This window comes from Perca flavescens, chromosome 19, assembly GCF_004354835.1.
Source record: "Perca flavescens isolate YP-PL-M2 chromosome 19, PFLA_1.0, whole genome shotgun sequence".
Classification (NCBI taxonomy): Eukaryota; Metazoa; Chordata; class Actinopteri; order Perciformes; family Percidae; genus Perca; species Perca flavescens.
The window spans coordinates 15,027,402-15,315,759 of record NC_041349.1 but is presented as its reverse complement, the minus strand read 5'-3'; the positions used below and the strand labels follow the sequence as shown (position 1 = coordinate 15,315,759).

The window sequence follows — 288,358 nt, the reverse complement described above, 5'->3', positions numbered from 1 at the left end:
ATCGTTGTTTCAAGACTTTAAAAACAAAACAGACATAGTATCTTCAATCAAATCTCTCCAGCTGTCAAGAAGCATGTTTACACGGCGCTGTGAAGCAATGGCCGAGGATGTGACCGAGAAACTTAGGAGGGATATCGCGGACTGCAAATGGACGAGTGTGACACAGCCCAGTTGTGCATTTTTATTTGTATGGTGTTTACTGATATGACTGCAAAAGAGGAGCTGTTAACAGTACTGCCTGAAAGAACACACGTGGGGAGAGGATCTGTGCTCAAACTTCCAGAACCTCGTATCAGAACTATAGACGCAAGGGAAGGCGTGTGCACAACTTGACAGTGGACGCTACACAGAGCACATTGAAAACTGTCTTTCAGACTTTAACAAACGGTTTCAAGACTTTGCTTTATTGGAGCCAGTCGCTACATTCATGTGCTACCCTTTTCGGGAAGATGTTGAGGTTGATTTACTTGCATCAAAAATTGCAACACTGTTTCACTTGAACTTGTTTCTTCTTTCTTTTACTCTATTGCAGGCCATTGAAAGATGCTGTTGTGTCTCATCATCATTGCAGTAAATCATTGGACATTTTTGTTGTTGTTACATAGCAACTCCAAGACACAACAGCTCTGACAGGAAGTCTTTTTATGGACATCAGCCATCTTATGTTGCAAATGCTCTCTGAGAGTTTTTTTTTTTTTTTTTTTATTCAAAAGCTGGGTTCCTTCATTGTGTGTTAAATGTTTATAATTAATATACCCACCATATTTATAATTTTTTATTTTTTTAAATAATTTTAGTCGGGAGGCCGATCCAGTCTATTTGAAGGTTTTGATGTTACCATAAATCAAGTTGTATTCTGGACCTTGTCTGGCTTTCCCTCTCCTTTTTCAACTTTTATACAAATTTCTCTTTCGGTTACTTCCCAGGTTCCCAAAGTTCACACCCTGTTTACTTCTTTAACATCACATAGTTTAGTCTCACAGTTTCCTTCACTACAGTTTCTATTACATATGGTCAGACCCAACATTTTAATTTCATCCTTTACATTAATGTTGATATTACTTCTGTTACATTCCGCTCCAATCCTAATTCCTTCTTTTTTATTATGATTTATAACTTGGCACCAGAAGCCAGTTCATACAAGATTAAATGGTTAGTTAACCATCCATCTCCATCTTATTTATTTTATAACGACAGTAACATTGTCTGCATATCATGGCAGTCGGAGTTGATGGTTGATGGTTGACAGCCCTTTTTCCCATAATGTTGCACAGGAGTCGGTAAGACGTGCCAATGGGGCAGTTCAAATCCAAACGTGGTGGGTTGGACCCGGGCATTGTCCCCAATGTCCGCATCTCAACCAATGGTGAAGGACCCAGGTACTCTTCACATGGTATTCCTTCAACCATCATCATCTCGGATGTCGAGTCAAGGTTTGTATTGTTAACTTTGAGTTTCCACTTTTACTTTGCAAATCAACTAGTGTATCCTTTATTCCATATTATCCATAGCTTTAGGTTAACTGTAATTTCAGTAATTCCTGGTTGCCTTACACTACAGACTGATTATTTAATTTAGTTATTAGTTAAATTATTTAGTATAGTTTAATTATTATCTTTTATTTTTCATGATGTCTTGAGAAAGTTCACCTAAAATTATTAGATAGTACTGCTGTATTTTTAAGCATGTGTCATTAGTTAGGCTACTGGACCATTAAAGGAACAGCAGCTAATGACAATTACAGATTGCCTTTTGCATTGCATTTATTGAAATATGTGCTGTATTTGTTATTTTTTGTGTTAGTTTAAAGTAACACATTTGCTTGGACGTCCTAAATTAACAGTGCATCAGACGGTGGTTCGAAGGCGGAGCTGCAGAGATTTTCCATCTACAGCACGTTAGACAAGGTGCCACAACAGGGGCATTATGCCAACACACTGCCGCAAAAGCAGCTGAGGAGCCGACCATCTCTTGAGGCTCTCCGCAGGGCATTTAAGGTAAGTTTTCCACCTCTGGAAAGTCTCACAGCATCTTACATCATCTAACTCATGAAGCATTTCTCATTCAAACCATCATTACTAAACTATTTTAAAATGTTTTTCTTTGTAAAAAAATTATTTTACTCAGGAGGCGGAGGCGGGAGTAGAGGTCCCCACCACAAACTCAGGAGTTAGCAGTCTGCCAGACAGTGAAATTGAAGAGTCAAAAGCTCCACCAAAGAATGCTCCTGTTAGATTTGGCTGGATTCTTGGAGTCCTGGTGAGCAAAACTTGTGTGTATTTGAGCATACACTACAGACTTCATACGCTAATTATTTCAATTCTGTTAACACTTAATATGAAGCAATCTTACAAACATCTTACTGAGCTTTTTTTTTTTACGTTTGTCACAGATACGTACCATGCTGAATATTTGGGGAGTCATCCTGTTTCTCCGCCTAACGTTGATCACTTCTCAGGCAGGCATTGGTGAGTTCAATCATCCCTCCATACCATACATTAGTCCCTTTCATTCCTCTGTTTTGTGGCTGTAACACTCCATTGCATCACTCTCGCCCTCTCATGTATGTCTTTATATCGATTTACATTTACATCATTACATTTACATTATGTTGCATGAGAATAGTATGTGCAGATGCACATTGCTGATAGAGCTTTACCTCAGATGCAAGTGCAGATGTGCTCTACACCAATTAAAACTGATTTAATGTGTTTAAACCTTGTTTTCTCTGTTTTTAGTGATGACTATAAGTAATTCAAAAACTTCTGCATGTACACTACCTACTGTTCTTGTCTTTCTTCTCACAAAACATACTACCACCAACATATGGTACAATAGAGGCCCATGAAAGCATGTATGATTGAGAAGAAATATGCATGTATGGTGCATACCTGTGGTCATACAGAGGCAAAAACTAGGCAAAGATGGAGAGACAGCTCTTGAAACCAAAACATTAATACCCATGTTGTAGTCTATGTGTGCTATGTCTGCAGTATCATTAATACCTTTATTTTTCTCATCAGTGTTGACCTGGGTTATTATCCTGATATCTGTTGCGATTACCACAGTAACTGGCCTCTCCATCTCTGCCATCGCCACCAACGGGAAGGTGCTCGCAGGTCAGTCACTTACTGTGTCTCAATATGGGTAGTCTTGCATTGCCAGACCTTCCTCCACAGTGCTGCGGAGGAGGGTCTGGCTAGTCTATACAGCATTCCGGAGTGGGAGAAGGATGTGCTGTGGTTTATTGGCATTTCTTTAAACTAATCACAATCATCTTGGGCGGCGCTAAGCTCCGGATGGAGCTTTCGTTTAAAAGTTGTTTTAGTTTAGCAAGAGAAGAAAAAAAAAGATAGTCTAGCTAGCTGTCTTGATTAAACACTTAAAAACCTGAGGCCATTTTTACAATTCATTGTCCGTCTGGTTTTATTTTCTAAAAAAGCTTGTAAAACATCAACCTTGTTGTCTATAGCCAATCTATGTCATAATTTTTTTTTTAAATAAATAAAATGGAACATGAATCTCACAGATATGTATTGATATCACACAGAGCAATAAAAGCTAAGCCAATCTCCTGTTTAAAACACTTATCATATGTCTTGGGTGTGAAACTGAGAAGAAATAAACATAACTTATCAGTTGACAAAATATGTAATATTTTTCAAAAAAAGTCCAGACGCTTTTGCCCTCAAGACATTCACTTATAGCCTCGTCAGACCGTCCTGATCTCGCGAGCTCCAGTTTTCCACTCGCAGATCAGTCTGGCATCTTGAGATAGAGAAAATTTGGAGCCGTTCGCCAAACGACCGACCAATCAGATGGTTTATCCAATCAGCTAACCAGTATTTTTAGACAGCGGTAGCCCTAATTCTGTTAGCCACTCGCTAATGCTTTTTTCTCTTGGATCCTTCTTTTGAAATAGGGACTGGGAACCTGGAATGGTGCCTTTTATTCATAAATTCTCGTTACACAAACGGCAAATATCCTTTACTGACATGTTGCTTGCTTGCTGAGCTAACAAGCTATGCTTTGCCTGCAGCAGCAGGGGCTTGTGGTTGTATTTTCATACACTTCGTTGATCTGATTGGTTGATTTTGCCCATCTATCACCAACATAGTGGTGATAGACAGATGGTTTAACCAATCAGCTAACCAGTATTTTCGCCCCTTCCCAAAAGTTCTCCAACGGTAAATTGCCAGATGGATATGCTGAGCAAATGTGAAGCAATCCATCTGGCGGAGTCAGGTTATTTCACTTATGCCAATAATCAAAATAATAATATCATATTTATTGATATCACACACACACAGCAATGCTACACAAGCATTTGTGTTGTCTAAAACAGTTCTCATATATATTTGGGAGTCCTGCAGTGCAAAAATAAACATAATGAACATTATAATGCATATATGCATATAAAGGACAAACTATTTACATTTCTTCAAAAAAGGCCCAAATGTATCCCAAATCTCTAAACAGTGACACCATTCTTCTTTGTAGAACGGTAATATACCAGAGTGATCTATCTTTTCCACTATATACTCTTTATTCTCGCTCGGATTCCCTGGAGCGATCTATCTTTTCCACTATATACTCTTTGTGTGACGGACCTGCCTTCCCGTTGGTTGAAAAATGTCAACACTCTCTCGCAAAGCATCATGGGAGATTTATAGTAGACAGTAGTACAGAGCTAGCAGCAGAAATAACCAAAAACGTGATAAATTATGGACATCAAGTGGATAAATCTTGGATGTAAGAGTTTGGATATATTACTCAACGACCCCGAAAAAGGCACAAGTTGCAGGCTGGATAGAAAATCACCTGTACAGGCTAGAAAGACACCAAAGACACCCCCATGACGACTAACTCCTTAGCTTTTAGCTGCAGAAATCGGTACGATTCTATATTTTACAGCTGTTAAATGATTTAAATATGAATCAGAGGTGCTGTTTTCAATCATATACGATCGTTTAGGTCTCTGATTAATCTGCAGAGATCTGAGGAGCAGTTAACCATAGTCCTTATAAATCGCACTGAGTTTAGAATGCCAACACATTCACACAAAGAAAGTGAAATATGCATATCCAGCCAAAAAAGAGGGACATCCAGCGGAATTTCCGTCTGCAACGGAGTAATCCTGGAAGTGGAATGTCATGGATACAGACCATTGACATATATAAAATGGACCGACAGATCCTGTGTGTCTGGACGGAGACCAGTGAAGGATATAAGAAGCTCTTTTCCGGTGAGCGCTGAGCGTTACTGCGCAGCCTCCAACTGCGAGAGAAAGTAAATGTGACGTGAACAACCTGTCTGAAAGTCTTCTGGTAGCTGTGCCAAGAGAAATCTCAAACATTCCCAATCTTGCAGAGACGGAGAGTGTAGGTATATGTAAGGAGATAACATGGGCACAGGCTAATTATTGCTAACTAAAATGCTAGTTAACATCAGAAATTAAACCTAAACAGCTCATGTAAGTCCAAACTTACGAGCTTCTCCTGTACTATACGGTAATTCCTCTACTATGCGACAGTAAGTCGCTTGGTTATGACACAATTGTTAGCCTGTTTTTACAAAAACGTCTGCTACGGAGCCATAACGTGAGATACAAGGTAATGGAGCCTTTTATACATTGTTGTGTTTCTTTAGAAATTAACAATGGACAAATAGAGTCTTTAAACGCTTCAAATGTAAAGTTATTCGCTGTCAAAGTGACGTCAAAATGAATGGCAGTCAATGGAATGCTAACAGGAGGTGATCGCTTTGTAGCATCAAAATGGCGCCATAGGAGGTTCGAGTTCTGAAGCGATCCTTAATCCCTTGATACTGATTACAAAATGGGTAAAAAGTCATACACTTGAATTAAGTGCTAAGTGTAGCCCACATATACCCAGTTTAGTCAATTGAAGGGCACTGAGTTTGTTAATTCCGTTAATATAATTTACAATAAAGAATATTTAAGGTTGTTAACATTTAATGTTGCCCTATTTCTCTTTTACCTACAGTGTTCTAAAATTTCCTTCGGGATGAATAAAGTATCTATCTATCTATCTATCTATCTATCTATCTATCTATCTATCTATATATCTATCTAGTATATAGCCTACTCTTTTAAATGTCTTGTTCTTTTATTCACTGCTAACTATCTGTAACCACTGATTAGGCTATTTTCACTTAATCCACTTAAATCAATACACTGTTATCACATTTAGGGATTTAGCATATTGCAATTAGATAAATGTATAAATATAAACATATATTGTTGCATCCCCGGATGAATAATGGTCTGGCTAATTCTTTTACTGATGGTTCACGAAACTTTATTTTTCTTAGCAGTTTTAAAACGTTCCTTGAATCTCTTGAATCCCCGTAAGAGCTGAGAAAATAAGAAAAGTAAATACTTTGCTTTAAATACATGCATGAAGTGTCTCATTTTGACCCTTTTTACACTTGACAATCTCCACTTGAGTGCCTCAATATATGTATTTAACTTTCTGTAGGCTATGTATTAACTCCTTTTGCAGATATGAACTTAATTTATAATTAAACATTAAGACAATATATAAAATGCTGCTTCTTTTTAAAAATTCTTTTTACACACCATTTCATGTACACAACACTCATAAATAGGCAGGCAACGCCAGCTACAGGCCAATATGGGGAAATGCTAATGCTAGCTTAATTTGCAAGTACTCTCCTATTTGGCAAAACCATAAAACAGCACACTACAAAGTGACACAAAATTAAGAATGTTAAAGAATAAAGACTAATAAAGAATATTAAATGTAACACTGACATACCTTGTGTCCCCAACAGCCTGGTGCTAAACAATATACACATGCCATGCCTTGCTTCATTCTTTAGGGACAGCTACCACTTTTCTCTTTTGCGTCTCGTTTTTACTTCCAGTTTGGACTTTTCAATGTGAAAGCACTAGCTTTAGAAAACGACTATGAATGACTGACTAAATCAGAAAAAAAAAAAAAATATTTGGGTTATTTAGACACTCACCAAAATATGAATGCTTTACATAAAAATATGGGATGTAAACACGAAACATTTCCTGAAATGACTAAAGACAAAAGGGGCAATATTGTCTCATATCATGTGTATTTATTAGGGCTGTCAGCCCTAACGCGTTAATCGCGATGCGATTAAGGGCCGAGCATAACGCGTAATTTTTTTTTTTAATCGCATGCCGGCATTTATTCATTTATTTTACACTTCACTCGGTTTCGCGTCGTGCCTAACAGGCTACTATTTGACCCTTTGCGGCACCGTTATTTATCATCAAGCTGCCATACTTTCTCGTAAAACATCCTACTGCTGTAGGCTGCAGGCATGATGGAGAAAGACAGCAGCAACACTTTCTAAATGATGCTTTTTATTTTCCAAAACTCCCGGACGGCTCGTAGACAAGTCGAAAGCTATAGGCACATTGTGTAAAGCCGAAATAAAATATCACCGAAGCACGTCAAGCTTGAGCTACCACCTACGAGCTAATTAACGTGACTCAGGGTGATGCTACCCACTCAGACAAAGCAGTATTTTGGATTTGAAACCAAATCCAAAAAAAGTACTACAGCCGTCGAGGGGGACAGTAGTTAGCAGCCTGTAATGACACGGAGAAAGCAGCAAAATTTGTCTTATTAACCGGTGATCACTGGACGTCAGTGAGTAATAAAAATTATTTAGGATTTACTGCACACTATATTGACTCTGGTAAAGATATGGACTTTTAGTTTGTTAGTTAGGTACTTGGAGGAATTGTGCAATAATGACAGATTCACACATTTTTCTTTTGTTAACAGTAAATAAATAATAAACAAATACTAATCTTAAAGTCAAGTTCATAAAGTAACTTTCTTTGCATTCATTTGATTCCTAATCAAGATACACTGGTAAAAATTGCTTTCCGTTGTTAATATGTACTTAAAAACAGTTCTGAAATGCAAAATAATAGAATTTTAATCATGTGATAAAAATGCGATTATTTGTGATTAACTATATAAATTCAGCAATTAATCGCGATTAAAAAAATTAATCGTTTGACAGCCCTAGTATTTATCCCTGAGTCTTTGACTTCAACTCTTTCTATCAGAAAAGGATATGGTTGTAAGGTCTTCAAACTGTCTCTAGGAGCAGGATCAGCTTCTGAACTGGACGTTTGACGATGGATGGCCTCATGGGCATCAGAACCATTGTATGTGGGTGGGACAAGACCTACCCACTTTTTGGGATCAACGTTGACTCACTTTTCAGCCCATGTGTCTGTTTTACTTTTCAGAGCACCGTCATTCAAATCCATTCCACGCTACTGCTTCCTAAAATCTATTCCACTTGGCTCATTCAGAGTCCATATAAATTAAACTCCATTCCAAGTTTTCACTTCTTGCTCTCCCGCGACACAGCGAGGTAAAGAAATCATCTTATTATACCTACTGCTCAGGTGGCTCTGGCTGTAAGCTCACATACTGTCACTAAACAACGTTTTTTCCTGCAAAGAGAAAGTTTTGGTGCCCCCCAGAGAGGTTTTAGCCAGTGTCACAGGAAAATCATGACAACAAAACATCTGATTTTCAGCAGCCAGCCTCCCTCTTGTCCACAGCCACTACTGTATGTATACACATGCGGCTGGCGCTCATTTGACTGGATCTGAACACTCCGCTGTATAGCACTAGTGGTATCTTTAATGGAGTGACCCTCTGTTCACATGCATGCCAAACAGGGGCGGTCTGTTACACTACTGTAGGCCTATAGGCTATTCAACAATCACTGACAATTTTTTTTTATCAATATTTCAAAATAGAAAACTTACACTTCATAATGTTTTGTAATCATAACTGTTATGCTACATTATATTCCATTACATTTATGTTAATTGTTACAGTGCAGAATTTTGTATTTTCCTTGACATAAATTCAAAAGTTTTCACCATAAATTTGTGCCTGGAAATGTATTAGAATGCAGGAAATTAATTCGTTGACGCTCAGAATTTCCTAAATAATAACGTAAAGTTTGGTATCTTGGTGAAGAGTTCAAAATCATATCTGCAAGTTTTACCAGTCTCTCGGCCAGGGGCGGATTTAGTCATTTTGGGGCCCAAGGCAAACACAGACATGGGGCCCTCTACATCTCTTGTTTCCGCCCTTTTGTCCATCCTTATTTTTCTAAGAAAGTCCTACTTGTAACTTCTCTTCAGCAGTCTTCACACAGCAATGATGTCTAGACATCTGGAGTTGCATCTGTAAGAAAAAAAGAAGAAAAAAAAACACAGAACATTCTGTTTAACAGATGCATCCACTATAAAATTGTATTTAAAATTTTCTCAGTACAATAATATGTATTGTCTTTTTATAGGGAAGAGCTGCCATTGGTTGTCATTTACCTTGTTTGGCGTATATCTCTTATATGGATCTGCTTGCTGCTACATGTTGTTTGTGGACTTCTGTCTTGTGTTACTAAAGTGAGAAGAAACACACAAGACAATAAGTGATCAATTATGGAGACATCATTTTAATAAAAATTATTACCATTTAAAATGTTTACCTTTTTTCTTTCACTGAATTTCTCCTGCTCTCCCTTTTTTTTCTGACCATTTCTTCATTTCTCTTGTCTCTGTTTTTGCATCTGTCTTTCTCGTCTTCTCCCTTTGGTCTTTGCCTGTCTTTTTCTTCTTCTCCCTTCAGATCTTCTGCATCAATGTCATCCATCCTCTGCTCTAATCTGTGGCAGCATTCATCCAGTTTCCCTTCCTTCTCAGTGCTTCTAATTATGTCAATTGAGTAGAGAAATCCATAAAGCTCATAGAAGATTTCTGTGTTGGAAAATCTGTTCTCTACTGTGACAAGAGCTGTATCTATTAGAGGTAGAAAAAAAACTCTTTTGAAGAGCTCTTCTGCAGTTGACTGAATGTGCTCTGTTCCCTCATACTCAAACTGTTTGGTTTTTCTTCTCTGACACACCTCAGGCCAGCTCATCTCCACCTCCAGCTTCTCTGCTATCTCCCTGGCATCTGTTTTCGCAGAATGAAATCCATGACTGCGAAATTCCTGAAGGAATTCTTTCACTGCCCTGATTTCTTCCCTCACTGTCTCGACTGAAACTTTGGGGCTCTGAAGGATCTTACTCACTTTGTTTATCTGGAACAACACAATGTACCACACTATGGTACACACCACAAAATGCCATCTCTGCAGCTCCTTGCAGATGCTTTCAGCTGTTGAGACAACATCTGTATCTCGTTTCTCTGCGGCGTACTCCTTTAGAGCAGTTAATGCCTTCACGATTTCAGGCAGCTGGTAGCAAACAGCTTTCACAGCTTCAACTCTGCACTCCCACCTGGTTGTTGACAATGCTTTAAGTGTAAGATTCTTGACGTGTTCTTTGAGAATGGTCCAACGTTGAACTGAGGAGCTGAAAAGAGTGTAAAGTTGCTGTAACAGCCCAAAGAAGCTGATGGACATCACAGAGGACTTGGCTGCATCACCGACAACAAGATTCAGTGTGTGACTTCCACAAGGAACATATAACGCTTTGTCGTTTAATTCCAGCACTCTCTTTTGGACTCCCTGCTTTTTACCCTGCATGTTGCTCCCGTTATCGTAAGTCTGGCCTCGACAGTTGCAAAGATCCAATCCTAGTGTTTCTAGTTGGCCTAAAAATGTCTCACATAAGCCTTTTCCTGTTGTGTCAAGTGCCTGAAGAAATCCAACAAAGTGCTCATGGATGGAGAAACCCTTTGATAACTCACAATTAACAATTCGTAGCACCACTGAGAGCTGCTCATTGTGACTGAGGTCTGGAGTGCAGTCCATAATTACTGCATAGTATTTGGCAGTTTTCACTCTCTCTACAATTGCATCAGTTATACATTTTGCCACAAGGGAAATAAGTTCATTTTGGATATGCTTGCTTAAATAAGTGTCAGTTAGCTGTTTTGCCTGAATCCTCCTCAGATGCTCTCGCATCACTGGGTCAAACTGAGCCATTAATCGTACTTGGCCAAGAAAATTTCCATTACCAGACTCAAACAATTTGTCTGAGTGGCCACGAAATGCAAGATTGTGCTCTGCCAGATGGTTTACAATTGCAATAAGTCTTCTTACAATCTCTTTCCAGCGATTTACTTCAAGAGCAATTAGATCTTGGTTTACCTGATCTATAGCTGTGTTTGTTTGTAGTTTCTGTGAAAGATTGCGCCAAGCATCCATGTTTGTGATGTGTTCTGCAGACCTCTCATGCTGTGTCAAGTGGGCAGAAAGATTTTTCCAGTAATTGAACCCATCCGCACTTTTCTCGGTTACCAAACAAGCGGCAACAAAAGCACATAACACAGTCATTTTTTTCACTGTACATGAGCCAGGACCTTTTTACTTTTTCTCCATTCTTCATTTGCAGGTAATAATTGCTGTTTGTAAATCTTCGCCCCTCTTGATTTTTAGGATAAATTTGGTCGTCCTTGCTCTGAACTGGGCCTCTCTGCACTTGAGCAGCGCTCTTTGTCAGTGAGATGTTTTGGCCAGAGTGCTGGATCATCTTCAAGTTCAATAGTAACACATTGGTCAGAATGACTGCTAGTACTCCAATTGTTCATTGGAATTGTCATCTTTTTCGTCGTCATCATTATTATCACTGTCACTGAAAGTGAACGCGGAAGTTTTGTTACCTGAAATTGAAGGCTTCTCCTCATCCTGTAAAGTTGCCTTGGATGTAACGTTAGCAGCAATATCGCTTGAGCAGCTTGGGCTGGCACTGTCGGCAGTAACGGTTAGCTCCTCCTCGCTAGCAGCAGTGCTAACGCTCGTGATGGTGGTTGTAGCATGGGTTGTAGCATTGTTGTTATTGTCAGCGGCGGGCATCACAAAAAAGTTTGTTAACTTCAGCAATTTTTTCGCAAATGGAGTTTTAGAAATATATAATTTGTGAAAAGTAAAAAAAACAAAAAAACCTTAAGCATAAGTTAATGGGGCATTTTGGGGGCCCCTAGGTAGCTCGGGGCCCAAGGCAATTGCCGACCTTTGCCTAATGGTAAAGTCCGTGCTCTCGGCCTCCGGAGAAGAATGGGATGGCATGCAGGTGTTCAAAGACACTGTGGTCTCTCCTTCATATTCTGATGTGTTTCTTCAGGGTTTCTACTTTGAAAACGTTGGACTGGAGCCAATAGTGTTAGTTGGGTTAGCTACGGTGGCTAAGAGTCAAGTCACTTTGATAATGAATGCTAAAAAAATACACTCAAGGATATAGGAAATATAAATAAATGTATAACTGTATAAATCATTGCTTAGTGCTTAATTTACCCCCACTCAAAACTACAGATCTATAGTCTTCTATGATAACAACCTTGTCTCGGTTCCATATCATTTTCAGGTGGGCCGTATTTCCTGGTCTCCCGCTCTCTGGGTCCTGAAGTTGGTGCCCCAATTGGGTTGATCCTTTCCTTCGCCAACGCTCAGGCCTCTGCGCTCAATGCCGTTGGCTTTGCAGAGGTGGTCGTGACTCTGATGAAGGTACTTAATATGCTTCAACTCAGAAAATAGATGCGTAAGAGTTTGTTTGCCAAAAAACTTGGGAATATAGGTAATCAAAAAGGCAAGAATCCGTATAAACTATCAAAAAGAATAAAAAAAACTGAATAAATTTGTATTCATAAGGTGTATTTCAACATGACTGTGAACTCATCGTCAAAATGTTAAACTGTTAAGCAAAGGTCCAATGATGTTTACCTAAAATGTACTTACATAATATTTTCATATTTCATTATTTTTTTCTCATGTGTGAATGATTTTGTTATATTATTGTAGGATTCTGGTATTGTCATTGTCGATTACTTGAATAACGTCCGTCTTGTGGGCGTGCTCACAATAGTGGTTCTTCTGCTCATCTCATTGGCTGGAATGGAGTGGGAGACCAAGGTGAGCACATCCTGACACCACTCACTTTATTTGCTCACTACCTTTTACTCTTTATCATATTTCTTTCCTTTTTCTTCTCCCTCATTTGTCTTGGTCTCTCAGGCCCAGATTGTATTCTTTGTATGTCTCATGGCCTCGTTTATCAGCTTCATTGTGGGAACCATCATTCCGCCCACTCAAGAGAAACAGGCCCAAGGCATCTTTGGATACAAGAGTGAGTTTAGGCTTCTCAGAACAAACTACTGCCTTTTATTACAGCATATCATCATCATGTTTAAAATATGCATTATATAGTTTTTCAGCAGACAGTACAGTGTTTTTGTTGTTGCCTGTGACCAGGTGAGATCTTTATAGCAAACCTGGCACCAAATTGGAGTGGACCTGATGGCAACTTTTTCCAGATGTTTGGCCTTTTCTTCCCCGCTGTCTCTGGCATCCTGTATGGAGTCAGCATCTGTGGAGACCTCAAAGTATGATGAATAAGGCAGAGAGATAATTCTTACATCACATCCGTTTTAAAAAAAAAAACTACATGAATGTTGACTTCTGTATGATTTCCTTTTGCAGGACCCTAATAATGCTGTCCCTAAAGGCACCTTGCATGCCATTTTCTGGACTACACTCTCCTATCTAGTTATTTCCATAACTTCTGGTAAGCTAATCATTTAACATGCTTTTATTACATCCACTACGGTGATACCGCGGACAATAACACAACAATTAAAATGAGTGACGGAGTCAGTGTGGAAGTGAAAATTGTTTATTTTGATTTACAATGTAATCAAAAAGTTAACAAAAGGTGAAGGAGGATGACCTGGAGGTCATGCCAAACCAATTAAATCAAATTAATACAACAGCTCTAGGCCTAACTCATCTTTAGCTCTTAAAACAAAACACAAACCAAAAGACTTAGCCTGCTTCTCTAACAAAAGTGTTCAACAAAAAATACAGGGTGGTACCGACCACTAAACCTGAGGCCTATACTATGAAGCAAGGTTAACAAGCCCTGGATTGATTTCCGTTACCCAGCTTCACCAAACCTAACATCCGCAGTCCCGCACAAGGCGGGACACGATGGTGGTTATCAACTTGTTCAGTCAACCTAGGTTTTCCCAATCCAGCAGTGAGCGCGTTCACATAAAAGGGGCGGTGTTTGCACCATATGACCATTCGCAAACAGTCTACTGGAGCCGCATATTTTACACAAGAAGAGCAAATGATAATCCTATCTAAATATGACAAACACCGACATGTAATAGAGGCAAAAAGCAATACAGTCGCTGCTGCTAAATCCAGGACGGAAAGCCTGCAATAAATTGTCGATGCTGTAAATGCATAAATTACAAGGCTTATCAATATCACTGTCCCATCAGTCAGAAACATCAACATCTGACCATAATTACACTTGTGCATTCCATAAACATTTGTTGCTGTTTTCTTTCAGTTGTAACCCTGGCAGTGGCAAGCAATCATGGGAGCAAATAAAAACAATAACTAAAAATGCAAGCAGTTATGATGGGATCCAAGCCTCCCCGGAGCAAGTCGCCCCGGACGACTAGTGGAGTCTGCGACGGCAGTGAGGCAAACCTCAGGAAATATTGCAATCGTGAGCTGCAAGATCTGTAGTAAATTGCATTAATTGTATACAGACCAAAATGCATCTACCCTAATTACAGCGCCTCACCAGATTTGGCATATTGCCTCAGAGCAGCAGGCCAAAAAATGTATGTATGTAAAAATGCAATGTTGATAGCATTTACTGTGGCCGAGAAATTGCAATTGCAAATTTACCATTCATATTCATTGAGTTGTAGGCCAAAACGTGTCTACATTGATTATAGCACCGCCTAATGGCTGATCTTCACCAAATGTAGTACAGAGCCTCGAAGTTTTGCATTGATAGCATTTACTTAGACCGAGATATGCTAAAGTTTTCGCATATTTAAAAAAACATTTTGCTAACTTTTGGATAGGTCCTTCTGGAGATATGTGCCAAGTTTCGTGCAGATCGGACACACAGCCTAGGAGGAGTTTGAAAAAGTAGTTTTACAATAAATCACGACTGCAATAAAAGTCAGGGCGGAATGGGTGTGGCCCAGGGGCGTCGCACCCGTGGGGGATGTGGGTGTTTTAACACCCACACTTTTTCTGCAGTTTTTCCGCAGTTTTTCACAAACGCCTCGCGTCGAACTGCCGCCGTAGCTACGTCGTAGGCTGTGTGTAGCGATAGCAACGCTCTGTTTTTCATGGCAACGGTGTGTACTTCGCAGCGGTCTTAATCATCCCGCTGCTCCGCGATCGCTGCCTGCACCCTGTCATCTCATATACCGTTGGAAAGCTCTCTCCTCTACAATGCTGTCGGATCCAAATATGGCAATTTCCTTTTCATCAGCAACCAATCGTGAAAGTAAAAGGGGGATTTGATTCCAAAAGCGCAATCTCATTGGCTGATGCCAATTTCTGAAAACGTGATTCGCTTAGAATGGTCACGTGACGTGCTCTGACATTTCTGCGGTAGTTCAGAATGTCAAAAGAAGTGCGTCGAAAATGGTCGAAAATCACCTCAGAGAAGACAAAACAGTTTTTATTAGTAAGAAGAGCCAGGGGATTACACACTGAGACACCAGATGATGAAATGCCTTCACATAGTACGTTGATGTGTCAACTGTCATTCAGAAAACCGGAGTTTTCAGACAGCGGAGGTAATCAGACTCTCTCTCTCTCTCTCTCTCTCTCTCTCAGCAGTTTACAGAAATTCATATATTAAATATGTAGGTGTCACATATATACTATTCTAATATAATTAGTATACAATACTAAACAAATCTGTAATTTTGGGATCCTAAGTGGTTGTGAGTCCCTCAGGCTGTGGCAGGCAGATCCATGTTTAGCTGTCAGTAGAGCTGCTGTCCCCTCTCCTAGGAGAACTACCAGCTTCTCTTCTGGTGTTAACTTTGGGAAGTTTTATTTTTTGGGCTATTTTTCCCAAGGGGGTAAGCTTCGCTTCAGAACTCGAGCCATCATGGCGCCATTTTGTTGCTAACTGGCCATCACCTCCTGTTAGCATTCCGCTGACCGCCATTTTGTTTTTTACGTCACTTGACTGCGAATAACTTTACATCTGAAGCGTTTAAAGACTCTATTTGTCCGTTGTTTAGTTCGAAAGATACACGACAATGTATAAAAGGCTCCATTACCTTGTACCTCACGTTATGGCTCCGTAGCAGACGTTTTTGTAAAAATAGGCTAACGATTGTGTCATAACCAAGTGACTTACTGTCGCATAGTAGAGGAATTACCGTATAGTACAGGAGAAGCTCGCAGGCAGTTTCGACTTACATGAGATGTTTAGGTTTAATTACTAATGTTAACTAGCATGTTAGTGATCAATAATTAGCCTGTGCCCATGTTATTTCCTTACATACACCTACAGTCTCCGTATCTGTAAGATTGGGAATGATTGAGATTTCTCTTGGCACAGCTACCAGAAGACTTACAACTTTCAGACACGTTGCTCACGTCACATTCTCTCAGTTGGAGGCTGCGCAGTAAAGCTGGCCATCACCGGAAAAGTGCTTCTAATAGCCTTCACTGGTCTCCGTCCAGAGCAACGGGGTCTATTGGTCCATTATATACTGTCTATGATTTTTCCAAGGTGTAAATCTCTTAGTGAAGATAGTTTTTCCCAGTGGAGGAGGAAGTGCATCTCTGTCTGACCCAGTTGGTACTCACTGAGCCTGTCTCTCTCTGACCTGTCTGTCTGACCCAGTTGGTGGTCACTGAGCCTGTATTTAGTATGGATGGTAACAGCACCTTTTTAACTTCACTAGCAACGTTAAATGAAAGCTAATATGTACGAGTAGTTTCCCATGTAAGAAGTATAACGTTCTGTAACATTAGCTACATTATAGCATTCATAATAAACGGATCATAAAATAATTACGTATGTGGTAATTTGCATAAATAGCACAACAGATCTAAACATTGGGTATAGCCAGGTGAAAATGTCTTGTTGACATATAACAGTAAAAGACTTAATGTAAAGGTCTGAATGGAACCCATTTAGGCTACCCATGAGCATTAATACATAGAGGCAGGAAGAAGTGCTTTAAACCAGTATTGAGTGTATTAAACCAGTAGCCTATTATTATTACAGAGATGGGGTTTGGGGCTGAGTCCGTGGGACTGTTTCTGGGGGATGAGTCTGAGGGAAGAACAAGGGTAAGGAGAATGCAGAAGACAAAAGGTAGGTAAAATAAAAAAGTGAACCCCCAGAAACCCCACGGACCCAGCCCCAAACCCCATCTCTGCAATAATAGGCTAATTAATAAATGCTGGTTTAAAGCACTTCTTCCTGCCTCTATGTATTAATGCTCATGGGTAGCCTATGGGTTCCATTCAGACCTTTACATTAAGTCTTTTACTGTTTTATGTCAACAAGACATTTTCAGCTGGCTATACCCAATGTTTAGATCTGTTGTGCTATTTATGCAAATTACCACATACGTAATCAGATTATGCTCCGTTTGCCCATGTTAACAAACCGTACGACACCGTTCTCTCTACACAGACTTTAAACGCGAACTTATTTTTCGTGTGTTTATACTTTTCTAGTATCACTCATTTAAATGGGAAGCTTTTTATATCTTGTATGTTATACATTTTGTACCCCTCTGTCATTGTATCCATAATTTTTATTGTTAATAAACAAATCACATCCATCCCCCTCACTTTTGAAAAGCTTGCTACGCCCCTGGTGTGGCCTATATCAGAAGATTCATCTTCATTCAGGGAATGCGTGGATATAGGTCTTTTAAATTTGGGATGTACGGTAGTTATAGGGTAAAACGTGTTTTTTTTCCTGCTATGACGGCAGCTAGTGGCAGAAGTGTGTCAATTTATGTGTCAGAGTTTCTTGCAGGGTTCTGGACCAGTCCTCAAAATTGCATTGGCTGCAGCGACACTTTTAGCTATGGAAAAATGATAAAAAGCTTAAATGTGATTACATTAGGGTTCCCAGCACCGCTGGTACTGGGATCCGCGTTGCCTTGCATACATGGGATCCCAGCCCCCTCGGGCTTTGACCCCTGTAAACATAATTCAAATGTTGATGCTGTGGAATTACTTGCGATTTATAGTAAAATTGCCTTCATTCTCACCCAGCGATTCTGCTATGGGAATATTGGTACAATCTATGACACTGATCACTTCCAGGAACCCTATGAAAGCAGTATGATGCATTTCATATGCAGTAGTAAACATCATGGGGGCTAGATTATGTAAAGATAAAGTAGTCAACTAATGTTCTTAATCTGCTATTTCATAAAAGCCCTCTTTAATGGACTGCACGGGCAAGTTCCCTGGGAACACAACAGATGTTTCCAGTATTGTGTGGCAGACCGTGTTCTTGCTTAGGTTTTCTGCATCACCCACCCAGCACACGTGAAACTACCCATAGCAAAAAAACTAATGCTTTGCATATAGTCTGTGAAACTGTAAGGGCATGGCTTTGATGTGTCGCATAGGCTACATACAGCTCAATAAGCTGACAAAGATATGTAATTTGGGTATTGTCAGCCTCTAAATGTTTGTTTTAGCTTTTCTGAGCGCACCTCTCACTATCTGCGCACCGAGCTCCACCGGGTCTTCTAAAAATGGTGACGCCATTATCAATCAAGTATTGATTGGTCAGTAGGCGGTGCTTTTATACCGGTTGATCTCTAATCTCAAACATAACCTGCTCCCGAGCAGGTTAGGTGTTCAGCATAAGTTACCATCATGATGCAACCCTGTAACAAGTGGCCCACCGTCGTGATAGACAAAACCCTGGGTTGTACTTGAAGTTACCTCGGTCACCCCCAATCTTGCTTCGTAGTATGGCCTCTGTGTATCTGAACAAAGTTAAACCAGTAAAAGTGTAAAATGTACAGGGTACCCCCAACTTACCTTCAGTTCCTCAACCTCCAACCACATACAAGTTTAAAGTTTAAACACAAATCAGCCACAGCTCAGCCAACAGAAAGTTCAGAGCGTAAACTCTCTTCAGGTGTGCTCCTTTTATTGACGGTCTCAAATGCCAATTGGCCACCTCAAGACCTGAGGGAACCAATGCCCTGCATTACCAGCTGGACGGGTCGAAACCAATCATCCTTTCCACACTTGGAGAGTAAAAAGAGGCTGTTTTGCATACTATATTAGCAGTGCATACTAATTTGGACAAATGTAGCATTTAGAATGCATAATGGCAAAATCTGCAGTATGCCAAAAATACTCGGATGTCGAATGCCTCGCACTTCTCTATCACGCCTACTGTATCCCACAATGCTAATTGCCACAACAATCACAACAACCGCGGTTTGCCATTGTGGCCAACAACTGGAAACGTTTTGCAATTTCCGTCTGCTGTCACATCACTACATTCACTTCTCAGACCTTTATGCAAGAAATCAACGTCTAGAGCTTGAATATGGGCAGTTTTATAAAAATTGATTGCAAATTTGCTCCAGTGTTGTCAATCTTTCAATGTTTTTTTATATTACAGTCTCCCCTAATTAAATATCTTGTTTGTCTTATGTCACCATGAGCTGTTAGAATAAATGGGTTAAGGGGTGGGGGAGCTAAAGCATGCAGCATCTTATAAAGTAAACAAAAAAAATTCTAAGCTCAATTAGTTATATTTTTCATTTGCATTAGTGGTGTGAGTTTGTGAGTTTTATTTTTTTCTTCAGTGCTTTTACGAGCTTGATCAAAGGCTCCACCTGGCCTAGCATACTGGAGAATAAAACAATTTAACTGTTTCTTACTACATACTACTGATTAACACAGTATGCAGTAGGTACTGTATACTGCATGCTGCATTGGTATGTAGTATGTTGTTGGCAATTTTGAAAATGGCCAGAGTGGGAAAGAGAAAGAAAAAGAGGAGACATAAATGCATACAACAGGCACTTTGCTACTCTGCCTGGCACAGAACATATGTATTTGCTTCTCATTTGATTACCTAAACTAGTAGGGATTGTTTAAGAGGTTAAGTTATTTTGGGTGATGGGACAGGAGGCAGTGGGCCTGAGGATATATCATTCATGTTAAGGGCAGTGTCATCAGTGATCTGCATGAGCATGAGAGGGTTGATGGGCTCAAAATGTAGAAAATATTCACATCTTCATCTTCCTCCAGCATCGTGTGTGGTGCAGAACGCCTCTGGTAATATAAGTGACTTTATGACTGGAAACACCACTGGTGTCTGTCTGGGTCAGGGATGTCAGTTCGGCTGGAACTTCACAGAATGCATCGTGTCACAGTCTTGTCAAGATGGCCTGGCCAACACTCAAAAGGTACCACTCAATCCTTCTGCCTATCATGGAATAAAAATATGATAACCTTTCTTTATCCAAAATTTACTGGGTTTGTAAAATGAGCCAGTTTTCCTGCCTCAGGAAGAAGTGGCTACGAGGAACTTAAGTTTGTAAGTACAGCCTACTTTGGATGTATCCTGAGCTAAACCGGTTGTAACTAGCTATGTTCACACCGCAAGTCTTAATGCTTAATTCCGATTTTTTTGATCAGATCTGATTTTTTTGTTTGGCTGTTCACATTACCTTTTAAAATGTGGCCAATATCAGATTCCAGTGTGAACTGTTTGTGGTTTTGAACTGACCTGCATGCGCAAAAGAACAATAACAATGACATCAGACGCAGCATGTTGTTCCACTAAAGTTACGGAGGTATGGAGGAAGTAAGCATTTTCGCTTTTATTTCAAAATGTTTGTGATATGGCAGCCGTAACATTAATGAGCAGGTGCTGAGGAGAAAAGAATGAAGAGAAAGAGAGCTGAATTGGCTATTTTGGCCTTTTGCAGGGTTATGACTGCAAATTCACTACAGAGGTCTGTGTGACCGGATGACCGATTTGCATGTTGGACCGCTACAGGCCTCCACCCTTGCCTTGCCCAGGCATAGTTCACCATCTTTCAGGGCCTATCGCACGCGCTCACGCTCCACCTCCCCGACAGTGCGGGCAAGACGGGTCAGTGATGCGCCCGACCCCGAGGAGCCAATATCCCACCTCAGCCAGCGCGCACCGGCCCTCACTTTTATTGCACCACGGGGTAACCCTCTGACTTGCGCGTGCAGGTAGACTCCTTGGTCCGTGTTTCAGGATGGGTGGGTTGTCGACATCGCCGCAGACCCCTGATGCCTTTTACATGAGCCGATCCCCACCCTGGCACGGCGACACGGTTGGGGTGCACTGAGGACAGTCCGCCCCGGTTGACAGCCGCACTGGGTGCAGGGGCCCCCGTCCCGAGTTATTGACGTAAAAGTTACATCAAATCCGCCTTAGTTGTTCACACTGCGGCCGCATTGAAAAGAATCTGACCTGGGTCTGATTCAGGACCACATATGGAAGTGGCCTGGGCCACTTTTGCCTGCTGTCTGAACGTAGCCACTGTGTCACGAGCCAAAGTATTGGCAAGGGTTTCTTGTAGCAACCAACGTAATAGCACCTTTCATGAAACCCAAGGACCCTTTACACAAGAACAGGGGGACAATAAGTAAATAGTTGGCAAAAATAAATAAAACCTGGTAAATTTCATGTAACTTTAGGCTACTAACAGACAAGCACGTCTCACGTTTTAAGTTAGGTAGCACTTTATATTACAGATCGGTAATAAGATGGCAGGTTTGTCGGTTGCAAGGGAAAGTATATATTAATAAATAACTAAAGTAAAACTTGGAGGAGCAGTTTGGTCACTAAAATGAGAATAGCTGGTCCACATTAAAGCCAGCCCACCTTAAAGGTCTTATGGCATGCTTTTTTGATGCTTTTATATAGGCCTTAGTGGTCCCCTAATACTGTATCTGAAGTCTCTTTCCCAAAATTTTGCCTTGGAGCAGAATTACAGCCACTAGAGCCAGTCCCACAATGAGTTTTTCCTTAGGATGTGCCATTTCTGTGTCTGTAGCTTTAAATGCTATTGAGGAGGAGAGAGGGGGGCTAGGTGGAAGGTTGGGGTGTGTCCTTGACCAACTGCCATGCTTCGCTGGTTTGCAAGCCATGATGTCTCTCTCTTTCTCATGGGCGGGCCAAATTATCTGGGCGGGCAAAGCAGAGATAGGGGAAGTAACCTTTCCCCTTATAACAACATAAGGGGAAGATTCCAGATTGGCCCATCTGAAGTTTCACTTTCTGAAAAGCGTAGCAGGATACCCAGTGCTCAGTTTACACCTATCGCCATTTCTATCCACTGGGGAACCATATCCAGGCTGGGGGAACTCATATTAATGTTAAAAAACCTCATAAAGTGACATTTTCATGCTATGGGACCTTTAAGTCAGTGAGCCTGTAATGAAGTTGTTGCTAGCTCCGTGGCTTAACTTTTTAGGTAGCAAGCAAGACACTGGAACTTGGCTTGCGTCTTGAGGAGTTGTAGCATAAATTCACTAACAGCGACAGATAAACTAGACAGACTGGACTGCTAAGTTCACAGGCAGAGCTATAACGTTACTGCTATTTCATACTCATTGACACACACACAGTCTCTCTTTTTTAATATCTATCCACCGTACACTTGCCAATGTGACGGATTAAAATTGTGGATGGTATAGCCAAGGAAAAAAGAAATCTGCATCGGCTGCTCCTCACTCTGTCAGTTGGGTCCTGCAGTCTGAACATTCCATCCAATACAGACTAATATCTAAACTAAAAATGTCAGAAGGGCATTTTTTTAAAGCCTCAAACAAGGTTGAATATTTTAAAACGTATTAATGAGATTTGAAAGTTGAACACTACCCTGAATGTATGAAAGATGTGGAACATTTTAAATGTGTGTCATATTTGAACATTCTGTCCATCCACTTTAATGGGGCAAATTTGCCAGCAAAACGTTAAATATTTCAAATTCTGAATAATCAAACTCCTCCTCCTATCATGGAGACTCTTTACTGTAGGCCGTGTTACCGTCTCTTTTCAGGATATGTCAAACAGCAGATTTACTGTTAGCCAGTGTTATTGGGATGTGCACCAAGTAGTAGGCACACTGTCAAAATTTCAGTTAATTACCATAATATAATGCTGAAACACATCCAACCTTTATGTTCCACACATTTCCCTTTGTTTCAAGGTAATACCGTACTCACTTCTTACCTGGAAACACTTCTGGTTGTGTAATAATCATGAATCAGTGCTGAAAAATGCTAAACTACCTGTTTATTTTTATTTCATGGTAATATTAGACTAAATTACACCTCCAGAGGTGTAGAGATTACCTGGAAACACTGGTAGTTTATCAGTAATAACCATAAACAACTCTACAGTCACACATTCTAATGGGTCACAGATTTCCGTGTAACACCAAAAAAGCCTATTTGAGTATCAGGTAAAAGGTAGCAGGATATTTCTTTATATCAACCTAATTGTATTTTAATTATATTTTAGAAGTTATCTGTTGTAGTTATAGCTGATACTGGGGCAGGGCCATCACAGAAAAAAAGGAAGTTAAAGCTTCAAGCAGCAATGAACGGGCCCTAGTCCCTCTCAGCATAGGGGGATGCATAATGCATAGACTAATAATAAGAAAAAGAAAGTAAGAAAGAGAAAAGAAAAATATTTGAATTTCATAGGGCCTGGATGTTGGTGCTCGGGCCCTATTTAGAATTTCAAAATGGCCTTCGCCCCAGACAACGTTTGCGCTCATGCCCTAATAATCACAAGCGATTTCAATAGAGCCTTCGGCAACCAATGTTATCGGTGCTTGGGCCTTAATGAAAAAAAAAGAAGAAACGTTTGAATTTCAATAGGGCCTTCGCCCCAGACGATGTTGGTGCTCGAGCCCTAAAATCTTTTCACTGTTAGCCTTATTTGCTGTTACGAGTATTTATAATCATCATATGGAAATTGAAACGTTTCAGAAACATTTAAAAGTTCCTCATAGCTACTTTAATTCACAAGTTTTATATGAAATGATAATGTAAATATCTTTATGACTTTTCCAACTAGGTAATGGGCCAACTATCAGGTTGGTACTACCTCATCATTATTGGTGCCTTTGCAGCCACCTTGTCGTCTGCTCTTGGCTACCTCGTCTCTGCTCCTAAAATCTTTCAGGTGACAAACAACAGCCACACTCTGATGTTAATCTGCCTGTGACATCTATTTTTTTCTGGCTCAGCGGATGTACATTGTTAAGATAAAGCTTTGTGATGAATTTAGACACAAGGTTTTCAAGAATGTATTAAATTGTTGAACTGCCAGACCATGACCACAATGACAGAAAAGACAAGAGTCGAATCCGAGACATTACTAAAATTATTATTATTGCTTTATGTGATACTGGCAAAACTGTGATATTTATCTTTCAAAAGGGGCAACATCATAATAAAAACATAATACATTTGTAAAAGTTATTAAATGCTTCATATCTATACTAACGTATTTATAAATGTAGCCAAATCTAACATGATGCACATATTAATACATTTCTACTCTCTGCTTTATCTGCCAGTGTTTGTGCAGAGACAATATATACCCATACATTGGAATCTTTGCCAAGGGCTATGGGAAAAATGATGAGCCACTCCGGGCCTATGTGCTCTCCTTCATCATTGCTGTGGCCTTCACTCTCATTGGTGGGGGTGATCTAATGCTGCACTTTGTAATTATCTTTATAGCTCTTGATTTGTTGTCAATGATTGATTATTCTCTCTTGTATCGTTACAGGTAACCTGGACACCATTGCAATCTTGAACTCGAGCTTATTCATGTGTGTCTACACCCTCATCAACTTTAGTTGCTTTCACGCTTCATTCACAAACGCTCCAGGTGAGTTAACTGTTTGTCATTGCCTTCTAAAGCGACTGATTTGAGCTTTTCTGTCTGGCCACTGCTATGGCTAAGGTTTAGGGTTACGGAAACATTGCGTTCGAAGCTAAAAGAAAACCCAAAGCAAACTGTGGCCTCCTGCTTCAGTCACTTTGCTGACTCATCCATGCTCCTCCCAGTGGCCTCCTGCTTCAGTCACTTTGCTGACTCATCAATGCTCCTCCCAGCCTCCCTTATAAGATGTTTTTATTTAGTATAATTTTACCCGTGTGTCTCCCCTTTAGGGCTCAGTCTATAGACTCTAAGATACTATAGAAATATAAGATTTTGTTATGTTTTACAATTGTTTTAAGTGGACCCACAATGCAGACACATTCATTTCAAAAGAGAGAATGATTGAGCAACAAGAAAAACTCACAGACAAAATACCAAGGTGTTACCACTGTAGGTTTCACAACAAACTGAAAGGACTGGCTTTAAACAGGTATATGGAAATCAGAGAAATGGACCGCAGGTGTGAGGAGCAGCAGGTGTGTGGAGTTGGAGTTGATGAGTAGGATGTAGGGCCGCCCCGCCCAGCCTAAGACACGCACTGACAGACAGGGGAAAACAAACATACAACAGCAATTGAGAGGGGAAACACAGGGGAACAAGGGTAGATGGACAAAGTACTGCAGATCCTGACAGAACCCCCCTCAATGGGAGCCTCCAGGCGACCCACTGGGTTTGTCAAAATTGTTCATTGTCCATAACCCTCCCAGTCCACCAAGTACTGAAGCCCCGTTCCCCGGCGCTGCACATCTAGCAAGCCGTGAACAGATAAGGCAGGGAGGTCATCAATGAGCCTGGCGAGTCGTGGAAGACACAGATCACTTGAATGAACAGGCTGGGAGAAATGGAAAGTGGTATGAAACTTCATACTTTTGGGGAGTTTTAATCTGACTGCAGAGGGATTTATGACCTTGTCAATGACAAAAGGGCAGCAGCTTCCTGGATTCTGGAGGATAACCAGTCTGTTCATATTGTGGGGCCAGGCTTCTGTGCAGATTGGCAGACTGTTGGTTGTTGTCACAAGTCCAAAGCAAAGCTCCCCAGGTTTTCAGATCTTTTTGCACCATTGGATGTGATGATGGACTGAGGGGATGCCAGCTCAACCTCCTGGCTTTTTCAAAAATGTTTCAAATTGTTTCGTTTCAGCTTCTTCTACAGATTGTAAACACATCTTTTCTTTCAGGTGTCTTCCCACAGGCCTTTTCAACAACTCCACCTTTTCTTGTGACCAAACTGTTTTTTATGCCTTCCAGTCGGGTTTTCAACCACACCACAGCACTGAGATGGCACCTGTTAAAGTCTTTAATGACATCCACTTAAACACAGATAGTGGCAAAACTTCAGTCTAAGTATTACTTGATCTCAGTGCTACATTTAACACAATCAACCATGACATATTATTGGACTGATTGGAAGACTGGGTAGGACTTTCTGGCACAGTACTAAAACTACTACTACTACTTAAAGTGCCCATATTATGAATCTGGGATTTGGGGTGTTATTTTGTGTCTCTGGTGCTTCCACATGCATACAAACTTGAGAAAAACCCATCCATGCTGTTTTGAGTTAGATACGGGTTTCTGAATGTGTCCTGCCTTCAGTCTCCGGGTGAGCTGTTCAAAATCTGCACGGTTTTCTACGTCAGTAGCCAAGACAAGGTGGCTAACCGCTAGCACAACAAACACAAGTTCACCATAATCTACAAAAGAACTACTTACATGTCCCTGTTCTGCAGGTATTCCATGCTAAATTGGAAGTGTGCCCTCGTTTAGAAGAAGTCTCCCGGCTAATCCTGCCTTGTAAGTGATCGAAGTTGTTTTGACAGTTAACTAGGTAATATGATCCTTACCTAGCTACTGCGCATGTGCGACTGCCAACAAAGATGGTAAAAAAAAGAGCTGTCTCACTCTATATCTAAAACAGAGAGGAGCTGCAGCAATGTTCAGTACAACAAAAATATGGTGTTTTTTGAAAATGAAACCATGTAAACCTATTCTGGTACAACCTCAAAATACAATTATGAACCTGAAAATGAGCATAATATGTCTGCTTTAAAGAATAGGGACTACTTTGTGTCTATAGGTAATTATGCCTCTGAGCATACAAATATGATGTGCGGTGTTCCCCAAGGCTCCATTCTGGGGTTTGACATCTACATGCTTCCAATGGCTCAGATAATGGAAAACAACAAAATAAGTTATCATAGTTACGCGCACAACACACAAATTGGCATAAATGTATCGCCAGGGGACTATAGTCCAATACAAAAACTGAGTAAATGCATTGAACAAATTAAGGACCAGATGTGCCAGAACTTTTTTTTAATTAAATGACAAAAAAATTTAGGTGGTTGTTTTTGGAGCAATTAAACTAGGAACTATTAAAAGTGAGAGCTCAGCTTCAAACGACAATGTTAAAAACAAAAGACAAAGCCAGAAATGTTGGTGTAGTCATGGACTCAGACCTGAATTTCAACAGCCACATTAAGATAATTACAAAGTCAGCTTATTATCACTTTAACCCTTGTAATGTGTTAGAAAGCTGCACACATTTTTTTGTGTTAGGGGGTCAAATTTGACCTGTGATTTAACTCCAAGCCCAATATACTCATAAAACAATGATTATCATCCAATATTGTTTTTCACCTCATAGTTAACTTATTATGTATTCATTTACATGTAAACACTCTTTCTAATGTTATTTTTTCTTTGATCTTAAAATATACCACCCATTTTACCCTTTACAAATGTTGTAGGGGTGTGTGTGTGTGTGTTTGTGGTGTGGTTGGGGACCTTTGAGCTAAATTTCATCTACAAAGCAGCCCACAACTGTTAATATTCTCTGCCGGGTCATATTTGACCCGTAACACCACATATGTTACTTTTTTTTACAATTTACTAAAATTTTCAAACCATCTTTTCTTGTGTTAGAATAGCCATGTCTGGGGAAATCTTGAAGCCTTGTTCCAAGTAAATGGTAGTTTATACACATCTGAACTTGAAAACGAGTAAAAATTGACCCTAACACAATATAAGAATATATCATGGGTTAATGGACTTACACTACCAGTCAGAAACCCCAATTTTTTTAGTTTTTTATTGAAATTTTAGCAGTTCAAGTCCAATGAATAGCTTGAAATGTAACAAAGGTAAGTGGTGAACTGCCTGAGGTTAAAAAAAGTAAGGTTACCCAAAACTGAAAAATAATGTACATTTCAGAATTTTACAAAAAGGCCTTTTTCAGGGAACAAGAAATGGGTTAACAATATAAAACTGTTCTGCAGCAATGGAGGTTGATCAAGCTTTGAAAGTTGGTGCTACCCACAGGTGTTACAACTTGTCTGGATTACTTACAACCCCCTCTGTTTGTATAAAAGTATTGTTGGAACACACTTTGGTACCATACACTCGTGAGCTTTATTTGAACAGTATTGTACTGCAGAAAGTAGTGTATTGCTATAAAAATGGCAGGATATGGGCAATTAACAATGGAAGAGAGACAGGCCATCATAACACTTAAGAATGTTGGTCTTTCCTACAGAGAAATTGCAAAGAAAGTCAAGGTATCAGTGAGTACAGTTTTCTTCACCATCGAAAGGCACTTGGAAACTGGGGGAAACTCTGACAGGAAGAGGTCTGGTAGACCCAAAGCCACAACAGAATCAGAAGACAAGTTTCTGAGAGTCAACAGCTAGCGTGATAGGCGGCTCACAGGACAACAGCTTCAAGCACAGCTTAATATTGGTCATAATAAGCAAGTCTCAGTTTCAACTGTAAAGAGAAGACTTCGTGCTGCAGGTTTGATAGGTTGAGTTGCAGCAAGAAAGCCATTGCTAAGACGTCAGAATAAGAAAAAGAGGCTTGCCTGGGCCAAAAGACACTGCCAATGGACTACTTAAGACTGGGAGAATTTGTTATGGACTGATGAATTTATCACGCAGGATTTTTGTATGCCGTTGAGTAGGCGAAAGGATGGTTCCTCAGTGTGTGACATCAACTGTCAAACATGGAGGAGGAAACATGATGGTCTGGGGCTGTTTTCCTGGATCCAGGGTCGGTTATTTGTACAGAGTGAAAGGCACCCTGAACCAAAAGATCAGCAAGATAATGACCAAGCTATGCCAGAACTACCGTAGCAAAAAACATGGAGTGGCCAGCACAGTCACCACACTTAAACCCCATTGAGCTGGTTTGGGATGAACTGGACAGAAAAGTGAAAGCAAAGCAACGTACAATTGCCACACATTTATGGGAACTTCTGCAACAGAACTTCTGCTTCAGTAGACTTGACTACGGTAACGGTGTCTTTACAGGTCTCCCTAAAAAAATCTATCAGACAGCTGCAGCTGATTCAGAACCCTGCTGCTTGAGTCCTCACTAAGACCAAGAAAGTGAATTACATCACTCCATTTCTGAAGTCTTGGCATTGGCTTCCTGTCCCTCAAAGATTTGATTTAAAAATACTTTTGTTGGTTTATAAGTCACTAAAGGCCAAAGGGCCAAAATATATTTCTGATCTGCTGCTACACTATGTACCACCCAGACCTTTCAGGTTGTCTGGGATAGGTCTGCTTTCTGTCCCCAGAGTCAGAACTAAACAGGGGGAAGCAGCGTTCAGTTTTTATGCTGGAACAAACTCCCAGAAAACTGCAGGTCCATCGCAACTCTGTTGTTTTAAATCAAGGCTGAAGACCTTTCTTTTTGATGCTGCCTTGCTTTAAATAATTGTTAATTTCTTAAACTGCACTGTAACTTTTATTCTCATATTTTATCTGTTTTTAATTTTTTTATTGTTTTGAACTGCTCGTTAATGTTTTATGTAAAGCACTTTGAATTGCCCGGTTGCTGACATGTGCTATACAAATAAGGCTGCCTTGTCTTGCCTGGCTCTCTTCTTCCTGTCTGCCCATATCGGGTGCTCCTGATCCTCATTGTCAATGTGGCCTCACAGTGTCACAATGTGGACCCTGTCAATAAGAAAGGCTGGGAGACGGGGATCGCTCTCTGAGATTGAAGCAGCCTTTGACCACTGTGTCTTATTCTGTTGCGTTCTTTCTTATGTGTTTATTTCTTTTGAAGATGGAGGTCTGGCTTTGTTAGTTTCGTCACTATTCTGGAGTTCTGGGTCCAATGGCCCTTGGTCGGTTGGCCCAGGTTTCTTCCCTTCTTTTGTTCTTTTTGGCCAGACCTCCATACTCCCATAGTTTTGGTTAAATCACTGATAGTTAATGTGTGATTTTTTTTTAAATTTACTTTAGCTAATCCTCAGGTTTGGGGTTCTTCAATGTGTGGATTATGTTTAAGTAACCAAGGGTGAGCCCGAACCAAGGGATTGTCAGGAGATATAGGAGCCAGACTGTAACCAATGCAAAGTCATTACATGTCAAGAAACAGACATTTGCCCTCTGGCTGCCATATTGGACAGAGGTGTGGATATGTAAGATTAAAGGTTATGTGTTATTTCACCTGAAAGTCATCTATTTTTTCATCGTCACCCCCCTTTAGGTTGGAGGCCGCAGTTTATTTACTACAATAAATGGGTATCTTTTGTTGGAGCATTGGTCTCTTTCATACTGATGTTCCTATTTAGCTGGTGGGCTGGTCTCATCACTTTGATCGTCTACATCCTCCTGTATCTATACATCTACTACAAAAAGCCAAGTAAGTCCAAAAGAAAGAATATGTTTTGAAATGCAACTATGTTCTGATGAGAATAGCCTGGCCTACATTAATGAATGGAACAGAACAAGTCAGAACAGTGTGATTTCACCTCACATGTGTGTGTTTTGATATCCACAGATGTGAACTGGGGTTCATCAATCCAGGCAGGTTCATACAACATGGCTTTGTCAGCCTCTGTCGCTCTATCTGGTGTAGAGGATCATGTCAAAAATTTTAGGTGAGTGACCCAAAGCCTTGGTTATATCATGCATCAATATTCCTAATAAGCATATAGACTTCTCTCTATAGTATTTGTCCAATACATGTTTAACTACAAATTGATCTCATACTTAAAAAAAGTAGTGTGTTAACATTTTATGTGTTCCTTCAGACCGCAATGTCTGGTCCTAACTGGGCCACCAACTCAGCGACCAGCCCTGGTGGACTTTGTTGACTCCTTTACCAAACACGCAAGCCTCATGATCTGTGGCGACATAATTATGGTTAGTTATTTAATCTCAAAAGTTTTGTTAGCGAAAGGAAAATAAGAGAGATGATTCATATCCTTGTAGGAGAAAACTACCCAATCCTCCTTACAGTAGCTTTTCATCAGACATGTTTTACTGGTCGTATTCAATGTTTTCATTTTGCTTTTATGTCTTTTATTGAACCTCCTTGTCCTTTATGGACCAGGACAGACAGACTCAGCCACAGGATGCCACAGATCGGTTGGTAAATTGGATGAACAAGAGGAAGGTGCGCTCCTTTTATTCTCCTTTCACTGCTGACAGCCTCAGAGTTGGAGCTCGACATTTGCTACAGGTAAAACATCTGCATGTGTTTATCTGTGGGAAATAACTATGGCTTCAATCATATTAACAACATTTGCTGGGGATTAATCTGGCTTTAGATTCTGTTTTAAGATGACAACCTGTTAAACACAATTTATGCTGTCTTATCCTTGCAATTTTGGCTTTTTTCATATTTGTATCTTTTCTCACATAGTACAGTATTTCTACATACTTTATGTTTTTCTTTCTATTTTATGAAACGTTAAATATAATTTATCTTCTCATTTAACATTTTCTCAAGGCTTCTGGTCTTGGCAAGCTGAAGCCCAACACTCTGGTCCTGGGCTTCAAGTCAAACTGGAGGGACAGTTCTCCTGAAAGCATTGATGATTATATCAACACCATAACGTGAGTTTAGTTAAAGAAAAGATAAAAAAAACTGTGTTGACTTTTCGGTTTTAGTGTCATTGAAGGATTAAACAGCTCTCTACAGTCTGAGGAAAATTGCACATTTTAAAAATTCATTGCTGTCTCTATAGGTGCTTACAGGTGCTGTAAGAATAACATATCATTATTTTTTATCATCATTACTACTTTATAACTTATATTTTAACTTCCTTTTCTTCTCTTTTCTCTAGCGATACCTTCGACTACAAATACGGTCTATGTATCTTGAGGATGATGGAAGGATTGGATACCTCTGACGAGTTTGATTTTGAAGGTTAGAAGACTTCATAACCCTTTTGTCTTTAGTTTATCTGTGTGATTTCCTACAACATGACATATTTGAATAATATTGAATACAAAATGGTTAAGGATGCAATGTCTGTCTTCCAGTAAACCAGGGTTTTCAGCCTGATGAATCTGTTGAAAAAGAGGACCAGCAATCTTCTGAGGGTGAACCCGGTGAGCACACATATACAGTACATTGGAATACAATATTTTGAGGACATTGTAAATACTTTTGATACTAAGTAATGTTACAAATTACTTTCGATACTAATTAATAAGTAAAGTAATATTATTACTTTTTTAAGGAGTAATAAATAAAGAGTAACATATTACACTTCCTGAGAAACTTGCCCAACACTTCTTCCCGCGGCTTTACAGTGCTTTTTAGAGAGTTTAAGCTCATTTCTTAGCTGTCCGATCACACATTTACTGGGTTCTCTCTCACAGCTCCCATAGTGTCATTTTTGGCTGCAGCGGGCAGCTGTTTTAAGAGAAAATGCTCAAAAGAGCCACTGTACACCTGAGTGTACAGGCTGGTTAACATTGTGGAGCCTCTAGCAGCTAAGAAGCCAGATATTTCTCTTAGGAGTTGGTAAAGAACAAAAACAGAGCTAAAAGCGCCACCACTTCGTAACTATATTACAGTATTTTCTTATATTTGGACACATTAGAGTGCATTTTTGCTTCCTAATACTACTCTAGACTACTAATTATAACTAGTAATTATAAATATTGCCCCGCCTCTCAATCTTCCTTCTTTTGCAGTTCCAGCTGACAATTTGACCAATGAAGGCGATAGTGGTGAGATGGAGACAGTGTTTCAGGATGACCAGGGGAAGAAGACCATTGACATCTACTGGATAGCAGATGATGGAGGTTAGAACTGTTGTAACCAGCCCAATACACTAGTTTTTTGCTGATGACTTCTTGGTTATCTGTGATAATCAATATAATTATAATATATTATTAAATGGGTTAACTGGGGACTTCTGGAGGAGGCCCTTTCCGACAGATCTTCAACTCACACTGCCGGCGGAACTTTTCTGGCATCCGTCTGGAGGTTGAGGGCATTGAACCTGTGATCTCAGGGTCTTAGGTGCCTTAAGGGGTGGTAACCCTCAACATTGTGGCGGACACCAATGGTCAGGGAATAATAGGATAGTTTTACTACAATAATGGTCGGTGGACACAAGGAGGAGCCACCTCTATGTCTGACAGTATGGGCTGGATACATCCATCTATCCATCCATCCATGGATACAGAGGCATGCAAAAAAATATACATTTTCATAGATCATCTTTCTTAGTTGCAGTATTTCTCTTTCTTCTCTTTTAAGGTCTGACTCTGCTGGTGCCTTACCTGCTCACCAGGAGGAAACGCTGGAGCCGCTGTAAGGTCAGAGTCTTCATCGTAGGAGAGGAACAAAACATGGAGAAAAGCCGTAACGAGTATGTATTCTCTTATTTTACCTTCTGGGATAAGTGAGTAATAATGAAAAATAATATGTTTTTAGTGAGCACAGGATAGCTTCCCATCCTGGTGCACATCAAGAACGGTAAAATAAAAAAAGGTCTTGGTCCTGCCCCTTTAATTTTTTCACTTTTCCTGAGCTACAGAATTGATTCTCAATGCACAAATTTGAAATTAAACATTAATAGTCCATGTTCATTCAAGTGATGTTGGAAAAATAAGAAGGGATTTGGTAAGAATGCAAACATACAATTATGAACTGTTTTCCCATGCAAAACTCCATATATATATAAATATATATATATATATATATATATATATATATATATATATATATATATATATATATATATATATATATATATATATACATACATACATACATACATACTGTACATACATACATACATACATACATATAGCAGAAAATTTATTTATTTCATACAGAAATATTCAGATTTCTTTAAAATTCAGATTTCATGGACACTGTTGTGTTGCCATATAAAATGCATTATGGTAATGCATTATGGTCTGAGGAAACTGATGTGCTGAGACTTTGACTGTTATTTCTTTTAGGATGCTTGCTCTTCTGAAACGGTTTCGTTTGGATTTTAACAACGTTACAGTCATGACGGACTGCGAGAAGCATCCACAGGCCAAGAAGTATGTCCGGGATAACTCTGCATTCACTGACAACATATACTGAAATAGGAACAGTTGTACTGAAAAAGGAAGGGCTCTAAGAACAGGCTTTCATGTTCAATGTTTATGTATAGCTTTATTTTGAACAAACAAAACATTAAAGCCACTATGTGCAGTACTTTTTTACTCATGGCGCCGCAAGTTATACTTTCCAGGGTCTAGCCATACAGAGAACTATTGTAATCGTAAAGATTATTAGGGATCCAAGCCCGAGGGGGCTAGGAACTATTGTTTTTCTTTGTCCTTCTTCACACACTGACTTCTGTCCTTTTTTCTTTCTAATGCTGCTTTTAAGCCTTGATAGGTTTGTGGACACTGTCGCCCCGTTCAGGCTATATGATGAACCGCAGGAAGGTGTCTCAGTCTCTCAAAACGCCCCATGGAAAATATCAGACAGAGAGTTTGAGGCCTTCAAACTTAAGGTGTGTGTGTGTGTGTGTGTGTGTGTGTGTGTGTGTGTGTGTGTGTGTGTGTGTGTGTGTGTGTGTGTGTGTGTGTGTGTGTGTGTGTGTGTGTGTGTGTGTGTGTGTGTGTGTGTGTGTGTGTGTGTGTGTGTGTGTGTGTGTGTGTGTGTGTGTGTGTGTGTGTGTGTGTGTGTAAACATAATTAATGTCTAACAACATGCTGTCCATGTTAATGCCATTCACTGTCAATAAACTCGGTCAAACGTCTTCCTTCCCAGTCTGTGGCAAAAGTGAGACTGAATGAAATCATCCGGAGGAATTCAAAACGGGCTGCTCTCGTGGTTGTGTGAGTACGCAGTTTACATTATCACTTCAGGTTAATGAAAATATTAAAGCAAGGCAGTTTCCCTAAAAGACAGTGGTCAGTGTTTTTTAAACTTTTTTAATATTTTTGGGATGCTCCACCTCTTTGTTTTTAAGGGAAGTGATTAAAACTAAAAAGTAGTAGTAGTAGGAGTAGTCTTTAATAATTTATAGCATTTCTTAATCAAATTTAACTTCTCTTATGAAGACATCGTTTATATTCTTGTAACTAACTGTGTTTTACATTATTGCCATTTATTAGCCTGTTTTTAACAAGCATCCACTGGGTGCCCATAGGAGGAGTTACAGTGGTTGAAAAGTATGTTGATAAACAATTATATGTTAACCCTACATTCTAGTGTGTTATACACAATTTAGTAAATGTTTATATAGTGTGTATAAATGCTGAAGCATTAAGATTTATCTTGATGGGAGAGATTAGGTCTCTTTAGGTTCACTGCAAACCCCAGCGTGCACACATTTTACTGTACATATTTTCCCCGTAAGTCAAGTAAGAACAGTCTCTGTTCTTGTCATGTAGTTTTGTTATGTTCATGTAAATTTTATGCTTTTTCCAGGAGCCTTCCTGTGCCACACAGCGACTGCACTAGTGCTCTGTACATGGCCTGGTTGGATACTCTGACCTGTGGCCTCCACTGCCCTGTGGTGCTGATACGAGGAAACCAGGAGGATGTGCTCACTTTCTACTGCCAGTGAATGAATAAATGGTCTTACAGGGATGGACACTAAATTAAGCCACAGAAACCTAACAGTAAAGGGTTAAAAAGTATTATTAAATAATATTAACTATAACTAATATTTGAACATAAAGAAAATGAGCGGAATTTACAGAGTAACAGCAAAAAAACACCGGCTTGTAGCATCCATGTCGGCCTGCGCGGTCTAGCAATCATTTCGGCGTCTACTATATTTCTTGCGTGTAAAAATGAAACACTACGTTCATGGTGATTTTGGCTGTCTTGACTTCTCACAGTGAGACACGTAATCAGGCACACGGAGAGAGAGACGGACGGACCGACAGAGTGACAGAGAGAGAGAGAGAGAGAGAGGTAGGAACCAACCTATGCAAGGCAATGCGGTTCCCAGTACCAGCAGAGCTGGGAACTCTATGGAAATCGCTCAGGTTTTTATTAGGGGTCCAAGCCTGAGGGGGCTGGGGTCCGTGTTTGCAAGGCAACGCGGTATATGCAAAATCACAATATATGCAAAACCTAGTTTTTCTAACTCCTCTTAGATCAAGAGTCCTATCTACATGATGATTAGCATGTATAATCTATGGACCCTCGTGACAAAAAATTATCAAAGGAATTTTGTATGGAAGTTATAGTAAAAAGACTTCCTGTAGGTTGCAGTCAAAACAGAGTTGCATAACTTGTGAATAATTAATCAGATTTCCTGCATCTGCTAAATACATCCCGTTCACAACTGCTTGCCGTTCTAGTTATTATTCTTCCTTCAATAAAACTCATACTGCAGCCTACACTGTACTGTACTTACGCAAGTGAAACTTTCAGGGGTGGTACAGACTGTGACACGTAACTCAGGCACCAAATGGTACCACAGCCATTTCTGCCTAGATTGTTATCAAAGTAAAATCGCAATTTATCGTAAACCTAAATTTTTTTAACCCTCCTTCCCCGATCTGCACAAAACTTGGCACATAGCATTTCCAGATGAAGCTGACAAATATATATCAAAAGAATTTTGGTAGCTTTTAAAGATGCTACGAACAATATTTATATATATATATATAATATATAATATATATAATTTGTAGTTAGCAACCATAACGCAAAACTTTACATATCTCGGCCAAATTAAATGCTATCAACACAAAACTTAAAGCAACACTATGTAACTTTTTGCCCTACAGGTTGTCTCATTGGAATAGTGTTGCTTTAAGATCCTCATTTGGCATGACCCTCAAATGCACTGGAACAAATTTTGCGAATATTGGCCACTAGGGGCGTTAGTGAATGCCTCATCCAATTTTTACGAGAGAGAGAGAGTGAGAGGGAGATTGAGAGAGAGACAGAGAGAGAGTGAGAGAGAGGGCTTTGTGACCGTCGTGTGGAAATAACACGTCTGGTATGAATGGCCAGGCGCGATCCGGGACGCATCTACACTTTGCGGGCTATATGCTATGTTAAACGCCCGGTGTGTTTTCGCTGTAAGAGCTCTTAGAGGCAGGGATGGAAGATAACACCATGTAGTTACTTACATCACTCTCATCAATATCATCTTTAGAATAGTCTATATCGACGACGTTTCATGCCGCCGGATATTTCGTCAATGGCCAGATGTCCTTCACTTGATGTTGATTTTTTAGGGCTATGGTTAACCGCTCCTCAAATCTTTGCAGGGTAAATCGAGACAGATAGCTAGAATCAGTCCAATATGAGTTTTCTGTTGCACGACTAAAACAACTTTTGAACACGTTCCACCAAAATAAGTTCCTTCATGAGGCTATTTTTGCAGCGGCTCCATTATTGCGTCAGGTGCTCAGCGCCGCCCAAAACAATTGTGATTGGTTTAAAGAAATGCCAATAAACCAGAGCACATTTTCTCCTATCCCAGAGTTTTGTGTGGACAGTGCTGTGGAGGAAGGTCTGGCAATATGAGACTATCTTCTAATCTTAGTCAGCGCCCCTGGCCAAAGGCTGCCGGTAAAAGCAAAGAAGCACCCAGACCCAAACACTACCTTGTGGGCGAACACCTTATATTGGTGAAAAGTGATCCTGATTAATCAGAACAAAATCTGGGAGGATGCCTTATATTACTGCAGAGAGCACCAGTGTGACCTGGTCTCCATCACCAACCTCGACCAGCAGAGATGGGTCCAAGAGAGAGCCAAGAAGGCCGACAGTCCCTATGTCTGGCTGGGACCGCGCTACACCTGCACTCTGCAGTTCTAGTTCTGGGTCAGTGACGAGGTGGTCTGCTATAAGAACTGGGACTCGCATAAGACGGATAATGATTGTGACATGTCTGGAGTCATGGACAGAGGAGGACAACATAAGTGGTTCAAAAAGACTGACAATGAGGAGTTTAATTAGATCTGTTCTAAGTAAAAACCCTTTACTTACTGGTAGCTGGCGTTTTAATTATTGTTTTCACTTTGTTTGCAGTTGTGTGACGTTGACACTAGTGAATGGCATTCTGGCAAATGTAGGAATTACAACCTAAGAGGGAGAGATATGAAATAACTAACAGACTTTCTAACAGCAGATTTTAAATTGAGGGAAGATTACTGAGGATTACAGGTTTTTCTATTTCCTGATTCGCCTAAATGATCACTAATTTTTATTTTCTGAGGTAGTTATATTTTTTCTATATGATTCAAAACTTGTATCTTTCACCTATATTTATGGCAGGAAAAGGAAGAAATACACCAATTCACAGTATAGAGGTTTGATTTTGCTTTCCCGCGTTCAACATGGAACATTTTTGGTGAATATCTGGTGATGGTGAGATTATGTAAAATGTGTGCATGCCATTTTAAAAGTTTAATGTAAACAAATAATTGCTTAATAAACTGTTAAACTACAAATTGGTTTCAGTGCTTATTTTAACCCAAATCATACTTTCCCTACACCTAACCAAGGATTAACCATAGAGTTGTCTCATCATCAAACTGGCTTGTAGGGTATGGATAAATGATCAGATCAGAAAATATGTTGTCCAAGAGCAGTTACAAAACTGCTGATGCTGCTTATTACATGAACTGATCAATTTCTGTTTTTATTTTTATTTTACAAGGTAAGGCCGAACAGACACTGGATGTTCAGATTAGCAACATTAAATGCTTTTAAATGCATGTGCAAGAAAATTAAGTATATGTAATTCATTAATTTTATTAACTACCCAACTTTGTAGACTTAAATGAGCGGCTTCACATGCTGTACTGCATTATTCCAGCAGGGAGTCCACACGTTTGACCTCTGACACCACGGCCAAACATTTTCATTGGTCTTTTAAAGTTTTCAGAGAGTTATATAACGGAGGATGCATGATCAATGCACTTTAATATTCTGTTGTGTGGATGTATTGAGATTATTATTATTTTTTATTTTTCCTATTAGAAAGAAAAGCTTTGCATTCACTTTTCAGTCACAGAATACACTACAAGCTATGTTTTCTAAACAGTTTGTGGCAAGAGTCTTCTGTTTAGGTCAAATTGACAAATGCCACAGCTATCACAATGTGATGTGATTATTGTCTGTTGTGCTGAGGCGTCATAGTAGGAAAAGCATAGTAGGAAAAGCACAACTGAAATTGATAACCTTAACAATGGCTCAATTCCATCAAGTGTCCCAGTAAGCTATTTCAGTGAGTCAGAATGAACAATACCAGGGCCTCTTCTAAGTGGAATGCAGCCATCATTAATGGTTTTGAATACACCTGTGCTTTTCCTACTATGACATGTCAACATGTCTGCCATGAAAAAGGTATATTAACACCAGAGTTTGCAATTAACACAGTCACTCTGTGACCTGAGAGTAGTCTAGATGTTGCTCTGTGGACTTGTACAGATGCCTCTTTATGGAGGAAATGTACTGCCCTCAAGTGGAAAGAACAGATTGGAGAGCATGGACAGGGTTTTTCTATGGAAATTAATTTAGACTAAGTGCTACGCTCACTTCTTTCCTCAATCTACCTTTAATGAAGAACATCGATTCCTGTTGTGTGGGGCAAGAAACACAAGCGTTTGGACAATCATTCAGACCTCAATAATTTGTTCGGTGAGTGCATTCTAAGTGATAGACATGACCACCAAAATGACAATAATAACAAATTATAATTGTCTATTGCGGTGGGAGAGATATTACTCTCTTAAATGGACTTTTAGAAAGTACCATATGTTTCTATAAAATATACCTTATTACAGCAGGTATTTTGACTTATGAAATTAGTATATAGTAATAGTAGTAACATATTAGTTATAATTATTGATGATAAACGATCTAGTCTAATGTCCCAGTAAGCCATAAACAGTATGACAGTGAGCCAGTGTGCACAACACAAGGACCTTGAAAGGACATAAATGGAATTCATCATTCATTTTATTACAGTATTTACACCTGGGCTGTTCCTATGTGACATGTCAAAATGTCTTCTGTGAAAAAGCAACACAAGTGTCTTTATATAGCACTACTGTAACTTAATCCTGTTCTCCTCATGTTGTCTTTTCTAGTAGACACATGTTAAATTAATGTACAAGCCTCTTTATCAGTATCAGAAACTTTCCCTTTGTGGTGTGAAAACATTCTGCAAGGAACCTTTTTCCACCTCTGGCGTTATGTCAGTGACACAGCCTGTGTCGTAAAAACGAAAGTTCTCGTTTCCTGGAACAACTGAAAATCCTCGAAACCCAAAAGCGTCTGGAAACTCTGGACCTCTTGGAACATCTGGCACGCCTGCCTCGACCATCGTGTGCTCGATCCCACTTAGCAGAAGGACAAAAAGAAAAAGCCTTCCTCTCAGTCACAATCACCTTTCACCTCATTGTTGGTTGTTGGGGGAGTTGGCCTGCACCTTGAAGAATCGACCCATTCTACTCTCCCCTCAACCTTAAGTACGGTGGCCGAAAGGGGGAAACGCAAGTAAATTAAGTAAGCATGCAAATAGACAAAACACAAGCAAATTAAGAAAACATCTTCATTAATTTGACAACACATGCGCATACACAACCAAATACATAATTGCGTTGCAAATAAAAAATGCTGCAAAAAGAAAAGCACACAAACCCCGAAAACAAATGCAACAAAAAAACACTGCATCCAGATTACAATACGGAAGTTCTCCAGGCTTCTAGAGGGAGCACATAGTGGAATAGCTTGTCTTTGACCCCACTGGGAGAGAGAGAGAGAGAGAGAGAGAGCCAGGACCATTCTGAGTTCAATCTCAAAACGGTCCCTCGATCCCTGTTTAGTAAACCAGCCAATTTACCGTGGGATTTATCATACTGAATAAATCCCACCCGCACATATACACACAAAACTGCTTTACTAACTCCATTGTGCTGTCAGTAAGACATCTGCTGAAAACGTTATTGTATTCATTAGCATGATTGCCGTACTGTTTAGTGCAAAAACATCCAAAACACTAAAGTACGACCAGACGCAAGCTTTTATTTTGAAAAGTCAAAGCTCAAGGATGGCACCAGCCGGGAGGTCATGAGGAGGGAGCATAGACTTTATATTATTAATATATTATGTTATAGATAATAATAATGATATGAATTTAATATACAGTCTTTGGACGGGAGTTCATGAGATGGGAGTTCTCTTTTTACTCCAGGCTGCAGTCATACCCGACTCTATTTAAAAGGCAGAGCGCTCTATCACCGTGGGGTCAAATATCAAGTTGTGTAATCTGGATGCAGCGTTTATTTTGTTGCATTTTCTTTCGGGTTTTATGTGCTTTTCTTTTTGCATCGTTTTTTATTTGCAGCACGTTTTTTTATTAGTTTGGGTAGTGTGTATTTGCAGCCCGTTTGCTGAATGCTGAGCATGTGTTGTCAAATTAATGAAGATGTTTTCTTAATTTGCTTGTGTTTGTCTATTTGCATGTGTTGCAGGGCGTTTTCCCCTGTCGGCCACCGTACTTAAGGGTTGCCTTGTTGGCTGCATCACCTGGTATGGACCTTTCTACCTTGGATAAAGACAACTATATATATATAGATATTTGATAGTATAAAGTATAGTATAAATTAACTCACCTGAGATTTGACACCTGTAAATGAAGACTTCGTCCTGTAGTTGCATTAATTGCACTTTGAATAGAATACAGAACATAAGGCTATGTGTCAACCCATTTCAGGCCTGTTGTCATCATGGTTTTCGGTCAACCATTAATCCAAAACAACTAATGATTTCCTAATTTTATTCAGAAATTAGGTATAATTTCATGTAAACGAGGTCTGTTGACCATACATGGAAAAATAAGTGTAAAACTAGTTGTGATGAGTTGGAATGAAGTTGGAAAAGAAGTAACACAGAATTGAGTGATTAAGTATAATTGTCTATGCTTTTTAAACAGGTCACTTTTTATCTGGGAAGATTATTGGCTGCCATTGAAAATAATAATATGGTTTCAGTATCATGACTAATCACTAACATATACCAGTCAGTGATAATCGATAGACATAAATTCATTTGATCTTAACTATAATGAAAATAATTCATAATTTATCCTTATTTTACTCCAAAAATTAGGTATTATTTCATGTAAATTAAGTTTATTCACCATAAAATCCAAAAATAAGTATAAAACTAGAGGTAATGAGTTGGAATGAAGTTGTCTAGAAGGTGCAAAATAGAATTGGGTCATAATTTTTTATGTTTTCAACACAGTATCCTGACTATACTGTGACTTATACCAGTCTGTGATAACCCATCAACATATGTTCCTGTTGATCTCAAATGTTAGTCAAAATAATTCATAATTTTAGTTTTTTTGAACTCAGAAATTAGGTATAATTTTATATAGATGAGGTTCTTTGACCATATATTACAAAAATAAGTGTAAAACTAGTGGTAATAGGTTGGAAAGAAGTTGGCTGAGAAGATGTAACAAAGAATTGGGTGATAATTTATACTTCATGCTTTATAAACTGGCAAAACAGACAGGGTCAATTTTGACCCGGGAGGACAACAAGTGCATGTTTGACGGGAAGACAACACAAAGGCTAATGTGCATGTTGTAAAGTGGGTAATCATCAGTCCACAACAGAAGAAGAACAAAAAGGCAAATCTAGCAATAAGCAAACAGGGACACAAACGCAAGTTTGCAGTGTCCTTAACACCAAATCTTATTTGAAGCAAATAGGGGAAGCCAGGAAGGGCTAGACAGACTAGACATGAGAAGAGCTAGAAAAGATTCCAAAAGTAAGAAGCAGAAAGATTAAAAACGAATGGGGGACAGAGAAACAACTATGGAGGATATATTTATTCAAAATTAAAATTGAAAGTCCAACGAGAAAACAAAAAGGTATCAAATTAAAAAGGTTATTACTTTACTACGCTACTAGTAATAATCAGGCCGTAATTTAATTTAAAATAGAGAAAGGAAACTGAAAAAGCCAATTTGAATTGTAAAATAATAATTTAAAAAATGTAAAGTGACAATGTAAAAAGTGAAAGGCAAAGCTTAAATATAAATGCTCAAACTGAAATCTTAAATTGAAAGATGGCATTGAAAATCACAACGGAAATAAGAATAGAGAAACACCAAAAACTTGACAAAGCTTAAATAAATAAATACTTTATTTTTATTATTTTTATTTATTATTATTAAAATCTCAAATAGAAAAAAAAAGCATTTTATTTTAGCCTTTGCAACTTTAATTTTCAATTTGAAATGTTATCTTTTGAATTTTACATTTGGCAATTGACCCTTGACATTTTAAGATTCACCTTTTCCATTTTGATTTAATGTTTGGCATTTCAAACCTGTATTTAACTGAGGAGGCGTGGCCCAGGGTTAGGGTTAGGCTGGTAGGAGGTTTTGAAACGGAAAGGGTGCAGAGGCACCTTATGGACAGCAGGGGGCGCTGACTGCTGGGGAGCACACTGTCTGCAACCTGAAAACTGTGACAACAGAGCAGGGTGAGGGAGCAGGGTTGTAGGGAGGCGTTATTATGGATCCCATGTAACTTCTAGGCAAGTCCCTCCTACAAAACAGCTCGATTGGTTGGGGTTAGGCATTGACCTCGAGTGGTTAAGGTTAGGATAGCCGATTGGTATGGGGATAGGACCTGAACAAATCGGGTTACATTACCTTGCGTAAGCATGGACGCCTGGCCAATAGTAGTGTGTGTAATAACGCTGTAGGGAGGACTGTTATGTATAAGGCAATGGCTTCAACTTGGTAAACATTTTCTTACATGTCTGTGCATGTGGCTCACACACAAAATCACTAGGGTGTTTCCAGGCTATTTAGGTGCAATACTGCAGATGAAAAAGTATGTCTACTAATCCCATTCTGATGCTGCAGCACCATCAGATCTCCTCTCATCTCATAAACATCTTTTATTTCAAAGGGTCTACATCATATACCTGCAATTTCTGTGGAACTCCTTTTTAATGGCTCTTACTGGTTTGTGTCCAGGGAACACTACAAAAAGAGCGAGTCACATTCTTCTGACGGCGCTTTGCAAGTGGCTTTCTTACTGCTCTGCATCAACAATGTTGTAAAGAAAACTGCTGTTTGCAAGAAAAACGATACCGCTCAAATAGGAAGTAATCTGAATATTAAAATGTCAGGGTTTCAATATCATCCCCCAACATATAACACCCTGTGAAGTAAAAAAGAAGTGGGCCTAAAGCAGCTTCTTCATCAACGGGATCGTCGACAAAAGGAAATGCTATGTTTTTAGAAAAAAAACGCCTAACATAGTTAATAAACCAACGCCATTTTTTTTATTCATGCCAATAAACTCTGCTAAAATGCACCTGATACAGACTGAATGAATGAATGAGGAAGTGAATGAGGGCTGTGTCAGCAGGCTGGGTTGGCGTCAGAGGGAGGAGACTGAGAGAAACTCGAGGTTTATTGAAGAAAACCTACTCCCGACCGGGTAGGTTGATAGGGTCAGTTACCATAGTAACTGACTCTGAGGTGAAGTTACCTCTCTTTCTGAAACGGAAAACCCAGAGTTGGCCTCATCTCAGGGTTAACAAACTCAGAGTTTTCACTAAACCTGCTTTCTGAAATTGGGCCAGCCAGGACTAAAAAGGAGCTTAAACAATTCCACAGCCGTTGCCTATCCCAACATTTCCTGATCACACTGCTTCATATTAAAAGCATTTAAACAACAAAATAGTGTGAGTTTTTTGAAGAATTTAATGAAAAGGAGTTTTCAGCCACTGCTAAAAAAAATGCAGAAATGGTATCACTACCATGCTGCTCACAACACAGAGGTTAAGCATGAAGCATAGTCAGAAAGAAGATGCTTCTTTCAAAAAAGAGAAAGATAATACATTGTCTTGGATGATCATGTGCAGTGATGCCACCTAACGCGTTACTAGTAACGCGTTACTCTAATGTGAGCACTTTTTTCAGTAACGAGTAATCTAACGCGTTACTATTTCCAAACCAGTAATCAGATTAAAGTTACTTATCCAAGTCACTGTGCGTTACTATTTGTCATTTTCCTTAGTAAAAATATATATTTTTGCTTTCTTCTTGCGTCTCGGGGAGTGAAGTCACGTATGCGACAAGTCACGTTTTCAGCATGTGGACAGTTGACGTGTAGCCTACCACGCAGCGACACAAACCTAAACAACAATGGAGGGAGGAGAGAGATGCGCTTTTTCTAGCTGGAAATACAGTCACTATTTAGAGTTTGTGTCAGCTAAAGATGGCAATATTAAGGTTCGTTGTACACTCTGTGCTGGTGGCGACTAGGTCAAATTTGAAGAACCATTTGGAGTCGCAGCACTGCAGTCAAACTTATAGAGCAAGTCCCAGCAGGTGGAGCGAAGCAGAGAGGAGGTCCCCCACCACCCAAACAACAAAAGCTGGACTTCGGTGCAAAACCAGTAAGTGGGGGAGCGTTGAAGAAGTTGGTCGGGCAGTAGGCCTATGTTGTAGAGGAAATGCTGCTCTTAAACACGGTTGACTCGCTCTCTTTCGTGCCATAATAAATCAGATCCTACTACTGGCAACGCCGAGCTGCCTCACAGTAAACCGGTTGTCATTTTTATGTTGAGGCTGTGGGGTGTTGTCGGCAGCTGCTGCATGTAACTAATAAAGTAACTTGTAATCTAACTTTGTTACTTTTAAAATCAAGTAATCTGTAAAGTAACTAAACTACTTTTAAAATCACGTAATCTGTAAAGTAACTAATTTGTAAAGTACAAATTCAGATTTTTCCACAGAAAAAAAATAATTAACTACATAATCATAACTGAAGCCAAGGAGGACACAAAAACATGATGGACTCGAGCTTCTGCGTGGGAAAGTCACCGGACTCACTCCTGGTCTCTTAATACTTCCATGCATTCGTGCTGTTGTGTGTAACTGGTATTCTTCTGCTACTGTGTGTGTAGTAATCTAGCTCATTAGCGCCTCCATTGCTATATGGTGGTTAGACCGCGCACCAGGCTACCGAATGTAACCATGGCCAGTGCGTGAGTCTAGTGTCAGTAAATAGTATGTCGAGACCGAATGTAACCGCAACCGCTCGAGTCTAATGTAATCAAGGGATGTCTTGGTTCCTGGCGGGGGAAGTAAACGTGCTGGCGGAGTGAGGCAGGCAGACCGGAGTGTGCTAGCTGGCTAAATTAACATTAGATTAATCATCTATCTATATAGCTAAAATTAACGTTACTATTGAACTTATTCGTGGGTTAGCATAGTGCTGCTTTTATTCATGGTCAAAGCAATCATACTACTAATAACTTTATGAGTGTGTTGAATGATGTTGTAACCCTATAATGTTATCCACCAAGTATTAGCTAGCATTAGTTTGGAATTTGATGGATGATTTGAAGATGGATTCATATTTATATGTATCAATAAATAAGGTTTCTGCTGTATTACTGTGTTGTAAAGTGGCATTAATTAATCAAAAAATGATGCCTTTTGACAGAAAAAGCAGTGTTACCAGTATTTTTTTCTGTGACATTGTATGATTTAAAATTACTCTCGAACGTAGCATCTGGGTGCCGTGTTTTGAGGGAAGTTATGATTAACTAGATGGTGAAAGGTTATATGACGCCACTGACGCGACTAAATGAAACGTGACGTGTCTGAAAATAAAATAACAGATTTCTCTGGGTTTGCAACTTGATAGTGTAACTACACAACTCAAACAAATATATGACATAGGCATTTTTAGACATTAATGCAGAAAAGTTACATATTGTACCTGTAAGTATTTCCATTTCAGCTTTTCCATTTCACATTTTGAGTTTCATATATGATGCTTCTCTTTTCTTATATTCATTGAGATTTTCAATGTCATCTTTCAATTTAAGATTTCAGTTTGAGCATTTACATTTAAGCTTTGCAGTTTAAATTTGACTTTTTACATTGTCACTTTACATTTTCAAATTATCATTTTACATTTCAACTTGGCTTTTTCAGTTTCCTTTTCTTTTTTAAATTCAATTATGGCCTGATTATTCCTAGTATCGTAGTAAAGTAATAACATTTTTAATTTGATCCCTTTTCGTTTTCTCGTTGGACTTTCAATTTTAATTGTGAATAAATATATCCTACATAGCTGTTTCTCTGTCCCCCCTCTCCTTTTTAATCTTTCTGCTTCTTACTTTCGGCATCTTTTCTAGCTCTTCTCCTCTCTAGTCTGTCTAGCCCTTCCTGGTTTTTCTTGTCCTTTTACTTTATATTTCAGTGGTGGTAATTAGGCTCACATTCCCAAATGGCAAAACAGCTTCCGTAAGTCTTGACTTATATCAAAATGGCAATCAGCTACTTTAAAACTTCTTCTTTAAATATATAATCTCACTACTGTCTCTTTGTGCCGACTCCAAGCTCCACCCTAAACGTGGGGTATACTCGCCGCAGCCAACCTATCGAGTGCCAGTGTGACGTCATGGGAGTGCCTTAACTGTTTATAGTTGCGTGTGGTGGTCGCAACACTAGTTGCAGTCTTCTCCTGAACAGAGGTGGCGCTAATGAGGAAATTTCTACGGACTAGAAGAAGAAGAAAAAATTAAACAACGGCAGAACTGGCAGAAGCATTGACGTCAATGCTTCGATTTGATTCGATGGCCTACTTTGTCGGATCAAGCCTTTCATTCGCCATAAAAGAACTCGTCTTAACCCAGTAAGTTTACAAGAGAGACTTGCAGTCACTCTGAGAGTCCTGGCATCCAGTTGCCCTCGAACTGGTCCATGCTTCCTGTTTCCGCTTTTTCGCGTGGCACTGAAAAAAATAGAGTGGTGCGCGTGCTCTGGTTGTGCACTCAAAATCCTGGCACGCCAGCGAGATCTACGTCAGCTCGGCTGCGACGACTGTAAAAAGGCCCTTAGTTGGTCCAGGAAAACAATCAGCTCTCTCTCAGCTGTCATTTTAAATCACAAATGACCATACAACAAGGACATCAAAAGTCATGTCACTTTTAACCATTGAAAGGTAAGGCTTTGCTGCTCTTTTTCTCTCTTTTTGTTATTAATTTAGGTCTAAATCTCTGCTGAACATTTTCAGGGAGATCAGACTTTTCTCTGACCTTAGATGTTTTATAACCAAATTACAGTTTAAACAGTTTCTTTTTGATTCTGTCAAAACTCAGACATAGGCAAAAGAAAATGGGATTAACCAGTTCTGCATTTTATTTTGGAATCATTTTTGTTTGACGCCAGTTGTTAAGGAAAAACTCAGGAGCAGCACAACTAATTTTACATATTTACAATTTTGGAGATTTTTATGATTTACACAGGAGCATTTAATGAACACTCAATTGAGAAGAGAATTAAGCCGGCAGTTCAGTTTAACCACAGTGTGTTTTTGTGCAGTGCCAACCCAACTCTCTGAAGTTCCTGTCTTCCTGAAGGTGTATTTAAACTCATGCTGAAGGACGTTTCGTTTCACTGATCTTTTAAGGTAAACAACGATATTGCAGGCACCGTAAACACAGATGTTATGTTAAAGGAGACAAGACAAAACATTCCCTTATCATGCAGGTCTCTACATTCCTTGAATCTGTAGAGAGACAAACATAATTATAAATGAACAGGTTTGGTTATTTGAGACTGGTCGAATATTCTTGTCCCCTGACCTATGACCTATGAATGACCTGATCTTATCTAAGCTTTCCCTCTTCATACCAAAACATGGTGTTTCTGGAAATTCCACCACAGAGATGTCCCCAGGGATGCACATTGCACACAAACATGGAAACACTGGAAATATAGAAAAGAGAACATCTCCTTGTTCTGAGAATCAGTAGAAGACAAAACAGCAAGGCACAGTGTTCTTTGTAGTGAAAGATGCAAATATAGCATTATCAAAAAGTATCGTAAAGAAAACTAAAAATTATTCAAGATCAGTGCATCAACAATACAGTTGTTTCCATTTTTATTATACTACCATACCAATTTTATTCAATTTCTATATAACACTTAAATAAATAATTAGTTGTGTGAAACATGGTGAAAAGATCCTAAATGAGAAAATAAAATGATAAAATAAGTTGATTGTCATGTTTGCCTTTGGAAACACACATGTACACAGGGCCGGCGATTGCTATAGGCGACCTAGGCGTCTGCCTAGGGCGTCAAATGTGTTGGGGGCGCCGTGTCGCCCTTAGGTCTACTTCCCATTAATAATAGAATTAGAACGACAAGCGAAATAAAACGTGTTTATTAAACATGATCATCCTAAGGCGCCCCCTCAGCCACACGTTTACTGGTCAACCTTTCATTACGCGACGTTTCCCGTCTCAGGTCAGACTCAAACACACGGAGCTCTGAAGCAGACCTGTGCGTCGCTTAGTGTCCACTCTCTGGAGAAATAGAGACGAGCAGCGGCACAGACACCAGGGGCATCGGACCGGGGATAAAACCAATACTGATTACCAGGGCCCAAGGGGAGAGAGGGCCTTGAAAAGTCTGGAATATATTTGATTTTACCTGGATATTTTTATTTCCGAATAACATTTCATAATGCATATCAGATGAAATGTAAATTTAGTGTATTGGCTGAATAACTTGGTTGATTGACCCACTACATTTTGTATACAAAAAGGTCTCACCACCCCCCCTAAATACATAAACACTAACAATGCTGTCTCATTCAGAGACCAGCGTCCCAAACAGGGCTCTGAGTCTGTCAGGAGGTCTGACATCTACCGTCTCAGCAGAGATATCACGTACTGCACAGCAGACGATGGTGCAGGTGGATTATTTTCTGAAATATAGTGACTTTATTCTTGTAATAGCTTATTGTATTATCACTTTATTTTATGACTCCTCCAAACCTCAGAGAACACAGATGAGATAAACTGTATTTTGAATGTGCACAAAGTTTTGAACATGAGCAGAAATCTTGCTCAAACACATCTGAAATATTACAGTCCAGGGGTTTATATATTCATTAAAATGAATTCATGTATCATTCAGGTGAATAATTTTAATATGCACATTTAAGGAGGTTACTTCCTCAACAAAAGAAGCAAAAGTGGGAAGAGTAAATGATGCCTAGGATACATGTGTTTCAGATATATTTAAAAAATGTCGATCTACAGGAGAATAAATAGTTAAAAGCAATATAGAATGCCTGAGAGCCTTACTGCAATACATTCCATTCAGCGCCGGCCCGAGCCTTTTGGGGGCCCTAAGCAGAATTTGATTTGGGGGCCCCCCCTCCCATCACCTGTGCTTGACGATTATTGACACAAATGTCACGCTATAATTTTACATTATAAATGAATACAGTGAGGTTATGTATTAATACAGTGACGGTTTATGAACTACTGTCCCCCCGGGGCACAGATGCATAAGGACCCTCCCCCCCTATTCTATTTGTGCAAAAGTGGATGCAAATGGCGAGGGGGGTCTGGGTGTGCTCCCTCGGAAAATTTTGAATTTGGTAGCTGTGATTTCCTGTATTCTGGTGTATTTTGGGGATGGTCAGGTAGAGAAGTGCAATACCTAAATTTGTTCAGATTCCTAGCCTTTTGCTTTTTGATTTATTAAGGTAGTGACTTCACCCAACTACTTCAGGGCCAAACAATACTGACATACTCTGTGTTATTAGGAAGTAGGGCTGGGCGATATGGCCTCAAAAAAATCCCTGTTTAGTACTGCAATACAGTACTAAACAGTAGATAACCGTTAATCACTGTAAATTCAGTTTTTCACTGTACAATTTTAAATACTGTATCACTGTGATTTAAAATTAGCCATCATTAAAAGAATCACCCATATTCTAAAACATTGCAATCAACTGCAGACAATAAGAAAATTGTTAACAGTTAGGCTATTTATTTAAAAACATTTAGTGAACAGGAATGACAAACAGGTACAACATAAAGGGATAATGGACACTGGACAACATGCCAATATACCATCCAAAGTTAACGCACGTTCTACGTTTGTAATGCAGCCACAATGCCCAGCAGAGTGTTAACTTCGGATAGTCTAATGGTGTGAAGTCTATTATCCTGCTTATTCTACTGTTGCTAAATTTAATTTACGACTGAAGAAAATTTTACAAAACGAGGCTATTTCATTACAAGTTTTGTAAAGTTATAGAGCAAACTGTTACTAGTTCATTCACTAGTTCATCATGACTGGTTGCTATGACGGAACAATAATACAAATTGAAACAATACGGCTAAACAATTTAACTACTTTAAAGACGTGCAAATAACAGATTATCACCACATTCTAACGAGCAATAAATAACACTATGGCAATATTAAAATAAAATAAAACATTGAACAATAAAAAAATTTAACATTTAACATTTGCATGAACATTTAAAAACGGAAAGGAAAATAAACTTCCCCTGCCACTTGACAAAGGTCTATGGCCTCTTGCATGCTCTGACCTTGGAAACCTAGAATCCTAGTTGGAGCCCTGAAATTAAAGAAGAAAACACATTAGATCGTCTGAATGGTTTTGAAAACGGTAAAACTCAACCGTTTAACTCTGGGGGAGTTGTAAAATGAGCCTATTTCCAAAAAATGTGGAGTGTTCTTTTAACAAATACAACTTTTTATTTAAAGAATGTAGGCTACTAGTAAATGGTGAAATTAACATTTAGAAAGATTAATAAATGCTGTAGAAGTGCAGTTTATGAATAGTTAATGTTAACTAATGTAGTTAACTAGAGTTTAATAAATGGAAACATATTGTAAAGTTTTACCAATTTGTTATACACCGATTCAGACGTCTCGTGAGTTCAGTGTTGGACAGAGCAGTTGTTTTAACCATTCATTAAATGTAATCGGTTCAAAGGAGTCATTCGAGTATCGAACGTGTCATTGGCGGACTACGGCATGCGTTTTATTATCCCGGGAGTTTAGGACATTGCACAAGATTTTTGTCAACACAGGAAACATTTCCTCTCCGTGAACCATCACCTTATCGTGGTGGAGAGGTTTGTGTGTCTCTGTGAACCTGAGGGCTGTGTTGTCTGGAGCTTTATGCTCCTGGTAGGGTCTCCCAAGGCAAAGTGGTCTCAGGTGAGGGGCCAGACAAAGAATGGTTCAAAAACCCCAATGAAAAAGCTAAGCAGAGATGGAGTGACCCTGCCCGGAGGAAGCCCGGGGCCCCCGTCTGGAGCCAGGCCCAGACGGCGGGCTCGTCGGCGAGCGCCTGGTGGCCGGGTTTGCCACGGAGCCCGGCCGGGCACAGCCCGAACAAGCTACGTGGCAACTCCTCTCCATCCCATGGGCCCACCACCTGTGGGAGGAACCGTTGGGGTCGGGTGCAATGCCACATGGGTGGCAGTGAAGGTCAGGGGCCTCGGACGGACCAGACCCGGGCGGCAGACGCTGGCTCTGGGGACGTGGAACGTCACCTCTCTGTGGGGAAGGAGCCGGAACTGGTGCGGGAGGTGGAGCGCCACCGGTTAGATCTGGTGGGGCTTACCTCACGCACGGTCTTGGTTCTGGAACCATACTCCTGGATAGGGGTTGGACTCTTTTCTTCTCCGGAGTTGCCCAGGGTGTGAGGCGCCCGGGCGGGTGTGGGGATACTCACAAGCCCCGGCTGGCGCCGCTGTGTTGGAGTTACCCCGGTGGGACGAGAGGGTCGCCTCCCCACGCCTGCGGGTTGTGGGGAAAACTCTGACTGTTGTTTGTGCATATGCACCAAACAGGAGTTCGGAGTATTCGGCCTTCTTGGAGACCTTGACTGGAGTCCTGCATGGGGCTCCAGTGGGGGACTCCATTGTTCTGCTGGGGGACTTCAACGCACACGTGGGCAATGATGGAGACACCTGAGAGGCGTGATTGGGAGGAACGGCCTCCCTGATCTAAACCAGAGTGGTTGTTTGTTGTTGGACTTCTGTGCTAGTCATGGATTGTCTATAACAAACACCATGTTCGAACATAGGGATGCTCATAAGTGTACCTGGTACCAGAGCACCCTAGGCCGAAGGTCAATGATCGATTTTATAATCGTTTCATCTGATCTGAGGCCGTATGTTTTGGACACTCGGGTGAAGAGAGGGGCAGAGCTGTCAACTGATCACCATCTGGTGGTGAGTTGGGTCAGAGGGTGGGGGAAGACTCTGGACAGACCTGGTAAGCCCAAACGTGTAGTGCGGGTAAATTGGGAACGTCTGGAGGAGGCCCCTGTCCAACAGACTTTCAACTCACACCTCCGGGCGGAGCTTTTCGTGCATCCCTGTGGAGGCTGGGGGCATTGAACCCGAGTGGACAATGTTCAAAGTTTCCATTGCTGAAGCTGCGGCGAGGAGCTGTGGTCTTAGGGTCTTAGGTGCCTCAAGGGGCGGTAACCCACGAACACCGTGGTGGACACCGGTGGTCAGGGAAGCCGTCCGACTGAAGAAGGAGTCTTTCCGGGATATGTTATCCCGGAGGACTCAGAGGCAGTTGCAGGGGTACCGAAGGGCCCGAAGGGCTGCAGCCTCTGCCGTGAAAGAGGCAAAGCAGCGGGTGTGGGAGAAGTTTGGAGAAGACATGGAGAAGGACTTTCGGTCAGCACCAAAGTGCTTCTGGAAAACTGTTCGCCACCTCAGGAGGGGGAAGGGGAACCATCCAAGCTGTGTACAGTAAGGATGGGACACTGTTGACCTCAACTGAGGAGGTAATAGGGCGGTGGAAGGAGCACTTTGAGGAACTCCTGAATCCGACTAATACGCCCTCTATCTTAGAGGCAGAGCTGGAGGATAATGGGGGATTGTCGTCGATTTCCCAGGCGGAAGTCACTGATGTAGTCAAACAACTACACAGTGGCAAAGCCCCGGGATTGATGAGATCCGTCCAGAAATGCTCAAGGCTCTGGGTGTGGAGGGGCTGTCCTGGTTGACATGCCTTTTCAACATTGCGTGGAAGTCTGGGACGGTGCCAAAGGAGTGGCAGACTGGGGTGGTGGTTCCCCTTTTAAAAAAAGGGGACCAGAGGGTGTGTGCCAATTATAGGGGTATCACACTTCTCAGCCTCCCTGGTAAAGTCTACTCCAAGGTGCTGGAAAGGAGGGTTCGGCCGATAGTCGAACCTCGGGTTGAGGAGGAACAATGCGGATTCCGTCCTGGTCGTGGAACAACGGACCAGCTCTTCACTCGCAAGGATCCTGGAGGGAGCCTGGGAGTATGCCCAACCGGTCTACATGTGTTTTGTAGATTTGGAGAAGGCGTATGACCGGGTCCCCGGGAGATACTGTGGGAGGTGCTGCGGGAGTATGGGGTGAGGGGGTCTCTACTCAGAGCCATCCAATCTCTGTATGACCAAAGTGAGAGCTGTGTCCGGGTTCTCGGTAGTAAGTCGGACTCGTTTCAGGTGAGGGTTGGCCTCCGCCAGGGCTGCGCTTTGTCACCAATCCTGTTTGTAATATTTATGGACAGGATATCGAGGCGTAGTCGGGGTGGGGAGGGGTTGCAGTTTGGTGGGCTGGGGATCTCATCGCTGCTCTTTGCAGATGATGTGGTCCTGATGGCATCATCGGCCTGCGACCTTCAGCACTCACTGGATCGGTTCGCAACCGAGTGTGAAGCGGTTGGGATGAGGATCAGCACCTCTAAATCTGAGGCCATGGTTCTCAGCAGGAAACCGATGGAATGCCTTCTCCAGGTAGGGAATGAGTCCTTACCCCAAGTGAAGGAGTTCAAGTACCTTGGGGTTGTGTTCGCGAGTGAGGGACAATGGAGCGGGAGATTGGTCGGAGAATCGGCGCAGCGGGTGCGGTATTGCATTCAATCTATCGCACTGCCGACGAAAAAAGAGAGCTGAGCCAGAAGGCAAAGCTCTCGATCTACCGGTCAGTTTTCGTTCCTACCCTCACCTATGGTCATGAAGGCTGGGTCATGACCGAAAGAACGAGATCCGGGGTACAAGCGGCGAAATGGGTTTCCTCAGGAGGGTGGCTGGCGTCTCCCTTAGAGATAGGGTGAGAAGCTCAGTCATCCGTGAGGAGCTCGGAGTAGAGCCGCTGCTCCTTTGCGTCGAAAGGAGCCAGTTGAGGTGGTTCGGGCATCTGGTAAGGATGCCCCCTGGGCGCCTCCCTAGGGAGGTGTTCCAGGCACGTCCAGCTGGGAGGAGGCCTCGGGGAAGACCCAGGACTAGGTGGAGGGATTATATCTCCAACCTGGCCTGGGAACGCCTCGGGATCCCCCAGTCGGAGCTGGTTAATGTTGCTCGGGAAAGGGAAGTTTGGGGTCCCCTGCTGGAGCTGCTCCCCCCGCGACCCGCCACCGGATAAGCGGACGAAGATGGATGGATGGATGGAAACATTTCATCACTGGATAGTTTTTTGTTTGTTTTTTTTAAGTGTTTTTATTTCAGCTGATGCGGGACAATTTTCAGAGTACATCAGGCAACGTTTTTTTTTAGCACAATTCACACCCAGCGGTAATTCAACAGGGGAAAAAAATCTCTGAATGCTTGACATGAACTTTGGTCTTCCGATCTTTTACCATTGTGTCAATTCTCAATTGATTTTGATTAATATGCCTGAGGGAGCGACAGAGAGCAAGACAGTTTGAAGAGTGTGAACACGGCCAGGGCTCACTCTCTCTCTGCTCGTTCTATCAGTAACACGCGCCCTGTCACAAGCGCAGCAGTCATCTACATCACACCGGTCAAATGGCTTTAGTGGGACAAAAATTTGCTTTTGGCGGCTGAGAGAAATGGAGGGAGAGTTATTCATTTCCTTTTAACACATTTTAAAAATTGTTGATTGTTGATTCTGTGGCGCACCGCCACAAATTAGTATATGTGTGGGAAACACTGATTTTCAAGTTTTACGGCTTCAATAGGGTTGGGCAAAAAAAAAATAGATTTTTCGATTAATTCTTTTTTTTTTTTTTTTTTTAAATGTGGTCGATTCAAAATATATTTTTTTCTATATTCAGGGCTCTAATTTCAGCGTGGTATTTAACACATCATTTTAATCATTCCCGCTGGTCTCCCACTTATAATGCAGTAAATTCCTGCAAACATTGATTCACTTTAGCCTGTAGGTTGAGTATATTAATCCACACAGATTCTAAAACCAAATCAGTCATTTTAAAATGTTTTCCGAGACACAATATCACAAACAGTGTGTAGAGGTGCTGGGTCTTCTCTTTCTCTCTGCACAAGACAAGCGCTGAGGAGGCGATATACACTCTCGCGTTTCAGGAGTGACCATATAATGAAACAGTAACGTATCCGTGCACTAGTTCTTAAATTGAACGCAGTCATATATGTCTGTCATTAATTTAGTTGTTGAAACAACAAAAGACAGCTTTAATTGTTAGGAATCAGAATTTATAGCCTAATATTTAATTTAGTCAGGACTAATAGACTATCCAGTGTTATTTTACATTTGATTACTTTATGTTTCTGTAGTATTTCTGAATACTAGTGTTAGACCAACCCAAACACTTTTATCTTTATTTGTATCTTTATTCTATTGTAATTATTTATGCTACCTTTTTCAATTTAATTCAAAGATTGAGATTCAAGCTTCCATGTGTTGCATAAACTCTTAACAAAATTACCCGCCGCCTTGGAAACATCATCTCATGAGCATATTTTTATGCTATTAAATAGCTCTTTTTATTATTAAACGCGTCCCGCAGTTTAGCAACAGTATTCTAGACTGCATTTGACGTGATACAGATTTCGATAAGCTGTACTCTCTTTTAACACACTTTCAGATGCTCATTCATGTTTATCTCGTGCTGTAACTGCTATTATTAAGGTGGAAGAGAAGATCATGTGCGCTCCGCGCTGCTGCTTATCTATTCTTGAGCTGCGCCAGAGCGATCTCACGCCACAGCACCAAAACGGTACTTATGTTTTAAGAAAATGGACGGAAATTGAAATCTGAGACTGTTTCATATGAATAGTAACAAAACACAAAGATTAGGTTAGGTTAAGGGTTACTTTATTGGTACCCATAGGTAAACTAGTTTTACAGTCCCAGAGGCAGGACATCCTTAAAACTTTGTAGACCACAACATAACATACAACACACAAAACATTAAAACATATAAAACAGGTAATGAAACGTAAAAGAAGAAAAAAAGAGGAATAAAAAACAGTACATGACAAGACCAAAGTGCTTGTGCTTGTGCGTTTTGTAAAAATAATTTTACCGTTTGTTTAACAGAGTGATTGCTGCTGGTACAAAACTATTTTTAAATCTTGTAGTTCTGCAACCAAGAACTTTTAGCCTCCGTCCAGAGGGAAGATACTGGAGTTCCCTATTCAGAGGATGTAGACTATCCTCTTTGATAGCCATAGCTAGCCGCTGTAGTTGTTTAGCATACAGGGATGTGGGGTGCAGCTGGGACTCCCCAATCAGCTTACTTGCCCATTTTACAATTTTGTTTAGGCGATTTTGTGCTTGACTGAGACACAACCAAACCACACCACTAGGGAGAAAGACAAAATAGTTTTGATAAAAGCATGATAGAATAATGTCATCATGGTCTTGTCTATATGAAAATGGTACAATTTTCTCAAACAGTATAGACGCTGTTGTCCTTTTTTACAGACAGCCTCACAATTCTCCTGGAAATTTAATTTGTCGTCAATAATTGTCCCTAGATATCTAGGATTGTACTTGATCCACTGGTTGATTATGGCGAGTTATTGGATACGAGTTATTTGGAACTCTGTGAAGTCCCTGATGAAGGAGATTACATGGGGGTTCATGTATGAAGTCCTCCGCTTCACCACTCTCCCAGTCGTCTTGCTCATCTGCTCCTTGGCAGTGCACTTGTTGGAGTCAGGATAAATCCTGACTAAAAACCTATGAACATGAGTATAGGAGTTAGGGGATGGGACAATATGTACATATTAATGAATAACTGTAAGAGCAGTGAGCAATGTAGAATCATACATAAAGGCCTGCTGACAGAAGTATTTCACATCTCAACAGGAGTTAGTCAAGGCTGTCTACTTTCTCGATTACCATTCCTCTTCGAAGGTAGACTAGATCATGCGGCCGACTAGATCATGCGGCAAGCCACTGACAACAGGCACAACGGGATCCAATTTACCCCATTTACAGTTGTTACTGGACAACCTAGACTTTGCAGATTATATCACATTACTACCCCAAAACCACCAACAAATGTAAGAGAAAGTGAGAGAGGTAGAACAGAAGGCAGCTGAGACAGGTCTCCACATTAGCACAACAACCAAAGTGCAAACAGAAAGACACTGGCCAGCTTGATGGTTAACCACCAACCACTAAAGGAAGTCAACTCCATGTAGGTAGTAAGTGATGGCGGATCAAAAAGGGATGTAAATAGGAGAATAGGCAAGGCAAGAGCTGCATTTGGCATGATGCGGCCCAAATGAAGAGCATGTAACATCACACTCAAGACCAAACTACGGCAATTCGACTCAAGCATTAATACCATACCCCTTTAAAGATCTGAGATGTGGAAAACGACAAAGAACCTCCTGAACAAGCTACAATTCGTCAACCACTGCCTAAAACGTATTCTTAACATCAGATTGCCTGAAAAAAAAAAGAAAAAAAAAGAAGAATGGATGGATTGGGTGAACTAATCCTTTATGCAGCAGTAACTGGTTTGGTGATAGAAAAATAATGAGTGATACAGGCATAGCAAGCAATCTGAAATAGCAATCATGACATAGGTGGCTACGAAAGATGAGACAGTACTCCACATAACTTAAGTTTTTGAAGTGACTGATGTTCCTGACTGGTGCAGAGGCAGAGAATGATACGACACAAACTGCATTCACTAGTGTTTTCCAGAAACTTTGCTTTGCATGTGCCCTATACATTCAAAGGATTTGTTAACATTGAATGTGAAACTTACCGAGCATGATGATCCTTGGAATGATTGGGAAAGACAGCTGGGCCTCTGCGTCTGCGGGAGTGGTAGTCTCCTATGCCAGCAAAGATAAGAGTTACTTGAAACAAGGTGGTATATTATCTCTAGGTAAAACAAGCTTTTTGAATTTTGATAAGGAAGCAATGAGCCTTTTTTTTGTGCTCCTAGTAGTGACGGTAAAGTTACTTACTGGTTTTCTGGAAGTCCCAAGCAGTTGGTGAACGATCCGCGATTCCAAAATGGAAACTCCGGCAGACGCCACGGGTGAAAAAAAAAAAAAAATCTTCTCCTGTCTAACGTTAGCTGCTACCGGTAACTAACGTAACTGTTACCTGTTGCATTAAGTTAAATTTAAAGGCTGTGAAAACGTCTTCGTCGGATCTGAATTCCCTGAATTCCTCTCAGGCAAAAAAGTGAAAGATATCAACACAAAGACAAAAACAAAATAAATACAACAAGACAAAAGCCGTGTATAAAGAAACGTAAATTTGAGTATTAACGGAGCTTTTCCTTCACTGACAACGAGTCAGAAATTCAAATTCTGCTTCTTTCGCACTTTTTTCTTCTTCTTCTTCTTTAGAGTTTAACGGCAGTTGGCAGCCAAGTCGTTGCATTACTGCCTCCTGTTGACAATTACCCATTATCTATTTATTCATACCAATACATTAAATGAACACGCTGACTTATTGGGAATTTAGCTTATTCACTGTAACCCCCAGAGTTAGACAAGTCCATACATACCCTTCTCATCTCCGTGCGTGCTGTAACGCTGCCTGACGGTTCCAGCATTAGCTTAGCCGAGCACAGATCCTGCAGGTAACTGGTTCCAACTAGCCTACTGCTCCCAATTGTGACAAAAGTGACAAAATAACGCCAACATGTTTCTATTTACATGTTGTGATTTGTATAGTCACAGCGTGTACAAAAAACAACGTAACATGAGACACAGCCATCTTCTAACAGTAAACAAACTGGGAACTATATTCACAGACAGGCTTGCTGTGAGCATATCACTCCGCCCAAGTACTATATTCTTCCGCCTGAGAATATAATTCCCGGTTTGTTTACAGTTAGAAGACGGCTGTGTCTCATGTTATGTTGTTTTTTGTACAAGCTGTGACTCTATAAATCACAACATGTAAATAGGAACATGTTGGCGTTATTTTGTCACTTATTCGGAGCAGTAGGATTACTGGAACCATTCACCTGCATGTTCTGTGCTGGCCTGATGCCGCTGGAGCCGTCAGACAGCATTACAGCACGCACGGAGATGAGAAGGGTATGTATCGACTTGTCTAACCCTGGGGGTTACGGTGAATAAGCTAAATTCCCAATAAGTCGGCGTGTTCCTTTAAACTACAATTTCCTAAATAGACCAGTGCCTTTCAAAAACGCAAATCGCACTTTTTTCCCACAGATTCTAGAGCTTTCTAGACTGGGTAAAAACCCCGCCCACTCTGTCGGCGCTTTGATTTTGCCCTGCAGCTCAGAAACAGCTCTGGAAACTTGCACGTTTATCTCTCCTCCGAAGAAAAAAAAGATATAACACTGATTTTTGTAAAATAAAAATCCCATCGTACGTATGTATGAGTTAACCAGACAGCCTCAATTTTGGCAAGTAATGCACATGACATAGCCTACCCAAAATAAAATGGAACTGCTCATAAGTAATTCTGATAGACACATAACCAACATATTTAGAAAGCTTGAGAGTTTTGGCTCATGTTCAAAACTCAAAATTAATCAGATGTTATTAATATTGAGATATATAAGCTCAAAAATAAAAACAACAAATATTAACAATATATTTATTAAATGTATAAAAATATTAATATTTTAATATTAATATACATAATTATGTGAATGAACTATTGCAAATTATAACCAAAGGTCATGCTTCATTTAAAATCTGAGGATGATATCTCAAAAAAAAATTATGTGTTTATGAAGCCTATATTTTTAGACCATGTCAGGGGAGACTTTGGAAAAGTTTAAGATAAGGCTTATCAAATATTTTATTTTCCTGTTAACACCCATTTACACCCAAACGCCCATTTACAGTCACAAAACAAACAAACAAACAAAAAATATGCTTGGAATCTTATGTGAATTCCTTTGGAATAGAAAGCTCCAGGTGCATCAGAGTACAAGTTACATGACACATTTTAATTTATTAATATTACACTTTTACTTAAAGCTCACCATTGAGTATTTATATCATATTCCGGTAATGAAACAATAATCTGGGGCCGTCCATGTTAAAGGGGTACAAAGAAAGATATAATAATTTTTTTTTACAGTAGTTAACTTTACTATTTACAGTACTATAGTGGCTAATTGTGATTTTTTTACAGTAATGTTTTGACTATTGTGATGTCAACTGTAATGCGTGGACTACTGTGATTTTTAAGGTCTTACTGTAAACTTTACAATATTCTACTTCTACAGTAAATAACTGTAGATTTCACAGCCATTTTTTACAGCAGGTGAGTGCACTGGTAAGTATTGGCTTCTTACTCACGAAGGTTTATTGTAGCCTACTTACAGAAAAGAGACTAGCGTGAGTTCATCTGCCCCAGCGGCCGTATCGTTCCCAGTCAGGTGCTGCGTGTTTTAACGCACACACGTCCCGGCTCAGCTGTGTGTGTGGAGCTCGGGCATCGCTGCATAGAATCCCGGCATGTGAATAAAGATGTAAATACAGGGGGCTGGGTTTTTGCTTTAAATGCTTGAAATGATAAATAACAGAACGCATTTTTTCCTCTTTACATTTTGTGAATTCATGATTATTCTGCGGGCCAGACTAAAAGCTTTGGCGGGCCGGATGTGGCCCGCGGGCCACCAGTTAACATTGACTGGTATATTACAATCAACTCTCTCGCACCATGAAGTTTGAATTACGTATTACAGCTACGGTAGCCTTCACGCTTCAAAAAGCTGGTCTTTTTTTTTTTTCAATATCCTTTTTCTTTTCCTAGGTGAAGAATATGACTCCTGAGGCGGAGTGGCAATCAGGAGAGTCAGGAATTTTCCCAGTGAGCCAGTCATGTTTCGAGGCCGCTCTGGCCGATCTGATTGCCTGCTCCGGCCGCCGCTGCCCGCTGGTCAAACTAACCTGTATGGCGGGCCACAGCAGCCTCTTATTTGCGAACATTCATCTCTCCCCGCCACCTGAGGGCCGGTGGTCTACGAAATTTCCCAGTAGATTTCTTTGTCCCACTCTGCCGCAGAGTATTAAGATAACGTGTGGTCCTCCGTGTTTCTTTCTTCAAAGTTGCCGGACCGGTAGCAACAATACCTATTAGCAGCATTAGCAGCACCTGTGAGTTTATCAAGTGACCGCGAAAACGCGAAAGGCGGAGCAGTATGTCCTGTATGTCCCTTATTTTTTATTTCAAGATGGCGCATGATTATGGAGCGTCTACCCCAGTTCATGTGAATGCAAATGTAAAATGTCAAGCCAAAAGCAATACTTGGAATTGATGGTGGAGGTAAATATTCATGAAAAAGGAAAAGTTTGTGAACGGGCAACACAGATTTTGATAATAAACAACTAAACACGTTAGACACTGGACCTTTAAAAACAGTATGCATACTGTAAATAAAGAGTAGTTTACTGGTGAAGCTGCTGCCTGTATATTACTGTAAATTGAAGGTTAAAAGTTTTACAGTGTAAGGTAAGGGCAAAGTTTAAAAACAACTATGGGGTTAGGGTCTTTCTTTTCTCTTGTTGTTCTGTATGTATGCACAGTATTTATCTGTCTACTACTTACAAGGACTTCCTATTGTCATTCAAGATTGATGTTTAGGTAATAAAAATTGTTTTCATATTCAAATGCTGACATTAAGGTGGCTGTTAGTAGAGCATATTATATGTCATTGAACGCAGTCTTCATCAGCACATCAAGGCGAGAAGAAATCTCCAGATGTAAGTTGTGTCATTTGATATTTTATGGCTGTCTGCATTTGTACTACGTCTTTATTGAGTACATCTATACAACAGTATTTACAATAAAAAATTCAGTATTTTACAAGACAGGGCACAGTAATGGGAGCAATCACATCTGGAATAAATTCAACCTGTGTGAAACGTGCTTGTTTTTTTGTTGACATGGATTCAAAAAGTGCCTTTTGAATGAATCATAATATTCAGGTTTGATTACATGACCTTCTCTTTTACGTAACAGGATCTCTTCTTACATTGTTTTTTATTTTCACATAGTTGTTTTTGCCATCTGTACATACAGAGTAGTATTACAAAGAGTATGACTTTTACTTTCTATTGTAAATTCTGGTATGATTATCAATTGCATATTTGCCACTATCATTTATTATTCGTCCTTATTAGACCAGTGCAGAAAATTTTGAGTTTTTTTAACTGGGCATATGTTTTTGTGTATTTCATTAAAGTGAGAATCATTGTGTTTAATTGCGCTTTTGATCTTATAAAATGTGTTTTCATTCACATCAAAGAATTATAGTACAGGTTTAAACTTTGACCTGCTGGTGGCACTAGAGGAAATATCAGATTACCAAAGTCATTAGGATTCATCCTGTGGGGACCAGGAATGTCTGTACATATTTCCATGTTAATCCATCCAATTGTTGTGATATTTCAGTCTGGGTCAATGTGGTGGACCAACAGACATTGTCATCCATATTTTTGCCTAAAAATACGTGCTCAAAGGACATGTACAGTATAAAGTGATGCAATTGTGTCTGTTTATTCCACAGAGAGGGATCAATCCAACAAATTCCATTTGAGAAGATAGTGGTGGTTCTGGAGAAAGAAGAATTGGTAAGATTCTCAAAACTACTGGGACTAACACACAGTGGGTTAAACCAGTTAGAAGATGAAGAACTGAGGAGAAAGATGAAGTCTGTACCAACCTGGATATACAGTACATAGGCCTGTTCAAAGACTCCTGGAGGTGGTCAGATGAGACTAGTTTCTTTTTCAGACACTGGGATCCACAGTTGAAAAATAAGCCAGACAATGAGAAATGCGCTGTGACCATGCTGAATGATGAAGGCAGATGGAAGGCCAAAGACTGTATTGGAAGAAAAACCTTCTTCTGCTATAAGGGTGAATATTTTAAAAGATAACATCACCTCTATAGTTGCTGGAAACAGTCTCTGAATTTCTTTGTTTAACTGATCTTGTTATGTGGCTGTACTGTGTTTCTTTCAGGGGGGAGACCTTTTTTCACTCACTTGATTTGGTTGTTTTATATGTGGATGGAGGGACAAGTGTCCACCTTCTATTTTGTTAAGTCCCCTTTATGTTGGCGAGCCTGTGTTGGGCTACAGGGATGGAGTAGAAATAAAAGTTGTCTTTACATTTTACATTTAACCCACCCAGAGACACACCACAACACTTAAAGTGAATTATGCTGTAAATCAATATTTTATATCTTAAATAGAAATACAAATTTGAATGTACAAATTGATACAATATTTATAACAATGCTAATAAAACATTTATTCTTATGTTACATGTGACATGTCTGGAGTCATGGACAGAGGAGGACAACATAAGTGGTTCAAAAAGATTGACAATGAGGAGTTTAATTTCATCTGTTCTAAGTAAAAACCCTCTACTCACTGGTAGCTGGCATTTGATTCATTTACTCACTTTGTTTGCAGTGGTGTGACGTTGACACTATATATGTCCGCTGGGTTTATTAAATTGCAGTGTGGGAAATGTAGGAAATACAACATGAGGGGGAGAGATATGAAATTACTAACATTTTTCTAACAGCAGATTTTATGTGAGGGAAGATTACTGAGGATGTGATATTGTAACAGGTTTGTCTGTCTCCTGATTCTGATTCAGCTGAATGATCACTATTTGTTATTTTGTAAAGTTGTTATATTTTCTTTCTCTTGAAGTGTGGATCTTTTATTTATCCTGTATTTGAAAAACAATGGTGTGTATAGTCAACACTTCTGAAAGAGCTGTTGCCTCAACTCAAATTTAAAAATATGCATTATTAATTTTTTTGGAATAATACTAGTTTTACAAGCATTTGATGAGGTGCCAGAATAAGTGGAAATACAATATTTTGAACAGAAATCCCAGAGTCAATGATGCATAAAGCCCCCAACACATAAAAGTGTTCATTTTTATGTGATCTTAGCGTTGAAGAGTTAAATAGGGAAATATTGTGGTGTTACTCTTTCATCTTGCTGTTTTTACTTGGCAAGATTTGTGTGCTAAACCATAATTAATGTGACGTTTTTGCTGTGCGCTTCCAAGAAAATCAAAGACAGGGTTGTACTTTGAGTTTACAGTACATAGTACATACCTTTTTACTTTTTAAAATCTGTTCAGCTATCATGGAACCACCCACTTGCTCTTCTGTTTACTGCAAAACATTGCAGTGGAAAGCAAAAACATGCTTCCTGTCATTTATTTTCACAGAGAATACCAGAAACTAGATATGGCAAACATAAACTATAATAAGTATGTAAATAAATAATAATGGCATAGATTGGAAAAAAAATATTGTCAATTGGCACTGTGTTAAAATGTTATGCATTCTCACTCAAATGTAATCTTTATTCTCATGTGTGAAAATAATAATTTAAAGATGATTGTGTGAACCAATTAGTTTTCAGACCAAAATAATCTTTTTTTCATCATAAATAGAGTTATTGGCTTTATTTCAAATATCTGAATTTTAGGCATACACTAAGATAACATGACAAAGAGGCAACATTATATTTAATTAATTATTTTTACATTCCTTTCAGTGTACACAATAATAAGGTGTGTTTCCGCAAGGGGGAGGAAGCTGAGAAAGATGGGCGTGAATGTCCGCTACCTTGGTGAAGGTATAAATACAAAGGGTCCCAGTGTAAAATGAAAGAAGGAACATATTCATCCATTGACAACAGCTTATTCATCTGGAATAAAAAGAACCTGTGTGAGTATAGTTAAGCCTTGTTTTTTTTTATTCTTTACTAAATAGCAAAATGGAAAATAGACAAATGTTTATATAGGTGGAAAGTATTGAAAAGTACTGAAATTGGTGATGCCACGATTTCCCATTGCAGCCCATTTTCAGGGGAGACACTACATGTGAATGGGGAAAATATTTTACTTAACAGATATCTCCATGAAACTTCCCCATTTGATTATGTAAATAAGGACAATATGTTTATTTAATATTTATATTTTTTTGTATTACAAGTTTTCTAAATTGTTATGTTTAATTATGCAAAAGATACATTATCTTATTAAATATGGGCTATAAATTAAGGTGTTTCTTAACCATACCCTTGCACCACTTTTTTGCTTTCTGAAATGACATTTTAAAGGGTAATTTAGGGGTTATTTCAAACCGGACCTTATTGTCCCATGTTTTTGTGTCTGATGTGACTGATAAATAGAGTTTTGTCGGTTTGGGTGATGATGATTTTGGCTGTTTCATGTTAAACAAACTTAGTCTTTAACAAAAAGGTCTATCTATGTAGGGATCCTTTCCATAATGTTGTCAGACACTTAGAATAATAATCTGAGCCTGTCAAATGGCAAAAAACATTTTCCATTGCAGCCGGGTTCATGGCTGCTGGTTACAGCGTTCTCACTCAATACTGGACCACAGATTTCAAGATTTTAAAGATTTTGTTCACATTAGTCACTTAGATGCATGTTGGAAATACGAAATACTTTATGGCAATTAAAACAATATTTAATTAGGTAATGTCTGTTTTGATAAATTAAACATAAAAGTTCAGAAAACTTGTAATATAAACAAATATTGTCTTAATGTAAATAATCAGTTGGGAAAGTTTCATGGTGATATCTGTTAGTTCAAATATTTTCCCTATTCACCTACAGTGTCTCCCCTCAACATGGGCTGCAGTGGATAATTGGCATCACCAATTTTCGTATTGTTCAATAATTTCCACCACTTGGTTCTCTTAAGACTTTTTATATGTTATGCAGAAGACTTTTATGAGACTAGATCAGTTCTGTTGCAATTTGTGTGAAGTCATGTTGCATAATGCCTGCACTACTGGCCGGTGGGGACACCGTTAAGGGTTGAACACTTATGCAACCCTTTGTAACAATGTATTTTGGTTGATTCATGTATTGACTGAATGATTTAAATTAATTTAATGTAAAAAAAAAAACAGAAAAGGTCATACAGAAAATAATGATATCATACAAAATAGAAAGCATAGAGATAAATAACAAACACTTGATGTTTTTTTTTGACATGTTCGAAAAAGAGTAGGAAGAAGTATACACTTATTTAATCCCACGCCTTCTCTAGTCATTCATCATCATTGTTGATTAGTTAACAAGCTTCCTTATTCATTTTTTGAAAACTCATCCAAATATTTAGCTTTACTTACTTAAAAAATACAATTTATCTCTCATGTATTATTATCAAATAAACACTTCAATCAATCAATCAATCAATCAATCAAATATCTTAAAATTTCTTGCACATGTATTTAATTTATTCAAAGCATAAACTCATTAATGATCTATTTTAGTTTAAAGTTGCCAAGAGCACTTCTGACTTTGGAGTCCATTGACCTACATGTCTAGTCAGGATTGAACTAAAAACACCTTAATAAGGTCCAAGTGAGGCTGCATGACTTGGTAACAGTTAGATACACACGTGGTTGCTGTTTGAGGACAAATGTGGCATCTGTTAGGACTCATGCCAATAATTTGTAAAAACAAGCTTTTTTTTAATAAATTCTTTGTCATCTTGTCAGCCCTTTTTCCCATACTGCACAGGAGTAAGTAAGACGTGCCGATGGGGCAGTTAACATCTAAACGGGGTGGGTTGGACCCGGGCGTTGTCCCCAACGTCCAATTCTCAACCAATGATGAAGGACCTCCTAGGTACTCTTCACACGGGATTCCTCCAACCATCGTCATCTCAGACATTGAGTCAAGGTTTGTGTTAACTTCAAGAGTCCACTTTTACCTTACATAAAAATTAACTGGTGTATCCTTTATTCCATATTGGTGATAGTTTAAGGTTTAACTGTAATTTCAGTAATTCCTGGTTGTCTAACACTACAAAGTGATTTTTTTTATTTTTTTTATTTGAGTCAACGTAACTAACCCTAACCCTTTTATATTTCATGATGTCCTGAGAAAGTTAACCTAAAATCATATCGATACTTAGCCCATTGCTGTGGCATTTGTATGTCAATGTCATGATAGGTAGGCCTAAGTGGACCATTAAAGGAACTGCAGCTCATGACAATTACTAATAACCTTCAGCATTTACTGCAATATTTGCTCTAATTTTTTGTTCTTTGATTGGACCTCCTAATTAATAGTGCAGCAGAGCGCCGCGGCTCGATGGCGGAGCTGCGGAGATCTTCCGTCTACAGCACGTTAGACCTGGTGCCACAACTGGGGCATTACACCCGCACTCTGCACCAGCAGAAGGGGAGCCGACCATCTCTTGATGCTCTCCGCAAGGCATTTGAGGTAATTTGTTTTAGCCTTTGGGAAACAAATCTCAAAGCATCTTGCAGCTATTTAAAATTGTTTTTCTTTGTAAAAACTGTATTTTACTTAGGAGAAGGAGGCGGGTATAGAGGTCACGACCACAAACTCAGGAGATAGTAGTCTGCCAAACAGTGGAACTGAAGCGTCAAAAGCTCCACCAAAGAAAGCTCCTGCTAGATTTGGCTGGTTTATTGGAGTCATGGTGAGCAAAACTTGTGTGTATTTGAGCATACACTACAGACTTCATACACTAATTATTTCAATTCTGTTAACACTTGATATGAAACAATCTTACAAACATCTTACTGAGCTGTTTTTATTGAACTTTTGTCACAGATGCGTTGCATGCTGAATATTTGGGGAGTCATCCTGTTTCTGCGCGTAACGGTGATCACTTCTCAGGCAGGCATTGGTGAGTTAATTCATCCCTCCATACCATACATTAGTCCCATTCATTCCTCTGTTTTTGTGGCTTGTAACACTCCATTGCATCACTCTCGCCCTCTCATGTAGGACTTTATTACATTTACATTATGTTGCATGAGAATAGTATGTGCAGATGCACATTGCTGATAGAGCTTTACCTCAGATGCCGTTGATTCATATACTTGCTGTTTTTGATAACTTCTAGTGCTCCATGTCATACAATATCCAAAGCATGTATGATTGAGAAGAAATATGCATCTACAGTGCATTCCTGTGGTCATGTAGAGGCAAACATTTGCAGAAATAGACTTTTCTCTTACAAAGATGGAGAGACAGGCCTTGAAACCAAACATCAATATCAATGTAGTAGTCTATGTCTACTATGTCTGTAGTATCATGAATTTTCATTTCATTTAATTTTTCTCATCAGTGTTGATGTGGATTATTATCGGGTTGTCTGTCATGGTGACCACATTAACTGGCCTCTCCATCTCTGCCATCGCCACCAACGGGAGAGTGGTCTCAGGTCAGTCACTTCCTGTGTCTCAAAATGGTTAAAAAGTCAAGTGTAGCCCACATATCCCCAATTTAGTCTGGAAAGGGCCCTGAGTTCAGTTAACATAATTAATGTTAAGGTAATGTTGTCGTATTTCCCTTGTACCTTTTTTTTTAATTTAACCTTTATTTAACCAGGTAGGCCATTGAGAACAGGTTCTCATTTGCAATGGCGACCTGGCCAAGAAAAGCATGAGCGTGCCAGACAACATACAGTTTCACATTCAATACAATACAAGAATACATAATACAATAGGCTACATGAAGTGCAGATTAAGTAGGCATTACAAAGCCGATCCAAAGTGAGGTGTAAGTAAGTCGATGCATATGCGAAAGTGATATTGTAATAACACAATATACATGAACAGACAGTCTATATCACTGCTGGGATGTAGTACTGCTGAGAGTCAAAATACAGTTAGTGTAGTTAGTGATGTAGATCAGTTTATACAGTATATAGCTTACACTTTTAAACTTCTTGAGTTCCTTTAGGCACTACTAATCAACAGTAACCACTATTATTAGGCTATGTTTACTTCACCCACTTCAATCAATGAATTGTTTTCACATTTAAGGATTTAGCATATTGTAATGAGATAAGAGTATCTCCTATTTAACATTATAGAAAACCTTATGCACTAATGCTAATTACACTGGAATTAGTCTAATATTTACTTTGGAATGACGAAATAAACAAAATGAAAGAAAAATAGCCTGCTTTAAGCTTCACTTTTTTCTTTCCCTTCAATTAACTACAGTTACAGCAAAACAATAATTATTATCTTCAACTGGAAACAATTACTGCATAATAATGTGTTCCCTTTAACTGGAAACACACACTAACTTCATTTGTTACCTTAAATTCCAGTTCACACTTAACTCAGTTGGTCCACACTCACCAAGCACACACACACACACACACACACACACACACACACACACACACACACACACACACACACACACACACACACACACACACACACAGACACGAACAAGATTGCAGATATTAGAATAACAAACCCTGTTGCAGGCCTGATTCAGCGCTGGGTTAATGTTAGGGTTTTTGTTTTGTCCGCTTCACTCAACAGAGCAATAAAGTAAAGTGTGGTACCTTGGTGAATAGTTAAAAATCCAATCTTCAGCTTTTACCTGTCTCTTTGTCTCCGGTAAAGAACGAGATGGCAAGCAGGTATCCGAAGACGCCGATGTCTCTCCCTGATATTCTAATGTGATTCCTCAGATTTTCTACGTTTCAACAATGCTGGAGGCAATAGCGTTATCTGGGTTAGCTACGGTGGATAAGATAAATTGTGTGTGTGTGTGTGTGTGTGTGTGTGTGTGTGTGTGTTAAGCGCATATCTCTCGAACCATTAGTCCGATGGATTTCAAACTTGACAGGTGTCTTGCTACAGGCACAAGTAAGTGCAGTGCCAAGTTTGACGTTGTTTGGATAAGAAACGCAAAATATATCGTGAAATATATTGGTAAAAGAAGCACACAGGCTTTTGCCGCTCTAGCTGCTTACCACTCCCCCTCTCACACTGCATGCAAACACTGACTGAGGACCTGTTTTTGTCGTGACTCACTCGACACCGTCTCTCGCTCCCTCTGCGCGCGCGCACACACACATGCACACACACACAGATTCTGGTGGTTGTTCAGCTCTCATAACGGGCCAGGTGGGTAGCGCACTGCCATGAGTCCATGACGCTAATGTCTGATTACTCCACATTTTCATTGTGATATTTTGTGATTACATTCTGAATCGGCAACGTTCTTTCTTAGGTAAATCTGTAAGTTAATAGTAGGCCTACCATCTCGGGCTTGGACCCCTCATACGACACACACACAAACGGTCCGGTTCTGGTGGTTGATGAACACAGATATGTGCTGTTTAGCGCTCATACGACACAAGACAACATCGTCTCTCTCTCTCTCTCTCTCTCTCTCTCTCTCTCTCTCTCTCTCTCTCTCTGCGCGCGCACATTTTCAACCAGCACTGCACTAGTAACTTTATAATTCATTGTTTTGTGCTTAATTTCCCTCTGCTAAAAACTACAGATATACTGTCTTCTATGATAACAACCTTGTCTCTGTTCCCCAACATTTTCAGGGGGGGCGTATTTCATGATCTCCCGCTCTCTGGGTTATGAACTTGGTGCCCCAATTGGGTTGATCTTTTCCTTCGCCAACGCTCTGGCCTGTGCGCTCAACACCGTTGGCTTTTCAGTTGTGGTCCGGGATCTAATGCGGGTACTTAATATGCTTCAATTAAGAAAATAGCTGCATCATAGTTTTATTTTACTATTTTATTGCTCGGTTCCTTTTATTGTTGTTAAAGCACTTCATTACTTTGCGTGCTAAAAGGTGCCATATTTAATAAATGTATTATTTCTTCCTTTGTAAGTTGGCAAGAATAATTTCAAAACCTGAAATGAATGAATATTTATTAAAAGGTATATATTAATATGAAATGTGAACACAAATATTTTAACTGTTAAGCAAAGGCCCGGTTATGTTTATCCAAAATGTACTTGCATGTATTTTTATTTTTCTTATGTGTGGATATTTTGGTTATATTGATGTAGGATTATGGTGTCGTCATTGTCGATGCCGTGAATGACATCAGAATTATTGGCACGATCACATTAGTTATTCTTCTGATGATTGTATTGGCTGGAATGGAGTGGGAGTCCAAGGTAAGCACATCCTGACACCTCTAACTTTATTTGCTTTATTTGCTACTACCTTATACTTCTTATCATATGTTTTTCCTTTTTTTTTCATTCTTCCCCATGTGTTTCTGTCTTCAGACCCAGATTTTGTTCTTTTTAATTCTCTTGATCTCGTTTGCTGACTACCTGGTGGGCACAGTCATCCCGCCCTCTCAAGAGAAACAGTCCCAAGGCATCTTTGGATACAACAGTGAGTTCTGGTTTCTCAGGACAAACTACTGCCTTTAATTACAGCATGTCATCAGTTTATATATATATATATATATATATATATATATATATATATATATATATATATATATATATATATATATATATATATAGAGAGAGAGAGAGAGAGAGAGAGAGAGAGAGGACAGTAAAGTGTTTTTGTTGTTGCCTGTCACCAGAGGACATCTTCATATCGAACCTGATACCAAATTGGAGAGGACCGGACGGCAACTTTTTCCGGATGTTTTCTATTTTCTTTCCCGGTGCCACTGGCATCATGTCTGGAGTCAACATCTGTGGTGACCTCAAAGTATGATCAAGAAGGCAGAGGGATACTTCTTAAAAAAAAATATATATATATATATAAATATATAAAAATAAAAAAAAAAAAAAAAAAAAAAAAAAAAAGACTACATGAATCTTGACTTCTGTATGGTTTCCTTTTGCAGGACCCTGCTACTGCTATACCCAAAGGCACCCTATGGGCCATTTTAGTTACTACACTCTCCTATCTAATTCTTTCTGTAACTTCTGGTAAGCTAATCATTTAACATGCTTTCATTTAGTATTGTGTTACATCCCCTTTGACGGTACCGGGGACAATAACAATTCAAATGAGTGACAGTCAGTGGTGAAGTAAATATTAAAGTGTTTATTTTTAAAGTTTACAAAAGGTGGAGGAATGAAATTGATATAACAAATCCAGGCCAAACTCATCCTTTACCTCTTAAAGCAAAACACAAACCAAAAGACCTAGCCTGCTTCTCTAACAAAAGTGCTTTACAAAACATACAGGGGTGGCGCCGACCACTAAACCTGTGTATCTAGACAAAGTTAACCCTGAAAGTAAAACTCACTTACAGTCCTCAACCTCCAACCAAATAAGTTTAGATGCAAATCAGCCACATCTCAGACAGCAGAAAGTTTGGAGAGTTAACTCTCCTCAGGTGTGCTCCTTTTATTGACGGACTTAAATGCCGATTAGCCAACTCAAAACCTAAGGGAACCAATGACCTGCATTACCGGCTGCACAGGTGGAAATCAATCATCAATTCCACACCTTGAGAGTAAACCTAGTGGGGAAGTGAAAGAAAAAGAGAAAGGGAGATAAATGCATACATCAGGCACTTTGCTACTCTGCCGGCTATGTAACATATGCATTTCATTTGTTTAATTATCTGAACTAGTAGGGATTATTTAAGAGGTTTGGTTGGTTTGGGTGGAGGGACAGGAGGCATGGAGCCTGAGGATTTATCACTCATGTTAAGGGCAGTGTCATGTATCATATATCATTAGAGGGTTGATGGGCTCAAAATGATGGGAAAATATTTACCTCTTTATCTTCCCCCAGGTGCATCTGTGGTGCGGGATGCCTCTGGTAATATCAGTGATTTTGTCGGTGGAAACATCACTGGTGACTGTGTGGGCCTGGGATGTCAGTTTGGCTGGAACTTCACAAAGTGCATCGTGTCAAATAATTGTCAGTATGGTCTGGCCAACACTTCAAAGGTACCACTCAATCTTTCTGCCTATCATGGAATAAAAATATAACCTTTATCATCCTAAACTTACTGGGTTTGTAAAGGAGCCAGTTTTCCTTAAACTGGCTATGTGGAACTTGTAGTTTGTGTTGATGCTAGCGGCCCCTTTGGATAAAAGCGTTTTTTACCCCACCTTCTGTCTTAAAGATACCGTCTGGAAAACAGTGTATCCAAATTTAAACCTGTATATATTGTGGATACATATTATACTAGATTCAAAAATCATTGGATGGATCAGTGGTTAGAGCCGGCGCACATATACTTTGAGGCTTATGCCTCCACGCAGAGGTCCAGGGTTCATGTCCAACCTGTGAAGATTTCCTGCATGTCTTCCCCCTCTCTCTCCCCTTTCTCACCTAACTGTCCTATAAATTAAAGGCGGAAAAGCCCAAAAAATAATCTAAAAATAAAAATTAAATCATTATCCAGGGATAGTAACAACACTAACAAAGACAAAAATAATGTGCCTAATGCAGCAAAAAATATGTAATGTCCACGGGAGGAAACAATGTATTACCCACTGTATTACTGAGTTAGCGTTACCTGGAGGTCATATAGTTGCGAATAATGTTTTGCTTAGACAGAAAATAATTAATTTACACTGAGAGAATACGTTGCATGATGCATTTTTGCATATTCAAATGTTGCAAACAGTAACTTAGCCTTCTTTGGATGTATTGTGAGCTAAACCAGGTGTCACTGTGCCTAAGCATTAGCAGGAGTTTGTTGTAGCAACCAACCAGTGTTGGTCATTTTACTTTAAAAAAGTAATTAGTTACATTTACAAATTACAAATTACTTAAGTAATTGAGTTAGTAACTCAGTTATCACATTGTAAAAGTAATTAGTTACTCAGCAAAGTAACTGACGTTATTTTTTATGTTCTATAACGCTATTATGTTCTATAACATCTTTAACGTCAAAGATGTTGCTGACCCGAAAAATTGAGCATTGCTTGTTTTAACAGAGTGGCTCGGTCTCCTTTGCTGGAGCTCACGCTAGCTGCATTTGGGCTGGGGGTTGGGTTAGTAGCAGCAACAAGTGTTGTGTTAGCATGTGTTGGTGTCCGGTGCTTCATAAGAATTGAGTTGGTTGAGGCAGACGTGGATAAAGTTGTTTTTTTTCCTGGGCATAGCGTTACATGTTACATAAACATTCTTGCCTTTAATTTCAATTTCAATGAGCGTGAAGTAGTGCCGGTACTTCCAGTTCGAGAAAGTTACCTTTGAATTTCCCTGGCTCGTCGCCATTGTCGCTGTCTAACTAGTGGTAGTTCGAACGTGCAATGAGACAGCGTGAGCAGGGCATCCGCCCATCCAGCTAATCATCATTGCATTTGCAACGGTGTCATCATCCCCACCCCTGCTCTCTCCAGACAGCTGATGTGAAGCCAAAGCCTGACACCTCGCACTTCATTCAACCAAATTGTAGTAACGCACCACTTTACATTCTCAGTAACAATAACCGCGTTGCAACGATGGGAAAAGTAATTAATTAGATTACTCTGTTACTGAAAAAATAACGCCGTTAGTGACGCCGTTATACTTACATGCCATTACTCCCAACACTGCAACCAACGTAATAATAATATAACTATTTTTTATATAGCGCCTTTCATGAAACCCAATTACAGGGGGAGAAAAAGAAAATAGTAGGCTAACAAATGGACAGAAAAGAAATAAAAACTGGGCGCTAAATGCAAGGGGGGTGTAATTTCATGTAACGTTAGGCTACTGACGTACAACCACGCCTCGCATTGTAAGTTATTTTATAAAGGAAAAAGACATATTGCATACCTGTCCAGGAGGAAGAGGGCCAATTCAGGGTCGGTTTTAAATCTTTTACAATCCTGTAATTGTCTCCATCTGTTGAAAGACCGACCAAGATTGACTCGGGTTTTGCCCATCATCTGTCACTCTCCCTATTAGTTTTAAGTTGTTCTTTGTTTAATTTCCTTTTTCTGTGATGGCCCTGCCCCAGTATCAGCCATAACTGTTAACCGATAACTTCTAACTACTTGTTGTTAGGTATTTATGCTCATCATATGTAAAATGAAACTGTTTCAGAAACATTTAAAAGTTCCTTATAGCTACTTTAAATCACAAGTGTTATGTAAAATATGATAACAATATTACTTCTTAATGACTATTCCAAACAGGTAATGGGCCTACTAGCAGGTTCGTACTACATCATCATTGCTGGTGTCTTTGCAGCCACCTTGTCGTCTGCTCTTGGCTTCCTTGTCTGCGCTCCTAAAGTCTTTCAGGTGAGAAACCACAACTAAACCCTCATGTTAATCTGTTTGTTAAATATATTTTAGTCTGGCTCACAGGATGTACATTGCTGGGATAAAGTTCTGTGTTGAACAAGGATTTCAAGCATGTATTAAATTGTTGAACTGCCAGACCATGGCCACAATGACAGAAAAGACGAGAGTCGAATCTGGTACATACATTAACTTGTAAATGCTGTTAATATTATTACTATAATATACTAACTATACTAAATATACTATATAAATGTAGTCAAATCTAACTTGATGCACATATTAAATAACATTTTACTTTCTGCTTTATCTGCCAGTGCCTATGCAAAGACAAGATATACCCATACATTGGAATCTTTGCAAAGGGCTATGGGAAAAATAATGAGCCAATCCGTGCCTATATACTCTGCTTCTTCATTGCTTTGGGCCTCGTTCTCATTGGTGGGTGTGATCTATTACTATAGCTGTTTTGTATTGATTCCCATATTTGTTTATTTATGCTAAAAATGTTTTTTTGTTCTAGCCCTGATTACATTTTTCAATAAAGAGTTTCAATAACTTTGTAATTATCTTTATAGCTTTTAGATTTGTTGTTGTTTATTGATTGATTGACTTTCTCTCCTGTATCGTAACAGGTGACCTGAACACCATCGCAGCCTTGAACTCCAACTTATTCATGTGTTCCTATTGCCTCATCAACTTCAGCTGCTTTCACGCTTCATTCACAAACGCTCCCGGTGAGTTACCTCTTTTTCTTTGCCTTCTAAAACGACTAATTTTAGCTTTTCTGTCCGGCCACTGCTATGGCTAAGGTTTAGGGTTATGGAAACAGTATAACGTTACTGTTAAGATAACGTGTTTCTCCCATTTACATCTCAGTTTATAGATTCTAAGATATTAAATATAAAATATAGGAGCCAGGCTGTGACCAATGCAAAGTCATTACATGCCTATGGATGGAGAGGACGCTGGTGCTGTTTATTCGCCACTTCTCTGCATGCTATTGCCTCTTGTGTTCTTGTTTGTTTGTTTTCTCTATACCCTTGAAGAAAAGCAAGTTTCTTTCCTGAATCTCATTCCTCTGGATCAACACTACCTGCTCTCCGGACACTCGACTGGATCGCATCTCTCCCACTGTCACTGGATCACATAGGGCTGAACACACCGTCAGGCTGCACACAAAACCCAGACTGGACTACAGTGCTCTCCGCCCTTCACATACACCTATTGTCCACTCATTTGCAGATCCACTCACTGTCCCCCTCTCAACTGCAATACCCCCCCTCCCCACTGACCACACACTGTTAACCGGGACAACCTCAGATCTCTCCAGGCTGCCCCCATCCCGCCACCCTCTCACTTTGCCCTCCTCAACACCCGATCACTCAACAATAAAGCCCCTGTCCTCCATGAACTAATCCTTGACAACACTCTGGACTTCCTTCTGCTCACTGAAACCTGGCAACAACCCAATGACTTCTTCTCCCTCAACCAAGCATCCCCCCCTGGCTACAGCTACATCTGCAAACCCCGCCGTGGAGGTGGCCTCGCCGTTATTTTCAATCAGAACTTCCGGATCACAGAACTCACCCTGCCCTCAGTATCATCATTTGAATTTCTTGCCTTCAAAGCTCTTTCCTCCATGACAGTCATCCTCCTTTTCCAGCCACCTAAAACAAATCCCTCCTTCCTCTCTGATTTTACTGAACTCCTCACACTAGCCTAATCTCTCTCTCCACGTCTGCTGTTACTTGGTGACTTAAACATCCACATGGACTCCCCCACCTGCAAGCTCTCATCAGAATTCACCATTTTACTAGACAACTTCACTCTCACCCAACATGTCACATTCCCCACCAATGATAAAAGATACATCCTCGTCCTGGTCTGCTCCACAAATCAACCGGTGCTTGACCTCCATCCATGGCTCTTTCCCCTCTCTGTTCACAAACCGATACGGTTCTCCAACCCCAAGCCCCCGCCTGCTCAGAGAAATCACATTCCGCAACTTTAAATCAATTGATCTCCACCATCTCTCTGACCTGCTCTCCACCACTCTCCACCTGGACTCAAACCTCACCTCACCTGATGATCTCACAAATCACCTCAGCTCCACCTTGTCTACCTCCCTCAACAGTCTGGCCCCCCTCAAAACAAAAAACGTCACTTTTAACACTGGTACACAACTGCACTCCGGAAAATGAAACAAACTGGCCGCCAACCTGAACGTCTGACAAAGAAATCATCTCTCACAGTCCATCACGAAGCCTATAAACTCCACCTCATTGCCTACAAAGATGCCTTCATTGCTGCCTACCTCTCCACCATCCTCACCGACCTGCCAAAACCCCAGAACCCTCTTCTTCACAGTGAACAACCTCCTCAAGCCTCGGACCATCACTCTCCCTACCTCTACTCCGGATCTCTGCAACTCATTCCTCCACTTTTTCTCATTTATCAATCTCTATGCCCTGTATCGGACCTCCCAGTATCTACTCCAGCACCTACCACGGCCCCTCTTCTCCCCATCTCTCCTGACCTCCCGACCTTTCCTCCACACTGCTTCCTCTCCCAGTTTGACCCGGTCACCCCTCCTGAAATCTCCAAACTCCAAACCCACTACCTGCTCCCTTGACCCACCTCCCTACTCCCGTCCTGAAGTCCTGCCTCCCCGTCCTATGCCCCTACCTCACTAACCTCTTTGACTCCTCGCTGTCCCTTGGAACTGTCCTCTCTGCCTCCAAAATTGCTGCTGTCACCCCAGTCCTAAAAAAACCTGGTCTGGATGCCTCCTCCCTCAACAACTACCGCCCAATATCCAACCTCCCTTTCTGTCTAAAACCCTGGATCATATCGTTGCCTCACAACTCCAAACCCATTTTCATGCCAATAACCAATTTAAACCCCTCCAATCTGGTTTTTGCCTCCTCCACGCACCTGCACTCCTCGACCTGAGTGCAGCCTTCGATACCGTGAGCCATAACATCCTGCTCACCAGACTCAAAGACCTCAGTATCGAAAGTACTGCACTCAGCTAGCTCCGTTCCTACCTTTCCAACAGATCCCACTTCATCTCTCCATAACCACACCTCTGCCACAGTCACTCAAGGCTATCCCCAAGGCTCCGTACTCGGCCCCCTCCTCTTCATCATCTACATCCTCCACCATTGTCTCCCCATCTTCTCAGGCCCGCAAACTTAGCGTGATCTTTGATTCCACCCTCTCCCTTGAGCCCCACATCCGCCATGTCATTAAAACCTCATTCTTTCACCTCCGCAACATCGCCAAAATCAGACCCTCTCTCTCACCCCCCGCTGCTGAAAGACTCATTCACACCTTCATATCTTCCCGACTGGACTACTGCAACTCACTTTTCCTTGGTATCAGCTCTACCTACATCAACCGACTCCAACTGGTCCAGAGCACAGTTGCCAGACTCACCTGCACCAAATCCTGGCACCACATCACTCCAGTCCTAAAATAACTCCACTGGCTTCCCATCTCCCACCGGATCACCTACAAAATCCTGGTCCTCACCTACAAAGCCCTCCACCATCTGGCCCCCTCATACCTCACTGATCTCCTCTCCCCCTACCAACCCTCACGGTCCCTCAGATCCATCTCAGCCGGTCTCCTGTCCATCCACAAATCCAACCTCTGCAGTTTTGGGGACAGAGTCTTTTCCAGGGCAGCTTCCAGTCCCACCTCAAGATCCATTTCTTCACCACTGCCTATCCCTAAGCCCACGCCCCCCTCCATTTTCATCTGTGCCTGAATCTTGTTTTTTTGTTTTGGTTTTCTACCTTGCCCTGTAAAGCAATTTTGAGTCCTTGAAAAGCACTATACAAATTCAATTTATTATTTTATTATTATTATCCCTAGTAACAGACATTTACCCCTCTGACTGCCATATTGGACAGATGTGTGGCTATGTGACATTAGGTTATGTGATATTTCACCTGAAAGAAATTTATTTCTCAATTTCCCCTTTAGGTTGGAGGCCAATGTTTCGTTACTACAATAAATGGCTAGCTTTATTTGCATCAGTGGTTGCTGTGTTGCTGATGTTCCTGTTTACCTGGTGGGCTGCTCTCTGCGTCTTTAGCTTCTTGATTTTCCTGTTCATATACGTCAGCTACAACAAGCCAAGTAAGTCCAAAACAGATATGTTGAAATGCAACTATGTTCCGATGAGACTTGCCTGGCTTATATTAAAGAGTGAACAAGTCAGTGTGCTATTGCCTGACTTATGTGTGTTTTGACAATATTGACTCTAAATAAAATTTTCAGGAGAATTGTGAAGCTGTCTGTAAAAAAGGACAACAGCGTATATACTGCTTGAGAAAACAGTACCATTTTCATATAGAAAAGACTATGATGGCATTATTTTATCATGCCTTTATCGAATCCATCATATCTTAAGCACAATAATTGCCTAAATCAAATTGTAAGATGGTCAAGTATGCTGACTGGTGAGTCGCAGCTGCACCCCACATCCCTGTATGCTAAACAACTACAGCGGATAGCTATCAATGGCCATCTTAGAAGATAGCCTACAGCCTACAATTCCAGTATTTCCCCTCTGGATAGAGGCTAATAGTCCGTGGTTCTATAACTACAAGATTTAAAAACTGTTTTGTCCCATCGGCAATCACTCTGTTAAACAAACTGTAGAATTACTTGCACACAACACACAACACCTTGGTCATGTACTGTTTTTTTTAATCATGTTTTATCCTGTTTTATATGTTTTAATGTTTTGTGTATTGCATGTTATGTGGTGGTCTACAAAGTTTTAAGGATGTCCTGCCTCTTAGACTGTAAACCTAGTTTACCTGCGGGTACCAATAAAGTAACCCGACCTGACCTGACCTGATATCCACAGATGTGAACTGGGGTTCATCAGTCCAGGCAGGTTCATATAACATGGCATTGTCCTATTCTGTCGCTTTAACTGGTGTCAACGATCATGTCAAAAATTTTAGGTGAGTGACCGAACGCATCAGTTATATCATGTAATATTCCTAGACTTCTTTCTATAGTATTTGTCCAATCCAATTTTACTCAAATTTGATCTCATACTTCTCAGTTAGTAGAAAAGTAGTGTATTTACACTTATGTGTTCCTTCAGACCGCAATGTCTGGTCCTGACTGGGCCACCGACCCAGCGACCAGCCCTGGTGGACTTTGTTGATTCCTTTACCAAACACGCAAGCCTCATGATCTGTGGAGACATAATCATGGTTAGTCATTTAATCTCAAATGTTTTGTTAGCAAAAGGAAAATAAGAGAAATGATTTATATCATTGTATTAAAGAAACTACCCAATCCTACTTACAGTAGCTTTTCATCAGACAATTTTTACTGGTCGTGTTCAATCTCTTCATTTTGCTTTTGTCTTTTATTGAATCTCCTTGTCCTTTTAAGAATCAGGACAGACAGACTCGGCCACAGGATGCCACAGATCGGTTGGTAAAGTGGATGAACAAGAGGAAGGTGCGCTCCTTTTATTCTCCTTTCACTGCTGACAGCCTCAGAGTTGGAGCTCGGAACTTGCTACAGGTAAAACATCTGCATGTGTTTATCTGTGGGAAATAACTATGGCTTCAATCATATTAATATTTGCTGGGGATTAATCTGACTCCTGTTTTAAGATGACAACCTGTCATCCTCGCAATTTTGGCTTTTTCATATTTTTATCTCTTATTACAGTAGGACACGTCATCTATTGGGTGCTAAATATAACTTTCAATAGAACATTTAAACTTCCTCTTACTCACATAGTATTGCTACGTATTTTTGTCTGTTTTTATTTGTATTTTATGAAACCTTAAATATAATTTCTTATTTAACATTTCCTCAAGGCTTCTGGTCTTGGCAAGCTGAAGCCTAACATTCTGGTCCTGGGCTTCAAGTCAAACTGGAGGGACAGTTCTCCTGAAAGCATTGATGATTATATCAACACCATATAGTAAGTGTAGTTAAAGAAATCATTAAAAAACAATGTTGACTTTTTTTTGGTTTTACTGTCATTGAAGGATTAGACAGCACTTTTATATTGAATTCAAAAAGTAATTGTTGTCACTATAGGTGCCTAAAGTAAGTAAAAATAACATAATTTCTACTTTAAAACTTCCATTCAACTTCCTTTTCTTCTCTTTTCTCTAGCGATACCTTCGACACTAACTACTCTTTATGTATCTTGAGGATGGTGGAAGGACTGGATATCTCTGACCAGCTTAATTTTGAAGGTTAGATATCCAGACTTTATAATCCTTTTGTCTTTATTTCATCTGCATGCTTTCTTATAACATGACATATTTGTATAATATTGAAAACAAAATGGTAAAGGGTGAAATGTCTGTCTTCCAGTGAACCAGGGATTTGAGCCTGATGAATCTGTTGAAAACAACCAGCAATCTCCTCAGAAGAAACCCGGTGAACACACAGACACATTAGAATACAATATTTTGAGGACATTGTATTGACTTGCATCCACTACTGAAGAATGATCTCTACCATAAAATCCTAACCAATCCACATCTAACTCTGACTTAAAAAGAAAACAATGAAAGGAGTAGTTGCATCACACAGTTTGCAACGCTTTATAGTTTCAGCTCATGGTTTAGCTGTCTGGCCAAAACTTTACTCGGTTCACTCTCAAGGCTGTCATATTGCCTTTTTTGTTTTAAGTGAAAAAATCCACTGTACACCTGAGCAGACACACATAGTTAGCAACTACATGGTGAACATTGTGAAGCATTTAGCAGCTAAGGAGCCAGATATTTCCCTGAGGAGTTGGTAGATACGAAAAGTGGAGCTAACAATTGCACCACTTCATAAATATACAGTTTTACAGAATTTTTACTATAGTGGGACACCTCAGAGTAATACTACTCAGAGTAATTATTAATATTGCCCCTGCAACTCAGTCTTTCTCCTTTTGCTGTTCCAGCTGACAACATCCCCGATGAAGACAACAGTAATCAGATCAAGACAGTGTTTCAGATTGACCAGGGGAAGAAGACAATCGATATCTACTGGATAGCAGATGATGGAGGTTTGATCTGACAAAACAAGCACAATACATGACCTGTTGGTAATCTGTGATAATCAATATACTTATCTTATTATATGGGTGAACTGGGAACGTCTCACACCTCTGGCAGAGCTTTTCTGGGATCCCTGTGGAGGTTGGGCGTATTGATCGTCATCAATTTTCCTGGTGGAAGTCACTGAGTTAGTCAAACAACTCCACAGTGGCAAAGCCCCGGGGATTGATGAGATCCATCCAGAAATGCTGAAAGCTTTGGGTGTGAAGGTGCTGTCTTGGATGACACGCCTTCTCAACATTGCCTGGAAGTCTGTGCCTAAGGAGTGACAGACCAGGGTGATGGTTCCCATGTTCAAAATGGGGGCCCACAGAGTGTTTGCCATTTACAGGGTTATTATTACACTTCAGCCTCCCTGGTAAAGTCTTCTTCACAGTGGTGAAAGGGAAAGTTTGGCTGATAGTCAAACCTCAGATTGAAGAGGAACAATGCGGATTCTATCCTGATCGCGAAACAATGAACAAACTGTGCTTTGTCACCAATCCTGTTTGCGATATTCATGGGCAGGATATTGCGGCGTAGTCGTAGCAGGGACGAAATGCGGTTCGGTGGGCTGGGGATCTCATTGCTGCTTTATTCTGAAGATGTTGTCCTGATGGCATCATCGGTCTGTGAGAGGGCACTTACTAGAATCAGAGAATTGCGGACAGTATTACATTCACTTTACCACACCACTGAAAAGACGAAAAGAGAGCTAAGCCAAAAATTAAAGCTCTCGATCTACCGGTCAATTTTCGTTCCTACCCTCTATTGTCATGAAGGCTGGGTCATGACGGAAAGAATGAGATCCCAAGTACAAGCGGCCAAAATGGGTTTTCTCAGGAGAGTGGCTGGTGTTTCCCTTAGAGTGAGAAGCTTAATCATCCATGAGGAACTAGAGCTGCTGATCCTTTGAGTCAAAAGAATTCAGCTGAGGTAAGCATGGGCCTCTGGTAAGAATGGGCATATGGTAAAGATGCCCTCTCGGTGCCTCCCTAGGGAGGTGTTCCAGGCACGTCCAGCTGGGAGGAGGCCTCGGGGAGACCCAGGACTAAGGGGAGAGATTATATCTCCTCCCATGCCTGGGAACACTTTGGGATCCCCTCGTCAGAGCTGGTTAATGTGGCCCGGGACAGGGAAGTTTGGGGTTCCGCTGTGGGAGCTGCTACTCCCGCAACCCGACCATGGATAAGACGATGGATGGATGGATATAATATAATTATATATGTGTTTTACAGCATAGTTTTAGTACAATAATGGTCAGTGGACACAAGGAGAAGCCACCTCTGTCTGACACTGTGGGCTTGATACAGAGGCATGCAAAAAATACAAGTTTTTCATAGCATCTCTTTCTTAGCTGGAGTATTTCTCTTTCTTCTCTTTTAAGGTCTGACTCTGCTGGTGCCTTACCTGCTCACCAGGAGAAAACGCTGGCACAACTGTAAGGTCAGGGTCTTCATCGTAGGAGACGAAGAAAACATGGAGGAAAGCCGCACAGAGTATGTATTCATTGTTTTACCCTCTGGGATAAGTGAATAATAATAATATAACGCTATAAAAGCCCGTCCAGGTGCACGCAAAGAACACTAAAATAAAAAAGGTCTTGGTCCTGCCCCTCTTTTTTCACTTTTTTTGAGCTACAGAATTTTATTTATAGTATGCAATCATAACAAGAGTTATCTCAAGACACTTTACAGACAGAGTAGGTCTAGACTGCACTATAATTTACAAAGACCAAACGATTCCAGTAATTCCAGTAACACAATGCTACTATTTGAAATTAAACATCAATACTCAATATTCAGTCAAGTAATGTTGGAAAAGTAAGAAGGAAATTGGTACGCATGCAACAACACAAGTAATAATGACTAAAATTAACAATTTTCTTTCTACAAAACTCCATATATACATATTTGTGTACAGTATTGAAAATTAGGGGTGTACGATTCAGAAAATGTCACGATTTGATTCAATATCGATTTTTAGGCTCACGATTCAATTCAAAAACGATTCTCGATTAAAAAAAAAAAAAAGATTCACAGTATGTAAATGTAGTTACTTTTCCCATGGCATTGCAGTAGACATACAATTTAAAAGAAAAGAAACACAACCAATTAAATGTAGTTTGATATTACTTTATATGTCTTCATACAAAAATAAAAACTTTTGCAACTAAAAGCTGCAGTGCCAAGCTTTGGCCAGCTTTCAAATACATTTAATTCAAGTATAAATTAAATTGTTAAATAAACAGCTTTTCGTTCAGAGTTCTGTGAGAGTTTAGAGCATTGAAAGAGGTTGAAGTTGGTTGACTGGCGTGTTAGGTACTTTAGGTTGTTGTTTGTCCACGTCTTTAATGTTAATCTCTGGGTGATGGCGTACCATGTGAGTTCTCAAGTTTGTGGTATTTCCAAAATACTTAACTTTTGCTTTGCAAAGCCTGCATATAGCATGATTCTTATAAAGTTCCGTCTTCCCCTTAAGGTTATAAAAGCTGAATTGTGCCCAAACTCTCGTCTTCAATGACGATGGAGCAGGTTGAATAATTCTTTCTGTGAGGTTTGCCATTGTTTCCGCCGACTAAACTACTTCTGCTGCACTCATTTTTTGATTATAACAAGAGTGCCCAGGCGTCAGTGTGAATTTCGACGCAGCACCATCTGGGAATAGCAAACTAAACTCATTTCAGGACAATAGAACGAAAAAAATAGAAATGATATGAATTGAATTTGAATCGGTAGAGCTTGAATCATGATACGAATGTGAATATATCTATATTTTTTTGCACACCCCTATTGAAAATGGTGGAATACATTCCTTGATGATCTGCAGTCCAGTGGAAAATTTGATTTGGACTTGTTGATCTGCATGTACAGTACTATTTTTGAACCACAGTTTTATATTAAATCACATTTTCTTTTATTTAGACAAATTTGATTATCCAACTGGTAGATTCTGCAGTATTTTTTGCAATCCATTTACATTTCATCCCAAAATGCAGGCTTCATGGACACATTTTGTGTAAAATGCATTATGGTAATGCATTATGGTCTGAGGAGACTGATGTGCTGAGACTTTGACTCTTTCTTTTAGGATGCTTCGTCTTCTGGATCGGTTTCGTTTTGGTTTTAAGGACGTTCTAGTCATGACGGACAGCGAGAAGCGTCCACAAGCCAAGAAGTATGTACGGGAAGGGATCGGTCTATAATATCATGTTCACTGTTTTAGGTATAGCTTTATTGTGAACAAACACATGACAAAATATTAAAGCCACTATGTGCCGTACTTCTAGGCTCTGGTGCCCCGAGTGGAAGCAAGTGAGCTAAAACACTTAAGCAATGCATCTGGTTCGTCCAATGTTACTGTGATGTCCATGTCAAATATAATCTAATCTACTTTCCAGGGTTGACATCCCCATGGATTTTTCCACACACAACACATATGATCATACAAAGATGTTTGTTTAAAATATGACAAATAAATCTCAGTAGGCTTTTAATGCTCTTATAGTCTTTCACTCTGTAGTATTACAAATAATCAGCCCTGGAAATTTCACCTAAACTTGTACATCATGAATGGCCGACAGACACTTTGGGCTCCTGCACACTGCCTGCGTGAGCGTGTCAGCTGCGTGGCGTGTCCATTTTTAGTCCGGCTCCCATGTTAACAGGTTAGAGCTTGCACACTGCCTGCATGACACGCACGTCTCAGGCGCGCTAGAAATAGGACGGACTCCTATTTTTCATGCTACACGCAAATGTGTTGGAAGCGTTTCCATGCAAAATAGAATAGGAAAAGATGTTTATATGTCATTTTGACACAAATACATTTAATAAATGACATGTTGATGTTTGAAAGTCTCTAGGTTTTGACATAAATGCAGATATAAATGTAATTTAAAAAAATAATAATAGGCCTACTTATCGATTTTTCAAATAGTAAGCTATTGCACCTGTCAATAAAGAACGAAATATTCTGTAGCGTGTTTTGCCGCCAATACTGCCGACATTGTCTTTGCTGTAATCAGATCAGTTGAAGAACACGCTATTATTTCATTTTATCAATGGGAAACATACATGTGTAAAGACAAGGCTAGCAGCAGCAGCACTGCATCAGACATGTTCCTGGTGTGCAAAGACACAGAAAACGCCACACAGCCGCCACGCAAATGACACGCAACAGAAATGCCACGCTCACGCCATGCCGTGTGCAGGAGACTTTCGTGTTTTACAAATGTTAAGTGGTCTTTGAACCTTCAACGACCAATACTTTATTATTTCGGTCGTTCATCGCACACTGATTTCTGTCCTTCTTGCTGCTTTTAAGCCTTGAAAGGTTTGAGGACAGTGTCGCCCCCTTCAGGCTATATGATGAACAGCAGGATGGTGTCTCAGCTCAGGAACTGAGAGACAACGCTCCATGGAAAATATCAGACAAAGAGTTTGAGGCCTTCAGACAAAAGGTGTGTGTGTGTGTGTGTGTGTGTGTGTGTGTGTGTGTGTGTGTGTGTGTGTGTGTGTGTGTGTGTGTGTGTGTGTGTGTGTGTGTGTGTGTGTGTGTGTGTGTGTGTGTGTGTGTAAACTCGGTCAGATATCTAAAATTAATTTCCCTCCTTCCCAGTCTGAGACCAAAGTGAAGCTGAATGAAATCATCCGGAGGAATTCAATATACGCTGGTCTCGTGGTTGTGTGAGTACACAGTTTACATTATCACTTCAGTTTAATGAAAATATTACATCAAGGCAGTTTGGCCATGACATCGGACTTAAGGGTGGCAGATGGGATGTCTCGTAAAAGTGTGGTCAGTTTGAAATTTCTTTCATGTATTGGGGATGCTCCCCTTCTTTGTTTGGAGGGAAGTGAAAATAAAAAGTAGATGCATACTGTACATGAGGACATTCTCCCATAAAGACGGTTTATATTCTTACAACTGTTTTTTACAGCTTTGTCATTCATTAGTCTGTTTTTAACCAGCATGCAATGGGTGCCCCCTGGAGGCGTTATAGTGGTTGAAAAGTAGGTTGATAAATAATTATATGTGATCTTGGTTGGGTACCGTTTGGATTTTTCCGATTCCGATGCCGAACCGCTACTTTTAAAACGATTCCGATTCCTAACCGATTCCTAAACCAATTCTTGAAAAAACGAGCTTTTTTAAAATTGAAAATGATTTAAATTGAACAATATATTAACGTTTTAAAGTACTTAAATATATAATAAGTAAACCTAAGTCACCTAACACATAACTACAATAATTTGAAAAATAACCGTTACACTATTAAAAAGTAACAACAAAATAAATGTTATTGACTTGGTATGCCAGCCAGCTTCAAACTTTAGCAGTTCTTTCTCAGAAAAATGACCATATTTGCCTTCTCTGGCAAGATAGGACACCTCTCCTGACTTATGGTATGTCCTGCACAGAAGAAAACTCTCTCAGATGGTGTCCAAGAGGCCTGTACACATAGGTAGGAGTTTGAAAGGGCAGACTCCCCCACCACCAGGCTACAGGGTCTTGTCCTGAACGATAGACTAGCAGAGCAAGTGTAATATGTTTACTAGCGATCACGTGCAGTGGATGGTTAATATGCTTTTACGTCCATTTGGTGAGCCCAGAGGAAAAGTATTGCATTTTAAAAGTAGCCTACAACCCTACTCTTAACCCTACATTATAGTGAGTTATAGAACACAGCTATAACTTATAAAACTGAGAGGTCTTAATCATGTTCTCTTCTAGTTTAGTCTTTGTAATATAGATATATGCCATATACTACTACTACTACTACTACTACTACTACTAATAATAATAATAATAATAATAATAATAATAATAATAATAATAATAATAATAATAATAATAATAATAATAATAATAAATTTTATTTGGCAGACGCCTTGATAAATACACAAGGACATCTTACAAGTTTAAAAGGACATAAAAGAAGGAAATGGATTAAAATACATTTAGCTTCATAGTAATAAATTTTACAAAATGGACAACATCTGAAAAGTGCTAAAAACGTCAAACTGCTGTACACTAAATACGGTAGGTGAAACATGCATACAGACCTTTCTATCAGCTTTAGAAGATGAAAACAATATTTGTTTGATTTCCACAGGGATGCAAAATTCTGCAAAAAAATCCACCAGACCATGGCTAATTCCATGGCAGTATGATTAAGATAACAGAAAGAGATGGGAGAGGTTGTGTTTCTTTGGGTTCGCTGCAAACCTCAGCTTGCACAAATTTGACATATTGGTACATATTTAAGTATAAGAGCAGTCTTCTGTTTTTGTCATGCACTTTTGGTATGCTCATGTAAATATTATGCTTTTTCCAGGAGCCTTCCTGTGCCACACAGCGACTGCACTAGTGCTCTGTACATGGCCTGGTTGGATACTCTGACCTGTGGCCTCCACTGCCCTGTGGTGCTGATACGAGGAAACCAGGAGGATGTGCTCACTTTCTACTGCCAGTGAATGAAAAAATTGTCTTACAGGGATGGACACTAAATTAAGCCACACTAACCTATAAAGTTAAAAAATTTAAATGTTCATGCAATTGGTGCCAAGGGTTAAAAAAAACTTTTTTTAAATAATATTAACTATAACTAATATTTGAACATAAGACAATTAGTAGAATTTCCAGAGGAAGAGATCTCAGAGGCAGTGATGGAAGATAACACCAAGCAGTTACTTGCATCACTGTCATCAAGATCATCTTCAGGGTGATGTGGATGCCAACGTCATCTTAGTCAGGCGCCCCTGGCCAAAGGCTGCCAGTGAAAGCAAAGAGTGTAGACCGCTGAAGCTACCCGGCCGGAGCCATAACCTAGAACAAAAAGTGATAAAAGACACACCCAGACCCAAACACTTTCATGTGTTTGTCTCCACTTCTTCCATGCCAGATAATGTTATCCTAATCAATCAGAACCTGGGAGGACGCCTTATATTACTGCAGAGAGCACCACCACTGTGACCTGGTCTCCATCACCAACCTCAGCCAGCAGAGATGGGTCCAAGAGAGAGCCAAGTAGGCCGACAGTCCTTATGTCTGGCTGGGACTGTACTACACCTGCTTTCTGGATTTCTGGTTCTGGGTCAGTGACGAGGTGGTCTGCTATAAGAACTGGGACTCACATAAGATGGATGATGAATGTGACACGTCTGGAGTCATGGACAGAGGAGGACAACATAAGTGGTTCAAAAAGATTGAAAATGAGGAGTTTAATTTCATCTGTTGTAAGTAAAAACCCTCTAATCACTGGTAGCTGGCATTTGATTCATTTACTCACTTTGTTTGCAGTGGTGTGACGTTGACACAGTATACAGGAGTATAGCCTCTGATTTTATTGACTGGCATTCTGGGAAATGTACAAATCACAACCGAAGGGGGAGAGATATGAAATTACTAACAGACTTTCTAACAGCAGATTTTAGATTGAGGGAAGATGATGAAGAGAGGATGTGATCCTATAACCGGTTTTTCTGTCTCCTGATTCTGATTCGCCTGAATGATCACTATTTTGTATTTCCCTAAGTTGTTAAATTTTCTTTTTCTTAAAGTGTGGATGCTTTTTTTCATCTATTGAGGTTGTATTTAGTTTTCTGTATAATTCAAAATGTGTAGGTTTCACCCATATGTATGGCATGTAAAGGAATAAATACACCAATCTACAGTATAGACGTTTGATTTTGATTTCAGTATTCAATATGGAACATTTTCTTCTTTTTATCGACTTTTGGTGAATATCTGGTGCTTGTTATATCATGTAAAATCTATATATCCCATTTGTTTGAGTTTTATGTAAGCAATTACTTTCTTTCTCTGAGGCTGAATAAACTGTTAGACTACAGAGTGGTCCTCTTTTTTCACTTAAGTGTTTATTTTAACCCAAATCCTACTTTCCCTACACCTAACCAAGCCTTAACCATTAAGTTGTCATCACATCATTGAACTGACTTGTATGGCACAGATAAATGATCAGATCATCAGTTAAGAAAATGTGTCGTCCTAAAGGACTAACAAGTGACGTATTTTGGTTTTCAAATTCTAAACAATGCTGCTTGTTATATAAACTGATCACTTCCTGTTTTTTTTATTTTACAAGGAAAGACAGATTAGACACTGGACATTCAGATCAGAAAATATAAATGTGTTTAAATGCACATGCAAATAAATTAAGTATATGTAATTCATGAATTTAACTATACCATCCTCCTCCCTTCTGCTCCCAGTCAAAATAGTTTTGTAGACTTAGATGAGTGGCTTCACATGCTGTACTGCATTATTCCAGCAGATGGCAGCAGACTGACCACAGCAGGGAGTCCACTCATTTGACCTCAAGGGCCAAACCTTTTCATTGGTCTTTTTTTTTTTAAGACCTTTATTACATTTTTTTACAATACAAGTTAACAGGCTATATTACATGCTAACAGAAGAAGAAGAAAACAACCATGTGCAAACCAGTGCATACTGTGCTTTAAGTGCATAAAGTCCAAGAACTTTCATATGGTGCTGTTTTCCTGCTCATGGAAAGTTGTCTGTTCCGGTATATAACAGAGGGTGCATGATCAATGCACTTTAATATTCTGTTGTGTTCTGTGGAAACCGATGTATTGCGACTTAAACTGTTGTTTTTTTAGTAAGATTTTCTGCTGAAGAGAAAGAAAAGCTTTGCATTCACTTTTCAAAGTCACATAATACACTACGAGTAAAGTTTTCTGAACAGCTTGTGGCAAAAGTCTTCTGTTCAACTCAAATTGACCAATTAAGCCACAGCCAATCCCATTGGGAGGGGATTATTGTCTGTGGTGCTGCTCATTTTTTCTACCCAACTTGCAGAGTATCAGTGATTTGTACTTCACAACTTTTGAGTTGTAACCATTTTGTCGTAACAAGAAAGATGTACTCCTTGTGTTAAGCGTCATGCAGCTAATGGTGAGTACAGGTTTGCTGCAATTGTTTTTTTTATATTTAAAAGAGGTTTTACTGGTTTATCTACTAAAGCATATGTGAAACATATGTGAAACAAGAAAGTGTTTACTTTACTTAATTAATATTACATTGATGTAATATTAACATGGACACTTAAAGGATTAAGAATGAAAATATTGTCCTGGAATATATATTCTCTTTTAATGTATTATCTAATTTCAAAATTGAGAACTAGAAGTGTGTGTACACACAATTTTCTCTGTGGTGGACCGCTAACATGGGCGATTTTAGACCCTTTTTAGGGGGGCTCAAGCCCTTAAATTTCATCTCAACCCCCATAAAAATTATAATAATCAAATTTTAATAAGGAGGTTGTGCCAGACTCCCGCCTTTGGCTGAGTCTCTATCTGATCTGTCAGAGGGAGAGCAGGAGACGGTTGTGAAGTTTAACGTTGGTAGTCCCCAGAGAAGTAGTAGGTAATTTAATTGGCGCAGATTAGAACCCACATTGAAACGTAAGCAACTAAAATTGCTGAATGTTAGAACATTGTGTCGTTGATATTACTGTGACTTATAAAGTGTCAGGTTTAGTTCCATCATAGTGTTAATAGTATCAAAAAAACTTTAGCTTAAAATTTATATTCACGTTTGATCATTTTTTATCTTTATTTAATACAATGATCAGTATGGTTTACGATGGACACATTATCAAGAACACCTGACATTATAATGCAAACAAATGCAATAATGTTTCAATGTTCTGAAGCTATGTGGGCTTGATATTGCCCTGGGTTTAACCTCTCAGGTTCATGATTTGTTTTTTTGGGGGGATGAAACACTTCCTGCTTTCTTTTGTAAAAAAAAAAGTCAAATCTTTATATTGTATTACTGACTATGTGTTATTTTGATACAGCTTATCTCACTTCTCCCATGATACTAAATGTATTTATAGTATTTACTTCACTAATAATACGGAAACTAATTCAAGTTCTTTTGTTGGGCTTTTAGAAGGAACAATGAACAATTTCATTTTGTGTTATTCTTTAAACAAGAACCCATAACTTAATTGTGTTTTACCCACTCCTGAAACATATGTCTTTGATTGCAGTAAAATAAAGTGAATATATGAAAATAAACTATAACAACAAAGATTATGATAGCACCATTGGAATAAATCCCCACACAGAAACAACATGCTCGGATGGTTGTATTGCACGCTATACTGCACAGGTGATCTTGTGTGTTTCGCCCAACCCAATACATATTTGTTTTATTCAAATTAGATATTTTCATGTGCTAAAAAAAAGTACATTTCACAGTGTGAGTAACTGTTAGTGCTGGTTTGATCATTGTTTGCGTATTTGCCATGAAACATTATTCTGCTTCCGTAATAAACTGAAGGGAGTGCAGTTTGTGTTTTTTAATAAAGTACGTGTTAAAATGTATTTTCTTTAAACAGAATTTGTTAAAATTAGTGTGATTGATTCACTCCACACTAAAATGTCAGTTTCATCCAACAGAGTGAAGATGCAGTGGAGTTTGTTTGTGCTCATTCTGATGGGTAGGTGGATCATCTTATCAGATCTACAGTGGTTTTATAAAACAGCTGGACAGCGCTCTCTTTTTATCAATAAAATAAGTAAAATGAGTGGACTCTGAGTCCCATTTAAATTAAGAGTATGGTGTGAGTGTGATTTAATGAACAGATCATTGCCAAGCTATCCGCTCAATCACTGTAGTATTTTTTCTGAAAATAGCCTCCTGCTGCCACTGGGAGCAGGGTTGATTTGCCCGTGCTGGTGTAATGCATGGGTTTATATCTTCGAAACCCATTCCTCATAACTTTCAGAGAAGTTTTCTAAAATAACTTGGTAATAATACGGGCTTCAAATAAACCCCATTGAAAATATTAGAAACTGCCCATATTTCTTGAATTTTGCACTTGTTTGAACACAAATATAGACTTTTACTGTATTGATATTATAAATAAGGGTCTGTTTGGCATTTGTAAAGAGTTTTAACCGAGAATATGTACTGCAGTTTACAGTTTAAAAATGTAACTTTTGTGGACTGGAAAGAAATAAAGCGAAAATGGTTCCGACAATACTCTCCTCTGTCATGCGACACAGTGGGGACACTTAGACTGAATGGAAGTTTTAATCATTTAATTCTGCTTGTTTTGGATTGGGACCTAAACTCTACCTCTTTAAAATAAAAATAATACATCTGAACTCCACTTTTTTGATCTCTGTTGAAATAGCCGTAATTGAAGAAAGAAGAAAAAGATCCATATAACAGTTAATTCCAAACTGAACGGCCGTGTAGCTGTAGCATTTCGAAATTATGCTTGTTGGACAGTCCATGTTTTGTTTCACTCGTGTTTGTTTCCCATGGCAATATGTAAATGACCTCTGTCATAACAGATATGGACTTCTTCTTGCAATCAATGGTGGCAAAAGAGATCTAAAACATCTGTGTTTAAATATTCAAATGATGGCAGTACAGTGGCTACATGTGAAGCATGTGTTGTATTGACAGCAGTCTACACCTGCACATCAGGGAGAGACATCAGAGAGACACGAGGAGAGAAGAAGCCACCAGATGTAAGTTTAACATCTGTGATGTCACCTGAGGGGTGTGTGTGTGTGTGTGTGTGTGTGTGTGTGTGTGTGTGTGTGTGTGTGTGTGTGTGTGTGTGTGTGTGTGTGTGTGTGTGTGTGTGTGTGTGTGTGAGAGAGAGAGATGGACAGTGTTGAATATAGAATCAAATTAATATTGTGAATTTATCTTTTTCATTTACCAGACTTGATTCTATTCAATTCATAATTGCAATTTCTATTGCAACCTTGCATTATGTTATGTGATTGTTTCATTTTCTAGCGTTTACTAATAGTGAACACAATAAGAGAAACACCTGACAATATAATACCATCAATTAGAATAAGCTTTAGGGCACAAAGTTAAGTTTTTGATTCCATTGTTTCAGAGGTTGCTTTGAATTTACTGGTGAATGACTGATTGCATCTTTTATACATCTTATTCTGTGTATCACTCAAGATATAAGAAAATGACAATAATCATATTACAATAATTATGATCTGTACTCTGCAGTGTTGCATGTCTGTCCATCCTTGGAGAATGATCCCTTCTCAGTTGCTCTTCCTGAGGTTTCTTCCATTTTTAACAGTTTTTTTTTTTTTTTGGGAGGGGGGGCAGTTCTTATTGGAAGCAGGGGGTCAAAAAGGACAGAGGGTGTCGTATGCTGTACAGACTGCAGAGCTACCTGAGGCAACGTTGTGATCGGGATTATACAATTTAGTTGACTTGACTTGATCACATCAAGACCAGAACATCTACAAACTTCTATACAGAAACAGTTATTCTACTGTTGCATTGCACTGTTTTATTCATGTGTATTTTGCTCAAATATGTAACTCTCAGCGGTTTTAAAAAAAAAAGCAGTAATGGATGTGCATTGTAGTTCAGGTTTGACTATGGTTTGCATAGTTCCTACCACCCCTATATTCCTCTTCCTTATCGACCAAACTTTGTATACTGGAGGGAGTGGTGCAGTTTTATTTCATCTGGACAAACAGTCCAGAGACACGCTGTTAGAATAATTGTGTTGGTTCACTGTACACTAAAATATCAGTTTCATCTTAACAGAGCAAGGATGCAGTGGAGTCTGATTCTGTTCATTCTGATGGGTAGGTGGATAATCTGCTACTGCTGGCTTTGTATTAGCTATACTGCAAAATTACTATATCATAATCTGGATTAATAAAACAATTGGGGCAGTATGGGGCATGCTATCATTTGCTAATGAGATTCTTGCTATTCTATTAGAACCAATACTGACCATTTTTTTGTTTTTAGGCCAGTGTTCCTTCTTTGTGTGTGAACTCTATGAGTACCACTTCATTAATGAGAGTAAGACCTGGAGTGAAGCTCAGTCGTATTGCAGGGAGCACTACACTGACCTGGCCACAGTGTCTAATGCAACAGACATGAACAAACTCAACGGCTCACAGAATCAAGATGGAGCCTGGATTGGGCTGCGCTGCATCTACACAAAAAGCCTCAACACGTGGTGGTGTTCTCTTCCAGGGGAGGAGGGCAACAATCCTGAGAAATGTGTGCTGATGAGGGATGGTGAATGGTTTGACTTCCCTTGTACTCATCAATGTAAATGTATCTGCTACGATGGTGAGAATATGTGGCTAATAATTTATTATGTAGCTATATACAGTGTATCATCCTGTCAACCAATACTTTTCTATGTGGACACCTCATCTTTTTTGTATAGAATTAAGTAGAAATTTGGTTGATTAGTTAAAAAATTATATATTTAAATAACTAGAATGAAATCTTTTTTTCTTTTTTACTTTTTGCATTAGTGATAATTTGTATCCACTTATTTATTTAATAGTTTCTAGTCAAGTAAAGACACTCTTAATTATGTGATCCACCTTATTATACTATACACACTTTCATCTATTAATATCTGAAACTCCAGTGGAATCATGTGTATTTAGATCACATTGTTTGTTTTTTTTAGGATTTTATGAAACTAAATAACTAACTAATAACTAAGTTTGTCTTTTTCTTCCACAGGAACTAGGAAATCTGGCAAATCATTTAGTTTCATTAACAATAAGATGACCTTGCCAGAGGCTCAGAACTACTGCAGAGAACATCACACTGACCTGGTCTGTGGAGTCCGACAGCTACAAAACGAAGATCTCCGGACAGAAGCAGGTTCTGAACGCAACTTGTGGATCGGCCTGTTCAGAGAAGTCTATAAGTGGTCGGATGGGGGCAATTTCTCTACCAGCTACTGCGATCTGCAGTTACTTAAAGATAAAGAATGCAGAAAAATGTGTGTTGTGAAAATGTTAAATGGAAAATGGAGTTTTGATGAATGTAATAAAACAAAACCCTTCTACTGCTATGACGGTGAGTTTTTCAAAAGTCTTACAGAGATACTATGCATGTATGTTGAACTTTCAGTGCTGTCAGTATTCTTATTTCAAGGAAGAATTACAAAAAAAGCAGAAGGTTTAAAGATAAGTTTATGTCTGACCTACATAAGCTACATCTGTTTTTGTTTTACAAAAGGTGGTTTCTTTAAGGGTCCAAATATTGCCTTTTTTCCATGACAGATAAACTTATCCTGATCAAAGAGGCAAAGACCTGGCAGGACGCCTTGGATTACTGCAGAAAGAACAACAGTGACCTGGTCTCCATCACCAACCTCGACCAGCAGAGACAGGTCCAAGAGATAGCCAAGAACGCCGTCAGTTCCCACATCTGGCTGGGACTGCGTTACACCTGCACTATGGATTTGTGGTTCTGGGTCACTGACAAGCTGGTCTGCTATGAGAACTGGGCCTCAGAAATAACGACTGACGCTTGTGACATGGCTGCAGCCATGGGCAGTGGAGGACAACATAAGTGGTCCAAAAAGACTGACAATGAGAAGTTTAATTTCATCTGTTCTAAGTAAAAACCCTCTACTCACAGGTAGCTGGCGTTTTTAATTATTTACTCACTTTGTTTGCAGTGGTGGTGTGCATTTTTTAGTTGATGTAGTTTGTCATCCACGTCAATCATTTGTGTTGATAACAAGAGTATAAAAACAAATCTATAATGTTTTGCTTCTTGCATTTAGAAAATAATCTACTTTTTGGTTGGGATCTGTTAATGGTTATATGTAAATATATATTTTTGTCATAATTACTTTTTTTGACTTTTATGCAATTTTTTTTAAATGATTTGTCTAAGGCTAATTAAAGTAAACTAACTCTTAAGCATGATGTTGTCATCTCTTTCACTGGCCTGTGCCTCATCTGACAGTAAAAACATAGACTACCATCTTCATGGCCACTAGTTCAATCTGTAGTGTGTTTCATAAGTTATTGTTTTTGTTTTTTTATAGGCTATAGCCTATTGGTCCTACACTTGACCTGAAAAGTAACTCCTAAACTCAGTTGTCTCTGCAGTTTAGTGAAGTACAAGGAGCCTTGAAGTAGCAGAAAATGGAAATACTCAATACATTAAAAATGTTACTTATAAGAACAGCAGGCCTATTTAAGTTAATGTAATTGTACTTTCCACCACTGATAAGTGGCTCTGCCAGATTCCTTATGGCTTTATGCAGTCAATAGGGAAAACCCGAGAAGTAGGAGGTTCACTGAGATAGTCACGGATGTTTTTTTGATGAGACGTCTTTCATAAATACTCAACAAGTCCAGAGGGCGCACCTGAGCCCGGGCACTTGACACAAGACCACACCGGCAAGGTCGGGGTTCCACCGGTGCTTATTCACTCTTACTTTATCCGGCCTACAGTAGCCTATATGTTTCAGTATTATTAAGTCTATCAAGTGTTTACACTATGGAGGATCCTTACAAGCATCCTGTTTTCTTCGAGTGTCCCAGTCTGGACGAAGAGCAACGGAAGAGAATAGAAACCTACTTCCATATTCGCCGCAAATCAGGAGGTGGAGACTGCGGCTCGATAACAAACATACATGATAAATTGTACAGCATCGCCTTTAAAGAGCGAGAAGGTAAGACAGGCTATGTGGTTTTTAAACGTGTATCTGTTTAATTGGAGTAGGCCTCTGTCGTGTTGTGCTGGTGAAAGTGAAAGTATGCATGCGTTGGAAACATATTGATTCGATTATTTGTTTTTATATAGGCTATTAAGGCTATAATAACCAAAGTGTAGCCTACTGCTTGCAGAGCCACATCCAAACATTTTGACTGTCGATGTTACTTTTTCACAAAGCCTACTCAATGCAAGTTTGAAGTTTCAAACATAGGCTATTCTAGTTTCACTTTCACATTGAGTTTAGACTGCTCCTCAAATAGAACAAGATCATTCTTAGACTCCGCATATTTTATATTTGTGTCAACTTTATAATTCCCGATGTTGTGAGGAATTTCATAAAACAAAAGGCTAATTTTTTCATTCCAATCACTGCAGCACATGATGGCCTTGATAAGTTCACCTCCACTGGAGAGGGTGTGGCAGTCATACTGTAACAGCTGATGTAAACATCGATTAGTTGAAACTAAAAACTGCACACGGGTGGGATAGATTATGACACACAGTAATTTTGGCATCTCTTTGTGGTTGTTTTGTGTCTCCTTGTAGTGATTTTGCAACTCTCATGCCATTTTCCATCTGTTTGTAGCTATTTTGCATCTCTTTCTAATTGTTTTTGCATTGCTGTGTTGTCATTTTGTGTCTCTGATCAATTTGCAGTTGTTTTGTGTCTTTGTGTAGACATTTAGCATCTCTTTGTGGTCCTTTTGCATCTCTGAGGCCATTTTGCATTACTTTGTCGATTAACAGCTTTTTGTAGTTGTTTTGTTTATCTCTGTGGTATGTTTAATCTAAATACAGCACACTATACAGAACATAGTTCCCAGGGGCCCCCTGACCCCTTGGGTCCCTGGGCCTATTCCTGATAGGACCATTCAGTAATTTATACATTCATCCTATCCATTGAAGAAACCGCTGGGTAAAGTACAACCACAGTAAAGTCACTAATAAGTCAATTATTGCACACAGTTAGGAAAAGATTCATGATTCAACATTTATCACACTATATTTATTTAAATAAGTACAGAATCAGGGAGAGAGGATGTCGGATGGAAGGGCAACACAACTGAAAACTAGTTCTGAAAGTCAAAAGGCCTAATAAGAAATGTCTCTGATTCTGTCTCAGCTCAGCGAAGAGTCCTGCAGAGATCTGAACATGTGTTGGAGTTTGCAGGTGGTCCTCTGGTGCTGACTGTGCGAGACAGCCCAGAATCTTCCCCCTGCTCTCCCATCACTACCTTGACTACAAACAAGTCAGTTAGCCCCAATCTTGACTCCACTTCATCACAGGTCAGTTTCTTCCAAAGTTGTGTCACAAAGTGAATGTTGCACACTTCACTTCACAGAAAAAAAGAATGTTATTTCAGTTGGCTATAGAGAAAAACTACAGTTGTAATCAGTATTATTCTAAAGCATCACAAGGCACTTTCTGAGTTCACTTTGAAACAATTGAACATGATTTTTAGGGGTGGGAAAAATAATTGATTCTTAGATGCATCGCGATTCTCTCTTGAATCTCATTTTAAATGTGTGATTTTTATTTAAAAGTTACTGTCTCCAGACAAGTACAAATCAGAAAACAGAGCAACTGAAAGAGGCTGGGATAATGGAAAACACCTTAGAGTTTAGGCAAGAGTGCAGAAAAAAAAACACACAAAAATGGCCAAAAGAAGAAAAAAAATTATAAATTATATACACATGATCTAATAAGACATACATGAAATAATTAGGCAAAACACATATAGGCTGTTCATCTACTTTGTCACATTACATCTGACACCTTCATGTTCTAAGAAGCCAATTATCCACCTTTAAACATGTTTAGGGCTTAAGCTCGGAATGACTACAAAACAAAAACCTCAGTAGACAAAACATTTCATTAAAACTTGTGTGTGACAAATATATGTCAAAATCTAAGCTTTGTCTAGCTGCTTTGTCTAGGAAGTGATATGCAAACTCTGAGTAGCAAACTCAGATTTATATGTATATTTTAAAAAATCACGCATAGAAATGTACATAAAAAAAATTGTTGCATCGATAATCGGTTTAGAATGGAATCGTTGGCCTCTGAATCGGAATTGAATCATGAGGTGCCAAGAGATTCCCACCCCTAATGATTTTGTATTAAAATGCTTCAGGGTTAGTTAAGCAATAGATGTGTGTCCTAAACTCTGTTATGATTTGAACTTCAATACATCTTTAAAACTGTTGTCATGTACTGAAAACTTATATATAATGTGTATCTTTCAGCAGAGACAACAGTCCAGTCTTATTTCAAGCCTGCCAAGTGGTGAAGAATATGAACTACAAGTTGATGCTTACCTTCTTCGTTACCTTAAGGAATGTCCTAAGGCTGGGGAGAAACTAGAGAAAGAATTTGCCTCTATGGCCTGCTCCGCTCAGCTTTACCCAGAGGAGGAGAGGGTTTCAGTTAGGCGTTTAGCTCCACCTGGTGCTGCAGGCGATGATAGAAACTGGAAAACAGATGTAGACAAACTTTTTGATGGCTACCTGTACCACTATGAGGTAGACCCTCACAAAGTTAAAGCTTTGCTTCAGTCCTGTAGCAATCATCAGAGCACAGATGAGGTGAAGGTGTACAGCGAGGATGGGATGGCTGTTGTTGTCGGTGAGCGTTCTCAGGTGAACGCCAGGTTGATGAATGTAGAGGTCTCTTATGTTAAACGATCGTCATGTGTGAGTGAGAAGCAAACCAGCATTCGGCGACTGGGCGAGGCCAAGCTCCGCCTCCTCTGGAAAGAGATCGAGCACAGTTTGGGACGAGATTGTCCAGGAGTGAAGGTAACGCAGGGAGCTGCCGGTCAGTTAGTTTTGGAAGGTTCTGCGGAGGAGATTCTTAAGGCTGGCGAGTGGATCTCTGATCAGGAGAAATGGGTGTCGGAAAAGACGGTTTCTGACATGAGCCCACATTTTTTGGTCTTCTTGAGAAGGGCTTACGGAGCTCCAAGGGAGCTAGGTCACTTTTTAGGTGTTGGTGACAAAGTGGAAGTAGAGTTACGAGACACAGAGATACGTTTCTTCTCCCTCTCTGATGATGAAATTAATGACACAGACAAAAAACTGCATGAAAAATTCAAAGAAGTTAAGATTGATGTTCCTTACTGCTCCGCTGTTCCCTCTGAGCTTCAGGAAAAGCTTAAGTCCAAGACAAATGAGATGAACCAAGGGCAATACAGGGCTCAGGTCATCTTTAGCTCAGGCAGCTCAGTGTGCTTACTGGGCCACACCAAAGAGGTTGAAGAGCTGAGTGAAGCTGTCACACAGTTTATTTTGGACCAGTCAAACATAGAAGGACAAGTCATTCTTCCTTACCCAGAGTTAGCACAAGAGTTACCAGGATTGCTGCAACTGCATGGGTTTGACTATTCAGGGGTAAACCTCCATCCTTTGCCATTTTCCTCTGGGCCCATGGTGGTGCTGGAAGGTCCATCCAGCAAAGTGACTGAGGTCAGGAACAGGCTGGGTCCATTTCTGGACTCCCTGGTTCAGGATAAAGTCACCATTGACCTGCCAGCGGCAGTAAGATATTTCGAAAGTCCCAACGGAAAAGAGAACATTTTAAGTGTTGCTCGTTCTCAGAAGTGTATCATACAACTTCAAGAACAACCTCATGCTACTAGACAGATTTTAGCATCTGGAGACACAACAGTTGCGCGCTACAGCCTCCGTGATGGGTTCCAGGTGCTGGTGTGTCAGGGTGACATCACTAAACAGGATGCTGATGCCCTGGTGAATGCTGCCAATGAAGATCTGGACCACGGTGGAGGGGTTGCGGCAGCGCTGAGTAAAGCAGGTGGCCCTCAGGTGCAGAAGGAGAGCAGAGCTATAGTAAAGCAGACTGGAAAAATTCCCACAGGTGAAGTGGTAGTGACCACAGGGGGGAACTTAAAGTGCAAGAAACTGCTGCATGCTGTTGGGCCTGTAGGTGGAAAATCAGGTGGTAGAGAGGGGGTGTTATTGGAAAAAACTGTCCAGTCTGCTCTGAATTTAGCAGAAATTATGGAGTTCAGGTCCATAGCTATTCCTTGCATCAGCTCAGGTGTGTTTGGTGTCCCTGTTACTGTGTGCTCTGAGGCTATTGTTACTGCTGTTAAGAAGTTTGGAAGTTACGGGGGGAGAAGTCTGAGCAGAGTCATCCTGATTGATAACAGAGGAGAGGTGGTGAGGGCAATGCAGGAAGCATGTGACCGGCTTCTCCAAGGGATAAGTACTGGAAACAACACAAGTACTGGTGCACCGAGAGATCTGGGCTTCCAGGTGGATGCTTCTGCCCAAGACACAGCAGGAGGAGCCACAGCTGGAGCTCCTGGAGGTGGTGTCCATGTAGAGATCATTCAGGGAACCATCGAGACCCAGCAGGTAAGACACGTTTCTGATATAAATTGTGCTACTTGATTCCAGATGTTATCACAAGTTATCTCCGATCTCCTCCATCCACACACCCCACCCTGAAACCTGCGGTCCTCAGACTCTGGCCTGCTGTCCATTCCCCACACCAGACTCTGAACCTTTGGAGACAGAGCCTTTAGTGTTGCAGCCCCATCCCTCTGGAACACCCTCCCTGCAGATATCCGAAATGCTACATCCCTGGACATTTAAAAAAAATAAAAATAAAAATCCTGAAACACCACCTGTTTACCACAGCCTAGGGCTGGGCGATATGGTTGAAAACTGTATCACGATATAAGTTTTTCATATCGGTCGATATCGATAATTATTGATATTTTTTATGACCTATTTAAAATAAGGACCAGGAGAAAAATATATTAAATTTAAACATTTTTATTTTAAACTTAACCCTGCTCTGATTATAATCCCCTCAGTTATAAAAGCAGAAATGTCAACACAACCATGGAAAACACTCAAATAATTCAAATGTAAACAGGTCTAAAATCACAATGAACACTTAACAATTATCTCTTAACATTAAGGTGCAAAATTTAGCGAATAAGTAAGAAATGCTTAATAAAGTGTCATAAAATAGTGCAAAGTGTTAGCTAAATATAAGAAACCTGAGAAGGAACTATTTTCTGCAGGTTTAGTGCTAGGTTGGTAACCTGGCTTCTGGACAGTGCTCAGCATGTCTGCCTTCGTTATTTCTTTGTAGTGTTTAGTAAGGCGCTGATGCAGAGTACCTCTCTATGGTGGTCTGCTGCTTGTGCCGTGTTGCAGCTGCAGATGTTGTCGGACGTTGATGGCGAATACGGCTGTGCTCGAAAGTGTGAGCGCGGCTAAAGTGGTAAAACAAGTTTGTGGTCGTACCACCAGTGTTGGTGGGGACGACGGTCTGATTACATTGGTCTGACTACGGTCAGACTTATAAAATCCCCAAAACTGCCATACTGACTTTTCCTGTTTTATACTGTCTATGGTTTTATCAACGATTTCCTTGCTCGCTTCGGCACTGACTTTCCGCTCCACGCCGGTTCTGTTATTGAAGAACACGAGACAGCGATGTGGCGCAACCAAACATGATACTGTTACATGATTGGCTGTTAGAGTGTCACTCCCTACGTTGCTAGGTTACCAGAGAGCGAGTGCCTTTGTTCATGCAACCAAACTTGATTCACAACCTCTGGTTTCTTCTGATGAAGAAAAACAAGTTATCGAACGTTTTATCGACCGTATTTTCTATTGATATTGATTATGTGTCTATCGCGATACATATCGTTATCGTTTTATCGCCCAGCCCTACCACAGCCTACAACCTCCTTAAGTGTCCTTGGGTTTCTTGAAAGGCGCTATATAAATAAAAGTTGTTATTATTATTATCTGCTGTAGTTGCTGAGTACTGGTGTCTGTTTGCATACAGAGCAAGATAAACATGGTGGTCATGATCTGTGTTAACTTGGATATAATTGGATTTTTTGGATTTTCCTAGGTGGATGGCCTGGTATGCCCTATAGTTGGCCATGATCCCCTCTCTACACGTGTTGGAAACATTTTGTCCAACATTGTTGGACCGCAGCTGACTGCAAAATTTTATAAGGAAGCAGGAGGAGCAACAGTGCCTGGTGGAATAGTACTGGTGGATGGCCTGCCTGCACTTCAGTCTAAAGGAGTGTTCTTCCTCAACCTGCTTCCATGGGATAATAACCAAAAAGGAAATGCGGTCCAGGTGAAATCATATGTTCAGTGAATATGTCTTACTAGACTGTACAACCAGGTCTGTCTTTAATGTGTCTGTGTTTTGTTGTTCCTACTTTCTTAAGACTAAGGGTTTTCCTAACCTTCTTAATCATTGAATCTTCCAGGTTCTGAGACAGGGCATCAGAAAAATGTTGGCTTCCTGTCAGATCAGAGACTTTAGTTCAGTTGCTCTCCCTGTGCTTGGGACCGGTGAGGTCTTGCGTTTTCCTCACAGCGTGGCATCCAGGGTTGTACTGGAGGAGGTCCGTGAATTTGAACAGAACCGAGTCACCAGAACATCTTTCCTGGTCCGTGTTGTCATCCACCCCAATGACAAAGAATCTAGCAAGGTAAAGAAAATACAGTAGCAGTGCCTTGTAGCAAAAGAAGGAGTACACTAGTTGTTATGTTTTGCATGTGGAACTGGAATTAAACCCTTCACGTTGTCTACAGGCCTTCCAGTCTGCCCAGGAAACTTTACATCTCAGAGGATTCACAAACGATGCCAACCCAGACCAAGGTTAGTGTGAATATTGTCTTTTCAGGTTGAGCCTTTGACAAAGTGCTTATTCACTAATTCTGTAAAGCTACAATAATCATTGTCAGGCCACAACGGGGCTGAAAAACATCAGAGGCCCCCAACCACGGCCACTACCATATTAGACACTGTTAAAGTTATGGCTAACATGTTAGAAAACTACTAGCTTCTTATAAATACGGACAACATTGGTATTCATTTAGAATAGTTTTTATTTAGTATCCTTCTAACTATGTACTTTCTTTTATATTGACATGACTTTAGCTTCCTTTTACCGCCATGTCTCTATAACTAATGATGAGGTCACTGCCATGTTGGGGGGAGTCAAACTTCAGATGGTTTGCGGTGACATTATCCAGGAGACAACTGATGCCATTATCAACACAACCGACTTCTCCAACAACCAATCAGGTATGATTGATTTTCTGATGTTTTTGATATTTAAATATATGTGTACACTGGTGTGAGTTTTGTGTATATTATATTAACTTAAATCCTACAGTAACTGTTTGCACAAACACCACAGGTGTGTCCCAAGCCATTCTGACTGCAGCAGGGTCCAATGTCCAAGCAGAGTTAGCACGAGGTAAACTTCAGAGGACAACAACTGTAAAAATACTTTGATACATTTTTTATTTGTCCATAAAACAACTGAATCAAAACTGTTTTTGTGCTTAGGTCTAAAAGTTAGTGTGAACGTTTTTATATCAATTAAAAAAAACTACAATTAAGTGCATTAGTTTTGCAACAATTTTACCATCCCAAATCTTGTAAACAAATCCAACATAATGTTTTTACTGTCCTATTTGCTTTTATGGTTTTGGCAGTGGGCGTTCCAGCAGACTTAATGTGCACAACAGGACCCGGGTTGCTTGGCTGCAAGGAAATCATTCATGCTAGTTTTAAGTGTGACCCTCAGATAATTCGGAAGAAATGCAAAAAGATACTGAAGCAGTGTGAGAGCAAAGGTTTCAGCTCGGCGGCCTTCCCAGCTATCAATACTGGTTTGTACTGTGTGCATCTGTGTTTATGTGGACTTGTGCATTATGGTCAACACCAAATTTGTCTTAAACAAAATAATAACACATGAAGTACAGTAAAACAACTTAGTCAGGTAGAAATTGGTAGATCCATAAATCTATAGATGCATTTCTGTTGGCCTTTAGTAGTAGGATAATATGTGTATTCAATGATAGTATGGGATCTAAATGAAAAATCTGAAAATACATTAATACAAATTTGACACATTACAAAATAAAGGTTACTACCAGTCACTGCAGCAATGGTCGTTGGTGGCATCTCCATGTGGATTCACAATCATTGTCTTTTTGACCACATCAGGTGGGGGTGGTATGGACTCTGACAAAGCTTGTAAAGCCATGCTGGATGGCATGACTTCGGCTATTACGGACCTGAAACCAAATTCCCTCACACTCATCCGCATTGTCATTCTCCAGCCACCCGTCTTCCAGGCTTTCAGGTCAGATATAAAGCTCACTCATACAATGGAAGACATAGTAAGCGTTTTGGCAAGGGCTGCATTGTTTGACAAGTCAGGATAGATTGTTTTAAACTTTCTGTCCTGTGATAATTTTTGCAGATCAGAGCTGGAGAACCGCTTTGGACAAACAGCTGCTCGCCACCTTAGCCTGAAAGGTTTGTTTTTGTTTACAGTATAAGACTTGAAAATGTTTTACTTTGTGCCTAATTATTATCAAATAATAGTTACCAGGTTCATAATTAGAGATGGCCCGATACCACTTTTTTGCTTCCCGATACCGATTCCGATACCTGAACTTGCGTATCGGCCGATACCGAGTACCGATCCGATACCAGAGTGTCATATATTTCATTATGTTTTAACAGCTGTATACTACTATCCCTGTATGGATGTGATATAAATTCTATCTTTGTTGTCGGTCTGGTTCAGGTTAAACTCTTTGTCAGTTATAACATAAATAAACTACTTTAATGTAGATTTTCTTTAGGGCTTTATTACGTGGTATCGGATCGGTGCATAAACTCCAGTACTTCCCGATACCGATACCAGCGTTTTAGGCAGTATCGGAGCCGGTATCGGAACATCTCTATTCATAATATTAGTTTAGGATGTCAGCATGCTAACATTGGCTAATTAGCACATGTCAAAACCCAGAGTATTGGGTAAAATACTTGTATTGACCAAAGATTTTGGAACGTATCCTTTCGGGACCTTGAATATCTGTTGCTACTTCAACCAATCTTCATTTCATTGCCAATCCATCCAATAGTTTTCCAGTTGATTCTCAACTGAAGAGTAAGATATATCAACCTCATGTAAGTTGTGGCAACATAACTGTAATTTCCCATGATGATGACACTCAGCAAAAGATTTAACACAAGTGGTCTTTTGAGGATTTTACAAATACAAGACTCCATTGGACAGGTCTTTATGAATTCCAAAGGTAACCAAAAATACAATGCAAGTTGTATTGGGGGAGAATATAACTATAAAACCTTAAAGGAATAGTTCACTGAAACACACTTTGAATTGTATATATTAGTCATGTCCCTAGACTCTCTATGGTCCCAGAGAAAGTTGTCTATTAAATGGCTTAGAGAAGAGAATAGCAGCCGAAAAATGAAAGTGTATCAGTGCAAACAGACTTTGATGAAGTGCTAAACAAAGAATTGCACGCACAACAAATTCCTTCACAGGAAATGCAAAAATAAATGAATCCAAAAATATTTTGTGTAGCAAAAGTTTAGTGACTTAGCAACATATTGATATCTTTTGGTAAATGGTAAGATTGGCAGATGAAAAGATTGATATAAACAATATTATCAGTTAAGTGAATATTGTGGATATCACAGACTCAATCTTATCTTGGGTCATTGATGTAATCATGTCTCTTTTTTTTTTTGCTCGATCTTTTTTTAGAAAAAGCTAAACAAAAGCTTAAGAAGCAGCAGGACAAGCGTTCAAGAGCCTCCTCAACTTCAGCACCTCAAGTCAAAACCTTCACTTCCTCAAAGCCACCGCCAGCAGTGATAAGTGTGATTGGTTGTGGTGCAGACACCATCAGGATCATCAAAAGAGATCTGGAGGAGATCCTGCAGAAGCAGCTGGTAGAGAGAGAGGTGGATGTAGATGGTTTTTCCAGGCTTGATGCAATGGAGCTGGAGGCAGTGCAGGCAAAAGTCAAAGTCTTCGGAATAAGCCTGGAGCACAAGAGACGTCAAAGTGCTGAAGATGTCAACGGCAACAGAGCAGGAAACCTAGCTAGAGAACGCTCAGGGTCAGGTAGAGAGGTCTATATGCTGAAAGGCCTTAAAGAGGACGTATTGAGCGTCATTGAGCTTGTAAACAAAGTAATCCAAAAAGCACTTTGCGAAGATCTCCAAGATAGAGAAGAAGCAATGTTGGCTCTTGATGTCCAGTGGTCGATTCAGGATATAAATCAAGCATGGCACGAGCTGAGCTTACATGACAACTATATGCTGGAGGAGGCTCACAGGAAAAAACAAGTGTCTGTAGAATTGATGGCACCAGACGGCCAGTTGACAGTAAACCTGAGGACCCAAGAAGCCACAAATTGGCTTACAGGCATCACGTACAAAGTGAAAAGGAGCGAAACTGAAATAAGTATGTCACATTTTGTAGTTTTATTTAATATATATGTTGCTGATTTAAATCCAGCTCTGTGTCATGGCAGTGTGTACAGATTAACGGTCTTTGGTTTTCCTCTGTGGCCGCAGTGAATGTCTGCCCAGATCTGCTGAGTAATGCGAAATGCGATATGGAGGTCAGCCAAAATCTACTGAATGCGTTTTGCTTCATCCGGCAGATCTCGTCAGACCTAGGTTGCTCCGAGCTCTGTGCACTGCCGTCATGGAGGGAAGCCACGCACCGTTCATTTAACACACTGCCCACACAAAGATGAAACAGAGCTGGATTCAAATCAGCAAAGTATTTCTTTAACATTCAGCAACTTGTGTTAAAAACATACCATTCATTTGTGTGACTTTGACTTTAGGCTTAGATTTGCCAACACAATGGGAACCTATGAACAGAGAAGACTTTAAAAAGGTTGAGCTGCGTCCTAACTCACACGAGTACCAGGTCGTAGCCAAGGGTTTCCTCAAAACGGCTAAATACAACATTCTCACAGTGAGTTTGCCAAAATGTTTTACATTTTTTCTACAAAAAAACCTACAGTACAGAATAAACAATGGATTGATTTTTTTTCTCTTCTCAGATTGAACGTGTGCAAAACCCCTTCCTGTGGCATGCCTATTCGGTGTGTAGGCAGCGTATATTTGCCAAAAATGGTCAAGCAGACCTTGGGGAGAAGTCTCTTTACCATGGCACATCCGCAGAGTCATGCAGCTGCATTGAAAGGAACAAATTTGACCGGGGTTACGCAGGAGCACATGGTGAGGAATGTTGTTAAATGGCAAGCTTAGCTAACCAGCTTTTGGCTGTAGCTTCATGAGAGTGGTGTCAATCTTCTCTTCTACCTCTCGGCAACAAAGCGAATAGTGTGTTGAACTACTCCTTTTAATTTGACATGTCTTTTCTCATCTAATTCTATCACAGCTGCAGCGTATGGAAAGGGAGTTTACTTTGCTGTCAATGCAGATTATTCGGCCCGTAACTTTTCGCCAGCAGACACGTCTGGTCGGAAGCGGCTGTATGTGGCTCGTGTCCTGACCGGCCGTTACACTGTTGGTAATTCTTCCATGAAAGCCCCCCCTCCTCGAGGCTCAGACCCCACTGACCACTTCGATAGTTTGGTGGACAACCAGCAGCAGCCTACCATGTTTGTGATTTTCCACGATGACCAGGCCTACCCAGAATACCTCATCACCTTCAGATGAGTAAAACTGAAAAATAGACAGCTGAACAAGCAGTTGCAAGAATGGCATGTAGTGAACTTTAACAAATCTGACATGTGATATAAAACCAGAACTTATATTTGATATATTCCAAAGCGGAATGTGCAATACAGTAATATAATGTTAGTGTAATGTAACTCCTATTAAGCCATATATATATATATATATATATATATATATATATATATATATATATATATATATATATATATATATATATATATATATATATATATTTATCAATATTTATCAATATTTTTGATTTAGCTAAGATTGTTCTTTTAAGGGTTATTGTATTTTCATTTATCTGATCTTATTGTTTATTGTCTTTTATAGATAGATAGATAGATAGATAGATAGATAGATAGATAGATAGAAGTATTTCTCTATTGGTCTTTGTATTAATTTAAATACATGTCTCTAGTTTTTGCGCATTATTCATCCAGTTAACTTAGTTTGAAATGGAAACAGAATATTATTATGTAAAATATTACATACAGCTGAGAAATTTTAAATTGTAGAATAAGTCTTGATTTTCTTTTTCTCAACACAAGCAGGGGTGAAATCACCTGCGCTATTAAAGGGTCACACTTTATTTGGATACTAGACTTCCCCTAAGTGACTGTATCGCTGTAAAGTCTGCTTTAAGTGAGTTTCAAGTGAAAAGTGAAGATTCGTTGACTTTATAATGAAGATTTTGTAACGGAGGATTTCAAAGTAAAGATATTTCAGACATTATAAAAGTAGAGAGGATTCTTTTAAAGACAATACTGGAGCAACAGAAGGAGTGTCTGTTTTGCCACCACATACACCAGTACTGACAATTTTAGAGAGAGTACACCTTTCTTAAGAATATAAATAAAAGCTTTAATAAAAATGATTGCAAATAGGATTATGATTTTGTGGTAGATTATTATTTTAAAGGAATTCGAAAATGGTGGTAATCATGTGCCAAAAATTTATCACAGAGAACACAATATACACATTTCAACACGACATCAATAAAATATTCAAATAGTTTATCAAAAAGGTAACTGTCAATGAACAATACAAATGCATATCTTATAGACCTTTTTCACGGCAGACATGTTGACATGTCATAGAAGGAGAAGCACAGGTGTATTCAAAACCATTAATGATGGCTGCATTCCACTTAGGAGAGGCCCTGGTATTGTGCATGCTGACTCACTGAAATATCTTACTGGGACACTTGATGGAACTGAGCCATCGTTAAGGTTATCAATTTCAGCTGTGCCTTTCCCACTATGACAAGTCAAAATGTCTGCTGTGAAAAAGGTCCATTATTGCTTGCAATGCGCTCCAACAGAAATCGCTTATGTAAGAATGAAGAACTAAGAATAAAGATGTGGAAAATCTCTTTGGTGTACGCAACACAGCCTCACTCCCTACTCGTCAAATGTCGGACACATGGTCAAGGACCCCAGTCAACGACAGGGGGGTACCCGTTGCGTTATTTTTCGATGAGGGGGTCCGTCAGATAGACATTCATGTTATCCCTCACCGTCGGATATAGACGAAAGAAAAAACACGCCCCCCTTAACTCGAAATCTGTGTCAGCTTTATAATTAGTATTTTTAACTCAACAGCTGTTTTTAATTAATATTTATTCACGAGATCTTATCATGGTTTATATGTATTTCTCTTAATGTTATTATTTTGGTCTATTTCGGCCAGGGAAGCTGGCTTGCTTTTTTGTTTATTTATATTTTTAAAACTATAACGCTACATCTATCAACATTTATTTAGATGTTATCATGGGATGCATTTCTTTATTTTAATAATATTATTTTGGTCTTATTACCGGTGAAACATTACAGTATGCTGTAATACAGAACAGAGACAGTCATGGCCAAAAGTGTTGGCACCCCTGACATTTTTCCAACAGCAATTTTAAGATCTCTCCACAGGTGTTCAATGGGATTTAGATCAGGACTCATTGCTGGCCACTTCAGAACTCTCCAGCGCTTTGTTGCCATCCATTTCTGTGTGCTTTTTGAAGTATGTTTGGGGTCATTGTCCTGCTGGAAGACCCACGATCTCGGACGCAAACCCAGCTTTTTGACACTGGGCCCTACATTGCGACCCAAAATCCTTTGGTAATCCTCAGATTTCATGATGCCTTGCACACAGTCAAGGCACCCAGTGCCAGAGGCAGCAAAACATCTTTGAACCTCCACCATATTTGACTGTAGGTACTGTGTTCTTTTCTTTGTAGGCCTCATTCCGTTTCGGTAAACAGTAGAATGATGTGCTTTACCAAAAATCTTGGTCTCATCTGTCCACAAGACATTTTCCCAGAAGGATTTTGGCTTACTCAAGTACATTTTGGCAAACTGTAGTCTTGCTTTTTTATGTCTCTGTGTCAGCAGTGGGGTCCTCCTGGGTGTCCTGCCATAGCGTTTCATTTCATTCAAATGTCGACGAATAGTTCGTGCTGACACTGATGCACCCTGAGCCTGCAGGACAGCTTGAATTTCTTTGGAACTTGTTTGGGGCTGCTTATCCACCATCCGGACTATCCTGCATTGCAACCTTTCCTCAATTTTTCACTTCTGTCCACGTCCAGGGAGATTAGCTACAGTGCCATGGGTTGCAAACTTCTTGATAATGCTGTGCACTGTGGACAAAGGAAGATCTGGAGATGGACTTGTAACCTTGAGATTGTTGATATTTTTCCACAATTTTGGTTCTCAAGTCCTCAGACAGTTCTCTTCTCCTCTTTCTGTTGTCCATGCTTAAGCCTGGTTCACACGGGACGATTTTAAAATTGTTGGCCGATTTTCCAATCCTGAGAGACCCCACACAAAAAAAATCATGGGTCTAACAGTTTCGGTCGTACAGTGTGTGGTGCGCAGCACACGGCAAAATCAACACATCACACACAAACCGATTTGACTCCCGAGCATTCCCAGGTCAGACGGGAAATCTTGCAAAATCCCTCCAGATCAAACATGACTTCAGAGTAAACAATCATGGCGGAGGAAGAGGATGCATGTGCAGTGGCAATAGTTTGTAGTTTGTTTTTAACCGAAAAAAAACGTTATCAAAAGAAAAGGCGATGGTCAAAGAAGACAACGCAAGCATGGACTATACTTGCTACATCATGATATGGAGGTGATTGTTTTTTCTCATAGAAATGTCGTTACGTATTACACAGATTAATTACCGTTGAAATAAACGTTCATATATTCGTTTCCATGTACTCTGGTGGACCGCAGTTGTGGATGTAGTTATGCCCATCGACTTTTTTCGAATTTTACACAGGCTGCGTGCTCGTTTGTCCCCGGGGGACACCACACACGAGGAGAAATCGGGCCAAAAAAATCCAACATGTTGGGTATCCCCGATTTTGAGATCGGAGCGGTCCCGACGTCCTTCCGAGCAGACGAGAGCAGTCTTAACACACCACACACGGCAGGAATATCTGATCAGATTATTTTACGATAATCGGAGCATCCTTAAGATTGTCGGGAGGGGTGAATCGGGGCTAAAATCGGCCTAATTATTCTGCCGTGTGAGTAAGTCAACTTCTCTCCTTTTTTATCTGCTTTCAGGTGTGATTTTTATGTTGCCCACACCTGGTGAGTTTAAAGGAGCATCACACTTATTTATCCACAATTTTGAAAGGGTGCCAATAATTTTGTCCAGCCCATTTTTTGAGTTTTGTGTGCAATTATGTCCAATTTGCTTTTTTCCCTTCTTTTTTTGTTTTGTTCCAATACACAAAAAGGGAAGAAACATGTGTATAGCAAAATATTTGTTAATGCAATACTTTTCTGTGAGAAATACTTGATTTTCTGAAAAAAGTTCAGGGGTGCCAACACTTTTGGCCATGACCATATGATCCGAGCTAGACTCCTTCAAAGCCGTTATCCCACAATGCAATGAGGGCATTCATTCACAGAATCAGCGATCAGCGGGTCTTTAACGACCGTAATCAGTGGAATTGATGTAGTAATTACCCCTCCTTGTCTGTGAAAGTGTGCACGTTGTACGTGAGAATTTACACAATAAAATACCAATAATGAAAATGTGTTTTATGCTAAGCACTTTGATTTACCTTATATACTATATAAAAAAACTAACAGTAGAGTGTTAAGAAATACAGCCTAAATTGGACTCATTTGCATTTGTTTTAACTTGTACTGTTGTGAAAAACAAAAAATAAACTATATACAAAGAGAAGCATGTTTTATTTATTTTATTTTCCATGCATAGTTATTTAAAAACGCAATTTTCTAATTTTGCAGTTGATGAATCTTAATGGCAAAGACTAAAGGGGAAAAAAACATGAGCATATTTATGTGTGGGACTTAGTTTGATTTAAAATCACACTGCATTATTAGTTGTTTTAAATAAATGACTTTTTTGAAATATCAATTTATGGTAGGCCTAACATTAATTATTATATTCAGAAGATGATCCTCATCTCAATCACTGTGGTTACAGATTGTAGCCATCCTAACCTTTGTAGCCTTTTTCAAAATGAAGAAGGGACTAGTTTTAGGAAACATTTTCAAGAAATTAAAAGGATAAGCAGATTGTTGCCGAGGTTTTTGTTCACCGAGTAAGATGTACTGTACATAGCTTTGTATATACAACATGTGTTTTGGCATTTTTGGCACACTTCTGCCTCAGCCTATATACTGCACAGAGGTTATAAATGATGAATCAGTCAATCGGCTCTGCTCTATAGGCACCTTGGTGTTTATATGGACATCACCTTTGACTGGAAGGCCCGTGTTGAAAGTGTGTGTAATCATTTAGTTTTATGTTATACAAGGCTGTACAGAGCATTTTAATATGACTGTCATGAAGGTTGTGGAGAGGAATAGAAACCAGTCTCCCCAGGCAAGCACAGAGAATATGGTGTGATCTTTATTCTCCATGTCAAGTATGGGCTCTTATCCTCTGGCAGAACATATGGTTACCCCACTCTAAACTTAACATTTCTAAACTATAGGCCTATTCGGACCTACCTCAATTAAAACTTTAAATAATGTTGCTTGAGGCTGCAGGGGTTGTGGAATAGCTTCATGATATAATGCAAAAAGTTGTGTTGCTCTTGTCACTGTTTGTGAAAGATGAGCAACAGATTGTGGCTGTGTGATGTGCTTCAGTCTGACTACATATCACTTTGTTTATGTTGTTTTTTATTGTAAGTATATGTCAGAAGTATGATTTGAACAACAAAATGAAAAACGTCAGAGGACTATGTAAACACATCATTGGAAAGGTCTCAACCTCGACAGTAACATATGTCAGTCTGAAGAGGATACATCACTCCTGCTTTGAAATATTGACCTCTGAACCTTGAACCCAGTCCATGTTTGAAGGCTTGTCATTTAGCAACAGGAGGTGCTACACCCATAAGACCAGCTGTTATAGAAAGCTCTGGACCTCAGCTGTCATGTAGATATGGTCACCAAAGTTTACGCACTGTAAGCACTGTCAAATATGGTTATAAGTTATTTTCACCTATTTAACGATTACATTTTTAAAATCTGATGACACCAGTGTGTTCCCCATCCCAAAAAAACGAAGCTGTTACAAAGCTTGTGCACATGTAGTTCTTCCGGGGTGTGTGGGCTCCTGTGGTTTCTGCTGTCTGCCGTGAGTGGGCTTCATTCCATTTCAGATTGCCGCCGGCCAAGAAAACAGTACATGAGACAAATACATGAAACTGTATTTTATTATTATTGTTAGCTTTATTGTTTCCATCCTCAAATACAACGTTAGACAAAAACATCAATATTACGAATATTATGTATTTTTTTATCTTCTTATCTCCCAAGCAGCACGTACCACGTCACTTCCGGAGTATGCTGCAGATTTTTTTAAACGTTATTACAATGCATAACTTACTGGAACAAAGCTGAGCAACGTGTCGTTGCTGGTGAGAAAACCACTGACTATATATATGTACATTGAAGCGATACGTTAAAGACCCGCTGATCGCTGTCCGATTCTGTGAATGAGTGCCCACATTGCATTGTGGGATATCGGCTTTGAATGTGTCTAGCTTGGATCATATCGTAATGTACTGTATTACAGCATACTGTAATATTTCACTGGTAATAAGACCGAAATAATATTAAAATACAGAAATGAATACAATGATAACATCTAAATAAATGTTGAAAGATGTAGCATTATAGTTTTAAAAATATAAATAAAAATAAAGCAACCCAGCTTCCCTGGCCCAAATAGACCAAAATAATAACATTAACAAAAATACATATAAACCATGATAAGATCTCGTGAATAAATGTTGATTAAAACAGCTGTTATTGGGTTAAAAACACCAATAATAAAACTGCCACAGATTTCGAGTTAAGTGGGGCGTGTTTTTTCTTTCGTCTATATCCGAGGGATAACATGAATGTCTAGCTGACGCAACGGGTACCCCTATGTCGTTCAAACTTAACGCCAGGGGTCCTTGACCATGCGTCAGACATTTGACGAGTAGGGAGTGGTGTACAGTGATGAAGCTGGAAATTAGGATTGCAAGAAACACTGGAGTTATCTAGGTTATTTTATTTATTCTCTTACAAGTAGAAGGAGGCAGTTTAATAGAGCGTTAAGCAGTCTGCAAAAGTGCGTCGAGGAACAAAGAAAACTCAGGGTTTTTATGTGTGAGCATGCAGGTGGAGGAGTTTTCTTGTCAACTCAGCAATCCTGGTCCAATGGCTCCAATTGCACTCTTTCAGCAAGACCACTTCCTACTATTAAAATTGGCCTTTTGCCAGAGGCTACAAACTGCTGTGGAGCCCGAGAGGGAGGGAGATGTGTAGCCTAGTATGATGGAGGCAGAAGAAGCTAGTTTGCTTTGCAAATAATAGTACTATAATGGGTACTATAACTGATTGATTATAATATAGAAAACAGAGTAAAAAGCATACTGATCATAGAGTATAGAAAATATGAAAAGCATGCAGTTATGGATATCAAATGTGTATGCAAACATCTGTATGTTCTGTCTAGATATTCGTATGAAAATAGAAACTGCAGATTTAGGAGAAAGATCACACATCAGTATAACAGATAACAACTTTCCAATACAAGAATCACATTCTTATTACACAACATAGTGTTTACGGCTACATAAATGCACATCACTAATCTACTAGCCATTATTGAAAGTTTGATCTGTTTGAAACACTTTACACAGGGAAAAGCAAATATCCACTGAATGAACAATATTTATTTACATTATCACTAATCCTCCTATCACCCCAAAGACGAACATTAACATTGTCTCCAACTTGTAGCTGCAAGATAGCACTGTTAGATCCAGTGATGGGGTGAGATGGAGCATGACCATACCATGACACTATCTTGTTTCCATTTTGGTACAAACTGCCACCACTGTTTCCATCACCTCCCCAAAAGAAGGAAGTGTAGGTGAAGAAATAGACTCCTTGCACTGGTGCTGTAAAATAACCTGCAACAACAGAAAAGTACTCAAAGGTCCAATATGTAATATAGTTACTGTAATAAATCCAAAAATGAACCCAAAGCCTCATCAGATATTAAGAAAATATAAGAAAACATACTATCTTTTCTGACAACAGTCCTATGCCAGTATTTTCTCCTTTTGAAATTTCCCTTCCGTGACGAAATTTCTGTTTGTGTTTTGGCCTGTGTGTTATCAACTGCCCAGTTTGACAGCCAGGCCGGGTTACCAGAGATACCTGTTAAAAAGTAAACCCAGCGCGCTACAGCTGTAACATTAGGACAGCCATGAAAGCAGCAAACAAACGAACGGGATCAACGGATATAAATTCTACCTGACCTAAAAAAAAAAAAAAAAAAAAACGGTTGCGTGACCAGAGACGTTACAAACCCTGGGTAAATATTGGAGATGTATTTAAAAGACGGAGACAGATTAGAGCCCAAAAGGATGCAGAGTTGGCTAATTTCCTACTGAACAGGTAGCTAAGCATTAGCTTCAGGCTAATTTATCATGGTTGTCATTTCAACATTTGTGTACTCACATTGAATTATATAGCTAGAGTACCCGAGTTGGTTACTCGCAAAAACAAATTGAGACAAAGCCAGAAAAGTGACCCCAACTGGTCCTGGCTAACGCCGCCATGCTAACCCTGCTAACGTTACCGGAGGACCAGGCAAGCGGGCCACGGCTGTTTACAACGTGTAGACTGTTCAGCAGAAGCGAAACTATGGATGCTGCGGTCTCAGCCTGGCAACCTCCGAGAACTCTAAGTCTGGGGAGGAGGGGGCAGGGGAGATGACTCTCTAGCATCTCTTCAGTATTTTAAATTTGCTGCTATTTTAAACACTAGCTGTCAGTATTACATATTGCACCTTTAACAGAAGAAACTGATTTAAAAGCAAGTACATTTTAAATAAATTGTAACAGAATAAGGAGTGAAAAAGAAAAAAGACCAACTGTTATCTTTGGTACATCCAATCTAACACACAACACTTGGGTAATGGGACAGAGCAAGTAAAAAAAAGGTTACCTGGAATAGGAGAGGAACACTAAATACTAACCTGTGACCGGGCTGTAGTGTCCTCCAATGTTGGACAGAACATTTCTGTACACCAGAGCATAAAGAATATTTACAGGACCAATGGTGCCATCTGTGCCGCCTAATGTAGCAGAAAATGCAACCTGATGATGTCCTGAGGGATAAAAACGTAAATACATCATTATTCTAAATTTTGTTCCTTTTTTTAAATAAAAAACAAATAAACAGCATGTCAGAGTTTCTTGATCATACCTTCCAACGTACAGTACCCACAAATAATCTTTAAGGCAGAGTTGATAAGAAGCAAGAAAAGAGTTGGTCCTTACTCATGCATGTCAAACTTTCTGCCTCTCTGTCCCTCCCTCCAGCCACATTTCCACTTCCCCAGCCCCCTTCATTGCCACCTTACTCCTACATCCAACCATTCCCTCCTGCCCTGCCGTAACCCCTTTCAGCCATTCCGATCACATGATTTTCCCTGCCCACCTGCTCAGCTGTTATCTATTTCCCTCATTAGCCTGTCAGTACATATACCATATATAACATATATACCAGCACCTTTTCCCTAGTTGCCAGACTGTTGTGAATCGTGCCTTGTTTTTTGAGCCACCTAAACTCTGCCACATGTACCTGCACCTATACCTGGACCTAACTGGAAAATGATCCTGCTTGCCTGCATCTCTTTCTTGCCCCCATTCCTGTTTACCTGTGGACTCTGTTACTTCTGTTTGGACTTTTCTACCCATACCAGTAAGCACATGCAGGCCTACCATCATTCTATCAACAAATCCCTGAACTGAGCCTATATTAACCATCTGTGAAACTTTCAAATCCAAGCAGACACATACAATCTTTTTTTTTTTTTTTTTTTTTTTTTTTTACATACAATTACAACAATATATATATATGTGATTATGTGAAGCAAAAACCCATTTAGTGTTGAGTTCCTCTCAAAAGAAGTTTATGCTCTCTGCACTAAAACAACAAGAGTGTGAGAGAGAAAGTTGCTCATAATTTGAAGCCTTGAGATGTTGCTATTATTTGAATAATTTGAAACACTGTTAAGACGTAACATTATGTACATGTATTTCTGCCAAAGGAAACAATGTGCAACCACAATTTTGGTGTAGCCAAATAATTCAGCTCAGAACATGTGATTGGCATGACAAACTATGGCTCTGCACAATCATTGCTTCAGTATAATATGTTGTATTACCTTGATCCACTGCACTCAGTTCAGTCACTCTCCTGTCCAGTGCAGCCAGCTTCTTCTCATTGGTCTCCAGCTTTTTGTTTGTTTCCTCCATGGCTGTCACAGTAGCTGCAAGCCTTTCTCCTAGAGCCCCCAGCTCCTTCAGCACAGTGTAGATGGGTGGTTCACAGCTTGGCTGGGTTGTTGTTGTTGTTGTTGTTGAGCCTGTTGTCAAAATGGCTGGCGTTTCAAGCCCTTGGTTTAAATTCTGGAGAGCATCCTTCTCTACCGAGTTATCCTCCAGGTCTTTGTGTGTCCGCCTAGTGATATTTGTCTGATTGTTCTCACCTCCAGTCTGGCATTCAGATAGACCAGCAAGCAAACACACAACCATCATCACTGAGAATGTCTCCATTCTTCAGCTTGGAAGGTACTTCTTACATACAGTATAATGAAATGACGGTTTACTGACAGTGAGGAGATGTATGTTTTTATAAGTAAGTCCATGTTAATCATTGTTTATAGAAAGCAATGCATAAATCAAAGCTGCAGCAAAAACAATAACAACTTTACCCTACTTCCTTATGGCATCTTGACAGTAGTTGACAGGATTGTTTTATTGAATTACGACTTAACCTTGGGTCTACATCAAAGCAAGTCAAGGTCACTGAGTTTTTGTTCAATTCTACCTTTATGCTTTTATGTGCCCTACAATATTTTGGAGTATGAAGTGAAAGATAATCTTAATGTCCTCCTTGATAAACAAAGTGAATTGTAATAGTCTTTAGGCATTGTCCAGGTTTCAGTGGCAGTTCTAGACCATTTTAAATGGAGGGGCCAGGCTGGGGCCACATGGGATTTTAGGGGTACTAAATATATTAAGCACAAGTATTACATATCACCAACCCTCCATTGGTTTGGTTCTACAAAAGACTGATACACATATAATGTTAAACACAAGAATATTCATTAATTTTTAACCTACATTTTTTATCACTGCACATGATTAATATACCCTCTTATACTATAACCCTTGCCCCCTCCCCCCAGAACAGCCCCTGCCAGGTTTCCATCCAATTTTAGAGCACATTTCAACCATATTTACAAATTATCGGCAAAAGAAAATGCTAATCAATGTGCTTTTATCCACTGCCATTATGTAAATATTAAAGGTGAGCACAGTTGGTGGTAGTGATTCTCCAGTGAGGTACCATTAAACTTTTTTACTCTCTGGTAGCTATTAAAAGCTAGCTGCTTATATTCCAAATGTTGAGAGGGAGGGGATTTGAGGAAGGGGAGGGTAGGGGGGGGGCTAATTGTAGCACCATCAAAAGAAAATTGTAGGTGGAAAAACAAAGAGATACTTGAGCTTTACCTCTGACATTGAGGATACTAGGTCATGGCCATGGAGTGGAAAACATAATGAAGAAAATGAAGGTATGAAACCAGAAACTAGAATAAAATCAGCAGCATAGTTTATCATTCAGAATTGTACACCTGACATTTGACTTGAAATGTGACACTTGACAAATGAATTTGTCTATTTAGCAATAATCATTAACAGAATTTACAGCATAAACATTATCTTATCATAAGTAAACCTATGCCAGTTTCCGTATGGCTCATTGACAGTTGTTTGCTGTTCAGAACTTGTTATTCCACTAAAACTACTTGTCAAGATCAAAGTTAAACTCAGTCAATGGTTGGGAAATATTTTAGCTGTCCCTTTATTGACTCTCCATTAAACTCAAACCATTGAAATTCATCCACATTTTCTTCCTTGATGAACATTAAAATGAAGTGAGTGCCAAGTTCAGCTGAAACCGAATCTCTCTGACCCATTAGTTATTAATAGCTGCTTGTTTATGCAGTGGGGAAAGTTAAGTCACAGAGAAAAGGGGATTGTAGGAGGACAGAAATCTTTGTGAAGGCAGAAAAACTAGATGAATATGAGAGAAAAGTATATTCATCAAGACAATATTTTTTTCTGGATGTCCTCAGTATTTATAAATGCCACCGAAAGACCACTATAGGCAGTAGTTCAAAGAGACAGTTAAGCCTATAGCCACAGACATGGAGTTTACCCGCCATTACCTGCCAATGGAATGGGAAGAGCGATGGAGGAGAGAGAAGGAGAGGAGGAAAAGAGTGATTGAAGAAGGTGGGGAAGATGGAATAGAACAGGACAACCGCGAGCTGAGGAGGATCATAGCTTACAATGACTCCAGGATGGGGTTGACAAGTGGGAGGGGTAAGAAAGGAGGGTCAGAGGTCAGGATGAGTGGTAGTAGTCAGGAAGGAATTGGGGAGCATATGAGCGAGGAGGCATTTGGGGATGAAGGACTTGGTGATGATGTCCACACATACCGCAGCACAACCTATCCTCAAGAGCTATTCGTTGCCCTGAAGGAATTCTGGGATTCATCTCTTCTCACAGACCTGACTCTGGCCACTGATAACGGTAACACCTTTGACGTGCACTTCCCTATCCTTGCTGCTGTCAGCTCATTTGTTCGAGAGAGGCTAAGGAATGAAAGTGGAGAACAATCAGATAATGTTAACAATGTTGAAGTCCAAAGGCGGTCAGTGTCTCTGTCTCCTGAGGTTGATCATGTTGGGCTACAGGCAGTTTTGGAGTTTGCCTACACTGGAGCTATATTGTCTTCGAACAAAGACAGCATGGCTTCGATTATGGCTGCAGCTCAAGCACTGGGCATCCCTAGAGTACTGGATCTCTGCAACAAAGAGAAGACCATAAAAGAAGATGGAAGTCCTAAGAAGGAAGAGCGAAAGATATTTGCCCTAGAAGAGATGAAGATTACTCTTCAGTCCATTAAACAGTTGTGGGCAGACCGCGTGTGGTGTGATGTGATTTTAGATGTGGACGGGGCTTTATTTCATGGTTAGTAAACATTAATGCTATTCATGCATTCTTTAGGTATCTTGTTGACAATTATTTGACAGTGATTAACCGTACTCTTCTTTTGTTTCCAGTCCACAGAGTTATTCTGGCGGCAAGCAGTGACTACTTCCGTGGCATGTTCACCTGCGGGATGAGGGAATCCTATCAGACCTGTGTTGCCCTTCCCTTCCTGTTAGCTTCTGAGTTAGAGCCTCTAATTAGTTTCTCCTACAGTGGGACCCTTCCACTCAGCTGGGACTGTGTCTTCGAGATCACGTGCATGGCCCTCCAGCTTCAGTTCCAGCCTGCCCTCTCGCTTTGCCTTGACTTCATGCGAAAGGAAATGGAGGCAAGCTCCTGCCTGGATGTGGCATCTTTTGCTGAAGCCTACGAGATGCCAGACTTGCTCGAGGAAGCCAATGACTTTGTTGTGAAGAACTTCTGGGAGGTGTCGGCCACGTCAAAGTTTCAGGACCTTCCAGCAGAGAAGCTTCTAGACATCATCCGCTGTGATGGTCTGTGCGTCCCCTCAGAGTTGGCTGTATTTCGAGCTGTAATCTCCTGGGTTGAGGCTGATCCCGAGGAAAGATTGGGCCAGGCTGGCGTACTGATGACTGGAGTCCGCTTCCCTCTCATGACTTTTCGAGAGTTCAGGGAGGTAAGGGCCATTAACCTGCGCTTGGAGTGCTTCGGAAACAAGAAGGTGGAACTCTATAGTTCAGCACTCAAAGAATTTGCTTTCAGCCTTCCAAATACCCAGGATCAGTGCCGAGTCCGACATCCCAAAGATGCTCTCATTCTGGTCGGGGGAGACCAGCTGAACCCAGATGTTGGTCTGCGCATACCAAGCAGGGAACTGTGGTTTGCAAACTCCCTACGCAGTGGTACAGGGTTGATGAAGGAGATGGAGTGGAGGAGGCTGGGTGAGATGCCAGACAAGCCAAAGTTCAGGCATGGAGTAGCAGCAATGATGGGAAGATTGTATGTGGTTGGAGGATGTTACTTTTATGCTAAGGATGACGTGATGAAATCGACCTACAGGTAAAAATAAACAGTGCCCAAATATTATTCTCTGATTTATTGTCACACAGATTCAAAACTGTGGTCTCACCGTTTCCATCTTTACCTTTACCTTCATCGCACACATGCTAGTTATGACCCTGCACAGGACAGCTGGAAGAGGCTGGCTGACATGCAGGAGTTCAGAAGCAATTTCTCAGTGGTGCTACACGAAGATCGTCTTTACGCCATTGGTGGAGATAAGGAGATCAACACCAACTTAAACAGCGTCGAGATGTACAACCCAGACACTGACTCCTGGAGGTAGGATTAGTCATGCTACGCTTGAAGCAATCTACTTGACACAGTATCAACCTTTCAAAGTATACTCTAAGTATTGGTGCAAAATGTATCAATGCCTAGCTTTATTGTGCCCTAAATCACACATATCAGGGATGTGTTATCTTAGTATTGAGTAAACATGCTTTGTTAATCTTTTCACATTTAAAAGCAGAGACATACACTATTTAAAAGTGGTCAATGTTTATAATATATTTTTGAACAAAATATCTAGGATGAAAGCTGTGAGTTCACTTTTATGTTGACTCTCTCTCCTTCCATACAATTGCAATACCAAAGATTGGCCAGGTGATGTCACCATTGAGACAGATAAGATATCAGTTAAGGTTCAATTAAATGTTCTGCTTATATAGTTTCTTAAAAGCCTAAATAAAAGTGATATTGACAATTGATTCAGATTTCTCATGAATGCATCCAAGTGAAAAGAGACCACATCTGGTGAATTGTATGCTTTGTTACAGTTGGTTTGGTTTCTGCTCCTCATTTAGCTGTGAAGTTCTCACTATAGAGTGTGGTCAACAACCTAATATGGTGCTCTCCATATACTGTGAGCACAGTATATGTAAAGCAGCTGTTGGATGCCATTTTTCCCACAATACAACATTTATGGTATAACTGATGTCGGCATATAAAACAAAGAAGTCCCAACAGTCAAACTGAAGCTGATTTCCTGACACTTTCTATAAATAGTACTACATGATAGCATTCTCCTTTTACGTTTGTGATTAGGTGTAATAGTAAATTATAAAGTAAAATGACTTGTGATTATTTTGATGTTAAAATGTATAGCTTTGAAGCTGCAGCTCGTTTGGACTGAAAACTAAAAAGATCGATTTGTCTAACCCCTCCACTATACTCATGTCTAATTTCTCTTATTCCATTATCTCAGCTTTGTCCAGCCCTTGGACCAGGCTCTGAGCGGCCATGCTGTCACTGTCATAGATGGAGGAATCTTCATTTCTGGAGGTTTCAACTGTAAGTATGAATGTCTGGTTTCCATGTACCTGTACCACCCAGAGAGAGGAACCACCTACCTGGCAGACATGACTCACGACCGGGCCCAGCATTGCATGGAGCCCCTGCGAGGCCATCTTTACGTCGCTGGTGGTGTGTGTAACCTGAGAAAGTTTTACACTGACCAACAAGCCTGTGAGGTATATGATCCTGTGGCCGATTCCTGGACTGCTTTTGCATCCCTGTCTGTGCCCCATGTAAGTGCAGCCTCAGCCGTCCTGGAGGGGAAGATCTATGTACTGGGAGGATACTGCCAGGACGATTACAGTGAGTCTGGACTGGTCCACCGGTTTGATCCCAGCACACAGCGATGGGAGAACATGGGCAAGCTGCCTGGGGCTGTTACTGACATACGGGCCTGTCTGCTCCGATTGCCCAAAAAGTTTAGATTTTAGTAACTGGCTGGTTAAGATGATTGTTTTTTTAGAAACTGACAGGCATGTTTTGCTGTGATGTAGTCCTAAAATTCAATTAGTTAATGTGGTTCAGCTAAAAAAAATCCTGTTGTTTTGTCAGAGATGTGGTATAAGCATAGAAACTTTAAATCCAGAATGACTCTGTTTTAAACATGTAATATAATATACCAAAGAGTAGGATCAAATATAAAATCCCATACTAGTTGCTATGTATTGATAATTTAGTTATTTATTAATAAAATGTCATGATATAAATTTTGCATGTGAAACCTTAAGTCAACTAAAAATGTCTGAAATTATCTGAGTTTTATGGACCTTAGTCAGTGATGATATGTCCTCATTTTACTAGTTTTACGTGAGTCATTTCAAGCCAATTCCTGATGATTTCCTAAACCTAAGTCATTTTTTTGTTTAACCTTAACTGAATCCGTTTCACAACATTAACTACGTCTTTGAAACTTGCGACTGTTATGTTACATAGAACGGCCACGTGATTAAAACAGTCACTGTGGTCACATGTTACGGTCATGACTTAAAAACGTCCACTGTGCGGCAGTAAATGGAACGGGCATGTAGGTCAGTTTGGCAATCAACCTATTCTGTCATTTAGGTATGTGTTGGACGTCAAAAAGAACATAAACATGCATTTTTCATCCTGCTATCAGTCACTTGCTTTTTTGTTTCATCATTTGCTTCTTGAAGCTCAAGCAATGCCAAACTCTGAAGTCTTCAAACTAAATTATATGATAATTTGCAAGATTTATAGCACGTTGGAATATTAATAACCGACTACTTTAACAGAAGTCCTTTACTATCCATAGTTTATGTGATATCTATTGATACATATGTCACATTCTCTATTGATATTTTACTGGCAAACACTCACAAAATCCTCCCAGTAGGCCTGTTGTGACACAACTAGATTTGGGTGCCCTGAGGGCCTCAACACTGCTTACTCACTTACATCTGAGGACCCCTCTCAGTGAAGAGAGCAGGTATATAACCATGGAGCAAAAACCACCTTGCGCAAACTGCGATGAAAATATCCAAGAGACCTACAGATTTAAAGATCGAGGAAATGGAGTTCAGTGCTTTGCTTCTGCTGACCCTCCTGGGACTCGTGTTTGTGGAGCCAGGGTTTGGACAGAGAGGTGACATGGATATTACTGAGTGGATGACAGATGAAGGTAAATTAATAAAGAACTTGGAGGACAAACTGAAACATGTAGAAAGACGGCAGAGTGATGTTGAAGCTCTGGAGGCCAATCTCAACGCGACTGTAGACGAGCCGACGAGACAGAAAGCTGAAGTGGACTGACTGAAGAAAGAAAACAAAGGTACAAGTTCATGATGATGAATTATTATCACATATATTCACATCCAATTGTGAGTAATTTGTTCTTTGTCATTACTTTTATTTTTTTAAAGGCCTGAAAACAAGACTGGATTCCACAGAGGAGGAGATGAAAAAGCTGAAATAGAGTAGTGGTATGATCAAACTTACAGTGTTAAATTTTCTGTTACCTCTGTATTTTATAGATACTGACATAAAGACACATTACTCAGAATGTTTGGATGGATTTGCTTCTTCATATTAACATTTCCATGTACTGTAACTGTCCACAGGTGCTCCCCAGATTGCGTCTGGGGAGTCAGTCTCTTTGGCAAACTCTAGGGAGATTTACGGAGGACCCTTCACCGACAAGGCCCTGATTTTCAAAAGGGTCTTCTCAAACACTGGCAATGGTTATGACCAAAATACTGGTACTGTATACAGTACTGTGCACCATGTATGTGTGCATGTGCTTGTAGATAGTTAAATAGAATAATAAACATATACAGTATTTTAAACATATTTCTAAAGGGTTTGCGACAGAAAACTGCTTGGTCAGTACCACAGATGTTTTGAAGCAGATTGTTAAAATACAATTGCTCTTTTTCTGTGACTGAAAGCCTGCTTGTAGACTACTGTAAATGTCATAAGGTTGTAAAACTCAAACATCTGCTTCTGGTATTTCAAACAAGAACAAACACAGAGAAGAAATTGCTGATACTGTTTGACTCAGGTCTAGTGTTGCCACGTCCAAACGTACCAAAACAGTCTTTATAGTTGCGTACAAACGGATCCATTTGTAAATGACTCAACATGCTACTTCATATTCCAGGCCTATAGGTGGCACTGTTTCTGCTACAGAAATTCACCAAAAACAGAGAAGAAGAGGTGGAGCATGACAAAGAATTTCCATAGACAGTATATAATGGACCAATAGACCCCGTTGCTCTGGACGGAGACCAGTGAAGGCTATTAGAAGCACTTTTCCGGTGATGGCCAGCTTTACTGCGCAGCCTCCAACTGAGAGAATGTGACGTGAGCAACGTGTCTGAAAGTTGTAAGTCTTCTGGTAGCTGTGCCAAGAGAAATCTCAATCATTCCCAATCTTACAGATACGGAGACTGTAGGTGTATGTAAGGAGATAACATGGGCACAGGCTAATTATTGATCACTAACATGCTAGTTAACATTAGTAATTAAACCTAAACATCTCATGTAAGTCGAAACTGCCTGCGAGCTTCTCCTGTACTATACGGTAATTCCTCTACTATGCGACAGTAAGTCACTTGGTTATGACACAATCGTTAGCCTATTTTTACAAAAAACGTCTGCTACGGAGCCATAACGTGAGGTACAAGGTAATGGAGCCTTTTATACATTGTCGTGTTTCTTTGGAACTAAACAACGGACAAATAGAGTCTTTAAACGCTTCAGATGTAAAGTTATTCGCAGTCAAGTGACGTAAAAAAAAAATGGCGGTCAGCGGAATGCTAACAGGAGGTGATGGCCAGTTAGCAACAAAATGGCGCCATGATGGCTCGAGTTCTGAAGCGAAGCTTACCCCCTTGAGAATTTCTAATATAGGAAGAAGTTCCACTCCCTCGTTACTTCCGGCTTCTGAACTGTTTGCAGTTCCACCAGAGTTCCATATAAGGGGCTCTCACAGGCCAGTGCAGAATGAATGGGACTCTATGGAGCTATACCCCTCAAAATCTCTTTTCTCAGGATATCATTTTTTGTCTAGTAATTTGAATGTTGCATTCGAAAGGAGAGGCTAAGACAATACACACTGCTTGGTGTTCGATTTTTTTAAAGTCGGTTTTTTGTTCGAAAAAGCCTTTTAAATGTCAATGACGTCATACAAATATACGGCCAGAGATACTGCTTTACGGCAAGCTCTGAGTTGCTTCCTTTTTTCTCTCGAGGCATCGACAACACAGCTGACAGGTTAGGCTCTCCCTGTTAATACACATGCTAGAAAGAGGTTTGCTAATGTTTTATAGACCACGCCAAAATATTCACTCTGACATTCACGCTCTGCTTCGGATGCCGTCAAGCGGGATCTCCGATCGTAATCAGACCTTCACTGACCAATCAGCATTCATTAGCAGAATGCTAGCGTGTTATGGGCAACAACGACTCACCCTGTAAGAAATCAAAAGGACATAAGTACTCGTTCATTCAACTTTCGACCTATAATCCATGTTGAACTTGCAAGATTTGATTGTAGACAACAATCAGGCAAAAGAGACAAATTTAGCCGTCTAGCTCCATAGAGTCCCATTCATTTTGTACTGGACCGCGATCACCCCCAGTGGAACTCTGGTGGAACTGCAACACCATTCGGTACAATGGGGCTGAATAGGGAGTGGAACGGCTTTCCGTAGACCGGCTTTGAGCATGCACTTAAAGCTTGCGCGCTGTATACAAACAGACAGTAGAAGAAGAAACCAAACACAAGAAGAAGACAACGAAAATGGCTAGTGCAAGGAAACCAGAATCGTTTGTGTGGACCGATAGTGAATTGTTGTTGTTGTTGTTATGAGACGTTGTCGCGGGATAAGAGGTCGAAGGCTAGAGGTCGAAGGGTGTGGCGATGACATCAACGATACGCAAGTATGCGGCTTCGCCGTCCAAACGAAGCCGCAAGGGCTGCGTTTTCGAATTTACAAAAAAGTGCGTCTTCAGGCAGTGTGTTTACCTGATTCGTTTGGACAATCGGCCAAAACGAAGCAAAACATGTGCGTCTATACCAAAAAGTGTTTCCGTGTGGATGGCCCCTTATTGCTGCTTTTTTTAAACAATAGATTAAATGAGTGGTTCACTCTTAGTGACAGACGTAATTTCATTGGTTGAGTCAAACCTGTTGGGGCCATTTGCTCCCTGTTCAATTTAGAATAGATTTTTAGATTTTAGACCACGTCTGGGTCTGGCCTCAAGCTATATATAATGTTGATCCCATTTGAGCTAGTTTTTAGCCTCAGCTCCTCATGTGGGGGCTTTTTGGTCAGTCCTAAATCAAGGCTTGAATCTAAAGGTGACTTTGTTTTTGCCATCAGGGTCCATCGGCTTTGGAACAACCTCCCTGAGATAAGGGATCCATTTGTACTTAAAGTAACTAATCGTGCATGTGCTTATCTTTGCTCTGTTGCAGGAATCTTCACAGCACCAGTGAACGGTCTCTACTTCTTCAGCTTCAGTACCTATGGCTACAATACTCACGTCATGGGGGCCATTTTAATGAAAAACAGAGTTCGCCAAATTTCAACCTATGATACCCCTTCAGCTGACAGCTCAGACAGTAGCAGTAACGCTGTTGTCCTGCAATTGGCTGCTGGTGATAAGGTGTACATGGAACTGTGGGATAACGGAGTGTTTGATAGCTTGAATGGACACACAACCTTCAGTGGTTTTCTTGCCTTCCCTCTGTAAATGATTAGAGACAAAGCATTGCATTGTGCTTTTAAACTGAGGAGAGATGCTTATTCAACAATATGTAAAATTTGGGAAATTGCTTTATTTACATTGTGGCACCGTCCCAAAGCATGTGCTGACGAGTCTAGGGTGCTGACATGAGAATTACAAAGTATGATTATCCTATACAAAATGAAAACAAACATTTATTGAAAAATCTCAAAATCCCATGCATGTTTTAAAGTAAATTTTAATGAAAATATGAATGTGTGAAGCTTCTTTAGAACAATACATGCAAAACATACTTCTTACAATGTCTCTTTTCCTGTCTGTGGTGACTAAAGACAGCTTTGCAATGACAAAATGTGTTCACCAGCCTTACACTAAAAGTATGTATTGTTAAAATATGTAAGTATGCCAACCATGAACACGAGTGAATAGCTCCATCTTGTGTTCATAGTTGGTTATTGCAGTAGTTAGTGTAAATATATTTGTATTCCTTGTTTTGTTATGGAAATAACTATAATCCCATCCCTAACTAAAACATAAACATTTTCATTACAGTACCTTCTGAACACTGTGCAGTTAATTTGATTATATAGCAGAAAAAATGCTCTATGTTACATAGATATCCTATCGTTTGCATGCCTCTAGGTTTCATTGAGGTACTGTGTAAGATAAACTGACCTTGATCAAGATATCAATCTATGGTGAGATACTTTTTAAACATCCTTACATCGTGGAAGAATGTTTTCTAAATTACAAAAATATCACTGTCATTAACATGCAATAGGTAACCTAACATTCAGTATCAAACTATAAAACAACAATACACTAATGACATATATGTATGTCTTACAATCGGAATTGTGGTGGCAAATACAGCACAGTTGCTCGTATGCCATTGTTCGGCCCTGGCATCTTGCCCATGTTCTCCCAGTTCTGTGTGGTGGGATCATAACGATGGACCAGCTTAGTGTCACGGTGGTTCTCCTGGCTGTATCCACCCAGCACATAAAACTTTCCCTCCAAAACAGCACCTCCTGCTCCTACATGTGGCACTGGCAGAGGTGTGAAGGCAGTCCAGGAGTCATCCACTGGATTGTACACTTCACAGGCTAGCTGGTCAACAAAACTCATGTCATCAGCTGCAGTGAATCCACCCGCTACATAAAGACATTCACCCAGGGTCTCCATGCAGTGACATGCTCGAGGTTTGGCCATGTTTGCCAAATAAGTGCTTCCTGTCTCTGGGTGGTAAAGAAACATGGATGAAAGAAATTGGTGGTGGCTGCTCAACCCTCCTGAGACAAAGATCCGCCCTTGTGAAACGTTTGCTACATGGCCCCCCAGAGGCAGATCCAAGGGCCACATGAAGCTGAAAGAGAAGACATTAATATCTCAAAGTATGTACAGTACTTCAGTCTGACACACAGTATGTCACATCATTTACCATTTATATCAAATATCAAATGAGACGTAGCCAGTAGGCTAATTGTGAATCTTCTATTACAAGTTCTGCCTAAACTAACGCTATGCTCAATAAACCTGTATGTATTTTTCATAAATGCTTTACATGCATTTTGAAGAAAAATATCTAGTATCCAGTCAGTCTAATCTGTCAACTAAGGTGTTTCTTTCAGGCTAGATCCTCTGAATCTGATTGCCTTAGCTCCAGGTACATGGCATTCCCCTTATCACTCCTCAGCTAATTCTAACTGTCCACACTATTTAGGGTAGTTTCGAGCCACCCCTTAAACAGTTAGTCAAACATGTTCTTGCTGTTCACACTTTGAGTTCTCTCATTTTTCTGTCCTTTCATCACCAGGGCATACTCAACCAACTCCTGTCTTCCCCAGCCAAGAACCACCAGCTACTCGTTTCTGGCTAAAGCTAAAGTCTTCCCCTGCCAAAACCTTCTTGTCTTCTAACTGCTGTCTGCTGATCCCAGCTAATCTACTCTGGACAAACTTCAGCCTCTCCAACACTCCAGTTAAGTTTCATTCAAGTATATTTATTTTATTTTGTGTGTTAGGCTAGGAATCTGTAATTTATACAGTTAACATAAGTAGTATACAAGTATCAAGTATCATCTGAGGTACAAATTTCCGATCCCCTGTCTTTATCAACGTTTTATCAACAAATTAATGCATCTGATTTTATGTTGAGGTAATGTGAAGTCTTTAACAAGCAAATCATAATGTCTGGTCAGCCAATCATCACTGCTTATATAGTCTATATCCATGAGGTTCTACGTCCGGGATTGCTGTGCGGTCGGAAATTCTGCTGGTTGTCACTCTTTTTGGCCGGATGTCCGTTACCTTTCGCTTTCTTTGTGTTGGATTTTTAAACTCTGGTTGATTTATGAGGACTATGGTTAACTGCTTCTCAGATCTCTGCAGCCTAAATCGAGACAGCTAGCTAGACTATCTGTCCAATCTGAGTTTTCTGTTGCACGACTAAAACAACTTTTGAACGTACACGTTTCACCAAAACAAGTTCCTTCCCGAGGCTATTTTGCAGCGGCATTGTGGCTCTGTCCCCCACTTAGCACCGCCTATAACAATTTATGATTGGTTTAAAGAAATGCCAATAAACCAGAGCATGTTTTTCTCCCATCCCAGAATGCTGTTTGGACTAGCCAGACCCTCCCCTGCAGCACTGTGGAGGAAGTTCTGACCAAGCGAGACTACTGCTTATACAACAAACAGATGTTATCTAGCCACATCTACTCAATATGGTACAAGCTACCTAGTTGTTAAATGGTTATCAAGTAAACGCTTGCTGTATATAGCACACTTTGTTTTGGTGAAAAGAATATCCCTTTCAACATACTTCCAAGAGTTTCCAGTGGGGCAGAAGCATTCCACACTCTCTATATATTCATTGTCACTATGTCCGCCAATGGCATATATCTTTCCGTCCAGAACAACCACAGAGAAAGAGTCTCTCTTTTGTTGCATTTCAGCCAGGCTCTCCCAGTTGTTTTGAAAAGGGTCATACCTACAGATGTGGTCAAATGGGAGAAATATAAATATAGAGACATTGAAAGATGTCTTTAAAACTGTAATTATCACCTCTCTTACCTGTAAACAGAATTCATGCTGTCGCTAATGCCATAATACTTGTTGCCTCCAAACACGTATAGTTGTCCTTTGAGGACAGCCACCTCATGACTGAACCTCTCTGGCTCTGGCATCTCTCCTAACTTTCTCCACTCCATGGCCTTTTCCCCCCATTTATAGTTCCTTAAGGAATTCCCAAACCAGACTTCTCTGCTGATGCTGCGGCTGTCTCCAGAGTTCTGGTCACCTCCAATCAAGACCAGACTCTCTTTCGGCAAATAGGTCCGACACTGACTTTCATTGGAGCAGAAATCCTCAAAAACTGCTTTATAGAGCTTTGCCAGGCTGTGATCAGACCACATTTTCAGAGATTGGACCTCTTTGAATTCCTTGGACGTCATCAGGGAGAAGTGGATGGTTTTCATTAGATCTTTAGCAAACTTCAGCCTTAATTTGGGTTTTGCTTGGATCCATGCCACCACTGCTCTGAATAAAACAAGCTCGGATGGAACATAGAGTGAACGACTATTCAGGTACTTCAGGAGTTGTTTGGCTGGCAGGTCCTTGAACTTTGAGGTGCATGCCACCTTTTGGAATTGACGCAAGAAATAATCGTCTGCAACTTCAAGAAGCTGAGCCATCTCGTAGGCCTCAGCAAAAGATGCCAAATCCAGACAGGAGTGAGGATTTATTTCTTGAGGCAGGAAGTTAAGGCACAAGGAGAGGGCGGGTTGATACTGGAGCTGGAGAGCAGTGCTGGTGATCTCAAAGACATACTTCCAGCTGAGGGGGAGAGCCCCAGTGTAGGAGCTGTCAATTAGAACCTCCAGCTCTGAAGCCAAAAGGAAGGGAAGGGTCACACAGGGCTGATGGGACTCCCTCATCCCCAAGGTGAACATCCCACGGAAGTAGTCACTGCACACAGCCAGGATGACTCTGTGGACTAAAGAGACAATGGTTATAAGTACAGTTTAGACACACTGTAATCCCAACTACCAGGTTCAGGATTGTCTTAATTAAAGTAGGGAAGGTTGTACTGGGAGCACAATGCAGTGTGGCGATGGCAAATGGTTTGGCTCACAGGTCAGGTAGAAGAGCCCCTTAGCAGAATTGTGCTTAGGTCCCCTCCCAGTGTAGGCAAACTCCACAACTGCCTTTAATCCAATATCATCCACTTCTGGACCTATAGACATTGACCACCTGTGGACTCCAACACTTGTATCTTTTCTTTCATCTCCTGTATCGTTACCTACATTACATCTACTAAGACCTTCTTGGATGTGGGAGCTGACAGCAGCCAGAACAGGGGAGTGTACGTGGAAACTCCCCCTATCCTCTGTTCTCAAAGTAAGGTCAGTGAGAAGGGAAGAGTCCCTGAACTCTGTCAAGTTGCGGAATATGTCCGTGTGATAATCATCTTTGCAGTAAATCTTCACCACATCTTCGTCATTACTATCTGCTTCTTCATCCATTAAATGTTCTGCTTCCTCATCATCATCATCATCATCATCATCATCTGTAGGCTTTTTCTTTTGAAACTTTTTGTGATGATCTTGAAACTCTTCTTCTTGAGTTGTCTGAGATGCGGCTGCTTCTTTCTCATTTGTCAATTTCTTACTTTCATCTTCCTCTTCTTTAGAAGTTGACGGTCCTAGGATGCTATTTTCCCTCCTCAACTTTTCATCAGGATCTTCCCGTTCTTCAGGATCCTTATGTTGTTTCTCAACAACTCGTGCCTCATCCTCTATCTCATTCAACTCCCCATTCTCTATAACCTCCCACTCAAAGAGACTGACCCTCTCCTCCAGCACTTCTCTCCTCCACTCATCCCAGCTCAGGAGGCATTGATTAACTTCTACTGCCATACTGCATTTACACCTCTGGAAGCCGAAAGATTGCAGATCACTTACTTTTTTCACAGTTTATGAGGAAGAAGAACAGAGAAAATCCTGTACATCCAGTAGGAATCCACTCTTTGGATACTGCTATTATTGTTGCATGTCGCTTCACCTCTTTACCCTCCTGCAGACACCAGCTGTGTTGTCTGTTTGCTTTTCTACGGTCTGTCTCTCCCTCCTCCTGCATGTGTTGCATGTTTGAGAGTGGCATGTGAACCCATGATTCCTCATATGACCAAATAAGTTGCTATATTCAGAATCTAGACTTTTGGGAATGTCACCCTGAAACTTAACAAAGGTTTGTCGTGGGTTGATGCACTAAATGTATTAAATGTAATGTAATTTTTCAGATTTTCTTTTTTCAGATTTACTACATTGTTTTGTTCCCCTTTGTTTCCTCAATTTGAAAGTTATTTTAATCATTTATTATACACAGTATATTTGCAGGCCATGCAATGTATGCCATTGTTAATATTGTTCCACCTTGCAGCCTATTCCTCTAGTGATCAGTTCTTAAATTTATATTGTAAAGATTTGACCTTAAGCAAGTAACACAAGAGGGAATGATCTGAACTTAGAGGAAGCTGGATTTCTGCCCATCCAAACCAAAACATCTTGGCATCCTAATTCTGGACCATATGACTCTGAGATCACTATTTAATGCCTTGACGGTCACCAGCGGGATCACATTGCTTCTCCACGTCCAAAGACCGTGGCATCTAGGTCAATGAGGGGAAGAAGGAACATTTTACACCTGTTGCCTTGTGCTGCCAGAGAAAGCCAACAGCTGGGTCACCCTGACTTGAAATACAGTTTCTGTTGAATCCTTCCTAAATTCTTAGTAACTACCTAGTTTCAAACTAGAGATTTACTAAATTGGATTGCACCAATAAAAAAATGGTCTTAGTAACAATGTTAGTGGTGTGTAAATCTGCTTTTACCAATCAGTAGCAAGAGAGGTAGCCAGCGTGCTATAAATTTCAGTTGACACTTAAGCAGCGGTAGTGGTTGTTAGTGGCCTAAATTGACAATTTAAAATTTTTCTTTTGCTCTTTTTTAATGAATGTACTGTATTTATGAATGATATTTTTTTCACTTGTTATGATTGGATGATTGGTTTTTCAACTGATGTCTAGGTGGGCAGCTGCTTACTCAAGGTACAAGTACAAATCCACATACACTGATGAACGATCTTGTCTCCTTGGGCTCCTAAATGCTCTAAAATAACAGCTTTTTAATTTTATCAACACAGGGTGAGTTTCTGTAGAGATGCTTTAAAGTTGAAGCACTGTGAGTGGGCAAAGTGGATATCAAACTGGTGGGCATCACCTCGCTTTAAATCACACTCCTACATGAGGACACAGTGACTCTGCTCTTTTCACAGCCGTTCACATGTGAGGCATCACACACACACGTGCATGTTTAAACATGCAGGCAAGTTATTACGCACCAATATAATTTTATGCATTTAAATAAACTGAGAACTTGAACTAAATATTTTACATTTTGAGACACTCAGAAATAAAGCATTAAAGTGCTATAAAGTGCCACATAGCAACGTGCATTTCATTCAGTCTGAAGTATTCTGGAATGTCATTAACAAAGTATAAATATGTTTGTTTACCACTATGTTTCTGATTTGGTAACACAGCAGATGTGCAGATGTTGCAGTATTTACAGCAGTGAGTGTTTCGCTCTGGGCAGCAGCTCACAATCTACTTATGAAAAGTCTGTTTCCTGTGCAGTCCTGATTGTTACCATGACAACGCACGCAGTTAGAGGAGGAGTGAAGAGCGCTAACCTTGTTATGGGACCCTCCCCCTCAGGCCCTTTCCTCGAGAGCAGCAAACACTGCTGGGACAAGAGGCCGAGCTCCTCTTTCTTCTTCTTAATAGCAGCAGAAGTAGATGCCGCATTGTTTTCACTTTTTAAAACCTTCACTCCTATTTTTTTTTAAAGCTGTGTGAACACTTTTATTCTTAAATGAAAGCCAATGTAAAAAAAAAAAAAAAAATATATATATTTGTTGAAATTTTGTTTGAAATACTTGTTGCAATATTTCAACTTGTGCGAGTAACGTGACACAAAGCGAATTTTGCCACTGGTGTGAACAAAACATAAAACTCCCTAGTTACCACTTTATGTTGTTTTTTTAATCCGTACAAAAACTGAACAAGTAGTGGTGTTATGTAAAGGTTGATGCACCATGATGTTGCCAGGCAACCAGCACAGACTCCAAAAAGTCACTGTGCCCGGCTAAGAAATAGACCCACACATAGCCCATCACTTTTTTTGTCAAAATACAATCTAGTTTTATTGAACTTCTATGGCCCAATAAAACACAGAGGTGAACACACATGGAGATAAAATGTAAGACAGGCAATACACAGGCTGGAAGATAAAAGCATGAACCAAATGATTTCATACAGTACAAGCTGATCACATATATCAACAAATATCTCTCTACAAGGATGCAACTCCAGTGTGATGTGAAAAAAAATAATAATCACAACTTTAAAAACCATACAAAAAAAATGTAACATTGAACATACAGTACAGAAAAGCCAGGCGGCGCCGGCGCAAGATGGCGGTGTGAGTGCACGTACGCTGCGGAGCTGTTCACCTTCAGACTTGCATATTAGAGGAAACATAGTTACTTTAAGTATATTGCTGGAGATATCTTAATGCAAAGTTGAGTGCATCGTGTTAACTTATTGTTCGGCTCGTTTCGTGTAGAATTCTTGCCTCTTAACGACACACGTGGGGAAGACTTTGGCTAACAGCATCGTTAGCTAGCTTACCACAACTACGGTAGCATGCAGGTACCAATGGACAATCCGCTTATGAACAACCTACATGATTACTGCATGGGAAATGCACCTGTGATCTCTCTCGGGGAACCAGATCCCACCCCTCTCCCCATATCTCCTAACACAACTCCCTCAAAACCTCCTGCTCCAAAGAAAATGAAGTCGCAGCGCTCCTTGGATCTAGACAGTGAAGGTATTGTGCAGAAAATATCTGTCATATTCAACACAAGAATCGACTCCCTGGAAAAGAGTGTGGAGAGAATGATTTCCAATAATACACTGAAGATTGAGGGGTTAAAGAAGACTGTTGATTTTGCCTGCGCTGAGATCCGTGAAGTGAAAGGTAAAGTGACGCACATTGATGACCGAGTCAATGTAGCGGAGAAAAAGCCAAGCTTACTGGATCAACAAATAACTGAGCTGGAAAACTACTCGCGACGGTGGAACCTGCATCTCTACGGTATGGCTGAAAACAAAGACCAGAACGTCCGCCAAGAGGTTATACACATCTGTCAGTCCATCCTGCCGGAGCACAAGGCCAAATTCCCCGATGTCATTGACTCGGTGCACCGTCTTGGCCAACCAAAGAAAGATGCCACCAAGGGATAATTCTACAATTTGGTGCCCGTATATACCGCGACGCTGTCTGGAAAGCTGCAAAGAAGTCAACCTTCCTTCAAAACAACAAGCTACGTTTTGCCGAAGACCTGTCCCCAGCAGTCAGAGAGCGAAGGTCGCAGCTGTGGCCACTGGTGGCTAAAGCGCGAGAACAAGGGAAAGCCGCTTACTTCGTGGGTGGTCGAGCCTTTTCCAATGGAGTTGAACTGTTTTCAGATACCTGAAAGTGGTAGACGCCACACCTGTCTACATGTGCCCTAAGCCGAGTTAAGTTATAACAACCAAAATGCTTTTCACTCACTGTGTGTATGTTTCTCTCTGTTTTGAGAGTCACTTTCTTGTTTAAATATTTTTCTAAGGGCTGTTGAGCACTTTAATGACACTCAACTGTTTATGTTTACAAGACATCTATTACTTCCAGTTTTTATTTTTCTTTATTTACAAAGTTCTATAGGCTAACATTTTATGTCTATTAATCGCCAATAACTGGTATGTGTTAGTTGTCGACTGAGAACCTAGGTACCTCCTTAGTTTTCACTGCTTTACTAAGTTCCTCTATGCACTTTTTTTTAAGTTAAATGGTGCAGCTCCTTGCAGTAAGGTTAAAGTCTAGTTTTTTCCAAACTTTACTTCTTATATTGTTCTAGCTGTTGTTGTTAATACGTCTTTAGCTATCATTACTCTCTATTTTTGTTTCTCAAGCAGCACAAATCTGATTTCTGTTTCATTCAAGAGTCACACTCAGTTCCGGATGATGGAAGATTATGGAGATCCCAATGGGGAAATGATCTGTGGCAAGCTCATGGGTCTGAACATTCTGCTGGTGTTGCAACTCTAAAATATAACGTTCCAGGGACTATTCTATTATCTGTCAGGGATACATCAGGTCATTTCATTTTTCAAGTGTTAACCATTGAAAACTTTACTTTGATAATTATTAACATATATGGCTATAACTCTAACCGTGAGAACGACATAATGCTTGAAACTTTAGAGAAACGTATACAAAATACCCTTAATAACTTTCCAAATTCAGGTATAGTAATAGGGGGGGATTTCAACATGGTTTTAGATCACAACATTGACTGTTGGCCTCCACGTTTTTCCTCAGCAGTAAATGAAAACTTAACATTATTTATGCGAAAATTTAACTTGATTGATGTTTGGAGGTTTAACAATCCTAACATAAATGCTTTTACTTGGAGTAATAGGAATGCCACCAGACGTTCACGACTGGACTATTGGTTAGTTTCTGATCATTTGAATATTGATAAAATATCAGTTAATATCATCACAACTCCATTAACAGATCATAATGCAGTCTCCATATTTATCCCCTTACCCTCTGCCCCCTCTACAAGATGTAGAAATGCTTACTGGAAATTAAACAATTCGCTTTTACAACATGATGTGGTAAAATCAGACATTAAAAAAATTATTTTGGAATAAAGCAAAATCTGAGGAGGCTTTTGGTAGCAACTGGGAACTTCTCAAATTTAAAACTGGCCAATATTTGAGGAATTATGGTAGTATCCTATCCAAAAATCGTAGATTGGAGGAAGAAAGAGTGGTCTCTGAAATAATTTCTTTGTACCAGAAGGACCCCGCAGATATTTCAGAAGAGGAACGACTGACCTTAATTTCGGAACAACTTAAACTAAATGAGATTTACTCCAACAAAGCAAAAGGTGCCTTTATAAGGTCAAGAAAAAGGTGGATTGAAGAAGGGGAACAGAACTCTGCTTATTTTTTCGGCTTAGAAAGATATCATGGGAAATTCAATTTAATCCAGCAAGTTAATATTAACAATTCTGTAACTGATAATCCGAAGACCATAGCTGATTTCTGTTCGGACTTCTATAGAAATTTATACAAATCGAATTACTGCCATCATTCAACCAATAGTGAATTGTTGTTGTTGTTGTTGTTGTTATGAGATGTCGTCGCGGGATAAGAGGTCGAAGGCTAGAGGTCGAAGGGTGTGGCGATGACATCAACGATACGCAAGTATGCGGATTTGCCGTCCAAACGAAGCCGCAAGGGCTGCGTTTTCGAATTTACAAAAAAGTGCGTCTTCAGGCAGTGTGTTTACCTGATTCGTTTGGACAATCGGCCAAAACGAAGCAAAACATGTGCGTCTATACCAAAAAGCGTTTCCGTGTGGATGGCCCCTTATTGCTGCTTTTTTTGAACAATAGATTAAATGAGTGGTTCACTCTTAGTGACAGACGTAATTTCATTGGTTGAGTCAAACCTGTTGGGGCCATTTGCTCCCTGTTCAATTTAGAATAGATTTTTTGATTTTAGAGCACGTCTGGGTCTGGCCTCAAGCTATATATAATGTTGATCCCATTTGAGCTAGTTTTTAGCCTCAGCTCCTCATGTGGGGGCTTTTTGGTCAGTCCTAAATCAAGGCTTGAATCTAAAGGTGACTTTTGCCATCAGGGTCCATTGGCTTTGGAACAACCTCCCTGAGATAAGGCTGGCAGAATCAGTGACTTCAGTTAAAATCTCTTCTCAACTTGGTTTTATGTAATTTTGTCTTTTTATTGTTGTCTTTGTATTGTTATTTGTATTGATTTATAATTTTTGGATTGCTTTTGTTTGGCTTTTTGTTTGCTTTTGCTTTGTCCGTCTAAACCGTTCTTTTTTAAAGGTGCTATATAGATAAAAAAAAGAATTTTGTATTATTCATTAGCTCCACCAACTAGGGTTTGGCTCAGAAGTAGCTCTGCCTCTGAAAAGATTTAGAGAAATAAAACTCAAATCCATTTGTACTTAAAGTAACTAATCGTGCATGTGCTTATCTTTGCTCTGTTGCAGGAATCTTCACAGCACCAGTGAACGGTCTCTACTTCTTCAGCTTCAGTACCTATGGCTACAATACTCACGTCATGGGGGCCATTTTAATGAAAAACAGAGTTCGCCAAATTTCAACCTATGATACCCCTTCAGCTGACAGCTCAGACAGTAGCAGTAACGCTGTTGTCCTGCAATTGTCTGCTGGTGATAAGGTGTACATGGAACTGTGGGATAACGGAGTGTTTGATAGCTTGAATGGACACACAACCTTCAGTGGTTTTCTTGCCTTCCCTCTGTAAATGATTAGAGACAAAGCATTGCATTGTGCTTTTAAACTGAGGAGAGATGCTTATTCAACAATATTTGTAAAATTTGGGAAATTGCTTTATTTAAATTGTGGCACCGTCCCAAAGCATGTGCTGACGAGTTTAGGGTGCTGACATGAGAATTACAAAGTATGATTATCCTATACAAAATGAAAACAAACATTTATTGAAAAATCTCAAAATCCCATGCATGTTTTAAAGTAAATTTTAATGAAAATATGAATGTGTGAAGCTTCTTTAGAACAATACATGCAAAACATACTTCTTACAATGTCTCTTTTCCTGTCTGTGGTGACTAAAGACAGCTTTGCAATGACAAAATGTGTTCACCAGCCTTACACTAAAAGTATGTATTGTTAAAATATGTAAGTATGCCAACCATGAACACGAGTGAATAGCTCCATCTTGTGTTCATAGTTGGTTATTGCAGTAGTTAGTGTAAATATATTTGTATTCCTTGTTTTGTTATGGAAATAACTATAATCCCATCCCTAACTAAAACATAAACATTTTCATTACAGTACCTTCTGAACACTGTGCAGTTAATTTGATTATATAGCAGAAAAATGCTCTATGTTACATAGATATCCTATCGTTTGCATGCCTCTAGGTTTCATTGAGGTACTGTGTAAGATAAACTGACCTTGATCAAGATATCAATCTATGGTGAGATACTTTTTAAACATCCTTACATCGTGGAAGAATGTTTTCTAAATTACAAAAATATCACTGTCATTAACATGCAATAGGTAACCTAACATTCAGTATCAAACTATAAAACAACAATACACTAATGACATATATCCACCTATCCAATCCAATCCACCTTTATTTATAAAGCACTTTAAAAACAACACTGTTGACCAAAGTGCTGAACACAGTCTATGAATAAACAATAACATACAACAGAGGCACAACACAATATTAATAAAACAATAAAAATGAATACAGCAATACAATACTCAAAGTATGTATGTCTTACAATCGGAATTGTGGTGGCAAATACAGCACAGTTGCTCGTATGTCATTGTTCGGCCCTGGCATCTTGCCCATGTTCTCCCAGTTCTGTGTGGTGGGATCATAACGATGGACCAGCTTAGTGTCACGGTGGTTCTCCTGGCTGTATCCACCCAGCACATAAAACTTTCCCTCCAAAACAGCACCTCCTGCTCCTACATGTGGCACTGGCAGAGGTGTGAAGGCAGTCCAGGAGTCATCCACTGGATTGTACACTTCACAGGCTAGCTGGTCAACAAAACTCATGTCATCAGCTGCAGTGAATCCACCCGCTACATAAAGACATTCACCCAGGGTCTCCATGCAGTGACATGCTCGAGGTTTGGCCATGTTTGCCAAATAAGTGCTTCCTGTCTCTGGGTGGTAAAGAAACATGGATGAAAGAAATTGGTGGTGGCTGCTCAACCCTCCTGAGACAAAGATCCGCCCTTGTGAAACGTTTGCTACATGGCCCCCCAGAGGCAGATCCAAGGGCCACATGAAGCTGAAAGAGAAGACATTAATATCTCAAAGTATGTACAGTACTTCAGTCTGACACACAGTATGTCACATCATTTACCATTTATATCAAATATCAAATGAGACATAGCCAGTAGGCTAATTGTGAATCTTCTATTACAAGTTCTGCCTAAACTAACGCTATGCTCAATAAACCTGTATGCATTTTTAATAAATGCTTTACATGCATTTTGAAGAAAATCCAGTCAGTTTAATCTGTCAACTAAGGTGTTTCTTTCAGGCTAGATCCTCTGAATCTGATTGCCTTAGCTCCAGGTACATGGCATTCCCCTTATCACTCCTCAGCTAATTCTAACTGTCCACACTATTTAGGGTAGTTTCGAGCCACCCCTTAGACAGTTAGTCAAACATGTTCTTGCTGTTCACACTTTGAGTTCTCTCATTTTTCTGTCCTTTCATCACCAGGGCATACTCAACCAACTCCTGTCTTCCCCAGCCAAGAACCACCAGCTACTCGTTTCTGGCTAAAGCTAAAGTCTTCCCCTGCCAAAACCTTGTTTTCTAACTGCTGTCTGCTGATCCCAGCTAATCTACTCTGGACAAACTTCAGCCTCTCCAACACTCCAGTTAAGTTTCATTCAAGCATATTTATTTCATTTTGTGTGTTAGGCTAGGAATCTGTAATTTATACAGTTAGCATAATTAGTATACAAGTATCGGGTATCATCTGAAGGACAAATTTCCGATCCCCTGTCTTTATCAACGTTTTATCAACAAATGAATGCATCTGATTTTATGTTGAGGTAATGTGAAGTCTTTAACAAGCAAATCATAATGTCTGGTCAGCCAATCATCACTGCTTATATAGTCTATATCCATGAGGTTCTACGTCCGGGATTGCTGTGCGGTCGGAAATTCTGCTGGTTGTCACTCTTTTTGGCCGGATGTCCGTTACCTTTCGCTTTCTTTGTGTTGGATTTTTAAACTCTGGTTGATTTATGAGGACTATGGTTAACTGCTTCTCAGATCTCTGCAGGCTAAATCGAGACAGCTAGCTAGACTATCTGTCAATCTGAGTTTTCTGTTGCACGACTAAAACAACTTTTGAACGTACACGTTTCACCAAAACAAGTTCCTTCCCGAGGCTATTTTGCAGCGGCATTGTGGCTCTGTCCCCCACTTAGCGCCGCCTATAACAATTATGATTGGTTTAAAGAAATGCCAATAAACCAGAGCATGTTTTTCTCCCATCCCAGAATGCTGTTTGGACTAGCCAGACCCTCCCCTGCAGCACTGTGGAGGAAGTTCTGACCAAGCGAGACTACTGCTTATACAACAAACAGATGTTATACAATATGGTACAAGCTACCTAGTTGGTAAATGGTTATCAAGTAAACGCTTGCTGTATATAGCACACTTTGTTTTGGTGAAAAGAATATCCCTTTCAACATACTTCCAAGAGTTTCCAGTGGGGCAGAAGCATTCCACACTCTCTATATATTCATTGTCACTATGTCCGCCAATGGCATATATCTTTCCGTCCAGAACAACCACAGAGAAAGAGTATCTCTTTTGTTGCATTTCAGCCAGGCTCTCCCAGTTGTTTTGAAAGGGGTCATACCTACAGATGTGGTCAAATGGGAGAAATATAAATATAGAGACATTGAAAGATGTCTTTAAAACTGTAATTATCACCTCTCTTACCTGTAAACAGAATTCATGCTGTCGCTAATGCCATAATACTTGTTGCCTCCAAACACGTATAGTTGTCCTTTGAGGACAGCCACCTCATGACTGAACCTCTCTGGCTCTGGCATCTCTCCTAACTTTCTCCACTCCATGGCCTTTTCCCCCCATTTATAGTTCCTTAAGGAATTCCCAAACCAGAGTTCTCTGCTGATGCTGCGGCTGTCTCCAGAGTTCTGGTCACCTCCAATCAAGACCAGACTCTCTTTCGGCAAATAGGTCCGACACTGACTTTCATTGGAGCAGAAATCCTCAAAAACTGCTTTATAGAGCTTTGCCAGGCTGTGATCAGACCACATTTTCAGAGATTGGACCTCTTTGAATTCCTTGGACGTCATCAGGGAGAAGTGGATGGTTTTCATTAGATCTTTAGCAAACTTCAGCCTTAATTTGGGTTTTGCTTGGATCCATGCCACCACTGCTCTGAATAAAACAAGCTCGGATGGAACATAGAGTGAACGACTATTCAGGTACTTCAGGAGCTGTTTGGCTGGCAGGTCCTTGAACTTTGAGGTGCATGCCACCTTTTGGAATTGACTTAAAGAAATAATCGTCTGCAACTTCAAGAAGCTGAGCCATCTCGTAGGCCTCAGCAAAAGATGCCAAATCCAGACAGGAGTGAGGATTTATTTCTTGAGGCAGGAAGTTAAGGCACAAGGAGAGGGCGGGTTGATACTGGAGCTGGAGAGCAGTGCTGGTGATCTCAAAGACATACTTCCAGCTGAGGGGGAGAGCCCCAGTGTAGGAGCTGTCAATTAGAACCTCCAGCTCTGAAGCAAAAAGGAAGGGAAGGGTCACACAGGGCTGATGGGACTCCCTCATCCCCAAGGTGAACATCCCACGGAAGTAGTCACTGCACACAGCCAGGATGACTCTGTGGACTAAAGAGACAATGGTTATAAGTACAGTTTAGATCCACTGTAATCCCAATTACCAGGTTCAGGATTGTCTTAATTAAAGTAGGGAGGGTTGTACTGGGAGCACAATGCAGTGTGGCGATGGCAAATGGTTTGGCTCACAGGTCCGGTAGAAGAGCCCCTTAGCAGAATTGTGCTTAGGTCCCCTCCCAGGGAGGTCAGGACCAGCTCCGCACCTGACAAGGCTATATCAGTTGAGCAACCAGGCATCAAAAGATTGTGGCCTCTAAAGTGGCTGCTATTATACTTGTGCACGAATGTACAACTCATTGGTCGTCTACTCACCATGAAGTGATCCTCCGAGAGCTTCTAGAATGACATCACAGCCCACTCTGTCCATCCACAGCTGTTTGATGGACTGAAGACTGACCATCATTTGTTCTGCAGCTGAGAGGCTTTTCTTTTTCTTCTTCTCTCCAGTTTTTGTGTACTTTTCCTCCTCCTCATTGCAAAGATCCAGCACCCTGGGGGCGCCCAATGTTTGAGCCGCAGCCTTAATCTGGTGCACAGTGTTCTTGTTCAAACATGATATAAATCCAGTGTAGGCAAACTCCACAACTGCCCTTAATCCAATATCATCCACTTCTGGACCTATAGACATTGACCACCTGTGGACTCCAACACTTTCATCACCTGTATCGTTACCTACATTACATCTACTAAGACCTTCTTGGATGTGGGAGCTGACAGCAGCCAGAACAGGGGAGTGTACGTGGAAACTCCCCCTATCCTCTGTTCTCAAAGTAAGGTCAGTGAGAAGGGAAGAGTCCCTGAACTCTGTCAAGTTGCGGAATATGTCCGTGTGATAATCATCTTTGCAGTAAATCTTCACCACATCTTCGTCATTACTATCTGCTTCTTCATCCATTAAATGTTCTGCTTCCTCATCATCATCATCATCATCTGTAGGCTTTTTCTTTTGAAACTTTTTGTGATGATCTTGAAACTCTTCTTCTTGAGTTGTCTGAGATGCGGCTGCTTCTTTCTCATTTGTCAATTTCTTACTTTCATCTTCCTCTTCTTTTCGTTCCTTAGAAGTTGACGGTCCTAGGATGCTATTTTCCCTCCTCAACTTTTCATCAGGATCTTCCCGTTCTTCAGGATCCTTATGTTGTTTCTCAACAACTCGTGCCTCAACCTTTATCTCATTCAACTCCCCATTCTCTATAACCTCCCTCTCAAAGAGACTGACCCTCTCCTCCAGCACTTCTCTCCTCCACTCATCCCAGCTCAGGAGGCATTGATTAACTTCTACTGCCATACTGCATTTACACCTCTGGAAGCCGAAAGATTGCAGATCACTTACTTTTTTCACAGTTTATGAGGAAGAAGAACAGAGAAAATCCTGTACATCCAGTAGGAATCCACTCTTTGGATACTGCTGTTATTGTTGCATGTCGCATCACCTCTTTACCTTCCTGCAGACACTAGCTGTGTTGTCTGTTTGCTTTTCTACTGTCGGTCTCTCCCTCCTCCTCCATGTGTTGCATGTTTGAGAGTGGCATGTGAACCCATGATTCCTCATATGACCAAATAAGTTGCTATATTCAGAATCTAGACTTTTGGGAATGTCACCCTGAAACTTAACAAAGGTTTGTCGTGGGTTGATGCACTAAATGTATTAAATGTAATGTAATTTTTCAGATTTTCTTTTTTCAGATTTACTACATTGTTTTGTTCCCCTTTGTTTCCTCAATTTGAAAGTTATTTTAATCATTTATTATACACAGTATATTTGCAGGCCATGCAATGTATGCCAAACATCTTGGCATCCTAATTCTGGACCAAATTGACAATTTAAAATTTTTCTTTTGCTCTTTTTTAATGAATGTACTGTATTTATGAATGATATTTTTTTCACTTGTTATGATTGGATGATTGGTTTTTCAACTGATGGCTAGGTGGGCAGCTGCTTACTCAAGGTACAAGTACAAATCCACATACACTGATGAACAATCTTGCCTCCTTGGGCTCCTAAATGCTCTAAAATAACAGCTTTTTAATTTAATCAACACAGGGTGAGTTTCTGTAGAGATGCTTTAAAGTTGAAGCACTGTGAGTGGGCGAAGTGGATATCAAACTGGTGGGCATCACCTCGCTTTAAATCACACTCCTACATGAGGACACAGTGACTCTGCTCTTTTCACAGCCGTTCACATGTGAGGCATCACACACACACGTGCATGTTTAAACATGCAGGCAAGTTATTACGCACAAATATAATTTTAATGCATTTCAATAAACTGAGAACTTGAACTAAATATTTTACATTTTGAGACACTCAGAAATAAAGCATTAAAGTGCTATAAAGTGCCACATAGCAACGTGCATTTCATTCAGTCTGAAGTATTCTGGAATGTCATTAACAAAGTATAAATATGTTTGTTTACCACTATGTTTCTGATTTGGTAACACAGCAGATGTGCAGATGTTGCAGTATTTACAGCAGTGAGTGTTTCGCTCTGGGCAGCAGCTCACAATCTACTTATGAAAAGTCTGTTTCCTGTGCAGTCCTGATTGTTACCATGACAACGCACACAGTTAGAGGAGGAGTGAAGAGCGCTAACCTTGTTATGGGACCCTCCCCCTCAGGCCCTTTCCTCGAGAGCAGCAAACACTGCTGGGACAAGAGGCCAAGCTCCTCTTTCTTCTTAATAGCAGCAGAAGTAGATCCCGCATTGTTTTCACTTTTTAAAACCTTCACTCCTATTTTTTTTTTTAAAGCTGTGTGAACACTTTTATTCTTAAATGAAAGCCAATGTAAAAAAAAAAAAAAAAAAAGAAATATTTGTTGAAATTTTGTTTGAAATATTTGTTGCAATATTTCAACTTGTGCGAGTAACGTGACACAAAGCGAATTTTGCCACTAGTGTGAACAAAACATAAAACTCCCTAGTTACCACTTTATGTTGTTTTTTTAATCCGTACAAAAACTGAACAAGTAGTGGTGTTATGTCCAGGTTGATGCACCATGATGTTGCCAGGCAACCAGCACAGACTCCAAAAAGTCACTGTGCCCGGCTAAGAAATAGACCCACACATAGCCCATCACTTTTTTTGTCAAAATACAATCTAGTTTTATTGAACTTCTATGGCCCAATAAAACACAGAGGTGAACACACATGGAGATAAAATGTAAGACAGGCAATACACAGGCTGGAAGATAAAAGCATGAACCAAATGATTTCATACAGTACAAGCTGATCACATATATCAACAAATATCTCTCTACAAGGATGCAACTCCAGTGTGATGTGAAAAAAAATAATAATCACAACTTTAAAAACCATACAAAAACAATGTAACATTGAACATACAGTACAGAAAAGCCACGGCTTTTTCCAATTATTTCCACATGGAATAAGTAGCGTGACTGATTGTCAAGCTTACTTCTCTACTTGAATGATTCATATATATAACGTAAATATTATTAAACATAATAGTAATAAACTGTAAGACTGTGTTTTAAGTGTTTAAATTGCTTTAACATAATTAAGTTCCATTTCATTTTATTGTGAGGTCAGCTTATTTGACTAAAAACATACACAAGTGCAGAAGAAGAAGGTGGATCCACCTGTTTTTAAATAATGCTGCAACAAGTAAAATAAATGTAATCCACTCATTAAACCAGCAGATGTACTGCAGATAATGAGCTATATCAGAACTCTCCTGCTATTGCTTTGTAAATTGGGTCATGCTCTATTATAGAACCATAACTCCCTGTATTCCAAAGAGAAAAGGAAAGGGACCAAGAAGGTGATGACAGTGCCAAAGAAATAGTAGACTTCTTTTGACAGCGGCTAAGATGCCGCGGTAGGAACAGAAGAATTGCATAGTTCAGCAGCATCATCTTTTTCGTATTTTCCTATTGAGCCCATTATATTTCTTTTTCGAATGTATCTGTGCAGGTCTGAAACCTTTCCGCCACGTATGACTGCGGTGGCTCATTAGAATGAGGAGCGAGACGAGAGGTCTATTTTTACAAACGAGGGGGTGAGAATGTGACGGAGGGTGAGATTTCATGAGGCAAAAGCAAGCACTGAGTTTATTTATTTTTTATCGTGAACAGAATCTGGATGTAAATGTACAGAGAGTGGCTTTAACAGGTGCAGAATCAAAGTATTTTGAACCTGTGCACTTTCTGGTTTTAATGAAGCCAAAAGGCCAACTGTCCCCAAGAGTCAAGATGTTTAAAATCTGTATTTTCTGGCAGGAAAAAGAACATCACTCTGAAATATGGAGGGTCACATCTATTAAACAACTTGAAGTTACTAACCTGTGTAAAGCACCATATTTTTGCTTCCATTTTGTGCTATCCATTTCATTGTCGGAGTTGGTGGAACTTTTTGTAATGAAACTATTCTCTTGGAACAGAAATGTTGGGTCAAGCGCTGGCCCAGGGTAGAAGGAAGGACACAATAACAATGACGAGGGAGAGGGAGAGGGGCAGCAAGAGGAGGAGGATGAGAGGGAGGGAGAGGGAAGATGGCCACAGACACATCAAGCGTTTGGAACCTCTGGGCAGCTCGACCGGACTCTTTTGCCTCTCGACGTTTGGCCGGCAGATGACCAGTGGCCTGACCTGTGATATGCTCTCCTGGAAGACAAAGAAGAAAGAGGGGAGAGTTGTTATTGTATGGACAAAATAATCTATGATATGATGTACATTTGCACATTTTAAAGTGTGCGCTGATAAAAATTTATTTTTGGTTATTTCTTAATACATTCGGTTCACCGGCAGTTAAAGGTATTATAAAACTTATAAAACTAAGGTAGGTATTATAAAACTTATAAAACTAACTTTCTGTCATATTTGCTGAAACTGACCCTGTGTTCGAGTAGAACTACATGAAGCACCACCTACAGCCTGTAGTGCGATTTGCAAAAATCCACCGCTCCATGTTCAGATGCACCAATCAGGGCCAGGGGGGGGGTTCTAACTGCGTGTCAATCACTGCTAATGCACACGCATTCATTCTCCCTTGTGGGGGGAGGGGTTTAGAAGACCGGTTTGGGCTTTAGTGGAAAGGGGGGGAGGGACTGAAGTTGTCGATGTTCAAATGTTTTAACTAAGTCCTGGATCTTCACATTCATACCTACAACATCTTTAAGCTGTGGTCAATCTAAACCTGTGTTCGTTTTGACGGAACAGTCAAGTTCAACTTAGCCACAGCTAAAGTTCGGTTTAGCGTAACCTTTTCAAAACCGCAGGTAAGTTAGTCAGATACTAGTGTTGACTCTTGAGTCCTTCAAGTGTCACAATCAAAGCTCAAATATATTGCAGTTGCCTTTTTTAGTTTTCTACCTCCAGTATGGTCCTGCTGTGTGGTCGGTCAGGACTGAGCCTGAGGTTCCAGCGGTGTGATCTATGGCTCTGCCCACCGTCGTCCTCGCTCTCTGTGGTGTCTTGCCGCGCCACCCGCGGCCGCTTACGTCTCCGCGAGCTGATTCGCTGGAGAGAACCTGGCTCCTGGAGTCTTAACCAATCAGGTTGAAGGCACAAGGTCAGAGATCCTGTGAGTGTGTGTGTGTGTGTGTGTGTGTGTGTGTGTGTGTGTGTGTGTGTGTGTGTGTGTGTGAAAGTGTTTATGCACATCACACCTGCAATCTGTATCCTCTATATCAGCATCTGCATCACTCTCCCCCTGAGGGTCAGACATTACACACTCCTCCTGTAGATGAATGAAACATATTAAAGACATAAAATATACAGTATATGTAATGTATCTTGTATCTTTGTAGTTGTTGGATAAAACACAGATGAGCCCCAGTGAATCATCCCCGTCCATGACTATTTGTAAACCAAAAGCAACACTTGATGATGGCATTTGTCTGGGTGCGTGTTCTCATGCGTCACTTTATGAACACCTTTATTATTATGCATAATTCAGCTGACACCTACATGACTAATATAGAAAGACCTATTCTGGTGGTTGCTTCCTACTGATTTTACTTTAAGAGCTCACAGGCAAATACAAAGACTCACATCCTATGACTGTGATAAACTTGATTAAATTTTTTTATAGATTGCCAGCCTTAATGTTTATATATATATATATATATATATATATATATAGTTTATCAATGATGCCCAGCTATATGGACGGGTGTATTATAGAATAACAGTAATTTCATATCTGCCAAAGCATTGCATACTATAACTGTTAATTTTTTGTTTATGGAAATACTTCAGGGAAATATATTAAGCGTACATTATTCCCTTATAATTTAGACGATTAAAGGAGTAGTTTGACATTTTGGCAAATATGCTTTTTCCCTTTTTTTCTTTTTTTAGCTGCTCCCAGAAAACTGTTAGCTTAGCTTAGCACAAATACTGGAAACAAGGGGAAACAGCTAGCCTGGCTCTATCAGAAGGTAAAAAAAATCTGCCTACCAACACCTCTCACAAATTAACACTTTATATCTCCTCTGTTTAATCTGCATTAAAACCAAAGTAAACAACACATTGTGGTTTTACAGGGGATTGTGTGGCTAGCAGTCTCCTGGCTGTAGCTTTGTATTTCACAGTTAGAGTTGCATTGTTTTTTTTTTTTTTTTGTCTAACTCTTGAACCAGTGCATATCCCAAAATGTTGAACTATTCTTTGAAATAAAACAGTGGAAACACATCTAAAGCCTCCTCTCCTACCAGTTCTATTTCAAGTCATATGGCTTCTATGTATAATGTTGTGTCTTCTAAGGTTTTATTGTGACCTGGAACATAAATGATGTCATTACTCCATCATCACAATATCTTTTTTGGTTTTGACCTTTGTGTAATGGACCTTGGTATTAGTCACGTATGCATTACATGCTGCAACCTTGAAATAGGCGTGCAAAACCACAGCTGCCCGCTACAATAAATTTATATCTAAAGACACTTGCAGATCAGACTCTAGTCAAGCGTCTGAAATATTTAGTTGGACTCACACACACACACCTGTCACGAAGAAACACAAGTCACACATTACCTCTGTGCCGTATCCCTCAGAGTACCTGGTTATCATTAACCTGTTTTTTCCACAGTGCTCACACAGCAGTGTTTCCTGCATGAGAACAGAAAGTTGAATAATCTGACAACATTATGGACAGTTCCTTTAAAACCTACTGTAATGAATACACAGACACAGCAGCAGACAGAGAGACAGGTCAGCAGGACATTAAAGGTATGTAATTAGAGCACGATTACAGATGAAGAAACACTGAGCCACGGCCACAGACACTTTAGTGGGAAGCCTGAGCACTCACCGGCGTAGGCGTGTGGGCTTCTGAGTAAAGTGTACAGGGACTGGCCTCGCACAGACACGCTACATTTACCTCTCCACAACTCGCCCCCATCTGAGACAGAGAGACAAAGACAGAGAGCATAAACTGTTGACTTATGTGAAGCTTCTTGTCCCTTTTTATCGTTAGCCAGCAGCATATTAACAAAGTAAGTTAAAGGACAATAGTGGCGCCTTGGTGGACACAAACTTATATAATGTACAGTACGACGGCATCAATATCATGTAAGAACATGAAGATATTATCGCATATCAGCAAAAGTGTTTATTTCATGCATCCCTCTCGTTTGCTCAGTGATGCGATTTCTGGCTTTTAACCTTGTCCGCCCACTTACATTTTAAACAGCTCAAAAGTGGAGGAGTTAACTGGCACTGCCAACAATTTGAGATATGAAGGCTGATGAATCCATGTGATTCAGCCAGAGAACATCAGAGCAATTATCAAATACATGGTAATAAATTGCCCGTTTATTGTATCATCATTAGATTACTTGTATTTCATGTTAAAATGTAGCTTTGTGTCAATTACCGCCAGATGTGATTCTAAGCCTGCTTTTATATCATAATACAAGTTCTCAAAGTATGCAGGAGGTAACATGGTCTGAATAAATGACCTCACCTCACAGTCATTCTCAGACGTCTCTCCGGAGGAAAAGAGGCTGTGGGAGTCAGATTCCCTCTGCAGCATGACCTCCGACCTGGCTCACACACTCACATAGACCTGCTGCGGCACATAAACAGCAGAGAACGTAGCTCAGTAACATTAATCAAGTTTTTTTGTGGAAGTTTTACCTCCTGGAAATTGAAGATTTGAGGTTTGGGAGGCTTGTTGTTTGTTTTACAAACATTATGAACGTTTTAGTTCAAAAAAAATGTGATAGAAAGGATACAATATTCAATATCACTGTTGAAATCACATCATGATTACATCGTTTTACAAAATTGTGTTGTCCCAATTAATAATATGAAGCAAATTCAAATTTTTTCTAATTGGTACCAGGTTCATGAATCTTGAGCAATGGCTTTATTTTTGATTGATAAATATTTATATAGGCTACAGTATAGTTTCACTGGTAATATAGGACTGATAATCTTGCAATTCCCATATGGCTGAGCCAATGATAATGGTGCACATTTTCAATTTCCTTTTCTCTAAAGTGAAGAAATTAGAATTGTTTTTACTTTTTTAACTTAGGGCTAGTATAGTCTACAGATGATGCTGTCTTTACGCAAGCAACCTCACAGTAACATCTGCTCAGCAGTGTCCGCACTCCCATTACGTAATAACCTACGACATTCAATGTTAGAGGCTGACAACTTTTCAGATAAAGATGCTGAGGGGAAAAGACGCTGTCAACATTAAGAGATAATGTCTTTTAGTGATATTCAAAGACACATGCCACATTTATTATTATACGCACATACAAACAACTCTGAATTCTAAGCGACAATAAAATAGAACAGAGTAACCCATTTTACCTTTATCGCATCCTGTCCAAGAACATGAAATAAACCCATACAAAAAGTGAATGGAGTTCTGTATCTGTATTTAGAGGATGAGGAGGAGAACGCGGCGATGCTTCTCATCGTGACGCGGGGAAGCCATGAGCTCGCGCTGCTTGTAAATGTTTGACATTGTAGCAAATCCTCTGTGTGATGTCAGCCCAAACGATGACAGGCAGCTACAGTCCGGCAAACGCGCGCTCACCGGGATGTTCCCAAAGCAACGCGGGAGCGCGGAAAACGGCAGGAGGGACTTCCGTTCGGGACTTTCGAAATAAGTCAGTATTTAAGTCAAACAGGTAGGGGTTTCAATATACTGTTTGTTTGTTTGTTTGTTAAAATATGCATGCAATCAGGCCTATTGCTATGCATGTATTTTATGTTTATTCTCTAAAATACATTTTCACAGCATATATATATATATATATATATATATATATATATATATATATATATATATATATATATATATATATATATATATATATATATATATATATATATATATATATATATATATATATATATATATATATATATATATATATATATATATATATATATATATATATATATATATATATATATATATATATATATATATATATATATATATGCTGTGAAAATGTATTTTAGAGAATAAAGCACTGCATTTAATTATCATTTGTGTGTCCAAATCCAATATTAAGCCATAAACATAAAATACATGCATATATATATATATATATATATTTCTATAAATCCATAGGCAAACATAAATGCAAGTGAACTACAGTTGACCCTATAGGCAAACAGCAACAAATATAAATCATAGGTTACCATTGCCATCATACCAGTGGATTGATCAGTTATGTGGTCCCATGACAAAACTGAGCTGCGTTCAGGACCTTTAGGAGCATATCATGTTTTTGATTCTGTGTTTTAGTGGTGCATGTTCATAACATTTCTCCTACAATTGGTTATCCAGCCTTGCATAGCCTACTTTCAGAAAAGCTAAACTTGTTTTTGGTCTTCTTCTACCTCTGGCTGGGTTCTCGCCCCTAGATCATAATCTGAAAGTGGTTTTGTGAACCCACCAATCATCTGGTCCGAAGGAGGGAGCCAACGTACATACCTTCACCGCTCACAACCTCCACTGCATTGTTGCAACTATGCAGCATAGCAGTACTGTGTGGCACATCGGTATGGTATTGTCTTTCAGGAAAATGAGACGTTTAGTTGCTTGGAGAAAAATGGTGCACATTAAAAGGTGTGTATTGCGTGGTTTAAATTAGATCTCGCTGAAAGCATAACTCAGCTACATTTTTGCAATAAATTCGAGAACTTGTTGGCTCACAGACATCATAATAATGTTAAGTCATCATCTATATTACCATACAAAAAATCCAGTGTAAAATCCATTTTATTTAATAGGATTCATGAATATGCATGTCCCAGTTCAAAATGACCTTTACGTGACAGAATCCAAGCTCTAGTTCCTGGCCCACACAACTTAAAAACACTTAATATTCCCAAAGCAAACTGGGAGTAATTCCATTGTCATTTTTGCTCTGATCTTTATCTTGTGCTGTGAAGGCCTTGAGAGAGTTAAGCGACATTCAGTGGTTATTATGATGGGACAGACAGAGAAACAGATGAAAAGAGATGCACACATTTATAGACAGCTACTGCCACACAGACACACAGAGAAAGTCCCAGGCCAGTTTGATCAAAGAAAATCACCCGGAAATGTCTGTCCCCATGGGGAATCTGTCTGTTTCAGTAACTGCGCCACATCATCATCACTAAAATACTGTCCAGCTACAGTAGAACAGTTGATATGGTGGTGTCTAGTAAGTGGATCTTGGTCAAATCCAATGGAACACATATTAATTATCATTATTCAGTAGATTAGTCAGTTACAAAACCCTAAATAACACAAACAATATGCTGAAAAAGAGCATTTACTTTCTAAATCCTCTTCTGTAGCAGGCTTGAAACACTTTACTAAATACATACATGTTAAAAAGAGCTTAAGCTTTCCAAATAGAGCTCATTTTGGCCTAAATGTCCCATGAGGCCTACTGCCGACTCTAGACACCGGGGCAACTGAACGAGATAAAGCATAATTAGGGGGAACCTAATGGCCGAGGGAGGGATCCTCATTATGGCCGCATGTCGACCATGCAAATGACCCTTGTGAACATAACTGTATACTGTATGGGATTCAGCAGACGCTTTCTTACAATGTTTTTGATTATAATTTGTTTCACCCAGTTATGCTGTGATGCTATTGCAATTGCTGAACTGCAGGCTAATGTTTGCTGAGGAATATTTCTTCCTTTTTTGGCACTGCTGTCCATCAGCACTCTGCTGCATAATAACCTATTTAGGACCATGTGTGTCAACAGATGCACTAAAAACGTTACACCTTGTCTTATCAAGGCAGCTTTGATGGTTGCGTTAATGTATGCCGATGTATCATCCCCAAAGTTGCACGTAACTAAAAAAGGGATGCATGCCAACATTTGGTCAATCGTGCTCTTTTATGCATTCACGGGGGAGAAGGGGAGGCAGAAGGGGAGGGAAGTAACAGATCTTCAGAGGCAGATAGAGAAGTTTGTGTATACACAAGTAGCAATACAAACAGGAGATGCAGGCTCGATAAGGAAATTAAGGGAAAGGGTGCAACTCAAATAAAGCAAGAGGGATGCACTAACGGACCAATGCTCCTCTCTCTCTTTCTGTTTTCTCACTCGCTGCCACTTACAGAAAGAGAATCAAAGAGAGAGAGATGAAAGTCAAGGGATAGCTGCAGAATCACATCATTTGGATATTCTGGAAGCGCTTCAGAAAGGCGTTCTTTGGATTTTCTCATCAGAATTGGATGCAGGACTAAACACAGCCTGTCAGAACTCACTTGAATTCTTATGTCTTTGACTGAGGTCACAGTGGACATTCGGATCAAAGCATCAGACTCGGCTAGTCACTTTTAGATTTGATGGACAAACACCGCACCCGAGGCAATTGCAGGTTATGGTGCTGTGAGAACACCCAAAGGTGGTTCGAAGATTGGGATTTGGTTGTGTGAGTTATGCGCTTCTGTGGTCGACATTTGAGGTTGAGCATCACAGACATTCAGATGCATTTCATACACAGTGTCTGAGGGGTTTGCAGACTGCACAGTGAGAAGAGACAAGGAAGGGATCAAGTTTAGCTGCTGTGTGGAACATAAGGACAAAGCAAATGCACTAAATCTGGTCTGAACCAAAAAAACGTTTTTATCTAAAATGAGGAAGGAGCATCTTTTTTCTCAAACACAGAGCAGAAATTATAACCTGGTTTGTTAAGGTAATGCTACTAAATATCAACAGAACCTTTTTTTCAGTCAACTCTGAAAGACCAATGAAGGAATCGGACCAAACCAAGGATAACCCCCTGACTTGGGATTTTGACCAATCCTGGAATTCATTCCTAAAACCAGCTGCGCGTCTTTGCCTCAACACCTTGGATTTCTCAGACCTGTGGGACGAGGAAGACAGTACAGAGGACGAGGGAACTCATTCAACCAATGAATCGTCGCCGTGTCTCCGAGCCCCTCCGGCCCCCCCTCCTCTTCCTCCCCCTCCTCCGCTTGCATCACCTTTGCCCTCTGCCTCCCATAAAGGTGCAGCCATCAAATGCCGCACCTTGAAGCTCCACTGGAGGGAACTGCAGAGTTTAGCTCCCCTTCCCAGGATGACCCGCTTCGGGACTCAGACTATATGGGCCGGACTTGAGCCAGTCCATTTGGACACAAACCGACTGGAGTACCTGTTTAAATCTAAGGGCAGTAGCACAAGTTTTAATGTGGCTTCTGGGAGGCAGGTAAGACCAATAAGGCAGGATGATGCCATACAGATGTATGAAGCAACTGTAATTTTTACCCCATTAGGTTAATCCTATCTATAAATTGACAGTGATTCATTTAGGGGATTGCTCCGGTCCCGCCGGAAGATCCGCCGGATGTCCCTCATTTTCAGCCGCATTACCCTCATCTTCCGCTTTCTTTGTGATGGCATTTTAAACTCTGGTGGATTTATGAGGACTATGGTTAACTGCTCCTCAGATCTCTGCTGGGTAAATCCAGACAGCTAGCTAGACTATCTGTCCAATCTGAGTTTTCTGTTGCACAACTAAAACTACTTTTGAACGAGCAAGTTCCACCAAAACAAATTCCTTCCGAGGCTATTTTGCAGAGGCAACGTCATTGTGTCTGGGGCTTAGCACCGACCAGGACAATTGTGATTGGTTTAAAGAAATGCCAATTAACCAGAGCGCGTTTTTCTCCCATCCCAGCACTGTAGAGGAAGGTCTGGCAATGCGAGACTAGATCAATCTATGTCAGTTTTTCTTAACATGTAAACTCTTGGGGAATTGTGACAATTTTTTTTTTTAAATGTTCATTAAATAAAATATGATGATTATGATTTCTCATAATGAGAAATGTTATTTACATTTTTGACAAATTTTCAAATTATTATTATGATAAATTCAACCCTAAAATGCACTTAGAGAAATCCTTATAGTAATTTTATTAAACTGTCTCATATCCTTCTTTGTATCCCTCCACAGAAGCAGCCGTCAGTCTCAGTGTTGGGGATGAAGCGGAGTAACATCATAACCATCGCCCTGAGCAGCCTGCCCCCTCCCCGCCTCCTCCCCCCTGCTATCTACAGCATGGACAGCAGTGTGCTGGACAGAGAGGACGTTCAGGTACAGCAGAGGTCAAGTCCTCAGCATTTCATTTGCTTAACATTGAATGTTTGCCTTTGTTGGATAGGGTGGATAGTGCAGTATGAGTTCATCTTTTTCCACATTCTCTTCTAAAACAGCGGCTTAAAGCACTGATCCCAACAGAAGAGGAACTGGGTTTGATCAAGGAGGCCAAGGCCCAGAACCCCCACTCCCCTCTGGCCACAGCCGAGCTCTGCCTGCTCACGCTGGGGGAAATCCCACATCTTAACTCCAGGCTTCAGCTCTGGGCCTTTGCTCTGGACTACGATTCCTTAGAAAGGGTAAGTTAAAGTGAAATCAACTTGCCACTGAAAATGTATTTGGTAAAGATGAATCTACACACTTCACATAGAAACTGCTTCATTTGCATTTGAAAATGTAGTTAGCATGAGTGTAGTCTGGATCAACGACAATTCATTTCCAGGATAATTTCCAGAACATCCGGCTGTCTAACTCCGTTCTCTTTGGGAAACAACAACAAACTTCGAGCTAGCAAGCTACACGCTGAAAAAGGCACCTTTGGAAGAAAATTTGGATTGTGCAACAAGGCAGGCCTGCTTGGTTCTTTCGGGGAATGATTGTAAAGATTTACAAAGAAGCAGAGCCACCGTCGCTGCGTCCAGAACTTAGCGTTGCCCAAAGACGATTGTGATTGGTTTAAAGAAATGCAAACAACCCAGAGCATTTTCTTTTCCCCCTCCTTGTAATGTGTGTGGAGGTAGATCTCGCAATGCGGGACTAGCATGTGACTACCATCATGGTAGTACCATGGTGCCACCTACACAAGCTACATCATCAAAAAATCTACCGTTTGATTGACAAGTAAACCCTATAGGCATGCAGCACAAATACATTACCGTAATGATTTCCATTCACCAAATATTTCACCAGACTAAAAATAAAAGATGGATTTGCTGGCTCACCTACTCTGAATGAATTGAATGAAATGACATTGTCCTCTAAATGCATCCTTCCTCATGACAGGAAATTGCCGAACCTCTCTTCCATCTGAAGTTGGCCATGGAACAGCTCGCAGCCAGCCAGACCTTTAGATGTATTCTCGCAACGGTGTTAGCGATCGGTAACTTTCTCAATGGATGTAAGGTAAATGATCACAATCTTTATCTTTAATGCACTTTTTTCTTTCCCACAAAATTCTCACAATACATTGTAATATGTCAAGGCCCGTGGCTTTGAGCTGAGCTACCTGGGGAAGCTGTCCCAGGTGAGGGATACACACACTCGCCAGCCCCTGCTGCACCACGTCTGTGTGCTGCTGCTGCAGCTCTACCCACAATCCTCTGACCTCTACTCTGACATCACTGCGGTTACTAAAGCTGGCAAGGTGCGTAGTTGGGACTGTGTGTGTGTGTGTGTGTTTGTTACTCTCCTAAGTGTGTATGTTATGTTGCATCTGAGTAGGTGGGAAGGCTAGAACAAATAGATTTAAAAAAACATCACGATTGATTCAAACTCATTTTCAAGATCAGGTATGAAAGGAATGCAAACCAAGTCAAACCTGGGACTAAAATGTAATCCTATTTCAAACAGACAATAAACTATGTTAATTCATTCAAAATGAATCTAAGTAACAATCCGTTGTGAATCGACTCCAAAATACACAAACTCTTTCTCTTCTTTACAGTTCGACTACTCCCTAGTCCAGTCCAACCTAACCCAGCTAGAGGCCCTGTGCAAAGCATCATGGGAGCAGCTAAAGCTTTTAGACAAGGCAGAGGAGAAGAGGAAAGGAGGAAAGGTGGAGAAGAGGAGAGGAGGAAGAAATGAGGCTTTGGCCCCAGAGGGCTCGCTTCGTCACCGGCTGCCACAGATTTTAAAAGAATGTGAGGAACGGCTGAAGGTCCTGAGAGCCGTCCATCGTCGGGTTATAAACAGGTGCGAGGACATGGCTTATTTCATTTTGTTGATATTTTCGGTGCTAAGTGCTCCTTGATGTGGTGCTGTAAGTAAAATTGCCATCAAACATCATGTTCAGTTGCTACCATTGGCGATCTTAGACCCATTTAAGGAGGCTCAAGCCCCCTTAAATTTCATCTCAGCCCCCATCTCAGAAACGTAGTTTTGACCAATCGGATGAGGTTGTGCCAGACTCCCGCCTTTGGCTGAATCTCTATCTAATCTGTCAGAGGGAGAGCAGGAGTGCGGTTGTGAAGTTATACGTTGGTAGTCCCCAAAGAAGAAGTAGGTAATTTAATGGCACAGATTAGAACCCAAATTGAAACTTAAGCAACTAAAATTGCTGAATGTTAGAACATTGTGTCAAATTGGTCGTTATTACTGTGACTTATAAGGTGTCAGGTTTAGTTCCGTCATAGTGTTAATAGAATTTTAAAAAAACGTTAGCTGACGTTGTTGTTCAGTAGCTAGCTCAGAGAGCTTTAGCTGGGGGGGTTAACACTTTTGCATGCACTACTGTATGACTGTGTCACATTCTCATTAGGGGCTGAGCCCCCCTAAAGGTCTGATCCTAGAATCACCCCTTGTTGCTACCGTGTTGTCTTTTCCTGTACATTTTTTAAGAGTGAGGCCAAAAGTTGTCCTAATTGTTGTTAAGTTTTAGTTATGGAGTAAATCTTTCGGTTTTACTTTTCATTTTTGGTCCTTCAGGTTCCACTCTTTCCTCTTGTTCCTGGGCTACTCCCGAGCTATGGTGAGAGACACCAAAGTGGAAGACTTCTGTAAAACCATCAGCAACTTTTCTTTGGAGTACAGGACCACACGGCAGGCCATCGTCCTGCAGAGAGAGAGGGAACGACAGAAAAGTGGAGCAGAAAGCCCAGGTCCTAACACACCCGTAGTCAGGAGGAAACGTCAACAAACTTCAACACAGGTTTTTTTATTTTATTTTTTTTTTTCTCAGATGCTTTTAAAGTGAAGCACCATTCAGGACAAAATTATTGACTGTTTTTTTTAACCTGTTATGTGTTGATCCACCAGGAAAATGAGGAGCAGTGTAGGCTGGAGGAAGTGCTGAGAACACCTGAGTCCATCAAAAGACTGGATGTCACTCTGCCACGAAACCGCAGGAGGATGGCTGACATCCAAGGTACTTTATACACTCCATTTTTGTTCTCTCTTTATTGATCGAATGTGTCATAGCCTACTGAACCCACATCTGTTTATATCTCAGGTCCAATCTCACGGAAAATGAAGTGGTGACCCTGCTGATATACTTTGAAAAGCCATTCACCCACTGGTGTGATTGAACAAAATTGTTTGTAATTGTTATTTATGACATTGTTGTTAAAAGTGACATTTTTGCAGCACAATGTTGTTTTGCAGTAAGAAAATGGACAGATGCATGAGATTTCACATGCCATTCAATTATTAATCACGTTTAAGTTGTAAAGATGCATTAAAGTTTGTTTTAATAAAAAATAAAAATAAATCAAACGTGTGTGTGTGTGAGTGTAAATTAATGGAAAGGTGTAATACATGAGTAGGCCTAGTATAGATAACTGTGTGTAAATATATGCCAAGGTACTGTAAATGCACAGGGGTGCAAATAGCATACACTGTTAATTGTACCAGGGGTGCAAATAGCCTCACCCTTAATTTAAAAAGAAAACATTAACAGGAGTGCATTAACACTTGCATTTTGCCAAAATAAAGCCTCAAAATATGATGAAAAAAAAATCTGTTTTATTGATAGCTGTCCTTCACTTCATAATTGTACATTATGCTACATTACATTGTATTCACGTACTATTGCTATTTCATTTTTAAAGCACGTGTTCGGACCCAGCGCATGGACATCTCGCTCTTTGTCATGGTTTAGCTACGTGTACAAAATAATAATGAATCGATATCAACTTTTCAAAGCTGACGAATAATAGGGTAGCTGTCAGTACCCGATCCGTTCCACCTGCACAATCCGTTCTGCGCATGCGCAGATGATAATACCGTTTTACGACCTGCCCGATCGCAAAATTACGAATCCCACTATGGCCACGCCAAGGCACGCCCTACGAAGCAGCTCGATTGGTTGGGGTTAGGCATTTCTCCTCGAGTGGTTAAGGTTAGGGTTAGGGGATTGGTCAGGGGATAGGACCTGTACATGTAAGCATGGACGCCTGGCCAATAGTAGTGTGTGAATGCTATTGAAGGGCGGGTATTGGCGTGGCCATAGTGGGATTCGTAATATCGCTGCCCGATCTGTTCCACTGTTCTGACACATATACATATATATAGACATATATAGGTAGCCTCCACCCATGCTAACGTTAGTTTAGCTAACAGCTAATTTGGCTAACCGCTAGCCGACAAATAACGCATGCGCAGAACGGATCGTGCAGGCAGAACGGACAGCTAGATTCAGTCTACAATAACGTTAAGTCAAACATAATGGGAAAAGCAGGCTACAGCAAAATTAAGACTTTACAGTAACAATAAAGACAAGTATTGAGTGATTGTATTTTAAATGAGCACAAGTAAAGTAGAACTGACATAACAGCTGTTATATATGTTTGTTTGAAGTTTTATTTTGAGGGTCTTTTAAAAGTTTGCATGCTGTCTCAGCTAGCGGTTAGCCGAATTAGCTGTTAGCTAAACTAACGTTAGCTTAACTGTGGAGGCTGACGGACGGCAGACCGCTACAATCATCTAGCGGTTAGCCAAATGAACTGTTAGTTAAAGTAACGTTAGCTTCCCAGTGGAGGCTAACGGCAGACCGCTATAATCACCTAGCTGTCCTCCCGAATTAGCTATTAGCTAAACTAACGTTAGCTTCCCGGTGGAGGCTAGTGTGGGAACAGATCGGGTAGTGTCGTAAATCATCATACCACATCGCATGTGCGAACATCTTGCGCATGCGCAGAACGGATTGTGCAGTTGGAACGGATCGGGTACTGACATTAGGCTCGTTCGAGATGAGCCAGATCTGCGCAGAATCAATCACCGGCGATCGCCGCCCAATGCATGCATAGACAGTATATAATGGACCAATAGACCCCGTTGCTCTGGACGGAGACCAGTGAAGGCTATTAGAAGCACTTTTCCGGTGATGGCCAGCTTTACTGCGCAGCCTCCAACTGAGAGAATGTGACGTGAACAACGTGTCTGAAAGTTGTAAGTCTTCTGGTAGCTGTGCCAAGAGAAATCTCAATCATTCCCAATCTTACAGATACGGAGACTGTAGGTGTATGTAAGGAGATAACATGGGCACAGGCTAATTATTGATCACTAACATGCTAGTTAACATTAGTAATTAAACCTAAACATCTCATGTAAGTCAAAACTGCCTGCGAGCTTCTCCTGTACTATACGGTAATTCCTCTACTATGCGACAGTAAGTCACTTGGTTATGACACAATTGTTAGCCTATTTTTACAAAAACGTCTGCTACGGAGCCATAACGTGAGGTACAAGGTAATGGAGCCTTTTATACATTGTCGTGTTTCTTTGGAACTAAACAACGGACAAATAGAGTCTTTAAACGCTTCAGATGTAAAGTTATTCGCAGTCAAGTGACGTAAAAAAAAAATGGCGGTCAGCGGAATGCTAACAGGAGGTGATGGCCAGTTAGCAACAAAATGGCACCATGATGGCTCGAGTTCTGAAGCGAAGCTTACCCCCTTGAATGCATGCCGGTTAGATTTGTGTCCAACTTGATCCCGACTTGCTCTGACGTCATGCACACATGGGCAACGATAATTTCACGAGACCAAGGCGGCCGCAGTTCTGAGACGCAGGTAGCGCAGTTGCTTTTCACCAACTGCAAGAGCCAGGCGGACGCAGGTGGACCCACTGCATGCTGGGAAACGCCGGCCTCTCAACTGATCGAACAGCTGATTGGTTCAGAATCGACTCAACATGATGACGTTTTATGTAAACTTTTTTATTGATTTTGAATCGGAGGGATTTTAACTGCGATTTGTCTGATTTAAAAGCTTATTCTGTACAGAACACATGTAGTGAGGCTTATAGTTATGTTTAGAAGTCAGAGAGACTAAATCTGTTCAGATTACAGATCATCTACAGTCTGTTGTTAATTAAAAACAGCAACAGATCCCATGTAGAGAATTTTGACAGCTACTCTGTCATAATAAAATCAACTGGAGACTGTGTAGGAGCTGATATATGGGTCTGATAACATTTTATTAAATCGGAATCGAACCACAGTGTTTGTGTCACTTCCTGTTCAGCCTGAGTGCTGCTGGAATCAGCTGGAAAACTGTCCGATTTGAGAGCGGACTTTTGTCACCGCCCCCGGTTGCTGCCGCCTGCTCTCGTCTACTTTACAGGCGAGGCGCAGTTCATCTCGAACGAGCCTACTAGCACTCGTTATTTGGGCAGCAGTCTAATGTATTGGGAGTGTTATTCAAATCAATCGAGTAGTTACACAAAACGTGTGTCGTCATTCGGTAGCCGGACTGGCAAACCTATCTGCCAATCCCTGAAGGGTATAGCCACACAGGGCGGTTTAAATATCCAATCAGAAACGAAGACGCAGCAGTGGGCGTTTCCCTGCGTCTGTTGTGTGTATGAGTCGACGCCATTTCGTGTCCACTGGTTTCAAGGTGATACAATCAGCCAGCAGAGCCGTTAACGGATCTTTACCTACTCAAGTATAAACAGCGTTGAATTTTACTCGTTTTTAGTATTAAGCTCCTGGTGAGTATTTTTAACCGAGAGATTTTTTCCCCCTATATTTTTTTTTGTTTTTTGACTTTGAACCTCTTTGGGACTTTTTGTTTTTATTTTTTATGCATTTTTCCTGGCTGGTATTCCTGAGACTGTGTTGGCTTTAGTGGCGTACATTTTGTGTTGGCATATTGAGCTGCGCAGAAACTAGTTTTAAGTAGCTTCCGCAACAAGATTTTTGCTTTTGTTTTTCGAATGAGACATTTCAAAACCTCATTTTTTTCAGGGCTGCTGTGTTAGCTCATTGTTTATTTGATTGTGGTCGTATTTTCGAGGGAAAAAAGATGGAAGATTGTTCCAGTCTTTTCTGGACTGTGTTCAAAACGGGTCGCCCTTTTTCTGGATACATGTTTTTAAAAGGTTTTTTAATCTCGTCCGGTGTTTTGCCTTCACCTGGTAACTCGATTCGCAGTCTTTGACATTGACTCATAAGAAGTGTTTTTCCTGTTTTCTTTGTGATTTTGGCAGTGATGAGACAGTCTATTTTCTGCAGCAAATCTTTCAGGAGAGATGTAATTTTTCAGGCGAGATGTTTTTTTCCTCAGTGACGAGCTGGGGCGGCTTTTTAAGGAACATTAACACCTGGGATTGCTGTAGCATTGGTGTGAGAGAATGTGTGCCTTCGGTAATTCTGATTAAAACCATTTTAAGTTTATTTGCAGATGTAGAAACCCATTCTTTCAGTATCAGTTTATTCTGAGCTGTGGAGCTGCTTAGACCCACGAGGGAGGCCTAAAGAGGGGCCTGCAATGAGCTGGAATCAGGCCCAGGCCTACACCTCCTAAATTGTTTTGTTCCTTTCTTGAATTGATCATTTTGTAGCTTTATGGCTGATCAGTTGTAGGCCTACACATGTCTGTGAACAACTTTATAATCCTATTTGCAACAAAGGTTTACAGTGGAAAGGTAGGGTAGACATGCAGTTGATGATGGCCCCCAAAACTGCAAGATCCCTGTTTTACCCCCTACTGTACCCCACCTCCCCCGTGGCCCCCAAGTGTGTCCTCTGGAAGTGTCCTTGAGTACGAGTCCCTCCAGGCTCCAGGGGCGCTATTCTGTTGCTGACCCTTTATTCTGGCCCCTACAAGGAGGGCAGGGGGAAAGAGTGCAGAGCCACCCCCTCCCTCAGACTGGTGATGCTCTGAGGTGCACTTTGAAGTTGACACCACTGTCTGTCTGATATTGTCCTGCTCTTAATGTTTGATGTCAGTTTGCATGTCTGTACACATTTCTGCATTTATGAAGAGTTTAAACATCAATATGTGGAGCAGTTGTAGCATTAGAGGGGAAACAAGCCAGTATCAATTATCAGTATCATGAAGTGTAATAAACATCCATTTATTATTATTTAATGTATGAGTTCCATCTTGTAGTAGCCTGCCTGCAATGTCTGGCTGATGGCTTTGTCAAACATCTTTCGATGTACACATTCATTATCTTGGTTTTAGATTAATGTTTAATTTTAGCTTCAGCAGTGATTTCTTAGATTGTACAAATTCAAATGTGATTGTGGGCATTATCATTTGGCAAATCTTTTTCTTCGTTTCCATACATTTCCCTACCTGTTTGTGGAAATAATAGTTCCTATTTCATTCTTAGAATGGCTTCTTTTCTAATATAACATTTTTGTTTCCCCCCTGTTTAGTTTTTGAAGCCACTTTTTTGAACAGCTGCAAATCGTAAGTTGGTCTCAAGCTTTTTTTTTTGGTTTATTTTTCACCTCAACTTTTGCATCACTTTTTTTTTTTTTTTATTCCACTTTAGTTTTTACCCCTTTGTGATTCAGCCCATTTCTTCCCCTTTTGAATTTCCTAGAGCAAATAGCATGTAGTTTTTTTTTTTTTTTTTTTTTTTTCTTTTTGTGCTGTGAAAATAGAAAAAAATCAACTGCATACTTTTCAGACTGTTGACACTAGTGGCCTCTTACAAGAGCTTTTCCCACATGTTCCCAGTTTATGTTAATCTATTGCATAATGCTCAGTGTTTATTATGAGAAGCCCAATTTATAGCTAATTGCTGAATAACACTCCCTCAACTCCCTCCTGCATCCAGTCCTTGGATTACTTGCACTGGCAAAGGAGAAATAAGTGCTGCCTTTGCTTTGTAATGTGTTTTTCCTTAGTTTGCATGCCATTGATGGAGTCAAATCTGGTCTATTGCCCACACAGACAAAAGATACCTGCTCTTGATTATAACAATGATGTCAACATTATCACACCCAATAGTAAGTTTGTGTCCATTAAAATAAGCATGCCTACTGAATACCATTTTTAATTACTAACCTATTCAGAAATCACTATCATGATTGTATTTGATTAAAATGCCTCTTTCTTTACAGTTTTTATGAAATCCAAATATTTTCATTGGAAACCGTTTTGAGGATTTCTCACAAGCAATTATCAGTTAAACAGCCTTTTTAAACCTTGTTAAAACCTCGGTTAAGCTCCATGCACATCTATACAAACGGCTGTCGATTTGTCTTGTCTGTCTTCAAGCATGAGTCCTGATTGCTGCAGTTGCAGTGTCTTTCACAGTCAAAGCACAAACATTAAACCAAAACTGATCTAATTTAATGAACCCACTTGCCAGCCAAAATTAAACTAAAGATTTCCAGTAAACACCATTCTATGTCTGGAAGTCTCAGCTACAGGCCGTCAGACAATAAAGCCCAGATGAGGCAGAGGTTAGGAACAGTTGTTTCAGTTATAACTAAATATGTAATATACCATGAATGGACTCTTAATATGAGGGGCCACTATAAGCATTTAGCCCCTAATTAAAATGTCTAATTTGGAATGAAAAGACCAGGGCGACCTTACAATATAGAGCAATCCAATATAATAGCCCTGCAATAAGCACCACCTCTATGAAGCTGAGTATTCAGTTTATTGAGAATATCAAGTTTTCATTCAAACTGATGCACTATCTGGCCTTGTTTCTCTCCCAGGCAGTTACCAAAGAAACTCAATGATAAGCATGGTGAATGTCAAATACTGCCAACATACTGTATAGTTATGTTTTAGATGCAGCTCCCAAACGCTGCCAAATCATATAATGTTGAATGGAGAAAAGTCTCCAAAAGGTGGGCTGCATGTGCCGAACGCCTGAAAGTTAGTCGAGTCGATCATCATAACGGGCAGAAAAATAAAAAGCAGGAAATGTATTTACCGGTGACTGTAGATTATGTTAAATCAACACCTCTTAACAACCCAAACAAAAACCAAATATGGGCATTTTTTCATCCACTGGGGTTTTACATAATTGTTCCTGTTATTGTGCACCTAATATGAATAAATACCAAATTCTCCAATAAATGTTTTTTATTTTCCATAGTCTTATTGGCCATGTTCAGCATCCGTCTCTGTCATGAAACTCACTGGCTTGTATATAAAGCCTGGATAATTCCCCCTTGAACCCCAATATCCCACAAAGAATTAGAAACCCTCCTAAGCTGCCTGTGATAGTCCCTATTAAACCCACGCAATGTTGTGGACACCCTGTCAGCTTGCCAAGCAACAGAAACATCCCGGCCAAATCATGTAGAGGAGAGCAGAACACTAAGCTTTGGCCAGGCAGCCTGCTGCAAACCATGTAATCCCCTGCTAGTAGCTACCGGCCAGAGAGACAGGCTGCTGCTGGGTCACAGTTTTAGCCCAGCTGGCAGCCGCGCTGTGCTTTGGCAGGTGAGATATGACTGAAGTGGTTGATAATAAGATTACTCGCAGGGTTGAGAGGAAATGAGGAAAATACAAGATAGACACCCAAAAGGTCGATGAGCCTACTGAAGTCAGTGTTGGTGTGGGGTTTATGTGTCCTAAGAAAGTCCCACAACAAAAAACAAAAAAAAAGTGAATAATGTAATCGACAGGGGGTGGACAGAATAACAAACACTTTGTAGTAGGCTAAGTGAATACTTTATTTCCGAGGCTGCATTATGATCATTGTCTATGTCAGTCGTTTTAATAAACAAACCAAATAAATGCCTTAGTGCCTGCCCCCTGCAATGTTGCATAACTTTGCAGGGCAGCGACAATCTGGCTTCTTTCTACCCGTATTAAATCTGACATACTTTACGCTGCTAATTGTGTAACACGCTAATGTGACTTGCTTGTGCGGGAGCTGCCGTTTTTATGTGTAGCAGCAGCACAGATGTCTAAAAAATCATCAGGAGGCAGGAGCGAGACCCTGAGCAACATTTGTATTGCTTGATTTAAAAACTACAGGGAAGATGCCTAGCTGGGTAGGCTACCCCCTCTCTTTTCCTGTTACCAGTAGATGCTCACTGACTAAAAAACTCAAGGGGATCAGAAAAAAAACCTTTTTTTTAAGGTCATCACGTGCGGCAGCAAAGGGCCCCATTCTGGGTGTTTACATTGACATAAGTAAACTGGTTATGATCTGGTTTTTGAAGTAGCCTATCCCGTTTTTATGTTTAAGCATGTACAAATCATATCATGTTAATGAGACTCCCCAAATATGCTGGCTGTCGTGGTCTCCGAGCCGTCATGCACTCGCATTCTTTAAATGGGCTTTATGCAAGTTACTTGCCCCGCCGACCATCTGCGCAGGCGCGGCTTCAGCCAACTGACGTAACAGAATAAACAAAAACAATGGCGGCAGCGATAGCGTCGCACTTTCACAGCGATGAAGAAACGGAGTTTTTTCTCTCGGTAATGAAAGAGGCTGAATGCCAACTTCGGTCCTGTGCTTTCCCGACCGCGGTCTGGAAGTTGAAGCAGGAATGATTAAGGCGTCTGCGCAAATACCATGCAATAACCGGGATACTAGTATTTATCATGTACAGGCCTACGGGGATATGAATAACAAAGAGTTTTCAGTAGAAGCTTAGGGGACACTCATGTCCTTGTTAACACACTGCCTGTGTGACGTTATTTATCGGATTCAGTAAAGTGGCCTTTACTGCAGGGAGATTTCAGAGTGTTTATTATTTCCATCACCCTCTGTAGAGTCATCACAAGGAAGTTAGAAGTTTCACAAATACAATTTTTAAAAAGTAGTCTGTTAAAAGCAGCTTTCTCACTTTAATGCATTATCTTGTTTTGTCATAACAAACCATTTACCCCACAGGTTTTTATAGCCACCTCCATTTTTTTTTTCAAACATGTTATAATCTACCACCTCCTGACCAACCACTCGCCATTTTTAAGCACTTCTTGGGCTTGCCAAAAATCCAAGAAAGGAAAAAAAACAGCAAACTTTTTGGAGGTGTAGATGTCTACCCACTGACTAAATCTCTCATAGTTCCTCGACAACCCCTCTTCTCTCCAACAGAGTCAGACAGGCAGGCAGACCTCCACCAACCCGAGTACAGACCCAGACATGGAGTGAGTGCTGGCTGCTTCATGACCTGGTCAAACTGTCTATTCTGCTGTCTCATATCCACTTTTAGAGGCTCCTGTCTCCCATTTGAAAGCGCAAACACACATTTAGTGTGTGTGTGTGTGTGTGTGTGTGTGTGTGTGTAAAATATACAAAAGTACCCCTCTTCTCTGAATCCACCTGTATCGTAGGAGGTAGAAAGTAACACCTTGAATATTTTTAATGTGTATATCAATGATTATGATGGCTTTTTGTCAAGTGGTTGTAACATTATCAGTTAAGGGATTTAATTGGTCAATTTATTAACTTGATCGACAGAAAATTAATTGCAACAATTTTGATAATGATTAATCGTTTAAGTGATTCACAAGCAGATATTCCAGCTTCTTAAATGTGAGGAATTGCGCTCTTCTCTATTTTACATTACTTTAAATTTGATGTATTTTTGTTTTAGACTGTTGGTTGTAAAAAACAAAATAAACAAGCAATTTGAAGATGGCCATTTTCTGACATTTTATAGACTCAATAACGGCTGCATCCCTCTGCAGACTTTCACCCACTTTAAGCCCCCTTTTTCTTTTTTAAATTAAACATGCTCAAAGTATTGTGGTAAAAGAGCTTCAAAACTCACATAGTGCTGGATGCAGAGATCTACCCATTTTAGTGCAAAACAAAAATAAATCTAATTTCTTTGTCTTCTTCATCCCTTATCCATCTTCCATGTCCACCTCCCTCGTCATCCTCCAGCCCGATGGCCAGCAACGTGACCAACAAGACGGACCCTCGCTCCCTCAACTCCCGCGTCTTTATCGGCAACCTCAACACCCTGTTGGTCACCAAGGCCGATGTGGAGGCCATCTTTTCCAAGTACGGCAAAGTCTTGGGCTGCTCCATCCACAAGGGCTACGCCTTCGTCCAGTACGCCAATGAGAGGAACGCCCGGGCTGCTGTGGTCAGTGAGGACGGCCGCATGATCGTGGGACAGGTGCTAGGTGAGGTGGAGGGGGGGTGGTTGATAATTAAGAGCTGCAAGGATGGAGATACACAATCAGGGAGTCTAGTAGTGAGGCTGAGTTCCAAATCACATACTTTTTTTACATTTTGACTTTTTAGAATGTACTGCAGCAGCCCCTACAAAGTACATACTGTTGCATGCAGTATGCATACAATAGGGACATCCTACATCTTCATAACATTGCACCTCGAACTTTGACCCTCTTGCTCATATATGCGGTGCAAGTGATTGTGGGAATAGAATAGCCAGAAAATCATGCCGGCTTGCATACTGCAAAATCTATCTGAATGCAGTAGGACATTCTGGTATTTTTGGCATTCTGAATTTGACATACTATGCATTGGGACTAAATCTTTTTCTGGCATACTAAATGCTATGATAGTATGGGTATTGGCATGCAGGGTGAGCCTTAAATTCATTACTTGGACTCCTCTGAAAACATGAAAAGAAGAAAACGTAATTTGTTTCAAATTCAAAATCAAATTCTTAGAAAGGCTAACCAAGAAAGTGTAGAAGAAAAATGTTTTTTGACCTGTTAAGAATTATTCTGAAAAATTGTAATCAAAATATGTTAATACTGGGGATGTGCAGAGTTTATTCTTGTTCTAAGAAAGTTTGGTGAAAACGATATTGAGAAAAGAAGTGCAACTTTCTTATCAAACCCACATATGTTTTAAAAACTTATATTTTTTAATTATACTTTTCTGTTTTTGTGTAGGGGAAAAAAGGCTAACCAAAAGTGTCTAAGAAAATGTTTTTTCCCTAAATATACAGTCAAAAGTCATGTGTTATACCGACATGTTCTTCACTCAATATTCTCTGAGGCAGCAACCTGGTAATAAAACGGTTATTCTAAAGTCTGCCCAGGGGCTAACTGAGCCCTATGCTGATTTTGAATGAAGAGATAAGTGCTCAGATACATTGTGTTTGAATACAAATATGTCACAGACGGCTCTGTGTGCAGGATGTTGTTTGCAAGATAAACTAAATATGAGCTCAGTGAGTCAAGAACGGACTGTTTTTCTTGTCCACACAAGTTAGAGAAAAACATTTGAATTCCACAGAAGAAGAAAGTCAAACAAGGCTTCACGATTCTTAGATTACATAGTGTTTGTTTCATGATGACTAAGTCACCAAGTGGGTGAGATTTGTCAAGCTTACTTTTATATGTAATTCTACATATCTGGTAGTACTGGTTGCCCGCTAACCTCATGGTGACAAGTCTCCAGGAAGTTACTGTGCCAGCCCTGTGCCAATGTTTTACACCCGCCCCCCAAACAGCAAAGTTAAACATGCTGCTTAAACGTTCTCTAGTTCCCATACCTGCTGGTTTCAATTCACGGTCACAGCAGTGCAGAAGCCTATCCCAGCATGCATGGGGGCAAGGACGTGGACAGGCCATCAATCTGTTGCAGGGCCTAAACACAAACAGAATAACATATATTCACTCTCACAGACACGTCTGTCGCAGTTTTAAAGTTTTCAGTTTCTGTTTATTAATACAGACAGCTGAGCTGCCCTCTAGTGCTACAAACAAGGAATTTAAAAACAACACTGAAAGGAAAACTTTAAAGGATTGTTTTGTACAAGGGATATTTAAAAAAACATCAACATCTCGCATAAAGTAAAGACAAAGAAACAGCTGTTTTCTGGTCCATATTAGTGAGTAATTATTAGGGGTAGGGGGAAAAGATCTTATGCATTGTGATATTTTTAGTCGATTTTAAAAATCGATTATTATTTTTTAAATATTTTCTGTTTATACAGTACCGCTGACATCATCCGTTTCCAGCAAAACAGACCAAAAGCAGAAAATACGTTATGTATTTCTTTACAAATAACATAAATAAATGTCAGACTCGCTGACTGATGTGTGATGTGCATTCTTTTCAGAAAACAATTAGTTTTTAGAAATGTCTCATGTTATATTGTTTGTGTTGAAGAAGGAAACGAAAATTGCAATACTTCTGAAATCGCAATACAAATCAAATCGGCACCGATGTATTGAATCGGGACAAAAGCATATGGTCCCAGCCCTAGTAATTATTTGCAAATACCAACTGGTAGGGGTTAAAACCTGTTTGTCCTCCAAAATGAAGGCGTGATAAAATGTGTTTATTTGAAATTCCACACTTTCGGTTCATAACATGCTTCTGGCTCTTCCTCCTACTCGTTGCAACTCTAGCTCCTCCTTGACTCCATGTTTTTCCTCCCCCAGACATCAACCTGGCAGGCGAGCCGAAACCTCACAGATCGAAGACAGGGAAGCGTTCAGCAGGAGACATGTACAGGTGTGTACACACGCGATTATTCTCACAACTTCAATTCCAGTAATCCCGCATTCCAACAGGTCTCAAAGCGCAAAGTCAGAAAGTATAACTTCATTGCTGTAGTTAATCTTTCTACCCTCTCCACAGTTCCTCTGTTGATTTGGACTATGACTTTCAAAGAGATTACTATGATAGGTAAGCTGTTTATTCTTTATATTTTTAAGAATAATTGCTCATGTGTGTTATCTATATACCTGTTATCTGTTGTTGTTGTTGTTGATGTCCTTATTGTCCAGAGTGCATAATACCCTGGCTTGTATGGTTTATTTATAAATAATCCTAATTTCTACACTTTCAGTTTATAGTTTGGGTCAGCTAAGGGTTTGTTCAGTAATGCCGTGTTTGAATTAAGCTTTAATGTGTCAATGTGCAAATTTAAAGGGCTACTTTTAGTAGTTTACTAACCAAATATTCATGAAAAATCAGCATTAGATGTTGACAGTGAAACACAATCACACACAGATGTAGTATTCACACAGATGGATACACATTTTCTGTTATTCATTCAACTGTCTGTTGTCACACACATTCACACACACATTTCTGTGGCACCTTTTTATATTTTTGCACCTCTGTATCTCAGGATGTACTCCTACCAGCCCCGGGTGCCTCCTCCCCCTCCCCCTCTGTCCCGTGCTGTCATTCCCACAAAGCGTCCCAGGGTCAGTCTGAGTGGAGGAGGGAGCCGACGAACCAAAACCAGCTTCTCTTCTTCCAAGACCAGCCAGAGGACCTCCCGAGCGAGTAGGTAGCACAGTTATGAAGTCAGCTGTCCCGTGCGGCTCCCATCACAACCGCATCCATGTTGTAATAGTCTTTCTTTGCCAGACCCTCCTCCACAGCGCTGCGGAGGAAGGTCTGGCTAGTCCACACAACATTCCGGGATGGGAGAAAAACGCTCTGGTTCATTGGGTCGCTGAGCGGCGGACAGAGCCACCGTGCCGCTGCAAAATAGCCTCAGGAAGAAACTAGAACTGGGCAATATATCGATATTATATTGATATGAGACTAGATATCGTCTTAGATTTTGGATATCATAATATGGCATAAGTCTTGTCTTTTCCTGGTTTTAAAGGCTGCATTACAGTAAAGTGATGTCATTTTCTGAACTTACCAGACTGTTGTAACTGTTCTATTATTTGCCTTTACCCAATTAGTCATTAGATCCACATTACTGATGATTATTTACCTAAACATGTGTAAATATTTTGTGAAAGCACCAATAGTCAACACTACAATATCGTTAACGTATCGATATCGAGGTATTTGGTCAAAAATATGGGGATATTTGATTTTCTCCATATCGCCCAGCCCTAGAAGGAACTTGATTTGGTGAAACGTGTACGCTCCAAAGTTGTTTTAGTCGTGCAACAGAAAACTCCGATTGGACAGATAGTCTAGCTAGCTGTCTGGATTTACCCTGCAGAGATCTGAGGAGCGGTTAACCATAGTCCTCATAAATCCCCCGGAGTTTAAAATTCCAACACAAAGAAAGCGGAAGGTACCGGACATCTGGCCAAAAAGCGGGACATCAGGCGGAATTTCCGGCGGCACCGAAGCAATCCTGGAAGTGGAACGTCGTGGATATAGACTAATGTTGTAATGACTTTTTTTTTACTGTTTTTCCTCCCACAGTGAAGGTAGATGATCTGCAGACCATCAAGAGAGAGCTCACACTGATCAAACACAAGGTGGACTACCTGCTGGAGAGCCTAGAGTGCATGGAAAAGGACCACAGCAAGAAGTCAGGTGGGCCCCAACGACTTGATTGTAACGTACAGTTCATACCCACGTGAAAGACAGAAAATGTAAAAGATGTGGAGGTTTCGTCTAGTGCAGAGATTAGTTCAATCAGAAAAAAAAAAACTTTGTGGTTACTAAGAGTTACCTTGCTTCATTCATCACATTCTTCCCACGGTCTCCTTCCATTTACTCAGAGATGAAGAGCTGCCAACCAGAACCAGGTGAGGTGTCCCCCCTCAACTCCTCCACCTCCAGCAAGAAAGATGAGAGCCTGAAACGGGGCCTGAACGACTCCGACGAGGAGGGCGATCTGCTGGATGATGAAGACGAGGTGAGGAGCGGGGATGAGATGAGGGAACCAAGGCGAGAGCTAAGAAGTCGTGTGTGTGATGAATAAAGTGTCGTTTGTCCACTTTTCTCTGCTGTGCAGATGAAATGCAGAGGGCGAGAGGAGGAGGAGGAGGAGGAGGAGGAAGGCGAGCAGGAGGAAGGAGAGGACGACGGAGATAGCACCAACGGAGACGAGTCCTAAACATTACACAGGCACACAAACGCATACATGCATAACACAGATTGTGTTTGAGTGTATCTCCACACCAGACTTGTACACAGTGGTCATGTCATAGCTGCTGAATTGACTGGACATTTATAAACAGTGTATTGTAGCTATTGCCTTCTCACACACACACACATTCTTAAATATGTCAAGTACTTGTTTCTGGATTTTCCAGTTTTCTTTGAAGTTGGTAATTTTGATTTTTCCTACTTTTTCCGACCATTCTTTTATTCAACTTTTTTATGGATATTTTCTGCCATGTTTAGAGAAAATGCAAGTTCAGTTGAGGATAAATGCAACATTGTATTGCATTGTATGTTTTAATTCAGGGCTATAAGCCAGTCCAGTGTAACATTGACTGAGAAATTGTTTTTTTAGACCGTTTAGTTGATGTAAAAAAAATAATAAAAGACAAGAATAATTGAACAAATTACCACGTGGCAGTAGCTGACATGACAAGATTTTCTCAAGTGCAACGGTTTGAATTTAAGTCAGACTTGAGACAAAATACCAGACATGGTACTACAGTCTAGGCTTGAAAATGTATAAGATTGAAAATATAGTCCTGATCTAGCTGCTGTCCAGCTGCCTTCTAACCAGCAGGTGGCAGTGTATCACAGTAACGGGCCACACAGGAGGACTTATTTCTGTTACCCTTCTGCTTGTCAGATAACAAGAGCATGTAGAAAACCTCATCAGGATGCGCAAATGCTGAGACAAAATCCCCATTGCTCTGAAAAATAGTTTAGTTTGTTGCAGTGTTGCAGCCTTGACTGATCTGGACTATGTAATGCAGTGCTGTCCATGTTTGTCAGTTTCTGTTGATGTTTTGTTTGTCATTCGACTGCACTAGTCAAAGTGAATAAACATGTTTTCCAAGTTGGAACCTGTACGAGTTCTTTCTGTAAACCTACATGGATGCATTCAGGTGCAGTGTAACATTTCTTTTTATAATTACCACTTGAAATGATAAATCACTTGCAGATTACAAGGTAGTACAAAATGTGAACCCTACCACGGTGCTGCATGCTGTGGGTCGTTTGTGTGCAATTAAGGTGGAGCTTTCTAAATGGCGAATAGAAAAAATAAATTATGGGTTGTGCAATAGAATGAGAGTGTTATTAAAATATATATTGGGTGGTTGTAGCTTTTAAGTTCAGAGCACAGAGGTTGAGGCTGGTTTGAACTTGAAGTTAAATACCTTGCAAAAATTCTCGCTGGCCTGGTATTTTCTCATGTACCTTTTTAGATCGAGTCATACAGCCTTAGTTTTTTTTTTGGACTTTTTTCTATTTGCCCAGGTTTTGAGATATGTGTTTAAAATGATTGTACACCAACTTTTTGACAGCCTGGTAAGGCAAAAGTCTAAAAGATGGATATCTCAAAACAGGTTTTTCAAAGTCTGACACTGTGGGCCCCCTCAGACAAATTTTAGATTATTTGTCCTACTTCGGGTGCGATGCCACATGGGTGGCAGTGAAGGTCAGGGGCCTCGACGGACCAGACCCGGGCGGCAGACGCTGGCTCTGGGGACGTGGAACGTCACCTCTCTGTGGGGGAAGGAGCCGGAACTGGTGCGGGAGGTGGAGCGCTACCGGTTAGATCTGGTGGGGCTTACCTCTACGCACAGTCTCGGTTCTGGAACCATACTCCTGGATAGGGGTTGGACTCTTTTCTTCTCCGGAGTTGCCCAGGGTGTGAGGCGCCCGGGCGGGTGTGGGATACTCACAAGCCCCCGGCTGAGTGCCGCTGTGTTGGAGTTTACCCGGTGGACGAGAGGGTCGCCTCCCTACGCCTGCGGGTTGTGGGGAAAACTCTGACTGTTGTTTGTGCATATGCACCAAACAGGAGTTCGGAGTATTCGGCCTTCTTGGAGACCTTGACTGGAGTCCTGCATGGGGCTCCAGTGGGGGACTCCATTGTTCTGCTGGGGACTTCAACGCACACGTGGGCAATGATGGAGACACCTGGAGGCGTGATTGGGAGGAACGGCCTCCCTGATCTAAACCAGAGTGGTTGTTTGTTGTTGGACTTCTGTGCTAGTCATGGATTGTCTATAACGAACACCATGTTCGAACATAGGGATGCTCATAAGTGTACCTGGTACCAGAGCACCCTAGGCCGAAGGTCAATGATCGATTTCATAATCGTTTCATCTGATCTGAGGCCGTATGTTTTGGACACTCGGGTGAAGAGAGGGGCAGAGCTGTCAACCGATCACCATCTGGTGGTGAGTTGGGTCAGGGGGTGGGGAAGACTCTGGACAGACCTGGTAAGCCCAAACGTGTAGTGCGGGTAAATTGGGAACGTCTGGAGGAGGCCCCTGTCCGACAGACTTTCAACTCACACCTCCGGGCGGAGCTTTTCGTGCATCCCTGTGGAGGCTGGGGGCATTGAACCCGAGTGGACAATGTTCAAAGTTTCCATTGCTGAAGCTGCTGCGGCGAGGAGCTGTGGTCTTAGGATCTTAGGTGCCTCAAGGGGCGGTAACCCACGAACACCGTGGTGGACACCAGTGGTCAGGGAAGCCGTCCGACTGAAGAAGGAGTCCTTCCGGGATATGTTATCTCGGAGGACTCCGGAGGCAGTTGCAGGGTACCGAAGGGCCCGAAGGGCTGCAGCCTCTGCCGTGAAAGAGGCAAAGCAGCGGGTGTGGGAGAAGTTTGGAGAAGACATGGAGAAGGACTTTCGGTCGGCACCAAAGTGTTTCTGGAAAACTGTTCGCCACCTCAGGAGGGGGAAGGGGGAACCATCCAAGCTGTGTACAGTAAGGATGGGACACTGTTGACCTCCACTGAGGAGGTAATAGGGCGGTGGAGGGAGCACTTTGAGGAACTCCTGAATCCGACTAATCGCCCTCTATGTTAGAGGCAGAGCTGGAGGATAACGGGGGATTGTCGCCGATTTCCCAGGCGGAAGTCACTGATGTAGTCAAACAACTACACAGTGGCAAAGCCCGGGGATTGATGAGATCCGTCCAGAAATGCTCAAGGCTCTGGGTGTGGAGGGGTTGTCCTGGTTGACACGCCTCTTCAACATTGCGTGGAAGTCTGGGACGGTGCCAAAGGAGTGGCAGACTGGGGTGGTGGTTCCTCTTTTTAAAAAGGGGGACCAGAGGGTGTGTGCCAATTATAGGGGTATCACACTTCTCAGCCTCCCTGGTAAAGTCTACTCCAAGGTGCTGGAAAGGAGGGTTCGGCCGATAGTCGAACCTCGGGTTGAGGAGGAACAATGCGGATTCCGTCCTGGTCGTGGAACAACGGACCAGCTCTTCACTCTCGCAAGGATCCTGGAGGGAGCCTGGGAGTATGCCCAACCGGTCTACATGTGTTTTGTGGATTTGGAGAAGGCGTATGACCGGGTCCCCGGGAGATACTGTGGGAGGTGCTGCGGGAGTATGGGGTGAGGGGTCTCTACTCAGGGCCATCCAATCTCTGTATGACCAAAGTGAGAGCTGTGTCCGGGTTCTCGGTAGTAAGTCGGACTCGTTTCAGGTGAGGGTTGGCCTCCGCCAGGGCTGCGCTTTGTCACCAATCCTGTTTGTAATATTTATGGACAGGATATCGAGGCGTAGTCGGGGTGGGGAGGGGTTGCAGTTTGGTGGGCTGGGGATCTCATCGCTGCTCTTTGCAGATGATGTGGTCCTGATGGCATCATCGGCCTGCGACCTTCAGCACTCACTGGATCGGTTCGCAACCGAGTGTGAAGCGGTTGGGATGAGGATCAGCACCTCTAAATCGGAGGCCATGGTTCTCAGCAGGAAACCGATGGAATGCCTTCTCCAGGTAGGGAATGAGTCCTTACCCCAAGTGAAGGAGTTCAAGTACCTTGGGGTTTTGTTCGCGAGTGAGGGGACAATGGAGCGGGAGATTGGTGGGAGAATCGGCGCAGCGGGTGCGGTATTGCATTCAATCTATCGCACGTTGTTGGACGAAAAAGAGAGCTGAGCCAGAAGGCAAAGCTCTCGATCTACCGGGTCAGTTTTCGTTCCTACCCTCACCTATGGTCATGAAGGCTGGGTCATGACCGAAAGAACGAGATCCAGGGTACAAGCGGCGAAATGGGTTTCCTCAGGAGGGTGGCTGGCGTCTCCCTTAGAGATAGGGTGAGAAGCTCAGTCATCCGTGAGGAGCTCGGAGTAGAGCCGCTGCTCTTTGCGTCGAAGGAGCCAGTTGAGGTGGTTCGGGCATCTGGTAAGGATGCCCCCTGGGCGCCTCCCTAGGGAGGTGTTCCAGGCACGTCCAGCTGGGAGGAGGCCTCGGGGAAGACCCAGGACTAGGTGGAGGGATTATATCTCCAACCTGGCCTGGGAACTCAGGATCCCCAGTCGGAGCTGGTTAATGTTGCTCGGGAAAGGGAAGTTTGGGGTCCCCTGCTGGAGCTGCTCCCCCCGCGACCCGACACCGGATAAGCGGACGAAGATGGATGGATGGATGGATGGATGTCCTACTTCGATTTGGGGGATAATCATGCTAAAAAATGTTGAAGCACAGGTCCCATAATGCTTTGGGAGATGTAAACAGTAAGTATAGTTTGTTAGCTGATGTGGGCTACAACTTGAGCTCTGTTTTTGTTGCTTATATTTGTTTACATTTTGGCAAATAAGCCACCATTAAAAGCTTGCCCAATTAGCTGTTACCAATTCCTGTTTGGAATACACCTATATATGTACAGACAACTATCACTTGATTACTTAAATAGCCTACTGAAGAAAACTTAAAATAATAATTATTCTCAGGCAAGCTCTGGAGTTTTAGGAGCGTCTTTTTTTTTGTTTTTGTGATTTCTAAATGAATTTGTGGACGTTTATTCGCGATGGGCATAGGATATAATGATACCACCTTGAAGTGTAAGTCGCAGTGAACGTCAACATATGTGTATCATGTATGTGTTCGTAGTTGACTGTTATGTCGAAAAGGAGTGACATTTGACGCAAATTCTGGGAATCGGCGCTAAAAAACACAAAATCAAAGCTTTGTAGTCTCAAAGTACACCTGTAAAAAAGCTTGCTAATTGCATTTATAAGTACCTAGGTTTTTTAAACCGCATGCCGGTTCTTTGCCTCAAGTCTCTTCCTCTGAGACCTCACAGCTCAAAGTCACGTTTTATATAGTGAACAGATGCAACAAAAACTGTGCATGGGGCGACCTCTAGATCACCCAGTAAGAGCGTGCGCCCCATGTAGGCTGAGGCCTTTGCAGCGGCCCGGGGTTTGAGTCCGACCTGCGGCATGTCTATCCACTGTCACCACAAATAAAGGGAGTAGCCCCCCAAAAATAATCTTGGCTAAATAGGCTACCATTTGAAGTAAATTTGAGTTTGTAATTTAGGGGATCTGACCCCTTTAGTTACTTGAACCTAATCAAAAACACATTTCTTACCTAAACTCTGGAAGAGTAAACCTCTAGTTGACCAAGCAAAAAAGCTTGTTCGTCCAAAATTTCATTACCAATGACCAAATGTCAATCAATACACAGCTTCCTTATTAATACACATTATCCTGCCGGGAGTCTGCTGAGGCCTTGTAGCAGGGATCAACAGGAAGGAAAGATGGATAACGAATCAATAAGCAGGCGTCTTCAGGGTGAACTGTGATTAACTTGGGAACAACAGACGGAGAGGGGTGGATAATGAGAGGCTATAGAGTGAACAAACCACAACAGTGGAAATGGTGTGTAACAGTTTGAGTGATTGCAGAGCAGTGCCTTTTGGTTAAACGTTGTCTAAGCACTGGTAGGTTGTTCTTGTGCAATGTTTTATTGGATAGAAAATGTTGTATTGCTTGTCACTGAAAATATGTGTGCATTTTCAAAGAAACGATATGAATAGGCCTACATTTAGATGATCATATGAACGGATTGTATTGTTGATTCCCATTTCACAACAGGCCTGAAACACTGCCGCTCTTTAATTATTTGCAATGAATGACAGCACTTTAAAAAAAAGCTGTCAAATAAATCTAACTCAGATGGCGCATTTGACCTTTAAACATTCACTCACATCGTATAGGCTGTACCATAAGATGTATATGCATACACGACTATGGCTAAATGAAAATTAATGAAATTAAAGTAAGTGCAGTGGGAGGTTCAAGCATCGGCAGTTATATGGGAAAACATTGCCCAGCCCAGACACTTAGAATATTAATCTGAGCCTATCATTGGCAAAACAAGCACTTTTGTGAAGGTAATTACAAACTGGACAATTTCCCAATTAACTTAAAATTTTCCCAATTAACTTACATTGTAGCTCACTGCTGCCAAATGCAGCAATCTTGCCTAACACTGGGCCAATGTCAAAGATTGTTGTTCCCATCAGTCACTTAGACACAAAAACATAGGAAAATAGGGTTGAAAAAAACGGTAGTTACCCTTTACAAAAAAGTGTGTACAGGTCAAAATCCCTCTGCAACAAAACAAAAAGTGTAAACCTGAACTCACGGTGGCCACTTTGTCATGTCATGGCTGGAAATAGCTTTAATGACATTAATAATGGCTGCATTCCATTTAAGTTTGCCAGCTGAGCCCTGTGCATGCTGGCATGAATAAATGTAACCAAGCCAGTAGAGATGTTATTAGTTACACCTGTGTGACAAATAACATTACTAATGGCAGCCTCATTATGTGACAAGTCTAAACGTCCACCATGAGAGCAGTTTTTAATTGTTAAAGAGACAGTTCGCCAAAATCAAAAATACATATTATTCCATTTACTAGTAGTGCTATTTATCAATCTAGATTGTTGCCCAGTGTTGGAGATCTCAGGCGTAGAGATGTCTGCCTTCTCGCTCCAATTCAATGCAACTAGATGGCACTTGGCTTGTGGTCCACAAACGGCCAAAAAATACAACCAAATTTAACAGCAATGTCTCTTTCCAGAAATTATGACTCGGTTACTCAAGATAATCCAGAGACCTAGTTGTAAGCTATTTCATGTAGCAGACTGATCTCCAGAAGTGGCGTATGCATGACACGCCAATTTGTATGCCATTATTGGCGTGTTATCAAGACGCAGACTCGCTTTTTAGCGTGTTTATCAACGCCATTTGGTCTCCATTGACTTACACTCACCTTGCGATTGCATGCCAATTGATGCCGTAGCGAGTAGTATGAAAGGCCGAAAATCTGCATAGGGAGGTTAGTCGGGGTGGTGGATGGGTCAAACAACACAGGACTTTCACCCAGGAGACTGGGGATCTTGTCCCGCGGGTCACGTTTCCTAAACCCAACCGTCCCGTTCTTCTTTTCCTAAACCCAACCGTGCCATTGTTGTCCCGCTTCCCGTTATTGTTTTCCTAAACCCAACTGTCCCGTTCTTCTTTTCCTAAACCCAACCTGTTCGCCCTGAAGGTTATTCCTCGAGCCGTCGTTCCTGCTCCGTCTCTGTGTTGCTCTTACACTGTTGCCCCTGGCAACCGATAGCCACAAAGGATCCCAAAATGGTGGGCGGGCTCACACACCTCCCAAATCGTTGCGTGACAGCAAGCTATCATGACGTATGTCCTTATTCTCAATACGGCGTAGACATGCACGCGGATAGCTCAAAATGCAACATGCTGTATACGGCAGACATATGCGCGGATAGCTCAAAATGCGTACAGATAATACGTCACTTGGCTTTAGAAAGTGGCGTGTATGTTTACGCGAAGTCATGATGTCAAATTCCACTACAGGAAACAGGAAATATGTATTTATTTATTTTGGGTTGAACTGTCCCTTTAAAATACTTTGTAATTAGTGCTGTATCAACTAGACAAATTGTCACTTTTATGAATTAGGCCTACTGTAGAGTATGAGCCATATCGTTTTCATCTCTTCAGCTAGTCAGTTTAGTTTGGCACAAAAACTGGATTGTAGGCAGATTTTGTTATTCTTTGACAGAGCCAGGCTAGCTGTTTCCCCCAGTTTCAAGCCTTTGTACTAAGCTAAGCTAAGCTAACCGGCTGGTGGCTGTATTTACCAAACAGACATGAGGGTGGCATCAATGTTTTCATCTAAATCCCAGCAAGAAAGTAAATAAATGTATTTGCCAAAAATGCCAAACTATTCCTTTAATCATAAACTAATCCAGTAAGTATTGATTTGGTGATTAACACAACATCCAGAAGTCATCTTAAAACTGGGCTTTTTTAGGTGTCTAGTGTACATATAACACTTAATTAACATATATAAAAGATTGTATTTCGAGGTGAACGGGATACTAACTACTATGTTAAAACAATGGCTGTGGTGGCTAAAAAAAAATTCAGCACCATTTAGTAGCACTTGAGCTTTGGGACAGTGCTAGTTTATTTGGGTCCATTGTGGCGCAGGTGGATCAGATGTGCAACCAAGTATGTAACTACAATATAGTGATTCTTTTTTATTAATCAGAAATCTCTCAGTATTTTTTCATTTGTTTTTATTATTTACTCTATTAAAATGCGCAAAAGTAGTTTAATATGCCCAAATCCATAAGGTCTTCAAACTGATTTTGTCGCACCAAACAGTCCAAAACCCAAAATGCCAGATTTGGCTACCTGAAAATCCATCCCTGTTGCTCATTTAGGCCTAGGCCTATTAGATTTTCTTCTTTTTTGTTTTTCTTTCTGCAGTGCATACTGTATGTGAGAGCTGTGGGACATAAAAAGTTCTCCTCTTGTCAGACCATTTAACACAAGCATGTTTGTGATGAAAGAAACATTCCTCTTTTTTTTGGTTGAGCCTGTTGTGGCTGCACTTGGTTGCACTTAATTTAGTGTTACAAAGAAGAGGCCCTGTGTGTGTGTGTGTGTGTGTGTGTGTGTGTGTGTGTGTGTGTGTGTGTGTGTGTGTGTGTGTGTGTGTGTGTGTGTGTGTGTGTGTGTGTGTGTGTGTGTGTGTGTGTGTGTGTGTGTTGTGCTGTGCTGTGCTGTGCAGCGGTTTCCCTGTGACTAGCCCCCATAGCTGGTGTGAATATAAATGAGTGAGAAAGAGGGTTTCCACCACTGAACACAAAAGGGGGAGAAGAGGAGGAGGTTGAGAGGAGGAATTGTTGCTTCAGGCTGTTTTGCCTCTTGCCTCTTTTTCTCCCTTTGGCCATGTTCACCAAAGGAGGGAGAAGTTGGATTATCTCCCTCCATCTCGTTTCTCTCACAAGTCCCTCTCTCTCTTCTTTTTATAGTTTTTTTCATTTATTTTTTATCCGTGCAACCTTTGAACATCCTCATCCGCTATTCTCCCTCTGTTTTTCAGCTTTATCTCGCCCTACATCACCCAATCACTATTTCTCCCTGTGTCCTTCCATTTTCCCCATTACCTCCATATTTCTGTACCTCTCCTTCTCTCCACTCTTTCCTTAACCATTTAACACTATCACTTTCCTTCCATCTTTGCTTCGTGCCCCTCTCTCGCTCCAGAGTGATTGTTGTCTGATCTGACTGTAGCCTCAGATCAGATCCGACCCTGCGGCTGTAATCAGATCCTGGGCGTCCCTGCTTCGCACAGATAATCTGCCTGTGTTCAGGAACAGAAAAAGATCTGCCAGTGCATCCGTTTTCCACCGTAACACACTTATACATGTGTTACGGTGTACGGCTGCTTGTGGCTGAGAGCACTGTGTGGGGGACATCAGTGGTACTAGTAGCAATATTACAATGTGAAAATACTAAATGAGAAGTGCAAATCCTGCATTCAAAATGTCACTTAAAAGAATAATTTAACATTTTTGGAAATAGGCTGATTCGCTTTCTTGCTGAGAGTTAAATGAGAAGATTGATACCAATCTATCCATTTAATCAGGTAATAAAGATCTCGTTTTCAAGGGGGATTACAAGAAAATAAAAACAAAAAGTCAGACAAGCATGCAACCAGCATGCAGAAAAACAATCGAGCAAATGGAACTAATTGAAATAATTACAAGTCACAGACATCAGATCATTAAGCTTCAACGTCTGTAGGGGGGAGTGAAAGCTATTTGCATTTCCTTTTTATTTCAAATGTGCATAGCACCTGATTCCAGACCTGTTCATCTTAGAGGTAGTGTGCAGTATATATGGGAAATCAGATGGTTACAAGATTTAAATAGGAGAAAGGTAGTGAGGGAGCTGGAAAGCTTTAGAGCTTTATAGATGATGATGTAACCCAGTCATCTGTAACTGTTAAATATTATAAAGCATTTAAAAGACCTGGGGTTTGTTTCACAAAAGCGCTACAGAATTGTGCCACAGAAAATGATTATCACTTATTATTATTAATAAGTGATTATTATGTGATTATTACAGAAGAGTTTTGGGATGCTTTTTTGGGTTAGTGAAACACGAACACGAAAGGAAATTATCTCATGTTACAAATTGCAGCTTGCATGTTCTACGTGAATTGAAACGGACACCTTTTTCCACATCTAAACATTAAACCACACGTTTATCCCAGTTTTACCCCAGAATTGTTTAAACTGCAAGTCACCAAATCACTGCTCATTTGGGCCAATATTGGGCATTCCCTCCATATTTTCATGGCCTGAAGAAATGTACATACAGTTTGCACCAGGATTGTGTTTGGTATATTTTGCTTACTTGTGTGAAATCCCCACTGTGCATCAAGATACTACATGCTTAAAAAAAAATACTAAGTTCAGCACTAAATTGGTCTTTTTTTTTTTTTTTTTTTTTTTTTATCTCACTGGGCCTTTCTGTCCATATGGTCGACGCTTGTCTTCCCATTTGTCATGTCGTCGGGGCCAGTGCTGCTTTCCAACACATTAATATTCATCGATGTAGCTTTTATCTGCATGAAATCGGGTTATTGGCGACGACTGATGATTCTGCCTCTTTGCTCTCTTTCCTCTCGCTGTATCTCTCTTCTATATTCCCGTGTGTTTGCCTTTGTACTGTATGATGGGAAAAAAGCAAGAAAAGGAGAAGATAAATGCAAAAAAAGAGGAAACTAATAGGGATTGGAAAGAGGGGAGAGAAAGAACTGAGATGAAAAAAGGCAGATAGAAAGGAGTTGGATAAGTGAGTAATTAAGGGGACAGAGAAAAAGGGAGACAGAGCGAAAGAGACAGCGGTGACATCACAGACACTTTAAGTAGGTCAGGTAAGAAGTTGTGATGTCACTTACATTGGGCCCACTGGGCCAATCGCGTGCAAGGACACACCCCCCCTCCCCCCCTTGTCCACTGCCAGAGGAAAATAAAACTGCACCTCCCTTTCTGCAGCTGTCTCAAATCACAGACACACAGAAACACATGCAAACATTCATGCTGCCATAAAGACCGACATTGACAGTAACCGTATGCTACTATAATCCCTGAGGAGATGCAGTAAATTTTACTTGTTTCACGTCTCTTCTTCTTCTCTTTCCTCGGCCCCTCCCCTGCTTCCTCCCACAAACAGCTCTCACCAAAGCCTCTTTAGATGGTGCTAAAGAAGACGTCTGCGCCGCTCACTGCAGTGGAGCTATTTCTGATGTCCTTTGGATTTTTAGCATCAAACAAATCCACTTGTCTTTAATCAGGGCTTGATAGGGAAGCATTCAAGTGTGTGTGTGTGTGTGTGTGTGTGTCTCTCAGCAGTGCTTGGCAGATTTATACAGGCGAGGGTGTAGTAACCCGAGAACAATGGGGAAAATGAGATAACTTGACAAAAGCCTTATTGCCAAATACATTTTACAATGTTAAGGTACAGAGTAGAACTAGAAAACACAGGCCGATACAATCAACATGTAGATTTCACAGCAAGTTGTGAGAGGATCGTATGTGTAACTCACATTTCTGATTGCAGAGAAAAGAAAGCAAATAGTTGCCTCAGTTTCTCAATTTTATATTATGCAATCGTGATTATCAAATGAAATGAGGCACTTGTAAGGACTCATACTCTACAAGTAAGATCAGATGTGCACAAGGACGTGAACTGAAACATTATTGTAGAATAGAGCCATACTATTCAGTGACCCTCCACCCAATTTCATGGCATGGACTCAACCATTCTCACCTATCTTCATTCATTCCCAATCATGGTCAAAACTCACCTGACTTCACTCACTACTAATCATGGCCTACCCTATAAGTCCCACCCATTTCCTTTGTCGCTGGCAGCAACATGAGGCAGCATGTGAGCCCTCTGTCCTCACAATTCAGAGGCAAATTCCTTTGGTTGTGGGTGAAAGAAAAAAAAACATAACCATCAAGCCTCATCATCTGCCTTTGCCCTGAATGTGTGCAGAGTGAATAAATGGCTTAAACGGAAACACCTTTTAGTCCTTCATACATTCTTGCCGATGTACCATGGCGATGCTCAACTCCCAAAAAACAATCCAAAGATAGAATCTACAGTTATAATTTATTAAACATTGGCTATACGTGCATATTTTTGTAAGTTAAAACAAGGCGTGCAAATCACAAACACAGAAAAACACACAACTCGTAACATTAAGGCTGCATGAGTAATTCAATGCAAATTCACCCTGTTACATAAGGAAGCAGTTAGAGCATTCATAGCATTCCTTAATTGACTTGGCACAAAGGAGTGTGTGCCAAGTCAAAGTGTCTCTGAGCAACACACTGATTATCTTCCTTGTCATTGGCTGTCTAATTCCCAGTTAATTACAAGGTGAGTATATGGTTCTGTAAAGAGGGTCCTCCCCTATAATAAGGATTAGATCAGAATATACAGTACAAGTTCTGACTGGCCCATTAAAACATGGTCTATTTGTTTGTTTTGTTTTAGTTTTGAACGGCTTTCATTCACCAAAGAGTTTTTGCATTTCTCTTATCTTAAATCCTTCTGTCTAAGCTAAAACATGCAAATCGCCTGATAGCAACAGCATGCTGCAATTATGGCTAAAAGCATAATCTCACCAACATAATCAGAGTATGGTGTGAGTACCGGTGTGGCCTAGCTTAAATGTGGGTCTGTGAATAATCACTCTGGATAATATGTGTCAGCTCAGCGCCTGAAAAGCAAATGTTGTGTTGTGTCTGTGTCAGAGGATTGTGGAGTGACAGTGATTTGAAACTATAGCACAATCATGGCTTGTATCGTGTGGATGCGCCGACAGTTTTGTTGTCATTACTTAGAATTCCTCATGGGGGAGACAAAAAGTACGCACTGTAGCTTTGAAGTGAAGATTCTAATCCAAATGTTGCAAATATTGCCAGAATCCACAAGAAACGTGTTAAGATATGTTGAAGAAAATTTCACTGAAAAAGTCTCCTCATATCTATTTCTATCCTTTCTGCAGATCACTGCACCGCCTGGCTATGTGTGAGCTGTTATATGCATTTAGCAGGAGTCATAATTTGGAAAAACAGAAAGAAAGCCAGATCATTAGCGTCAAGGTTTTTTTTTTTCCACTCTTATTTGCTTCTCCTTCAATCAGCATTAACCCGGGTGGACTGCTGCCAGCAGGAGAGCGGCTGTGGAGGGTAGTGTGTGTGTGTGTGTGTGTGTGTGTGTGTGTGTGTGTGTGCGCGCGCACCCGTGCGTGTGTACAGAGGGCAGATGGGGTCACCAGGTCAACTACAGTGATTAAAAGGAGCCTGCTTTAGCCAACAAGGGCCCCCATTGACCGACTGGAGCTGCAGCACATTATCCAGTCGGACTTGAAGTCATCGAAGGAAGAGGAAGAGCAGGGAGCAAGCAGGCAGATCAAAGCAACGTTATTCACAAAGAGCTTTTTGCAAAACAACAGCAGGACAAAAAGCAACAGAAGTGCTGAAGAGGAGCTGACACGGAGGAGATGAAAGTATTAAAACTTCAGGCCCAGTAGGTCTGGCCTAATAGGAGACCAAGACTTACAGCCAGCTGCATTTTGGGACTTAACAAGGACTGAAAAAGACAATTGATTGGACTTCTAAAAGCTAAGTCGCTGATTATTCTTCCTGTCGCTCTAAAAAGAATACAACATGTATCTGAGTAATGGGACCAATCTGAAGTCTTTCATCTTTGAGTCCGTAATAGTTAACCTGAAAAGAGCAACGCTGGACACGAGGATGCAGAGGAGCTGATGATGATGAAGGTGATCGTCATGCTCAGACCGGGGGGGGGGGCTGCCAATTGTGGTGTGAAACAGGAACACCAAGTTCACTGATTTGGAACTAGCAGTGATAGTGTGAAGAAGGAGATTACGGTGCTAAATTCAAATGAGACACAGCACTTTAATAGAGCGGATTCTTCTCACATAATTGACTTCCGGTAAAAGACTTACATGTTTGGCTTCAGATCTTTGCAACAGCTGCATCGTGAAAGAGAGACGTAGTAGATACATGCACACCTGGAGGTCATGTTATCAGAAATATCCGACAATTCGGGGGTTTTAGCAACCTGAGGAAGACACTTTATTTTACAATTGCACAGCTGTGTATAAACCGTAAGATTTATACTCTTTCAAAAACTCATTTTTTACGGATGTTATTTTTCTGCAATTGGGCAGTGGTGGCCTAAAGGTTAGAGAAGCGAGCTTGTGATTGTGTGTTCAATCCCCAGACCAACAGGATAAACTCTGGGTGGGGAAAGTGAAAGAGCAGTTCTTGTCCCTCCCTCATCACCACCACTGAGGTGCCCTTGAGCAAGGCCCTTAACCTCCAACCGCTCCAGTGGAGCTGCTCAGTGGCCAGCAGATCAGACTGTGGTTGAACTGGGCGGCTTCCAGGTATGAATGTGGAACTGTGTGAAGGTGATCAGGGCGTTCCTGCAAAAGAGAGGCTGCCTCTCAGTGAACCTTCCCTGAATAAATAAAGGTAAAAAGAAAAAAAATAAGTGTATTTACATATAACTCTTTTCATTATTACTGGCAGGTTCTGCCATTCCTGACCTCAGTATTTATTAAAGTGGCCATATTATGCTAATTTTCAGGTTCATAATTGTATTTTGAGGTTGTACCAGAATAGGTTTACATGGTTTAATTTTCAAAAAACACCATATTTTTGTTGTACTGCACATTGCTGCAGCTCCTCTTTTCACCCGGTGTTCAGATCTCTGTTTTAGCTACAGAGTGAGACCTCTCAACTTCTGTAACATCTTTGTTGGGAGTCACACATGTGCAGTAGATAGGTAAGGATTACATTTTTATTACCTCTGCCAAGAAGTTGTTTTCCGTTTGTTTTGTAACAAATGCAAACAAACCGGTAGTCCTTCATTGTTGTTACCATTGTTGGCACATGCTCATTACACAAAGCAACAATGGATATGCGCAAATTGAAAAGATGATGTCATCATTTCCCAAACACTCGGTTTTACATAGCCACACGGATACGCAGTTTTTTTTTTTTAAATCTGCACCTTAGAAATCTTTGTTTTAGTGACCTAAAACTCAGGCTGCATATGGACGAGAGGCCAAAACATAAAATATCAGTTTTCATAAATATCCGTATACATGTAGCCAGGGCATTAATATCCAATAATATGGCAGTGCTAGATTGTTTCTGCAGTCACCAAGTGGCAAAAAGAAAGTCAAAAGTGTCTCTCTCTTAAGTATTTCTAAAATCCTGAGCTGGGAGCAAAGATCTAATGAGAGCGACTGAGCAGTTAATGAGCTGATAAAAGTGTTCAAACGTGCTGGATTTGTGCTGATATTAAAGATGTGATGGATACTTTTCCTGCCCTGTGGTTGAATTACATGACCGGCTACCTGAACCTCCCATGGCTCCGTCCCCAAGGTTCAATTATGGTTACGCTCAAATCTCATCATTTTAATAGCACTATAGTGAATTACTCCGCTGAGGCTGATATTTCATTGAGACAGTGAGTGAACTTAATGGAAGGGTTTGCGGTAGCACTCGCAGCATCCTGCACAATCAAAAAACAAATGAGATATAAACTGTTTTGCAAAAAGCAAAACCTACTTAGAATACAAACTGATAATGTTAGACGACTCAGGTGTGACTTGATTGTCTGTTTTGGGGTTATTCACTGTTTTGTTTTTTAAATATAATTTTGCATGCAGTAAAGTTAAACGCCCTGTAATGTCATTTCCTGCTCAACATGTAGCTGTTGGCTCGTCTTTGCAGCTCAGCAGCCAGTATTTTATCAGAAAACCAACCAAAAGCATTGCCAGGCTGATTGTTCTGTGTTTGTCATGTGAACATTGGGTTTTTGTATGGTATTACAGCACGTGGGCCATCATTTATTCCTCTTGCTAACCTTTTTCTTGGCAGCAGTACAAAACAAAGTCCTCTCTACCACTAAATGGCCTATTTACACTTGAAGGTATTTGTCTGTTTGTTTGTTCCAGCGCTGACTGACTCGAGGCTTGCCAAAAATCCCCTCAGACCGCACACTCAGGCATTTTATGTCAAGACTGGAAGATATAAAAGAGAAGGAAAATACTTCTTTTTTTTTATCAATTATTCAACCTGCCATGACCTCGGAGGCAGAAATATTGTTAAAGTTAAAGTTAAAGTTTGAGATTGTTTCAGGTCAGACAGAGTTTAGGACAGATAGAGAACGTAATTCTCAGCTGTCCAGCTATGATAGCACAGCCCCTTGTGGTTTTGAGAAATGCGGCTGAAGCTGTTGATGGAGCTGGAGCATGTCTAAATTTAACATTTCACATGACTGAGACTTGAACACATTCTCTATATTTGTTTATTTGGAACTCTTGTAGCTAAAGGCTCTCCCAAGAGGGGTTGTAAGATGGACTGTTTCTTGGCCGGGAGCACTTGCTAAGCAAGCGGAGACTGCAGGAAGTTACTGCCCCCTTAAAAACGGCGAAATGTGGTTATTCTTGGGTTTTTGTGCGGTTTAAACAAACGATACACAACTTGTTAATTAGTGAGCTTTAGAGCTGCTAGTAGGGTGCCCAGATAGCTCAGTTGGTAGAGCGGGTGCCCATATGTAGAGGAGGATTACTCCTCGAAGCAGCTGTCCCGGGTTTGACTCTGACCTGTGGCCCTTTGCTGCATGTCTCTCTCCCCTTTCATGTCTTCAGCTGTCCTGTCAAATAAAGGCCTACAATGCCCCCCAAAAAATAATCTTTAGAGCGTGTTTGTAAATAGATTCCGTTACTTTTCGACAGAGGCTAGCTGTTTCCCCTATGTTTCCAGTCTTTACGATAAACTATGCTAACTGTCTGCTTGCAGTAACTTCATATTTACCATACAAACATGTATGTGCTATTGATCTTCTCTCAACTAAGCAAATAAGCGTATTTCTCAAATGTTAAATCATTTTTTGATTAAAAGTGTAGAAAGTTATGTATTAAACTTAGGTCTGGTGTTTTACAGGTTGGAAATAAATAAATGTGTTGAACTTTTGCCCTAAAATTGCACAATTTCTAGCTTTTTAAATGTGACAAATGTAGTTATACCATTTACGTAATAATTAATTCCAACTCAATAATTTTCTACTCCCTTTTTTTGAGCAGCTGTGAGTAGCTCCCTTAACTAGCTGTGTTGTACTGATACTAGAAAGTCAAGCGATTTTGGTATGCACATGGCACGTGTGAAGAGTAACTAAACACCAGGCTGAAAAACAGTGTTTTGGGGCCCTCTTGTTGAAAGTTTCAAGCCTGTTTCACCTTTAACCACACCCATCAGTGATGTCACTGAGGTACATCACTGTAGCACGGTCAGAAGTTAGGGTGCATCAAGTTAGTATTTAAACAGTAACAACAACAACAGTCTAAAAAGCAGTGTTTCACTTCCCTCTTTGGTTGGAGGTTTAAGCCTGTTAACTAAAACCACATCAAACAATGATGTCACAGTTCTACATCATCAAGGGTGTACAGTTGTGCAAACAATACTGTCCTTGATTTTGTATATATATACTCTTAAATCACTGTTTGAATTTGAATGTTTGCAAGACTTGGACATAGTTTGCTGTTTTGATAAAGCTAAAGCTGCATACAGTAGCTAGCTAATGTCTAACTATATAGGTTATTTTTTTATAAAGAAAAGCAACATAATTCAATACATAATAATATACGTATCTGGGGATTCCTGTACATAAAATAGTGTGTAAAAAAATACTAAAACCATGTTGTTAACGGGAGCTACATGTAGCTAACAAACTGATTTGATATTGATTTCTTTTTTGAAAGGGGACAGTGAACATTAATCAACATTGAAACAATGTAAATGTTCCTGAGTTAGCTCAAAAGTGCTAATTTTCATCGGTAGAACCCCCAGCCAGATGTAAAACAGGCAGCCTTTAAAAATAATGACTTAATGTATAAAATCACAAGATAAAATTACATACAACACATTATGGTTAATAAATACAATTCATGTAAAATACTTATATAACATTTAAATGCACACAGAAAGCATCAGTGGCCACAAATTTGGCTCTCTACCAGCCATTCTTTTGCATTCTTTTTGAATGAAAAGAATGACAAAGACTCTCTAATGGTTGCCGGCACTGTGTTCCATTGCTGTACTGCTCTTATGGAGAAGACAGCCTGACCAAAAGCTGTTTTTCTCCAGGGGATGATGCAGTCTTCCCTCAATGCCCCTATAGTTACCCTAACCTCACTGGATCTAAAATGTATAAAATCACATAGTGGAGGAGGTGCTTAACCATGTCTGATTTTATAAATTAAACAGATATTTTTGAATTTAATGAGATTATCCCAGGTAAGTAACTGATATTTCCTCAAAATACTACAATCTGTGATTGCTTTCCTGTTAAAATCATCATTGAAATCATCTATGCCTACAGTAACTGTTGAGGATGATGAGTCATGTCTATGTGCATGACAGCAATCAGACATTTACAGCTTATGTTGGACCTCCAGAATGGCCACCAAAGGGTGTGTTACGTCACCTGCTGAAAGCCCTTTAATCCAGCCAGGCTGCTGATATACATGAAACTGCAACTGTTGAAGCAGTTGCTGCAGTGCATGTGTGCAAGTCTCTCTGTGCGTACTTTTTCTGCTTTCAATGGAGCAAATAATGAAACTTCTACAGATGAACAGAAAGAGTTTTTTTTTTTTTTTTTTTTTTTAAAACATTGATCTCGTACTTTCTCCTGAAGGGTTCAAGCATAAATAACAGTAAATCTGTTACAATCCAGTGAAGCGTGAGGGCATCCGTGTGTACAGTATGTGTTGATTTGGACTGAATTCATGACATAGTTTCAATGCGCGGCAGTGTGCTCGAGTGGAGAAATATCTGGCTCACCACAGCATGACAGAGGTCCTGGCCGGTGGACCATTATGTAAGGTGGTTAAGTCAGGCCCCCAGAGAGATTTTCAACCGCCAGCAATGATGCAGATAACATATTGAGTGAGTTTAATTTCAAATGTGACCCCTGCAAAAAAAAGTGGATTCTTTTCCACAGAAAAGTGTTTGCTGGCTGGGAAATTTGGAAAGCCATTATTAGTTGTAGCATTTAGACAGCTTTCCTGCAAAAATGCTGATACTTTAAAATAGTAATGTTTGGTAGGATTAAATGCATGCTTTGTTATACATCCCTAAAAGAAATATGTCACTCATTATGTTGGTTTTCTGTTCCGAATGCAGCTGAGAAGCACACAACAGGAAGCCGTTTTGTCCTCCAATGGCAATACAAGTGAGAGTCTATACTGTGGGTCACTTGGGGAAACTTGCATAACCACAGAGCTGATGAGTGATGTTCTGCTTCTCAGCTCTGCTCTGGGTTTGGAGTACAGTGAAGTACAGTTTTCACCAGGATATGTGCCATGTTTATTTTTCCCTCTGCTCCCGTATAACTTATTATGTATCCCAGCATAGAAAACAGAATAATGCAAGAGGAGAAGAAACTCTTGTTCTGTGTTTATAGAAAATGTTTATACCCCAATATTTATATGAAGGCTACCTTATACTATATCGTATTATACAATTAGCTAGTTACCTTGAGCTATCTGTATGTAAACCTTTTTTTTTTTTTTTAAATCATAATCCACGTTTATGTAAGCAGTCAGACTGTAAGTACCCAGGCTCAAATTTCAACTTTTTGACTTTTGCAATGGGAGATCAAGTTGGACGTCAAACGTGCCATGTGTGGTCCGCTGTTTGTACTGAACTTAAAGGTCCCATGGCATGAAAATTTCACTTTATGAGGTTTTTTAACATTAATATGAGTTCCCCCAGCCTGCCTATGGTCCCCCAGTGGCTAGAAATGGAGATAGGTGTAAACCGAGCCCTGGGTACCCTGCTCTGCCTTTGAGAAAATGAAAGCTCAGATAAGCCGTTTTGGAATCTGCTTGTTATGAGGTCATAACAAGCAAGGTTACCTCCCCTTTCTCTGCTTTGCCCGCCCAGAGAATTTGACCAACCCATGAGAGAGAGACATCATGGCTTTCAAGCGAGAAAAGTGGCAGTTGGTCAAGGCCACACCCACACCCTCCACCTTGCCACCCCCCCTTTCTCCTCCTCAATAGCTTCAGACACAGAAATGGCACATGCTAAGGAAAGCTCATTGTGGGACTGGCTCTAGTGGCTGTAGTTCTGCACCAAAGCTGAATTTCGGGAAAGAGACTTCAGATACAGTATTAGGGGACCACTAAGGTCTATATAAAAGCATCCAAAGAGCACCATGTCATGGGACCTTTAATGGGAATTTATAGGCAGCATGGTACATTCAGTGCAAAGAGTGGGAGTTGGGGGGGGGGGGGGTCAATATGGTTCCAACAGCTAATTGTATACATGAATCAATCCATGCTAACAACACTAATTAAATTAATTCACTCACACACTGTAGTCGATTAACAGTATTGGTAAAAATGTAGACATTATAGCCTACATCATGTATCACATTTTATTCAATTGTATTTTCTTGTTTTCTACTGGCTTTCTCCACATGGACCCAAAAAGTAAATTTCTTAGGCATTTCTCAGTTAGAAAAAGTGGAGACTGAAAACAAGTGACTGTAAAAAATCCAACTCATTCCTCCAATGGACATGGAGAACTACAACCCCCCTTCCAGTGAGCCTCTGGAGGAGACTCCGAGCCAAGGTTTGGACCACCAAGCATCTTCAAGATGGAGGTCTCATTGTTAGACTCCTTGAAGTCGAAAGTTTTTGATTAAAATTTCCTTGGCTTTATGACCGCGTTTTGACTCCAGGTTTGTTTATTTACATGCTGACTCGGGCCCAGACGGGAATAGAATACTCGCGCGTTCGGCTCAGTTCCACGAGCTCGACAAGGGTGGACCGTACCAATGTGAATCATAGGTGGAGGGGGAGCAAGAAAGATAAACACGCTATTTTCTCCCAATATTGCGTGAGCATTTAGTATGGTCCGATCCGGAGCTGTCACAAATTGCCTCAAATACAACCCTTCACTTATTTGGATTAATTAATGAAACAGTTTACTCGTAGGGCCTATTTATTGTCCATTCATTTGCAGATAACTTTTTCAACACCCCTAAAAACATCGCTACATCTTGAATTTTGACTGACCGCTCCATATTTTTTTTCTTCTTCTTCCTGTGTGCTGAATGTTCCTCCTGCTGGAGAAAGAAGAAATAAACAACACTGGGGGAAACCGAGGAAGAAGGCGCAGCGGAAAATAAAGGAGGTGAAGGAAAAAGTGAAGTAACAGAAGGCTAGAGACCGGAGGTACAGGTTGGAAAGAGAGCGAGGCATTGCGCAAGTGGAGAACGAGACTTGCTTTTTGTGTGAAGACTTTTTTTTTCTTCCCCATCTGCTGATTAAAAGGTGAGTTTACCCCGTTGTTATTTTTAGTAGCGTCATTTTTCTGTGCTTTTGAAAAGAAGCTCTTTATGATAGCCAGGGGAGAAAGTGGAGGGAGTAGTATATGCACATTTGTCATTGTTCATTCACCAGTCGTGCAACAAGGCAATAAAACGAGAAAATTAAACGTTTTTTTTTTTTCTCGGGGGACTTCTTTTGTGCGGGGATGCGACGTGGACCCAACTGTTTAATATTGCATTATGCAAACCGATGTCAAAGAAATCAGTGCCCCCCCCAATCTTGATTGAATCCAGAAACTCGATCCGCCTATCAACAACAAAAACAGCCTACTTTGCAAGACGTTAATATTTAAATATGTATTTTCGGGCACCAATTGAAAAAGAAAAAAACAAAAACACAATTTAAGTAAAATTGTGCATGCATGGGAGCTTGAGAGTGTAGTGTGATAGACAGAGTGCGTGTTATTGACGTGCACATGTGGCAAAGCCAGCAGCTCTTTGTCCCCCCCACCCCCCACCACCCTATAATAACCGAGTCAGGCATGGCAGCTCAATGCATGCTGGGTTTCCTACAGACAGAATATCGGCCAACATTTGCACTCTCGTGTGAACTTGAATCGTATATGAACCTGGCCCCCTCTTCCCCTTCCATCCTTCCGTCCATCTTTCAGCCAACGATATCACCATGCTCTTCCTTTGTGGTGTTAGTCCCCACGGAGCTGCAGTAGTGGCGATTTCATGCTTAAATACGTTATATTATCTGGATAGAAAGGTTGTTTTTGTCTCTTTCTAACAGGCTGTTCAGGGAGGTTGGGAGGGGGGAGGGGGGGGGGGCTGTGGCTCTTGGCGCGCCAGAGAAGGGGATGTAGAGTGTGTCAATGTCAAATGGAGGTGTGTCCCTTGTGCGTGCGTCCACTGGCCCTTTGCTGGTTCGGAAAACAAGAGCTGAGAGAGAGAAAGGAAGAAAAAAAAGAAGCAAAGCCCTGAAAACATCTGTTTCGTAAGAGTCTCCCTTATGGAATATCTTATATCCTGGCGCGCGAGGGGAAATATTTTGCTTCAGTGTGTCGTGCCAGACCAAGGCCGCACGCGCGCGTACGCGCGCACACACACACACACACACACACACACACACACACACACACACACACACACACACACACACACACACACACACGCACGCACGCACCTCTGTCTACAGGTCTACGCACAGCTCTGGTTTTCACTATGCTGCAAGCTGCACGCACGCACTCAAGCAAAGCTCGCTCGCCGATTCTGTGAGTCATACCGCATTTGGAGACCCGCTCGCGCACCGCTCTTTGAGTGAAGTGGAGCCCCTGCTGATAACGCGCGCGCACACGCTGGTGCGCGAGCGCAGACAGGCTCGTTCGAAGATTGTGCATTTTGATTTCCCAAGTCGACACTGTTCCAGGATTGTGCATTGAGATGTAGAAATGCATGCGCACGAGGACGCACGCGCGCAAAGGCTCTCCACGAGCTATGTCAGAAATTATAGACAGTGCTGAGGTATAGAAATACAGCCACACATACACACACACACACACACACACACACAAAGTGTGCTGTTTGTCTTTCTTTGTTGGAATTGCTGGTGGGTGTGGTGTTACCAGCAGCCCTGTGTCCATAATTTTGCGGCTGTTTATTTCAAACAAAATGTTAGTATCATACCAAAATGGTTGACCACACAGTGAAAAACCTGGCTACTGAAAAATACAGTTTTTAGTAGGAGATTAAAGGGTCAGCTCAGCTCACTCAGTTCACACGTGCACAGAGTTTTGGTTTTATCCGCTAGATATCTGCCTCGGAAGCACGGAAGAATGATATTTAAAGCAGTGTGTCTTTTCAAAAACGGTCATGCTTACTCACTGTGGACAGTTTTTTGGGACTGTACCTTGGGAGAAAGTAAATCCTACATGTAAACTTTAATTTATCATGCCAAGCTCTCTGCAGCACAAGCATTCTATTCACCCCTGTTGCATTGGGGATGGATGCAGGAATCTCAGAGGTTGGTATGTCAACACCTCAGCAGATAAAAGCAGAACTATCTACACGGCAAGATACCACTATGCAAAAGTAAAATAAGTGCTGGTCTAAACTAACTTGCTCTTTATGGATTAATATAGCACCACAAGGACCAGCTACAACATTAAAACAAATTCATAATTTAACATAGGCGCGGGAAGTGGCGAAGCTTTAAAACTGCGATGACAATAACATTTTGGATGACCTGGATATTCAGGGTCTCATGGCAGAGTTTATCAGCCGAACTCCAGAGCGCGAATCTACGGTTTGCGTACCAAAATCATCGTAAGGTAGAGACACGGTGTCTTACATCTCTGCGTGTTTTTCCTGCCGCCATGCAGGCGGTAGCCTATATTTAGCCTAGTATGATTGTGATTTGTGTATGCCTATTATAAAGAAACGAATAGTCTGTAACTTTTTTGAATGTGTCACATATTGTCGGAAAAGAAAGATTTTGCATAGTCTATTGCTTTGTGGCACTTAGGCCTTTGTTTGGCCGTTATGCGGTTTATGAACACCTAATCTACTTGTGGTTGCTTTAAAGGTCCCATGACATGGTGCTCTTTGGATGCTTTTATATAGACCTTAGTGGTCCCCTAATACTGTATCTGAAGTCTCTTTCCCAAAATTCAGCCTTGGTGCAGAATTACAGCCACTAGAGTGTGGGGTGGGACTCTGGATGGGCAAAGCAGAGAAAGGGGAGGTAACCTTGCTCCTTATTACCTCATAAGGAACAAGATTCCAGATCTTTCATTTTCTCAAAGGCAGAGCAGGGTACCAAGGGCTCGGTTTACACCTATCACCATTTCTAGCCACTGGGGGACAATAGCCAGGCTGGGGGAACTAATATTAATGTTAAAAAACCTCATAAAGTAAAGTTTTCATGCCATGGGACCTATTAAAATAAACATACATCTAGAAAACCGATCCTGGTGCATCAAGCTCCTTGTTTTAACAGACATTTTGATTACGCATGTATTGCTAATACTATATAATTTACATTGGTTGCACCATATAAATAACATTTTATATGCATGCATTCACACAGATATTTAGATAGGCCTACTTTTTTCATCGCTGGTTTTTGGAGTTTGCTGTGCAGTAGAACCTATGTTAGGATATATTTGTACGCACCTCAGCTGTACTTCATAGAGGGGAGGGGCGAGTGAGTTTTTAAAAGGAGACAGGTAGAGCGGTCTGCAGATACTGTGTGTAACATAGTATCTTTAGACTCTACGTGGTCTGTGGACCCCCCCTACCCCCCACCCAGCACCCCAGCACCACTTGCCAAAAATATCTTCTAGAGCCTCTGTAATTTAACACTCTTAATGGCCATTTTATAAACCTAAGTGCATTTTTTTGCATTGGTGTTTATGTTCAAGTACAACTATGATGGCAGGATTTAATTACTTTTAATAGATATTTTAGTAATGCTCCTTTTACTTAATGGTTATTTGAATTCCCTTCTACACTCGGCTACATCCCTAAACATGTAGATCTTTACTGTGTCTTTTGTCTCAATTTGTGTGAGCTGATCGTGTTGGTGGGAAGACATGTTGTTTGTAGACTTCAAAGGCCATCCCTCTGATCTGCTCCAGTGTCATACATAACAAATCATGGGGTATTTATAGAGGTCAGGAGAACAAATTGTTCTGCTGGGCTTTTTTTTTTATATTAATGTGATTAGGCTACCCAGATGTTGAGCTGCAGCAGAACCAATCTTGTGTAACACGCCTGTTCTTTATATGATTTAGTAATGTTCTCATGAAGTAAATATTACACTGAATGCTGCTTGTTTCACATTATTGTGGATTTAATACTTTTGGTGTTATGTCCTGTTTATCAGACTCAAAAAGCAGTTTTATTGACATTATATTGAATTATTTATCAAAATAAGCAGACAGTTTAATAAAAAGGCAATAGAATCATCAAACATTCAACCCAAGACAATAGTTATTTTAATATATTTATATAATGCAGTAAGATGGCAATAGGGTGAGGCAGTTGAACGTTATTATACTGCCACACATTATCGTGTTCATGGGAAAATGCACTGAAAAAGCAATATTACTTCACTTTATCGCTGTGATTTTCTTTACATCCACTCATTTTAAAGCACAGCACGAGAGCCAAACAGTTGTTAACATACGTTTGGGCATCCAGTGTGTGAATCTAATGATCTTCCAGCAGAACCAGGTTGTAGTTACTTTAAATAAGCCGGGCTGTCAACATGTCACAGCGGTGATTTGTGGCGTTTTTCTGGAGTCGTGTCACACGCATGTGTCGGGAGCAAAAAATAAACTGCTCAGCTGGATCAGTTGCCCTGTGGTCTGATGCAACATCCCCAAGTGTTTGTGTTCTGGCCAGACTTATAATCCAAGATCAACTTGTTGACATCATTAAACTGTGGCAGTTCAGTCTCCTCCGATGAAGTTTGACCAGACAGGAACATCCACAAATGATGACGTGATGCATTTGACATTGTGAACCCTATGGTGATGGTCATGTTTGTTAACCCCGCGTTTCTTCGTCTATCCCCCATTGAACTTGTTGCTATGGTGGCTATTGACCAACCTGACCTTATTATAGACTAGTTGTACCATCATTAGAGTTCATTTGGATTGTCAGTGACAGTTTGACCTTTTGCACTCCAGGCAGTCGACTCAAAAATCCTCTGGGTTTCTAAACATTGTTTATTATCTGTGACGAAAGTAAAGAGTGAAGGAAATTGCAACTGTAGCTGATTAAAAATAAGATGAGTTATACCATAAGTGCTGTAAACATTAGAGTTGTCTGATACCAATACCAGTATCGGGGGGGAAGCCTCCAATACATCCTAAAATGCTGGTGTTGGTGTCGGCAAGTATGCAAGTCTATATGCAACGATCCGATACCGCAAAATTTAGCCCCGAAGAAAATCTTCTCTGAAGCAGTTTTTTTTATTGTTCTTTTTCCGTTATGACTGACTGTCAAACTAGATAATAAAAGAAAATTCTATTATAATATGGCATTTATTCTCTGTATGTATTTGTTCATGTTTCACAAAGGGTTTAACCTAATGCAGGCCATATAACAATAACAATCATATTACATCCATACAGGGTTAGCTGTTAAAAATATATAATTATAATATATCTGAACATCTCTAGTAAATATTAAACATTGCAATTGCATATTTGCTCCATCTGCCGCAGCACAAATTCACTTCCTTGGCTGTTGATATGCGGGGGAAATCTACTCAGGCGTTTTCAGACAGTCACCTTGCCTGTTGACTCTATCAATATTAACATTTACTCCCGCAGTGTTGGCTAATCCATCAGTGTTGACTGCAGATATGCTCAAGGTTTGTACAGTGTTGATGTATTAAAGTTCAAATCATAGTTTATTTCTGACCTTCAGTTTTGGAGAAGTGGACTCACATCTGGAGAGTTTATTTCCAAAATTGACACCATTTACCTAAAGATTACAACATTACGTGTAGTAACAATCCAGGTTTTGGCAATAAAACAGTTTTATTATATGAAAATATTGACCGATTGAGTTAATTTCCTGACTTGAAATGAGCTCCAATGATAAATTGACCATTCTTCATCTTGTCAACTTAGATTGCATGGCTCTAAGGTCTGATAGCTTCTATGAAATAGAAGACACAGATAACACTGCTGAACGTTATAGATTATTGTCTGCATGTGCAGCAAACTAGGCCAGTAAACAGCTATAATTGGAGGGGGATTCAGGTCCCAGAATAACAGGGAACTGAAGAGCTGTTGTCATCCCGACTGCTCAGAAATAGTCCTTGTCCTTATGTTTAGGTGTTGATGCTGAAATGATCTCCTCTCTAAGTGCACGCCAGCTGTTGGGTTCATACAGACCTGTGGGTGTTGTGACATGAGCACTGCGTCTCAGTGCAGCTGCGCTGCCAAGCCACTGATTAAATGTGAAGTATTGTTGTAGTAAGTGGACTCTGTTATCGTGTGTGATGGTGTTTCAGTGCTGATGGTGCCACAGAGCTGATGTTCATGTTTGTGGGTGTAATTGCCTCTTAAAAGTTAGTTTTGTTTACTTCTCAGTTTGAGTATCGCTGTTCATTTACAGTATAAAAGGGAGGAGCTGATAGCCACCTGAATTCGTTCGCCATTTCAACAAGCATGAACATTGAGTATGTTTACACACCAATGCACACCAATATTTGACTATTATTCAGAATACGACAATATTCTGAATTTGATACAGGTCATGTAAACCAGCATATTCCAGTTGGATATTCCGAATAAGGCCTTTTTCAGAATATAGCATTTTCCGATTAAGACATGTGGGATATTCCGGTATTATTCAGGTTTTTAGAGACATTCCTTGGAGATGTATACAGCACATTCAGAATATGCGTCTCAATCTGGGATTTTACCGCAGTTTACGGCCTGTTGCTTGTTTACGGCTTATGGTCAGCTTTGTGCGTTGCTATAGTTGCTGTAAACAAACCAACCAGCCAACAGTTTGCAAGGCTGCGAACCCAATAAGAAGGAGTAACACAGCTACTTTTAAAGCAGTGTTTCCTTTAGGATTTTGTTTTTAGCAGTGGGGGCAACCGCAACTACATTGTGCGTCTGCCCTTGTTAGCGAGGGCTAGAACAGGACTGTATTTAAACTTCACTTTAGCTGATTCTGGTTTCCAACTTTGCCCTAGGTGTGTCTGTTAAACACAGACGGAGACAACAAGCAACAGTACAAACATGGGCGTGGATAGCTTTGGTGTGTGTGTGTGTGTGTGTGTGTGTGTGTGTGTGTGTGTGTGTGTGTGTGTGTGTGTGTGTGTGTGTGTGTGTGTGTGTGGTTCGGCAGAGAAATAAATAACATTGTAAAGGCTACCATACACAATGCATAGGAATTATATATAGCAATTAATAACAATAAACCCACTATTAATTACATTATCTTAATTCAATATAACTACTTCAGCATGTAAATAATGCACCTCAAATACAAACGTGAGCAACAGCAATCACTATTATATCGAATCAACAGCCACATGCAATTTAGCTAGCAGGTGAAGAATACAAACAACGAATATCACCAGTTAACTTAATTTAAATTAGCAAGAACTATAGACTAATACAATAACAGGCTTAAATGAACTGACAACATAAGTTATACGACTTACAGTTCTCAAGGACGCACACACGCGATCTCAACTGGCTAGTTATCCTCCGGACAGTGGCAGTCTCTTTTTTTTTTTCTTTTTCTCCCTTTTCAGCCGAGTGGCGCGCGTGCCCGCTCGTGTGTGTCCGCGCTATTCTCCGACATGCACTCTAACAATCACTGCTGATAGACGGCCTTTTGTACAGCCCACTACAAAATCAACATAGAGGAAACACTGTAAACATTATCAAAGACTTAGATATCAACAGGTTTTTGGATATGCGCACACATTGCTACTCTGATCTTTTTTAAGAAGCTGGTTGAAGCAATAAAAGGGGGTCGTTGTGTTTGCACGGTACAGCAAGTCCACCACCGCTGGTAAACTTTGAAATAATCGTATTTTGCACGGCTACATATAAACGGGAGTATTAGTGGAATATTAGCCATATAAACAGCTTAGTCGTAATATCGTCTTTTTCGGAATAAGGGCAAAAAATGGAATATAATGTGCATGTTAACATAGTCATTGATGATTTTGAAACAAATGAGGGGATAAAGTAAAGCTGCAAAAATCAACATTGTTTATCAAATATTGATCATATTGCCATGTGTAATATGAAAGGCGTTTCTCGTTGTTGGTAGAGACCAAAACAGAGCTACAAGGAGTGTGAATATTGGACTTGCCATCATCAAGTTCCCAAAAACATGACTCTATATAAATGCTATTGAAGCTTTGTTTTCCCATTGTGTAAATAGACAACTGTTTGCTAACACATTTAACAACTTTGATAGTATTCTGTTTTCTGCTTGTTGTGTTGCCCAAGTGGCCAAAAAGATCTACGAATGCAGCTTTGAATCGTTCTACAGCACCTGTTTTATTAATTTATTCAGTCTATTATAACTCCATAGATGCACAAACATATCTTTGTTTCTGCATACCATCTGTTCGAATTATAAACTTGTAGGAATCTCATCTTTAGAGTGGAACTGAGCCAATTATTACTTTAGACAAATATTCACTGGTTCAAGCTTTTCAGATATGATTATTTGCTGCTTTTCTTGGTCATAAATTTATAGTAAACTTAATATATGTTTGAGTTTTGAGACAAAACTTGACATATGAAGACATCACCTGGGAATTTGAAAAACTGTGATTGACACAATACTATTTTCTGACATTTATTAGACCAAATGATTAATGAAAATAACTGTCAGTGTGAGCTTTAAATTCAATATAAATTGTAATTTGTAATAAACAGCCTAATCGAGATATATTTAAATGCACTGATGAGTTGTACATATGAAGAAAAATCCCTCCTGGCTTTTATTTATATGCGCCAACTGTATCCTCTGAGTGCAGCTACTGTAACTAACAATGTCTAATGTTGCACTTCCCCCTATTGGCACCAACATTGATTCTTCTCTGTTGACAGTAGATTCAGCTCAGTGTGTTAAAACCTGGCCAATGTGACACAAGACACAATCGAGAAAGCAAAACAAACACTGAAATTTGTGCTCACGGGCTACTGAAAAATCAATCCTTTGGATAAGAACCACAGCACACCGAGCACTGCTGAAATGTTGTTTCCCAGTCAGACCTGCATCTTTGCTTGTGTTCAGGGGATTTTACTCAGGTTTGTTTAGCTTATAAAAAAGAAATCAGTGTCCACCAGCACATAAAACAGCATTGTGGACAGCAATCAACAGCCAAAACCACATAAAGAAAAGCTGTTTTAATTGAGTTTTGTTATTAATTGTTCATAAATTATTATTTTTGACAGTCCAGGGATATAAAAGCACTTTTGTTTTAAACATTGCCTGTGTAACTGAAGACATCTGAGGTCAGTTATTTTTGATATGACTCTCTTTGGCAGTGGTGTACACTAGAGCAGGTTTTTGTAGCATGAGCTTGTATTTTTACTGTCTGTACAGTGAAGAGGAGCACATTAGCTGATGGCTGAGGCAGTGTGGAATAACGTTGCACACTGCGTAGGTGTCGGAGATCAGTCTAGTCTGAATAAATCCTGACCTTGTGAGAAACATTTTTGTATTTTCATTTGAATTGTTATTGTCTTGGCCAATTGTAGTGTCTTGTCAGTGCATATTAGTCTGGGTGTTTATAAAAAATATGGATTTTTATGTTTTTATATTTTGTGTTGTGTGTGTACTGGAGCATTACAGCATCTGTGTCAGAGCGTATGGATTTTATACTGTGTAGGTGAATGAGATTACAGCAGTATTCTTTATACACTAGCATCTGTGTGTGTGTGTGGGTGTACTGTGTGTGTGTGTGTGTGTGTGTGTGTGTGTGTGTGTGTGTGTGTGTGTGCGTGTGTATGTGCATGTTTTTGCGGGGGGCTGCTCAGTCTTTTGCCCGATGGCTCAAGGCCAGATACAGATAGGCCAGGCACCACAATGCCCTGTCTGTTCCCACAGGCCTGTCACCCTATTTATAGACAAACACTCTGCCCAAACTCCATTCATATTTCTCAGGTTGGATGTGTGGAGTACAGTGTGCAGAAGTATCTTCTTTTTTTTTTGCTAAAGAGTGAATCGTGTAGGGCAAATTTTACACTATGTGATTGTTATTTTGAATTAAAGCAACCTAAATGCGTGCAAATGTGCATCCAGTCGTAGGCGACAGTTCTGTGTGTGTGTGTGTGTGTGTGTGTGTGTGTGTGTGTGTGTGTGTGTGTGTGTGTGTGTGTGTGTGTGTGTGTGTGTGTGTGCGTGTGCGTATGCGCGCGCGCTATTGGCATTCCACAGTGCAGTTTCATAATCTTGTTTCTCAATAGATCCACAGGCAGAGGAAGAGCTGAGCTGAGCAGAAAATAAACAGCAAAAACATGTCTGCCGGGGTAATGTTTGACCCTCGCTGGTACGCACAATATCTATGATGTGAAGTGTATTTATACAGAGTAGGTTGTCTGCAGTTGTGTCACAGATATCCTAGCAACAGGGCCTGCCGCCATGATGGAGGTCCACTGGAAAAAAAACTCTGTAGGCTAGCAATGGATAAATATGGACCAACAGGAAAAATGCGACAGAAAACCTATAGACTGCCTTCCGTAGAAAAACTTCAGTTGTTGCAGCAAATGCCGCAAAATCAATTGTTAAAGTGACGTAGGAATTATGACGTAGTACAGAAGTAGTGTATCTTTATTATAAAGAGACACAGTTCGGGTAGTGGTAGTCTGTGTGGATGGATGGGACAAAAAAACATCAAGATTTAACATGGGAGTCAACTGTTCCCTTTCTGTTTCATTCCAACATTCATCGTTGGTTCCTTTTAACGTGACCGTGGTTATTCCCTAACCATAACCAAGTGGTTATTATCGTTAACCATGAAGACTAACTTAAAAGAAGTAGTAATTTAAAGCCAAACCACAATGTTTCTCCAAGTACGTAAACGCTTCTATGTCGTTCTAAAGGGAAATTGCAAATTACGTATTTTGGTAGCCGATCTAATTTGAATGGGCTTGTTGAAACCGGTTGTGTGGTGCAGCTGTAGATCTGTTTTGATTATCAATCATTGTCATTGATGATGGATCAAATGTTAAATCTTTTCAACTTTCATAATTTTTAAACATTTCTTATTGACAGCTTCTCGAATGTGAGGATGTGCTGCTTTTTTGTATATTTTTGTTAATTGAATATCTTTTTGGTTTTTGACTGTTGATCCGACAAAACAAGCAATTTGAAAAACGTCACCTTGGACATTTTATAGACCAAAATGATTAATCAAGAAAGATAAAAAAAAGAAGAAGTAAATGTTAGTTGCTGCCATAATACTGTAGCGAATCGGTAGCAATTTTAAAATGCGTGAATTTGTTTGTCTAACAATATTAGAAGACACTAAAACACTTTTAGCACCAGCGTGACCAGTTTAAAACTAAATCGATGATGGTTCCTAAAACGGAACATTTGAGTCCTAATCAGGAAGAGCTCTGCTCAGGATATTGACACAACTTTCAGTAGATTAATGATGTTTCCTGTGTTGGTTGTAGTGCACACAAACAGCAGCTGGTAACAATGCAGCCGCAATATAACCTATTTTGTTCCTGGATATAAGCACACCCAGAGGAACCATGTTTCTAATACACACACAACTTAAGCAATTAGCCTTTTAGTTACTCAATAGCAATCAAAGCACTTTGGTGTTGTTGTCATATTAGCTCATAATCATTTACTCCACATGGCTTCATTTTTATCTGCTCTGAGCTCGGTATCAATCAGACTCCGTAGCAGTGAGGAGGAGATAGTTTGTGTCCATGTAGCCTTTGAGTCTGGACATCTAATCTAATATTCAGTTAAACATATTTCATTTATCTGCATAAACAACCACCAACACTGTATTCCCCCCTCATTAGCTGTTCATATATAATTTCAGCAACAGCTTCTGCAACAATGGAGTAACTCTTCTAATAATGTTTTAATGGAGCAGGATAACATTATTAAATATCTTTAAGAAAGTGCAGACAATGCTTGCTAAATTAAACTTTATGCTCTAAATATACATATAAGAAACCAATGGAGATAGCACTGTACTGAACATACTGAATGTCATGCAGGTTCTTATGTTTTATTAAAGCTGAGAAGAAAAGGCTGTTTTTTGTTTGGCTGCTGCTGCAATCAGCTCACCGAGCTCTGTCAGCTCTCAGCCAATGGCTCCAACATATAAATATACCCTAGTGTGAAGGTCAAATAGTGTTTGTGTGTGCGTGATTGCATGGATCTGTGATCATTTGCTTGTCTGTTGGCCTATAACCTGAATCGAAACAATCGATTCAACCGTCTGAGCCCCTTTCAGGTCTTTTCCTTTTGTACATGTAGCTGAATAAGCTCTCACAGATCTGACCTGAACAAAATATACCCTTGTCTTTTGTACATTCATAACAATTAGGCAGGACACATACTGGTTTCGCTTCACTGATACTCTCTCACAGCTATTGCGCAAACAAACTAAAAGTCTATCTGTCGGCCGCCATGAGATAAGGGCCGAACGCCGCTAAAGGAGAGAGAATTTCAATAACATGGATAAATAGAGAGAACAGGGCAGAAAACAAGAAGCACATGCTAGTTCTTTATCCAGACTTATTTGTTCTTCTGTTCTGTGCATTAAATTTCCTAAAGGTTTGTGATTGTGCTGCACACGGTCGCCATTAAGAAATGATTGCCATTATTGAATATGTTTACAGTTTGATTATTGTGTGACTCTTTAATCATCTTTAAAACATCCAAACATACTGAAAAATGCCCTCTATAAGTTCCTTGAGTCAAAGGTGATGTCTTCAGATGGCTTGTGTTGTCAAACCAACAGTCCAAAACTCAAAAGATAATGAATTTATGACAACGTAAAACAGAGAAAATGTGCAAATCCTCACATTTGAAAAGCTGTTATTGCTTTAAGTTGAGCCAAAATAAAAATTGTTCTCTCTTTTTGTGTAAGGAGATATATATATATATATATATATATATATATATATATATATATATATATATATATATATATATATATATATATATATATATATATATATTAGGGCCGGGACTCGATTAAAAAAATTAAACTTATTAATTACAGGCTTTGTAATTAATTAATCGAAATTAATCGCATTTTAATTCCATAAATAAATAATAATAATCAATATTTGACCTGAGAACAGTGAGAAGTAATTTTTTTCACATGGATTTTTAGTATACCATTGAATAATGACTGAATACATAAGCTTAAGCAACACAATATTGTTTATTTTTGTTCAACCAAGTCCAGCAGACCAGTGCAATTTTTGCCATTAAGTGTAGCAATAGCATATTTAGAAATATAGTACATTTCAGAAATTCAGGTAGCCTATAGGTAGGTAGACTTTCTGTAAACTATGTTTTTTTAAGTAAAACACTATACTTTCAAGTACATTCAGACTTAGTTACCCTGGTCCTTAAACCAGTCATCTGGTGGAGTGTAGGTTGGGTGTGGGTCCTTGTACTCGGAGTCGGGCTAACGTCCACGCTAGCTGCTAAATGTTTTGCGTCGAGGTGATACTTGAGGCTCGATGTGCTGTGAATTCCTTGTTGCATAGCTTGCACACAACCATGCTCTAATCGACGCTTCCATCCGTTCGTTTTTTATAACAAAATTTCCCATCCACGGGGCCAACCAAAGCGGTCTCGTCAGCTTCTTCGTTCATGTTCACTGTGGTTTGTTGTTGTCTGAAGCATTGACATATATAAAAGGTCTGAAGCCATGAACGCTAGTTGGTGCTCCAGTATAATCGGTCCGCCGAAACTCATCCAGTGAGAAACGTCCCGCGGTGCAAAAATAAGTGTGATTAAAATGCATAAAAAGTGTTTAACGTGTTATTTTTTGTGTTATTAATTAACGCATTAAAGTCTGTAATTAATTAATCTTAATTAACGCGTTAAAGTCCCGGCTCTAATATATATATATATATATATATATATATATATATATATATATATATATATATATATATATATATATATATATATATATATATATATATATATAACTTTGATATAACTAAGTGGATACACAAATTAGTTTTCACTTTTGTTAACATTGCAAGATGGGGCATGGCCTTGACAGAGGTCTGCACTCTGAGTGCCCTTCTAGTTTTTATTCTGTTTTTTTTTTTATTTTAATTGAAGTCCAACTTTAATAGTCAGCTTGAATGATGAATTTTGTTATTAGTAAATAATAATGATTAAAATTCACAATCTAATATACCTGCAGCTGTGAATATAATTGAGGAAGCAATGGGTCCCCTGTTCTTTTCGCGAATAACCTTTGTCAAAGAGCCCTCTCATCTTTCAGGACAGACAGAGAGACTGGATGTCTGAGTGGAGTTGAGGTCATGATGGAGGAAATAATAGGCAGCCTAAAATGAAAAGAAAAACTGAGCTGAGCCACTGAGTGTAGGCCGACAGAGGATTTGAAGAGACAAGAGGCCAAAGTGATCTGCTGAGAGACAGCGAGAGAAAACAAGCTTTTCTGAGATGCTCTTTCATTTGTGTGCTCTTTTTGGAGAGCCAAGGTGATCCACATATGCCCATCCAACGCCGTGGGAAGCAGCACAGGGGATTTAAGGGGGGGCTTGGCTCAGAGAGTAGGCAAGGGGAGCTTTGGCTCCTCTCTGGGTCCCCATGGTGGCTGATGTTGAGCCTCCTTTCTCTCCAGGCAATTGTCGCTCATTTTCTCTCTCTCTCTCTCTCTCTCTCTCTCTCTCTCTCTCTCTCTCTCTCTCTCTCTGACTGCGTTTTGTCCAGCAGACGTAGCAACAGACACCCAAAATAAACCTGATGTTCAAATTAATTGCAGGAGAGTGGATATGCTTAGAAATGTACAGTAGGGTAACCCTGACCTGGTTATAGAGGTTTACTCCTCGACGCAGCGAGCCCAGGTTCGACTCCGACCCTCCGGCCCTTTGCTGCATGTCATTCCTCCCTCTCTCTCCCCTTTCATGTCTTCAGCTGTCCTGTCAAAATAAAGGCTGAAAATGGCCAAAAAATATTCTTTAAAAAACAGTAGCACTTGTTGATGTGAGCTTAAGGCCGGACTAGGTCAGACTAGGTTCTGATAGGCCTTCTACTGGGCTGTATAGTCCTTCTGACTGGGATTTATGCTGGGATCAGGAGTTGGATGTGATCTGACTTGCCCAGGTGAGGGAGAGGTGCAGTTCTGTGTGCTTTTTTGATGTTAGAGTATACATGGTCTAGTGTGTTCTTCCCTCTAGTAACACAATCTACATGCTGGGAGAAAGCTGGAGGGGAACAGACTTTAAGGACGCCTTGTTAAAGTCCCCTGTATCCTGTATCCAGGTGATCGCGCTGCAGTTTGTTCACTATGGTTAGCAGTGAACCAAACTTTTGCTAACGTTAGCATCGGGGGCTATGTAGACGGCAGTGTGCTATTTTCGTAGTAAATAAAATGGTCAGTATATTACCGACAGGGCTCCAGGTCAGGTGAGCCGTACTGGGCAACGATCCTGCAGTTGGTACTCCATTCATTGTGCACAAAAATGCAGTCCTCCGCCTCTGGTCGTGCCGGAGTTATTTTCTCATTCTGTCGGTAGATAGCTAGCTCGGCGTGCTAGCGCCGACAACAACCTGGAGGGCTCGGTCAGGCTATGTCCTCCGGGATGTTATGAGCCGCCTGGAAGGCTCTCGTAACGGCTGTGTTGTATCGTGGTCCTGTATTGATTAGTTCAGTGTGGCTGTACGTACTTGTATAAATATACACCGACAGGAGAGCCGCTGCACAATCGCGCACCGCCATCTTTGTTGACATGAGTGAACGTCATAACGCACAGGTAAGAACTAGTAGCAGCTTACTCTCGTGCGGGACGATCGTGATTTTGTACAAAAAATACAGTCAAACAAACCCCTACAGTATTAAAATCGCTACATATAATTGTTTAGAAGGTTATAGTCTACGTTATTTGTTTTCTCTTTAACTGCCTTCAGCTCTTTTCATGTTTGGGGGGTCGGATTGTACAAATTATGAAATATTCGATATCCCAATTTTGCATATCGTCCAGACAACAATTTGGATATTATCGTCCAAACGATATATCGCCCACCTCTAATTGACAGGTGCAATATTTTACATTTATATCAAAACCTAGAGACTTTCAAACATCAACATGTCATTTATTAATATGTATTAGTGTCTAAACGACATATAAACATATTTTCCTATTCTATTTTGCCTGGAAACGCTTCCAACACACTTGCGTGTCGCCTGAAAAATAGGCGTCGGTTCTATTTCTAGCAGGCACGCGTTTTCTGAACTGAGACGCGCGTGTCACGCAGGCAGTGTGTAAGCTCTAACCTGTTAACATGGGAGCCGAAATATAAACGGACACGCCACGCAGCTGACACGCTCGCGCGACGCATCCAGTGTGTAACCAGCCTAAGCCACTACTCCCTCAGAGACAAAGTGAGGTTTGTTTCTCGTTGGCATACCAAACACATTTTAATTTGCCTTCAAACACTTAAGCAAATACTAAAAATACGTTCACCATCTCCTTTTAAAGCCTGTGGCAGTCACATACAGCATCACCATGGAACATGAGAGATGCATCCTTATTGATCTCCATGTGGAAATTAGCTTATTGCAGCAGTAATGAAATAAGAATTGGAATCTCAGGCAAAGCTGCACATCACTGTGCAGCTTTGCACAGGTGTGTATGTGTGTGTGTGTCAGTACAGTGATACAGTTGTGTAACAGAGGCGATTGCATGCTTGCACGTTTCCCTATTGTAAAGTTAAAACCGTAAATCTCCGGTGACTTAAGTTTGGAAATGAAAAGAACTTATCCGACTCCCCACAACTTTAATGTTTTGTTTTTTTTCTCAACATTGCTTTTTTGTATCTTCTACTTTATTAAATATATCAGAGCAAGCGAGAGTCAGGGGAGCGAAGTATCAAACCTCATTACTTTGTGACTGAAATGTGTTGCCTCAAGTATGAAAAACTTTGAAGTATCGAAAGATGGCACTGGATGCTTGCTGAGATTCTTATTGTTCATTTATTCACAACTTTGGTTCAGTCTCACTGCTCTCAACAACCTTGTTTAAGCTATTGAAGGGAGCTGTTTTACCTAAAAAAGCAATGATAAAAACAGCTGTACACTACAGCACAAAACAGCAGACACACAAAAGTTTGCGACTGCCTATTGAACACAGTGGAGCTCCTGCTTTTTCTCATGAAACAATAACACATATTGTCTTCAAAACACAATACCACTGAGAGCTGATGAAAGTAATCCTGGGTCAGATTGTAACCCATGAAATATACATGAAATCTACATGTCACACACTGTAGCCCACTCAACGACTGTTCACTGAACTGTTGAACTGGAAATGATGTCACAGATTTTGAGTAGTCCACCACCCTCTCATGTTGTGCAGCCTTAAACCTCTTGACATCGAAGTCTCCACATATTGAAGCAGTCATGCATATCCCCCGAAAGCCACAGGTTAAACCTGGGGTGTCAAACTAATTTTAGTTCATGGGACACATACCCCTAATTTGAGCTCAAGTGAGCCTGACCAGTAAACCACTCCAGAAAGTTCAGAAACTTTATCTGCCACAGAGTTTCTTGTCAGCTTGATGTTGGCAAACGCATGTTGCTTCTGCTCCAACAGCATTCTAAGGCCATTGTAGGAAAAAAAATAATGTTATTACCCGAGAGAGAGGGGGTAGTATTCCGAGAAAAAATTCTAAATTCTAATATTAAAGTCTCAAATTTACGGGGAAAAAAACTTATAGATATTCTCTGAGATGAAAGTGGTACATTTGTAATAGGAATGAATTACTTTTCTGCAATTTTCCAAACACTGTCTCACAGCAGTTTGTGAAATGGGCACGTCATTTTTAATCTATTGATTCATGTACACGGACACGTTTTTCTCGTTTATTTCGTGGTGGTCAGTACGAAATGGGAACACAGAGGTACGTGGTGGTCAGTACGAAATGGGAACACGGAGGTACGTGGTGGTCAGTACGAAATGGGAACACGGAGGTTGGCGAACGGGGAAAGGAAACGTGACATGCGGGAAATGATCCCCGCTCTCTGGGGTGAAAGTCCTGTGTTGTTTGACCCATCCACCACCCCAACCAACCTCGCTATGCAGATTTTCGGCCTTTCATATTACTCGCTACCGTAGTCGTGCTGTGATCACAAAAGATGATTCCCATTAAAATACATTAGTTTAAAAAACGTGCTGGCCACCACGAAATAAACGAGAAAAACGTGTCTGTGTACAAAAATCAATAGATTAAATTACATGACCGTTTCACAAACTGCCGTGAGACTGGGTTGAACGTTCACACTTTGCAAAGTCATCCAGTGGGCCTTATTAGACCCTTTGCCGGGCCGGTTCTGTCCCACGGGCCATATGTTTGACACCCCTAAACCTTTCAGCGTTTCAGCCTTCAGCCTACATTCTCAATATAGTTCACCTTAATACTCATTGCCCTACTTCAGCACACTGTTGATGTGTCTGGGTGTGTGTATCTGAGTGTCTGGGGGCACAGCTTTGTTCAGAGCTGCAAACACTGGTGGCAGCAGAGAGAGAGAGAGAGAGAGAGAGCAAATGAAAGAGTTTGCCAGCAGAACTGTTTTCCCATTTATCCTTTTCACTTCCTTGTTTGGTGAAGTGAAAGAAATAGGGTTAGACAGAAAGAGGATGGCAGGAATGAGACAAAGACCTGCAGTGAGACAGAGAATGAGGAGCGATGACTGGCAGAAATGGAGAGAGAGAGAGAGCGACCGGAATGAAAAGTCAGCAGCGTGACAAAGGAAGGATGGAGGGAGACAGGGACGAGTGCAGAGCTCTGAGAAAGAGATTAAAATAAAAAGGGAGAGATGAAGACGGAGGAAGAGAAAGTTCTTCTGTTTGACGGCGGCTTGTTATATCAGCTGTACGAACAACTATCTAGTGGTTGATTAAAGAAAAATTCAAGTGTTTTCTGTCTGTGAGATATGTTTTACTGTAAAAGATTAAAATGAAACAAATGTTTCTCTCTGATGGCAGGAATACAAACACTGATCATCAAACTTTGCTGGCAACAGAGTCTGCTGGCACAAGTTAAAGATGCTTATTTCTCTTGCAGTGCTGGACTATCTCGTATAGAAATAGAAATGCATTGCTGTTGGCAGACTTCATCCCCCATAGCAGCAGATTCAGCTTTGAACAGCCTGGCTCTTCTGGAACATGTATTCTGGTATGTTACATACCAAAGCAGAAGGGAGGGAAAATGATGAAATGTGCTGACGGCTAAACCAGATCACTGGAGGTATAAGGGAAGTTGGCAATGTGGATAAAATCTTCTATAAAATCTTCTATATATATATATATATAGATATATATACAGTACAGGCCAAAAGTTTGGACACACCTTCTCATTCAATGCGTTTCCTTTTTATTTTCATGACTATTTACATTGTAGATTCTCACTGAAGGCATCAAAACTATGAATGAACACATATGGAATTATGTACTTAACAAAAAAAGTGTGCAATAACTGAAAACATGTCTTATATTTTAGATTCCTCAAAGTAGCCACCCTTTGATTTTTTATTAATAAGGGAGAAAATTCCACTAATTAACCCTGACAAAGCACACCTGTGAAGTGAAAACCATTTCAGGTGACTATATATATATATATATATATCTCACTAAATGATCATTAAAATCAAGCGGAAGAAAGAAGTGGCCTATTTGTTATAATAATAATATTTTAAGGTTACCTGGATCAGGCCTTGTATGAGCAGAGATTAGCTGCTTAAGGTTTAAATCAATACACAAATATTTTAAAACCTCTGGGGCCCGTTCCAGGAAGGAGGTTTAACAAACTCTGAGTCTAACCCTGATCTCTGAGTTGATTTACCCTGAGAATGGGAAACTCAGAGTTTTCGTTTCCAGAACAGCTGATATGAGTTGGTTCAATCAACTCACAGTAGGTTCACTCAGGCAGCATGAATGGAGCCATGATACTACGATTCACCATGATAACAACCACAAACAAACTAGTCGGCGGCAATACTCATGCGCACATACAGTGAGTTTGAACATGTATTTCGTTAAAAAAGCAACACAGCGGCTGCTGCAAAAGAGAGAATTTGCGTGGGAGAAAATTGCTGCTAGAGTAAATGCGTATATTCCAATATAGTATGTTAATATCATATCTAATCATAAGTATACTATTACTGGTGAAATGGTATTGAACCCATAATCTATTTAATTTAGGTGCAATCCTGCGGGCGAAAAAGTACTACGCCTACTAATCTCATTCTGAGGCTGCAGCACCATCATTAACAGAATTATAATTCATAATCTTTCATTTCAAAGGGTTTACATCATTCACCTGCAATACTATGGAACTCCTTTGTAATGGCTCTTACTGGTTTGTGTCCAGGGAACACTTCAAAAACGTTTCAGAGCAAGTAACATTCTTCTGATGGCGCTTTGCTACAGGGGCTTCACTAATATGCTCCGCATCACCAATGTTGTAAAGAAAACTGCCGTTTGCAAAAAGACGTAATGCGACACAAATAATGTGCTGGGATGTATAGCATGTTCACGATGGGTGACGTTAGTGATATGAGGACGGATGAGGTTATGTAGGCTACATAACTGATAGACTGGGAAGAAAACCGATACCGCTCAAATAGGTAGGCTAGTATCTGGGAATGAAAATAATGAAAAAATCTATAGTCGGGGTTTCAATATCATCTCCTGACGTATGTTTAACTCCCTGCGAAGTAATACAGTTTCTTCATCAACGTTTTGCACACCCTTACTAACTATAGTAAAGATGACCACGCTTCCTCCTTTGTTAGAGGATATGTTATCTTATGTTGCAATATTACTTATGGTTTCAAGTAGGGGTTGTGCTCCAAGTGGTATTTTTGGTATTTTTGCCATGTGGGTAGCAGTTTGGTATGTGCAGGGAGTGTCGTCTGTCTGCAGCTATAGGTTTACATATATTTGCAGTACAGAATAAGCTCAGCAGCAGAGCTTCAGTTTTGTTGTGATCTATTTAGAATTAAAATTGTTGATAAATATACCGGATGGACAGTAGCCTTAAGGATGGTACATAAATAAATGATTTAATTAAGGAAATGATTGAATAGTAACTTAGATGTAACGTAGATGTTTTCTGTTATAGGGTTGTATGGTTGTATATTGATGAACGATAGATTGAAAACACTTTGATCAGGGTTATTTTATTAATTAAAGATGTAAAGGTATTAGGGCTGTGCTCGATTGAAGAAATTCTTAGTCGACTAATACTCATTCAATTGTATCGACTAATTGATTAGTTGATTTAATCGACAGATCTGTAAATCTGAGTTTCTCCGCAAAGAGTCATGGAAAAGCACCACTTTAATTCTTGTGTATACCAGAGATGTGCTCGTACGTTTCTTGGAAATAAGTCATTCAGCATGAAAAAAGCATAAAACATGACTAATCGACTAAAGAAATCTTGTTGACTGAGACCAAAACTACCGATTAGTCGACTAATCGACTAAGAGGGAGCAGCCCTAAAAGGTATGGACATTTCAAAAAGGGTAAGAATCGAAAAAAATTTTTTTCTTCCTCCTACTCCCTTTTGGATTTTGCTTATTCTTGCTTTTTCTTTTTTCGTAGTGAAAAACTTTTGTGTCTTATATTTTATGTTGTGTATGTACGTATGTAACAATTTATTATTATCATTATTACTAATACAAGTTTAGTACCTTTTTTTCCCAGGCCATAAGGCACAATTTATACGTTTTACTATAAGTTTTCCTCATTACTGGTCGGTTACTCTTCTATAAAGCATTAATAAATGAGTCATTAACTATCAAAAACCATTAGTTACAATTCATAAACTCTTGGTGTAGGGTGCCGTATAGGGTGTACAGTAAACACTGGCTTTCAAAATTCACCTTCACCACATAACCACAAACTCAACTTTCTACAGTATGTTTATCGCTCTGGCTTTTCACTGTAACATCACCAGACCTGCAGCTTGCACTCTTATGTAGCTCAAATGAATAACAGGATGCATTAAAGAAAACAGATTGTGTGTGTTTGGATGAGATGGCCTGCTAACAGCGACTGAAATGCCATTGCTCTGCATGATTATGAATGTGCATAAAACAAGCTTGGATTAATTTAGCTGGGGCAATAATCCGACACAGCCTGATATCTGTGGAACCTTTTTGGTACAACAGACGAGCCGAACAACTGTTTTCTGACAGCTTAACTGTGGAAAAAGAGTAGAGACAAATTAGTGTTTTAGTCCTTTTCTCAGCCAGCAACACATTCTTTTCCCTGGTTTTTTTTTCCCCAGTCTTCTTCCCTTCTTGCTCTTCATGCAAATCAGCTTTTTCTCTCTCCATCTCTCTGTTTCTCTCTCCATGGTGACAGACGATGCCTCCTGTGCAGTTTAGCAGTTATTACACGCTCTAAAACACACAGACTCCGAGAGAGGCGGAGGCAGAGATAAATAAAGATGGATGATGGAGCGAGTTAGGCCGATTTAAAATGTGGCAGCATCAGAAAACTATGCAGAGGAGAGAGTGTGTATGTAAGGGAGAGAGAGCAGATTAAGTTTAATGGCCGAGATTTGTATCGATGCTGTGACTGCCTTTTTCTACCACCTTGTCTGTTGGCAGGCTTTGGCAGCACATAATATAGCTGCTCATATCAATGACCACACTGTGATGTTACATTGATATTCAGTTGGGTTTATGTCTATAATATTGAATAAATTATCCTAAAGTTCTCTCACAACGCTTTGTTAAAGTCTATACAGTTGAGTTAACTAATAAGAGCATAAGCAAAGTATATAGTTTTCCATATTCATGCAATAACTCAAGCTCTACTTTTTATGAAACATATTCTATGCATTAACCATGACAACAAAAAAAAACTCAAGGTCCACTTTCTAATTTTTTCCACTTTCAACCATCTCATCTCATGGACTTCATCTGTGGATGGAGTTTCCTCAGTTGTCATGGAGATGGAACTTCGGTCAATGTTCTACATATTCTGTATTCTGTTTCTGTTGTCTAAGGTTGCTCTAATTAATATTTTGTATTAACAATAGAAATAATGACTACATAATGTGAAAGATGTTGCCTGTAGCAACTAATCCACAGATAACTATCACCCGGCTCTGCAGTTCTGCCTAATATTTTAGCATCTTTAAGCTAATTGTTTAGGTTCACTCTCATGGCTCTCCTCAGCGTTGTTTCCAGCTGCAGAAGGCAAAACCACGGTACGCGCTAACTGTCCAGCATCAGATGGTAGATAGACAAAGATAGCAACTAGCTACAAAACATAGGGGAGCATTGACAGATATTTCTATCAGGAGTTGTGGAGACCAAAACAAGCTTATAGGAGGATAAATATTGGACTAATGTGTGTAGGGTGGCTAGACACAAGACTCCAAATGAATGATAACTGTTTTCTAAGAAGTTTGCGATAACAACTCTTGCTGTTTTCTGACATTTTCAAGACACAGCACAGAATTTTTTTTTATTTGTTTATTGTTTGTTTTTTTGTGCTTTGAATATTATTAGTGTGTTTTTATTAAACGTTTTTATTATGATTTTCTGAGAGTCCCTTTTTAAAAGCATTTCATTTTGTGGATTCCTACTGAATCACATGCTTTACACAGAAATGCTACAGAGATCCTGTTGCAGCATAACTTCCCCCTCCAAACATCCAATTGGTGTCATACCAGGCACCTATTAATATACACAGAGGAGCGTGTAAACCAATTTACTCTGCAGCCATGTCAGGACATTCCAGAGACCTATAAAAATAGTGGGGGATGGGCTGTGGAACAGCAATCTACAGTATCAGAGAGAGACTGAATGGCCCGGTTCAAGGCTACGTGTCAGCAAGCAGCTGTCCGGCCCACTGAAGTGTCTCTGAGTAAGATACTGAAGTCCTACTAGCTCCAGATGTGCTATTGTTGCTTCTGAGCTTGACAACCAGTGGGAAAGCAACAAAAAAAATTCAGATTGTTTAAAAACAATTTAAAGGGTAACTACCTTTTTTTTCAACCTGGACCCTATTTTCCTAGTTTTTTGTGTCTAAGTGACTGATTGAAATTGGTCCAGTATTAAGCAAGATCGCTGCAGTCAGTTAATAGGGCAATTGTCTAGCTTGTATTGTCCCTCACAAAAGTGCTCGTTTTGCCGCCAACAGGCTCAGATTTATATTCAAAGTGTCTGACAACGTTATGGAAAGGATTTCTCAGGAGATCAACCTTTCTGTTAAAGAGTAAGATCCTTTTTTAAAACATCTGCGAAATTTAGTTTAAAATACACTTCATTCAAAGTCGACAGAAATAAAATAAAACTATGAAAAGCTTTTTTGGGTAGTCTTTCCACTTTTCTATCCATCACAAATAAACACATAGTTTACCGATTTTACATGTTGAAATATTTTTGCTCTTTACACGCTTAAAGTATTGCTTTTTTAAATGGAGTCTGGTGAGTTTCGCGCTAGCAACTTTAAAGCCATTTCTGGTTAAATAGAAAGGTCTCAAATAGGTTTTAAAGGTCTATCTCTGTAGGGATCATTTCCATAATGTTGTCAGAAACTTAGAATATTAATCTGAGCCTGTCAGCGACAAAACAAGCACTTTTGTGAAGGTAAATACAAGCTAGACAATTGCCCTATTAACTTACATTGTAGCTTGTTTTTCCCGCTGCCGACTGCAGCGTTCTCGCTTAATTCTGGACCAATGTCAAAGATTGTTGTTCCTATCAGTCACTTAGATGCAAAAACATAGGAAAAAACAGGTTGAAAAATTTTAGTTACCCTTTAATGTGCTGTTTATTAAGGCTTATCTACCTAACATACATTTGCATACATTATATAGCAAGCAATATCAGAGCATGATTGCATCATGGCACTTATATGCATACCAAAGTGTGCTTAAGAAATGCCAGCCATTTGGATATAAACGCTCTTAATCCTCTGTCATTCTTTACAGTCACCACTAATTTAATAATGGGTATCCAGTGTGTTGGTGCTTGCACCCAGCATTTCCATTGATGCATGTGTTAGATGCTGAAGGCATATTTACTGCAGAGGAGCCACCAAAGTGACAGGAGGATGGGGGTGTTGAGGAAGAGACAACAGTCAGACTTAAAATATTTAGTATTTGTCTTTATTTCTTGTCAAACTTTGCTTTGTCAAAGTATTTTAGAGGTTTATGTAGTTCCTAGGACTGCAACTAAAGATTATTTTCATTTGGTCTATAAAATGTTTCCAGAGACAAGAACATGTATTCAGTTTATTATTACAAAGACTATTAAGACAAAAAACAAACAAACCAGAAATTATTGACACATGTCAAAGTTGGAATCACATTATTTTGGGCATTTGCATGCATGCGTGTGTGTGTGTGTGTGTGTGTGTGTGTGTGTGTGTGTGTGTGTGTGTGTGTGTGTGTGTGTGTGTGTGTGTGTGTGTGTGTGGTGGGGGTTGCTTTGGTGACTAATCATCTCTGTTTGAGACCCAGATAGACACAGGTCCCCTGGGGCAGCTGTTCATTTTCTGATAAGAGCACACATGCACGTAAACACCACACACACACCAACTCGCCTGATGTAATGCCAAGTCTGCAGATAGATGATGAGAGCATGACTCTGGTGTACGCACTCGCACACAACACAACAAGTGATGTCAGAAGGTCCCATATTTCAGCTTTAAATGTCAAACGGACACAATAACAACCTCTTGCTCCCTTACATTTAATATTCCCTTATAGCCCTTATAGAATCTGTGAAGTGATAAATGTCTGTCTGACTGACAAATGCATAATACAGTTGGTGTGAAGTTACGCTAATAATTTGGCCACCATGGCCATAGCAGTCATTCATTAATCCTGCAGCAGAAGCAATCGAGACGGAGCTGCGCTTGTAAACGTGTAAAGAGCGGCATGTCTGCACTCACTGTGGCTGTAAAAAATGTCCCTTCTTCCTTATCAGCCACATGTTTGTCACAGTCAGTTCTCCCTTCAGGTGGTTCTCATTTGTCACATCCACGTCTCTTTTCTGTGTCACAATGTTTCATCACCCACCTTCATCTCTTTATGCTTTTATTTCTCTTTCCGCATGTCATCACACCTGTCTTCCATCCCAAAATGTGTCCATGCTGATCCACCCCTCCTCTTCTACGCTAGCTCTTTCTTTTTCTGCCCCACAATTCTTTTCTGCTCATCTCTTCCGGCACTAATTACTAATTAACTTCCGTAAGGTCCCACAGCACAAGCAAAGTCCCGTAGGAAAATGTACGGTATTTAATCACTTGGTGTGTGTGTGTGTGTGTGTGTGTGTGTGTGTGTGTGTGTGTGTGTGTGTGTGTGTGTGTGTGTGTGTGTGTGCGTGCACCCACCTTCACACACCGCAGTGTGAGGGGTTAATGTGACTAGGAATAAGATGTATTCATTATCACGGTGCAGTGAACAGAAGCTACAGATTGTCATGCTCTGGTCTCTTTTACCTGTACAGGAGGTGACACCATGACAACAGAAATGCAGGAGATCGCCATCACGGAGGAGAAGCCTTTACTCACCGGTCAGGCTGAGGCCAAGGTCAGAGATGATGTCTCACACGCATACATATATACAAAAATATGTAAAAACACATACTATATGGGCTGACTTTAATGTTATCCAGGCATGGAGAAACACACATGAGCAGTCAGTGTGTGCATAATCTGAAACCACAGGGGTGCGTGCGTGCGTGCGTGCGTGCGTGCGTGCGTGCGTGCGTGCGTGCGTGCGTGCGTGCATGCGTCCCAGGAGACAAAAAAACAAAGGTTGGTTTGTGTGTGAGTGTGTTAGCATTTGTGTCCTTGCTGTGCGGGAATGTGATTTTTAGCTTTTGAGTCTTAGCAAAGCCTCCATGTGACAGCATGTGTTTCAAAACAGATGTGTGCATGACTGTGTGTGTGTGTGTTTGTGCACAGCTGCAGCGATGGCTCCGGATTGACGTCAAAGCCCCCAGGGAGCGAGAGCAGCTCCTCTGCTCTGCTGCGCTGATGTTGATGTGTGGATGCAGCGCTGCAGAGCAGAGCCGTTTGTCTCTCACTGTCACTGCTGACACCTGGTGGACAAACGGGGAAATACAGCACTCAAACAAAACTGATTTACAAAGGACATCCAGTTATTAATCGGCTATACTATATTCCTTTAACTCAAAAACCTTTTGTCTCGGAAGAATATGGTGAATCTGAGGACCAAACAAAAACACACTTTTAAAAGAAAGAATATCTAACATTTTAGGCTAGTGTTCTGTATTTTCCTTATTGTGAACAAATCTGTTAAAAAGACTAAAAACAGGAATGTTAATCGGTCTCTCAATTTCCAACTTCCCTACCTTTTCTGTGGCACTCAGCCCCAAGCCCACTAGTTCCTGCTGAGAGTGTAAATATTTAATAACTGCTCACAAATAGTTTACTTACAGGAGTAAAAAGTGCATTTGTTGAGGACTATTTTCAGCCGCGGATTAATACACTTTTTGTTTTCTAGTGAGTATTTAGGATGCTATTTTCTGGAGCTTGTTTAGAAATGAATCTGTGACAGTCATTACTCTCGCTGTAGCATCAGCTACATCATAGTAGAGATGTTCCGATACCGATACCAGTATTGGTATCGGCTCCGATACTGCCTAAAACGCTGGTATCGGTATCGGAAAGTACTGGAGATTATGCACCGTACCACGTAATAAAGCCCTAAAGAAAATCTACGTTAAAGTAGTTTATTTATGTTCTTTTTCCGTTATAACTGACTGTCAAACTGGAGAATAAAAGAAAGTTGTACGACAATAAAAGAAAGTTGTACGACATTCATTGTTTGTGTTTGTTCATGTTTTACAAAGAGTTTAACCTGAGCCAGACAGACAACAAAGATAGAAATCATATCACATCCATACGGGGATTGTAGTATACAGTTGTTATATCATATCACATCCATACAGGGATAGTAGTATACAGTTGTTAAAACATAATAAAATATTTGACCCACTGGTATCGGATCGGTACTCGGTATCGGCCGATACGCAAGTTCAGGTATCGGAATTGGTATCGGGAAGCAAAAAATGGTATCAGACCATCTCTACATCATAGTCTCGCTATGCCAGACCATCCACACGCTGCGGAGCGGAGGAGGGTGGGGCTAGTCCACACAGCATTCCGGGATGGGAGGAAAACGTGCTCTAGGTTTATTGGCATTTCTTTAAACCGATCACAATCGTCAAGAGTTGTGCGAGAGAAAACTCTGATTTGACGGATAGTCTAGCTACAGTAGCTGTCTGGCTTCACCCTGCAGAGATCTGAGGAGCAGTTAACCATAGTCCTCATGAATCCACCGGAGTCGGCGAAAATACATGCATCCGGCGGAATTTCCTGCAGCACTGGTGTAATCCCGGAAGTGGAATGTCAAGGATATAGGCTAGCTATCATCATACATCATGACCCATGGGGGTGTGACGGGTGATTCAGAGGAGGAAATGAAGACTGGGAGGTTCTGGGTTATATCCGAACCTCCATCCGTCCCTGCGACATCAGCCTCCACCCTCATGCTAAGCTCTGTGATCAAGAATATGCTTTATATTGATTAAACTAGTGACCTTTTATAATGCAGCCATGTGCCTTTTGTCTATTCACCAAACGTCCGGGACGCCCATCAGCACTTCAACTTCTCAGACTGCTAATTTCCTAAGAGCTTGTGATGTTAGTCATTTATCAGCGGGTAAAATGGATCCAAGGTTGCAAATGAACATCCCATTTAAAGCCTCCCACTGACAGACTTTTTCCATAGAATCCCTGGTACTCTGCTACCAAGATCAAGGCTGAAGACCTTTCTTTTTGATGCTGCCTTTCTTTAACAATTGTTAATTTCTTATACTGCAATGTAACTTTTATTCTCGTATTTTATCTGTTTTTAATTTTTTAATCGTTTTTAACTGCTCTTTAATGTTTTATGTAAAGCACTTTGAATTGCCCTGTTGCTGAAATGTGCTCTACAAATAGAGCTGCCTTGCCTTGCCTTACCACCTGCTCCAATGAAGAGGTTTTCTACTGCTTTATCGGGAGTGTGATGCCACCCCTCTATCCTGTTTGGGTGTTAGTTAGGGAGCAAGACCTCGTTTAACATAAAAGGACTTTAAACAAACAAAAAGCTGAGAATTTTCTCCCGTATATGATTTTTTTTGTTTATTTACAGTATACACAATAAAAAGACAAAAATGAGTCAGTTAGTCATCATTTTTCAAGCAAAAATGCCAAACATTTCATAGTTTCACGTTCACAAATCTAAGGGGTTGTTGCTGGGCTGTTGATTTTCTGACGTTATAGTAAACCGATTCTTTTAATCACACCTTGTTCTAACAAGACTTCATTCCTTCATTTCCCACAGGATGCTGAACTGGCTGCTCGGATACTCCTGGACCAAGGACAGGTAAGACTGTTTATTTTCAGATTTCACATTGCTTGACTGAAGAGGTCATGGGTTGTATGGTATGGAGTACAAACACAATAAATAGTAAAATCATAATGGAAAAATTGGCCCAGGCAGGAATGAAGAACAACTTGGATTACTTAAATAGAACATTCTTTACAAAGGAAGTCACACATTTATTATTTATAAACAAGCTAGACAATTGCCCTATTAACTTACATTGTTGCTTGTTTTTCCCGCTGCCGACTTTATTATTATTCCGATTGTATAACAGTCGGATAATATAGTTACATTTTGGACAATGTATGAAAGAGTCCTTAAAGTGTAGATGTTGTTTTGGAATAAAAATGAACAAGGAATATATAATCTTGGGGGATTTTAGTTTGATGCAAGCTCACTACAGAAATGTCAATATCACACTAACCCCCATTTCTCACTGGTCACATCTGTGCTGCGTTCCGGAGGGCCCCGCGAGCAATCGCAGCCATTCAAGTAAATGCTTGATATTCCACCAGCTGCGCCACGGTGCGTCCCAAAGGGGTGCGTGACGCGGCTCTCGGCTACGCTTAAGATACGCAACAGGTCTATTTTCACGCGAGCCACGGGCAGTTTGGACAACTGGGTAGCAAGGGAAATAGCGAGAGTATCCGGTCGGTTCAAGACACCCCCCAATATTGTACACCTGTCCTCTACAGCACCACGGACAACGAGAGACTCATCTTGGAGGTGGAAAAACATAATGGACATCACAGATCCTTTTTATCAGGACAACACCAGAAAAGAGAAGGCATGGAGTTTAATCACAGGAGTGCCTGGAATAGAAGGTAGACACTAGCTTAATAAACACGCGATTGTTCTGTAAAGTACTTGTAGAGACAATAAAATCTGCGAGTCGGGCAGGCAAGACACTCCGCTTCTGAGACGCTCGCGGTGCGGTATGGCGCGTGGCGGAGGACGGAACAAAACCGCAACGCAGCAGAGATGTGCCCAGTGAAAAACGGGGGTTAGAAGGGGTTGTTTTCTCTGGCTCTCTCCAGGAGCACAGTATTGAGACCCCACACGGTGTTCTGCATGTGACCCTCCACGGGACACGGACCACTCGCAGGCCTGCTATCCTCACCTTCCATGATGTGGGTCTGGACAGTGAGTAGCTCTCTCTCTCTCTCAGCCTTTTTTTTTGATTTCTCAGCTCTTTGTCAATTCTAAATCTTTCCCTTGGTCGTGGTGTCGTGGAAGTTTCCTTTGCAGGGGAGGGGGGTTTATTAAAACCTATATATATTTGCAAATAGGAGCAACATGATTTCACAAAAGGCCGCAGCCCAGTGTGGAGTCAGTTTATCTAATGAGTGAACAGAACACTAGGCTTATATGCATCTTCAGAGTGACAGCACACACGCACTTGGATTATTATGATGCTACAATTCTTACAGGCAATCTGATACACATGCAGACATCCCGGAGCCATTTCGCCTCCTCCTCCCTGTACGACTTTCACCCCCCAGTTACATCTTAACTGGCATGGGAAAACTAGAGAGTTTTAGGGTGACCTTGTACCTTTATCTGTTCAGACAAACAGTGCTCACATTATGTTCCAGACTGGACACCTCAGCAGTTTAAGCAGAAACTGAGATAAACTGTCTTTCAATAATGTGAGAGACTTAAAGTAGAAATAAACATAAAAATATAAGGAATTATGCTTAAATGTAATTTTTCCCATTACAGTGCCCCCCCCTTTTTTTTAATTGATTCCTCTTTTTTTTCCTCTCTGGCAGGTAAGAGCTGCTTCTCCCCTCTGTTCAGGTTCGAGGAGATGCAGGAGATTGTCAAGAACTTCACCCTGATTCATGTCGACGCTCCGGGGCAGGAGGAGGGGGCTGCTGTCTACCCCGCAGGGTACGACAATAATTAGTTTATAATAACTGGTTTACCCTCATCATCCTGCAGTAACTTTGCTTCTTTCTTCTTTTTTTTTAAGTAAATTTCTGAGAAACAGAAAAAATCTTCTGTGGCAGGCTTAAACCTAATCTCTTCCAAAAATACTTCTCCTACCATTTCTCACATCTCTCATCCTCTGAGGTCTCTAATACACTCTTGTCAGAGGTTTAAAGAAAATCCGTCCTTTTCTCTCTCTCTCTCTCTTTGCGCACTTCTTATTTCTTTTCCCTTCACTTCTCTATCCTTTCTCATCCCTGCGTGATTATTTCACCGGCTCAGGATTTCGGTTCTTGTATTGTCACGGCATCTCGGCTGTGACCTTTGACTCCTCTTGGTGATTCTAGAAACTGAAGTTTATTCCCTTTTTTGATCTCATTTTTAAATCCCTGTGGATAAAAGTGTCAGCCACTGTATGGTGTTTAAGATGAAATAGAAAAAGTAAAATCTTTCATCATCATGTAAGTTGAGTCATTTCCATAATTACAGTGTTTGGGCAAACCAGTTGGCCTTACTTTTTGCACTAACAATAAAAAATTAGATGTTTGTGTTTTTATATTATGATGGTTCTTTAGACTGAGATTGGTTGTTTCCTGTTATAGTTACCAGTATCCCTCCATGGACACCATAGCAGAGATGATCCCTGCCGTCCTGCAGTTTTTCAAGTGAGTTAACGGTATTTATTTTGACGCTAAGAAGAAGCAGAATGTCATTTGGCACTGAAGGTGCATGGATTTTAACTGATTCTTCTTGTTGTGTATGTCATATTATATACTTCTTACCTCTCCATGCAGCTCCACACATGTTATTGGTGTGCCCAAAGCAGCCCTGTCTCTGAAATTTTTAAAAATATAATTTTGCTTAAAATATACAAGTGCTAATACGTACTGTGTGGTTGAATATATATGTGCATATGTTCTGTTATTAACTAGTTTTGTCCCTTTGTCAGCTTCCGTACTGTAATCGGAGTGGGTGTGGGAGTGGGAGCCTACGTCCTCTCCAAGTTCGCAGTGAGTGTCATTTTTTTGTTGTTTTTAGCCCGCGTGTTCTGACAGCAGCTAATAATACTAGCAGTGAAACACGGCAGTAACACTAACAGTGACTTTTAGATTTGTGAAATGCATTCAAATGGGGAATTAATCAATCAATGACGGAACATTCCAGTTATGAACAAATAAAAATAAATCCTGTCCTGAGCAAAAACCTCCAGTGAATAGAATGCAAAATAAAGTGATAATAGTATAGCTCCTTTGTGCTGTAAGTGTTTTTAACGGATTTTACTAAACAGTGTTTTTCATGTTCATTTCTGTCTATGATTTTGTCCACAGAAGTCATCCAAAAACATTCTGTCTTGATGATTTTCTTCTCATGATCTCACCATCTGTCTCCCATCTGTTGCTTCCTTTCTCCCATCAGCTCGCAAACCCGGATTCAGTGGAAGGTCTGGTTCTGGTCAACATCGACCCCAACACTCGAGGATGGATAGACTGGGCTGCACAAAAGGTAGGCTTTTCTTTCTTCGTCTTTCTTTTTTTCTTTCTTTCAGGACTGCATTGTCTTGTACACAGAAACATGTGGTATTTTAATCTAGTTAGTCCTTATGTGACTTCTCCATCAATTTAGGTTTAGCAGTGGATATGAAATTATGTGACTGCGTGCATGGCTCGTGCCCCAGAGTAGTATTGATTATGTTATTGTTTATCATATTAAAGTTACTAAATGATGAACGACCCTATTGATTTCTCCTGCTGTCCCTCTCTAGCTCATCTCTGTGACGTCCTCCCTCACAGAGCAGATCCTGTCCCACCTTTTCAGTCAGGTACAAGGACAATCATTTCTTTTTTCTTTTCTTTTAAATGCAAACATTTTTCATAATTGTATCAAAATACTACATCCTTTTCCAAAAAGAACTTTAGTTAGTTACAGAAAATACCTACCTTGTCACTTGTTTCGCATAATTTTGGGGTGGCAGTTAGAAAAAGAAAAAGTCTTCTTTTCTTGCAGGAGGAGCTGTCATCAAACACAGAACTTGTGCAGTCTCACAGAGAGCGCATCTCCAAAGCGTCTAATCTGGTCAACATAGAGCTCTTCTGGAAGACTTACAACAGGTAAACACATGCACAGACATCATTACATCAACACAAATACACTCCACATCGAACAACGGCCAACAAAGTCTTGTCTTTTCGTTTCCCTCCAGTCGCAGAGATTTGAACATTGACCGCAACAGCACCTTCAAGTAAATCCCCTCCTAAACTTTCATCTGTGTACTTTATTTTTTGTTTGATTTTGTTGTATAAATCTAAATGCCACCTTACTAAATTCTATTTCTGTCAACTTCAGGTGTCCAGTAATGTTGGTGGTGGGCGATCAGGCTCCATATGAGGATGCTGCTGTAAGTTTCAGCTGCTCTGTGTTCTGATTCATATCAACACATTAAGAGTTGTTTGCCTAGTACTATCACCTCTTTCACACCACCTACCATGGATCACGTGGAAGCGTCGACAGTTTTGTTGTCGTTACTTAGAATTCCTCATGGGGGAGACAGAAACTACACACTGTAGCTTTAAGTGCTAGAAATGGGTGATCTGTGTACTGTACAGTTTACTGTATTTCCTTCTGCAACCACTAGGTGGACTGCAACAGCAAAATGGACCCAACAACAACCTCATTCCTGAAGGTACAGTAACTGACCTTTAAAGTCTTTCATGTTTCTCTCTTCGTTACACTTTATTTTGTCATTCACTCTTACACACTTCTTCTCTCCGTCCTCCAAAGATGGCTGATGCTGGTGGTCTCCCTCAGCTGACCCAGGTAACAACAAACTAACAGCCTCTTATTGATACTTAAAACTGATGTTAAAGCTGCAACAAACAAGGTTGTGTTTTTTTAAACATACATGTTCAATCAGCCATCACAAGGTGGGCCTTCAACGGAGAAAAAAACATGCCATCACTCTAACTTATGCACCATTTTTGCATTAATTCCTTTTCGTGCACATGAATTGGTGCATTGAAACAAAGGAAAGAAATACAAGACATGATCTGAAACAGAAGCAGCGCACCAAGAATGAAATCTCAAACTGCTATTGAAGTAATATCGCCAGTTCCCTTATCCCAAAGAAAGAAAACAAACCACTCAGAAAGGGTAGGAATCTGGGTTTTGTGGTCCTTTAAATTAAAACTGTTACCCTTGGCTGCCATGTATTGTCGCCAAATTGCAATATTATTACCTAGTTCAAGTAATAATTAGTGATCGTACTGAATGTACACTTTATTTTCTTTGTGTCTGCAGCCTGCTAAACTGACTGAGGCTTTCAAGTATTTCATCCAGGGAATGGGCTACAGTAAGATCTGTTACTTCTCTTGTCTTTTCATTGGGTTTGTCAGCAATAAGAAAAAGATATAGAAAGATGCCAGCTTTATCTTTTAGATGTTGCGTAGTCTTTCCATGGTTTTCTAATTAGTAAATCAAATTTTTGTCTCCATTTCTCTCCACAGTGGCTTCATCTTGCATGACCCGCCTGTCCCGCTCCCGCACCACCTCCCTCTCCTCCTCCTACTCCATGGACGGGTCCCGCTCTCGCTCCCGCACCCTGTCCCAGGGCTCGCAGGGCGGCCAGATGCCACCCAGCCCCTCCCAAACGATGGAGGTGTCTTGCTGAATGAAAAATGATAGCGAGAGAAAGTGAGTGAGAGTGAGAAAGAGAAGAGGGCGAAGGCGAAAGAAAGGGAAAGATGAAGCTTGACGATAATCTAGGAACAAGACGAATGGGTTACTTATTTGTCACCAAACAACTCCCGTCATTCCCCACAAGAGCAGAATAGGACTAGAGATAGGGAGAGGGAGGGAGGGAGAGAAAAAGAGTGATTTCATAGGAAAATAGAAACCTTCCTTATTTTCTAACAGCTCTGCTCCTCACATCCCCCTTCCAGCTGAAAAAGAGTGGATTGGGCTGTTCTACAATGAATATAAGACATATAAGCAAGAGATTAATAAAAAAAGGGGGCAGGTGGGGAAAGAATGGCCACCGTTCCTCTCTCCCTCCCCTCTATCGGAGCCTCCGTCAGCAAATAGAGCCCTTTAATTTAGATAAGGAGGCCCTATAGAGACTGCAGACCTTGCGTTAACCAATAGTAATAATTCTGAACGCGTTATTGTTGTTGATGCAGATGATTATGTTGTTGATAATGATGTTGAAGCTAATGATGATGATGATGATAATGTAATAGAAAAAAACAGTAACACCTTTTCTCTTTATTACGCAATGAGTTTAAAACAACATAGACAAAAAAAAAAACATAGCAGAGATACTTATAACAATGTGTGTCTACTACATTTTAAGCTAGTTTTTATTGTTATTTTAATTTCTTTAATCAGATTTTATTGTCTCATTTGTAACCTGCCTCAGCAAATGGCTGAAGCTACCGATTGGTTGACCCATTGTGTGGTAACAGCCAATGAGAGCCATTATCGTGACTAGTTCCTCCTTGATGTTGCCTGGTTGTTTCTTTCATTTGCCCCCGTCTATAAGTTTTGTTTTCCCATTGGATTTGAGGAGGTGGGCAGGATGCTTTTGTTTTTTCTTCCTTTTTTTTGGGACTTGAAAGTTGCATGCCTGGGATCAGCCCATGTGGATATTGACTGGATAATATTCTTTTATATTCTGCTAGTGAGTTGTGTGGATTTGGGTGTGTGTGTGTGTGTGCATCTGTGTGTGCTGTTTTGTTTAGCGAAAATGGCGGTCTAAAGTTAAGCATAGGTGAGACTGAGAGTGTTAGCTTTAGCTAGCTAGCATCCTATCATTAACACTAGTCGCACATTAAATAGTGCTTCCGATATTGCTGGCAGTCTCGCACTGCGTGTCCTAATATCCACACTCGTGTACTACCCAACAGGGTGCATCACATCACCTAGAATGCTAGTATGGATATTGCATTTCAGTGTTATGCACAGCCAGAAGGGATCACTGTGTTTATCATCTGGGTTGTAGTCTCTTAGCCTTGCCCGTGCATGGATACCTCCTAACAAACCCAGCTAGCATACTTGAGTTTCTGTGCGATGTGAGGTAAAATGAACACAAGCTCCTCTGTCACAGCAAGCAGCTTTATTAAAGCAACAGGGTCAAGAGAATTGTGTTGTGATTGTTGCAATTTGTGTGTGTCTGAGGAAGGACATGTGAGGTGTATGAAAGCACTTGTATCCTGAAAGCACAATTAATGCAGCAAAGAAAGCCAGGGTCCTCTGCAAATGTTTAGTAATTTAGTTTTAAGACCATCAATATCCCCTGTGACTTATGACAATGTACCAGCCCCTTCACTGCCAACACACTTTGGGACAGCCATAAGAGGCAAAATATTTAGCCTTTTTTTTGTTTTGATAGTGGCAAAGTATTAGCCAATGTCTGCACCTTAAACAATCAATCTGGATTTGCAGCCAATAAGCATTCTTACTGCCAAAACTAAGAAATAAATTCATCACAAAGCTTACCACTGCCCTACAACATGTAGCTATTGGACTGACCGTACTTCAAAAAGGATCCAATCTGATCTCCATTTTTAAGAATGCGAGCTGTGTGCCCACATTTTGATGCAGCGTTGCATCTGATTTATTTTTCTTTAATAAGCAGTATCATTTTTATGAGTCCGTTGGAGGTTGCCTGTTTCTTTCACATGCTGTCCAGTGCTCCTTTCCCAAACCTGTTTGATGATGTAGAGATGGATGATGAAGAAAGTGACAAGAAAGTCAGTGGAGGGCCTCAGATTTGAGCTTTGAACAGACTGGGTAGGCCTGCTTGGGAGATATTAATGATGGTTGTAATGACAATAATCTATTTTTAAGTCACTCCCCTCTGGCCCATCACATCCATCCTTTTAAACGCTAACAACTGCTGCTTTAAATAAGGCAAACACAAATCTTGATATTAGGATGATTTGTGCTATACGGTGTTAATGCAAAATGTGACGTCACACCAGAATGCCGTCATGTTGTAGGCACTATTGTTGCTGTCCAAAGTGCTGACATGTAGAATGTAAATTCTCCTCCCAGACTTTAATTGAAACTCAACAGTCGGGCATGGGAATGTCTACCAAATAAGGGATAATGCGTGGAGCCCAGAAAATAAAATTGCCAAATAAGGAAAAGGAGTGGTACTTTATTTGTGGAGAGTTGAGCAGGGCTGTGTGATTGTAAATGCTTGTCCATTTTGTCTTTTTTTTTGTCTCTTAACTTTTACTTTGATCATATTTTTCTTCCCCCTCTATGTTTTGAGATTTCTTTTAAATCTCTGTGAAGTGTTAGTTTACTGTCCCGATGTGCTCACAAGTTAGTTAACAGTGTGATAGTTCTTGTGTAACTTTTATAGCATTAGAGCTGATAAGGGAGAACATGTAACAATAAAAAAAGATTAAAGGTAAAGAGAGTGCAATCAATTTTACTTGTGTGGCTAATTTCTCTGTGTAACACAATGAACATCCTTAAAAAGAACTTAAATATTAATAAAAGCTTAAGAGGAATATCCTGTTTCCTGTCTTGCTTTCTCAAAAGCAAAAAAAACATTGTATGTTGTAAATTGTGTTGCTTTTGTTGCTAATAAAGACATCCAAATTTATATTGATTTGTGTTTATATGAAAAAGGATTGACACACAATATTGTTAAGTTAGGGGAACAAAAGACATCTTTGTATTGGTTTCAGACAGTTGCAATATAGCTTCTGGTCACTAGTGGCAGCACTGAGCGCAGTGCAACTGAGCAGCAGAAGAGCGAGAAAGAAATTATATGCCATCTTGGATGTTTGGTTGTAATCATTGACTGTAAAAATCGTGAATCGACAAATCAGTTATTTATAAATTTAGTGAACTTGTAGACCTTAAAATAGCATCTCTAATGTACAAAGTATTTAATAGTATGTTGCCAGACTGTATCCAAAGGCTGTTTCAAATAAGAGAATGCCATTATGAACTGAGGGGAAGCTGTATTTTTACTAGAACAAATAGTGAAAATAGTAATAGAGACACTACTTTTGTAAAACAAAGTAGTGTCTCGGTGTATGGAGTTAAACTGTGGAATGAATTAGAAATTGACTTGAAAAAGTGTAACACAATCAACCGATTAAAAAAGTTATTTAAATATAACGTGATTAACAAATATAAGTGTGAATTAAAAATGTATTGGATACGGGGGTATTAACCTTGTTTCTGTAACTTTAATTTTTGTGAATGAAAAAATATAATTTTATGTAAAAAGGGCAGGTGTAATAAGCTCTGGCTTCAGCCTGCACCTTTTCGGTCTTGTTTGTTTCTTGTATATATGTATGTTTGACTGTTGTGAGTTAGAGATGGCCGAAAAAAAAAAGAAAAAAGAAACTAAACATCTCCTTTTGTTTTTTTTTTCAGTGTTGTACACCTGCTGGATTTTTAACAATTGTTTCGCTATGGCGGGTTATATTTTATGTCTGAAGAGGGGTCTTCTATCATAAACTGGTCTCCAGGACATTATCCATTTGTTTGCTGATTTTTTGCTAAGTTTGCAAGTGTTTAAGTTTGGTTTGAAGATGAATGACTGCTAAGTTGGTATAATATATATATTATAACTCCTGGATGCTTAGCATTGATTTGGTAGCCTAGCCTACTTTAGAGTTGACAAAGTAAATGTTCCAATCAGTGATCCAGGCAGCGCATTCTTGTCTCCCTCCTTCATTTTACAGTTGAATGGTGGCTAGAACGGCTCCACTGAGAAAAAATAATGTGTTAAAAAAAATAACGCAGATTAATCCCTTCCGTATTGACCTTTGACCCGGAGGCGTTCTAGCCACCATTCGACTATAAAATGAAGGAGGGAGACGAAAACGTGCTGCCTGGATTATTGATTGGAATATTTCCTTATAAAAATCTTCTTCCTGAAGCACTTTTGAATTTATTTCCTCAGCATATTAGGTCATATTGTAGATTGTTATGGCCATTATTTGCACAGTGAAAATGATAATAAAAAGAGTTTTTGAACTTTAATGTCATTAATGCTGAATATTCATTGATTCATTTGAATTGAAATATTTAAAATACTTTCACAGCAAAAATTAATTAATCACAGAGTATGTCATTAATTAGATTGGGTTAGATATATATATACTGTATATATATATATATATATATATATATATATATATATATATATATATACTTGGTACAGTGGACTTCTTGAACAGGTGGGTTCACTTGGTAAGCAGAACAAGGTTAGCCTGTTTTTTGATTCAATTCAACTTTATTGTCACAAGTCACAAGTAAATAGCAATGAAATGTAGTTAGCATCTAACCAGAAGTGCTTTAAGCAATGATGCTTAACCTTGTATGGACATGCATGCATGAGCTACAATACTGTACAAACCGGGATTACTTTTAGCTTCCAGCCCTAAAATGAACATTGTGACAAATACTGTATTCTAATTTTTATGCATCTCATAAAATGTACTGTGCTAAACAAATGACTGCCATAATTATACATGACTGCAGTCTCCAATGCAGGGAAACCTCAGTACCACATAATACCACATTGATTATTATTACTACATCTGTAAATATTGTTATGTACTTCAAATGAACAGTCAATAACCACCAGGTGATTTTTATTATACGGAATCAAAATGCCTTTAAATTTCATCCATCCATCTTCCATCCATCTTCGTCCGCTTATCCGGTGTCGGGTCGCGGGGGGAGCAGCTCCAGCAGGGGACCCCAAACTTCCCTTTCCCGAGCAACATTAACCAGCTCCGACTGGGGGATCCCGAGGCGTTCCCAGGCAGGTTGGAGATCTAATCCCTCCACCTAGTCCTGGGTCTTCCCCGAGGCCTCCTCCCAGCTGGACGTGCCTGGAACACCTCCCTAGGGAGGCGCCCAGGGGGCATCCTTACCAGATGCCCGAACCACCTCAACTGGCTCCTTTCGACGCAAAGGAGCAGCGGCTCTACTCCGAGCTCCTCACGGATGACTGAGCTTCTCACCCTATCTCTAAGGGAGACGCCAGCCACCCTCCTGAGGAAACCCATTTCGGCCGCTTGTACCCTTTAAATTTGAATACACATATTTATAGCTCTCCAAAAGTATAAACCTTCAGTGAATAAAAACACAATTACTTCAATGATCCTCTTAATATCAATCAACGATAACTCTTACATTTTTTAGGTGTATGTTTCAAAAGGTAAAATATAAAATACTAGCGTAGAAATCTAGACGCACCCTAGTGGCAGCAAATTTATTTTGCAGCCAGAGGGGGGTCTAGGCACTCTCGATTGACTTGCGAGCTGGAAAAACCAAATTTTGGTCACAAAATTCACATCGTGTATAGAGTCGGTGGGCAGGGCTTGTGGCTGCTGCTGCTGGGAACAGCGGTCTTCTGGAAGATTTAGAGTTAATCTTTTCTTTGAGGAAAGAATAAAGAACAGCACAGAAATCATTCTTAAAAAAGGAAGATGTGTTCAGAGTTTTGCCGACCGGATACGCAAACGTTTAATCTATCAACTAGCGTTGCTCTGATTGGTTGTAGCGCTATCCTATTATGTGCAGACGGAATTTGAAAGACAACCGTTTATCCCGTCCCTCGGATTGAGCTCCAATGGTGAGTTCCCAGACCCTACATCTGGATGTGGGTCTGGCTTGTCAGGTTAATAAAATACAATATTAACGTGTAACCCTGTAATGTTGTATCAGTATTACAACAATACTTTATCATTGTAATTTGAATACATATAAAGGAGCAAGTAAATGCATGACAACAAAATGGAGCAAACTTAAAATGTATATGTATATATATAAATATATAAAGTACAATAAAAATATATTAATATGAAGAATTTTAATTGAATTTTTCAATTGAATTGACATCGTTAATGAAAATATAGCATATTGCATGCACTGTAACAATGGACAGGGAACCTGCACTGGTTAACATCTTATTAAAAATGCAGTAACCTACGTATCTTTGAGAAAAAGCCACCCAGAGGGAACAGTGTGTAGACATGAGTCAGGCCCAGAGATTTAAGACACATCAGTTCATTGAGAATGTCACAGGAGGGATGACTGATGAGCTGGAGCAACTTCAGAGGGTCTCTGGAGCGGATTGTAGTCAGTGACTCTGTCAAAAGGACTGCCAAGGGCAGGACATGCATCAGTGGAACCAGGAGGTAGACTAGACGCTCCTCCACTTTTACATACCCACTTAAGTCTTTGGCCCTGTCTACCTTCGTTATGGCCTCAATAATGTTTGCCTTGAAATACAACAACACGTTGTGTCTGGCTATCATGTGACTTTCAAGTCTGGTGACTGAATCGCTGTGGAGGTCCCTGACTTGTGTGGAGTATCTACGAGTAAGCTCAGTTTGTTCACAGTAGAGCTCAACAGACTTGAGTGCATTCAGCAAATCTTCCCGAGCTTGATTGATGCAGTTTGGCTCCTGATGCCTGTCTTGCTGGGTTAAAGATGCAAAAGCACGGTTGTAATATGCAATCGCTGCCCAACAGTGGTCCTCCTGTATGGCCTTAGTGTACATCTTGATACTCTCTGCAAGCTGTCTCTTTTCACGCAGCTCATTGCCAAATGCAGTGTAGTGGTGCAAGTTGGATGAGGGTGATTGTTTCTGTCTGAGTTTCTCCCTTGCTGTTTTCAGGTCTTGGGTTAGTTTGTTTTTTAAGTCCATGATAGAATCATTCTCACTGAAGTTTGTGAGTAGCCACATACCCCAGAATTCATTCAGCGCAGACAAATATGAATCTGCTGGCTTGCTGTTACTGCTTTTGTACACTTCATCTAGTGTATTAAGATAATGACTGAAGAATTCTTCCTTCTTCTTTATCTTTGGGATGTCACACTCCAAGTAGCTAGCTAGTGTTTGTGCCACAGAGTCATTTCTGGCATCTTTAAGTGTCTTTATTCCCAAATCAGAGGTTTTTGTCAACACTTTCAAAGCCAAAGATTTAGATAATTCATTGATGTGGCTTTTTTGATACAATCTAAATTGTACCACAAAATAATGTCGATGAACTAGCATGTCATTAGATATATTTTCCAATAAAGATCGATGTTTGCCTATTAAAGCCAGCGATTTAAGTAACTCTGACAGATGGCTGGGGCAGATAATGAGTTGAGCAGACCCAGGAGATCCTTGTCTAGCAGTACGGCCAAATGCCTGGGCCTCCACACGAGCATTCTTTGGCAGAAAGGTCTGCACAACGAACAAACCTCCATCTCTCTTTACCTGGTCAGAAACCTGAAGGTCTGTCCCACGACCTGCAAGATTTGTTGCTATAATGACCTCTCTTGCATCAAGCTTCTTGGCAAAGATTGCAGTATTGTCCATGTTGTTGCTTATGTAAAGCATCTTGTTAGGGATTTTATTTCCTAGCGCATGGTAGAGAACCTTTGCTCGTTTGATGGTCTCACAGATGACCAACACAGCTCTTTGAGCCCTATATGGAGTAGGGTTGGCTTTTGCAGTGACAACATTGCAGATTTTCTCAATCCATTCTTTTTCATCACCTACAATCACTCCTTCAACCTCAAACAGCTTTCTGCGTTTGAATGAAGGTATCCGACAGGTCTTGATACCTTCATAGATTTTCTGCAGCGTCTCAGTCTCTGTTTGTTGTCCAAGAGTCCCAGAGATTCCAAATATCTGATTCCCATACTTTTGAAGCAAGCCAACATTGGACATATAGTTCGTGATGGCTGTCATGTCGCTCAGCTTGCACCCATGTTTCATTTCAAGAAACTGCTGTAGCCCATCTGTCCATTTCATGTTGTTTTCAACAACACCTGTGCAGCTGTAGTCAACAGGCACTATCCCATGTTCCTCAATGATATATTCGTGATCCATTCTCATGGTTTGTGCGTAAAATGCATTTTCAATCCAAACCTTTAATTTAAATTTGACCAGCTCTGAAAGGAAGCCCGGCACATAGCAGCTAAATGTATCTTGGCTCAGTTGGCATGGTGTGAAATGCAGAGCATGTTCTATTTCTGCTTGCACAGCTCTCTGTATACTGTTTTCATCAGAATACATGTACTGACAGAAGCCTCCATTAATTAAAAGCAGTGGCACTCTCTGCCTTTCAGCCGTTTCTTCTTGTGGTCCCTTGTTCAGTTCCTCTATTGCTCCATCTTTGTTTAAGCAGTGTAGAGCAAACTGGCAAGAGGGGAATCTCTTCTCTACTGCCTCAAAGAACTTTGCCAACTGGGCAGCAGTAACATTTGCAGTTTTTTCAGTTAAAAGGCTCGGGTTCCTTTTAAGTTCATTGACTGAACCTTTTGCCAGTATACCTGTGTCCTCGGCCATTTGAAGGATTCTGAACTCATCCACATCTTTGCCCTTTATGTTTTCGAGCACAACATGAGGGAAGGGGTATGTTTGCCCCACAGTTGTCTTTGTGCCAATCTTTGTGTACTTATTAACAGTGGACCATATGAATGCCAAGAGTGGATTGAGATGTTGCAAAGCAGGCATATCACTACTTATATAGACTACATGAAGACCCTTATCTAGCATCAAAGAATCCACTTCATCCACAATTGCACACTGGAATGTTCTTTGCCCAAATATGTCCATCCTATGAAAGTGATGCCGGAGCCAGTCTCCAGCAAATTCTTCCACAGTACCATAAACAACCTGACACTTATAGCATTCTTTTGAGTCTTTGTCTTGTTTGTTGGTGTTGCAGCTGACGCTGATTTTCAAAACTTTATAAAAGTTTTGCCATTCATCCAAATCTCTCTCTGCAAGAACTGATGAGCTGGACATGATGTCTACCGTTTCTCCTCTCATAGCTCGAAAAGCTGCAAACATTGCCACGATACATGACTTCCCCTCTCCAGTGCCAACCTGAATTAACTGCCCTGTTTTGGAAAGAGCCATAATACACCAGCTCACCATCTGTGTCAGTCGTGGTTTGAACTTCTTAATTTCTTCCACAGCCTGACAGAGCCTCAGCAAGTCTTTTTTCAATCCACTCTGCTGTGATCCATTATTGTTTGACGTAGAATCTTCCTTGATTGATGATACAATGTCTTTCACGTCATCTAAAAGCTTTTCATCAATTTGGTTTAACTTCTGGTGGCGGATTTCCTCAAGAATTTCATCCAGTTGCTTTTCTGTGTCATTGGCTAAAGATTTCTTGAGGGCCTCATCTGTTACAGTCCTGTCTCGGACCAACTCAATAAGTGTCTTTCCGTGTTGACATCTCCAACTGGGAGTGATGTAATGAATCTCTATACAGTGCAACATGTTCAACATCCATGAGAGGAGATGTGATCTGTCAGTTGTTGTTGACTCAAATCGCTTTAGAAGAACATCGAACAAGTCAGCGGCATCCACCGGGCTCCATTTGATATTTGTAACCAGTCCTTGCAGCTTGTTGAGAAGAACCTCTTCATTATTTTTGGCGGTCAAGTAACTGTGAGCAAGGAGTGTAGTGTTGAGTCTGTTAAGCAATTCTTCAACTTCCTCCATTTTGTGGGAAAACTGTCAAATATTATGGAAAACAGAAATGGAAAGAATTTGAATTTTGAGATTATTTCTTTAAGGTTTAGTAGGGAACTTTTATATTATATATATAAATAACTAAAAAATACCTTTTTGTCTTATTTGCGGAAACTCTCACTATAAAAACATCATGTGTGTTCCTAATGGCAATGGAAAGATTCCACCAGCCTAAAGATGCTAATCCTATCCTGGACACAGTGGGCAGAACCTCTTCCTCTCTCATCTCTATCACCTTCTCTCTTTCTTTTTTTCCTCTTGTCCTGTATCTCTTCCCTGAGCTGAGTGTTTTCATTTTTATCTGTCTCAATAAAGACAGACTCAACGGATAGCTATATGTTAATGTTGCCAATGAAAATACAAATATATGGGTGAAAGTTAAACTATGTTTATATCAATGATGCTTGGTGCTAATATATTGTCAAAGTTGATGGACGTTTTTCTGATGTCATATTTTTAATATTAAGATGCCGGCCATATTATCTGCCCACAGAACTTTCCTCCTGATGCAAATTCTATAAACATTATTCACTGTTTTTGGTTTGTTTTGTTTCATCTCAAGTAGAACAAAGGAACTACAACTGCATTTAATTGTGTAGCCCTGTGCTTGCTACAACATTAGAATTGAAATTGGTATGAATATGTTTCTAATTATTAGATTAAAGCTGTAGTGCATGGTTTCTGTCTCCCCCATTAAGGAATTCTAATGACAACAACACTGTTGTTGCATCCACATGATGCAAGCCTCCCCCTTTCATTTTATTGTCATTCTACGATACAGGGTTGAACAACAAAATGCAGTTGTTGTCTATTTGTGCTACACAAGAAACACAAAACAAAAACAGTAACGCATTCCTTATTTTTTGAATTTGCATGGGGAGAAAAGTTCTGCAGGCAGATAATATGACTGACATCTTAATGTTAAAAATTCAACATCAGGGAAACATTGTCCATTAACTTTGATGACGTTTGGTTTGAGCACCATGGCTTCATTGATATAAACACAGAGTTTCACTTTCACTTGTATATAGTTTTTATTTGATTGTAAGATTATCTTAGTGCTGGTAACACTTACATATACATATCAATCAACGCTGTGTTTACCTTCTTCACTGAGACAGATGTTAATTAATATAAGCTCAGCTTTGGCAAGGGAATCGCTTCTGTAGTTTTTATAGCTGAACAGTATTATTACTCTGACTATCAAATATTCACAAATACGCATCAAAACACCTACACACATTGTATTATGTAGCTCTTTTTGTTATTAATGCATGTATGTAATGTATTGTTTTAGTAATCTGATACTCACCTGTTAACAAGATGAGAAGTGATGTGTGTCTTTAAAATGCTGGAGTTGATCTGAAGCCCGAGCAGTTGTTTCTTTCTTTTAAGTCTTTTGTACTTTTTTTTTTTTTGGGCACCGCCCCGAGGGGATTTCTTGCCATACTTTCCATTTATTTGTTGGACTTATTGTAAACTAAGTTTCCAATAAGAAAACACACACTTGAATTCCCCTAAATTCTCGAGCGGTAACAACATGGTTTTTCTTTCACTTTCTTCACAATCGCACAACTTCTTGGAAGCATACTGTATCATGTGTGCTCAGGTGACAGTGACCTGTGACACCTAAAACATTCTGATGAACATGTTATGACAACGGATCATCATACAATTGATATTTATTTACATGTAAATGCTTTTAACTGAATTTTGGATCAGCCTTGTTTTACACGGGCTATAGCATAGTATATAATACAAGTCAGCATTTCTCTATTATTTTAATTTAGGAGCTTTTCTTTATTCCTGTATTCAAATTAATAAAATAGTATGCATACAATTGTTTCAAAAGTCTTTAACTGAGGTTAAAGTGTTCTTAGTTAAAGGTCCCTGGTGTTTTTGAAAGACATTATACTTCCCAAAGCAAAAACTTAAAGAATTCAGAAAATAATATTGAGTTTGAGCTTTGAATTACATTGGTGCTAACGGTTTTAATCAGGTATATTATGATGTAACTGTAATAAAATATGTTACAATCAAAACTTCTACTTATCCTGAAACAAAAGCAGATTCTCATGATAGACTCCTAATTTACAGTCTTTGGTGAGCTTCTCCCATCTGCTGGACAAATAATGTCACAACACTGTCTATGTAGGCTACTATAGTTGTAAAAAACAGCTGTGTTTACAGCTGTGAAAAACATTTAACGACAGTTTGCATGCTGCTCTTATTCAATGATATGTATGTACAGTATACATGTGTACAGTATACAGTATGAATGGTCTCCCATCTGCAGGAAAAAATAATGTCACAACACTGTCTATATAGTCAACAGCTGTGAAAAAATATTTAAAGACCGTTTGCATGCTGCTCTTATGCACAATAACGGGTTAGAACTAACTATAAAGCCAGGTTTCTGTGCAGTCACCATTTCTTAAAAATCAGTACAGTCTCTCACTGACTGTCCAGGTGTCGTCCATCTACAGTTGACATGAGAGTATGTTTTGTGCTAACAATATGATAATCTTTTTTTGTTCAGGATTAAAGATTTGCCTACATCCCTACCACTTATATCACAGCTTGGTTTTAAAATGATCTATATCAGAGGCCACACCTTTTGTAACAGCACAAACCTGATTTTGGGATCAAAACTTTTCAACGTTGTTGTTCTAGCCATTTTTACCCAAAGTGTTGTTTGCATGGGCTGATTCTAATCCCCACTTGAACAATCATTTAGTTTTATCTAAATTTTAAGATGCAATTCCATCTTGGGATTTTTTGTGTGCGATTTCTGCAGGGTGGACTTTCAGTAAAGGCCTATAAGGAAAACATAATTGTAAAGACAAAGTGTGAGACGAAATTGCCTAATTGGATGTGGCCCATTAAATGGATACATGATCTTATTGCTTCTCTCGTTTTTTTTTATACATGTAGAACATGTTTCTGGAATGGATTAAGGAATACAATGTTTGCGTGTATGTTATATTAGTCACACTTTAAGAAGCTTTTGTATCCATGCAGTAATTGTCAGTCAATAATTAGAACACTGCAGTTCCCTTATCTGTCAGCACAGAGGTTCAGGACATCAACAGAGGATGACAACACCGCCCTGTTAAACTGGGCGAGGACAACCGGTCGGTTTGCATTGAGATGAAGACAGTAGGTGGAAAGGTGCCCACTTGTGTCAAACCCACGCTGTAAGAAAGAGACCGGAAGTAATGTGAATTTTCTTTCAAAATAGTAGTGCAAAATGTATCAATTCAAAAAAATGATATTACTATTTAAAGTGTAGGCCTAGGTGAAGATGTTAAAATAATGGAAGATGAATCTTCTGCCCTCCAGTTTTAAAATTTGGGCGGATGGTGGCTAAAAGCCGACAGAAACCAAATTGAATTTAAACTTGGTATTAACCTCCGAAAACACTAATAACTGCAAATTGTTAACTGGTTTCACAATAAATTACTTCTTAAAATTATCCCTTTAAACTTCCCAAATCTGCAGGCTAATTTATCTTCTTTTAGTTTGTCAAGTTGTAGCCTAAATTTGACTAGTGATGATGTTCTAAGTAGGCTAAGAGTGCCTGCCTCCTGATTTTGGTAATATTGTTAATTCTGTAATTATTATTTTGTAGATCACATTTGCATCGAATAAATTAAAGAAAATGAAGAAGAAAAAAAAGGTAAAGCTTGTGTGCAGCGATTCCAGAGTGTTCCGAGCAAGAAAATGGCTTGATAATGCAAAATAACAAAAATGTTATGACTCAAATACTATAGATCCATTTTAATCGCAGCATTTGTTTTCAGCGAGACACTGAGCGTGCACGAGTAAAGCCTTTTATTTTGAAATCTTTAATACCGGATGTTTATGTATCCCTCGCGGCTGACAGCAGGTGTAAGATAATTACCAGAGTGAGTCGTGTCACTCGCGCATACGCATTTTGCAAAGGAAACGTTATCATCGTTTGTCATCCATAAATCTCGCCCGTAGAGAAAATAATGTGGTTTTAATTCAGGAATTTAGTTTTTAACCACCTTTACTGATCATGACAGGAGATGGAACGGTAAGTCCGGAGTTCAAACTATCTCTAAAAGCGTGCGTTTGATGCAAGCTAATTTTAATGTTTCAGGAAAAGAAGAATTGGTTTAAAATTGTTTGGCGAAAAGTGTTTGAGACATGGCTTTATGGTTATTCGTATTTATTTTATTAATTTAAATGTTTATTAGGAGAATGAGGTGGGGGCGGTCGACCATGGATGGAGTGCAGCAGCAGAAAGTGCAGCTGAGGAAAGACGACCTGTGAGTACCTGTGGAAAAGATGTAGTTTTATAGTGTGTGTGTGTGTGTGTGTGTGTGTGTGTGTGTGTGTGTGTGTGTGTGTGTGTGTGTGTGTGTGTTGATTCTCAAATATGGGCGCAAACACTGCAACCTAAATTCCATCTTCTTCTTCCACGTATTTCAAATAACATTTTATCCTCAAACAGGTAAACAACCAATTTGAGTTAATTGTGTTAGCCGCACTGCTGGATTACTGCTTTTTTTTTTTTTTTTTTTTTTTTTTTTTTGGGCAAAGTATGGCTGGCATGTAGGCCTAGTTGTGTCAAGGTCAACACACCCACTGGGTAAATCCAGTGTCATGATGATGTAGCTGAATGTCTTCTGCGCTGTCACGTCTGCGATTTAACCATAGAGAGCAGAAAGAATATGCTCTCATCTCGTCACACTGGTTTGACCTCATCATGTGGCTTTTCCATAATTCCATAATTGAACATTTTATTTAATGGAAAAGCATCAATGTTCTCACTCTGTAGAACCTTTTGAGTGAACATGTTAAGTTTGACTTTAATGTAGATGCTATATCTAACTACTTCATGTATGTTAAAATAAAAAATAAAAAAGGTACCCTTTGCAGTATAGTCTCACAAAATGGATTACAACCAGGGTTCAAAATTAGCAGCATCTACTAGCCAAATGCTGGTAAAATATGCAGTTGGGTGATAGATTTGCTTCACTCACCAGCCAAAATCTCAAAATAATGTAGGCTACTTTCTGTAGGGTACAAAGAACTCTGAAGATGGGAACGATCAGACAATATCTTAATAGTGATTTACTGCAGCATTAGGCAATAAGTATAATATATATTTTTTTAAACATATCTAATCTTAATTTATTATAAAACGTACCTGCATTCTGGAATTGGAGATCTGTTTATCGTTTTTAGCGTGGTATCCGGCCAGTCTCATTAATGTTTCAGGTATCCAACCATATTTTACTTATTTTTTTCTTAGTTTCTTTTTATATATTTGTGATATTTCTTTCACTAAGGTATGAGATGAACAATGCAGATTTTTTTGTTAAGGCCCGGTAAGTCACTCACAACAGTAAAAACTGGATAGCTGATGATGATGTGTCTTTTCTTCAGAGTATTGGGATGCTACAAAATTTGCGAAAGAAAGTATCCAAAAGCCCTTTCCATTATCAATACCAGGTGAGTGGCCACACACACACACACACACACACACACACACACAGCAAAAATTACAAACTTTCACATCCATCCACTTTTTTACATCTCAAACATGCAACCCCCCCGCCTAAATACAGTAAGAGTTACATTTCACTTCTTCCCTTTCTACAATCCTGGATAACTATTTTAAATGGGCTTCCTTATGATAATGTATTTGTCTTTATCTCTTTCCCTCTAAGTCTCTTGTTTCATCCACCTCTGACTCCTGTGGATCATCTGTGAACCACTCTCGAAACAAACAGGTCAGAGACTGTTTACTTTTCTGACAAGGAACACATGGCTTTCATATCACAGCAAATCAGAATGCATTACAAGCATGACATGTCTTCCCCCGCTTCCCTCCATAAATATGTTTTGTTAGGGTTAATGACGAGGGATAATAATCATCTTCCTGCTGTGGCACAGGTTAAATTCACACTAGAGATGCACCGAAAGACCGGCAGGTCAGTCTGACATATGGCGATTCATGCCGGTCAATGCTACAATTAACTGACAACAGAAGTTATAAGAGTTACAGTTCTCAAGGACGCACAGACGCGACAGCACGGTCTCTTTTTTCCTTTAACTTCTCCGCCGTGTGTCTTGCGGTGTGAAGCGCGTGTCCGCGCTATTCTCGCACATGTTGGGAACCTTTGAATTAACCTGCAACATGTCAGCTGTTTGGAAATTCTTCAGCGTTTGTGCAGAAGATAACACGTTTGCATTATTCAACACCTGCAAGGAAAAAGTAGACCGTGGAGGGACGACACTAAAACCCAAATCACATTTTTTTTAGTTGGATATTGGATGTGAAAAGAAGGAAATGGTTCTAACGTTGCACTTTAGATGTGTGTGAATTTCCCACACAAGGAGTAATTTATATAGTTCTATTTTATAGTGATCCATTATCTGTTCAATTTTTTTTCTATGTTCTGTGCAAAATGTTCTATTAAAGAAAAGAGAGAATAAAATAAATATTTGTGTGTTGTAAAGTGGTTAGAAAAAATTAAATCAGAATCGGCTAAAATCGGTATCTGCTGGCCTAACTCAAAGAAAATTGGAATCGGCCTAGAAAGTTGGTGCATCTCTAATTCACACCCTGTCTCTTGTTATTTGAAGAACAATCTGACTAACTGTTATTGTTATATATATCTAGGTCGGCGTGATTCTGTATAACCAGATTGTGCACTAAAGTTTTAAGTGTCGGCATGTGAAAGGGATGGAGTGTGTTTAGGGTTTGTTTTGATGTGCTAAAGGAAATGAACCAATGGGGAAGGAAGAAAGATAATATCTGAGAGCCTTTGTTATACATAGTTTTGTTTGTGCCTGCCCTTATTTTAAAAGAGATACCATTTTGTCTTGAGCAGTCCTTGAGGCAATAAGTTAATTTCATATCTTGCTCATGCCTCCTCGCAACAATAGTTTAACATGTTCTGCTGTGTCATTCTGTCTTAATTCTTTCAGAATGGAGGGCAGGAAATTCTTTTTAAATCCTCAGTTTTGAGCTTCCTGTCAACAGTCCAAGTGTAATCTAACACCTCTTCTTTCTCATTTCCCTTTCTTTGGTTATCAGAATGGAATCACTGGGCGTTGGCCAGAGTTAACCCTTTTTATGAATATTATTTGGCACATATAAGTAGTTGCGTTATTAAAACCAGATCACAGCATTACCTAAGTAATGTTATTTTCATTGCGCATGTCCCTAAAGACCTTGTATTCTTTTCATCAGGAACCTGGCAGCAAAGGTCATGTAATGGAGGACGTAGGGAGAGAAACTTCAAAGGAAGTAAACCTTGATGACATTTTTGCCCCTCCACCTGAATTTCAGAGTTCACCTCGCGAGCTTCAGCCTGAAACGAAGACTGTGGAAAATGGAGCTGAATTTTCTGAACATCCAAAGGACCTATTCCAGACCCTTAATCCCAACGGCATCCAAGGCAGTTTCCAGACATCAACATTGGCCCAAAACGTATCTGCCGATGGCCATTTTTATGACATATCCCTGAACTCGCCAGATTTATTTAATCCAGTCTTCGCTCAAACACAGAACCTCTCAAAAACCTTGCATTTAAAAAGCTCTGGCCTGTTTAAAGATGAAGGCGTCAATCTTTCCCAGGCTGCTAAAGGAGAGAAGTTACTTCACACTGAACGCACTACGGAGGTAAACCCCTTTGATAAATCTTCCAGTATTTTTGTAGACCCATTCAAATCTCCATCAAACATGGAGGATAATCGGTTCCAGTCTCCACAGCCAGTGATGACGAACCCATCATATACTGCCACGACCAAAGAAGTAGATTTGTTTCAAACAGTTCCGACTAAAAGTGGAGAACTCTTCAACATCAGGGAAAACAAACAAGATCCCTCTACCAAAGAGGACCTTTTTGGCATGTCTTTTTGGAAGGTAAATCTGGATGTATTTTCATCTTCGTCTACAAATACAGTCGACCCATTCCCAAGCCCAATCGCAAGGGATTTATTCCAAGACCTTTCCAGCTTGGATGACCCGTTCGGTACTACTCCCTCAAGACAATATGACCCTTTCCAAGATGTTTTCCCTGGGACTCCAGACAGCTTCCTACCTTTTCCCTCGGACACTAATGGCAAGGATCTATTTGGGATAACCTACAACAATACAGCCTTTAAGGCCCCAAACTCTACACCTTCACTCAACAGCCCGTCAGAAATGAAGTTGGACATGCTTTCGTCACCAGATCGCTCCAAGGCAACTCCATCAGAATCTCATGCAGCCGTCCGACCAAAGTCTTCTAACGGGCCACATGCTATTTTCTTGACGAATCCTCAGGGAACCGAGTCTGATATTTTTCAGCCGAGTCCCTTCAGTCGGGCCAGGAATATGTCCGTGTCAACCAGACCATCTCCAGCTGACATGACTCATGTATGTAACAAGTGTCATTTGATATATGGACAACCATAAAATCCATATTAAATGTTAACACATTGTGCAGGGTCCCACTGTACTGTAGGATGCATCTCGCTGACAAATAGCTCAAAGACATATTCAGATTTACACGACATGCACTTCATAATTTTTTTTTTTTTTTTTTTAATAATCAAACTTACAGGTGTCAACCTTCAAACGTCCACCAAAGCCACTTCCCCGAAGTAGACCACTAAGGCCAGAAAAGCAGCCCGTGCCGGAAAAGCCACCAAAACCAGAAAGGCCACCTCCACCCACGCCCGCAAACTCTGTATGCAAACAGCACAGTTTAACATAATGTTTTTATAGCTCTGCTTTAACTCTTTGCTACTGCAACTGCTATGCTTTTAATTGCTGTTTTTGCCTCTTTTGGACTCTGTTTAGGTTGAACCTGAAGCAACTGTGCCAAAAATCGCTCCCAAACCAGCCTTCAGACCAGTCCCAAAACCAATTATTCAACACAAAACAACTCCGGTACGCATGCTGTTTAGATTTGACTTAATCAGCTGCCCTTATTTGCTTGGCTAACAAAGTTTTCTCAAATATTGGTCCAAATATCGATGAGGAACAATGTAAAAGGTCATACATAGGTAGTTTGAGGATGGAACATCATCTTTCTGTGGGCATGTTTCAAATATATTTTTTTTTTTTTTTTACTTACAGGAAAGTAAACCAATTGAATCTGAGAACTATCTCGTCTTTGAAGACATCTTGTTTGTTGGACAGGTGAGTTTTAAGTTAAAGTGATTTTCAATATTAATTACTAAATGTTTAGTTGCAATTAACACATTTCTTAGGGGGAAAAGTCACTTCAAGAAAGTGAAAGAAACATAATTGAAAGATTAAAAGTCTAAAATTATAGTGTTAATTAAACCCAGTAATATGAACACGTTGGATCGTACACGTGTTGCTGTTCTCCAAGCTTTAGTAGTGGAAGGCCCATTTGCTGAGGCCGTTCATCATTCAATTGTGATGTGAATTCAATCTAATGTTTACATATGTGTCATACAAGAGGGAATGTTGTCTTGATTGTGGTATTAAAGAAAAAACAAGCCAATATATCTCCTATGGAAAAAAAGGTTTGGGATGGATGGACATGGCAAACATGTACATATTGTGTTCTGGATTATTATCTTTTTGTTGTCTTTACGGTATAAATGTTGCTTTCACTAAAATCCCTAAACAGGAAAAGTGTGTTGAAGACTGGCCTGAAGACAGCCCTCAACTTAACCCTGACTTCAAACCAGTAAGAAAACATGTTCAAAATTCAACTGCAATTCTTTCTAAATATGTTGTCATGCTACCTGGAACTCTCCGCAACCTTCTCTATGCAAAATGAATGTTCTGTCAAACACATTTCAGCTACTAAAGGGTGTTTTTCTCTTTTTTTTTTTCAAAGTCTGGAACATTAAGACTCCGACGAGAATCAATGAAAGTAAGAGACAAGTTATTTCTCTAGTTGGCATAGTTTGTTTGGTAGCCAAAAGTAAATGCTAAAAAAGGCAAATTTTTCTCTTAGATAAAGGCAGACTCTGATGGAGGAAGTGGCGAGGATCAGGATGACTCTGAGACTCACGGCAAGGTACTATCTGACAGTCTCACTCGTCAGTCACTGTTAGACATTCTGTGTTTGTTGGCAAGTATATAGTTTAGCGTTTATTTATTTGTTTTACAGAAAAAGGACAGAAAGTTTAGATTGTCCATGCTTTCCAGAAGAGGGTCAAATGTAAGCGAAGCAATGCAAAATCACATTTTCACTACACTGATTGTGTTTGCACGTTAATCTTCATAATGGTAAGGATTTTCTGCTTGCAGAAGTTTCCTGATGACATAACTGATGAGAGGAGCAAGACCCTACCCACCTCTCGTAAATTATCAAAGGTAACAATCAGGGTGGCTGGAATCAAATAGAAATTGTGTAAGCCTAGTCTTAATGAAATTTCCCAATTTGGGATCAATAAAGTCTATCTAATCCTATCTAAAAAAAACATCCTACTTTCTTCAATATCTGTGATTCGATACTGTATACTACAATATTAAAACTTCAAAGCCAGTTAAACACTTGATCCAGAAGTAAAATCTGCTCAAATAAATCGAGACAAAAACTATTGTTACATTCCATCTGAATACACCAGTGTGTTTATGACAGTTTTTAAAAGTTATTGCTTCTGTTTTTCAGGAGTATTTTTTAGACCTACCAATGTCTGCACAAGAGAATGAAGATGAGGATTGGAATGGGATGGACTATAAGGTGTGTTATCTTGTTTCTGTATTTATGATTGGTATTAATAAAGCAGTGGTGGTTTAATAATGTTTCATCTTTTGTCAACAGAAGAAACCTTTGAAGACCAAAGTCAAACAGCTGCTAAGAAGAGCATCCGTTGCTTCTTCCGTGCCAGAGGGAAAGCACGTGCACGGACATTTACCTCGGGAATCAAAGGTGATTATTATTCGAAGTGCAAGTGTGTGCTGAAGGGTATTGATTTAGGTTTTCCTAAAAATCGTCTTCTGAATCTGCCGTGGAAGTTTAAATGCATTCCAGCCATCCTATGGTGGGTCTAAAAGTCGCTGGCGTACATGTGACTTCTTACATCTAGGCCGCAGTTTTGATGATGATTTCTTTGTCATTCCACAACAGGACGATGACATTAATGAGAAAAAAGTCGGCAAAAAAAACTCCATCATACGCCGATGGTCAGAGGTAAAGTACCTGCAGTCTGCCAAGTGTTTACCAAACTACGTGGATCATTTTTAAAAAGGTTTCAAAGCATTATTTTTCCTTTTTTATATTGAGCATTAACAGCTTAAATTCTCCCCATAATGCAAGTCAACGTTTTAGTTTCTTAAAGACAAATGTTGGTCTCTCTAAACCGTAAACAGTGGTACACATTCTGAAGCAGTGTTTGGTTGTCTACAGGGGACAGTTTTGCATGACAGCACTGGCGAGGAGGGGAGATTGGAAGCCCAGCACGAAGAGGTTGACAGCCATGGATTTGTATGCTCTTTGTTATACTTACAATAATGATACATAGCAATATGCACATAAATGCCAGCATGCTATCATGGTTGAAAAGGGCACAATTACTTAACTAACTTAATTACTTTAGACTTAAGACATTTGACCATTTAAAGTGAGAACTGCGAATAATCAGGCATGCATTGATTTGGGCAATCTAATCTTTTCTCTCTCCAGAAGAAAAAAAAGAGGGTGAAAATCAAGTTTGTGCCACACAGAGGATACGCCATCACTGTAGAAAAGGTATCCCACATCTACTGCACTTAATATTTCATCCTTTCAAGCATATTTTATTAAGGAATGTGTGTTACACTAACCCTTTTTCTCTGAACCAAAGGGAGCACACGGATATACACCTCGCAAAAGCTCAAAGGTATGATTTATATCCATTTGAATTTTGTGAGTTTGAACAGTCACTGTGTGTGTGCTTTGCTCATACATTGTATTTATGGTATGAAGACGTCTAAGCAGTATATCATGTTTAGCGTTTTCTTTTCTCCTAAGGAGAAATTACAAGATGAAGTTTTGGGTGCACATGGCTACACACCTCCACTCCTCCAGTCCCAGGTAACAGTCAGCTATAGTTCAGTTAACATTTAAACAACAGCAATACATACAGTATGTCATAGGACAATGAATAATGAATTCTCTCATAGTCTAATATGAGGGTGAATGGTCTGATTTATGTCCTGTGAATTACTTGCAGAGATGACAGTTTCTGTGGTTTAAGTTCTGCTTTTTTCAGTTAGCGTAGATTAACAGTTTCGGAAAAGATACTGAATTGCTGGCTTGCATATGACAACTAGTTATTACAATTTTTATTTTAAATAAAATTCACTTCCATAACACAACACAAAACAACTCCATCCCTTCTTTTGTTCTGATACAATTTTCTACATCTGAGTAAGTTATATTAATTTCACTATTAGGATGGTACTTTTGTGGATGTAGAGGAGAGAGGCCACAGTCTCCATTCATCTTGCAAGGTACTATTTTTCTTCTTTTTACCATTTTTTGATACATTCTTTGACATGTTCATCCATTTGAATATACTGTAGTTATTTGCTGACTTGAATCATGCTTGAAAAATAACTTTTATAAACAATGTTATTTAGATGTTTTGAAACAGAAGACATTTTATTTTGCAGTGGCTCCTATGCAGCATGGTTTTCACTCCTGTCTCATCAAGCATAACTGTTGTTTTGAATCTGTTTCTAAGGCTGCTTCCATGGACGAGGAGCACTTTCAGAAAACACACCGCAGGTCTGCTGAATTGAGTGGAGATGATGATCCATATGGAATGGAAGACTGCCATCCTGTAACTTTCTTTTAATTTAATACTCAGTTTTTTTTATTGAATGTTTCGTCACCTGTTTTCACCTAATGGCTTTTTTTTTTTTTCTTTCATCAACAGAAAAAAACAACAAATATGAAACTGCTGCACGTGGGTCGTCGAACCTCTAAGGTAAAATTTTAAATGTGAAATTGCAAGGCAATGAGAGATGAAAGAAATAGTTTTACTTCAATTGGATTTTGAATTTGTTTTTACTTAATTAGGAGGACATGCTGGAGGACACCGATTATCAGAAAAAGAAGAGCAGCTTCTCGGCAGACGAGTTAGACGATGACTGCTGGATGGAGGACTGCAAACCGGTATTTTTATATCTGAACCAGTGTCTTTGTAACAATGGTGCCATTAAAAAGCTAACCGCAGGAGTAGAAGAACAGTGTAACTGCTTTGTCAAAACGCCATATGATGCAATGAACAGCGCATCCAGAGCGCCGATCATTTTGACAAACTAGTTTAGCAACAGTAGAGAAAATGATCGTAGTAAGTGCGTTTGCTGTTAAATGTGTCATTGTGCTAAATGACACATTTCACAGCAGACGAGAACTCCTTTGAATAAAAGTGTTAACCCATCACTAAACACTTGTGGGAAGAAGAAGAATTGGAAACCTGCAAACCGGTAATTTTGTCACTCATATTGTCACTTTTTAAGGCTTTACTTTGGTGTTATTTAATGTTTTGATTCTCAAAGTTTCTTTTTTTCTCTTCAACAGAAGAAGCCATCTAAACTTAAAGTCTTCAAAAAACCCAAGGTGAAACTTATTAATAGTCACATGAGGAAAGAGGGATTTTTGCTGTCAGATCTTCGAAAACGAGAGCATGACATGCTCACTTTTTATTGTCTCGGTCATGCCAGGGCAAAGCCATGTATCCAGAGTGTGAAGATCCACCCGGAGCTACGTCAAGTGACTACCTGTCAGAGGCCGCCAAGGTACGCTTGCACCTTTTCAAAGTGGAAAACTGAGGTTAGTTAGTAAATGGTTAAACCTAGGTTATTTTGGCCGTGATTAGTATCAAAATGGGATGTCTTGTATCCTTACTGTAGATAACCTTCATCTTTGGTGGAAACCGCTTAGCATGAACGTCCTAATAAATGACCTAGTGTTCGGTAGTTATATAACCCACAGTTTAACTTCTTTTAGCTAAATCATCACGGAGCTCTAACGCTTGATGTAGCAACACACCGTTAAAGCTGACCAACTTGACTCTTGTTAAATTCTGATTATACATTTTGTTTAGGTCATGGGTCAGACCGGACTAGCCTCATGTAAATCACTTATTTCATTGGTTTTGCAGCATAATGTACTGTTCTGCAATAATGTATTAAATAAGCACTGATGTCTGTGTGTTTTTTGTTGGAGTTTTTTAGATACATTTGAGCTTTTCATGGCATTTTCCAAAACAACTGTACAGAAGTCCTGACGGCCCGTTTAAAGATACTGTTTGTAAAGATTTCTCTGTGGTTTGAGTGGTTTCATATTTTTTTACAGTATTTATATATCACCTCGACCTCAAAGCCCATTACACTGAGACAGTATTAGGATTAAATAGAAAAAACTCTTGTCTGAACAATTCTTGTGCACAAAAGACCATCTGACATGATTTATACAGGGTGCACTTTGTTGATTTCAACTGAGAACGGAGAAACTATTATGAAATGTTGTTTTCCACGGTTTGCTTAGTCATCTCTATTCCTGATGGGTAACATTCCTTTAACGTGTGACTGGGCTGGTTAAGCAACATGGCATACTCGCCAACCGGAGTGTAAGGAAGTCTTTCATAATGCCTGGTATTGATGACTTATCCATGTTAATATGTTTAAGTATGTCTCAAAGATCTATTGTGTGTATTCACTCTCACTCATGCAGGCGGAGTGGCTGGCTGCTCAGATGGATGAACAGGCTATAGCAGGTCTGGAGGATGATGAAGAAGATGATGGGGTCAGTTTCTCTTACAACTTGCTAAACATAAATCTGCCACTTCACCACAGTCCATCTCCTGTGTATGCAAGTGAATGTCCTTTTCTGGTAGTGTCGGTCTCAGGAGTGAACCTTTTTTTATTTTTTTTGTCACAGGACACTGACAGTTTGATGGAGTGGTGGGGCTCTGTGGAGCGTGAGTCACAGTATCTTATTTTTAAAGTAACAGATTGAAGAAACTGAGCAATAAAAAAACACAAACAAATAATTCAATGTCTTCATTTACACCTGTCGCTTGATTGGATTTCAGAATGGGATGAGTTGCCCTCAGACGATGAAGACCAAGTCTTAAAGGAGGATGAGTCTAAGTACATCTCTTTAATGTCACTAAACATAACTGTGCTGGAGGGATTGTTTCTGCTGTAGTTGTGATGACTGATTGCAGCGGGAAATGTAGAGCTGAAACAATTAGTCGATCTATTAGAGGATCAAAAGAAACGTAATCAGTAAATATTTTGATAATCGATTAATCGTTTCAGTAATTTTTCAAGCATACATGCCAGACATTTGCTGGATCTAGCTCCCCAAATGTGAGGATGCTTTTCTTAGTCATATGTGATACTGAACTGAATATCTTTCGGTTTTAGACCATTGGTCAGATAAAAGAAGCAGTTGGTCTTTGGGCTCTGAGAAAATCTTGTCACTATATTTTAGACTAAACGATTAATCAAGAAAATAATCTCAGAATAATCAATGAAGTAATTGTTAGCTGCAGCCATAGCTGAATTTGTACCATACTGTATTTGAATTAATTGAGCAACTTGATAAATGGGTCTGATTTATGTTCATAGGGGACATTATGTTTTTGGTATAGACAAAACCAACCTAGTTGGTTTTCAGTGATATGGTCTGTCTTCATTGAAACTGTGTTTGCTCCCAAAATAAATCCCAGGTCATTCACCATCTTAGCGGACAAGGTTCATCGTGGCCTGCATGTCTTCAACAAAATCTTCACCGAGCGAGCGGAGGTCCTCTGGCAGTCCGTCGTCATCCTCCACGCCCTCGCCGACGACATCAACAAGTTCCATCACAAGGCCAAGATCGCCAGCCTCACCGGTGGCACCGCCACAGCCGTGGGTGGTGTGACAGCCATCACCGGTTTGGCTCTGTCCCCCTTTACCTTCGGTATCTCTCTCATAGTTACCGCTGTTGGTGTGGGTGTGGCCGCAGCTGGAGGAATCACGTCAGCCTCTGCTGCCATCTCAGATAACGTTAACAACATGCACGACCGGAAGAAGGTAAGCTGCTATAGGAGACTATGCTTGCATTGTGAAATGGCAGTGTGCGTTCACTGGCAACAGTTCGTACCAAAAAAATAATAAAGATCAAGCACTTGACTTTGACACCAGCAACCCGGGTCGACTCACTGTTTCATCTCATGCTTGAACTTACCTTTTGATTTCTTTCAATGTTTAACCGAAGACTGTCGTCGTTCCCTTTTCTTCCCTAGGTGGAGATGCTGCTGGAGGACTTCGAGGTTCACCTGCAGACCATTGGGAAGGTCCTCCACTTTGTCAATCAGGGCTTGTACAAACTCCGTGGCCATCCTTTACTCAGGACCGGCACCCAACACTACTCTGAGGACTGGGAGATCCGCAGGGCCGTCCAGATGATCAGCTTAGTCGACTCGCCCGTGATGCGGGGGGTGGAGTTAACGGACGCGGCAGTCGCCTCGCTCCGAGGACTCTTCACCGGCATTGACAAGTACTTCATCAAGGACACCCGAGAGCTGAAGAAAGGCTGCAAGAAAGAGGTAGTGGGTCAAATAAAGGAGGTGGCAAATGTGCTCAATGATGGGCTAGTGGAGCTCAATGCTATCAGAGAGGAGCTACAGGATGCTACTGGATACATGTGAGCACCGTCCTGCATAATGCTACTTTGACTGTAGTTATTCACCACCAAGCCCCTCTCCTGGCTAAATGACGGAACTGTTATAATGAAACGTATGGGCCCAGTAGGTCAGTACCTGCTGTTAACTTAATTTTAGACATTAAAAGGGTGTGTAAGGTTGATTTTTTTTTTTTTTTTTTTTTTTTTTAAATCAGTTAGCTTAAGACAGCAGACTCGAGTAGTTATAAGAAGTTTAGACAATTGACAGGATATTCCAATAAATTGCTTTAGTGCTGCAAAAGATTCAACCACCATTAAGCTAATAACGGTAATTATTTTGTTGTAGTTTTGGCAGAGAGGTGTTAATTCAACTCTGGTAGCTCTTGAGGCTGTAGATTACTCTTGTTGCATTTGTATTGTATGAGATGTTTAACATCTTAACTACTATAACAGGAAAGCAGACCCACATCTTTGAGCACTGTGTTCGGTAGGCAAAAAGGTTTAAATATAAGGTGTATCAAAATCTTTGTGGTCACAGATGGCTTAATTTCACATTTGAACAGATTTTCAGTTTAATTTGTCCTCCCACTGTATTTACAGAAGGACAAATAATAAACAGGAGCACCTTACACTAGAATGAGTTCAATAACAGTTTCAACAAAAAATGTATATAAATTCACAAAGTAAATGGCTATTGTATTACACTGTATTATATTGTCAGCATTTCCTATCATCTTGTCCCATTCCTGTTTCAGACATTGGTATAATCAAACAAATGTTAGTAGTTGAGAATCTACAATGACACTTAGTCACACTTGCATTGCCTCATGGAGGTTGTAACATTTGAATGTGCTGTTAAAATTGGCACGTTGATAGTTTTTTATTTGTTAAATTAAAGTTACTGTATTTCGTTTATGGACAGGACTTTGTTTATGCACACATCTTATAAGGATATATTGTTGACATATTCACAATTAAATCAATGTTGTATATAGGGTAATTTATTTTTAATATATCACTCTATGGCCTTGCTTTAAAATGCCAAGAAGCACATCTAAGTAAGAAAGAATGTTTTGTATCGTTGTTTTTAAGTTGGTGTGCAAGGAGTGGACGTAATAAGAGAACAGTCTGACACTGCCTGCACTGTTGAAGCTGTTAGTTACAATATCAGTTACAAAAGCTTGAACACTTTGGACCATAGTTTTTGGTTGCAGCTCTATTTGTAAAGTATTTCTGCATTTGAAGTCACATGTAAAATGTTTGCACAAAAAAAAATTTGCCAGAATCGTTTATAGAAAAATTTTGTGTGAATGTTTTATCTTCATGCAGAATCCATTTTATTCCTCCTCAATCCTCATATTATATTCACACAAAACTAGAGACACACTTGGTCTTACCCATACCCTGTACATGAATGATTTTAAATGTTTATAATATTCTAATTTCAAACTAGTCATTTGTTAATATGTTGTGAATACAGAAAGATTGTTGTATGTTTTAATGTTCAATGTTTTAGTGACCACTTTTGGTCTTACTGGATAACACTTCTGCCTTTATGTTGTTGGAAGTCACACTGTCAGTGCATCTTCCTGCATTATTTTAACCTGAACAGAATGTATCTGTAAAATATATATATTCAGATATTTTAGTGTAACAATGAATCTTTGAATAAAGACTGTTTTACAAAGTGCCCTGTTTAAGACTTCTTTTATTTTATTTTTTAAGTTTTTTTTATGAAAGCAAATAAGAGCTGAATATTGAGCATCTGCATACTTAATTTGGATACTACTGCTGAATTTATAGTATTGTTATTTTACCCTTTTAAACAAATCTTTGTGAATTTTTCAATTTTCTGAGAATTCGATTTTTGAACCCTGAGGTATTATTTGTTTAGGTCCTGGAGTAAAATAGGCCACGCCCACGCGCAGTTAACAGGCGATCTAAATTAGCACATGGACATGCGCTAGCTTGTCTAGACTATTCCCAACTTTTAGGGTGTGGAGTGGAGCACTGACCCGTTGACACCCGGTACCTGTCCATTGTTCGCCTTTTAAACTGAAACTTTCTCTGAAGTCGGAGCAGGCACGTTCTGGTCTGCCGCAGTTTAAAAATTTTTTTTTTTGCCAAATCGGTTTGACGTCTCAGTGAAGGAGAAATGAAGGACCGTGTTGCACAACTTTTGAACTCCTTTAACCCTTCTGTCGTTGCAGCGTTTTATTTGTCCGTTTGTTTTTCTGTCGCAACACTGAGGTAGGCACCCTGCTCGTTCCATTGTGTTGTTGCCAGCGCTTTGTTTTGTCAGTCATTCCTCTGTACGAGGCCGTTTGTGTTCGCATATGACGTTCTTTTGTGTGAGAGTACCATAAGCCAGACTGTATTCAAAGTTGTGCCAATTTAATGGTTTGCTACCTTTTTGCTATCTTACACGTTGTATAAATGCGACTTCAAGACTTCTTAGCACTCAGTTGGACACATTTGGTACATTAGTACCAATACATCGTAACTTGTTTTTTTAGCTTGTTCAGATTTCACTCTTACAAAATGCAACAAAACAAAAAGATATGATAACCGATTTTGTCAGTAAAATCTAAGTTGTCACAAAAGCATTCAACTCATACTTGACGAGTTTTGGTTGGCCAGTTATCCATAGTAGTACATTAAATAACCCACATTTTAATAGACTTTGGTTTATGGGTCTGTCCAGAGAAAAGAGGGCAGCAACGACCTTGGCAGCTTATGAGTACAAATGCACTATTGTGCTAAAAAGAAAGGTCTTTTATGTGACTGTCATAGCTTGTATTTAGTTGGAGCCACCTTTTTCTTTCACTCATCACGTCCTAATATTTAAAATACCATGTATTTCAGCATTCAGAATATATAAAGGCTCAACAGCCAACTGCAGTTGTCCCACCTAGACCCAGCAAGGGCGTATGGAAAATGTGTGGTGGAATAATTGGGATATTTAGTTTAACATGCGTTTGTTGCTTTAACTGAGTCATGTATTCATCACCAGGATCAAAACAAGCCCACAGAGTACAGCCCAACAGACAGGAAGCAGGAATGATCGCCAACACTGAGGTCACAAGCGAGCCTGACCCAAAGACCAAGGTGAGTCCCACTTTTGTAATATCTTTTCTCCCATTTGTACACGCTTGGCTCGACCTGTTTTGTTTTTTCGCTGGTTCATTGATATTTATTTTGTCATAATGAATCTGTGTTTGTATAAATATCAGAGGACGGGGGTTATGGGAGTTATGCACAAGGTCAACCCATTCAAGTCTACCGCACGAGAAGACATGTCAACGTTAAACAGTAATTGTTGAGTGTTGTTGTAAAATATGAATAAACTTGTGATCTTTATTCAGGCCCTCTCTACAGTCGGCAAAGCTCCTTCCTCAGAGTCACTATAACAGGAAGCAGACTCCACACAGGTGAGAAGAACTCCAATATAACTGATGTGCCATCACTGTATGTATCAATGTTGCTCCAGAAGAAGCCAGGGTGTTAGTCATCAGAGACCTAGAGGGACTGGATAAGTACGTGTGTGTGTGTGTGTGTGTGTGTGTGTGTGTGTGTGTGTGTGTGTGTGTGTGTGTGTGTGTGTGTGTGTGTGTGTGTGTGTGTGTGTGTGTGTGTGTGTGTGTGTGTGTGTGTGTGTGTGTGTGTGTGTGTGTGTGTGTGTGTGTGTGTGTGTGTGTGTGTGTGTGTGTGTGTGTGTGTGTGTGTGTGTGAATATTAGCTGTGTTTGTTGGTAACTCTTTAGATTATTCAATAAAACTTATTTCAATATGCGTGTTTGTGAAGATGTTGACTCCGATAGGAATTTCTTTAAGAATGTGAATGACAACTGCAGTTACTATACAGAAGACCAGTTCAATAATCAAACTAGATAATCTTTTTATCAATTATACACTTCAATAGAAAAAGTCTTTATGTAAACATTCATAATATCAGAGAATATTTGAGTCAGTTCACCACACCATTTAATGTGAGAGCTATCACTGAAACTTGGTTTAGCTTGGAGAGAGGGGTGGATTTTGAATTGGATGGTTATGATTTAAACTATATGAATAGAGTGAATGAAAAAAAGGAGGAGGAGTGGCTATGTGGACAGAAGATTAAAATATACGGTGATAGCATGACAACTGTTATTGATGATGTCTGTAAATGTATCACCATTGAAATTTATATGGAACATTTTTTTTTTAGAAAAACATGGAACATTATTGTCAGCTGTGTATTACAGTATTGAAATATAGATCTATTAAATCCTAACAAACATGTATTGACTGAGGAATTTACTACTGCAATGTATAGTATGAGTCTAAATCCTACCATTACTAAGCCTAGCAGCATAACCTCTCACTCTGCCACCCTAATAGATAATATTCTCACCAATAATATGGAAAACAACATAGTGAGTGCACTTCTAGTGAATGATATTAAGGACCATTTGCCAGTTTTTGTGATCTATGACTGTGGTTGTGGGATGACGATGGATGAAAAAAAAAGTAATTGATATTGCAAGACTGGAAAAAAAAATGTGGATGAAACCTATAAAGCCCATGATTGTTTTTAAAATATATTCATGACGTTGTATGATTTAAAAACTGTCCGATGAAACAGTACAGGAAGAAATAAAATTCTGTAGATAGGGCCTGGATCCCAAAGGGATTGCTAAATGCCTGCAATAAAAAGAATACCCTATATAGAGAATTTATAAAATATAGAAATAAAGATACAGAGACTAAATGTAAAAGATATCAAAATAAATTAACTGATATTATTAGGAAATGTAAGAAAACTATTATAATACACTATTTGAAATGAACAAAAACAAAGGGTATGGAATATAGGAAATAAAATTATTAGGAATAGAACAACTAACACTCACTACACCGATCATTTCATTGACAAAGGTATGACGATCACTAATATGAATGAGGTGGTTGAGGGGTTTAATAATTCCTCCATTAGTTTGGGACCCAAACTAGCAAAAGAATGTCACCCTCCACAAGAGAGAGGTGTTAAACGATACTACATACAAGAAAGTAATCCAAGGACAATTTTTTTTGAAGACATGTTGCCAGATGGAATCATTGATATTGTTAACAAGTTGAAGAGTGAAAGAGTAAAAAATCCACGGATTGGAATGGTATAGACATGACTCTAATTAAGAAAGTAATTACTGCTATTGTAACCTACATTTGCAACTTATCATTCAAAACGGGCTCTTTTCCAAGTCAAATGAAAATTGCGAAAGTGATCCCATAATACAAAACAGGGGACAAACATATTTTTACTAATTATACAGTAGGCCAGTTTCTTCCTTTCCCAGTTTTTTTTTTGTACGGTTGTACAGTTCAATTTAAAAGGATCAGCTGTTGATGGACAGTCTGTATGGGTTCAGAACAAATCAAGCAACTTCTATTCTATTGGAATTAGTTGAAGACTTAACTAGTTCAGTTGACAACAAGAAGTATGCAGCAGGGGTTTCTGTGTATTTGTACAGGACAGGTGGGTGAACAGCATGGTCGTGGAAAATGACTTGGTATACAGTGAAAGTATGTTTTGTTTATTAAAATCAGCTCCGTGGGGAACATTTGTGTTACCTACCAAAAGCCTGAGTCATTTGTGTTTTAAAAATGAAGCATCAAAATTGTCCATTTAGTCACGTTCTTGTAAGTTGTCACCCCATTTGCACCTCACACCAGGCGAGTCAGTGAGTCAGTGTCCCAGCTGTAGCGTCCTTAAATACAGTACAGCTACGAGGTAAATGAACAGGACGAGAGGGCGTGCATCAATTTATGAAATGTTTGATAACTTGTATTTCAGAACACTGGTGTGTTCAGAGGGGTCATGCAGAACCTCAACCCATTCAAGTCTACCCCCCAGGTAACCGCAGCATTGTGTGCATGTTACAGTTGTAATGCTAATGGCTGATCTATGTCAGACACTAAGGCGTCCACTTAGCTGGTTTTCTCACGCAGGTCTCTAAAGCCGCATCTTCAGAGTCACTGGAATACGGACGGGTTTCAGACACTAATCAGGTAAGTGAAAGATGATTTTTTTTTCATTTCCCCTCACTAAGAAGAGCTTTAAGTATAGACCCCAGTTTACAAGGCCAACAAATTCACATTTATACAGTAAGTCTCTAATCAGCACCTGTTTACTGGTTCCACTTATTTATTCCTCATTCTCTATTTAGATTAGATTAGATAATACTTTATTCATCCCACAATGGGGAAATTCACTTATTACTTTTTATTTCAGAGCTGTTCATACTGTTCATATTGTAATATAATACTTATGTAATAACCTTTGCACAATGCTCCATAATTAAAATAATAATAATTTATCATAAAATAATTTACTCCTGCACACTTTACTCTTCATTGCACTACTGCCTCAACCGGTCTATATTATTTCTGTTTATAGTGTGTATATATTGTTTGTTTTTTTGTATGAGTGAGCACATTGTGAGCATTGTATAATCCAATGCAAAATTCCTCGTATGTGTCCTCATACCTGGCAAATAAAGCTGATTCTGATTCTGAAGTCCCTTAATTTCAAACACAAACTAACCCTTGTGTTGTCTTCCCGTCAACCTTGAAAAGAACACTTATTTTTTCGACGTTTTTGACGTTTTTGTTTGTTTTTGCTTTTTTCAACGTTTTAAATTGTTAAATTTTTTCTTCTACACATTCTCAGCGCTTATTTCTATGCACCATATTTCCTGATATAAAACAAAAATTGAAAACCGATTTCAATTTGACCCGGACAATGGCACTTTTTGCTGGCATCTGCTGGTGGAACTCGGTATAGCATGTGCTAAAATCCAGGGAACCGCCACAGGAAACATAGAAGGGTGCTTTTCAACCTGTTGGATGTGGGTGAGCCCTTGTGGACCATTGTGTGTTTGAATGGGCATTTTAAAAACACCCCCCTTTGAAGGCAGGTCTCAACATCACGGCGGCTTGTCGGGAAGCACCCTCCTATGTTTCCTGTGGCGGTTCCCTGGATTTTAGCACACGCTATACCGCGTTCCACCAGCAGATGCCGGCAAAGCGCCATTGTCCGATCCAAAATTTCTGAAATGGGGACGAATTGGAGACAAGTACCAGAAAAAAGTCAGATGTAACTCCTCTACATACTGTAAATGTGAATTAGTTGGACATAAAAAGATGGACACTTTCCCCAGTTATGGGCCCTTTCCATTTTGAGTTTGTATGTGCAGTGTATTTTACATGCAGGAGGATGACCTTGCATGGTTGTGTTTTCAGAACCCGGGTATGTTAAAAGGGGTGATGCAGAAAGTCAACCCGTTCAAGCCTTCAGCACAGGTGTCGTCTTTGTACATTTTAACATGAGATTATTCGCAAATCCTTTTAGAATGGGATGCACATATACAACTTGATATGAAGGAATTAAAGTTCACAGAGTAGTGCAGAAAATTGGAGCATCTTGTTTTTATGTTCCAGGTGCCAAAGAGCGATCCTCAAAATGATGCTGCTGATCCTCCAGTGACGGGAAAAGAACTTCAAGGCAAACAGGTAAACATGGTCAGCTCTACTATACATAGTCCACGGATCTATGATTTGCATGCACTTGTTCATATGGCACGCTTGGACTTCCAACTGTCCAATGGATGTGTCTTTTAGAATCCATCGATGATTGCAGCAATGATGCAGAAAGTCAACCCATTCAAATCCTCACAGCCACAGGTACCAGTTTTAACACCGATGATGTTTGGTAGAGAGAAAATTCTTATTGACTGTGCTTGCTGTTAACCAACTTCTTCACATCCTCGGTTTGTTGTTGTTTGCTTTGTACCTCAAGTCTTCCCAGGACAACAAGCCTCTACACACAGACCTTTCCTCCAGCACTGGAAGCTTAGCAGACCGTAACAGCGGGCCAGAGAAGCAGGTAGATCTGTGCGATTGAGCAGACCCCATGAATCCTTTTTCTAGCTGATCATGTAGGTGTTAAGCATAAAGTAACATGTTAACATTTTATGCATGTAAACTACCTAATGTAGAGTCTTTAAAGCAAGAGTTTGTGCTGCTTTTATAAATAATCAGAATCATTTGTTATAACCGCGCACACACACGACTCTGATAAAATGCTTGTTTTCTCAGTAGTCCCCCACCATGTAGAAAGTAGCAGTGTGCACCGCCCTCTGCCAGTGTTATTCTTGCTACTACCACCAGGCGCTGCCAAAGAAAGCAATTTGAGTCTTCAGTGCTGTCTTTTTCATTTCCTGTTAATTTTGTCCACCTCTGGAAGATTTTTACAGCTTCTGCTGTATCATGTATAACAGTGGTTCTCAATCATTTTTAAAAATCCTGTACCCCCTTTTTTGAAATATTTGTCATCGAAGTACCCCCTGAACAGCACAAAAACATTTTTGGTTGAAAACAAATGCCTAGCTTTATAAAAGAGGCACTTTTATAAATACAGCGCTGCACCCTCAGTGTCTAAGGTGTCTCAGTGTCTAACTAAACAACAATATTGTAACTGATAAACACTTAAATGCTTAATTTCAAACGTTTACAATCTCTAAATTAATTCATAATTATAGCATAGTCTGCCTAGTTTTCAGTTCTTTGAAGCCAGTGTAGTCAGATGCCAGATGATGAACGTCAGAAAGTCTCTGCGGTTTCCTCATTCAAGACGCATTTACGGTTTAGGGTTACGGTGTTCTCGGAAAGGAATGGAGAAGTTAAAATGATCTCAAAGGTGACCCAGATGCATGACGCCTTAATCACAGACCACGTTGACTCGGTTGTTGATATCTCATCTTCGACCTTTGATAGCATTACCTCCCAATGTTTTTCACATAAACCTATCATAGCCAGGAGATGCCAGCAACAATACTTAGATCACCATATGTTAGCTCCTTGGATGTCGATACTTAACTATCTGTTTTTTTATTTTATTTCTTTAACACTGTAAGACCCAACTGCTCTTCAATTTTGTTCTCTCTCCCCCCCATCCATTTTTTATCAGGAACCCCATGCTATTCATAGTGAACATTCCTCCAGCTCTGACAGTGTGGATGACAGCACCATAGAGAGACATGTAAGACGTTAAATACATTATGATGAAAGCATTGTTTCGTGTTTACTGGAACTTCCCGTAGTAGTATCTGTCGAGACCAGAAAACAATGGTTGTTTGTTTTTCACGGAGGTCATGGTTCATGGAGGTAGTCTTCGGTGTCTTGACCTGAGCCAACAAAGTATCTAATCTCATTAGTCCTAGATTGAGGAAGGTTTTGATACTAGCAAAATGAATAATAAAAGGCTCATTGTGGTGATCTTTGAGCCATTAGGAAATGATCACAACAGTGAATCAAACGTAATAAATCGGATACCCAGATCAGTGTGTAAAGCCTCAATTTACAGCCACATAAAAGCTTGATTGTGATTGTGTGCCGTACTCAATGCGAGGCATTTTTGAAGCCATTGTGTGGGGGTAGAATCCCCTAAGTTAAACTAGTTTAAAGAGCTAATACGCCAACTTCTCCGCAGTCTATTTGGTATACTGATGCCAGCTGCGAGGTGAAAAGCCAGCCAATGGAGGCACCGAAGAAAGGGACTATGGTATGTAAAACAGGGATCAGGGGTCAGGTTACATTCAAATTTAAGTCAATTCAACATGTAATGTAAAACTACTGCTTAAAGATATCTTAAATATATATACAGTACTCTATGACCACTAACACTTGTGTGGAGGTGAATCCGAATTTTGTTTTTGTATTATTACACATGCTCTTTTACTGTAGGCGGCTGAAAAGATGTCAGAACATTCATGTTTTTTTTTCTTCTCTAGACTTTGAGAATCAGGAGGATTCTGCCCTCTGCATTATTTGGATCTGGAACAAAGGTACTAGTACACATACTGTACATCATTATAGTGCTAGATGTAGGGGTTCACTCCAATTATATTTCAAATATTTTCTTTTCAACAAAAGAAATTCACAAATTTGAAATTAAAATATTCCATAGTGCTGTTTTGCTTTGTTTCAATTTTTCATAGTTAGGCGTTAACGTTTTCTCCATCATAATGTCATAGTGCTGTTAGTTTTGTTTTCCATTTTTTCTAATCATTCATTTGGTTTTTGCTTCACAGTACTCCTCATCTGACACGCACGCACTTCCCAAGGTGATTAGGCAATGCAGCTTCACACACCTTTAAAACAAACAATGCATTGAAAAAGTAGGAACAATTCTATTGGAATAAAACGAAATAAAACCCCAAAAATAGACACAAGATATAGAGCCAGTTGAGGTGGTTCGGGCATCTGGTAAGGATGCCCCCTGGGCGCCTCCCTAGGGAGGTGTTCCAGGCACGTCCAGCTGGGAGGAGGCCTCGAGGAAGACCCAGGACTAGGTGGAGGGATTATATCTCCAACCTGGCCTGGGAACGCCTCGGGATCCCCCAGTCGGAGCTGGTTAATGTTGCTCGGGAAAGGGAAGTTTGGGGTCCCCTGCTGGAGCTGCTCCCCCCGCGACCCGACACCGGATAAGCGGACGAAGATGGATGGATGGATGGATATAGTTTCACTGCAGTCATGAATGGGCCCAAATGTAATAAAGAAAATCATTGTGCAAAAATGAACCACAGGATAATGACTACAGCTGAGCTGCTTTATAGCTGTTTTTTTCCCACAGTGTAAATTACAGTTGGTGCATCTTAAGCACACACATACTTGACATTATAAACTAAACTAAAACCATACACAGTATGGCACATTCATTAATCCAGGCAGGGTAATATTTGTATAAAGGGTGTGTGGTTAAAGGATCACCATTGTTGGCCCATGTAATAGGGCCCTTTGTCGGAATATATTTTGATTTAATTGTCTTTAAAATTCTGGCCTAGGATTTCTCTCAGAATAGTTTTGGCCTATTTCAACCCTGCCATTACAGAACAGCCTGTGGTTTCTCAGCTGAATTCTGTAGCACATTTTCTCATCATCTCTTTCCTTGCTTGCCCCGGTGCCCCCTCTGATGTAAAGATGGAGACGCAGAGATGGTCTTGCTTGCTCATGTAGTCGGGATCGTAGCCATAGGTCGTAGCTAATAGCCATCTTCACCTTTTTCTTCTGTGTTTTCTCTGATGTTTACATTTGAAAACTTGAGCCAGCAGGCAAGCTAGTCCAGGCTAGCAGGAGACTGGTGAGTTGATTTCCCGGTCCTGATGAGCAACTCGGTAGCCACATGCCAACATCGTCTAACGTCAACCACATTAAAGCACAACTAACATTTGTAACATAGAAAATTCAGCATACATTTTGCAGAGCTTATGGAGAGGCGACTTGAGATGTCCGCGCCTTCTAAAACATTGTGCCTATGCCAACTCTGAGCTTAAATGGCAGGCTAACCTATTTGAATGGAATGCCTGCTTTCCATAACGGATTTTAAAGAACAGGAAATCATTCTACTGTAGACTTACTGCAGCATTCCTGCTATATCCGTTGCAGTCTGGATCAACGGAAGTAGCCTACATTTCCAGCATAAAGCCTGACATTTGTGTTGGCGTTCTCAAAGTCCCCCTCGCTACAGGAAACAACAACAAACTTCGAGCTAGCAAAGTACATGCTGAAAATAGCAAGTTTTGAAGAAAATTTGGATCGTGCAACAAGGCAGGCCTGCTTGGTTCTTTCAGTGAATGAGCAAATTGCGTTTAACTATGTATCCAGTTCATTTAAATGGCTCTCGTTACTGTATTGTGTGAACAGTTGTCTTCGTTTAATATTGTATGTGGCGTTTTCTTTTGGGGGTTGCAAATGTTCCACCGAAACAAGTTCCTTAAAGAGACCACTTTGCAAAGGCACTGTTACTGCGTCCGGAGCTTAGCGTCACTCAAGAGGATTGTGATTGGTCTAAAGAAATGCAAACTACCCAGAGCGTCAGTGTAGCCAGACCTCACTCCACAGTGCTGTAGAGATAGGTCTGGCAAAGCGAGACTACCGTTTATCCGTTGTAGCCTACAGTTAACTTAATGAAGTTGATGTGTAGGTACACTTTGCCAAAATATTGTTTTCTTTTTTACTTAAAGATGCAGTAGGTAAGTCTTATAAAACTAACTTTCTGTCATATTTGCTGAAACTGACCCTTTGTTCCAGTAGAACTACATGAATTATGTAAAAAAAAAAAAAAAGACAGCTCCTCTGGCACCTCCTACAGCCTAGTGCCATTGGCAAAATTCCACAGCTCCCGGTCTATTTTCTCCAATCAGGGCCACAGGGGTGGTCTATCTGCCTGTCAATCACTGCTCAGGCACACGCATATATAATGTTCTCCCCTCCCCCCCCTTCCCGCGCACGAGCTGCAGAAAAGTTTTCCAAAACTCCGTGAATAATGGAGTGGCTTTTCAGAGGTGGCGTGAGCTGTGGGATTTTAAAGATCTGGAGAACGATGCAGACGTAGCCACATTTCCTCTCAACAGGTAGCTAACATTATTACCATGAATGATTTATCTTTCACTTGGTTATTAGTAGTCAAAAGTCCACAAAGCTACGTTGGTGAGGATGATAGTAACGTTAGCACAGTGGTCGGTCTGATGTGATGCTAAAATGGTTAACGGTAGCCTGCTAGTTAGCATCGTTTTACTGTTTGTGAGTTAAGTTAACGTTGTGCTAGTGTTTAGTTATTGAACATGTTGTCTGACATGCGTAGGCAGTTCTGTCAAACTCCGTTGTGTGGGAGGGGCTTAGGAGACGGTTTGGGCTTCATCAGAAAGGGGGGAGGGACTGAGAAGTTGTCGATGTTCAAATTTGTTGGCAAAGTCTTGGCTCTTCACAATCTTACCTACTGCAGCTTTAATGCTAAAATATGAGTGGTTCATATACAATTGATGGCTTCGCGTCGGGGTCCTGATCACCCTGTCGGGGTGCGATATTACAAATCCCACTATGGCCACGCCAAGACCCGCCCTTCAATAGCGTTCACACACTACTATTGGCCAGGCGTCCATGCTTACATGTACAGGTCCTATCCCCTGACCAATCCCCTAACCCTAATCTTAACCACTCGAGGTGAAATGCCTAACCCCAACCAATCGAGCTGCTTCGTAGGGCGGGTCTTGGCGTGGCCATAGTGGGATTCGTAATTTTGCTGTCGGCGTTGTATTCGCTATAACAACCGCCTCGCTCTACATTATCCCTTACATATTTGTGCTGTATCTTGTTTCTAAAAATATAAATTGTCTATAATAAACTATATACTATGACTTTTTTTATCAATTTTTTTGACATACTATTACTTTTCTATATCTTTTTTCGACCTCATATACTATGACTTTTTAGCATTTTATTTCGACATACTATACTATGACTTTTTCATCACTTTTTTCGACATACTATACTATGACTTAATATTTTTCTTGACATATTATGACTTAATACATTTTTTTCAACATACTATACATGGCTTTTTCAACATTCTATACTATGAATTTTTATCACTTTTTTTCGACATACTATACTATGACTGTAATACATTTTTACGACATACTATACTATGACATTTTTATCACTTTTTTCGACATACTATACTATCACTTTTTTGACGTGCTATACTATTATTTTTTAATCACTTTTTTGACATACTATACTATGACTTTTTCGACATGCTATATTGTGAATTTCTTATCCCTTTTTTCGACATACTATACTAGGACTTTTTATTCCCTTTTTTGTCATACTATGACTTTTTCATCCGTTTTCGACATACTATACTATGACTTTTTCGACATGCTATATTGTGAATTTCTTATCCCTTTTTTTGACATACTATGACTTTTTCATCACTTTTTTGACATGTTAATGACTTTTTTCAAAATGCAATACTACTCCTTTTTATAACTTTTTTCCGACATACTATACTATGACTTTTTAATAGAGATGGCACGATACCACTTTTTTGCTTCCCGATACCGATTCCGGTTAAACTCTTTGTGAAACATGAACACACAATGAATGCCCCAGAACTTTCTTTTATTCTCCAGTTTGACAGTCAGTTATAACGGAAAAAGAACATAAACTACTTTAATGTAGATTTTCTTTAGGGCTTTATTACGTGGTATCGGATCGGTGCATAAACTCCAGTACTTCCCGATACATATACCAGCGTTTTAGGCAGTATCGGAGCCGATACCGATCGGTATCGGATCATCTCTACTTTTTAATAAATGTTTACGACATACTATACTATGACATTTTATCACTTTTTCATCACTTTTTTGACATATTGACGACTTTATTGACGTGCTATACTATTATTTTTTTATCACTTTTTTTTTTTTTTTTTACATACTATACTGTGACTTTTTCATCCGTTTTCGACATACTATACTAAGATTTTTTCGACATGTTATATGACCTTTTCATCATGTTGACATTATACTATGACTTTCTTTATCCCTTTTTTCGACATACTATGACTTTTTTCGAAATGCTATACTATGACTTTTTATCACTGCTTTTCGAAATACTATGCTATCACTTCATCACTTTTTTCGACATACTATACTATGAACTTTTTATCACTTTTTTCGACATACTATACTATGACTTTTTTTCAGATTTTTCGACATACACTGACTTTCATCCCTTTTTTCGACATACTATACTATGACTTTTTAATCATTTTTTTCGACATACAATACTATCAGTTTTTTATCACTTTTTTCGACATATACTATGACTTTTTCAACATGGTATACTATGTATTTTATCCTTTTTTTGACATACTATACTATGACTTTTTTATCACTTTTTTGACATACTATGACTTTTTTCACTTGCTATAATATGGCTTTTTATTCAACACAACTATACTGATGACTATTGTATGACTTTGTTATGCTATACTATCACTTTTTTCAACATACTATAACTGTTATGCGACATTCCTTGTTTGCTATTTTTATGTCATAGCATAGTATGTCATCAGAAATCAGAATCAGGAAGCAGAAATAAGTTTATTGCCAAGAACTTTGCCTTTGTATTTAGTGCATAACAGTAAACAGAAGATAAAAGCAAGTCCTGCAAACAGTCAAGATGCATTAATAAAAATTACATCATAAATATGAAGAAAAACTTTTTCATCACATTTTCGTCAAACTATACTATGACTTTTTTTCGACATCTGTAATGATAATGAATTTTGTATGACTTATTTGTTATGCTATACTATCACTATTTCAGACATACTATAACTTTTATTCGACATTCTATTATTCAACATCCGGAAGTAAAAATGTAACGTGGGTCTGGGATGGGAGTTGGTAGTGGTCCCGAGCGTTGTTGATAAGGGAAATAACCGATGGACTGCAGCCTCCTGCCAGAGGGAAGAGGTTCAAAGAATTTGTGTCAGGGTGGAACGGGTCGGTCACACTCTTTCCTGTCTGTTCCTTTCCTGGAGTTGTACAGAGCTCTACTGCATGGATAGCAGATTGAAGCCAATTACTTTCTCCTCCGAGCGAATGATACGCTGCAGTCATGGCAGCGGCAGCAGCGTACCAGATGGTTAGGATGGACTCGATAGAAGGGTACCATCATTGTCTTTGGCAGGATGAACTTCTTCAGCAGCCGCAGGAAGCACATCCTCTGTTGAGATAGTATAGTATGTCATGAAAATAAATGAAATAAAAAAGTAATAGTATAGTATGTGTTTAAAAAAAATCGTTACGTGGATAAATCTCAAGTTATAGGACAAGCATATTTGGATCTTCACGTAATTGATTCCCTGCATCACAAAGAAAGTGGTACATAAAGTGAAAGTGGTCATATTATACTATGCCATAGAAAATGTCAAAACAAATTCCTATGTCGAAAAAAGTGATAAAAGTCATAGTATAGTATGTTGAAAAAAGGTGATGAAAAAGTCATAGTATGTTGAACCAAGTTGTAGTATAGCATGTCTAAAAAAATCATAGCATAGTATGTCAAAAAAAGTTATAAAAATGTTTTATGTCTTAGTATGTCAAAAGTCATAGTATAGCATGAGATAAAAATTTAATAGTCAATGTATAATATGGGAAAATGTCATTAAAAGTCTGTAATATGTCAAAAAAAGTCATTTATAGTCATAGTATAGTATGTTTAAAAAAAGGTATAGTGTATGTCATAAAAATGTAAAAAAAAAAAAATCATTTACCTAAACAATTTTAGTAGAATATGCAATACAATATTCATAAAAAAGATAGTATAAAAAAGTGAACCCCCAAAAAAATCATCTTTAAAAAAAAATATATGCCATAAGAAATGCGTAAAAAGTGTACAAACCATTTAAATCCTAGCTCATAACTTGACCTCCTCAAAAGATACAGTATATGATTCAAATTTAAGGCGTGATTGCCCGTGTACGTTCGATCACCGGTTATTAGAGCAGAGCAGATCTAGTAAAAAACACCTCACATTACGTTCCATCTACTTGTGATTGGACAGGTATGAATAAACCACATTTTACTGTCTGCTATTAAAAAGGGAAGGCCTAACTCCTCATTCAGGCTTGAACGCTTGCTGGTTTGAGGCGGTTGTTACATTGTGCTTCTCTTTACTTAAGCATTTAGCTTTTTGAAACACCTGTGGCCTTTGTGCCAGTAACCTCCGTTGAGACTCGTTTTCACTGGAACTAGATTTTGTATGCCATCCACTGAAGTAGACATATTTCTTCTCTTTTAAAATTGTGTTAGGCACTTGATTTTTGGCATGGTTTGACAAAAAAAAAAAACCAATTATAATCTTTCGGCATATTTTTACTCAAGTGGCCTGAGAGAACTAGAAACTAGACTTCTGCATCTTCTCTTCTCGTTTTGAGGCTTTAATAAATCTAGCCCATGACAGGAGACTTTGTTCAATCACGGGTCATTGTGTTCCTATTGGCTGTTCTGCGCATGCATTGTCCGTGTGACAGAGAGAGGAGAGGGAGAGCTGAAGGTAGAGGTCTCACTCCACTTCAAATTCTTGCATTGTTTTTGCATTCTACCCACTGCACATTTAATATTATAAGATTGAGTGTTTTAATACAACAAATATTAAAAAGTAGTTACTACCGTATTTTCCGGACTATAAGTCGCACTTTTTTTTTCATACTTTGGCTGGTCCTGCAACTTATAGTCAGGTGCGACTTATATATCAAAATATATATAATTTAACATGTTTTTACATGAAAACATTACCGTCTACAGCCGCGAGAGGGCGCTTTAGGCTTGTGACAACTAGAACGCTCCTCCTAAAGACAACTGAGAAAGAAAAGAGATAATCTGCAGGTAGTAAAATATGCAGCCGAAAACGGTAATCGAGCAGCAGAAAGAGAGTTTGAAATGAGGGAAAAACTTATGAGGGAGACTGGCGAAAAGGTGACTCTTACTGCAATGAAGAAAACAAAGAAAGCTAATCGGCTAATCGTGGGCTGAAAGCAAGACGGCCAGAGCTGGAGGAAGGAGTCGGGAGGGGCTCGTTCACGGTGCAGTTACGTCTCCACGCCTTTTAATACCTCCATGCTCCACGCCCTGCTAGCTAGTTGTTCTGTGTGCTATTGTATAGTTCAATAACTGTTAATGTGTTACGTTAACATACCGGACACCTACCGTATTCAGCGTATTGTTCTGTGTGCTATTGTGTAGTTGAATAACTCTTGTAGTTATAATCTAAATAAATGCGACTTATATATGAAGACTTTCTCTTCATGACGCATTTTTTGACTGATGCGACTTATACTCCGGAGCGACTTATAGTCCGAAAAATACGGTAGTTACTTTTTCGATGACTTTAAAAATGTATCGGCATATAATTAATTGCATTGTTTTACAGTAAATTAACGGTAACTGTAAACCACGCAACAGTATACATGAAAAATTAATTAATTTAGCTCTACTGCAGCCAGCTACAATATTTTTCTATTTTTATTTTTGGGCATTTTAGGCCTTCGTTTTCAATAGGACAGATGAAGACATGAAAAGAGAGAGAGAGGGGGAATGACATGCAGCAAAGGGCTGCAGGTCGGAGTTGAGCCTGCGGCCCGCTGCATCAAGGAGTAAACCTCTATATATGTACGCCTACTCTACCAACTGAGCTAACCCGGCCACGTCAGCTACAATATTAAAATGCAGCTTACATATCACTGCATGAATGTCAATTATAATCTAATACATAATAAAGTGAGTATTCACTATGCATTTGTTGTTACATTAAGTGCATTTGTCCTGATAATACTTGCATAGTTTCACTAAAGTACGATTTTGAACGCAGGACTTTTAATTGTAACAGTACTTTTAAATTGTGGTATTGCTAATATTACTTAGTAAAAGATCTTGACACTGAAGACATTTCAGAAGGTGAAAAAAAAAATTTCTTCCATTGACTGAAAGATTGTTTTATAGTAAGTCATTAAAATGTTTTTCGTCTATAACTGATAGTGTATAATGGCCATTGGTCAAAATAGTGAATATTTTATTTTGTTGCATGCCTAATGGTAACCAATTAGCATTTTTGAAATGGGAACAAAGGATGTAGCCAGGTGAAAGGTTTCAACCATTGTATGGCAGCAAAACAGGACAGCCTTTTGGACAGAATGTATTCAGTGTGCTGTACTTTTCTCTTCTAGGAAGTAGTGGAAGTTCAGACACTAGAGATGGCTGAAGTACCAGTGCCCAATGAAGGAACTGTCCTGGACCCTCTAGAAGTAAGCTTATTTTTAATGTGTTAATGATGCGGATAGGTTTTCAGTAGCGAGTCTGCGGGACCCATAGGTGGTCATTTAAGTGGGTCCCAGACAGTCCTAAACTATCCTTCTGGATAATAAGCCCCTCCTATAATGATTGTGAACCATCCACATTTTTAAATCTTTGTTTTTCTACATGATCAAAAATCGTTCAAATCATCAATCTTTAACCTTTTTATTTAAATCTATAAAATGAAAACGAAAAAAAATGTGGCTGCACGTTTTCTTTTCTCCCAAAAAAAAAGTGCCTGTGTGCAACATTGTTGCCAACAGTTGGGAATTTACTGTGTTGCTGAAATGATGATGAAAGTGAAATTAGCGTGGCTCAAGTAACGTTACTTTATCCTATGCTAAACACACCTCTTCCACGACTGCATCTGTAGCTATAAACCCGCCCAATGCATTTGTTTGTTTTTGAGGCTTTTTAAATGAATGCTCTTTCCTACCAGACTCTCTTCTCCATGTGCTGTCAACAGACACACTGGCGAGATGTCTACGTAAATGCACCCTAATATTGGAAGAATTGCTGCTACCATAAGCCACACGTGTTGCTCAGTGCCCTTTATCCACCACTTTTTCCCACCATTATCAGGTAACACTAAATCCGTAATGTTCTCATACAGCAGACAGAGACAGACAGCACTTTGTCCGTGCCAGCCAACTGCGGTTTCACTACGGCGCAAGGACCCCCCCACCCCCATAACTAAGTTTTTTTTTTCTTCTACACAAGCCATTTTGACTGAAATCTGTGAGGCTGAAATTAGACGAACATGCCCAGAACCGTAACCAGTGTGTGCGCACGGTTTTCATACCTCTTGGGGACCTGTCTTATGCGCACGTTTTGTTGGTTTATGATTTCAAGACAGATTTGACAGTGTAGCATTATCAGGGAAAGAACTGGGTGCGTCCCAAGCATGAATGACGAGTTGACGCATGAATAGTGAGTTTACTACGTCCTTTCAGATTTTTGTGTGTCAGAGATTCAGAACGCGTACCAATCAACATCACTGGTCTTATGTTACATCACATGCTGCTTGTTTTATGTGTATTTAATACAATACATATGGAATTATTCTAACGAGTTTCAAATTGTTGACTTCCAGGATGAGGAAGGCCTTTTAGCGTGGTGGAGAACAGTAGGGGGTATGCTTGATATTGACAATGTTTTGTTGATTTATTGGGGAACCTGCTTATACACTATAACTTGTAGTTGTAATTGTTCTTTCGTGTATTAGGCTGGGATGAGTGGAATCAGACCAACCAGAACGATGAACCTGAAGAGTAAGTGCATTTTGAAGTTATGAATTTGAATATGAATTTATTTTCTAAGGATTAAGAGTTGCACAGGCCAATATTAACAGAAAACATTGTATCACAATACCATGGCTTAAATCCCAGACAATCTACTATATATTTACAGTAAATGACATTTCTACCTTAAAAAATTGTTTGCTTATCCTTAACAACTAAGGTTGACACATTACTCGTCTTGTCTACAGAACTAATCTTTACCAAAAGCGTTCTATACAATACATAAATGGTTCTTGGTTGAAAGTTCTTTAGGTCCTTTTTTTAACTTAAATTTGCATTATAATCTAGTGTTTTTCTTGTAACATTTTCCTTGTTTCTTTGTCTCAGAGTGGTGGAACAAGCAGCTGACCGTGTCTTCATGGCAGCTCAACTTTTTGTTCGCTTCTTTAACCAGCGCGGCGCCTCACTCCAGCAGCGAATCCTGGAGCTGCTCGCTTTGGCTGATTCAGCTGACGTTTTCCATAAGAAAACAGTCAAGGCCTGTGTCGGTGGTGGGGTGGCCAGCGTTGCTGGGTCTATCACTACTATCACTGGCCTCATTTTGGCGCCCTTTACAGCGGGAGCATCGCTCATCGTCACTGCTGTAGGCATCGGTGTAGCTACGGCAGGTGGGGTGGCGTCCGCTTCAGCCAACATCACTGACACAGTCCATTCAAAGACAGACCGCAAGAAGGTGGAGCAGACGATCAAAGACTACGAGGAGGAGATGAAGGACATCAAGGAGTGCCTAGAGTTTTTGCAGGTGAGAAGATGTAATTTCAGGCAGTTTGTCAGTTGCATGCAAATCTTTAAAACATACTGCTTTTTTTGATATTGTGATCATTTTATTCGTGTTCTTTTAGCTTTGAGTGTGAGAAATCATATTCACCTTGTGTGCATAGATAATACCGCCCCCTTTTATACACGACTGCAATATTGACATAGAACTGCAATATTGTTCCACTAACATCTCAAAACAAAAGTCTAAATTGTCTACTTTTGTGACTGATTTTTTTTGTTCGCACCTGTAGCGAATTGGGCAAAGTCGGCCATCTTTCCAAGTTGCCCAGAACCGCTTTCAGCATCTCGGTATAATTGTGTTCAACGAAACCAGGGGTCTCCGACCTTTCTTCATCTAAGAGCTACTTTAAAAAACTAAAGTAGCCAAGAGCTACTTGTATCACATCACTTACATTTATTTACATAACACACACATAAGCTGAATGAAGCTACTATTTGTACACATCTGAAATTGCAATAACCAAAGCTTATGAGATGCCATTACTTCATTTACACTTCTTTTAGCCCATCTAGTTAGCTACATCACTGAAAATATTCCCATCAAGGTCCAAGAAAACATTACCAGTTTACACTTCTGTGGCTCACAAAGTTAACTACCTCACTTTTAATATCGTGGTTATTTTGTCTCGCAGTTTGCCAACCTATTGACGAGCTAATGGAGACCTGCTCCGTAACGGTAGCTCGCGAGCTACTTGTTGGATATTTCGGTTTTAAACTGTACACTGGAATCTTGGTTTTCCAGTCCTGTGCCAACTATTAAAACGCAGGTTATCATTCTAACCAAAATCTAGAGCAGCAATTTGACGTGATAATCTGCATAATGATAAAGAATTGACAAATCCTACCATTTACCAGTTTGGTTGGTAAACCAATCCTATTCGTTAATAAATACTGCCCATCTGCAGTTTTAGTAAAAAAAACAAAAAAACAATTAATCCTAATGTAAAATCTCTTATCTACCCGCCAGGAAGGGATGGAGACGCTTGAGGAGTGGAACTTTGAGAAGTATGTTGAGAGCATCGCACAGAAGCACCTTAACAAGAACGTTGAACATGTAATGAAGGAGGGCGGGCGTGCCGGAAAGGCTTTAATGATAAACACAGAGAGCCTGATTAGTACCGTTCAGGTCCTCAGTGTTGCAGGGGGTGCTGCTAAAGCCGCCCAAGTGATGAGCGTTACCACTGGAGTTATGTCTGGTCTCTTCCTGGCTCTGGACATCTTTTTCCTGGCAAAGGATACCATGGAGCTAAAAAAGGGAGCCAAGACAGAGTTTGCTGCTAAGATTCGAGAGGTTTGTAGGGACCTGCAGGATGGGCTGCTGGAGCTAAACCGCATCAAGGAACAGCTGCAGAAAACCATTGATGGAATAGAGGTGGAGGTAGACAAGGAGGAAGAGGATGAAGAGCTTTTAAGGTCCGAGTTAAAGAAACTCGCAGAATTTGAAGAATGAAGGCTGGTTAGAAAACCAAACCAAAGCCAGGCTTAATTCTAACACCACAAACCCAAGCAAATAAAACACTCAATTATCACTGTAATTGTTTCTCCCAAGAGTGGTTTTCCCTAGGTTTTTGGCCAGGAGTTTAGGGGTCCTCCCTCAAAAAATTTTGATGTTTTTCAATAAATTAAAAAAAATAAATCACATCATATTGGGCCATATCTGTGTCTGAAACATTGGAAAAGCTAGAGCAGATTAACAAAACACACACACACACACACACACACACACACACACACACACACACACACACACACACACACACACACAGGATTCAGGAAAAACGGGAGACACACACACACACACACACACCAATTCAGGAAAACGGGATGAGAGCTACGCGCGACCTAAATTGTAAGTGCAATAAGTTAGTTAAAGCCCAATAAGTGCTTTATGAAAGTGTATAAATGTGTGTCCCAGGCCGGGATAGGAAATAAACAATGTAAAGATCAACAAGCCACTGACAGAAATGTTCAAAATTGATTCATTCAATAAATTATTTTTTGTCTTAAATCCACCAGCCGTTTTCATATTATACCAGCATGCACCAGCATTTGCAGCATCCTGAATCTTTTAGGGGTAAGGTTACTAGGAAAACTCTGCCCAGAGTAGTTTTATTGTTACTGTCTCTCGCAACTTCATTGCAACAAAAAGACATCGCAATCTTTTACAAAAGCTGCCGCAAATTCAAGCATTTTGGGCCGCAACAATCTTAAAAAAAAAAAAAAAAAAAAGGCTGCATAATCCTGGAGGGACTGATAAGGACGTGATCACCTTGTGCTCACAGAGCGATACACTGATTCTGTGCATGAAGGACAGAAAAATGTAGACAAACCTGCCTGTCTGGTACCTTTTATGCAAACTCAAAACAACCAAAACCGTTTTTCTTGCGAATAAGGAACAATCCAATTAACCCGAGCACGTTCCACGTTGAGCTACTCCAAATACGAGAACAAAAATAGGCTGGGTGTAACTTGAAAGGCTGGTGACTGTTTCAGCATACCATCTACCTAGTAGATCGGGATCCCCCAGTCGGAGTTGGTTAATGTTGCTCGGGAAAGGGAAGTTTGGGGTCCCCTGCTGGAGCTGCTCCCCCGACCCGACACCGGATAAGCGGACGAAGATGGATTGATGGAGTACTAAAAAAAATTATTATTAAAAAAATTAGATTATTAAGCCTTTCAAAGATCAGACCTAATCCATCGCCCCAACTTTACATCAAGACATTTGTTAAGCGGTTGCAACAAATCAAGATGCATAAAGCAATACAAGTTTATGGCCTTCACGCTTCCTCGCCCACATCGGACTATGGCTCATGAAATACAACCGGAGGGAAGAATGTTGTTAAGCAATAGGAACAGTACGGCTTGCTGGGTATTAACCTTGTGCAAATGTCTGAATAATATGTAATGAGCCCTACGGGGATCCTACAGTCAAAAGGTGGAGTTTTACCTCTTTAACCCTCTGAGGTCTGAGAGCATTTTTACATATCTTCTTGAATTCTCCTTTTAGGGGTATTTGCATATAACCTGATCCCCATGTGTTTCATATCAAAACGTTCCAAACAAACTCCGCTTTCTGTATAGTGACGCCCAAAATTGTGTCCAGAGCAATGTATAAAAGAGATCATTTGGCCCTAAAGTGGAAATATTTCTCTTTTGTGAAAACATACCTACACTTACGGTAATTGTTTTGGTGCTTGAAATGAGTTTACAACAGTCTTGGGTTCACAAAAGTAGGATAATATATGAATTAAATAGTAAATAAATGTCTAAAATGAAATTTTCTAACATTGCTTTGAGTAGTATTGTCAAACATCGCTTGGACTCGCCGGTACGTCTTTTGTCTTCAGAGGGTTAAAAGGATCGTTACCATTATATTCCAGGTGCTCTACAGTAAGAACATGTACTGTGTGTACGAGTAATGTATGTCGTTTCTAAAAATTAAAGATCTTTAAGTATTATTGTGGGTTTAATAAAGTTTAATATTAATTTTTTTAAATAATTACATTCACATTTTTACATTATGTGTAAAAAGATTTTCTTTATTCTTCTTGTGTGACGCATAAAGAACCTGCCCCAACTTGTTTATGGCACAGCCCAAAAATTGCTTTACCAAAAGCGTCACTATTTTTTTAATAGCCTTTGTTCACAAAGTAAACACACATGTATTCTTAAAAATACACTTTAACACAGCATATCTTGATTTTGATATAGCAATTAATTTCAATGGACATATGGATAATGATTTTTATTTTTTCCTTTTGTTCATTTTAATGTACTTTATGATACAAACTGAGTAATCCCTGAGGCCAAACAGTGAATGTTGCCTACATATATCCTACTGTTGAATGTATAAAATGAACAAGTTGGAAGCAATGATGTCTCATTTTCTGACATCCCATGGCGTCAAAATCTTAGAATGAATAGGGTTAATCAAATCAATCAAAAAAGAAATTCTAAATTAATTTATATATCACTGTACAGCAACACACGTATCCAAAGTGCTTTGCTTCAGGAATCAAGAATAAAACAACATGTTAGGGCTGTGCAATTAATCGAAATGTAATCGTGATTATGATTTTGGCTCCCAGTGATCACAAAAACAGAATTGAGAAAAACAATTATTTAGCTAATTACGTTTTGCAAGTAAACTCTTATTTTCTCTTGTGTTCTGAAAAAAATAAAGTTTAAATAGGAAAAGTATTAAGGCAAATTTCAAAGTTTTTTTACTGTTGATTTATTTAACCTTTTCCACTGTTTTTTAAGTTCAATAATTGCAACATCTTTCCAGAAGTCAACGAGTAATCGTGTTAAATTATTGTGATTTCAATATTGACCAAAATAATCGTGATTATATTGTTTTCCATAATCGAGCAGCCCTGCAACATGTCATACAATAAAAAGAATGAAACATAACACAGTAAAATCAGAAAAGGTTACAAAGAAACAGGAGAGTGAAATTGTCACACAACTACTAGGTATTAAAAGCCAGTCTAAAATAGGTTTTGAGTTTGGACCTAAAAAGAGCTACATCCATAATAGTGCGAATATCAGGGGGTAACTTGTTCCAGAGTCTCGGGGCAGCAAGTGCAAAAGCCTGATCGCCCCACCGTTTATACCTTGACATTGGGACTTCTAAAACCAGCTGATTTGAAGACTGCAATGACCGGTTGTGCTCACACAAAGCTTTTTGAACCAGTTGAAGGCGTGAGATGGAGGTCTGATTCAGACCAACATAAAGAGCATTACAGTAATCCTGCCCAACCTTAAACTAATAAAGGCATGAATAGCCTTTTCTAGGTTGTGCCTGCTCAGGAAAAATGTAGACAAACCTGCCTGTCTGGTACCCTTTATGCAAACGCAAAACCAAAACCGTTTTTCTTGCGAATAAGGAACAATCCAATTAACCCGAGCACATTCCACGTTGAGCTACTTCAAATACGAGAACAAAAATAGGCTGGGTGTAACTTGAAAGGCTGGTGACTGTTTCAGCATACCATCTACCTAGTGCAAGCAAGGACAGTTTCTGATCTTACAGAACACCCTGATCTGGAATGTGTGCGTCAACCGAACAAATTCATTAAGTTTGTAGGAATTTGGTTTCACATTTCTTCACGTCAATACTCACATGCCCATATGTTAATTGGATGCGTTTTTGGTTGAATCTCGATAGAAGAAAACTCCCCTTTTGGGCTTTCATGGCTGAGTCACAACAAAGGAATAGTAAGAAATTAGAGAAATTAGTACTAAAAAAAGACTAACTTTGGAAGATTCATCTAACGCAGATTACTGAAGCAAGGACTGTAGATTTTATCCAGGAACCATTAATCTTTAAGAAGGGATCTCTTTGCGGTCAGTATGGACAGCAAGAATATTTACAGAAACCAATAAACCTTTAATGTACACATGGGACTGCAAGATAAACTTGAAAAATGTGTTGTATTTTCTCATCCTCTTAGAGACAACTTGGTCTGGGTCAGGAACCCGTGCTGTTGTGGGCCACTTATAAAGTTGATACAAACACTTGATCTGATACTGCCAACACAAATAAACTACTGTACCCAAAATGTTGTCACTACTCTGACCTCTAAACCCTCACTCTCCACTAGGCCAGTGCAATGTGAAAATACACTATTTCTGTTCTTCCCTAAATAAATTGCTTAATGTGGTCATATTTTGGCAGCTGGGCCATGCTTGAGGCAAATTTGATTCCCTTATCCTTGTAAGTTAGATTATTAAGCCTTTCAAAGATCACACCTAATCCATCGCCCCAACAGACATTTTTAAGCGGTTGCAACAAATCAAGATGCATAAAGCAATACAAGTTTATGGCCTTCACGCTTCCTCGCCCACATCGGACTATGGCTCATGAAATACAACCGGAGGGAAGAATGTTGTTAAGCAATAGGAACAGTACGGCTTGCTGGGTATTAACCTTGTGCATAACCCTAACCCAGAGCAATGTATAAAAGAGATCATTTGGACCAAAGTGGAAATATTTCTCTTTTGTGAAAACATACCTAAACTTAATTGTTTTGGTGCTTGAAATGAGTTAACAACAGTCTTGGGCTCACAAAAGTAGGATAATATATGAAGTAAATAGTAAATAAATGTCTAAAATGAAATTTTCTAACATTGCTTTGTGAGTAGGAGTATTGTCAAACATCGCTTGGACTCGCCGGTACGTCTTTTGTCTTCAGAGGGTTAAAAGGATCGTTACCATTATATTCCAGGTGCTCTACAGTAAGAACATGTACTGTGTGTACGAGTAATGTATGTCGTTTCTAAAAATTAAAGATCTTTAAGTATTATTGTGGGTTTAATATTCATTTTTTTAAATAATTACATTCACATTTTTACATTATATGTCATTTAGCTGATGCTTTTATCCAAAGCGACTTACAATTGCTATATATGTCAGAGGTCACACGCCTCTGGAGCAACTAGGGGTTAAGTGTCTTGTTCAGGGACACACTGGTTGATGTATAGCAGTGGAACCCAGATCTCCGACATCAAAGGCATGTGTCATATGCCTTCGCAGAGCTATGCTCTGCGATTCCCTTCAACGCCCGGCCGCGTCCTGCTGCGTCTGCTACACCCACCCGTGCTCTGCAGCGCCACGTTTCATCCCGCAACGTCCTGCTGTGACATGAACTACAACGACTACCTTCAAAGTCACTGTTCCACTATCTTCAATGCGACTACCGGTATTATCGCCTTCACACCCCCAACCGGCCCCGTCAGACACCGCCTACCAAGAGTCTGGGTCTGCCGAGGTTTCTTCCCAAGAGGGAGTTTTTCCTCGCCACTGTCGCAATAGCCATTTATAATGCTTGCTCTTGAGGGAATTACTGTAATTGTTGGGGCTTTGTAAATTATAGAGTGTGGTCTAGACCTACTCTATCTGTAAAGTGTCTCGAGATAACTCTGTTATGATTTGATACTATAAATTGAATTGAATTGAATATCCACCGTGCCATCAGCACCACCAATATATCCTTATATTTTTTTTTAAAGTTTAATAATGTGTTGTGTAAAAATTAAGTTGTCTACTTACACATTCAGCAGAACCACAGCAGCATGGGCACCCATTGGAGTTGTATCTCTGGCCATCTAAAGAATAATAAGGAATAGTAAGACTTAATTATACAATCAATATACAGGCTGGAAAAATGAAAAGCATTTTAAAAGCCAACTTTACAAATTACACAGGCTCATTTGATTCAATGTTAGTATTTTAAATCATGCATGTTCAACGTAACAAATACATAAATTCTCCAGGACTCATTACAAATTGTGAAACTCTGTGAAACAATACATGAGGTACTTAAATGTAAACATCCACCCTTAAACAGAATTGAGAGACTTTCATGTTTGTTTGTTTTAAAAGCTATATCACAGTAT

The 288,358-nt window shown here is 40.0% G+C and overlaps 13 protein-coding genes across 46 annotated transcripts; 9 read left to right on the top strand and 4 right to left on the bottom strand.

Annotated features, from left to right (window-relative positions):
• The first annotated feature begins 1,293 nt into the window (after positions 1-1,293).
• LOC114545380 (solute carrier family 12 member 3-like) lies at positions 1,294-38,415 on the top strand. The gene is made up of 27 exons (XM_028563652.1): positions 1,294-1,433; positions 1,844-1,997; positions 2,128-2,259; positions 2,393-2,468; positions 3,024-3,119; positions 12,370-12,509; positions 12,804-12,914; positions 13,017-13,128; positions 13,254-13,384; positions 13,482-13,566; positions 20,091-20,248; positions 23,911-24,018; positions 24,416-24,539; positions 24,631-24,732; positions 30,288-30,443; positions 30,582-30,681; positions 30,835-30,941; positions 31,126-31,265; positions 31,536-31,642; positions 31,873-31,955; positions 32,072-32,140; positions 32,732-32,842; positions 33,303-33,414; positions 34,013-34,099; positions 34,434-34,560; positions 34,821-34,888; positions 35,484-38,415. The coding sequence occupies exons 1-27, from the start codon at positions 1,294-1,296 to the stop codon at positions 35,620-35,622; spliced, it is 3,075 nt and encodes a 1,024-aa protein (XP_028419453.1). The 3' UTR covers positions 35,623-38,415.
• Positions 38,416-67,733: 29,318 nt separating this feature from the next.
• On the top strand, positions 67,734-91,054 carry LOC114545829 (solute carrier family 12 member 3). Its single transcript, XM_028564375.1, has 27 exons — positions 67,734-67,808; positions 68,201-68,354; positions 68,446-68,577; positions 68,712-68,787; positions 69,232-69,327; positions 71,473-71,612; positions 71,948-72,058; positions 72,173-72,284; positions 72,484-72,614; positions 72,754-72,838; positions 73,656-73,813; positions 76,004-76,111; positions 76,429-76,552; positions 76,747-76,848; positions 80,105-80,260; positions 80,997-81,096; positions 81,243-81,354; positions 81,539-81,673; positions 81,976-82,082; positions 82,280-82,362; positions 82,484-82,549; positions 83,067-83,171; positions 84,590-84,701; positions 86,293-86,379; positions 87,526-87,661; positions 87,820-87,887; positions 89,540-91,054. Exons 2-27 carry the CDS (start codon positions 68,223-68,225, stop codon positions 89,676-89,678), a joined length of 2,913 nt encoding a protein of 970 aa, XP_028420176.1. The 5' UTR covers positions 67,734-67,808; positions 68,201-68,222; the 3' UTR covers positions 89,679-91,054.
• Positions 91,055-92,003: 949 nt separating this feature from the next.
• On the top strand, positions 92,004-97,820 carry LOC114545926 (macrophage mannose receptor 1-like). Of its 11 annotated transcripts, none has more exons than XM_028564535.1 (7): positions 92,004-92,139; positions 93,657-93,697; positions 94,678-94,739; positions 95,789-95,843; positions 96,013-96,342; positions 96,751-97,092; positions 97,299-97,820. In XM_028564535.1, exons 2-7 carry the CDS (start codon positions 93,664-93,666, stop codon positions 97,640-97,642), a joined length of 1,167 nt encoding a protein of 388 aa, XP_028420336.1. In that variant the 5' UTR covers positions 92,004-92,139; positions 93,657-93,663; the 3' UTR covers positions 97,643-97,820. The 11 variants fall into 11 exon arrangements, with proteins under 11 accessions (XP_028420336.1, XP_028420339.1, XP_028420342.1 ...); XM_028564538.1 differs by having other exon boundaries at positions 94,675-94,739; positions 96,013-96,288; XM_028564541.1 differs by having other exon boundaries at positions 94,675-94,739; positions 96,751-96,894.
• Positions 97,821-98,387: 567 nt separating this feature from the next.
• LOC114546150 (protein mono-ADP-ribosyltransferase PARP14) lies at positions 98,388-110,458 on the top strand. 2 transcript variants are annotated; one of them, XM_028564818.1, is made up of 15 exons: positions 98,388-98,707; positions 99,875-100,038; positions 101,002-103,128; positions 104,651-104,887; positions 105,024-105,248; positions 105,352-105,418; positions 105,701-105,847; positions 105,963-106,022; positions 106,264-106,440; positions 106,778-106,916; positions 107,037-107,092; positions 108,357-109,061; positions 109,453-109,586; positions 109,675-109,852; positions 110,016-110,458. In XM_028564818.1, exons 1-15 carry the CDS (start codon positions 98,533-98,535, stop codon positions 110,294-110,296), a joined length of 4,872 nt encoding a protein of 1,623 aa, XP_028420619.1. In that variant the 5' UTR covers positions 98,388-98,532; the 3' UTR covers positions 110,297-110,458. The 2 variants fall into 2 exon arrangements, with proteins under 2 accessions (XP_028420619.1, XP_028420618.1); XM_028564817.1 differs by having other exon boundaries at positions 100,999-103,128.
• Positions 110,459-113,898: 3,440 nt separating this feature from the next.
• Positions 113,899-120,437, bottom strand: LOC114545378 (uncharacterized). Its single transcript, XM_028563651.1, has 4 exons — positions 120,047-120,437; positions 118,853-118,984; positions 117,547-117,779; positions 113,899-113,913 (listed from the first exon to the last, which is right to left on the bottom strand). The coding sequence occupies exons 1-4, from the start codon at positions 120,435-120,437 to the stop codon at positions 113,899-113,901; spliced, it is 771 nt and encodes a 256-aa protein (XP_028419452.1).
• A 913-nt stretch (positions 120,438-121,350) lies between these two features.
• Positions 121,351-141,795, top strand: si:ch211-63p21.8 (kelch-like protein 33). Of its 6 annotated transcripts, XM_028564402.1 has the most exons (6): positions 121,351-122,924; positions 123,017-123,965; positions 124,077-124,247; positions 125,173-125,258; positions 132,289-132,452; positions 141,675-141,795. In XM_028564402.1, exons 1-6 carry the CDS (start codon positions 122,096-122,098, stop codon positions 141,693-141,695), a joined length of 2,220 nt encoding a protein of 739 aa, XP_028420203.1. In that variant the 5' UTR covers positions 121,351-122,095; the 3' UTR covers positions 141,696-141,795. The 6 variants fall into 6 exon arrangements, 3 of the variants coding, with proteins under 3 accessions (XP_028420203.1, XP_028420202.1, XP_028420200.1); XR_003690936.1 differs by lacking the exons at positions 132,289-132,452; positions 141,675-141,795 and adding an exon at positions 127,142-127,579 and having other exon boundaries at positions 125,173-127,050; XM_028564401.1 differs by lacking the exon at positions 141,675-141,795 and having other exon boundaries at positions 132,289-132,829.
• Positions 130,678-135,738, bottom strand: LOC114545847 (kelch-like protein 33). 2 transcript variants are annotated; one of them, XM_028564403.1, is made up of 4 exons: positions 135,436-135,738; positions 133,547-134,468; positions 133,296-133,463; positions 130,678-131,838 (listed from the first exon to the last, which is right to left on the bottom strand). In XM_028564403.1, the coding sequence occupies exons 1-4, from the start codon at positions 135,632-135,634 to the stop codon at positions 131,316-131,318; spliced, it is 1,812 nt and encodes a 603-aa protein (XP_028420204.1). In that variant the 5' UTR covers positions 135,635-135,738; the 3' UTR covers positions 130,678-131,315. The 2 variants fall into 2 exon arrangements, with proteins under 2 accessions (XP_028420204.1, XP_028420205.1); XM_028564404.1 differs by lacking the exon at positions 133,296-133,463 and having other exon boundaries at positions 135,436-135,737.
• A 358-nt stretch (positions 141,796-142,153) lies between the features above and the next one.
• On the bottom strand, positions 142,154-147,379 carry LOC114545377 (kelch-like protein 33). Its single transcript, XM_028563650.1, has 5 exons — positions 146,785-147,379; positions 145,878-146,082; positions 145,160-145,738; positions 144,909-145,076; positions 142,154-143,480 (listed from the first exon to the last, which is right to left on the bottom strand). The coding sequence occupies exons 1-5, from the start codon at positions 147,377-147,379 to the stop codon at positions 142,958-142,960; spliced, it is 2,070 nt and encodes a 689-aa protein (XP_028419451.1). The 3' UTR covers positions 142,154-142,957.
• A 1,787-nt stretch (positions 147,380-149,166) lies between these two features.
• si:ch211-63p21.1 (uncharacterized) lies at positions 149,167-165,285 on the bottom strand. Of its 5 annotated transcripts, none has more exons than XM_028564165.1 (7): positions 165,250-165,285; positions 154,020-154,124; positions 153,366-153,455; positions 153,089-153,163; positions 151,720-151,790; positions 151,424-151,595; positions 149,167-150,715 (listed from the first exon to the last, which is right to left on the bottom strand). In XM_028564165.1, exons 2-7 carry the CDS (start codon positions 154,086-154,088, stop codon positions 150,503-150,505), a joined length of 690 nt encoding a protein of 229 aa, XP_028419966.1. In that variant the 5' UTR covers positions 154,089-154,124; positions 165,250-165,285; the 3' UTR covers positions 149,167-150,502. The 5 variants fall into 5 exon arrangements, with proteins under 5 accessions (XP_028419966.1, XP_028419968.1, XP_028419967.1 ...); XM_028564167.1 differs by having other exon boundaries at positions 154,020-154,121; positions 165,250-165,275; XM_028564166.1 differs by lacking the exon at positions 165,250-165,285 and adding an exon at positions 162,266-162,472.
• Positions 165,286-166,145: 860 nt separating this feature from the next.
• LOC114545522 (heterogeneous nuclear ribonucleoprotein C) lies at positions 166,146-178,191 on the top strand. 8 transcript variants are annotated; one of them, XM_028563848.1, is made up of 11 exons: positions 166,146-166,291; positions 167,967-168,000; positions 168,444-168,545; positions 171,614-171,666; positions 172,409-172,653; positions 174,895-174,967; positions 175,094-175,141; positions 175,590-175,750; positions 176,642-176,755; positions 176,944-177,080; positions 177,180-178,191. In XM_028563848.1, the coding sequence occupies exons 3-11, from the start codon at positions 168,519-168,521 to the stop codon at positions 177,279-177,281; spliced, it is 960 nt and encodes a 319-aa protein (XP_028419649.1). In that variant the 5' UTR covers positions 166,146-166,291; positions 167,967-168,000; positions 168,444-168,518; the 3' UTR covers positions 177,282-178,191. The 8 variants fall into 8 exon arrangements, with proteins under 8 accessions (XP_028419649.1, XP_028419648.1, XP_028419650.1 ...); XM_028563847.1 differs by having other exon boundaries at positions 166,147-166,291; positions 168,490-168,545; XM_028563849.1 differs by lacking the exon at positions 167,967-168,000 and having other exon boundaries at positions 166,147-166,291; positions 168,490-168,545.
• A 20,363-nt stretch (positions 178,192-198,554) lies between these two features.
• Positions 198,555-236,509, top strand: ndrg2 (NDRG family member 2). Its single transcript, XM_028564118.1, has 16 exons — positions 198,555-198,883; positions 225,110-225,192; positions 228,019-228,060; positions 229,098-229,203; positions 229,833-229,953; positions 230,595-230,657; positions 230,942-231,002; positions 231,409-231,495; positions 231,755-231,811; positions 231,997-232,100; positions 232,193-232,231; positions 232,336-232,387; positions 232,625-232,672; positions 232,771-232,806; positions 233,287-233,338; positions 233,493-236,509. The coding sequence occupies exons 2-16, from the start codon at positions 225,121-225,123 to the stop codon at positions 233,654-233,656; spliced, it is 1,104 nt and encodes a 367-aa protein (XP_028419919.1). The 5' UTR covers positions 198,555-198,883; positions 225,110-225,120; the 3' UTR covers positions 233,657-236,509.
• Positions 236,510-247,405: 10,896 nt separating this feature from the next.
• Positions 247,406-261,821, top strand: si:cabz01007807.1 (uncharacterized). 3 transcript variants are annotated; one of them, XM_028564632.1, is made up of 31 exons: positions 247,406-247,575; positions 247,739-247,810; positions 248,934-248,999; positions 249,218-249,280; positions 250,747-251,916; positions 252,104-252,229; positions 252,343-252,432; positions 252,622-252,684; positions 253,145-253,204; positions 253,358-253,393; positions 253,478-253,540; positions 253,634-253,684; positions 253,774-253,839; positions 254,138-254,209; positions 254,291-254,398; positions 254,597-254,659; positions 254,876-254,953; positions 255,152-255,217; positions 255,312-255,347; positions 255,482-255,541; positions 255,904-255,960; positions 256,194-256,292; positions 256,389-256,439; positions 256,532-256,627; positions 257,036-257,074; positions 257,179-257,253; positions 258,191-258,262; positions 258,398-258,437; positions 258,552-258,609; positions 259,194-259,539; positions 259,752-261,821. In XM_028564632.1, exons 1-31 carry the CDS (start codon positions 247,558-247,560, stop codon positions 260,154-260,156), a joined length of 3,765 nt encoding a protein of 1,254 aa, XP_028420433.1. In that variant the 5' UTR covers positions 247,406-247,557; the 3' UTR covers positions 260,157-261,821. The 3 variants fall into 3 exon arrangements, with proteins under 3 accessions (XP_028420433.1, XP_028420432.1, XP_028420434.1); XM_028564631.1 differs by having other exon boundaries at positions 255,479-255,541; XM_028564633.1 differs by lacking the exon at positions 249,218-249,280 and having other exon boundaries at positions 255,479-255,541.
• A 249-nt stretch (positions 261,822-262,070) lies between these two features.
• Positions 262,071-282,599, top strand: apold1b (apolipoprotein L domain containing 1b). Of its 4 annotated transcripts, XM_028564390.1 has the most exons (18): positions 262,071-262,381; positions 263,145-263,239; positions 263,497-263,562; positions 265,967-266,026; positions 266,122-266,181; positions 267,415-267,474; positions 267,613-267,684; positions 267,793-267,855; positions 267,971-268,057; positions 269,141-269,212; positions 269,663-269,734; positions 269,964-270,017; positions 270,264-270,296; positions 278,750-278,827; positions 279,970-280,009; positions 280,102-280,147; positions 280,505-280,919; positions 281,925-282,599. In XM_028564390.1, exons 4-18 carry the CDS (start codon positions 265,991-265,993, stop codon positions 282,405-282,407), a joined length of 1,671 nt encoding a protein of 556 aa, XP_028420191.1. In that variant the 5' UTR covers positions 262,071-262,381; positions 263,145-263,239; positions 263,497-263,562; positions 265,967-265,990; the 3' UTR covers positions 282,408-282,599. The 4 variants fall into 4 exon arrangements, with proteins under 4 accessions (XP_028420191.1, XP_028420193.1, XP_028420192.1 ...); XM_028564392.1 differs by lacking the exon at positions 269,663-269,734; XM_028564391.1 differs by lacking the exon at positions 270,264-270,296.
• The last annotated feature ends 5,759 nt before the right edge of the window (positions 282,600-288,358 follow it).

Excerpts from the sequence above, each read along its gene's own strand:
- LOC114545380 (XM_028563652.1), top strand. The coding sequence starts at position 1,294 with ATGGGGCAGTTCAAATCCAAACGTGGTGGGTTGGACCCGGGCATTGTC. Across the intron at positions 13,129-13,253 it reads AGGCATCTTTGGATACAAGA|GTGAGATCTTTATAGCAAAC; the intron begins GTGAGTTTAGGC and ends GCCTGTGACCAG. Across the intron at positions 13,385-13,481 it reads GCATCTGTGGAGACCTCAAA|GACCCTAATAATGCTGTCCC; the intron begins GTATGATGAATA and ends TTCCTTTTGCAG.
- LOC114545829 (XM_028564375.1), top strand. The coding sequence starts at position 68,223 with ATGGCGGAGCTGCGGAGATCTTCCGTCTACAGCACGTTAGACCTGGTG. Across the intron at positions 72,285-72,483 it reads AGGCATCTTTGGATACAACA|AGGACATCTTCATATCGAAC; the intron begins GTGAGTTCTGGT and ends GCCTGTCACCAG. Across the intron at positions 81,097-81,242 it reads GATCATGTCAAAAATTTTAG|ACCGCAATGTCTGGTCCTGA; the intron begins GTGAGTGACCGA and ends GTGTTCCTTCAG.
- LOC114545926 (XM_028564533.1), top strand. The coding sequence starts at position 93,664 with ATGCAGTGGAGTTTGTTTGTGCTCATTCTGATGG. Across the intron at positions 93,698-94,674 it reads GTTTGTGCTCATTCTGATGG|CAGTCTACACCTGCACATCA; the intron begins GTAGGTGGATCA and ends TTGTATTGACAG. Across the intron at positions 94,740-95,788 it reads GAGAGAAGAAGCCACCAGAT|TTTCATCTTAACAGAGCAAG; the intron begins GTAAGTTTAACA and ends CTAAAATATCAG.
- LOC114546150 (XM_028564817.1), top strand. The coding sequence starts at position 98,533 with ATGGAGGATCCTTACAAGCATCCTGTTTTCTTCGAGTGTCCCAGTCTG. Across the intron at positions 109,062-109,452 it reads AAGGAGCGAAACTGAAATAA|GCTTAGATTTGCCAACACAA; the intron begins GTATGTCACATT and ends CTTTGACTTTAG. Across the intron at positions 109,853-110,015 it reads GGGTTACGCAGGAGCACATG|CTGCAGCGTATGGAAAGGGA; the intron begins GTGAGGAATGTT and ends ATTCTATCACAG.
- LOC114545378 (XM_028563651.1), bottom strand. The coding sequence starts at position 120,437 with ATGGAGACATTCTCAGTGATGATGGTTGTGTGTTTGCTTGCTGGTCTA. Across the intron at positions 118,985-120,046 it reads ACTGAGTGCAGTGGATCAAG|GACATCATCAGGTTGCATTT; the intron begins GTAATACAACAT and ends TTTATCCCTCAG. Across the intron at positions 117,780-118,852 it reads ACACTACAGCCCGGTCACAG|GTTATTTTACAGCACCAGTG; the intron begins GTTAGTATTTAG and ends CTGTTGTTGCAG.
- si:ch211-63p21.8 (XM_028564399.1), top strand. The coding sequence starts at position 122,096 with ATGGAGTTTACCCGCCATTACCTGCCAATGGAATGGGAAGAGCGATGG. Across the intron at positions 123,966-124,076 it reads GTGATGAAATCGACCTACAG|TTATGACCCTGCACAGGACA; the intron begins GTAAAAATAAAC and ends CACACATGCTAG. Across the intron at positions 124,248-125,172 it reads CCAGACACTGACTCCTGGAG|CTTTGTCCAGCCCTTGGACC; the intron begins GTAGGATTAGTC and ends CCATTATCTCAG.
- LOC114545847 (XM_028564403.1), bottom strand. The coding sequence starts at position 135,634 with ATGCCACTCTCAAACATGCAACACATGCAGGAGGAGGGAGAGACAGAC. Across the intron at positions 134,469-135,435 it reads CCTCATAAACTGTGAAAAAA|TCCACAGAGTCATCCTGGCT; the intron begins GTAAGTGATCTG and ends TTGTCTCTTTAG. Across the intron at positions 131,839-133,295 it reads CCCACTGGAAACTCTTGGAA|CTTCATGTGGCCCTTGGATC; the intron begins GTATGTTGAAAG and ends CTTCTCTTTCAG.
- LOC114545377 (XM_028563650.1), bottom strand. The coding sequence starts at position 147,379 with ATGGCAGTAGAAGTTAATCAATGCCTCCTGAGCTGGGATGAGTGGAGG. Across the intron at positions 145,739-145,877 it reads AGCACTGCTCTCCAGCTCCA|TCAATTCCAAAAGGTGGCAT; the intron begins GTATCAACCCGC and ends TATTTCTTTAAG. Across the intron at positions 145,077-145,159 it reads AGCATGAATTCTGTTTACAG|GTATGACCCCTTTCAAAACA; the intron begins GTAAGAGAGGTG and ends CCACATCTGTAG.
- si:ch211-63p21.1 (XM_028564165.1), bottom strand. The coding sequence starts at position 154,088 with ATGCTGCAGAGGGAATCTGACTCCCACAGCCTCTTTTCCTCCGGAGAG. Across the intron at positions 153,456-154,019 it reads CGTCTGAGAATGACTGTGAG|ATGGGGGCGAGTTGTGGAGA; the intron begins GTGAGGTCATTT and ends TCTCTGTCTCAG. Across the intron at positions 150,716-151,423 it reads ACAGCAGGACCATACTGGAG|GAGAGCATATCACAGGTCAG; the intron begins GTAGAAAACTAA and ends TTTGTCTTCCAG.
- LOC114545522 (XM_028563846.1), top strand. The coding sequence starts at position 170,932 with ATGGCGGCAGCGATAGCGTCGCACTTTCACAGCGATGAAGAAACGGAG. Across the intron at positions 170,992-171,613 it reads AAACGGAGTTTTTTCTCTCG|AGTCAGACAGGCAGGCAGAC; the intron begins GTAATGAAAGAG and ends TCTCTCCAACAG. Across the intron at positions 174,968-175,093 it reads TCAGCAGGAGACATGTACAG|TTCCTCTGTTGATTTGGACT; the intron begins GTGTGTACACAC and ends CCCTCTCCACAG.
- ndrg2 (XM_028564118.1), top strand. The coding sequence starts at position 225,121 with ATGACAACAGAAATGCAGGAGATCGCCATCACGGAGGAGAAGCCTTTA. Across the intron at positions 230,658-230,941 it reads GCCGTCCTGCAGTTTTTCAA|CTTCCGTACTGTAATCGGAG; the intron begins GTGAGTTAACGG and ends TCCCTTTGTCAG. Across the intron at positions 231,496-231,754 it reads TAGACTGGGCTGCACAAAAG|CTCATCTCTGTGACGTCCTC; the intron begins GTAGGCTTTTCT and ends GTCCCTCTCTAG.
- si:cabz01007807.1 (XM_028564631.1), top strand. Across the intron at positions 253,541-253,633 it reads ACTCTGAGACTCACGGCAAG|AAAAAGGACAGAAAGTTTAG; the intron begins GTACTATCTGAC and ends TTTGTTTTACAG. Across the intron at positions 257,254-258,190 it reads ACCTGTCAGAGGCCGCCAAG|GCGGAGTGGCTGGCTGCTCA; the intron begins GTACGCTTGCAC and ends TCACTCATGCAG.
- apold1b (XM_028564390.1), top strand. The coding sequence starts at position 265,991 with ATGCAGAACCTCAACCCATTCAAGTCTACCCCCCAG. Across the intron at positions 266,027-266,121 it reads CATTCAAGTCTACCCCCCAG|GTCTCTAAAGCCGCATCTTC; the intron begins GTAACCGCAGCA and ends TTTCTCACGCAG. Across the intron at positions 268,058-269,140 it reads ACAGCGGGCCAGAGAAGCAG|GAACCCCATGCTATTCATAG; the intron begins GTAGATCTGTGC and ends ATTTTTTATCAG.